The 265,906-nt window shown below is 44.6% G+C and overlaps 4 protein-coding genes, 2 non-coding genes and 3 pseudogenes across 7 annotated transcripts; 3 read left to right on the forward strand and 6 right to left on the reverse strand.

Moving 5' to 3' along the window:
• Nucleotides 1–2,864: 2,864 nt before the first annotated feature.
• On the reverse strand, nt 2,865–22,265 carry TIMMDC1 (translocase of inner mitochondrial membrane domain containing 1). The gene is made up of 7 exons (XM_004606780.2): nt 21,764–22,265; nt 18,800–18,965; nt 14,363–14,451; nt 13,277–13,344; nt 7,060–7,138; nt 3,874–3,984; nt 2,865–3,248 (listed from the first exon to the last, which is right to left on the reverse strand). Exons 1-7 carry the CDS (start codon nt 21,910–21,912, stop codon nt 3,098–3,100), a joined length of 813 nt encoding a protein of 270 aa, XP_004606837.2. The 5' UTR covers nt 21,913–22,265; the 3' UTR covers nt 2,865–3,097.
• LOC129403019 (small nucleolar RNA SNORA5) lies at nt 18,300–18,432 on the reverse strand. Its single transcript, XR_008629009.1, has one exon. It is a non-coding gene; the product is annotated as a small nucleolar RNA SNORA5 (small nucleolar RNA).
• A 5,089-nt stretch (nt 22,266–27,354) lies between the features above and the next one.
• Nucleotides 27,355–28,441, reverse strand: LOC129402318 (60S ribosomal protein L9-like; annotated as a pseudogene).
• Nucleotides 28,442–28,572: 131 nt separating this feature from the next.
• POGLUT1 (protein O-glucosyltransferase 1) lies at nt 28,573–56,349 on the reverse strand. Of its 2 annotated transcripts, XM_004606700.2 has the most exons (11): nt 56,166–56,348; nt 55,096–55,186; nt 53,389–53,532; nt 51,362–51,497; nt 48,931–49,052; nt 38,924–38,983; nt 37,217–37,316; nt 34,326–34,384; nt 32,843–33,010; nt 31,650–31,706; nt 28,573–31,215 (listed from the first exon to the last, which is right to left on the reverse strand). In XM_004606700.2, the coding sequence occupies exons 1-11, from the start codon at nt 56,248–56,250 to the stop codon at nt 31,059–31,061; spliced, it is 1,179 nt and encodes a 392-aa protein (XP_004606757.2). In that variant the 5' UTR covers nt 56,251–56,348; the 3' UTR covers nt 28,573–31,058. The 2 variants fall into 2 exon arrangements, with proteins under 2 accessions (XP_004606757.2, XP_054984328.1); XM_055128353.1 differs by lacking the exons at nt 28,573–31,215; nt 31,650–31,706 and adding an exon at nt 32,229–32,399 and having other exon boundaries at nt 56,166–56,349.
• On the forward strand, nt 47,090–48,571 carry LOC129402319 (COX assembly mitochondrial protein 2 homolog; annotated as a pseudogene).
• An 8,823-nt stretch (nt 56,350–65,172) lies between the features above and the next one.
• Nucleotides 65,173–94,548, forward strand: TMEM39A (transmembrane protein 39A). The gene is made up of 9 exons (XM_004606701.3): nt 65,173–65,451; nt 66,631–66,817; nt 74,135–74,357; nt 77,528–77,611; nt 81,920–82,074; nt 86,713–87,061; nt 87,860–88,047; nt 89,895–90,015; nt 94,062–94,548. Exons 2-9 carry the CDS (start codon nt 66,705–66,707, stop codon nt 94,293–94,295), a joined length of 1,467 nt encoding a protein of 488 aa, XP_004606758.1. The 5' UTR covers nt 65,173–65,451; nt 66,631–66,704; the 3' UTR covers nt 94,296–94,548.
• Nucleotides 94,549–96,399: 1,851 nt separating this feature from the next.
• On the reverse strand, nt 96,400–241,221 carry ARHGAP31 (Rho GTPase activating protein 31). Its single transcript, XM_004606702.2, has 12 exons — nt 240,725–241,221; nt 162,674–162,776; nt 158,400–158,544; nt 143,199–143,281; nt 141,031–141,138; nt 140,333–140,475; nt 130,847–131,045; nt 127,894–128,021; nt 120,014–120,076; nt 115,857–116,432; nt 109,512–109,783; nt 96,400–103,281 (listed from the first exon to the last, which is right to left on the reverse strand). The coding sequence occupies exons 1-12, from the start codon at nt 240,822–240,824 to the stop codon at nt 100,879–100,881; spliced, it is 4,323 nt and encodes a 1,440-aa protein (XP_004606759.2). The 5' UTR covers nt 240,825–241,221; the 3' UTR covers nt 96,400–100,878.
• Nucleotides 110,977–115,219, forward strand: LOC105942929 (high mobility group protein B2-like; annotated as a pseudogene).
• On the reverse strand, nt 160,326–160,432 carry LOC129402854 (U6 spliceosomal RNA). The gene has a single exon (XR_008628891.1). It is a non-coding gene; the product is annotated as a U6 spliceosomal RNA (small nuclear RNA).
• Nucleotides 241,222–265,906: the final 24,685 nt, after the last annotated feature.

Here is a 265,906-nt window from a genome sequence, read left to right on the forward strand (position 1 = left end):
TAAAAACATATAGTGATTAATCATCACAAACTGACTCATTGATTTCCTGATAATTCTATTTGCATTCCTTTAACGTTTTTCAGACCAAGTAATATGAAACAAATGTGATATGACTCCAAGGAAGCAGGCTGGGGGTGGGAGGGAACCTGGGGATACTGATAACAGTGGTGATGGTGCTATTGGGATTGGAGTGCTGTATGCCTGAAACATACAACATTCTAACATACAACATTCCAATTATTTCAAACAACTTTGAAAATTACGGTGTCTCGATAAACACTCCGGAAAAAATAAAAATAACTATTATTATCTAGCACTATATTGCTGGTATTTGTTATCTGTGGAGTAACTGAAATAATCACTATTTAAGAAATGATAATTAAAAGAAAAGCAACCATCAAGATTTAGTATATAGGTGTGGATAAAATAATTCACTAATTATTGTGTATTTTCAGCAATTTATGATTTTATCTTTTTGTGATGGCACAAGAAATCCATGACCTCGGCCATAGTCTACCACATTCCCACACTGTCAATAACTTACAAATGGGATCATTAAAACATACCTTATAGAGTGTGGTAATATGTAAATTATGGAGAAATTTTATGCATATACTTTTCTTTTGCTTTCTTGGGTCACACCCAGCGATGATCAGGGATTACTCCTGGCTCTGCACTTAGGAATTATTCCTGGCAGTGCTCAGGGGACCCTCTTAGATGCCAAGGACCAAACCCAGGTCGGCCACATGCAAGGCAAACACCCTACCACTGTGCTACCACTCAGGCCCCAGAAACTCATTTTTACTGGAGGACATCATGTTAAGTTAGGACAAATACCGGATAATCTTTCTCATTTACCGTATGAAGAGAAACAAGATGAGCAATGTAAGGAATCAAATGATGACAAGCCCGGGGCTCTGGAGCACAGTACTGAGAGTACCGTGGAGGAGGGGGAGGGAGGAATGGAGGCAGGAGATGGACAAAATGTAAAGTAAGAGTTTTTGGCACTTTGGTAAAGAAATGCAGTAACTATGTACATCAAAGCCATAAGTATCAACACTATTATATATATTATATATTATATGTGTGAGGTCTATATTTTATCACAAAACGTGTAGAATTATAAACTTGTGACTCAAACCAAAATAATTGTTTTTGAACATGAGTTTGGGTTGAGAGAGAACAGAGGGCAGGGCACTTGCCTTGCATGTGGCAGACCTGTATGTAATCCGTGGCACCACGTAAGGTCTCCCAAACCCATCCAGGGGTAATCCCTCAGTGCAGAGCCAGGATTAAGCCCTGAGTACCACCAGGTATGAACCTAAAATTAAAACCAAATCCAAACCAAAAAAGAGTTTGCTATAGGGGGAGAGGCCCTTGAGACATCAGGGGCCAATCAGACACTGGTCTTGGATTTGAAGTTGGAACATTATATGCCTGATACTCTACAATAGACAGTATTGTAAAAAGCACAGTGCCTAAAAAAATGGGAGGGCATCTGGGGAGGGACACACACACACACACACACACACACACACACCCCACACCACAAGCTTTCTTATAACTACTAATAATGGACTGTATGATGTCCAAAATTATGTCATGCCAGGGCATTGTCCTGTGCTCTATGTTCATTATTTAATATTTACTCTGAGGAAGTGTATTTCATTTGACAGGTAACTTAGGACTGGAGAGATTGTTCAATGGGCTGGACTGCATGTTACATGCAGGAGGCCTGGGTTTGATCTCAGACACCACATGGTCCCCCGAGATGTCACAAATGATCCCCAAGCACTAACAGGTGCCCCCCAAAACAACCACAAGAAAACTGAAACTTAAAGGAAAATATCTGCCACTGGCTGCATGGCTGCAAAGCCATATGGCTGAAATCCCAAGCCATTGGCCTGCCTTCAGAGCCAGAGCCCACGATCCCAGCCAGTCCACTATGTGGTCTCACCAATCTTGCTCCTGTGGGGAAAACCAGTATTTTCAGCGTAGGAGCTAAAAGGTCTCCTGCAAAACAAAGCACTGGATGTTGTTTTCCCCTCAGTACATTTGAGTCACATCCCCCCTGCCCATTCGGTAAAAGGTACACTCTGCTGAACAGCTGCTGTGAGCTCCTGGAGCACAGACTGATTCTATTCTAGGCACAGCAGAGATGCTCTGTCAGCACTATGAAGGGGAAAAATAGACAGACGGTTTCTCTAATAAGACACAGCCACTTCCTGTTTGTGAAGTCTGTATTTTATCACAAAGGTGTAGAATTGGGAGGGTGGGGGGAGCTTCCTTCTTTTGTTTGGTCACACCGGGAAATGCTCAGGGGTACCCCTGGCCCTACACTCATATGCTTGGGGGACCATATGGATGTCGGGGATCAAAGCCAGATTGGCCTCATGCAAGGCAAACGCCCTCCCCGCTGTACAATTGCTCGGACCCTGTAGAATGATCTTTGGTCTGTAGTAAAACCAAACTACACCTTCCTACACATTTAGCGCCTCACCCTTCCACTGTTACCAGGACCTAAGGGTACAAGGGTCACAAAGACTGTCTTACCTAGTTTGTTCTTTATTCCCTAGAGTACCCTTTCACAGAAATCATGGAGCCTTTCACAAAGTGACCAAGAAACAGGGCTGGGGAAATAGTGTGGAGAACACTTGGCCTCCCACCCATCACTGTATACTGGCCTGCAGGCCCACCCAGCATCACCAGATGTGGCCTTGGCAGTCCCCAACACTATAATGCCCGAGAAGCACTGTATCATCAGGCCTAAGCACTGAACTGGTAGCATGGTGGCAGAGTATCATGTGGAGGAGTATCACTGAGGTGTCTCCCTGACCCCAAGAAAATAACAAATAAACAGCCCATAGAAACACATATTTATCCACCAGTATAGACATGGGAAACAGACCAATACATGTAAATATGTATTTAAATGTATGAATGTACAACAGCCCAAGTCTTAGTCAGAAAACAAAACTGAAAAAGGAAAAATCACTGCCTGCCCAGGTGCCAGCAGTGACAGATGTCATCAGGCAATGGTACTGCATGGCAATACAGCGCTCCAACATCCAACAACTTTCCAAGGCTCAGGACCTTTTCAGTCTTTGTCTTGCTTATTGGTTGACGAAGGATTTCTAGGAAGATTTAGCAGGGCTTCAATTTTCTCAGCATCTTCCTTGGATTTATCTTTCTGTAAGTTACTTTCAATTTCTCCAGGGAGGAGCTCTGTAAATTGCAATCTTGCTTTCCTGTAATCAGATGAGAAAGAATATATCGTGTACTACTCTTTTGCTTTACTTTAAAAAAAAATTTTTTTTGGGTCACAGGTGTGACCAAAAAGCAAAAAATTAAAGTAAAATAAATAAAAATAAATAAATTGTAGTAAATCTCACTTGGCTGCATATTTTTTTTGTTTTTTTTGACTGCATATAATTCTAAGGAAAATAGCCCTACTATTGCTCCAACCCCAAGATTTACTACAATTTAACTTTGAAAAAGATTCCAAAGGGAAGAGTCTCATGTGATCATATGAAAAATCAAATTAGTGCCTTTTATTTTCCTATATGGAGCACTGCAGCATTGTCGCAGCACTGTCACCTGCTGCTCATGTATTTGCTCCAGCGGGCACCAGTAATGTCTCCATTGTGAGATTTGTTGTTACTGTTTTTGGCATATTAAATATGCCACGGAAGAATTGAACCCGGTTCGGCCACGTGCCAGGCAAACGCCCTACCCGCTGTGCTATCGCTCCAGTCCATTTTCTTATATATCTTCATTTAAAAGTTGGTACGTGGTACAAGTTGAAGGACTCAGTAGAAAAGTCAACTCTTTTTCAAGTTCTGACCCCCTGACCATAGCGGACACCCTACTCACCATTCCTGCAGCTTCAGCTCATGCAGTGCTCTCTGGTCCTTCTGCTTCCTCTCCTGAGTGGTCTCACCATAGTACCTCTGAAGGGCCATCAACAGGCCTCCGACAGGAGTGCTGAGGGGAAGCAAAGGGGACGTTAGTCACTGAGTAACCAGACCAGCAACACTCCCTGCCTCTGCTAAGGACTGAGCAATGCCAACTAAGTAACTGATCCATCAACAACTAGAGAGGAACGTATGTGACAACCACAGGGGCCTTGCTGAACAAAAGAACATACGGTGCGCTGAAGAGAGAGCGTAACAGGCTGAGCACACGCTCTGCATGCAGAAGGTCTAGGTCTTCTTCCTGGTACCTCACAGTCCCCTGAGGACAGAGGGGGGAGCAATCACTGAGCACTGTTAAGTGTGGCCCCAAAAAACAAACAAAAAAGAAGAAGAAATATATTAAGGCGATTTCTTTCCTGGTCTGAAAATTTTAGAAAAATAATTGGTGCAACTTCATAAAAATTAGCTGGTTGTAAAAACAGCAAATATAATAATTGGCTTTTCAAAAAATCACTATGAGTGAGAAATAAACTATGAAAAATCATATTAAGGACAAGTTCTGGTAGCTTTATACGGAAGATTTCTGAGAAATTAAATGAATACTATGAATGTGGCAGGCCATAGAGGTTTTGTTCAGACTGCAAAGGTTCCCAGACTTCTGTCACACCCTTTACAGGAAAAAAAGAAAAATCCTGCAGTTCTCATCTGGAACTCTGCCTTCTTTAAATGCAGAAACAGAAGACACATCCCTCCCCCCAGGGTACCTCACTGTGGTGCCCCCACCAGGGGCTAGCATTGCCCACTCTGAGGAACCCTATTAGAAGCCGGGCACTATTGGCTTTGGGGTGAGGGTGTGGGATAGTTACCAAATAACCTGAAACTTAAGAGTCCAGAGCAATCACCACACCCACAATGTCAATAGTTACCCATTGAGAAACTGACACAGATAACAATCCGAAAAGTTAATGAACAGGATTTGGTTCTCAGAGAGAATGACTTTTTTTTGACTTTCATAAAACTTAAACCATCTCTGCTTACAATCGAAATAATCTCACCTGAAAAATTACTTTGTTAAGTAAGGAATTTCCATCATGTATACAGACAACAACGAGGCAGATACGGTGTACACAGTACAGCTCTGACCAAAAGAGCCTGTCATATGCAGAAAGCACACGGCATTTAACATAAAGCACATAGGGCGAAGCGCGAGGTGAGCCCCAGGCAAATACACTGAACACTACTAAACTGGACACCTGAAAATGCTGAAGACAGTCAATTTTTGTGCTCTGTCACCACAATGACAAAAATAAAGCTGCTCATTTCAACAATTTCTCCCTGAAAACCAAGTAGGCTTATTCTCAAAATGTCTGCAATGGATTATGGCAGAGTTTGTTTGTTTGTTTGTTTAAAGAAATCCAGTAACACAGCTCTCTAAAAAGGAGGTAGGAAAGTGCAGGGAAAGGAAATGGGCACTTCACACCAAATATCACAGGACTCCGTCAACACCCAGGATGGTCTGGAAGCAGGTTCTTCCCCAGGGGCCTCGAGCTAAAAATTAGCCCAGCTAAAATTTTGGCTCTGTGACACCCTGAGAGCAAATCTGGCCTAGCCTCCTGGACTTCCGGGTGATATCATAATGGTGATATCATAAACAGGCAGTATTTTACAATAATTTGTTACACAGAGATAAAGAAATAAAACATCACATACTTTAAAGTGAACATGACTTACAATGAGTGACATAATATGCCTCCTGATGTGAAACTGACATGCACACAACTGAACTGAATCACTGACAAACACACTTCATCTTAGTCCAGTGAAAAGCACTTTAAGTCTGGGGCCGGAGAGACAATCCAGTGGGCAGAGCACTTCCCTTTTGTGTGGCCGACCCAGGTAGGAGTCCATCAGGAGTAATTCCTGAGTGCAGAGCCCGGAGTAACCACTGAGCATTACCAGATATGACCAAAAACCAAAAAAACAAAACCCCAAACAAAACAAAACAAGAACCATTTAAGTCTAACTATGAAAGAATACTCAAAAAACAATTGAGAAATATTTAAACTACACACAGTGGCTTCCCAAGTCACCACATGTGGCCCCCGAAATCAAAACAAAGAGATATAATCAAATGCAATATAAAACTGGATCCCACATTTTAAAAAACTGCAGGGAAGAGGAGTGTCCCACACCCAGCAGTGCTCAGGGCTCACTCTTGACTCTATACACAGGGATCATTCCTGACATACCCCAGGGATCATATGTGCTATCAGAGATCATGCAAGGAAAGGGCCTTAACCCCTGTAGTATCTCTTTAGCCTCATATACATATATGTATGTGGCACTATTTTAATAGCCGAAAACTTTTTAATATGCACCTTATCTTAGAAAGTTACAGTGAATCAATACTACTAAATTATCATTGTAGAATATTCTTCATTCTGGGAAAGACATGACAATGTACTTAAGAGTAACACCTTATAAGGTCTCAAATAACTTTATCAAAAAAGAGAAAGAAATTTAGATACATTCTACACATATACGATGAGCAAGTGAGTAACAGCAAATGAATATGATGGAGATGGATCCTCAACACACTGATTCAATCAACTTTTCTGTCAGTTGTAAGTTTTTCAAAATAAGAAAATTTCATTAACTTATTAAGTTAAACAAAACCCATCCAATGTGTAAAAACATAAAGTACTTAAGGGAAATGAACTGGGCTGCTTGGGGGAAGGTGGTGGGTACACTGGTAATGGGGTGTGCTGTTGGAATTATGTGCATGAGGAATCATATTAAAGCATTGTAAGTTACAGGACCTCAATCAATAATAATAAAAAAATAGAGTGTTTCTGTTTCTTATCCTTTTTTTCCTGCTCCTCATAAGTCCCTTTATTCAAATTACAAATATTTTTAGGTGCTAGTGATATTTATGCTGTTTTTAGCCAGTAAAAAATGAAGAAAAATCAACAACAGGGTAAGAATTCAAAAAGGACCGTTTAAGCCACTACCAAGACAGACTAGAGAACTTAACTTGAGCTAAAAGTTAAATTTTTTCTTAAACAGAAATTAGATTTTTTTCCTAGACAGGCACAACCTTAATGAATGCTGTGTTAATTTAGAACCAAGCCACATCATCACTTACCCTAGCAAGCCTCCAATTATGCCGCCAGCAACCAGGCCTCGCAGGCCTAGGTTTATTCTAAAAAGGCTTCCTGTGACGGCTATTATAAACAAAGACACAAAACCAGGAATATTAAATTCTTTAAAGAAACACTAGAATTCCATTTAAAAATAATTCCTTCCATAGAAAGAACATACATTAAGATAAGTAAGCTTTCTCTTTGGGGGAGTGGTTTTGGGTGGTATTGAGGACCAAATTCAGGGCCTCAGATAAGGCACGTTCTCTACCCTGAGCTACACCACTGAGCCATACCACTGAGCTACGTCACTCTAAATAAGCCTTATGATCCTAACATTACTATGCCACAGGGACCAGAGACAGAGTGAAGGTGTTTGGCCTATACACAGCCAACCCAGGTTCAATCCCCACCACTACCAAGAGTGATTCCTGAGCCGGAAATAAGACGCCAGCAACACCAGTGTGGCTCAAAAAGCAATACACACACACTATATACTTATATACACACATACACAGATGTGTGTGTGTGTGTGTGTATATCTCACAACTTGGCTGTTCTGAATCTGAAAGCTAAGGAAAGCCAGCAGCCGTCACGCACGCTACAGTCTGAAAAGAAGATAAGTTCCTTGATAAGGCAGTGCTTTGGTGTTTACTGTGAAGGGAAACTCTCATTCTGTTTCATTTGCCCCTATTGAAAGTTTCCATAATTTCTTATTTCGCCTTCTTAGACGTTTCTTTAGCGCCTCCTCCCTTCCCGTCCTTTCTGCCTGCTGTCAGCCACGGGCTCACTCCCTTAGATATGGATCTGGCATGCTGTGCTTGCAGGTGCCCCTGGGAGGGTGCCGGCACCTGCACACACTACCAACTGTGCAGCCCGCCCGACCTGGAGCTGCCTGTCCAGGAGGAAGCGACAGACCCAGCCAGTGGCCCCTGCAGCCTCCCTGCTGGACCGGCTCCTTTCCATGCAGACACAGGCCTACAGTGCCCCCTGCTGGCCAGCAGCTGGCTCCTCATTTCTTCTCACCAGAAAAGTACAACCAGGGTGTTTTTTTTTTTAAAGTTGTTGTGCTTTTCTTTTTTTTCTTAAATTTTTATTAGTAAATCACTGTGGGGTACAGTTACAAACTTATGAACTCTCATGTCTGTATTTGGTTTACATCCCTCCACCAGTGCCCATTTTCCTCCACCAATGTTCCCTGTATCCCTCCCACCACCCCCACCCCAACCCCCACCACCCCACCCTGCCTCTGTGGCAGGGCATTCCCTTTTGTTCTCTCTCTTGTTGGGTGTTGTAGTTTGCAATAGAGGTATTGAGTGGCCATCCTGTTCAGTCTATAGTCCACTTTTGGTACTCGGCTTTCAACCCGAGTGGGTCCTTCCAATACTCTCTACTAGGTGTTCCCTACTCTGGCTCTGCTGCCTTTTCCCCCAGCATGTGAGGCCAGTTTCCAATCTGTGGGGCAGACCTCCTGGTTCTAATCTCTACTACTCTTGGGTGTTAGTGTCTCATTCTGCTACTTTATATTCCACATATGAGTGTGATCTTTCTATGTCTGTCTCTTTCATTCTGACTCATTTCACTCAACATGACACTCCATGTTGTTCCACTTATAGGCAAATTTCATGACTTCATCTTTTCTAACAGCTGCAGAGTATTTCATTGTGTAGATGTACCAAAGTTTCTTTAACCAGTCATCTGTTTTTGGGCACTCCGGTTTTTTCCAGATTTTGGCTATTGTAAATAGTGCTCCCATGAGTTATGAAATTATTTATAACTGAGTTTAAGGCATACCTGTCACTTCAGCCGTGTCCACTCCCCTCGGCCAATATCCCCAGTTTCCCTCCCAGCCCAGGGGCCTCTATGACAGGCACTGTGGTTCGAATATGGTGACTGCAAGCGGACCGTGCATACCACTCACCACCTTTCAGCACCCAGTTCTCACCAGAGGGGCCACTTCCCCCTGTCCTTGTTGTAGGGATCTGTTTCCTGTCCTAACCTCCCACCCCCACTGAGACAAGCTTCCTACAAAGGACAGTTCCCCTGCCTTTCATATTTCTACGATCTTTGGGCAATAATATCCTGCTAAGTCCCCTTATATCTCACAAACAAGTGCCATGATTCTGTGTCTGTCCTCTCCCTCTAACTTATTTCACTCAGCAGAATATTTTCCAGATCGATCCATGTATCAGCAAATTTCATGTCTTCCATCTGTTCTTATTTTTTTTTCTCACTATGTACAATACAAATAATGGCTATCTTGGGGGGCAATATTTTTTAAAACACAGTATTTGTGATTTACTTAATAGTTATATATTACATACTCATATTTTTAACTTCCTAAATTAACAAGAACCACAAAAAGAAAATCATCTTTAAATGTATTGCCCAGAACAATACTAGATTTGGTGTTACGTTTCTAGTGTTCTTTCCCGAACAAAATGTTTTCAAAAAACCTATTAGGACAGAGACTGGAGACGTGGCCTGGCTGGAGGGTGCAGGCATAAGGGTTTGAGTCTGACCGCTGGAGCCACGAAAACAAAAGCAAAACTATTAGAATAGCCTAAACCGGGGTCACTAGATAATGCCAAGTGCTCCTACAGTTGCCACTGTTACTGTTGACTGACCGGACCCTGCAGGGCAAGGAAAAGAATATTCTATAGGATCAGTGACCAGCCCTGATGGGTGGAAAAACCAGCACTGACAGTGGAAACTGAGGTGGAAGGCATGGAATTCCCATGCTCTGCTCAAAAAAAAAAAGTCAGCCGCCCGGAGCAGCAAAACTGCTGCTGATTCCAGTCTCCACTGCTAAGGTGAAACTTTGCCTCATGCTGCTGAGGTGCGAGTGACCAGGATGAAATGCCGCAGGCTCCTACTGTTCTCACCAGAATTCAGCAGCAATTCTTTAATGCTCACTTCTAATTGTGCTGAGAGCCCTTGGTCAATTTTCAGCACCTTCAAATGGTTGTTATAGATAATTCTGCTGTTTCATTGTTGGTTTTTGTTTGTGGGATTTTTCTTTTGGGGGGGGGGGTTTGTTGTGTGTGGGCCATACCTGAATGTGCTCAGGGCTTAGACCTGGTTTGTGCTCAGAGGTCACTCCTGGCAGCGCTGAGGAACCATGTGTGGTGCCAGGGATCAAACCTAGGTAAGTAATGTGCAATGGAAGTGTCTTACCAAACTACTGCTCCAGCCCAGGGAAACTTAATGTTCTTCTTCTTTTTTTTTTTAAATAAAGTATTGATCTAATCACATAAGCTCTGGGCCCCTACCTTAATGTTTTAACATTATGTATTATGTTCAATGTTGATCATTGGTATGTGAGACAAAAATCTGTATTGCAGAGCCAGAGAGATAAGTACAGAGCTTTAAGTGCTTTCCTTGCACAAGACTGACTCTGGTTCAATCCCAGCACCACTCATTCTCCCCTAGGAGTGACTCCTGAGAACCACTGGGCATGACCCCAAAACAAACAAAAAAGAGAGGCCAATAAATGTAAAGAAGGAATATGCTGGGCTTGGGAAATCTAAATAGACACATAAAGCTAGAACAAGTAGCACATGAGCTACATCAGCTACATGCAAGACAAGTGCGCGAACACCTGTGTTCTCTCCAGCTGTTTGTTTCTTTAATGGGACAGATGATAGAAAACAGAAAAGCAGAACCAAGGAAAGGAGTAGAGAAGAGAAGAGTTTAGTCTGGGTATCAACATTTGAGAATATGGAATACTTAGTAAAAAAGTTTATGAATTAAAATGGGCAAGTTCTAGCTGCTCTAGCGCTATTAATGTTTATTTCTAGTTTTATAACTTTTAATGTTTCAGTAAAATGTAAATTCACAGTATGCATATGTGTATACAGATACAGAGAGAGAACACTCACAAAAGCACAAATGAGGGAACTGTGCTATTAGCAACAGCTGCATTTCTGTATTTGAAGGAAATATGGCACCCCTTGTCTGACTTATTTTTCCAACTTCCAGCTTTAAGTTATCTCCAAATTTTGTTTCTGTTTTGTGTTGTGGCCATACCCAGCAATGTTCATAGCTTACTCCTGGCTCTACATTCAGGAATCACTCCTGGTCATGCTTGGGGGACCATATGGGATGCTGGGGATCAAACCCAGGTTGGCTGTATGCAAGGCAAGTGCCCTACCCATTGTACTGTCTCTTTAAAGCCCTATTTTCAAGTGTTTTTTTTTTTTAAAAAAAAAAACAAAGGCTTGCTCTTTCAAGCTCCTGTTCTCCCCTGAACACAAATCTCTCTCCTTTTTTTTTTTTTTTTTGCTTTTCAGGTCACAGCCAGCAATGCTCAGGGGTTACTCCTGGCTCTGCACTCAGGAATTACCCCTCGTGGTGCTTGGGGGACCATATGAAATGCTGGGGATCGAACCTGGGTCGGCCGCATGCAAGGACAACGCCCTCCCTGCTGTCCTATCACTCTGGCCCCAAATCACTCTCTTCTGGTTGTTTTTCACTCTGCAGAAGGCCGTGTTCTCTCCTGAGCACATATTCCTCTCTTTCTCTCCCCTAACATCTAAGGAAATTTCATTCAATAAAATCTATCTTGCATGTATCTCACTGTGATTTAATTTAAAAAAAGAGAGAGAGAAAAGTTATAAGCAGTACATGTGCATGTTTGTATGCAAGACAATGCACAAGAGTCGCAGGTTTGTGTGCATTTAACATCATTTATACTTCTTAGAAATAACACTTTCAATACTTAAATGGTTAATTTCATTTATATTTAACAGCTAAGATGTTAAATATAAATGAAATTAACCACTTATATGGTTATTTATATTTATCATTTATATTTCTGGAAGTAACACTTTTTTTTTTTTTTTTTTGGTTTTTGGGTCACACCTGGCTCTGCACAGGGCTTACTCCTGGCTGTGCACTCAGGAATTACTCCTGGTGGTGCTCAGGGGACCATATGGGATGCTGGGATTTGAACCCGGGTTGGCTGCATGCAAGGCAAACGCCCTACCCGCTATGCTATCACTCCAGCCCCCTGGAAGTAACACTTTTTGATACTTCTTTTGATGCTACCTTTTTTTTTGGTTGTTTTTTTTTTTTTTTTTTTTTTTTTGCTTTTTGGGTCACACACAGGCTCATGCACTCAGGAATTACTCCTGGCAGCGCTTGGGAGACCATATGAGATGCTGGGAATTAAACCCGGGTCGGCCATATGCAAGGCAAATGCCCTGCCCATTGTGCTATCACTCCAGCCCTACCTTTTGTTTTGTATTGTTTTGGTTTTGGGTCACACCGGGCAAGGCTCAAGGACTCATGGTGGTACTCTGGGGAACAATATGAGATGCCAGGGAACAAACTTAGGTTGGCCATTCAAGGCAAACATCCTACACCTCCTCCCTGCCCCCGCCACCACTATCTCTCCTGCTGCCTTTTAAGAAAGGGCATATCTACCAGAGCCAGAGCTCTTTAAAGCAAACCTCAGACTCTTGCTATGAAAACACTGGCCCTTTCCTACTTTTCCTGCCCAGCCCTGTTCCACACCGCTCTTCCCCTCACCCACGCAAGCCCTAGTTCTCTGCTTTTGAAGAGCTTTCTGGACTAAGAACCCTTCCCTGACAGTCCCTGCCCACATTACTTTTCCTCGCAGGTTTGCTATTTTCCATTCTTCGTCTCCGAAAGGCCTTCTCTGCACACCTCTGATCACCACCACCCCATGAGGCCCCTTGCTCCACTGCTGTTACTGAAGGAAACCAAGAGAAAGGACTTAAGCATTTCTCCAAGGAAGATCCAAAACTGACCGGGAAGCAGAAAGGATACTCACCATCACTATTAGAGAAAAATAAAAATCACAATGAGATGCCAATAAAAATACCAATAAAAATTGACCTACCAACCTATTTTTTCCCATCCATATTCAATTCAAAATATTCCAAGAAATCAAGGTTAAGCAGGTAGGGTGCTTGCCCGGCTCATGGCCAATCTGGGTTTGGTTCCAGGCACCCCGTTTGGTCCCCTGAGCACCACCAGGAGCGATCCCTGAGCACAGAGCCAGGAGTGAGCCCTGAGTACCACCAGGCCTGGCACAAATAAAAAAATTCCAGGAAATCAATTACCTTTTCTGTTTGTTTACTAAATACAGCAAGAACCATACAACTTGCATGAATGCTGAGAAACCATCCCAAGGATTCTGTACATCTTATATGGTGAGAAAGATTGGAAATATAAACAAGAATAAAAATAAATTACCTCCTGCCACGACAAAATGGCTGAGGGCATTCTTATTTCTGTATACAGTTAGGCCAGTGTTCACTGTGCTGTGAAGAGAGGGGAAAATCACACATTAAAGAAATCCCATTTCTCCTCCTGAATGTAAATTTAACTCAAGCGACAGGACAGGGTAGAGGAGCCAACTAAGGCGGTCCCTACTCCTGATCATAATCCAGAGACTTTCAGTGGTGCTCAGGGAATCACTCCTGGCAGGCTAGGAATCGAACCAGGGTTGGTGCGTGTAGGGTGCGCAGTTCCCCACTGCAGCCCCACTCCAGCCCCTCAATCCAGTACACTCAATGCGGTCCAGACGGCTAATATGCCTGTCAGTTTTCTAGACAGCAAGAGAAGAAAAATCACATTTTTTAAATATTCACTTAAGTACAGAAGAAACAGAAGGGGTTTTCCAGAATATCTCTTAAAATTATTTTTTAACTGGGGCCAGAGTGATAATACAGTAGCTTATCTGTATTGGGTGTTTGTCTTGCACACAGCCAATCTGGGTCTGATCCCTGACATGAGCCAGGAGTAAGTGCTGAGCACAACTGGATGTGGCCCCAAAACAAACCCCCCCCCCAAAAAAAAAAAATCTTTTTAAAATTCAGGTACTGATTTGTTGTTGTTGTCTGAGGGCCACACCTGGCAATGCTCAGGAGTTACTCTTGGCTTGGCACCTGGGAATCACCCTTGGCGGGCTTGGGGGACCATACGGGATGCCAGGATCCAACCCAGATTGGCATGTGCAAAGCAAACACCCTACCTGCTGTACTACATCTCTCCAACCCCTATGTTTCACTGCATATATACACATATATACATGTACACACTATGTTTTTATCCATTCATTTACTTAGAAATCTGTTTATTCTGATATTAGTTGGTAGGATACCTCTACAAATGCAAAAGTACAACTGGACTGGCCTTTTACAAAGCCAGCTAAGGTTCTTGTAGAAAGGGTGCTATAAAGCTCTTTCAGGTGGCTGCTTAGTTCTTATAATCGTTCTTATTTGAAAGATGTTATCTTAAAAGAATACCCAAGTGTGTGTGGCAATTCAGAGAACTTACTTGAATATGGTCACGAACACCGTGGTTCTCCACCCCCAACGCCAGCCGTAGCGGATGAAGCCGCGTGTGGCAGCACGGTGTGCAGATTGCTAGGGGCAAGAGGAAGGTGGTGAGGCTCAAGACACCTTGACATTCTTTTTAAAAATCTTATTTCTCAAAAAAAAAAAAAAAAAAAAAATCTTATTTCTCAGGGCTGGAGTGATAGCACAGCGGGTAGGGCGTTTGCCTTGCATGCGGCCGACCCAGGTTCAGTTCCCAGCATCCCATATGGTTTCCCAAGCACTGCCAGGAGTGATTCCAGAGTGCAGAGCCAGGAGTCAGCCTTGAGCATCACCGGATGTAACCCAAAAAGAAAAAGAAAAAAAATCTTATTTCTCAACTTGTCTGTTGAGACTTTAAAAATATTTTATTTTATTTGAGGCACTGTGTGGGCTGGAGGGATATAGCACAGTGGCAGGGATTTCACCTTGCACGAGGCTGACCTGAGTTTGATTCCTCTATCCCTCTCGGAGAGCCAGGCAAGCTACCGAGAGTATGTCGCCCGCACGGCAGAGCCTGGCAAGCTACCCGTGGCATATTCAATATGCCAAAAACGTTACAGTAATAAGTCTCACAATGGAGATGTTACTGGTGCCCGCTTGAGCAAATCGATGAGCAATGGGATGACAGTGACAGTGACAGGCACTGTGATTTACAATACTGTCGATGATAGGGTTTCACACATAAAACATTCCAGCACCGCACCTTCCAGCAGGTCCCCTCCCCCAACCCTGGCCCCAGTGTCCCTCCATCTGATACCCCACAGCCCCCAGTGTAGCAAGCTTTCTTCCAAAAACCAGTGCTTGACACTTTCTTGATTATAAGACTCCGCTGGAAGGATGACAGCTACGGATGAGGCAGGGACAACAAAACAGAAAATCTCTAGAAACAGCACTGATTCCATACTGAAGCTTAAGCAAAAGTGACATCACCCGTTCTATCAGGTGATGAAAAGGAAAATAAGAAGTCAATGTCCCCCAAGTAACCATCAATTAAACACCGAAAACCTATGTCATGGAGAAACATCCCGGCAAGTATAAAATCTATACAGAGAGGCTTTTATATTCAATTCTGGGGAAAAATAAAAAATGCTAAGAACTAAGTAGATGGTAAATTTAAGGGTGAAGAGTAAGAATTCTACATATGTTCAAGAAAAGAGCAGATGAGGAACATTCTACCTGAAAGTTATGCTAACAAATTATCTCATTTTAATCTCTACAACTGTTTCTCTGGGCATGTTTTAAAATTCAGATAACATGGCTTCTAACCATGACAACTCCACCAATAAGATATACATACAATTGGAATATATATCTTTTTTTTTTATCCCTTTGCTCCATTTTCATTATACCGTTGTGAAACAAGTCTGGTATGATACTATGAAGATAAAGTCTGGATTTTTTATAATTCAAGAAAAACCCTAAGTTAATTCTTAACTACTGTATTGAGCAAATCAAAAGTGAAAGGTATCTCTGTAAGGTATCTTTTTTTTTTTTTGCTTTTTGGGTCACACCCGGCAATGCACAGGGGTCATTCCTGGCTCATGCACTCAGGAATTACCCCTGGCGATGCTCTGGGGACCATATGGGATGCTGGGATTCGAACCCAGGTCAGCTGCATGCAAGGCCCAACCCGCTGTGCTATCACTCCAGCCCCTCTGTAAGGTATCTTTATATAGGCAGTTATAGAAATAAATGCAATATATCTAGGAGTATGTACATCTACTGGGTCTGCCTGCCTAGGTAAAAATTAAGCCTAATACCAGATCTTTGAAATACCAGGGCTTTTAAATATAATTTTCCTTTGAAATAAATTAGAATTCACTGATGAAATGGCTAATTCCCGGACTGGTGCTGAAAAACTAAAAGACAAGTGAGGGTATCTTGGTGTGCCAAAAAGTAACATTGTGTTATTTACTCTTTGACATTCTCAAAGAATATTGGGGGGCATATCAAAATGACAGAGGAACCAGCCTGAGGGGTCTCCAATGGTCCAAAGATCGAAAAATCTATGCATCAAAAGAAATAATGGATTACAAATGGAAAAAAAAGAGATAAGAATCCACGAATTCACACTGCCATAAATGATTCACATACAGATGAAAGGAGAGCTCTTTCTCACTGGGCACTAACCGATGAATACAGAACGATGGAACCAGAAAAAGGCCACTGACAACCACCACAATAACTCAAAAATCATCAGTGAGATGCTGGTGAGATAGTACAGTGTTAAGGCTTACCTTGCATGCAGCCAACCCCAACTGGGTACCTAGCACCACGTGGTCTCCTGTGCACCAACGGGAACAATCTCCAAGCACAGAGGTGGGAACAGCCCTGAAGCACGGAGGGTGTGGCCTAAACACCGTCCCCCCAGCCCCATAAAATAAAAATCATCGATGAATGATAAAACTAAAATAAAGATTTGATGGGAATATGGTATTTACATAGTCGTCAAGTACTTAAGAAGTACCTCTAAAATGCTTACTAATTAAAAGGGAAACAAACTGATTTTACAATGGATAATCATAGCAGAGACCATCTTCACCCAGGACTAATATAAACATCACGAGTCCAGGGTCAACAGAGTATGTGCCCCTGTGAGAGTGTCAAGGGAACATCCATCACTGCAGGGTCTTCCTGACAGAACAAAGAACTGGAATCGAAGCACAGAAAATGTCAAACGAATCTACATGAGCGACATTTTCTACAGCAAACAGGCCATAGTCGTAAAAAAAAAAAATCAATGGATGTCTAAAAAGATATAAACACTGTTCCAGATTAAAGACAACTGAGCCTCAATAAGCAAATTGGAATATCTGATGTAATATTAGCCTTGGACCAAGACAAAGAAAAAAGCTATTGTTTATATACTTTAAAAATAAAATCGTGGGGCCGGAGCGATAGCATAGCGGGTAGGGTGTTTGCCTTGCACGCGGCCGACCCGGGTTCGATCCCCGGCATCCCATATGGTCCCCCAAGCACCGCCAGGAGTAATTCCTGAGTGCAAAGCCAGGAGTAACCCCTGAGCATCGCTGGGTGTGACCCAAAAAAACAAAAAACAAAACAAAACAAATAAAAATAAAATCGTGGGATAGCTAGAAAATTTACATGAAGTATGTCATTGTACTATGTTAGTGTATCAATTTCCTCACCTGGATAATAGTTTTCAAAAGTTAATGTACCTGCTTTTTGAAAACGCATGTGGAAGTATTCATCCTGTCTATAACTTATTTACAAGCAGTTCACAAATAATAGCATCCATTATACAGAGCAAGAGGGGTAGAATGTCAACCTTTGAATAAGGTGGATGAATCTTATATAGGAATTCTTTGTACAACCTCCACAACTTTTCTTTAACTAACAATTAAAACAAAACAAAGCACTATCCACTGTTACTTCTCCGCTAATACAATAAAAATGAAGTGCAGATCTAAGATATAACAAATGAGTCAGCACACTATAAACTGCAAAGTTGTGTTAGTTATTATTTGGTTTAATGTGAGCTAGTTTACTTCCAACAAGTTTTGTAAATGGATAAATAGGCTACAGTTAAGCCTTGAAGAATGAGGACGCTGGAGGGACTTAACACACTGGAGCGTCTTTAATTTAACATACTGAGAGTGCTTGCTTCGCATGAAGGAGGTTCAGATTCAATCCCCAGCACTGCATGGTCTCTGAACACCAAACAATCAACAAAGTTCATTTCAAAAAAACAGCAAGTCGAGTGACTGTTGTCTATTTTGTTTTCTGGTCCCAACCAGCAGTGCTCAGGCTTCACACCTGACAATGCTCAGGGGACTGACTGTATGTGGCGCCATAGATCAAACCAGAACCAGCTGTGTACAAGATGTCTTACCTACCCTTTTACTCTCTCTCTGGCCACTGTAGATCCTTTTTTAAAATGTCTGTAACCAAATTTATCCCTGAGGCCCAGGTAGGGGATCAGGGCCCATGAGTCACATTTCACTGTGGCAGCCTTTTGGGCCAGTGTCTGCCATGGGTGGGGCAGGCACTGAATTTGACACAGCTGCTCTACCTTTCAAATAGTGGCCCACCATGCCAGATGTCTGCACTTGAACCTTAGTACTTCCACTATTATTGTTTCTGGCTTTCAATTTTTATTTTAGGAGATCATGGCCTGGCAATGCTCTGGGTTTCTACTTGGCTCTGTGCTCAGAGATCACTCCTGATGGTACTCAGGTACTCAGGTATGTAGTGCCAGGTTCAAACCCAGAGTGGCTGAGTGCAAGGCAAGCACCTTACCCACTATTAAATACAGACGTTGTTTCTTTGCTCTACCCTCCTAAGCCCTCCCATCTGACCTCCTACACAAATGATAAAGTGTGAACAAATTACTAGATGGGGATGCCTCAAAATACTATTAAAACATAGTACATACCACAGCATCAAACCGGTTGTGATAAACTTCTGCTTGGCTCTGCTCAATGTAACGCTGTTTCGCATGAATGAAAGCTGGTATTCCCCCGTAGGCCCAGCCAATGATGCCTGCCGAAACTGCTGCCCTATAAATATTCTCAAGTTCCTTTGATATTCTTTGCTGTTCACTAAAAAAATCAAAAAGAGACAAAAGCTATTTCAAATTAGTTTATAGATAACATTCTCCAAGGAACATAATTATCCCAAACAGTACGTTTTTCATCATGGGCAGAACTGATTAAATCCTCTGACAAAATTAATGCAGTTATATTACAGGTGCTCAGAATCAGCCAATATGAATCTATCCTGTGAGAAAGTAAGCTAGTGGTTACGCCTAGGAAGACAACAGCTTGGAGGAGCACAAGAGTTGTCTCCTGGGTATACTGGTAATGCTTTTTTTTGGTTTGGATACACAGCTGCTTGATTTGAAAATTCACTGATATTAATGCACAATTTTTCCTGCATATATATTATATTGCTGATAACAATAACTGTTCTAAACAGGCCTGGCAATGTTTATTGTTTTTGTGAGCCAGATGCAGAAATCAGTATTCCTTTTTTTTTTCATTTTTTCATTTTTGTTGGGAGTGGGAGGGTTGGTCCACATGTGGTGGTGCTCAGGGGTCACTCCTTATCCACTGTACCACCTCTCTGGCCCTGATTCAAATGGAGTTGGGTCTGTACTGCAAATGTCATCAGAAGGGCAGCACAGACCACTTGCAAGTAACAAAAACCCAAAGAGCTAGTGAAATAGTACAAAAGGTAGAGCACTTGCCTCCTCCCACTGTCCCCATTTTGATCCCTGGCGCCATATACGGTCCCCTGAGCACCGCCAAGGATCATTTGTGAGCACCAGAGGGTATGATAAATAACAAAGAACACTTGCTGTTCCGTTAAGTATATTATTCTCAAATGCATAAGAAACTGAAACTCCTAATGGAGATTCCAAAGATCCAAATGGAAACCTCTGGAAATCTGCTAATGGAGAGTCCTCTGGAAACTGCTCTTAGTAGCTAAAGTAAAGTAGTAGCTAAAGCTAAGCAGATCTTAGTACTGAGATCCTATAAATAATAAACCTCCTTAGGAAAGTAAACTACTAAATGTTATTTACATTATTAACTTGCTTTCTTCCAACATGAGACATGCGTTAACTAATGGCCAGTAACAGCAAGATTTCTAAAATCAGAATCAATGAGTACTGACAGTTTCTGCCTGTATGAGAGAAGTATTTAAATAGCATTTTTCAGGAAACTGTATTCTTATGCTTATTTCAACAGAAAAAAAAATTGCTGTGACTTGAACTTTATACTTTTTCTGATGATTAAGATCAAAAGCAATTCTTACAGGGTCGGCAAATTGGCTCACTGGTAGAGCATGTGTCTCACAGAAGTGAGGCCCTGGGTTGGATCCCGGGCAGCAGAGGGAAAAAAAAACGAAGACCCAAACTTACACACTGGCCTATAGCCAAGTTCAGAAAAGGTAAAAAGAATTTAAGATTGAACCACACGAGGCCAGACACAGCTTGGAGGGCTGAGCTCATGCCTTGCATGCAGGAGGCCCAGGTTTGGTTCCTCGAACTGCATGGTCCCCAAGTACTGCCAGAAGCAACCTCTAAACACAGCCAGGTGTACCCCAAAACTATGCACACACACAGGAAGTTTAAAAAAAAAAGATCGAGGGAAAGAAAAATATTTACAAGCCAGGAAGGGGTCAAGTTAATCTCATGGTGATAGAAACCAAAGATTCTCGGTGATGAACATAATGTAGTATCCTAATACTGATTTTGAAGATTGCCCACCTTAAACTAAAAGATAACTAGAAAAATATTGCCCTGAACAAGCCATTGAAATATACATGCTGGTTGTAAACCATGGTGTTTAAATAAAGGGAATGTGAGGGAGAGAAATTTTCGTAACTTGGTACTTATTACCATTTTATCAATATGGACACAAAGCTCTCAGAATTCTTATAATTGGCCATAACAGCTGAAGGATGGTGAAGAAACAGCAGAGGTGAGGTGCACCCAATAAAGCAATGAGGTTGTAGCTCTGCTTCTGTCATTCACTGCTTAGAAAACCTACAGCCTGTTTTCTAAAGCTTGGTTTCCTCATCCTCTTCAAGGAGGGGAGCAAAAATGTCATACACACTATCTTTCAAACTTCTTCCAGCTCCAGCACTCCACAGTTTGGAAAGACAATTCAAGCAAGTCTCTTCCATGATATACTCCATGGGATCTTTCACAGGAACCTCAAGCAAATGCTGGATCAACAAGAAAGGCTGCTTCATTATCTTTGACATAAACTCTAAATAAAATAAAAGTCTGCTAGCTCCCCTACCCCAATCATCTCAGCAACATAATAAAACTTGCACATAATTTAGCCACAAAATAAAAGCACAAGATGGCAAAGTACTACACCTGAAAAGGTAGACTTTTAACTAGTATAATCAATGAAAGATGAAATGACCGAGAATTCTTCTTTAACATTAATTCAAGAAACAGCCTTGTGAGTAAGGGTGATATATTTTCTTAAAACGAGCCAATAATTGCAGTATTTCATATTTGACCGGATAAAAACTTTACAATTATGCAATCTCTCCAACCTCTACATTTCTGGAGGGGGCGGGCTGGGAGTACTGTCATCACCAAGACGCCAAAGAACTCTGAAGTGGAATTCTGCAAACGTTCATTCTGGGTCAATGGGACACTGGGCTCAACGCTTCTAAGGTACGGACCCTTAAGATCCCTAAGCGTTTCAAGTTCCACTGAGTTTGTCTCCCTTCCAATTTGGAAACCAGCCTGTCAACAGACAGGAAGAACTACCAAATGGCAATGCCAGGAGACAACCCCCAGAATCCAAACGCCCTGCACAGGAACCAGCGCTCCCGGGGCGTCCACCCGGCCCTCCCCGGCCCCGGGCACTTTTACTCTTTGACAAACAGCTGCCGGAGGCGGCCCCATCCGCTCTCGGGGAAGCCGGGCTCGGGGACGTAGGAAGGAAGCTGCTGGTCCTCGGCAGGGCGCTCCGCAGCCGACACACGAGGAAAAGCACCCGGCGCCTTCCGGGCCGCCTCCATGGCCCTCCCTGAGCCCGGGAGCGAACCCACGCCGCCGATCAGGAAGTAAGCTCTGCAAACGCGAGCGGGGACGCCCGGGCGGACACGGGCGCCTGTCACCTTGGAGCCCTGTCCATCTGCAGGACTACCAATGGCCGTGGGGGGAAGTCCCGCCCCCAGCAGGACAAAGGTCAGGGGGCGGAAGGAGCCAAAGTCGTTCCGGTTGTGCGCGCAAAGGACCTCGGCGAGGTCATCTCCGCCCCCCGGAAGTGGGGTTGCGGGCCCACGCTCTCGGCGCTCTGTGCCCTGTGGCTTCCGGCCTCCTGTGCTGGCTTGGTTCTGGGCCACCCGAAACGGTCTCGCGTTCCAGTAGTTTCGCGTTTATTTCTGGCAGTGCTCAGGGCTTGTTTTCACGCCCTGTGCTCCGGGATCACTCCTGGCGGGGCTGCCGTATCGAACCTGGGCCGGCCGTTTGCAAGCAAGCGCCCTGCCCGCTGTGCTCAAGCTCCAGCCCAATTTAGCGTATATTTAAAACACACAGTCGCACCGAAATAAAGGGAGTAGCAATGTAAGTGAGGAATGTAAACGTTTGTACAAGTACCAAAGCACCTGCTAGGTGGGTGGTGAGGGGTTTGTTCTCGGAAAGGACCAAACCCTTGAAAATGCGCCTTGATGATGCCCCTTACACCGACCTTTCCAGAACTCAGGTAGTTTTTTGTTTTTTCCTGTTTGGGGGGGCTCACACCTGGCGATGCACAGGGGTTACTCCTGCCTCTGCACTCAGGAATTACCCCTGGCGGTGCTCAGGGGACCCTGTGGAATGCTGGGAATCGAACCCAGGCGGCCGCGTGCAAGGCAAACGCCCTACTCGCTGTGCAATCGCTCCAACCCCTCAGGTAGTTCTTAATAAGATGGAGTTGCACCCTTTAGATCGTAAAGCTACGGTTTCTCAAAAAGAATCCAACTTAGGGAATTTGGTCAGCTGTTCGGCACTTAGCAATATTTTTCTTTTTGGGTCACACCTGGCGATGCACAGGGGTTACTCCTGGCTCTGCACTCAGGAATTACCCCTGACGGTGCTCAGGGAACAATATGGGGTGCTGGAAATCGAACCCAGGTCGGTCGCATGCAAGGCAAACACCCTACCCTCTGAGCTATTGCTCCAGCCCCACTTAGCAATATTTTTACATCACTAGATTCACTGTTAACATATGTTCCGAATTAGCTTTTATTGCTGGAAAGAGTGTTGGACCCCTTACACCCATGTGGCCTTGGTGTCCCTGGCACTCTTAGGTCCCCAAGCAATGTCGCATCCCTTCCTTAGCAAATGAACCCCCAGTCAGGCCGGGTTGACCAAAGTCATCAGTAGAATCTTAACCACGATTTAAAAAAAAAAATCAGTTTTAGGGGCTGGAGCCATAGTGCAGCGAGTAGGGCATTTGCCTTGCACGCGGCCTGCCCGGGTTTGATTCCAGCATCCCATGAGTACCACCAGGAGTAGTTCCTGAGTGCAGAGCCAGGAGTAACCCCTGTACATTGCCAGGTGTGACCCAAAAAGCAAAAAATAAATGTTTTAGTTAAAATGCACATATTTGGAATTTTTCCCAAATTGGCTTTGTGATTTTAATCTTTGCTCACAACCAAAATTCATTGTCCTCTTTGCCAATTCCTACCCCTCCTATACTTTCTAAATGTAATTTTAAATATGCTACCCTTTATCCGCCTAGCTTTATAAAATTTGCTACACTTTTTAAATGTACAGTTTATACAGTGTAATCTGGAATTTGAAAACTGAAATTCTATAGATAGGCCCAGAGTGAATGACTACAGTGAGCAACTAGTCAAATTAGTGATAGTGGGGGCCGGAGCAATAGCACAGCGGGTAGGGCGTTTGCCTTGCACGCAGCCGACCTGGGTTCGATCCCCGGCATCCCATATGGTCCCCCAAGCACTGCCAGGAGCAATTCCTGAGTGCAAAGCCAGGAGTAACCCCTGAGCATCGCTGGGTGTGACCCAAAAAGCAAAAAAAAAAAAAATTAGTGATAGTACAGAAAGATTTCTCCTGTGTCTGGGAAAAAGGATGACATTCTGTTCCCATCATAGTGTTTACTACCCTACATAACAATTTCCAGTTTGCCGATGTATATCACAGATTAACTTTGAGGTCAGAGCCCACAAATATTTCTGTCTCCAGGGCCTTGCAGTTGTCTGGCAGGTAGGTTGTTAAATTCAGATCTCCTGAGTCATGGCCCTCCCTGTGGCTCCAGGTTGCTGCAGTCATAGGTGGGCACTGCGATAAAGCACCAAGGCCAGGAAAACGACTGTGAGGTCTGTCTTAATTTACCTAAAGAAAGTGCTTAAGTGGAGTTCATGCCCAATTCAATCAGCTTAATCAATGGCTGAATACATAGCAGTACTCCTACATTTAAAGAGAAAAAATGCTAAATGCGGGCTGGAGCAATAGCACAGTGGAGAGGGCGTTTGCCTTGCACACAGCCAACCTGGGTTAGATCCCTGGCGTTCCATATGGTCCCCTGAGCACCGGGAGGAGTCATTTCTGAGTGCAGAGCCTGGAGTAACCCCTAAGCATTGCCAGATGTGACCCAAAAAGAAAAGTGGTAACTGCTAACTGCCTAAGATGACCTCAGAATCATTCAGAGAGGAAAGAATTCTTCCAACTGATGGGTGATGGTGCTAATCATTCCACACACAACCTTCCATATATAAAGGAGGTTCGAGTTGTGACAAAACTTCCTAACTGTCCTCTTTTGGGCAGCTGGCACCTTCTGTAACTTTCCCTTTCCTACAGGAAGTGCCTGCTCTTGATCATTGCTCACCTGTCCCTTCCATTCTATCTCAATTCCTCAGACATTTGCTTCTCGGTCACCCTCCCATACTCCTGCTTTTCTGAAGCCCCTGACTTACTTTCATCATTAGGGAAACAGTTTCCCTCTGTGTTTTACTCTTTTTGACAAGTCTCAGAGCAGCACAAGCCAAATGGTGATGAGAGGTTTACATGGCTCACTTTTTCACTTGTAGCTGTCTTCTCAGATGTACAATCACCACGGAATAAAGGACTTGAGTGTGTCACCGTACTGTGAAACAGTACTCAACAATACTTGCTTTGACACAGCCTTTGCCTAACAGAATCCCACCATAGCTGATTTTCTCCCAGCAGCAAAAAGGTTCCTTTTCTCTTCCTGGCTTACTGGGTGTGGTTGTAGTGGGAAAATTAGAAGCAGAAGCTGAAAACTAGGCAGGACTTCAGAGTGACCATTCCAGAAATTGGGCAAAGATGAATAGGCCATCAATCATAAAGTCATGGCCAGAATGGAGCAAAAGAACCAGATCGATCAGGTTGCTTGAGCAGGAACAGAGAAACAATAGAGCTAAAGAAACAATGTCCATGTGGGACTTAAGACAGAATGTATTAATCACTGATTGCACCAAGTATTATGGGTGTTAGTGACCATTGTGTATGTTCGCTCCCACAGAATTAGAATGTCCTATATGCTATCGAGTCTCTTGTCCACACACCTGGCTGTCTTCCCCGGGGCCCCTCTGAAGGAATGGGCTCCAGCTTTCCTCCCCACCCCGAGCAGAGCTCCCAGCAGCCGAAGACCACCTGAACCTAGCTACAGACATGTTCAAGGCCCCTCTCCACACGTTCAGATGGGCCTCACGCATGAAGGTACCAGCAGAGGAACCCAGGTGTGTGTAATCCCATCAACGGCCAACATGCAGACTTAAAAGCGAGCTCCCAGAAGCTACAAGATATCCTGTAGCCTACTTCTCCCTCTGGGAGAAACTAGCAAGCTTCTGAGAGTTTCCTGCCCACATGGGACAGCCTTGCAAGCTTCCCACGGTGTATTCATATGCTAAATCCAGTAACAAGATGGATCCCATTCCCCTGACTCTGAAAGAGCCTCCAGTGTGACATTATTGGGAGGGCCGGTCCAGAGAGACTTCTAAGATCTCAGGGAAAGGACGAATGGGGAGGTTACTGAGTCCGCTTGAGAAATCGATGATTAATGGGATTTCGTGATTTCGTGATATGCTATAAAAGCTCTGTGTGAACTGTATTTGTGGCTTGACGCATTTTGGTGTTAGCCAGGGCAAATCTGCATGTGTAACTAAAATTTGGTGTACTTGGAAATGTACACTAGTGGAGGGATGGATGTAGGAATACTGTATAACTGAAATCCAATCATGAACAGCTTTGTAAGGGGTCTATCTCACAGTAATGCAATTAAAAAAGTTAAAAAATAAAATAAAATTTGGCTCTGGCCCTGCCCATTCTAGTGTCAGCATCTGTTTCCTGATTGGATTTCGGTAATGTGGCCGCTGCTCTGTGTTCTACATTATGTGACACAACTTACATGGCAGAATGAAGTCCTTCAGTTCCCCTGCTCTCGAAGCAGAATTCTATTTCACCTCCATTATGTCTCCCAGTTGCAACAGACGGAAATTTCTTCTTCCTCTAAACTCCTCTAAGTTCTGAGGAATGAATATTTCCTAAATTCTGTCTTTATAAATATTTGCCCCATGATAAGGGCCAAATTCATGTTGCCTTGTCAACCTTCTGCCTATGTCTCTCACACTGTTTACTGTCTCCACTGCTGAGTCTCTTGAGGCCAGGGAGCCTATTATAAACATTTTCTTATCTCCCATAGTTTGTACATAGAAGATGCTCAAGTCAAAGGTCTCTAAAGGGCTGGAGCAAAAGCACAGCAGGTAGGGCATTTGCCTTGCATGCGGCCAACCCGGGTTGATTCCCAAGCACCTCCAGGAGTGATTCCTGAGTGCATAAGCCAGGAGTAACCCCTGTGCATCGCCGGGTGTGACCCCCCCCCCAAAAAAAAGGTTCTGAAATAACCAAAGATTAATTGGAAGCTGACTGTGTAATGAATCAAGGTGTTTATGGCAGTGCTCACCTGCATTTCTCCAGTGGAAAGGGTAAGAAAGTTATTTAAAAAACAAAAATTAGGAAGCCCGGGGGCTGGAGCGATAGCACAGCAGGTAGGGCATTTGCCTTGCACGCGGCCGACCTGGGTTTGATCCCCGGCATCCCATATGGTCCCCCAAGCACTGCCAGGAGTAATTCCTGAGTGCAAAGCCAAGAGTAACCCCATGAGCATCGCTGGGTGTGACCCAAAAAACAACAACAAAAAAAAAAATTAGGAAGCCCTGCTCTAAGAGACAGTCCAGAATTTAATTTTTGTTTGGTTGGTTTTTGGCCACATCCAGTTGTGCTCAGGGCTTTGTCCTGATTCTTCACCCAGGTATAACTCCTGGCAAGGCTCAGGGAACCCAAAAATGGAACCCAAGTCAGCCATATTCATGAAAAACACCCTATCCACTATACTATCCCTTTGGACCAACAATCCAGTTTTTTTTTTTTTTTTGGCTTTTTGGGTCACACCCAACAATGCTCAGGGGTTACTTCTGGCTTGCACTCAGGAATTACTCCTGGTGGTGCTTGGCGGACCATATGGGATGCCGGAAAATTGAACTCAGGTCGGCTGTGTGCAAGACAAATGCCCTACCCACCGTGCTATTGCTCTGGCCCACAATCCAGAATTCTTAAGGAGATTTCTGCAGTTACCCTGCTTACTACCCTGGCAACTGTGACAAAACTTGTTTAGATACCTTGAGATAACTTGATATTTTCTGTAACTTCTTTAGCTTAAACTAGTTCAAGGCAGTTTCTGTTGATAGGGAAATGGGCACACACAGACCTCATCTTGTAGCGGAAGCCCAGTGGGACCCTCCTGATCATGTTCCGCACATGACTGCAGATGGTGCAGACCGTAGCCAGTTCTTTTCGATTCCCCCACCATTTATCAACCCGGAGCTTCTTCTTCTTGCCGAGGGGGCGGAGCTCCACATTGATGTGGTTGAATTCCCTCTGCAGGGTGCCTCGGGGGGCCCTTTACGATGACCGTGTGGCCCTTGAAGGATATGTCCACATTCTTGGGAATGTCGATGGTCTGGTTGCTGAGGATGGTCTTCATCCTTGCAGTAGATACGGCAAAAAGAGCTGGAGGATAGCACAGAGCAGGGCATTTGCCTTGCACGCACCACTCTCAGCTGACCCAGGTTCGATTCCTCCACCCTCTCGGAGAGCCCAGCAAGCTACCAAGAGTATCTCGCCCGCATGGCAGAGCCTGGCAAGCTACCTGGGATGTATTCAATATGCCAAAAACAGTAATAAGTCTCACAATGGTGACGTTACTGGTGCCCACTCAAGCAAATCGATGAGCAACAGGATGACAGTGACAGTGACAGGCAGTTTCTGTTGTTGGTAATTAAGAGGCCCTGATCTAAGCGAGTGGAGAGTAAGGTAGGACACTAACAAACTCCCCTGATGATGCTCACTGTGGGGAGTAAATGAAGGAAAGGCATACATACTTGTGTGACTTGAGTGTCCCACTTCATTCAAATAAGCAATTATTCTCTTGGGCTGAAGGATCATACAGAATAGAAAACGTACCTTGCACACAGCTGCAGAGACAAACCCGGGTTGGAATCCCAACTACCACATGTGCTCCCTGAGGACCGCCAAGGGCTGCTCCAGAGCAGAGTAAGGAACATAGGCTCCCCTGAGCACTGCCAGACATCGCTCCTGAGCAGTCAGGAATGAGAGCAGTTTGGCCTTATCTTAAATGAAGAAAGGATAAGTCTGGAATTTAGTTTATATTAAAAACCAGTAACAACATTCAAAAGTTATGGGGATAAAAATTATTTAAAAAAACACATTTTTACATATTGTTACAAACCATTCTCATACCATCAGTGGAAGTAAACATATACACAAGTATAAAAATCTGAGTAACATTTGTTCTCTTTAAATACAAAGGTGTCCCTACTGACTCTTCAAAGGACACGTAACAATTTGCATTGATCAAATTCTTGAAGTCTTGTCGGGTTCCCCTTGAAGCTGATGGCTGGACAATCTAACTAGGATCTATGTAAGCCATTGTCTTCATCTGTCCATCTACCCAGCTATACTTCTGTCTGTTCGTCCGTTCATCCATCCAACCATTTTTAAGTATCTCCTCGGTGTGAGGAAAGATTTACTAGAGTTTGGAGATAAGGTGAGTAAAACATGGTTCCCACCCATTAAGCAAATCACAGAAAATTTAGAGAATCAAACTGCAGTGCAATGCAGAGTTGTATAATGCCAGCATGAGTCTATTGTGAAGGAGGAATGAAAAGAAGGCCTGAGAGAGGTGTCATGCTTGAGCTGATACCTGAGGCAGGAGGCAATACTCCTATGGAAATGGAGCTTCAGAAAATTTTGTTCCTATTTTAGTGAGAGGAAAACTAAACTAAAAAGAGAACGGTGACATTTCATCAGGCCTCATAAATGACAAAGCAACTGGAACTTTATAAACGCTTATCGCCTGACTGCCAGCATCCCGGGCCACAGTCCCCATGAATTCTGAACACTCCAAACCAAAGTATCTGCCTCATTCCATGTAATGAGCTTCGTAGGGATATTCAATTCCTCTAAGAAAATCCTTACATTTAAATTTTTGTGAAAGAGAGTTTAATTTTTGCTAATGGATGGAGGGGGTAATTGGGCCATGCCCAGAGGTGCTCAGGGCTTACTCCCAGCTCTGTGCTCAGGTATCATTCCTGGCAGTACTTGGGAGACCATATGTGGTGCCAGGGATCAAACCAGGCTTGGCCACACATAGGTAAGCACCTTAGCCTCTGTACTATTCCAGAAAATCTTCTTAAGAGTTCTTAAAAGGCAAAGGAAAAGAGTTTTTTCTTTGTGAAAAAAGTTGGGTCCGAAGGGATGATTCTGAGTCATCAAAATCATATCTAAAAATTTCCTCATTTTTGACATTAGGGAATGTATCCAGAGAGATTAAAGTAAAAATTCTTTTTTACAATGGAAACGAGAAAAAAGGCATTCTAACATAAATTTGTACTAAAACATCTCATTTAAAAAATCAGTGTTAAAACTGAAAGCTCTGAACTCACCATTTTGCATATGAAGATCCCTTGGTATTCTTGTCACACAGTCAATTTAAGAAGAAAACGGGGCTGGAGCAATAGCACAGTGGGTAGTGTGTTTGCCTTGCACGTAGCCAACCCTGGTTCTATTCCCAGCATCCCATATGGTCCCCTGAGCAACGCCAGGAGTAATTCCTAAGTGCAGAGCCAGGAGTAACCTCTATACATTGCCGGATGTGACCCAAAAAGGAAAAAAAAGAAGAAGAAAACAGGGCGGGGGAAATCGCTAAAGTGGTAGAACATGCTGAGAGTGTGACATGCAAGGCCCTGAGCTCAATCTATGATGCCACAAACTTCCACACAACCCAGCATCACATAGTGAACCCCCAAAGGACATGCCCTGTGCCCCCCATGTCCCACCCAATTCTCCCGGTCAGTACCACCAGGTGTGGTCCGTATTTAAAACAAAATCAAGGGTGTGCAACTGTGAGGATTGTGTGCTGTTTTACACACAATCCCTTTAAAGAGTAAGGATTACTTCCTAAATTAACTAAGAAATTTTCATCTTTTTTGGTTTGTGAGACCTTTAAAGGGGAAAAAAAAAAAAGGCTGCGAAGGCACAGAAAAGGGAACCTGATATCCAACTGGCCCCTTTCTATGTGTTACTTAGAAACCTCCTGAGCATTTATGTTTCTACAAAAACCACTGCACCCTTAGGCTTTTCAGGAACTGATCCCAGCTATTTTTCACATGTTAGTGTTTCCTATTAAAACACAGTGACAAAAATCAAGTCTGGAACATCTGCAGAATTGCAGTGATCAAGTTTCTGTCCAAGTAACAGGAACCAAGGGCATCATCTCACACAGTTCATTTCACAGTGATGAAAACAGGCATGCGGATGATTTGAGGCACAAGCTGTGACTGGTCATTAGAAAATAAAAGGTAAGATTGGGTTCAAAACCAGTATCTCATGATTTCTGGCCCTTCTTCTGCCAAAGCAGTAAGCTGCTTCTAGTCTGTATTATACACATTTTGGATCTTCTTCCAGAGTTGCTCTATGTGCAGCATGAGAAGAAAAATCATATTTTTTGGCTTAATAACAGTATTCAAGGTCAAAATGCCCCCTTTCACGGTAAGCTCCTCACCACAGGACATCCAAGATCTGCTCCAGGGAGAGGCCCATGGTCTGATGGTGACTACTAGAGTTCAGTTTTCAAAATTTTGGGAAGGATCTGCTCATAGTCTTTCCTCCTGGTCACATTATAGGACAGGAATTTGGAATATTCAGTCAACAGGTTCTCCCAGTAACAAGTGATGTCATCCATCCTCAAATGGTTTATAATAAATTGGCTTCCCCTAGAGACAAGATTAATGTGAACATTTAAAACATTGCAGTTAATAAAATTATGGCTTATACTTGAGTGCTTACCCTTAGTAAAATACTTTATGTGAATTAACCCATTTGAAACTCAGATCAACCCAACAGCCATCAAACCTATTTATATACAAGCATTGGGCAACAGAACTTTGCATATTTTTTTAAAACAAGAAAATGGATATCCAATGTTCAGAAAAAGTAGTTGTTTTATTACTTCAAGGATTTCAGTCTATTTTTCTAAATGATGGGTTTGGATATATATAAAGGTGTTTTGCCCCTGAACAGCTACAATTATAAGTATTTTTCTGTATAATGAGGACAAAAATCTGCTATCACCAGGGTAACAATATTCAGATAACTTTAGGGGAAAATAGGATGATAAAATATAAAAGGAAAAACAAGCGGAACTTACCTTTCAGCAATTTCTCGAGCTACATCATCATTTGCTTTTACAAACTGTAACAGCTCCCTAAAATGAAAAGAATTATTGGCCTCAGAAATATAGTAATGAGTGAATTATTAAGCAGAAAGGCTACAGATTAAGGTTCAGATATGTGGATGGTGATTCTTAAATCAAAAATGTCCAGTCTTTCCACAAACAAAATAATAGCCAAAAAAAAAATAAATAAATAAACAATCAAAAACCCCACACACAAAATAAAGATAACCTGATGTAGATTTGAGAAATGTTTTGCAAAAACAGATATATGTTCAAATACACACATCAAATGTAAAGAAAAAACAACAACAAAGAGATAGAACAGGGGTTAAGCCAATCACTTTGCATGTGGCTGACCCTAGTTCAATCCCCAGCCCAGCAAATGGTCCCCCGTTACCACCAGGAATGACCCTGAGGACAGAGCCAGGAGTAGCCTCTGAGCACTTACAGGTGTGACCCAAAATCAAATGACAACAAAAAAAGTGAAGATAAAGGACTGGGGGTATAATTCAGTGAGAGTACACTTGCCTTGCATATGAGGTCCTGGGCTGGAGAAAGAAAAAGTGAAGAAAAAAATTCCCTCCTATCTCCTGCTCTGGACCCAGACAGGGCACTGGGTTCACCTCGCTGGCCCCTCTCATACCTCTTCCTAACTCCTCCCATCACCAGAGGAAATGTGTCTCAGCTCACTGGGGTCAAATCTCGGGCTGTAGCTGAAAGTTCCTGTGAGAAGATAGTTAAGATTGAACACTCCTATCTTCAGTTTTGAGAGGTTAATGCTTCCTCATTGCGAAATGTCCAGATGTTACATTTCTAGCCACCACTTGAGCACTTTTTCAAGTTCTATCCCACTCAATGGATAATAAGGCAGTGATCTCAAAGTGGGCCAAGAGGGAAGAGCTTCCAGTGACGATAATGGCCAGGAGTAAGTGGCTCTATTTGTTTGGGGTTTTGTCTGTGGGGGACGTGCCACCAGGCTGCACTCAGGAATCACTCCAGGTGGAGCTGGGAGGAGTGCTGGGGATCAAACCCAGATCTGTGATGAGCAAGGCAAGGGCCTCACCCCTGTACTATCACTCCGGTTTCAGGAGTAAATACCCTTGAATGCCAGGGACTTCAAGGCCAACTGCAAGAGCCCTCGGGCAGGGTGGGGGTGGGCTGCTTACTGAACGTTGGAGAGGTCTGTTTGGACTGGGATGTAGTGAACCCATGGCTTCAGTTGCGGGTAGAAGAATTCCAGCCACTCATCCCCAACGTGGAAAACGAGCGAGCCACAAAGGAAGAGATGTTTGAACCGGAAACTTGCAGCGACACCACGGAAATTAAACAGATACCTATGAGAGCAAAGAAAGCAAACTTGAAGACTAAATAAATAGAGCATATTTTCCTATTGCCCCCACCCCCACCTCACCCTCTGCTCTGACTCCTCTCCCTTTTCTTCCCATTTCCTCATGGTGGTGTACCAGGAACTCCTTGCTTTTCTGGAGACACAGGAGGTTCCCGGGAATGTCAGAGTGAGGGGAAAAGCAGAATCTTTTCTCCAGGCATGGCAGATAGGCCAGGAGCCGGAGGTTGGGGCAGAAGGGCAGAGGATCAAACGGGCATGACTTTTCTAAAACATCCTTTTCTAAAGGCTGTTCTAGACTTAATGTCTGTGCTGGCCCAGTCCCCTCCCACTGCCGCTGTCCCAGTGGACCCCTCTCTGGTCTCAAGCAAGCTCTTCGCTCTCCAACCGTGTCAAGTGGAACCAGGCATAACTCAACAACCTGTGGGGGCTGGAGCTATAGTACAGCGGGCAGGGCATTTGCCTTGCACGCGGCCGACCCGGATTCTAATCCCAGCATCCCATATGGTCCCCTGAGCACCGCCAGGAGTAATTCCTGAGTGCAGAGCCAGAGTAACCCCTGTGCATCACTGGGTGTGACCCAAAAGAGAAAGAAAAAAAAAAAAGGAAGGTCCCTTGGAAGAACAGCGACCTCAGAAATAAACATTTCTTTTCAGCACTTCTTCATACATGCATCATGGGGTCACCATTTACTTCTATTCTGAAGTTTCCACTGTGCATGGAATTAGGATTCCTCTCTGAACTATCCCCTGTGGGGCCTCCCACCTGGTTTTAACAGTACATCTAATTCTTCTTCCTGGCATTTAGTTATATTTTAGTTACAGATGTTCTACGCATGATGAACCTTATGCTGTTTTACTAACCCAATGAAAGTATCATCTAATCTCAGGAACTGTCGGATATGTGTGAGAGAAGACATCCTACCATCTTTTCTTCTTTTCTTTTTGTTTTATGGGCCACACCTGGCAGTACTCAGGGGGGCTCTACATTCAGGAGTCCTTCCTGGGGGGGGCTCACGTGCAGTGCTGGAGATGGAACTGGGGTCGGCCCTATACAGGGCAAGCGCCCTCCCCGCTGTACTACGGCTCCAGTCTCCTAGCACTTTTCTTCTCCAGAACACAAACTCTATGGAAGCAGAAAGCACATTTCACTTTCATTGTCTCCACAGGCTTGTACAATGCAGACCCTCGGCAAATGACAGCTAAATGAGTAAGTTCAACACATAAGGACCCCAGTTTCAGCCTGTATTAGAATCCTCTCTCAGAGCGGCACTATCCAAGAGTCAGAAGTCCTGGGATCCTTACTTGTACTTGCAGTGATCAACAAGGTGCACATCCTGAGCAGCCGGCTTCCCCAAGGTATCCTGGAAGGGAAAGAGAAGCTGTCAGTTGCAGCAGGGCGGCTTATTCAAGACCACTGTGCTTTATGCACTGTTAAATGTTTCAAGTTGCAAGACACACATGCTCAGGAGGCAGTATAGTCATAGAGAGATCTGTTCAGTCATATGGCCCCACTGGAAGAGCAAGATATTTAACCTGAGTGTGACTTTATTATTATTATTATTATTAATTATTATTATTATTATTATTATTGGCTTTTTGGGTCATACCTGGCCATGCACAGGGGTTACTCCTGGCTCAGACACTCAGGAATTACTCCTGGCGGTGCTCGGGGGACCATATGGGATGCTGGGAATCGAACCAGGGCCAGCCACGTGCAAGGCCAACGCCCTCCCTGCTGTGCTATTGCTCCAGCCCCGAGTCTGACTTTAAAGTTGCACCTCCCCAAGGCCCATGGCTCCTCTGAATGCCCATCTCACTGTCAGTTACCCACACAGGAGGATACAATTTGCGGGTGCTATGCCGAGAGATGGGTGCACCCACAAACTATCTGCAGGCCATGCAAAGTATCTCACAAGAATTCCAAACCATTACCAACATTGATAGGCAGCAATGTATTTCTTAGCAAAAACGTAACTAGGTTTCTAAATGCTGCTGTTCAAAGAAAAGGATGTCTGTGGAAGCTCCTAGTGCTCCAACAACAGTGACTCTCCATCTTCTCTACCACCGTTTCCTGCAGCCCCTGGGGCCCTCAGGTTTAAGACATCCCCCCACAACCACCTCCACCACCGCCAATGTTCAGCCACTGCAGCACATGGCAAATATCTGGGTGAGGGTGGGGGTGAGGGTGGGGGAAGCAAGTTGGATCTGCTTTTGCAGTCTCCCACAGTAGATGCTGTGCCTAATGAACGCTTTTTCATATTATTATTTTTTCAAATCTTCTTAATCTTCACTGCCTCCAGTTTGATTAAAACTATTCAATAATAGGGGCTGGAGTGATAGCACAGCGGGTAGGGCGTTTGCCTTGCACGCGGCCGACCCGGGTTCGATTCCCAGCGTCCCATATGGTCTCCTGAGCACCATCAGGGGTGATTCCTGAGTGTAAAGCCAGGAGTAACCCCTGTGCATCGCCGGGTGTGACCCAAAAAGCAAAAAAAAAAAAAAAAAAAAAAACTATTCAATAATACATAATTTCAGACTGAGTGTTCCCTCGAGAAATTTAAAACTTTTTCTCATATCATCCTCATAGAACACATGGGAATTTAAGATAAGCATTCTTAGAGGTAGCCTTTTTATCTGTATGATTTTGGGCTGCACCTGGTGGTGCTCAGGGGCTTACTCCTGGCAGTGCTAAGGCGATCATATGTGATGCTGGGAACCAATCCAGGTTGGTTCAGCTGCATGCAATGCAAGGGCTTTTCATGCCTGTACTATTTCTCCAGTCCACAGAAATAACTTTCAAGAAGGCAAGAAGCCAGGGGCTGGAACTATAGAAGAGAGGGGAGGGCACTGCCTTGCAAGTGGCCGACCCAAGTTTGATCCCTGGCAACCCATCTCGTATCTGGTCCCCTGAGCACCACCAGGAAAAATTCCTGAGTACACAGCCAGAAGTAACCCCTGAGTATCACCGAGTATGGCCCCAAAACAAAACAAAAACAATAACAAGGCAAGAAATCACAGAGTTCAGAACAGAGAGAGACTCTAACTCCAAAGTCAGTGATTGCTAGCTTCACCTAAAAATCATTTGGAAAGTTTTAAACAAAAGAAGATACCTGAATCCCTGGACCCCCCGAGACTCTGATTCATTTGATTAATTTTGAAAGATTCATGGTTGGTATTGCATGGTGAGATTTGAGTACTATTTTTGTAAATTAAGGTTTCTGTAAATTAAGGTTTTTATTTTTCCACAGGAAAAATCTGACCCCTTCCTTGTTGTGTATACAGCTCATAAGATACAAACCTTTTTTACCTCTCAGATAATTGAAATGATAAAGAGTATTTTTTGACATGTAAATATTATATGAAATTCAAGTTTCAGTTCCATAAACAAATGTTTATGACAACACAGTTCCACTTATTCAGTTACCTACTGTCTGTGATTTCTTTTGGGCTTAGATAGCCAAGATAAATGGTTGCCACAAACACCATATGATTTACAAAGCTCACAATATTTACCATCTGGCTCTTTACATAAAAAATTTGTGACCAGGGTCTGGAGTGATAGTACAGCGGGTAGGGCGTTTGCCTTGCATGCAGCCGATCCGGGTTCGATCCTCAGCATCCCATAGGGTCCCCCAAATACCACCAGGGGTAATCCCTGAGCACAGAGCCAGGAGTAACCCCTGATCACTGGATGTGACCCAAAAAAGAAGCACTATAGCACTATCATCCCGCTGTTCATTGATTTTTTCAAGCAGACACCAGTAACATCTCCACTGTGAGACTTGTTGTTACTGTTTTTGGCATATCAAATACACCACGGGTAGCTTGCCAGGCTCTGCCATGCGGGCAGGATATTCTTGGTAGCTTGCCAGGCTTTCCAAGAGGGATGGAGGAACTGAACCCAGGTCGCCGAGTGCAAGGCAAACGCCCTACCCGCTGTGCTATCGCTTGTGACCACCATTTAACCTTTCAAAGTAGTGCAATGTAACTATCATAAAAAAGCGAAGGGCAAAAAAAAAAAAAGCGAAGGGCAATGTGCATTTGAAAAAGTTACACTAAGAACTAGTTCTTGGAACTTTCTCTCCATTAATCCCACCAGAGAGAAAATCAAATATGAAATTCTCCCAAGGGGGCAACCGTCTCTGAGTGACAATGTCCACTGATGGAATTCTATCCAGATGAATGCTAGTTACTTTCATAGATTTCCAGGCCTGGTTTTTGGTGTACTCTGCATCAACAAGTTTTGGATTTTTCCGAGAGAGAAGAATGAGAGGATCTCGTTCTGGACTTGTCCTATAAAAGAAATACATGACATGAAGCTGCGTGTGACAATGGAACACTGTTCCCAATCCAGGAAAGATGACTCAGTGCAACGACTAAGCACAGGTGGGCAGCTCTTGGGCTACAGAAAAAGGCAGGAAGATTTCAACACTGCAGATCCAGGTGGTCCTAGGCTACCCCCCACTATACATTTCAGAAATGGTGAATCTTTGGCCCATCTTTGCTTATGTTTAGTCTTTAAGGGATTACTGTCCTAATCATGACAACTGTATCCAGGAAAGAGCTGCCCCTGTCAGTGAGCTCAGAGGATCTTCTAATCACCGTTGTGTGCCAAGGTAACAATACTTATTGAAAGAGCTAAATAATCTTTGTTAGGTGAGTTCTAGAAAGTATCATATCTTAAAAGAAAAGTAAAGGACTTAAAAAATACTAGTGATTAAATGCAAGAAAAGTCCTAGCTATGGTCCAGCAGTCTTGACATTTGTGGGATCATGATCCCTAAAGAGTCTGAGAAATGTGAACCCTGGTGTATGGGGAGAAAAATGCCTATTTCTATTTATCCTCATATAAATACAAATAACTTTTGAAAGTCCTGAGATACACATATGGATCCCAAAATAAGCATCTGTGATGTACTCAGTGGTAGAGTATTTGTTTGGCAAGTGTGAGGCCCTGGGATAAGTTCTTGGCACCACCAAAAAAAAAAAAAAAAAAAAAAAAAAGACAAAAACAACCCCTTTGATCTCAAGTTGTGAAAATCAGAAATTGGTAAGAAAGAGTAAACAGTGGCTGATCTGCCCATCTCCATGCTGAGGCTCACTGCAAGTAACAACAAAGTGTGCGCTTGGGCAGAACATACCTTATGGGCCAGAGCAACAGTACAGGGGGGACGGTGCTGGCCTTGCACCCAGCCAACCCAGGTCCAGTCCCTGATACCTCACTAGGTTCTCTGAGCACTACCAGGAGTGATCCCTGAGCAGAGAGCCAAGTGTCAGTTCTCAGAACTGCCAAGTGTTGCACAAACACCAAATCCAAAAGGAGAACGCTCCTTAAAAGCCCTTATCCATCCACGTACTCAACTGTGGGTTCACTGTGCATCTGCCCACCAAGTACTGGTCCTGTCACCTGGGGGTATGGAATTCAACTACACAGATGCTTTAGACTAACCTCTTCCCTCCCTTCTTCTCTCTTCTCCATTTCCCAATCTATTATCTCAGCACAATCCGGTGCTTAGCCACTACCTGGCAGCCACATCTGATTATAAAAGGCAGGAACTCAGGAGATTGTGGTGATTCCTGGTCTGCCATCAACTAGCAGAGTGACCGTGGGCAAGATCATCCGCTACTTGAAACTGTAAGTTCCTATCTATTCTTGTTCCATACTATCCATTCACTCGGCATCCAGCACACTGTGGCACTCTGTAAATATACAGAGGATGACAGGACAGGTGAACTGATTTGCTTCCTTGAATTTCCTTTCAACCAAGAGGGATCGGGAAAAAACACTGAGCTCCCTAGCCTGAATTCTGATTGAACTAGAGTTCCTCACTCTCTCCGAATAACATATTTTACACATTAACTGGGAGAATATTTTCATAAAATATCAGAAAATACAATCACCTTGATCCTCGGAAATATGCTGTGGAATTTTTCTTTTTCCATGGCCACTGTGCTGCTGACCTAAAAATAGATTTTGATTAATTTTTTTTAGTTAACGTTAAAAAATATATGGACATGGCATAGTCATTTCTGAAAAGTTCAGTTTCTACTTTTAAATAAGTACAATGCAGAGTAATGAACATAAAAAGTCTTAAATAATGTAGTATTCTTATTTTGCATTTATTTCATTTCCGGAGGTGCTAGCCAGTAAAATACTTAATAACATTGACAGAAATGCTCCCAAGAGCTAAATTATATATTTGGGATTGTTTAACTCAGCATAGTAATGATTTTTTTTCTTTCCTTTTTTTTTTTTTTTTTTGTTAAGTTTAAAAAATTTGGTGGGGAGTGGATTTTGGTTTTGGGGCTATGCTTAGTGGTGCCCAGGGGTAATTATTCCTGGCTCTGCATTCAGGGATCATTCTTAGTAGGCTCAAGTGACCATATGGGATGCCGGAGATCAAATCTAGGTCATCTGCATCAAGGCAATGGCTCTGGGCCCTGATTTCTTTTCTTCCCAGGTATAGAGCTACTTATAAAATGAACAGGCAATGAAAACTACAAAAAAAGGGGGGAGGCAAAAATAGAATTGAGGGCAATATTGCCCCTTTGTGTGCTCTGAACATGTGAAAGGTATCAATTTAGGGCTGGAGAGAAGAAGAGCGGGCAGGGTGCTTGCCTGGCATGTGGGGAACCCAAGTTCAATCTCAGGCCCTACCCACATGGTCCCCCAAGCTGGCCAGGAGTGAGCCCTGAAAACAGAGCCAGGAGTAGAGGCACTGAGTCCTGCCAGTAGTGGTACAAAAACCAACACACACACACACACACACACACACACACACACACACACACACACACACACTTTAAAAAGAAATTAAAAAAAAAAAGAGGTATCACTCATTTGTCTGTTCCTGAATTCTTAATTATTTGCAGGCACCATAAAGGTGAAGTTGTAGGCTCAGAGATGGCTCAAAGGGTAGCAGTGCGCCTTTAACGTGGGCAGAACACGGTTGGCCCCAGCACACGCTCCCTCCCTTCCCAGGAACAACTCCCCTCAAGGCTTCCAGGAACCTTCAGAGAAACAAGGCAACAAAGACAAAGAGTTGCCATTCACCCCCAGCTCAGGATGCCCATGAAGCCCGCCATGACCCTGCTCCCTCAAACTCAAAGCACCTGAATGAAGCTTGGAAGCCACATGCAGAAGTCGCCATCCTGCCCCAATGCCGGACCTCTCGCCTAGCGTGCAGCTGTTCCTGTCTCGAAGAGGGCACACACAGACAACCTACCCTACCCACACATCACATTCAAGACACCTCCAGAGGGCAAAAGGCACAATGCAACAACAACCATAACCCCAGCACACTTAGTGATGGTGTAGCCCTGAGGATTCAGCCACTAATAACCAGCTCGACAGCTCTCTGACAAGGACATTAGAGAGGAAAAGCTGAGGATGTTAATGGGCTCACAGGAACAATGCAACAAAACTCCAGGCGGTATGGGAACAGAAATGAGACAACTAAACAATTTGACTGGTGAAATGAAAAACTCACTCGAAGGCCTTAGCAGTAACTAAGAAGCTGAAGACAAAAGTCAGTGAGCTCCGAGATGAGATGTAGAAAACCTACAGACAACAGCAGAAAAGTGGAGGGGCAGAGAAAGCCTCAAAATAAATGAACACCCAGAGGCACACAAACCAATCTCAGAATGCAATAGCCACTGGCAGAAATACCTCTGGTATTAATACCAGAATCCCAAAACTGGGCGGCCAATTTCACGACCGTGCAACATCATATGCTCATTATTATCAACAATAGAAAACATACGATCTAATGATGTGATTCTGACAGTTGGGGGGAAAACTCCAAATAATGATAGTGAGTTTTCGGTCAAAAATTGAATGTTATCCAGTATGGTTGCTTCTCAAAAAATTAGAAATTGATTTCCCATTTGACCCAGCAATACCACTTCTGGGAATATATCCTGGAGAGGCAAAAAAGTAACAGTCAAAATGACATCTGCACTCGAATGTTCATTGCAGCACTGTTTACAATAGCCAGAATATGGAAAAAACCCGATGACTGGTTAAAGAAACTTTGGTACATCTACACAATGGAATACTATGCTGCTGTTAGAAAAGATGAAGTCATGACCTTTGCATATAAGTGGATCAACATGGAAAGTATCATGCTAAGTGAAATGAGTCAGAAAGAGAGAGACAGACATAGAAAGATTGCACTTATCTGTGGAATATAAAATAAAATAACAGAATAGGAGACTAACACCCAAGAATAGTAGAGATAAGTACCAGGAGATTGGCTCCAAGTCTTGGGTGCTGGCCCCACACGCTGGAGGAAGGGGCAGCTCGCATAGAGAAGGGAACACCAGGTAAAGTGTGGTTTGAGGACCCGCAGAGGATAGGAGATGTGTGCTGAAAATAGAATATAGACCAAACACGATGGCCACACAGTGCCTCTATTGCAAACCACAACACCCAAAAGGAGAGTGAGAACAAAAGGGAATGCCCTGCCACAGAGGTGGGGTGGGATGGGGTGGGAGCGTGGGAGGGATACTGGGAATATTGGGGAAGGGGACTGGGCACTGGTGGAGGGATATAAACAAAATGCAAACATGAAAGTTCATAAGTTTGTAACTGTAACTCATTGTGATTCACTAATAAAAAAATTGAATGTTATCATAGCAATGAGAGAGGTAACTGAAAATCATCTGCCACACAGGCAGAAGGGGAGAGGGAGGGACGGTGTCTGGGGTTCTTGGTGATGGATCATGTGCACTGGTGAAGGGCCATTATATGACTGAGACTTGATCCTGAAAGCCCTGTAACTGTTCTCACGGTGTCTCAATTAAAAAACATAAAATAAAATAAAAAATAAATTAAATAAATAAATAAATAGAAAAAAATAAATAAATGAACAGATGACAAAGAATTCTGGGATGAATTCCAGAGGAATAACACAAGAATCATCAGGATAACGGAGACCTAGGAAGGAAGTTCCAGTGAAGAAGCATTAGTCACAGGAATTATCGTTGAGAAGCTTCCAGAGCTGAAGAGTGTATGCACCCAGATTCAAGAGGTCCGAAGTGTACCAGGCAAAAGACACCCCAAATAAAAACACTCCAAGACACATCCTAATCAGTATGATGAAAGAAAATGATAGGGAGAATACTGAAAACAGAAAAATCAACAAAAGAAAATCATGTACAAAGGAGCACATTAAGATTTATAGCAGATTTATCACACAATACCCTCTGGGCCTAAAGAAACAGCGAGATATAATTGAAACACACACACACACACACACACACACAATGAAATGAACAGTTCACTAAGAATACTTTACCCAGTCAGACTCTCATTCAAATTTGAAGGAATAATTCAGAACTCCACGGATAAATGACAGCTCAGGAAATTCATAGATTCAAAACCAACTTTACAAGTACAATTGAAGGGGTTACTTAAAGGTAAGACAAACTCACACACTAAGCTTTTACAGAAAGATGGCACAGAACCCCATGAATATAATCTCACGGGACAAAATGCACCAAGTAAGAGACAGAGAGTGCAAGGGATCGGGGACTGACGGCTCCTTCCCACCTTCCTACCCCTATGGGGTCCTGGTTGTCACCCCCACGAACTGCTATCAGTGCCATTTAAGCTCATTAATGGCCATGATTCAGAGACTCACAAATGAATCTCGAAACCAAGCAGTTTGCCGCAGAGATGCCTCCAGACCCTAATATTTAAAATTTTAGAATTCCAGGAGCTTACGGCCTCGAATCTCATGCTATTCATAACAAGCAATACAAAATAAATTATCTAGCATCTGCCTGTAGGCAGGCTTGAGTAGTGGTGGGAAAATTCAAAATAATGGTGATGGGAAGGTGTAATGGTGGTGGGATTGGTGTTGAACTATTGAATGTAATCCATTACTGTGAACAACTTTATGATAGTAAAATCTAAAAAAAAAGAGAAAATAAACAAAAAAATTAAAATTAAAAAAAAGAGAGAGAGAGAGTGGCAGGATGGATTAGAAAATTTAATCTAACATCTGCTTTCGACAAGGAACACATTTGAAAGCTAAGGGCAAACTCAGACTCAAATTAAAAGGTTGGAAGGCAGTATTTCAAGCAAACAACCCACAGAAAAAGGCAGAGATGATCATACTTAGACAACAAAAACTTCAGGATTTAAAAAAATTTTAAGAGACAGAGAGGGTAATTTTTTTTTTTAAAATTTTACTGAATCACCGTGAGATAGTTACAAGCTTTCACGTTGGGTTACAATCACACAATGATCAAACACCCATCCCTCCACCAGTGCACATTCCCCACCACCAATATCCTCAGTATACCCCCCCCTCTCACCCTCCCCCTGCCTCCATGGCAGACAATATTCCCCATACTCTCTCTCTACTTTTGGGCATTATGGCTTGCAGCACAGACACTGAGAGGTCATCATGTTTGGTCCATTATCTACTTTCGGCACACATCTCCCATCCTGACTGATTCCTACAGCCATCATTTTCTTAGTGATCCCTTCTCTATTCCATCTGCCTTCTTCCCTTCGCTCATGAAGCAGGCTTCCAGCTATGGGGCAATCCTCCTGGGCCTTGTATCTACTGTCCTTGGGTGTCAGCCTCATGTGACGTTATTCTATACTCAACAAATAGAGAGAGTAATTTCTTAATGATCAAGTGATATGTACATCAGGAAGATTTCACAACTCTTAAATATATATGCTCCTGGGGCTGGAGCAATAGCACAGCAGGTAGGGTGTTTGCTTTGCACGTGGCCAACCCGGGTTCAATTCCCAGCATCCATCCCATATGGTCCCCCGAGTACCACCAGGAGTCATTTCTGAGTGCAGAGCCAGGAGTCACCCCTGTGCATCGCCAGGTGTGACCCAAAAAGAAAAAAAAACATATATGCTCCTATGAAAGGACCAGCAAATACTTAAAACAACTGCTAATAGACTTGAAGGAAGATACTGATAGCTACACAATAATAGTCAACTCTCAACAGATCAAGTAGACTGAAACTCAGCAAGAAAATGCTGCTTTGTAGGGGAAAAAAAGGGGGGTTAATAAATATACATAGAGATTTTAATCCCCAAAAAGTCAAATACACATTCTTCTCCAACACAGATGGGACATTTTTCAAGATAGACCATGTCTGTCACAAAACATACTCCAGAAAGTCAGTCAAGAAATAGAAACTGTATCAACTACTTTTTCACACCATGATGCACTGAGAATAGAAGTAAATAGCAACCAGAAACAGAGTGAAATAACTCAAACACCTGGAAATTAAACAGCTCACTAGGAACAACAGCAGGTTGGCGGGGAAATCAAGAGTCCTGGAAACAAATGAGAATGAGGACATAAGCTACCAGAACTTGTGGAACACAACAAAAGTGGTGTCAAGAGGAGAGTTCACAGCTCTCTAAGTTTTCATCAGGAAGGAAGAAAAGGGTCCACATAAATAATTGAACCCCACAGCTTAAGACACTAGAAAATGACCAAGGTTTGATCCCCAGCATCCATATGGTCCCCTGAGCACTGCCAGGGATAATTCCTGAGTGCAGAGCGAGGAGTAACTCTTGAGGATTGCTGGGCGTGACCCCCAAAAAAATTTAAAAAAAAAAAGTAACTTTTTAGCTATAGATCATTTTTCAGATACATACACTTCTCCTCAACTGAGGTCTGTGCCCTACATATTCTTCTCTTATCTTTAGCTTTTTCTACCCGGCTCAGCTTTACTTGATTCTCCAACTCAGAACTATCTCTGGCTATTTTCTACTCATCTCTAGTCCTGCCCAAACACCCTCCCACCAAAATACAAATACCATACACTCAATTTTGTTTGCTGTATGGATTCTCTTTTTCTAATGGAAAAACAGTACATATTTCATTATATAAAAGTCTGGAAGAAAAAGATCATAAAATGCAGTATTAAAAAGTATCTGAAATTTCCCCACCTACAGGTAATTACTTAAAAATTTAATATTTCAGTGAAAATTTTTCTTCCATTCATCTCTCTGTGTCAGTGATTTTCACCAGAAAGTGATTTTGCCCTCATTCCCAGGGGAAATTTCCCTGTGTCGCTGGACATTCACTATTATCTCTACTGGGAAATTCCCTCTGACATTCGGTGGATAAAGGCCACAGAAGATGCTAAATATCCCATAATACACAGAAAGCCCCTGCTACAAAATAAAATGATACAGCTCAGAATGTCAATAGTACCAGGACTGAGAAACCTTACTCTTTTCAACAGAGACCATACTATACATGCTATAAAGTAACACATTACTAGAACATGTTATAATTAAAAAGAACAAACACCCATGTAGCACTCAGTTCCTGTGTGCTAGTAATGGCTTTATACATCTATCAACTCATCCTTCTACTCTGCAGGGGTAAGTCCTATTGCTATGTTACATTTGATGCCTTTTCCAGGGAAGCTGTGTCCGCAAACCTCACAGCTACCAAGAATCATGTGCTACCATCTTCTCCATCCATACACATAACTCCACTGAATAGCTGTGTCATGATTCAACTCACTCCGTATTATGGGGGACTTGGGGGAGTTTCCGACTTTCTGCTTGAAGATACAACCCTACAGTAAGCACCTTGCTTGTCCATCTATACCGCTTTCTAATTCAAGATAAATTCTCACAGTAGTTTTGAGACAAAAGATGTACCAATTTAAGGTTTTACTAAACTAGCCAACAAAAATTCATCAATTGGTCCTGAAATTTTAAGTTCAAATTTCCTACGCTCTCTGCCCAGATGTGACCCAAGTGGCCGCACACGTGCGGCCCTTCTGATGCTGAATGCTGGAGGCCCATTAACTACTTTTGGCACCAGCAGCTTCTTGCAGAAAGCCTGTAGACTGTGAACTAAGCTATGGCCCATACCACCCCGGGAGAGGAAAGGTTTTTCTCTCTCGGCCTTTTCTTTCTCCGGTGGCGGCATGGTGACCGCCATCTTACAAGGCCCACTAAACAAAGGTACGAGCTTGTATGATGCAATTTCTGGCAGAAATTTCTTTGGACTTAGTCACAAAATACCAGAAATCCAAAACTTCATATGCTCTTCATTCTCAGCAATGGAAAACAAATTATCAAATGCTGCCTTTTCAGCAGGGTTGGTTTTGGGGGGGAAATTCCAAATAATAATAGTGAGTTTTCTGTTGAAATATTGAATGTAATCAAAGTAAAGAGAAAGTAAAGTGAAAATCATCAGCCACACAGGCGGGAGAGGACGTGGGGGAGACAGGAGGTATACTGGGGTTCTTGGTGGTGGAACATGTGCACTGGTGAAGGGATGAGGGTTTAATCATTGTATGACTGAGACTTAAGCCTGAAAGCTTTGTAACTTTTCACATGGTGATTCAATAAGAAATTTAAAAAAAAAGAAATTAAAACTATGTTTGAACCTTGAAAAAAAAAAGATTCTAGAAAAGCTGTGCTTAGTATTCACAGAAATGGATTATGTGCTACTTCTGCTTTTCCTCTCCTCTGCCCTCACTCTCGAAGGCGTATGTGAGGGCTGTACTCCACAGTAGCTTGGTGCTGGCCCCACCACCTTCTCTAATCACCTGGCAGCACCACACAGCAGAGAGTAAAATCTTTCTGTCTGTGGGCTGTGAATAAATATGCAACAAAGAAAATCAATGGGAACAAATTCCCCCAAATTTTAAGAAAAAAAAATGGTGGCAGACACAGATGGGGCGGTGGGGGGTTTGAGGCGGGGGAGGAAGTCAGTTACTAATGCTCCAAGGTAAAAACACAGTGCCAGGGCATAAGCTGCTGTCCATGCCTTGCCAGGGTGATCCCTGAGTGCAAAGCCAGGAGTCAATTCTGAGCACTGCTGAGCACTGCCCATAAAACAAAAAGTAAGATTGGGTATTTACCCTGACTACATCACTTAGCCTCTCCAGGTCTTTATTTCTCATCACCTGAAATAAAGAGCTGATAAAAGACTCTTTCTAGTACCCCAGCATCAGTTCTATGAAATATGAAACAAAGTTATTCTAAAAAGAAAAGTACACTGGTGTAGAGCAGGGTATTAGAACACTGTATGACTAAAACCCAATCATGGGCAACTTTGTAACTGTTTCTCTCAAGGTGATTGAATTTAAGAAAGTGTTTTAGGCTTGGGCCCAGCTCTGCTGGGGGGTGGGGGCTGTCCAGCTGTGCTCAGCGCCTCCCAAGAATGCATCCTGACTTAGCTCCACGCTGGCACACTGAAGGGTGCAACATCTTGATCAACTTGCATAAGGAATGTCACAAAATCACAGCTTTCTGAAATTTTTGGTCATTGCAATGATCTTAATCGAGAGTTGAGAAAATGCTTGAAGAAAGAGTACAAGGAAAACAGGACCAAGAACAGGGAGCATGGTAATGCCGTGGTGCAAAAGCGACTATTTAATTCTTCAGAGGGTTCTGAAAAATAAATTGTATTTTCCTGGATGCCTTTGCTGAGAGAAGACCTAAAGCCTCTTGGTTGACAGCTGAGAGAATCCTATCTCATTTGGTCTCCAGAACCCTTTACTGGTCTGTGTAGACATAAGTCATGGAAAGATCCAGAAAAGCCTGGATTCTGACAATGTTGGCAGAGCCTTTAGTTCTCTCCTCTACCAGCATACTTAACTTTTCACTTCCTTCCTTTCCCTCCACCAGGGAACATTGGAGTAACTTCTCTCCCTCAATAAAATAACTGATTTAAAAAAACAGTTTAATAAACTAAAATCAACACACCAAGAAATTTCCAAATTGACCCTAGTGGATAATACTCATGTTTGGTTTCTCACCCAGAAGATTAGAGCACCTAACCATGATGCAACCTGTATGTTTCTTTCTCCTTTTTTTTTTTTTTTTTTTTAGATAACTTTAGGGTCACAACTAGGGGTGCTTAGGGGTTCTTCCTGGCTCTGTTCTCAGGGATTACTTCTGGCAGTGCTCAGGAAACAATACAGGAAACTGGGATTGAACCCAGGTTGGCATCATGCGAGGCGAGATTCTACCCACTGCAATACTGCTCCGGCCTGCATCCTGTATGCCTCAGAGATAATCTCTTCATCCCCTGTGAATCTCCAACCACACAGTACAGGTGAGAGTTACTTGTAAAAATAAAGTTGAATGAAATGACTACTTTCTGAACTCCTGAGAGAAGACTTATGATGAGTTTCTAAAAGAAAATCATTGATCAGCACTGTTTCTAAGAGATCTTTCACCATCATTGAATTCTGATTGCCCAGGTGACCCACCCTGCAGGCATCTCCTACCTACATACTTCTTGGTTGATTGGTTGGTGGTGTTTGGGGGACACACCCAATGTTGGCCAGGTGCTACTCTCAACTCACTCTCTGGGGTCCATGCAAGAGGTCAAACCTGGTTCTACTGCAAAAAAAGCACACTCTCTAGTCTATTGAGCTATCTCTTCTGCTTTGTCTTTTATTCTTAAGTTAAAAATTAATCTATTTTTTTGTTTCTTTTCTTGGTTTTTGGCCATTCTTGACAATGCTTTCAAGCTACTCCAGGTGCACTGCTCAAGATTTTTAAATCCTAGCAGTCCTCAGGAACAAGTCAAGGCTCCTCTCTGCAAAGCCTGTGCCCCTTTGAGCTCATCTCCCAAGCCCCCAGGGTTAGTTATCTAACTAAATTTCTTCTAAAATTCTTCTTTCCAGAAGACCTGCAAAAGGGATACCTCAAATGCCCCCTTTTAAAAGACCTACCTTGCCGGGGGACTGGAGCGATAGCACAGCAGGGAGGGCGTTTGCCTTGCATACGGCCGACCCGGGTTCTATTCCCAGCATCCCATATGTCCCCTGAGCAATACCAGGGGTAATTCCTGAGTGCAGAGCCAGGAGTAACCCCTCTATATCGTCAGGTGTGACCTAAAAAGCCAAAAAAAAAAAAAAAACAAAAAACATAAAAGACCTACCTTGCCAGGTCTTCCCTAAAGAGATCCCACCGTCCGAGACCTGTCGGGTAGATCGGCCAGACAGCAGGACCCCCTTCCCAGAACGTCCAAGCAGGGTACATGATGTCATGGTATTCAGAGGTCTGCAAGGGACACAAGAAGGGTGCTCAGTGTCGGGGTGCAGCAACAGAAACAAACTGCATTTACAGCACAGGATCTGAACAAAGTCTTGGTATTATATTGTCGCTAATGGCTTCTCCCTTGTCTGCAAAGCCTGCACTCTAGACATTAAAAAGCAAACATTTCCATGGCTTTTGATTTCATAGGTTCACTGTATCCCAGATTCTCAAATCCCACTAAAGACCAACTTTTCCATTTCCCCAAATTCTCTTTCTCTCAAGGACACACAGTTAGGCTAAGTTTTTGATTTAAAAAGTGAAGATACAGGGCTGGAGCAATAGCACGGCGGGTAGGGCATTTGCCTTGCACTCGGCTGACCCAGGTTCGATTCCCAGCATCCAATATGGTCCCCTGAGCACTACCAGGGGTAATTCCTGAGTGCAGAGCCAGGAGTAACCCCTGTGCATCACCAGGTGTGACCCAAAAAGAAAAAAAAAAACCTAAAGATACATGGGGCGGACCCATAGTCCAGCAGCTATGGTGCTTGCATGCCGCTGATCAGGCTTGATCCCAGCACCCCATGTGGTCCCCTGATCATCACCAGGAGTGTCCCTGAGCACAGAACCAGGAAAAACCCCTGCACACCACCAAGAGAAGCTCCAAAACCAAAGTAAATAAATTTAAATTTAAAAATAGATATCCAATTCTGAATTATCACACAGCTTTCTCATCTTTAAATTTGGAACCAATATGGCTTACTCAGCTCTTGGTCATGTCATAAATGGATCTCTTTTGAGAACAAGTATTAAGAAATCCAGTACAATAATTAAGAGACAGGGTCTTTGAAATAGACCATCTGTGACTGAAAACTGACTTCTCTTCCCACCTAGGCTAAGTTACACAATCTTCCTATGCCTCAGTAATCTTCTCTATCCTTTATCAGTAATACTATCTATATAGTAGGCATATTTAATAGTCACTACTTGTGAAAACTAGATAAGTAATCAACAAGCACTAGATACTGTTGAGCTCACATTGGCTGTTATTGATCAGGTCCAGTACTGCCAAAGGGTGCAACAAGGACAAGGGATATTACCCATGTCTTGAAAAGTATGAAGCCATCTACTTTTTGTGGTGATTTCTCTTAAACCTCTGGTCATAGAGAGATCACTAATTCTGTTTTTCTTTTAGCTGTTTCTTTTATTTGCATTGCCCTCAAATACAGAAAAAAGAGCTGTTCTAAATCAGTCAAGAGAAAAAATGGTATGTGAGTCATCAAGCACCTCAGCCAAAAGAGATGCTCAACAGAAATAATGAACTATAGATGTAACACATTACAATCTCTCCCCTGAAAATGAGGTCTCAATGATATAAAGAAGAAGAAAAAAGGTATGTTAACATACTGACTGTCATATTTTATTATTCACAGAAACAACAGATAAATACAAAGTTCTTACTGATTTACATGGGAGCCTCTATCTGTTCTTCTGGGAAGATGTCATGACAAACGGGACCAAGACTTTGTGAAAACTGAGGCTAAACCATGGGAAATGCAACACAAATGTGGCTCAGCTCACTTGCCACACAGGAAATTCACCAGGCTAGAGAGAAAGTAAACTGTGACACAAAACAGTGGGGTCAAAGTCCCTCTGCTTTGGGAAAACCAAGGAAACAGTGCTCCTTTCCCTAAAACCAGAGGGCTTTCCTAACCTGTTCTTCTCCCGTCTGCTGTCTTCTTTCTACCCATCAAATGCTTTCAAACCTAGTCACTAGAGAACCTAGGCTCAGCCCAGTCCATTCTTACTATTCACAAGAATCTGCGCACTGACAAATTCCCAAATTCTCCTATCCCACAGGTGAGTGAGACCTGGTACTCCTCTCGCTTCACAGCTCAACCCAAAGACTAGTTTTGCTGTTAGCCATTCTAGTCTAGTCAGCGATAAACATGACAGAGGACACCCAATTTTACGGCTGGTATCCACACTGCGGCTCAAGTTTTTGAATGAGAGTGTTCCCTGAGTCCCTTAAGTAAGTCCATTCACTCCCAAGCTCTGGAGGATCTTTACACCCCACCTCTAGTGTCCTCAGGGCCCCTCACACCTCTTATTCCCACCCTCCATGTCTTCCCCTACACACCCTTCAGCAAGCAAGTCCGCACTATTCACAAGCCCTCAATCTCATCTCCTCTGTGTTCTGCTCAAGCATCGTGACGTTAACAGGACACAAAAGTATTCCCTGACCTCGGGCTTCATCCTTACTGGTACCTTTCGGATCCCCTAAGATAGCCAGCCTCCCTCCAGCCTGCCCCCTGGCCTCGCTTGGCCCCACTCACCTTGCTGAAGGAGAAGACTGGAATGGCAGGCTCCATCCACTTAGGCACCTGAGGGTAATCCCGCACATTGATGATCATCTCCATGTCAGGGAGGCGTCCGATAACTTCCAAAATAAAGTGTTCAACACCACTACACCTACCAACCAAGCAACACAAATTCACAAGAGTAGTACCTGCTCTAAGGCAAGGCGGGTCTCTTTCCCTTTTTATTTATTTTTCCGGGGGCTGGGGACTGAACCGGGCCTCATGAACACAAGACCGGAGCCATATCCCTGGCCCCATTCACAGTTTTAAAGTAGAACTAGACAGGGGCTCAGGAAACAGCTGAGTGGTAGAGCACTCACGGCATCTGTATAAAATCCTGGATTCCTTTTGCAGGGGGCAGGGGCCGTGCAGACGGAGGCACACCCAGCGGTGCTCAGGACTTACTCCTGGCTCTGCACTAGAGATCACTCTTGGCAGGTTCAGGGGACCAGATGGGTGAATGGGAATGAAGCTGGGTTGGCTACCTGTGAGGCAGGTGCCCTGCCCACTGACTGTGTTCTCTCTGCCCAGCCCTGGGTTCATGCCAGCACCACCAACCCACCATACGAGACAGCCGTCAGCCTCTTACAAAGTCACCTAAAAATAGCTTCTAAGGGGCCTATTGCACTCTCTAATATTGTAGAAGCTATCTTTCTTAGCTGATCCAGATAATAGTACTTTATCTGGGCAATGGGGGGAAGAGGAGGAGAGGGGGGAGGGGAAACCACACCTGGCAGAGCTTGGGGATCACTCCTAGTGGGGTTCAGGGGACCACCTGTGCTGCTGGGGATCAAAAAAAACCAGGTCAGCTGAGTGCAAGGCAAGCACCTTACCTGCTATACTACCCCTCTGGCCCCCAGTACATACTGTTTAGAAATAAGATCTTATAAAAAGGGACAATTATGCTGTCTTTGTACAGAGGGTATAATTGTCTTTATAGACAATTATGCCATATATAAAGATTAGGCTATAAAATAGAAAAATAAATCTCCTAAAAGGGAGGCTTGTCATTTGTAGGATATAAAGCCTGGCTTCCAGGAGGAGCTCGAGAACGTCCTTATTAGCCCCCAGCCCTCAGCCTTCGGCCCGCCGTTGGTCCCTCAGCTCTCACACAGAACTGCTGAGGGCGGCTCACAAAACTTGGGTCCCAGCTTGGGTTCTCTGCATCCCTGCCATGCTTCCTCACACACTGAGTATCTGGAACAGTGATTGGCCTAGAACAGACACTGAATCAATGATTTCATTTCCTTTTCATCCCGGTTTACTCCTGCTAGGTTGTATTAGTTGAGTATTACCGCAGACAGGGGAGGAAGCCATAGATAGAATAAGCAGTCTATGCCTGAGCCTCAGAGAGAGAGGGGACAGGCTCAGCACAAGTAAAAGCATTGGTAAGAACAATTCTTAGGAGGATGGGGAGATGGCCCAAGAGGTAGAATACTTGCCTAGCATGTGAGGCCCAGTTTTGGTTTTGGCAAGACACACTCCCCAAAGCACCACCGGGTGTACCCTAGAGATCCACAATACCAAACTGCCCACACTACCAGGCTGAGCACTGCAAGGGATGATCAATAAGTCAATACTAATAAGGACCAGAACACTAATAAGGAGCTCAGTGGTAGAGCTCTTGCCTTCATGTGTAAGACTCTGGATTTGATCTCTAGTAACATGCAAAGTAAAGGTAAAGAAAAAGGAAAAAAAATCAACTTTTAGGCAAGAAGAGCTTATTACTATTCCTCGGCTATTTGAAATAACAGCTATGGCCTGGACGAGGGAAGGAGCGCTTGCCTTGCTTGCCCACAGCCAACCCAGGTTCAATCCGCAGCACCACATATGTCCCCTGAGCAACACTAGGATGACCCCTGAGCACAGGGGCAGGAGTAAGTTCTGGGCACCATCAACTCCCCTGCAAAGCCCCGAGCAAAAGGAAAGAGGAGCTATGCCTGCCTGTCACTCTGGTTGCCCTCTCTGTGAAAACCAACATCGAGTTAGGTCAGTTAGGTTACCTTGAAGGGAACATGCAGTCCTTCTCTCGGTACAATCTGTTCTGAATGATCTGATAGTGGGTGCCCAGCTTTCGACTCACCACCTCCATCATCATCTTCCTGGAGATTCCTCCTCGGAAAGGAGCCAGATCCTCCTCCATGACCCTGGGAAAGAACGAGCTGCGTGAAGGTAAACAGGACAAGAAAGTGGTCCCAGGCTAACTATTTAGTTCCCGTATGAGGGTTTAGGGTTTATTGTAGATGCCTCGGTGGTAGCGCGAAGGAAGGACTGGACACTTATAAGCTTTCTCCCATGAGCAAGTGCAGCCAAGTGAAACATCAATAATGCTAAAAACAGACAAAGGAAGTCACTCTTCTTCCTGCCTCCATCTATATCCTGTCAACTGCCCGTTTGCCTCTTGTCCCCAGGTGCCACCATCCTGGCAGTGCCGCAAGCTCCCATTCTCTTACCCACAGAACGTTTCCTGCTGTCTGACAGTTCTTTATTGAACCCATTTCAGACTCCAGCACCTGACAATAGTTGGCAAAATTTACATGACTTTCAGTACAAAGCAGGTTTTCAGTAAATAGTATGAGTGTTGGTGAATTATTTTAGGCACCACAGAGAAACAGAGGAGAGCTCAAAGAACCCTGTGATTCAGCTGATGAGAAATCTGTGACGCAGAGAAGTTCAGTGTCAGGGCCAGAGTGAGAGTACAGTGGCTAGGACATTTGCCTTGCACACGGCCAAGCCAGGTTCAAATCTCGGTATCCCGTATGGTTCTCAAGTACTGCCAGGTGCACCTAAGCGCAGAGCCAGGAGTAACCCCTGAGCATCGCCAAGTGTGACCCCAAAAGCAAAAGAAAAGTTGAGTGTCTTGCCATAAGATTATTATTAAAACTCCCAGCAGGCCCACGTGGTCCTGGGGGAGGGGCTCTCCCCCGCTCCACACCACTCTGCCTTCTAATAACCCTTAACCCTCTATTCACTCCTGCACCAACTGGCAGGCTTAAAAAACAAGAAGAGAGCAACAGCACAGCAGGTAGGACATTGCCCTGCAGGCAGCCAACCTGGGTTAATTCCCAAGATCCTACATGGTCCCCCCATGCCCACCAGGAAAGATCCCTGAGCACAAAGCCACGAGTACGCCCTAAGCACAGCCAGATGTGATCCCAAATGAATTAAAACAAAAAAAAAAAAATACAAACTGTAAGATTAGATATATTTATTATGATGTTTACTCCTTCAGACATCAGGGCAACAGCAGCGAATGAGACTCAGCCTTGGGGCTGGAGAGACAGTATAGCAGACAGCGAGTTTGCATTATGTCCAGTCGACAAGGGTTCAATCCCTGGCACCCCATAGGGTCCCCAAGCCCCACCAGGCTTGACTCCTAAGCACAGAGCCAAGGATAAGGCCTGAGCACTGCTGGGTGTGTCCCCAAAACAAGACAAAAAGCAAAAAAGCCTTGACCTCCAGCTTCCAGGGGGGGAGGGGGGAGGGGGTAGCAGTGTTGAACTGGTGCTGAGACCATCCCCGACTCTTGACCCCTGGGCCTTGTTAGTACCTAAAGAAAAACAAAGGAACAGATCTGGCACCCGGCACCCGGCACCCCGTTGTATCTCAAATTGTGCTGGGCTCCACGACCACTGCAATTGGATTCTCTCTGGGCACCTCCCTGTGACTAGAGCTACACTCTCCAAGACACAACCAGAAAAAGAACTCACCCAAGGTGACAGCTGCAGTTCTGACTTGCACATGGTTCATAATTCTCCAAAGACCTGTTAATTTGGTCAATAAACACTTTCCACTTGGAACCTTAAAAAAGCGAAGTAAGTGAGGGTTAAGAAAATACCCTGAGCACCCTTAATTGCTAGCAGCGGGCAAGCAGAACCCACAGAAGACCCAAACTTTTAAATAACCCCTCTTTGTCCCACTGGTGCAAAAAGCCAGGAAGGGTTTGTGCCTTTATTATCAAACTCAGTGTCATAAAGAGGATTGATGGGGAGGAAGCTGCTAACCTTAACCTCTCTGTATTTCTTTTGGAAAGTCTCTTTCTGTGCATAAGAGCAGAGTACACACTGGAAACTCTCTGTGCATAAGAACAGAGTATGTGCTTGACTCCTCCCTCTCTTCTCTCTCTCTCCTCCCCCCATTCCCTGTGTGTCTGTGTGTGTGTGTGTGTGTGTGTGTGTGTATGTGTGTGTGTGTGTGTGTGTGTGAGAGAGAGAGAGAGAGAGAGAGAGAGAGAGAGAGAGAGAGAGAGAGCGCGAGAGCGAGCATGAGCGCTTAAGAGCAGAGTACAGTCTGGAAACTATGCACAAGAGCAGAGTATAAGCTTGACTCCTCCTCCCTCTCCCTCCCCTCCCCACTGTGGGTGTGCTTAAAAGCAGAGTACACGCTGGAAATTGCCTAAAAGCAGAGTACATGGGGGGGGGGGGGGGGGTGTGGTGTGTGTGTGTGTGTGTGTGTGTGTGTGTGTGCGCGCGCGCGCGCATGCACAGAACACAGTACATGCTGGTTTCTCTCCCACCCCACGCACGGACACAGTGTTTTAGGGAGGTGCAGATTTTCTCAAGTCGGTTGCTGCATTATCACTCGAAATTCCCGAGGATGGGTCACTCTCCAGGGTACTAGGGCAGGAGGAGCGGCGCCACGCACCCACACCCGCGCCCTCCGCCCGGCTACCTAACCCGCTCCGCGATGCTATGACCACAGCAGCAGCCCCGCGCCCGCCGCGCAGGAGAGCGTGCTACACCCGAGCCCGAGCGGCAGGCTCCGCCCTGCCCCAGCCCACCTGACTCCTTTTGGCGGCCAGGTACTGGGGGGAGGAGTAGCAGCAGCAGCCACAGCCCAAGCGGCCCGCGCGCCAGCGGCTCCATCTCCGGCCGACCCTCAGCGGAGCCCCAGCCGCGGCGCCCGCGCCAGCGGAAGCGCAGCCCCGCACAAAGATGGCAGTCCGCCCACCGCCCCGCACAAAGATGGCTGCGAGTTTCCACCACGTGGGCAGAGGTCGCCCCGCACGAAAATGGCCGCGGGGCCGCAACCACCACGTGGGCGGAGGCCGCCCCCGCTCAAAGATGGCTGCGCGCGCACCCTTGGGCCGCCCCGCCCTCGAATGCCGGCGGCCTTGGAGTTTTCCCAGTCTGGCCGAGAGGGAAGGCTTTGTCCCGCCCGGATAACAAAACCCAGTGCTTCGTGGGCGGAGAGTTTGTAACTGGCTACTCGCCGGCGGAGCATGCGGCTAGCTGTTGTTTTTGTCCTGCAGCGTGAAGGCTTCTAAAACACATCCCTCTCTTTCTCAAGTCCTAGGAGTAAAAAAAAAAAATCCATAAATGACATCCCCTGGGAAAGTATGTCGAATGATGTGGATCCGTTACCTTCTATCATTGTATCACTGTCATTCGTTATTCATCGAATTACTGGAGCGGGCGCCAGTAACGTCTCCATTTGCCCCACCCTGATAATTTAGCAGCCTCTCCTTACTAGTTTTTCCCAATGATCGGAGGCTCTTTTCAGGGTCAGGGGAATGAGACCTGTTACTATTACTGTATTTGGCATATCAAATATGCATATGCCAAGGCTCTGATGTGCAGGTGGGATATTCTTGGTAGCTTGCTGGGATCTCTGAAAGGCATGCATGCATATAATATATATATAGGCTGGAGCTATAGCACAGCAGTTGGGCATTCGCCTTTCATGCGCCTGACCTGTGTTCGATTCCTCTGCCCCTCTCGGAGAGCCCGGCGAGCAGAGCCCGCACGGCAGAGCCTGGCAAGCTACCTGTGCGTACTGGATATGCCAAAAACAGTAACAATAAGTCTCTCAATGAGAGACATTACTGGTTGCCCGCTCAAACAAATCGATGAGCAACGGGATGACAGTGACAGTGATATATATATACATTTCCCTCTATGATTTTATGGAAAATGGGTAGGGAGTGTTCGTGGCCGCAAGGTCCAGGAATATGTTCATTCATGAATGAGGCTTGGCCCGAGCATGTGAAAAGTGGCCTGGAGCGTGGCAGTGGTTGGGTAGTGGAGGTTGGCTGCTGGGGCTGGGTCCCTTGGGGTGGGGAGGGCTCTCACAGGTCTCCCTCTGAGGCACCCCTGGTGCGGAGTCTGGTGGCATGGTTATGGGGGCCTCATTGCATGCATCAGACCAGGGCTCAATGCCTGGCACTACTGAAACAAAACTCTGGATTCAGTTCCCAGTGCAGCTTGGTCCCTGGGTACCTTACTGCTAGCTGAGGGCCCCTGCTTCTCAAAAAAGTCATTGTTGCTATTTTTTTTCTTTATTTCTTGAGTCATACCCATGCTCAGGGTTACTCCTGGCTTGGCATTGAGGAACACCTTACCCACTGTACTACTCTTCAACCATTTTGCTATATTTTTATAACCTTTCATTTTTAATCACAAAGTTCCTCCTGCCAGTGCCAGATAGTCTCCTCATCAGCCACCCTCCATAACTCACGGCTGCTTCTCCCGGAAGGGAGCATAAAATGAGGCCCCCATAACCATGTTACATTCTATAGTACACTGAACACATTCTCTGCAGCCAGAAAACGGAAGATCAGGAGGATCTGTTTCTCTGGAGAGAGGAGGGGAACACAACCTCCGTGGGGCTAGTCTCGGGGTGCTGCAGGAGGTGTGACCCCCCCTCCCAATGCTCACGGAACCATGTGTGGTGCCGGATTCTGCACACAGACATGCACACATGATTGTACACCAGCCCCTTGAAACACTTCAGCCGGGCAGGAAGCTTCAACCACAGCTTTATGGTGAATTGCACTGCCTAAGCTAGATCTTTCATGACATCAAAATTGCTTCTTATTAAATAACAGATTTGTTGAGCACCTCAATGTATTCAGTACTGTCACACCTTCCAAGAAATTACAAATAGTATCACATGGTGCCCATTGTTTGATTTTCTGGGTAATATTACATATAGAGCTACATGTAGTTGCAGGTAGAGAATTGGGCTGGTGATGTATTCTGGGAGATAAACATTGGCTGGCATGAAGGTAATTGAGAATAGGATCCATCTTCGATGGCAAAAACCCTTTAAAATGGGGCTGGAGCGATAGTACAGCGTGTAGGACGTTTGCCTTGCACACGGCGGACCTGGGTTTGATTCCCAGCTTCCCATGTGGTTCCCTGAGTACCGTCAAGGGTAATTCCTGAGTGCAGAGCCAGGAGTAATCCCTGTGCATCACGGGTGTGACCCAAAAAAGCAAAAAAAAAAAAAAAAAAAAAAACAACCCTTTAAAATCTTGAACTCCAGGCCTGGAGTAAGGCTGTATGCCAAGTGAGGAGATGCTCCATCACTGCAACAGAGTCTTTGCTAAGAGTATCATAAGGAGATCATCAACAACTCAAAGCTCATCCCCTTGCAATCACCCTAGCATGGGGGGCTGGGGGGGTGTTGGAATTTGGGAAAACTATTTAAACCAACTTGGTAGAAGCAAAGGGCTATTTTGCTAGCATGTCTGTCTGGGGTGTGTCTTTCCTTTTGCTGATTCTATGGCCTCTTTGAGCTCATCTGCCTGAAATGTGTACTGCCTTTAGGGTACACTGTCCCCTTCTTGGGAAATGGTCCTCCAGTCTTCTTGAGATGTGCACTTGCTTTTTCTACTCTGTTCCCTCTTGAGCATGTATCTCCCTTTCTCTGCCCTTTGTTTCCCAGATAAACTTATTTAACTTCACTATTTGTCTCCTGAAATTCTTTTTTTTATTTATTTTATTGAACCACCATGTGGAAAGTTACAAAGCTTTCAGGCTTATGTCTCAGTTATACAATGCTTGAACACCCATCCCTTCACCAGTGCACATATTCCACCACCAAAAACCCCAGTATACCTCCCACCCCTCCACCCTCCCACCCCCACCTGCATAGCTGATAAATTTCACTTCACTTTCTCTTTACCTTGATTACATTCCATATTTCAACACAAAACTCACTATTGTTGTTGGAGTTTCCCCGGAAAAAAAAACAGCCCCGCTGAAAAGGAAGCATTTGATAATTAGTTTTCCATTGCTGAGAATGAAGAGATATGAAGTCATGCAGCTGTTATCTCAGCCGCGCAATTTGGGATTTCTATATTTTAGTATTTTAGTAATTAAGTCCAGGGAGATTTATGTCAAAAATTGCATCATTTCCCTTCCTGGGGCAGCATGGGGCTATGGCTTAGTTCACAGTCTAGAGACATTTCTACAAGAAGCTGCTGGTACCAAAACTAGTGTAGCTGGCCTCCGGATCATGGTCGAGCAGCAGCAGAGTGGCCGCACACACGTGCAGCCACTTGGGTTGCATCTTGGCGGAGAGCGCGCTGGTATCGCCCCTGTCCCGAGATCACCCACGCATGCTGATGTTGCAAGTTTATACCTCTTTTTTTTTTTTTTCCTTCCCGAGCCTCCAAGTTCGTACCTCCTGAATGGTCCTTATAAGATGGCGGATGCCACGCCGTCTTTTCCCGAAAAGAGAAAAAAGCCGAGAAAGAAAGACCTTTCCCCTCCTTGGCCGGCATGGGGCTATGGCTTAGTTCACAGTCTAGAGACATTTCTGCAAGAAGCTGCTGGTACCAAAACTAGTCAAGCTGGCCTCCGGATCGTGGTTGATCAGTAGCAGAGCGGCCGCACACACGTGCGGCCATCCGGGTCGCATCTCAGCAGAGAGCCCGTCTCCTGAAATTCTTTTCTGTGAGGAAAGTCAACGAATCTGGTAAACATGGGTAAGATTTAGAACTTGACGTTCCTTTCCTGCAAAGATCAGTTCCTCATTCCAGCCTGGGTTTTTCAGGGATGCCTGAGAAATTGGGTGGCAGGGGAGATTCCCCTTTCGAGACAGAACAAATAGAAGCCAGGTGCATCTATCTGACAACCCCCTCATGGGGCCAGTAACATGTAAGGTGCTTAACACAGACTCTCTTCAGTCCCATGTTTACAGAAATTTGAGCAAGAAACAGTTTGGCACTGGAGAAAAAAGAGGAAGTTTTATTTACACATACAACAGTTTTATCGACACATACAGACTCAGCCTGGCTGTCACCAAAAAGGGCTGAGCCTCGAAAGCAGTTCACAAAGATCTTTTAAAGGCCAATTACAAGTTACGAGCTTTTAAGGGAAACATTTTTTCATTCAACATATACAATGGTTGCTAACATGATTGCTAACATATAAAACAATTGGTACAATCAGTGATTAGCACAATTTGCTTTAAGTTCCATATTGGCACTTACTAATTGTTTCTGTGACCCTGTTCCTGTTCAAGGAACTGAACCAAATTAGTTTCCTTGCTCTGTTCTTGTCAGAACTTTGCGATTTACAACCTATTCATCTTTGACCTGCTTCTAAAATAGATCACGCAGAGGTCCTGCCTCTAATTTTCCCCATTCTGCCTCGAATTTCCCCCGATTCACTAGATTTCCCCAGACTTTTCCCCAGGCGACCCCGCTGGGTAAAGAGGGAAGTGATAGACTCCCTTGTCCAAGCTGCCACCTCTTGCCTCTCCACTTCGTATGATTCACACAGGGAACCCTACTCCTTTGGGTGGGAATTAGCTCTCCCACCAGCCACACCTGCACCAGATACAAGTCTTCGAGCCCAGCCAGGAATGATTCCTGTGCATGAGTCAGGAGTTAGCCCTGAATACCACTGGGTGTGGCCCCCAAACCAAACCAAAGCTAGTGACCAGGGGGTGAGCTCAGATTTTTAAGCAGGCTGACTTAAAAAAAAAAAAAGCCAGCACCACATAGTCCCCTGAGCACCAAAGGGGTGACCCTGGAGGTCCCCACACCTTAGGGTCCTAGCAGTTACCTTTAGGCCCTAGGGTTGATCAGTTCTGCCTAGTTGGATGAGCTGGGGGTGAAGGTAAGAGGCTGAGCACCTGCTTCAGAGACAAAACAAAAGCAAAACTAGTGAGGAACAAAATATGCTTCCTTATTTATAATTTAAAGCCATAATGTACTACGGGCTTAAGTGGAGGTAAGGATCAGTATACAATCTGGAGGAAGGAGGGCGAAGAGATAGTACAGAAGGTATGGTGCGCGCCTTGTACACAACCGACAGCAGTTCAATTCCTGACATCTCATCTGGTCCCCTGAGCAATACTAGAATCCCTGATCACTGAGCCAGGAATAAGTCCTGAGCACTCTAGAGTGTGGCCCCCAAACAACAAATCTGGAGAAAGGAGTAGAAGGGGGAAAGAAAGGAAAGAAGAGTTGTGTTGGGACTATTGTTCCAAAAACTAAAAGCCGGGACCCAGAATACAGAAGGGGGAGGTAGAACCCAGATCGCTGGCAGTGGAGGGTTTATAATGTGTTGAGGAATGGTGGAGGATAAAATAAGGCTGATGTTTTAGGCATGGGCCTCATCACTCACTTTAGCAGAGAAGACAGAGAGGACAAAGTGGATTCTCAACACTGACTCATACTAAAGTTTTCAGGAATCTTCATGAAAACTTGAGTTGCATTTTCTTCTACTTTCAGTATGTGCTGTTTCAGAACAAATGGCTTATCCAAAACACATAAATAACACAAGTGGTACTTGTATGGATGAAGGCCACAGGAACTTTCATTTTTAGCTTAAAATGTATGTAGTGGAGAAAAATTTTTTGCACTTTAATAAAGGTTTTTATTTTGGGGGCTGGGAATGTGCTTCAGGGGTAAAATATATGTCTTATATGTGTAAGACCATAGCTTCCATCTGAGGCATGCAAAATAAAGAGTTTTTATTTGCCATAAGTTCAGTTTTCTGTGATAAAAAGAAAATGAAAGTCACCTCATATATCACCTCATTTCACAACTGGGACCATAGGGAACCCAGAATATTCCAAGAGACCCACTTGTGAAAAATTGTATAACTGGGACCATGGTGTGCTAGGAGGTAGGAGACAGGGTAGAGAGCACAGGAAAGAAATGAAGCTAGTTGGGAAAAGGTTGCAATACATTTTTACATAATGGCTCTATTGTAACAAAAATTTTCTGCAACTTTTACACTATTTGTGTGGAAAAAGGCAGTGAGAGAGGGATATAAGTAGGGCCATGCACAGGAAAAAGAAGTTTGTATGTGTCTCCAAATAATCATTGTTTCATTTCATTAACAAACAAGGGGCTTAGTTCCTATACATGGTTAGTTTCCAGGACCTTCCTGGGAGCTTATGAAAAATTTTCTAAACCCTGTATCGGTCACTAATTTAACATGGTATTTTAGTCCATGTTCACGGGCCAGAGATAGTACAGGAAGTAAGGTACTTGCAGCTGAGCCCAGATTGGTCCACCAGGTATGGCATATGGTCCACCACCACTGGTCACTTCTGAGCACAGAGCAAGAATAAACCCACCTCCCAAAAAGAACAACTTGTGAGGCCAGAGAGATGGATCCAGCAGCTGAAAACACGGTTTGGATGCAGAGGGCCCAGCTTTGACCTCTGGCACAGTAAGGTCTGCTGAGAAGCCCCAGGAATAACATCTAATACTAATCTAGGAATAGCCCCTGAGCACTGCCAGGTGAGACCTGACCCAAATTAACAAAAAGACCTCATTTATATCTTTAATTCACTTATCCACATTCTCCTTTGCTCTCTATAACATAGCTATATAACTTTGCATTTAGTTTCAAATATTTCAAGTTGTAATACACCTTAAGACCTCTGTATACATTTTGTTTTGTTTTTTCTCTTCTTTGAAATTCTGATTCTTTCCAAAAATTCAAATTTCTGCTAAAATGCAAACATTTAGGGGCCGGAGCGATAGCACAGCGGGTAGGGCGTTTGCCTTGCTCTCGGCCGACCCGAGTTCGATCCCCGGCATCCCATATGGTCCCCCAAGTACCGCCAGGAGTAATTCCTGAGTGCAAAGCCAGGAGTAACCCCTGAGCATCGCTGGGTGTGACCCAAAAAGCAAAAAAAAAAAAAATAAAATAAAATAAAATGCAAACATTTAGCAGACATTTATCTGTCCCTCAAATAGCCCCTAGAAATAGAAACTTCATTTCCTGCCTTAGCACTATTTTTGGTTCTCCTTTGTAATACCTATGATCCATAATTATTTTATAGCTCCTTTCTAAGGATATAAGCTACTGGAGGGTAAGGATATATCTGCTTTACCCTTTAAGTAGAAGGAATGAAATGATTGCTAAAGAAAGGATGTGGCAACATAAAAGTGTCAAAAGAATTTCAATGTAGCAAGCTAGAGACTGCTAACAATATGAACATAAATGTACAAACTTCCTTATGACTAAAGGTAAATATTCAATATAAATTGAATTTATGAGTGAGTTCTACAGTACATCAAGACAATATTTAGAAATATTTGGAAACAGGGCCACGTGAGGTGGTTTTGATAGCAATCATTCTCTCTACCATGTAGTAAGCTGAATTACTTCCAACAAGTTAACTTCCCCTTGCTTCGATTTCCTGTGTACATATAATGGCAGTTTCAAAGCATTAAACTTAAATGGAGGCCTGAGAGATGGTACAGCAAGCAGGGTGTTTGCTCTGCATGCTGCCAGCGGGGGTTTGATCCTCAGCAGCCCCCAAGTCCCGAGCCCACCAGGAGTGACCCCTTATCACTGCCAGGTATGGCCCCAAACTAAACAAACGGAATATGTAGCTATTAAGTCCAGGTCTAATACAAAAAAAAAAAAAAACCACCCCAAAAACTCTCTTAATAAACGTTAAGTAATAATATACTCCATACAAATGACTTTTCTGTCCTTTGAGGGGTGAGCACACCCAACTACTCTCAGTGATCACTCGGTGCTCAGACCCAACTTCGCTTAGTGGTCACTCAGAAGTGACCAGAGGACCGGATTGCAGTCATGAGTGTGCACGGAGAGCACCTTAATCCCTGGGCTGTGCTATGTGGCTCCACTTTTTCTTAGTGAGTTTAACGTTTTTTTTTTCTTTTTGGGTCACACCCTGCGATGCACAGGGATTACTGGCTCATGCACTCAGGAATTCCTCCTCGAAGTGCTCGAGGGACCATGGAAATGGAACCCGGGTTGGCCGCGTGCAAGGCAAAATGCCCTACCCGATGTGCTATCACTCCAGCCCCGAGCTTAACATTTTTTGAGCCAGAGATAAGCCCCAAAGTGAGATCCTTGACAAGGACGGCATTCTATCACTTCTACTATTAAATTTTGGGTGATTTCTGGATTTGTCCTGGCGTTGCCTGCCTCTTCGCCTTCTCACCCGCGACTTCATTTCCTAGGAAGTGACCCTCCCACAGACCGCCTGTGTATTCCTGGCCAACTGTGACGCTTTTCTTGGTACTGACAAAACAACCGTCCCACTGTTTTGCACGGACGGGCCCTCCGGACCTGGGGGCCTTCTTTCATCGTCGTGTACATGGTCGCAAGTTGTTCCCTGTACTCGGCTGGCCGCTCTCTGAGGTAGTGTCGCTTGGAACGCCAGCGTCCGCCCAGCCTCACGTAACATCCAGTCACCTCAGGCTGGGAGGATGAAGACCCGGGCGGCCGCCACCTTCAAAGACATCGCCTCCCCTCCCCCGTCTGTACAACGGGGCCCGTAATTTGTGCTCGGTTGCCAGGAGGTACACAGGCGCTAAGAAGAGCCACCCTCCGCCAAATGACCAGGCTCCGAAGGCCCGCGCTGGCCTGGGCCCGGGCACGGTCGGGAGGACTAACGCCGGCAGCCAGAAGCCCCGCCGGCCGGGCCGTCTCACTGCGCAGGTGCGGCCGGAGGGGGCGGGCCGCGGAGCCCAGGGCGGGGGCACTTCCGGGATCCGCCTCCTGGCGGCGCCATCTGACGCGCGCTGACGTCATCGCTGTGCGCTGCCACGTCTGCGGGCTCCGCGGTAATGGAGGCTGAGGAGGAGTGCTGACGGGCGCTCCCCCTTAGCTCGGGCTTCTCGGTCTGCCACCGACTCGGGCTGGGGTGTGGGGCTGGCAACCCCAGGGCTGGGTTCCGTTGCTCGCCTGTCCCCGGGCGGGGCCGGCTGGGGGACCCGAAGCTGGTGAGGAGCGCCTCAAGGCGTCTAGGGCGTTCTCGTGCCCGGGGTTGCGCCGGGGAAGCCGCCCCCTGCGCCCCGGGATCCCGCCGCGGCGGCCGGGTCTCCTCCATGAGTGAGTATCGGCGGGCTTCCGTGCGGCGCCCCCGGGCCGGGCCCGGCCGGGCCCCCGCAGCCCTCCCCACCCCCACCCCGCTCCCCGGCTGCTCCGCCGGCCCCGGGAGAGCAGTTGAACAAGCGGGGGCGGGGGGGGGGGACAGGTGTGGTCCCTCGGCCTCTCGCTCGCCGACTTCATCCCCGTTTTTGTTTCCCGCTGCACTTCTCTTTGCCTCGGCTCGTTAATTGAGCAAGGGCTGGTGCAGCCCCTGCATCCAACGGCTTGAATGCTTTTGTCCTCCGTGGCGTTTGCTCGCCGAGGCTGCAGGAATAGGGACCGTCGGAGCCGTCTGCAGAAGCGTTTTGAAAACCCGGCTATCGTTCTTCAGTTTTTAAGTGGTAACATGTAGGAAGCCAACTTTGGATTTCACATGCAGGCGGAGCCACGCATAGGTTGATGGGTCTTTTCTTTTCGGTCTGTGTCTTGATGGGTCTACTTTTAGATCTTGCCGTCTCAGTAATTTCTAATTTACATCCACTAATTTTAGTAATTTACATCTAGTTTTTCTAGAATGGGCATCCACTTGAGCCTCTTACAATATTCATTATTTTTAAATACTTCCCCCTTACCATATGGTAGTAACCATTTGAACTGTTTTGCTTTTTTAAAGAGTGTAAGGCCGAATACTTTTCATCCATCTTTGTCCTGATAACATATAACATTTTCTATGGTGAAGATCCAAACTCTAGAGATTTCTTTACTGCTCAGTTAAATTCACATAATATGTGACACGTCTGATCTCAGAATACCCATCCTTTGAGTTAAAAAAAAAAGGTCTACATTTTGGACAATACCGATTCTCCTGTATTCCTAGTGACTGATGTAAAACTTTACATTTGAATTGGAAATGTACATGTTAGGTATTTCTTGTACATGTCTACTTGACTAAATATTTTTCATGTGATACAAACCAACTGACAAAAGACAAATTGTGACTTTCCTAATGCTGAAGGAGCTTATAGCAGACCTCGCTGAGTAGTCGTTTCATGAAATAAAAGTAAGTGATAAGCTCTGGGAGCATTGTGTGAAAATCTGGCTTTCTAAGGCTTACTCACTTGTTTTGGTTGTTTTATTACATTGACTTTTTTTAAAAAATAGAAAGCTGATTGTTTAAATTTTCTTTTTGTTGTTGTTCAGAGTTGAAACAGGTTGGCACCCATTAACCTGGGTTGCAACTACAGGTGGCACTGGAAGCAGACTGGTCCTCGGACATGCCCGGTGGAAGGAGGGGCCCTAGTCGGCAGCAGCTAAGCCGTTCAGCTTTACCTTCTTTACAGACTTTGGTTGGTGGGGGCTGTGGCAATAGAGCAGGCCTGAGAAACAGGTAAAGAAGATATGACTATGCATAATTTGTTATAATCCTATGGTCAGTTAAGACAGTTGTTACGCTGTACAGGCATTTGCTTACCAAGAGTAATTCTTGATGTTGAAGTAGAAATCCTCATGTTGAAAATTGAAAGCTTGATATTTGAGAATACCTAGGAGGTCAAAGTTGTGCTGAGATCTACAAAAGTGAAAGCAGTTTAGTTCTTATGATAATCTAAATTCTGGTCATCGCCTTGTTAACTATTAAAAGAAGAGAGGGGTGAATAAAAGTGCAAGGCAAGCTGAGCTTTCTAGCATTCTTTTTGGGTGGGATAGGGTGGCAGTTTATAAGTCATAGTTCCACAGTGGTCTTGAAAATTACTCTTTACAAAATACTGAAATTAATAGGCCATCAGCTGTTGCCTGATACTGAGCTGTTTATCCAGTGTAGGAAAAGAATTTTATCTTTTTAATGGAAATTTATCTCTGTCCCTCATTTTCAAAAGTTAAATTGAATTATTTTTAATTTTTTAATTTTATTCACTTAACTCCATTAGAAGATTTAGTTCTTTTGCATGGAAGTAGCTTTCATCTGATCAAATGTTTGATCAGGCTAATTTCTGCTGATTTCTGTTTTCTCGCCGATTGAAGTTTTCTCTTGACTTGATTCAGTTTTTTATACTTAGAACTCAGTACTACCCCTATCTTTTCTAATACTCCTGATGTCTTTTGTGTACGTCTCTTCATGACCTCTCTGTTCTTTCTGCCCTGGTGATCCAAATTCTACTTCTAATCTTATTTAAATGGTACTCCCTGAATTTCCAGTCTTTATTCCAAACCAGTATGTAGTCCACATTTTATGTTTATATATGTATCTAGCATATTCTTTGTGCTTTATTATTTTGTCTTACTAGTTTTTGGGTGACACCCAGCAGTGCATGGGCATTGCTTTTGGCTCTGTGCATAGAGATAACTCCTGGTAGTGTTTGGAAGTCCAGGTGATGCCGGAGATGGAACATGGGTCTCCTGCTTGCAATCGTGTGTCCTGTCCTACCCTACCCTTGGCTGCTTGCTTTTTTTTTTTTTTTTTTTTGCTCTTTGGGTCACACTTGGCAATGCTCAGGGGTAAAGTTACTCCTGGCTTTGCACTCAGGAATTACTCCTGGTGGTGCTCAAGGGACCATATGGGATGCTGGGAATCGAACCCGGGTTGGCCGCGTGCAAGGCAAATGCCCTACCCGCTGTGTTGTAGCTCCAGTCCCTTGGCTGCTCACTCTTAAAGATGGTAGTACTGTCTGCCTCATAACAATGTTGAAAGTAAAGTAAATTACAGAACTACTTGAAATTTTATTTTTGAATTGTCCCAATTTTAAAAATGAATGTGAATTACTTTACTATTTGGGGAGGGGCTTCGGCCACACCAAGGGCTGCTGGGGGCTACTCCTAGTTCTGTGCTCAGGAGACAATGGTGCTAGTGATTTGATCTAAACAGGGTTGGTTGCATGAAAGGCAAGTTCCTTATCCTCTGTACTACCTCTTCTATTTCATGTTTTTAAAAGTCAATTGAGTGAGAATATGAAAGTTTTTTGAAGAAAGATACATAAATACTAAGATGAAGGCTTACCTCCAGTTTGAAGTACATGCCTTAATTTTACAAGTATACGCTAATAGTAATTGAGTACTTTCAGGTTTTAGCTTTTCAGTAGAAAGTCGTAGCTGTGCATATCTAGGATTCTAGATAGCAACAAAAATCCTAACCCTATATTAACTCAGGTAATTCTTTGCTCATTTTCTTCTGATTTGGCTTTGAAGATTCCCCAAGATATTATGTCCTCACTGGTTTCCCTTATTTTGTTGTTGGTATGTCCTGGCAGTGCTCAGGACATACTCCTGGCTCTGTGCTCAGGGATCATCCCTGGCAGGGCTCAGGGGACCATGTGGGATGCCAGGGATGGACCATGGGTTAGTTCTGTATAAGACAAGTGCCCTACCACTGTGCTGCCACTCCTGCCTGGGCTTCCCTGTGCAGCGTCTAAGGGACTTCTGCAGGCCTCCAGGGGAGTGAGAGGCGGAGGCTTTGCAGTTTTCCAGCCTTCTCTATTACTAACTCCTCTGTGTGTGGGGGGATACTTTATAAAATGTCATGAGGTAGGGGGCTGGGGCAGAGATGAAGTCTTATGCTCTTTACAAAGAACTGAAAGAACATTTCTGGATGATCTGCTTAAACACTTGAAATCTGCAGAATAATGGCAGAACTAAGGACATTTGGAAAATACCTTTTATTGGTGGGTTGGGCTGAGATCGGGTAGTCTTTTGTCTGCATCTTCTTAGTGCTCCTATTGTGGCAGTTGAGATTCTATCATGGTTGTGTTGATCTACTTCCTCACTCCCTTTGTTCCTCCTTTAACATGTATTTCTTTAGTGATTAATTGGGGTAGTAGGGAAAAGAATAGATTTTGATGTATTAGATATTAAGTTCAAATTAAGTAGAAGATCAGTTGTTTGTGGTTTGAAAAAAATCAGTAATTTTTTTTTTGCTTGTTTTGTTTTGGGTCACACCTGGCGATGCACGGGGGGTTACTCCTGGCTCTGCACTCAGGAATTACTCCTGGCGGTGCTCAGGGGACCATATGGGATGCTGGGGATCGAACTGGGTCGGCCGTGTGCAAGGCAAACGCCCTACCTGCTGTGCTATCGCTCCAGCCCCACTGAGATGTTTTTTAAAATTTAAAATTTTTACTTAAATCACAGTGAAATACACATTTACAAAGCTGTTCATGATTGGATTTCAGTCATACATTTTCCAACACCTATTCCTTCACTTTTCCACCACCAATGTCCCCAGTTTCCCTCCCACACGCTCCCCCTAGCCTGCCTCTGTAGCAAGCACTTTTATTCCTCCCCTTTTGGGCATTATGGTTTGTAATACAGATGCTGAAAGGCCATAATGTATGTATCTTTACCTACTTTCAATATTCATTTCTTGTCCCGAATGATCATTTCCAACTATTATTGTTATATAGTCCCTTCTCTATCAAACTGCCCTCCGCCCCCTACACACTTGTGGCAAGCTTCTAGTCATTGACCAGTTCTCCTGGCCCAATTTTTATTGGCCTTGGATATTAGTCTCATACTATTTTTTTTATATCCCACAAATGAATGCCATCATTCAATATCTGTCCCTCTCTTTATGATTCATTTCACTCAACATGATACTCTCCATGTCCATCTTTCTATAAGCAAATTTCATGACTTCATTTTCCCTAACAGCTGCATAGTATTTCATTATGTAGATGTACTGTAGTTTCTTTACCTAGTTGTCTGTTCTTGGGCACTTAGGTTGTTTTCAGATTCTGGCTAATTGTGAATAGTGCTGAAATGAACATTGGCGTGCTGGTGGTGTTTCTGCTGTGTTTTTGGGCCTCCAGGGTGTATTCCCAGAAGTATTGCTGGGTCAACTGGGAGCTCAATTTCAGTGTTTTGAGGAATGTCCATATTTTTTTTTTTCTAAACAGGCAGGACCAGCCAACATTCCTACCAGCAATGAGGGAGAATCCCTTTGTACCTGCATTCACACCAAGACTGGTTGTTCTTGTTATTTTTTATGTTTGCTAGTCTTTGTAGTGTTAGATACTGTCTCATTGTTGTTTTGATTTGCATCTCCCTGTAGATTAGTGATGTAGAGCATTTTTTCATGTGCCTTTTGGCCATTTGAGTTTTTTCTTTGAGGAAGCTTTTGTTCTTTATTTCTCTCCTAATTCTTGATTATTTTGTGAAATTTTCATTTAGAAAGTTTATTTTGGAAGAAGGTCTTATTGTTGTTTATTGATAGGGGAAAAAAGCAGGTTTCCTTCTCTAAGTGATGCAGAAACTTTTTTTGGGTGGGGGGGCTACACCCAGCAATGCACAGGGGTTACTCCTGGCTCATGTACTCAGGAATTACTCCTGATGGTGCTCAGGGGACCATATGGAATGCTGGGAATTGAACCTGGGTTGGCCGCGTGCAAGGCAAATGTACTACCCACTGTGCTAACAGTTCCAGCCCTGCAAAGATGTTTTTATGTTAGACCTGGAGAAGCACTATTCAGAATATAGATAAGTGTCTGAGGAGAGAGCTCAGAGGGCTGGACCTCATGTTTTGTGTAGGGGAGAGCACAGTTCAATTCCTGACATCACAGGTCAACTGAGCACCAGGCTGGGAGTAGACCCTTGGGCATCCCTGAAAATAGGGGTTGGGGATAAAATCAGTGGTAGATAACTTAGGTTTTAGGAAGAATTTGAACCAAAAAAGTATCCAGATGTAAGTAACTCACTTTTGGAATGTCTGAGTGTTGAAGAAAAAATAGTTGCAGAATTGTAATCAGTTTTGAAGGATGTAGTGATTCTGCTAGTCAGGTCAGCTGGAAAAGAGACATTTGGTGTATGTTTGGGGCCTGTTTGTTGAAAGTAAGCTTTGAGAATGTCAAGGAGCTAATTGAGTAGCATATTCAGGATTGAAATTCATAGTTCCTTGTCTTGTAGGGAGCAGAAATTTAATTTTGGGGAAATTTTTTTTTCTTGTTTTTGGTTTTTTGGGCCATACCCAGCAGCACTCCGGGCTTCTTCCTGACTCTTCATTCTGGGGTCACTCCTAATGAGGCTCAAGGGACCATATGTATGGGCCGGAGCGACAGTACATCAGGTAGGGTGTTTGCCTTGCACTGGTTGACCCAGGTTCAATCCCCAGCATCCCATATGGTTCCCCCGGGACCACCAGGAGTAATTACTGAGTGTATGAGCTAGGAGTTTACCGCTGTGCATTGACAGGTATGACCCAAAAAGAAAAACAAACAGAAACATAACAAATGATTTACTGTGCTTTCTCAATGTTCGTTTGACTGGTGAATAAGGAAATAAGAATACCTGGCTTATTCTATTGTAAGGGTTCCTAGTCTTGGAAGTTCTAATCAGAATCTACTTCCATAACTTATGATTAAGTGAAGTGAGGTAATAGATTGTGTTTTAGCATTATTTTCCACCATTCCACTGTGTTGTACAACTCCAGAGGTCACCTTTCATGTGATTTTTCTGTGAATAATTCCTCCTGAAGTTTTGTGGTGCTATGACCCATCTCCCAGAGCAGATCAGTATTTATGAGTGATTTGTTATTGTTAGGTTGTAGATAGAAACCTGCTCCTCATGAGACTTGTTCTATTGTAATATACTTAGAAACAGGGAAAGAAATGGGTTTTTTCCTTCCAGCTCCTTTCCACATCCCTTTTCTCTCTTCTGCTATGGCTTTTATTTTCCCCCCCCTTTCCCCCCTTTTAGGGTCACACCTGGCAATTCACAGGGGTCACTCCTGGCCTTGTACTCAGGGACTACCCCTGGCGGTGCTTAGGGGACCATATGGGATGCTGGGAATCGAACCCAGATTGGCCGCATGCAAGGCAAACCCCTACCTGCTGTGCTATCACTCTAGCCTCCTGCTATGGCATTCTTATTCACTTAAACCACTTTAAATGTCATCCTATGCTAGGGTTCTGTATTTGGAAATTTTAGGGTAGAATGGTAACAGTAGTTATCTAAAATTTTGTCTGGTATGCAGTCCAGCCTCTCTTAGTTCTGTAAACCGTGATAGAGCTTTAGATCTCTGTAAGTATTCCCAAGTATATAAATAGTGTGAATTACTGTTCTGTACCCAAATACTACCACTTTAGATCACTCAGTTTGAACATGTAAAGAGCTCAGAAGAAAACATGAAGATAGGAATTAAAATCTTAATTTTTTTGAACGAGCAAGATCATTTGCAGGACTGGAGCACACACCTGACTTGCAGTGACCCTGAGTTCAGCCCAGAGCACCACATATTTCACATGAGTACCACCAGGATGCCGCTATCGACTCCTACTGGGCACAAGCCACACTGGACTGAGTGTCAGGAGTGTCCTTTGGCTCTAATGAGCACTGCTTTGGAGACCTCTGTCCCAGTTTCAGTATCTGCACATTTATAGTTCGCGCTGTCTTTGATGACTATACTTGTTTTCTGTCTTTTCAACCTAAAGATTTATATTTGAGTAACAATGCAAAATTCCTTAAGATTTATGACATCAAGGAACAACTCTCTCTCTCTCTCTGTCTCTCTCTCTCTCTCTCTGTCTCTCTCTCTCTGTGTATTTTTAGCAGGAGCTGGAGAGATAGTAGAGATAGTACAGCTGGGTAGGGCCCTTGCCTTGCATGTTGCTGACTTAGGTTAGGTACCCAGCATGCCATATGATACCCCCAGAACTGCAAGCAATAATTCTGAGTGTAGAGCTAGGAGTTACCCCTGAGCATTGCTGGGTGTGACCCCAAAACAAAACAAACAATGGTGTGAAACTTGCAATCATAAAGACATAGGTAGGAGTAATGGTGGTATAAAGGAGAGATGAGTCTGTTTTTATTGGATCAGAATAGCGATCATGGGAAATATGATTGGACATGTATATTTTGTGAAGGGGGCCAGAGCACAGCCTTTGCATGTGGGAGGCCTGATTTTTATCTCCTGCACTGTATGGTCCCCAGAGCATGGCCAGAAGTGGTCTGAGCCCTGAACCCTGAGCACAGCAGTGGGATAACTTTTGGCACTGTGAGAGGTGTGGTTCAAAACAAAAAGTTTTGAGAGATTTGGTAAAGGTGGCACTGAATTTAGGAAATTGTTTAGGTAAAATATGGTGAGCTATGTAGGGTAGAAAGCCTGAACTCAGTATGTTTAGAAAGGAGAGAACAGTTTGGAAATGTTATAAAGTGAAGTGTTTCAGATTTAGAGAGTAGTTCAATATGAGAAATAGAAGGAAAGTTCTTCTGTGACTCCCAGGTTGCAAATTTGTGCTGTTAACAGGGTAGGTGAACTAGAATCAGGCATTTCAGATAAAGATCTCAGTTTTGCTCAATGGATGGATTGATAACGGGGTAAAAGGGTAGAAATCTCAATAGTGAGGGACCAAGAAATAGCACAACAGGTAAGTCTCTTGCCTTGCATGCGGCTTACCCAGGTTTGATGTCCAGCATCCCATGTGGTTTGTTGATGACTACCAGGAGTGCAGAGCCAAGAGTAACCCCTAACCCTGAGCATCACCAGGTGTGGCCCAAAACATAAAGAAGAAAGGAAAAAGGAAAAAATCAGCTGTGAGTTCTGTGTGGAGAAATTTTAAGTCTCTAGCATGTAGAAAATAGTGTGGCAGCATGTAAAGAGGGAAAAGATCAGGGACAGCGCCAAGGCAGATTGAAGAGGGAGGTGGAGGTAAAGTTGGGATACCTTCAGCTTTGTGCCCTTGAAGGTTATAGCTCTGAATTTAACTGATGTTTTTTCTTCCAGGAATGGTAGTGCTATTGGCCTTCCGGTTCCACCTATCACAGCCTTAATCACCCCAGGTCCTGTTCGTCATTGCCAAATTCCTGATTTGCCTGTGGATGGGAGCCTGCTCTTTGAGTTTCTCTTTTTCATCTACTTGCTGGTTGCCTTGTTCATTCAGTATATCAACATCTACAAAACAGTGTGGTGGTATCCTTATAATCATCCTGCGTCTTGTACTTCACTAGTAAGTCTTTTTTGTTTTTGTCACTAGTATGTCTCAGTCGATTTCTGAATTCATGATGCTTAGCCAAGAAATGAATTTTGTAATGATTTAGTGCAAAATTGTATTTTTCTTTAAGGTTTTTGTAAAATACTGGAGTTTGTGACATAAGAAGGAAAAAAAAAAATCCTACCTGTATTGTAAGACTATTGAATATAGAAAGTATACTCGATTCTTCTTCCTTTTTTTGGCCATTATATTATAAAATATTGAAGTTGAATTTGATGATCTTTAAGACCCTATGTAGTTCTGTAAGTAATGTCACTGGTGGTTTTTTGTTTTTTTTTTTTTTGCTTTTTGGGTCATACCCAGCAATGCACCGGGGCTACTCCTGGCTTTGCACTCAGGAATTACTCCTGGTGGTGCTATGGGATGTTGGGAATCGAACCCGGGTTGGCCGCCTAAAAGGCAAACACCCTACCCTCTGTACTATCACTCCAGCCTCAATATCACTGTTTTAACATTAAAATATTTACTGTTTTTTGCAAGTATTTTGGTTAATTTTTTCTAAAAACAGGTAATTTCTCATTATTTATTTTATAAATCAGGAAAATTTGTGAAACTAGCTAAAAATTACAGTGACACCGTGAGCACTTACATGCACACAGTAATACTTTGCTTTCTGTATTTTCTGTTTAATCTGTAAGTACTTGCTGAGTAGTTCATTATGAAATTTTTACTTGTTGAGTAGTTCATTCTGAATTATCAAACCCACGTAATGAATTTTCAGGCTGATCATACATCTTTACTCCCAGTAAACCATTTCTCTGAGGTATTCAGGGTCTAGAGAGATAGTTTAGCAGATAAGGCCTTACATGAGACAGACCTGGGGTTGTCCTGGTCAATCCATATGGTCCACTGAGCCCTCTAAGAGGCAGTCCTGCGCACAGCCAGGTTTGGCCAAAAAAAAAAAAACAAAAAAACCCAAAAGAAAAATAGTCCCCTACACATATTGCCTAGAGTGAAAGGATCCAGCGTGCCTGTGAGAAGTAGTAGGTGGTTACTCCTGCTGTGAACTCCTGAATTAGGCTTTCATTGCTCTGATCCATACTACCAAATGCAGGTTTCTTTTTACCTTTGGTCTCCTGTGTCACTCAGTTCTGATGTAAGGTTCTCGAGCATTTAACCAATGCTTGTTACTAGCAGAAATGAAGCCATATTTAGAGCTTTAGTTGTGGGTCAGAAATGTGGCTCAGTGGTAAACCTTATTTGTGGAAGCCCTGGGTTCATTCCTGTTATTACCAAAAACAAACAAGCAAAAAAACAAAACCAGAAAACCCCAAAAGCCATGTTAGCACTCCAGCTGCAGAAAAAGTCCCAGAAATTTCACTTTTAGCCTCTGGTCCTTTTAGAAGATTTTTGTCTTTGGGGCTTCTTTTTGTTTGGGGCCACAGCCAAGGCTTGTTCCTCAGGACTCTGTGTTCAGGGTGACTCCTGGTGGGGACTCAGGGACCATATGCGGTGCCAGAGATTGAACTAGGTTGGTTGTGGGAGGTAAGTACCCTGCCTGCTGTACGATCTCTCTAGCCCCCTTGGTAAACAGTCTTTTTTTTTTTTTTTTTTGGCTTTTTGGGTCATACCTGGTGATGCACAGGGGTTACTCCTGGCTCTGCACTCAGGAATTACTCCTGGCGGTGCTCAGGAGACCATATGGGATGCTGGGAATTGAACCTGGGTCAGTCGTGTGCAAGGCAAATGTCTTACCTGCTGTGCTGTCGTTCCAGCCCAGTAAACAGTCTTAAGACTGGAGCATGGGCTGCTCCCTTGTCTGCTGTGCATGACCCTGGCCAATGTAAACTTCACGAACAGTGTATGGAATAGTAAATAAGATTTTAACCATGAGTCTGAAAGGGGCTTGAGTCTGTGAGCTGTTAAAAGGTGAGTAGATTACCAGAGATCTAGATCATTTTGGCTACTGAAGGTGTTGAGTATAGTAGGTACCTGATTGGGATGCTCTAGAAGAAACTTAAATCCCAACAAGGTGAATCTGGCTCTTAAGGTTTGTCCTCTTACATGCATCTGACTTAGAAATTTGTTAGATTTGTATGAAAGATTTAAAATTTTTTTCTATGTTAAGATCTTTACTAGCAAAAAAAAAGAAAGTGGACATCTGAATATATAAAACGTTCTGTCAAGCAATTTGCTGATTGAGACCTAACATTAAGAAACAAAAGCTAGATGAATAATTGGGAGTGGAGAACTCTGTTAATCAAATATTCTCACTTATAGAGTTAATCGTGACCATATGACCGGTTTTGTGATTTAGAATATGCCAAAATTTGCTTAATAATAAAATATATTAGGCTCTTAAATCTGGAGTGGAGGGGGCTCACCTGGTGGTGCTCAGGCACTGTACCTGGCTCTGTGTGTGGGAGTGACTCCTCACTGTGTTTAGGGGACTTTATGTGGTACTGACAATTCAAACCTGGGGTGACTGTATTCAGGCCATGCCCTAAATGTCTGTACATTCTCCATGGCCTGACACTTAAATCTTTTTTTTTTTTAATTAATTAATTTTTTAATTAGTGAGTCACAGTGAGGGTACAGTTACAGATTCACACATTTTCGTGCTTGTTTTTCCCTCATGCAATGTTTGAGAGCCCATCCCTCCACCAGTGTCCACTCTCCACCACCCGTAAACCCAACATCCCTCCCACCCTCCCCAGTCCCGTCTCCCCATAATCAGGTACCTACTATACTCAACACCTTCAGTAGCCAGAATGATCTAGATCTCTGGTAATCTACTCACCTTTTAACATCTGCTCTCTTGTCTGCTGTGCATGACCCTGGCCAATGTAAACTTCACGAACAGTGTATGGAATAGTAAATAAGAAGTGTTCCTTGAGCAGAGAGACAGGAGTAAACCCTGTGCATAGCCAGGTATGGCCCAAAAACCAAAGCAAAACAAAAACAGAAAAGGAAAGGAAACATACCAGATAGTTGGAAACAGTATTTGAAAAGCTAAGCAGTTTGTCATGAAAGGAGATAGTAGAAAAGACGTAATTTCTTCAAGAATTCTTATGGTCTGGGAGTATAAATAAAGTCAGGAAAACTTGGAGGAGATAAAGCTCTTCGTAAAGGTTCCAATCAGAGACCCGTCTGTCTTCTAATGTGATTTTTTGTTTCTCTTACAGAATTTTCATCTCATCGACTACTACCTGGCAGCGTTCATCACAGTAATGCTTGCGAGGAGGCTTGTCTGGGCCCTCATTTCAGAGGTAAGAGCTCATTCACTATATTTGCAATTAGGGAAAGGTCCAAATTTAGCTTAAATACAAGCATAAATACCTGCACTTGCACATGAGATATCCAGTGGAAAATGTTAAGATTTTTGTGAAATAGCTTGAGATCTATTTTTAAAATGTTTGTCTGATAGGAGCTTATATTTAGCTTGTGAGTTCTTCAGTACAACCTTTTTAATAGTAGTAAACATAGGATGAATTTTAATTAACATTGATATTTGAAGATTGAATGTAAATAGATGTTTGCATCTAAAACACTTTGCCAGTGTTGTCACTTAAAATAACATCATTTTAACAGTGACAGTCACTGCAGAGTTGATGACGAATCCTAGAATTTTTAAGTTACTTTGGAAATTTACATAAGCAACTATTAGAATCACAGGTAGTTGAGCTAATGTTTTTCTTCTAAAACAACATGAAAAATCTTCATACCTGAAGCTTTATTCTGTGAGCCTAAGTAATTGCAGATAGTAAAATTATAATCTGAAAGCAATTTTAAGTTAACTGAAAAATACTGATAAAAATAAAATACTGGATTGTTTGTCACAGTGGTGAAGTTGTCTATAATTTCTCTTCACAAGTCATGAGGGACATTTAGAGTTACTGAAAAACTGTGTTTTCTCCTTCCTTTCCCCTTCCCCCTTTTTTTCCCCTTTGGGCTATACCGGACAGTGCTCAAGGGATTACTCCTGGCTGTGCACTCAGGATCACTCCTGGCATTACTTGGGGAATTTTATGGGGTGCCAGGGGTCAAACCCGACTCAGTTGCATGCAAAGCAAGCAATCTGTCTGGTATATGGTCTTCTCTAGCACTGTTCTTGTTTTTCTAAAAGTATTTTTGTATCATACCCTCTGGTTTTAGAACCTTTTCCAGAATTAATTTGTGGGTTGGTGAGATAGTACTTGGGGTAATGTGCATGCTTTGCATATGGCCCAAACTGGTTTGATCCCTGACACTGATTTATAATTTCCTGAGTACAACCAGGAGTGATGCCTGAATATAGCTAGATGTGGCCCAAAAGCAAATAAGAACAAATGGAATTTATATTCTAATGTTCATTAAAAAGGGATTTTTTTTTTATTTTTTTTTTGCTTTTTGGGTCACACCTGGCGATGCACGATGCACAGGGGTTACTCCTGGCTCTGCACTCAGGAATCACCCTTGGCGGTGTTCACGGGACCATATGGGATGCTGGGAATCGAACCTGGGTTGGCCGCGTGAAAGGCAAGCGTCCTACCCGCTGTTCTATCACTCCAGCCCCCTGAAAGGGAATGTTTAAATAATATGGTATGTCTGTATAATGGGATAGCATGCAGACATTAAAAAGATGAAAATAGGGGCTGGAGCGATAGCACCCAGCATTCCATATGGTCCCCTGAGTACCTCCAGGGGTGATTCCTGAGTGCAGAGCCAGGAGTGACCCCTCTGTATTGCCGGGTATGACCCAAAAAGAAAAAAGATGAAAATATTGTCTGGAGGTATGACTGAGTGGTAAAGCACATACCTTGCCTGTGTGAGGGCCTAGGTTTAGCAAGCCCAGCATTGCAGAAAAATGAAAAACCAAACAACAACCCTTCATGTTACTGATCTAGTATTAAGTGAACATATGAAGATTAAGGACAATGTTTAATAAGGTACATGGGGCTGGAGAGAGAGTACAGCAGGTAGGGTATTTGCTTGTCACAGAGTTGACTCAGCTGTGATCTTGGCACCATGTAGGGTCCCCCAAGCCCTCCTGAGCATAGAGCATGGAGTAAGCCCTGAGCATCGCTGGCTGTGGCCCCCAAACCAAAATATAAAGTACATGGAGCGAAAGAAACATACTTGCCTAAATATGAGTCAATTATTGCTTAAAGAACATGCAGACTGATAATAGGGTGTGTAGTCAGTTGGTAGGAGACAAGGATAGTCAGTTGGTAGGAGACAAAGATAGTCAGTTGGTAGTCAGTTGGTAGGAGGCAAGGGAACAACTGTGAACACTGTTAGAAGTGTTCTTATTTTTAAGGAGAAATTGGAGGTAATCAGAAAGTTAAATACTAGTCTAGGAGAAGTACTACTGTGACTATTCACCTCCTTTACTTGCTCTAAGAGTAAGAACAAAAGTGATTTACTGTTCATGACCAATGTGAGGCAACTCTTTTGAAATTTGTTTCACTAAAGAGAAACCCAGTACATCTTTGGAGAAGTATACATGGGCCACTGTATATATTATCTGAATATTTGGATATTTAGATAGAGTTTTATATCCTGTACTTCTCACTTAGCACAGTATCAGGCATATTTTTCTGTTTCTTATTTCGCTTATTCTTGTTTTTGTTTTTGGACTACACCCACCCAGCAGTGCTCAGGGCTTATTCCTGGCTCTGTGCTCACGATCACTTCTGGCGGGGCTCGGAGGGACCATATGGGGTGCCAGAAATAATATGTGCAAGGCAAGCATATTACCTGCAATACTCTCTTCTAGCCCCGTCTGTTTTTTGTTTGGGAGTGGACCATACCTAATGTTGATTAGGACTTACTCTTTTACTCTAGCACTCTTCACAGTTGTGAGGATAATTATTGTATGTTTTAAGTGTAGTATGTGTCTTTTTTGCCTGAACACTTTACATAAAATCAGAGATCTTTTTTGCCTTGGTTTTCACTGTCTTCAGGATCTGGTATAATGCCTGTCTACACACAGCACAATGGATTAAAAGCTTAGATCATGAGACAAAGCCAAAATGTTACATATATTCAAACTGGGCAGTAGCAACCTTTTTAATTTCTAGCCCTAAATTTTTTTTTCTTTTTGGGTTACGCCCAATGATGCACAGGAGTCACTCCTGGCTCTGCACTCAGGAATTATTCCTGGAGGTGCTCAGGGGACCATATGGGATGCTGGGAATCGAACCCGGGTCGGCCGCATGCAAAGCAAACGCCCTACCCGCTATGCTATCGCTCCAGCCCCTCTAGCCCTAAATTTTTGAGTGGAGTCAATGGGGTAATTCAAATGGTTCAAGTATCTTCCCTCAAGTTTGTGAGATACCTGGCATGCGGCATATAGCAGGAGGTGATTGAGGGAACTCTCACTGCTGTGACTGGGAACAGCTTGGACCCTTTCCGCTTGCAGTTTACGCTGTTTGTTGTATTGAGCTGTTCAGACTTTGTGTTTACCAAGTCATATGGGTAGTTTAATGTTTCACATATATAGTGAGGGATGTTGGATAGACTAAGAGATAGGTATATACAGGGGACCTGAAGAGCACCTCATCCTCTTCCATATCCTATTGATTCAGGGTAATTTTTTCCCTTTCTGTGGATTCCAACACTGATGTTTTGAAGTTTTGGGGATTCACCACTTCCCGTCTGCATTTTGCTTGTTCTCCTAGTTCATTTAGAAAGAAAACGGAACTGCAAAACTTACTGTTAAGACAGGCTATTTGTTTTCTTACCATATTTATTCAGTTATAAAGATAGGTGCTTAAAGAGCAGTATTTGACCAGCTGTGATATGAAGAACTGAAAATGGATATGTATTATTTTCATGTTTGCAAAAGTGAAAAAAGAAACTTATTTATATAAGGGTCTGTTCAAGGTAATTTGGTTATTTTATGGATGTTTCGTTTATTTAAGCATTGGTTGAACAAATAGAGTGGAGTAAAGATTTCAGAGATAGAAACATTGCTGCCGTTATTGAGGCCATTATAGTGTAGTTGGAGTGAGACATTAGTGCCTCACTATCTTTATTTACACAAACATTTTGTGGTAGCTTGCTAAAAGTATAGCTTTCTTGACTTAGAGCTTTATTCCCTACATCCTGTACAGAAAGACAGGATGTGTTTGCTTAGTAAGCAGCCCAGAGATTCTCATTAATGTGGTTCATACACCATAGTTTGAGAAGCCCCAGTATTGGCAAATATTAAATAGAGTCAGTTAGAGAATTTAAAAGTAGTCTGTGTGAGGAAATAGCTAATGCTGCCTGCAGGGGTTTGAGTCTTCTGCCACACCCTCTTTTTTTTTTTTTTTTTCAGTTTTCTTTCATTAGACTTTACTACTGAGATCTGTTTTGGGGGTGTGGGGGGCAGGGATTAGACCTAAGAGTGCTTAGGTACTCTTGATTCAGTGCTTGAGGGACCTGGTCATGTCGTAAATTGAACCTAGGCCTTGTGTAAGTAAATTGAGTAAATTGTGAAGTCCATCCCATTGAACTCTCTCTCTAGCCCCCAATAAGTTCTTCCCTGAATTATACTATGTTTGAATAAGGTCACTTACCAAATGTCACTTTTGCTGCTCTCAATATTTTAGGCCACTAAGGTGGGTGCAGCGTCTATGATTCACTACATGGTCCTGATATCAGCTCGCTTGGTGCTACTCACTTTGTGTGGATGGGTGCTTTGCTGGACCCTTGTCAACCTCTTTCGAAGCCATTCAGTCCTCAATCTCCTTTTCCTTGGCTACCCGTGAGTACATCACTTTCACCATTTTATTAATGAACTTTGAAGAAATTATTTGGGTCAGCCAACACAGCTCTAATTATAACTGGGCTAAGAAGGCAGCCTTCTCCTCCCATGCACAACCAGAAATCACCTTGACATCTTTGGGAAACCTTACCTTTGCTCTGTGAAGGGTTTAGTGGCAGTAGCTTATGGAAGTGGAGGAGCTGGAAGTGGAGGGCAGGACATTTATGGCATCAGTCATTGCTCTTGGCCAGTGAGCTGGGATTGGAAACAGAGACTGGAGACACAATTCCTCACCTAGGTGAGCTTCTAGGTGGGGGTGAAATGATGTGTTGCCAGTAAGGACTAAAGGCTGGGCCTGATTACTGAGTTGAAGTCAGATTTGGTGTCACTGTGGGCTATTAAATCCTGTTTACCCTACTGAGAATCTGTGTGGTTCAGAGGTTAGACAGCAACCCAGAGGTAAAGACCGAGCATCGAGGCCTTATATGCATAGGGATCTTGTCTGGCCAAGAGGCAGGACAGCAGGCAGTGTGGAACTCTTGCCTCTGTCTGCTCGCCCTTCCATGGCACCTGGACTGGGATCAAGATTGCGGGGCTCACTCCCACAGCATTATGTCAACAAAAAAATTCTATTGCTGACACCACAGTACCATCTACGGGGAAACAAAAGGTAACTCAGGTGTGAACACAAAATTTAGCAAGGAGGTGCTGGAGCGATAGCACAGCGGGTAGGGCGTTTATTTGCCTTGCATGTGGCCGACTGGGGTTCGATTCCCAGCATCCCATATGGTTCCCTGAGCACCGCCAGGAGTAATTCCTGAGTGCATGAGCCAGGAGTAACCCCTGTGCATCACTGGGTATGACCCAAAAAGCAATAATAAAAAAAAAAAAAACTTAGCAAGAAGTTGCCTTAGAAATATATCAAGATGAAAATCCTTAAAGAGAAAAATCTCTAGTGACCAGAAGACAAGCTTAAAGGGACAGAATTGGAGCTAACACAAAGACTGTGTGCTCTGGTAATGATGCTTATTGAAGTTAATAGAATCTCAAAACACAGAAAAGCAAGTTCATGACATCAGAAAAAAGAGAAGTAGCAGTTCTTCATCAGAGATTGAAAATATAAAGAATTCCAAACAGATGTTACAATAGATGTTGCATATTAAGAACACAATGAACAAAATAAAATCTACAAAAGAAAGTGTAATAAACTCAGTCTTACAGAGGAAAGAAGTAATAAAACCGAATGTAGGATAAAATCTATACTTAAATATTGTGACTTCACCAAAAAAGAGTATTTAGATGTGGAAAGACTAGATACAGAAAAATGATTTTGTGTGTGTTTTGGGTGCTCAGGGCTTCTGGCTCTGTGCTCAGGGACCATTCCTGGGGACCTGTGGAACTCCATGCAGCACTGGGGCTTGAAACAGAGTCAGCCATGTGCAAGGCAAATTCCTTAACTTAGCCTGTGATACTGTGATATCTCTTTAATCAAAAAAAAGATTTTTGATGTAGAAACCTTAGTGGTAAACACATACACACACATACACACACACACACATCAACATAGAAACATATAAAGGAAAAAAAAAACCCGCAAGATTAACCAAAAACCTGTAGCACTGTCGTCCCATTGTTCATCGATTTGCGTAATCGGGCACCAGTAATGTCTCCATTGTGAGACTTGTTACTATTTTTGGCATATCAAATACTCCACGGGTATCTTGCCAGGCTTTGCCTTGTGGGCGGGATACTCTTAGTAGCTTGCCGGGCTCTCTGAGAGGGACGGAGAAATTGAACCCGGGTCAGCCACGTGCAAGGCAGATGCCCTACCCGCTGTGCTATTGCTCCAGTCCACCAAAAAACCTATTCAAATGAATTGGCAGAAGTAAATAGTAAAAGGAAAAATAATTAAAAAAAACCACCAGAAAGGGATAGAGTGGCAACAAGTAGAGTATAAACAAACTCATTTTTTTGTCATTTGCATGACAAATCCCCCTGAAGGCGAATGTATCCCTGTTAATGACATGTCTATCATAGATCTGTATTATTGTTTGTATATAGATTAGAAAGGAAAAGGGACTCCCCCCCAATAGTTGCGCTTTAGAGTAAACTAGTTCAGAGATTAATAAGTTGTAGCTCTTATATTTATCTTGAATCTGTCTTCTGTTCTCTTTAGTCTGTTATTACATAATAATTTAATTTAGTCTTCTAGTAATCTGTTCTTACCCATCTCCATTTTATTTTCCTTTGCATCTTAAATAATAAATGAAAGTTTAATTTTTTAAAATTTCAAAACACACAAAAATGGAGGTTTAATTATGTTACTAACCCTCTTAAAGATTTCTTCCTCTCCCACTCCCACCTCTTCTTTTTTTTCCTTCTGTGCCAGTGATTGAACCCAGGGCCACAGACATGCAAGGCAAGTGCTCTACTGCTAACCTATATATGTCTCCGATTCTCTTTAAAATTTCTCTGTCTCTCTTTTTTGGTTGGTGGGACCACACCCGGCAGTTGCTTAGGGCTCACTTTTGGGTCTGTGCTCAGGGATCACTTTTGATGGGACTTGGGGGACCATACGTGGTGCCAGGGATTGAACCCAGGACAGCCACATACAAGGCAAGTGTCCTACGTGCTGTACTATTGCTCTAGTCCCCTCTTTAAAAAAAGGGTTGTTTTCTTCTTTTTTATTTTTTTTCTTTTTGGGTCACACTGACTGATGCTCAGGGGTTACTCCTGGCTCTGCACTCAGGAATTACTCCTGCCAGTGCTTGGGGTACCATATGGGATGCTGGGAATCTAACCCGGGTCAGCTGCATGCAAGACAAATGCCCTCCCCATTGTTCTATCACTCCAGCCCCAGGAAGGTTTTGTTTTTTTTAAGGGGGGGTGTTAACACTATATTTGCACTGAACACTCCTACAGGGGCTCAAAAGACCCTACAAAGTCTTAATCAGTTCCTTTACCTTAGAAAGTCTTCCATTAACACCCTTTTTCCATTTTTCTCTCATTTTACCCTGTATAACTTATCTTTGCCAAGTAATGCTGTAACAACCACAAAACCATAGTAGTTTCTCTTTGTATTTCTTGTACTTGTTTGGGGTCAGAAGTTAGGAGGTGCTCCTGATCTTAGTTGGGTTCAGTGACATACCTAGTTGTTTGTTGTTTGGACAATTTGGGCAGCTTACCTCTGCTCCACATTCTTTCATACTCTAGCAGTGTTGCCTGTATGTGGTCTAGTGAAATTGTCAGAATTGCAAGAAATTGGGCCTCAAAATGCTTAATGATTGTATTTTGTCTACTCACATTGCATTAGCCAAAAAGGGTCACATTGTTGAGCCTGGTATGTGGTTAAGACACATCATCTCACCCATAAAGTGAAGGCTATCTAGTTGCATAGCAGAAGATGTGCCCATAAGATAGAAGTGGGGCCCTCATTGCAATTTTCCATGCATCCCAGCTTCTTACATCTCTACACATACAGTTTGTTTCAGTAATTTTGAACTTACAGCCTTCTGTGGTCTCCACAGTTTTGCATGTGTGAGGTCTGCCTGATACTGCTATACCTGTTTCCAATTTCTTTTTTTTTTTTGCTTTTTGGGTCACACCTGTTGATGCACAGGGGTTACTCCTGGCTCTACACTCAGGAATTACTCCTGGCAGTGCTCTGGGAACCATATGGGATGCTGGGAATCGAACCTGGGTTGGCCGCGTGCAAGGCAAACGCCCTACCTGCTGTGCTATCACTCCAGCCCCTAGCCAATTTCTTAATAACAAGTTTATCCTTTCTCCTTTTATTGAAAAAAAAATTGCACCCCCTAGTATGTTCTGGTCAGTATTCTTGCCCCAAGAATATAGCTGTGACTTAGACTAAAATCTGTTTCAAGAGGGAAAGATAGACCAAGCACTAAATTGATTAATATAGGAAATAATATGGAATAGTAAGATCTGTGGCAAAGAACCAGACATAGGGAACTAGGAGCATTTGTGGGAAAAGATGGGAGTGGGGTGCATGACCCAACAGCTTGTTACTTGAAACTACCCACAAAGGAAAAGTTTAAAGTGAAGGACAAACCATCCAGAGGTCATCAGTTGTACATAAAAATCTGTGTGGGAAAGTGCTTATTACGTGGAGACTAGGACTAAGTCTTAAGTTTCAGCAAGAGAAATTAGTAAATAGTAGTATTTCTGTTAGAAACAAGTATGTTTTAAAAATTGTTACAGAAAAATATTTCATGATAGGAGAAAATGGAAGTTCAGAATATATGCACATTCATAAACATTCACCAAACATTAAAGCAGCAGGAGTGAGAATAGTTTATACTGAAGGAGACAAAGCACATAAATTATAAAGCATATATCCCTAACTGTATAAATTATAAAATAACTGTTTCTAGGTGATTGCCACTTTATCATTTTGTCTTTCTGGTGGTTTCTGTTATTTTACAGTAAATATATGTGTACACACATATATGAATAAACATACACACACACACACACACTTGGAGGAAGAAATTAGATAAAGAGCTTCCAAAACAATGGATTTAATCAGCTAAGTCCCATTTTTACTATGCTCACTCTGATGAATCTTGACAGGTATCTTTATTAATATAGTTACAAAATCCGATCTTCTTCCTGCAGGTTTGGCGTTTATGTTCCTCTCTGCTGTTTCCACCAAGACAGTAGAGCTCATCTTCTCCTCACGGACTATAACTATGTGGTTCAGCACCAGGCAGTAGAGGAAAGTGCCTCAAATGTGGGTGGCTTGGCCAAGTCCAAAGACTTTCTCTCCTTATTGCTGGAGTCTCTAAAGGAACAGTTTAATAATGCCACGCCCATCCCCACCCACAGCTGCCCCCTCTCTCCAGACCTCATTCGCAATGAAATAGAATGTCTGAAAGCAGATTTCAACCACCGAATCAAGGAAGTTCTCTTCAACTCCCTCTTCAGTGCCTATTATGTTGCCTTCCTCCCCCTGTGTTTTGTGAAGGTACGCAGTCATCTTGCTTTCAGGTGCTCCCTGGATTTGTGTGTGTGAATTACATAAGCTGGGTATTTCTTATTTAATCCCCCTTTTCTCTGTCTCCCCTTCGGCAGCCTGGATGATGGAGTTCGGCTGCACGTGGAGTGCGCTAATACCGCTCCTGGCTGGCGGATAGGTATTTCCATATATGTGATGCCCGTGCTGGTCCTCCCCTCCCTTTTTTTAAAAAAAAAAAACAAAAACCTTTTTTATTTTTTGTTTTTCTCTTCAGTTTCCGGGGAGAACGAAACCTTAATTTATAGTAGAATCGATACATACTAACTTAAGGAGGGCTAAGGCATCAATAAGATTCAGCCTGATGTTAATCTGAAGTGGTTATCAGGAGTTACCTTAAATTTAATCTAAATTTTATCTCAACTTCAGTTGACTTCACTGGAAAAGAAAACTGGTTCTGGATGTCACTTGGACCCGCTAATATCTTCGGGACATGTTAGTGCCTTTCTTCACCCATTGAGAAGTACATCTGCAGTTGCAGTGTCCTTCACAGAGAATATTCACTTCTTCTAGAAAGGGAGCACTTAAATATAATTGCCTCTCCCTCCCAACCCTAACTCACGCATCCAGAAAGGCAGGGTGAAGGATTTTTGAGAATCTGCTCTTGAACTTTCTGCACAGACAACAGGACAACCAGTGCATGTGTGACTTAATGTAATATTTGTCTGCAGGGCGAATGTGCACACTCTCATCCCTGCCCTCTTGCCCATTGATGCATGGATCATTCCTTTGTCTTCTGATCTCTTCCAGAGTACGCAGTACTATGACATGCGCTGGTCGTGCGAGCACCTCATTATGGTGTGGATCAATGCTTTTGTCATGCTCACCACACAACTGCTGCCATCCAAATACTGTGATTTGCTACATAAGTCAGCTGCTCACTTGGGCAAGTGGCAGAAGCTCGAACATGGGTCCTATAGCAATGCTCCACAGCACATGTGAGTAGGCTAGCTGGTAAAACCATATAACATCTTTCTACATGCTGCTGATCATGTTTGCTTTGTATGTCATTCTTGTTCTTGGCTTTGACACTTAATTTCTAGTTTTTGTCTACATGGATTCTTATCATCACTCTAAACTGAACACAGGGGACATTAACTCATTTCCTCCACCATCCCCAGTCCTTCTCTAAATGCTTTCTACCGTTCATCTGCCCAATTACTCTATAGTAAATTTGTTTTCCAAGGTTTAATCTTGGAGTTTTTATTCAGTCTTAACCCTTAGCCCAAATTCAGAATCATGGTATATTTTTAATTCTCTTTGGAAGAGTTCAAAGATTTGTCTTCTCATCTTCATTGTCACAGCTAAGTAGTTACTAGCTAATCACGTCACACTTAGGCAGCTAAAATGTGCTTCTCTCATGTTTCCTTCCTTATAAACGCAGATTTGTTCTAATAATTTTCTTTGCCTGCCTTTTTTATTTATTTTTCCTAAAGTTGTTAATGTTTCTTTGAATTCCCCACATTTAAATGAAAACTTCCTAATTGAGTTCTAAGTGTTCTCATCATATCTCCTTGCTGGTCATATCTGTGCATGATCCCTGTGATCTGAAGTGGCTAACTTTAGGACCCTTTTATTCTCTCACTTCTGAGTCCTTGATCATACCTGTCTCTTAGAGCTGGATCATCTTCATCTTCCTTCCTTTTATAACTTGAACATTTCACAAATTTCATCACCTAGAAATTCTTTAAGTGGGACAGATTGAGGTGACCTTCACTTCCCCTCTCCCCCTCAGAGTCCTCCCTTCAATTATCTGCCTTGATGTCTGATACAGATTAGCACAGGCCTTCAAGCCCAGGAACTGAAAGAGATTGGGCCAGGCTGAAAGAAAACCCGACTGTGGGCAAAGGACAGATTTCAATAAAAATTGAAAATACAATCCACAGTACTAGTACTGTACATCTTCAGGCTCCTGATGGCACATGGCCATGAGGTGTATCATCACTTTACAGCTGGTAAGTGTGAGCAAGGCCTACGGAACATTTTCTGAACTGGGAACACTTCAGGGTGCTAGAATTTTTTTTTTTTAACATCTAAAATGCTGTCCCAGTTCTTAATCCTAGGAAACTAACCTTTCCAAAATCAGGAAGAGATGAATTAACTTAGGTTTTTCAAAAAGTGTAACCTGAGGACCCCCATCCCCATCCCAACTCCATTACATTGGTGCTGGAAAGAATGAAGCTTCTTCCATAACTTCCTTTTCTTAGAGAAACCGCTGTAAAAATTAAACGAGAAAGCAATAAAAAGAAGGTCTGTGTGTCAGTGCCTGTGTGTGTCTTTGTCCATCTGTGTAGCTCCTCCCATATATGAGATAAAGTAAATGATCAGTGAGGCATGTAATTCTGCAGTAAATATCATACTTCGTTTGGCGTGTTAGTTTCTCTTACTCTTATTGCCATCCACTTCTCTTCTCATTTGTTCCTTCTAGCATTTCTGCCAGTAGACTTCTTTCACTTGTGACTGAGATGACAGCCTGCTTTCACTTACTTGATTTTCTGGCTCATTGATGCCTTACTTACACATTGATTTCTACACATTCTCCTAAGTCCTGAGATATGGGGTTAACTATCACTTTGCAAACTTCTGTCTACTACACAGCAATGAAGTTTCTGATAACAACTCCTCTCTAACTCCTAGTCTGACCTTGGAAATACTGTACTTTCAGAATTCAGGCAGATGAAGCCTCGAATACTTAATCCTTTCAGTAAAAATGTAGCTGGCTTTGCCAGACACACTCTTACCTGTAATGGCCAATATACTAACACTGCATTTCTTTCTTCCTTAGTTGGTCAGAAAATACAATATGGCCTCAAGGGGTGCTGGTGCGACACAGCAGATGCTTATACAGAGCCATGGGGCCTTACAACGTGGCAGTGCCTTCCGACGTATCCCATGCCCGCTTTTATGCAAGTACCTCTTATTTCTTTGCAAACAGAAGCTTAGGAGTCAATGAGAGGAGGCCACTCTGTAGAAGTGCTTTGTGCGATGTGTAGCACATATGAGGAAATCAGTACATAGTCATTTAGTTCTCTCCCTATTGTGATAGCCCTTATCCTCTGGAAATGCCTTCTGAACAGTAGATAGAAGGCCATATGCTATTATCCTTGCTTTAATAGCTAGTTTCTCTGGTTACATTTCAATTTGTTGCCGCAGGCATTATTTGAAATAAGTATTCAGTTACAACTGGCATTTTTCTTCCTAAGTGCTCTACACGTAATATTTGGCTTAAGATTCTAGTAGTTTGGCATCCTTCTGTTATGTTTCTGTCCTTGAATTATATTTAATACAGCAATAAAAGAATGTTTTTAATTTGGGGGATATTTGCATATGTATTATCTCCTTAATTTCCTTTTTCAAAGTCAGGTTGATGCCATGATTTGTGACCTGACACTTGCCCTCTCTGGACTAAAAGGAGAAAGGGCTTAAAACTTTAAAAGTGAGAGTACAGAGTTAAGGTACTTATTTTGCATCCCACTAACCCTGGTTCTAATCCCTGGTACCATGTATGATCCCCCTGAACACTATTGATTTGACCCAACACCATCAACACCCCCCTCCCCCAAGTTTTAAAGGACAAAAACAATAAAGGGTACTGCCTTTGTATGGAGATCATATTCTAACTGTGGATCTTTCTTGTGAGGGGTGCTGGGACTCCTAAGCAGTGCTTTAGGGGAGCTGGAGGATCCTAAAGCAGTGCTTTAGGATCACCTGTTGATCCCTAACATGTCTGTACAGTCTGAAGAATCTGTGTACAGACCTTTAGTGACCACTGGAGTGACCTTTAGTGGCCACTGCAGAAATACTTAGTGAACTAGAGTTGGTGTATGCAAAGCAAATGCCTTAACCCCTGTAGTAGTTCTTGGTATCAGTCTTTTTATTTTTTATTTTTTGAGGGACCTAATTCCTTTTCCCTTCCCTTTCATCCATTCTTCTATCTCCCCATTTCATGTGAGAGACTGCATCTTCTGCAAGTGTTTGCTACTAAGGAGCTTTTCCATGAAATCTGGAACTTGCCCCAGGGCAGGGTATTATTGTAAATACTATGGTGTAAGACAGAAATCCCCAAATTTATTTGACCTACCATCCCCTTTTGGGGAAAAGAAAAAGTTACCCAGTGCTCCCTCTGGAAATCGACCCTCATGAATGAACAAAGTGCCTCCAGTTGTATCCCAGGCTGCTGTCGCCTCCCTGGATTATTGCTGTGCCCCTTAAGGAGAAGGACAGGATCATCACTTTGGGAGACACTGGCTGACAGGATAAGGGTTGGGAGTTGTGTGGGGAAAGGCCATTGAATGAGGAAGCTCCAAGCATCTCCTGAACTCCTGTGGGTTGTTTTAAGGTGGAGGAATTCCTGTGGTTCACAGAAATGCAATACATTTGATTACTATGCAGAATGTTAAACTCAGCCAGCTGAATTCCATAGACCCTAAATGACACCAGTTAGCCCTAGCTGCTCCCTAGAAATTTAGAATAGCCAGATGTTTTACTAGCATTTTCTGTTTATTAAATACTTTCTTTTTTTTTTTTTTTTCTCGTTTTTTGCTTTTTGGGTCACACCCGGCGATGCACAGGGGTTACTCCTGGCTCTGCACTCAGGAATTACTCCTGGCGGTGCTCAGGGGACCATATGGGATGCTGGGATTTGAACCCGGGTCGGCCGCGTGCAAGGCAAATGCCCTACCTGCTGTGCTATCGCTCCAGCCCCGATTAAATACTTTCTTGCATAAGTTAAATCCTAGCTGAAGATTTGGGAATATCATTAAAGGAAGGATTGGGCAAGTTTACTGATTTTGCATGACTAAATGGGTTAATTAGTGCTTCTCAGCTGCTTCTCTTTGGGCAACTTTGACATAAATCACCTGTTTTATTCTTTAAAAAGAATTTTTCAGGGGCCAGAGCAATAGCATAGTGGGTATGGTGTTTGTCTTTCATGCTGCTGACTTTGATCCCTAGGACCCTAAAATATGGCCCCCAGTGTAATCCAAAAAGCAGTCACTGCCAGGAGTAATCCCGGAGCACTCGGTCACACCGAGTGTGACCCCAAAACAAAAAGGGTTTCCCAGACTTCTGAATAATAGTTACTATGTGGATTCAAGAAATTTAGCAGTATTTGCTAAGATTCATTTGGGAATGAATCTTAGGCACACTGAAGTTTGCGAACAGTTGTTTAAAAATGTACCCAAATATTCAAATTTAAAACCTCTCTTCATGTTATACTCTAACTTTATAGCTTATTAGTGCATTTAATTATAATTATTATAAAATTAAATTGACTTTAAAAATCTTTGTAGAAACCTGAGCTAGTTTTTATACATGATATTTTTACTGGATATCATGTCATAATACCCTGCTTAAACCCTTTCTCTTTTTATTTTATTTTGGGGGGAGGGGATGCACCTGGTGGTGCTCAGGATTTACTCTTGGCTCTGCACTTGGGGATCACTCTTGGCAGTGCTTGGAGGACCGTATGGGATACCACGAATCGAATCTGGGTCAGTCCTGTGCAAGGCAAATTCCCTTGTCCACCCACTGTACTGTCTTTAATCCCTAACAACTCTTTCTCAAAGAACCCTTGAGATGCCATAAAAATTTATTTTGGGGGGCTGGAGCGATAGCACAGCAGGTAAGGCATTTGCCTTGCACGCAGCCAACCTGGGTTTGATTCCCAGCATCCCATATGGTCCCTCGAGCACCGCCAGGAATAATTCCTGAGTCAGAGTCTGTGCATCACTGGGTGTGACCCAAAAAGCAAAAAATCTTTTATTATATTTGAGCCCTACCATCTAAAACTGATAAATTGCTGGTGCCACAAATCTGTCTTTATCTAAATTTAACTCTAGCCTGATTAAGCCTAATGATTATGAAGTATTGTCATCCATGATCTCTAATATATATTTTTTAATATACCTGGAATTCACCTCAGGAACTCAGGAAAATCAAGAATTTGGTTGAAGAGAAAGTGATTTTTTTTTTTTTTTTTTTAGCCAGACCTTAATTTTTCCTTCTTTTTTCATTGTCCCAGCTCTGAACACCCTACCTCTCAATATCCAGAGGGAAATAATCAGACATACGTAATACAGAGCAGTGGTGTTCAACCTTTTCACACCTGTGGACTACATTAGTCTGCACACATTAGTGGTTCAAGATCACCAGTATAGATTTGAGTTTGTGACTGTGGTGTATAAACAGTTTAAAGAAAAATTAAAGATTTTGTATTGATATTCCAACTTTAAATACTTCACCCTGAATGTCTGCTGTAGGTGTTAATTAACGTTTTGAAATCAGCCTACAGGGACTGAAGATGTAGCTTAGTGGTAGAGAACTGCTTTGCATGTGGAATGCCCTGGGTTTAATCTGCTGCACTGTGAAAATGTAATGTTAATAGAACCATCCCACAGATGGTCATTTTTCCATTTACAAATGGTTATAGTCTAAGTGGTTATCTGAGTACCTCCATAATATTTTCAACTTCTTTCCTCATGATATTCCTAGTCTAGAATTCTTCCCGGAGCGGGGGGATAGGTCAGGCGCTAGTGCTCATGTTGCACATGCAGGAGGCTGGGTTTGCTCCCCAGCACCACATGGTTCTCCGAGCACTGGCAGGAGCAACCTCTTGCTTGCTCTAGCAAGGTGCTCGGACTAGCCCTTGAGCACCAGCAAGGTGTGGTCCAAAAACCATACCAATTTTTTTCCATTGTGGTCCTTTGTCTAGGTAAATATACTTTTGGTTATCTCAAATAAAATATGCAAACTGTCATCTAGGAAAAACTTTTTAAAAAATCCCTTTAACGTCTCAGGAACATTCCTTGGGCTAAAGGAAAGGTTTGGATTTCTTGAGAAGAGGTAGTCTGCTGTTCATGAAGCAGATCTGTTCGTTGCTGTCTATAGATACACTAATAGCGACAGTCTATTTTTCTACAAAATTAACATTTTGCTTTTCAACTCCCTACAGTTCCTATTTCATCGTCCGCTAAGGCTGTTGAATCTGCTCATCCTGATTGAGGGCAGTGTCGTCTTCTACCAGCTCTATTCCTTGCTGCGGTCAGAGAAGTGGAACCACACGCTTTCCATGGCACTCATCCTCTTCTGCAACTACTATGTTTTATTTAAGCTCCTCCGGGACAGAATAGTGTTAGGCAGGGCATACTCCTACCCACTCAACAATTACGAACTCAAGGCTAACTAAGCCTCCACTCAACAAGAGGGAGAACTCAGATAAAAATATTTTCATACGTTCTATTTTTTTCCCTTGCAATTTTTATAAATATTTAAGATATTTTATATTTTGTATACTATTATGTTTTGAAAGGCGGGAAGGGTAAGGGATATTAAATGTATCCATAAACAAGGTGATGTGCTCTTTCATGTGTTAGTATATTTTAATAATATACATATGAGAGGTGTACCTCTCCAGTAAAGACATTGATTTGTTCATATGGCTCTGGAGTAACTCATTCATTTGTGAATATAGCTCGTAGATCACTTGACACATTACTTTGGTATGTCTGTTTTCCTTCCATTTTTTCTCATTGTCAGCCGTCACTTGGTTTCATGCTCCAGACAAGGTGCTCAATAGAGCCCATTTCCGTCGGTAGGCTTATGGGGTAAGATGGGGACAAAGAGGGTGTATTTCTGAGATAGGAACTCAGTCTTCATCTTAAGCCACTATCCTGAAACTGTTGTTTTTTTTCTATTTTTCTTTTTTGGTGGCGGTGGTGGTTTACGTACAGCCGTGCTGAGACTGTTCCTAGCAGTGTTTGGAGAACCTATGCAGTACCGGGGATCAAAACCAGGTTGGGTCCTGTGCAAGGAAAGCACTTCACCCATAGTACTATCTGTGGCCCCATGTTACTGGTTTCTTTTGCCTCCTTGTTTTCTTTTTGTGTGTTTTGTTTGTTTGTTTGTTTGTTTTTTGAGGGGGTGCTTTTTGGGTCACACCTGGCGATGCTCATGGGTTACACATGGCTCTGCACTCAGAAATTACTGCTAGTGGTGCTCGGGGGATCATATGGGATGCCAGGGATTGAACCTGGTCAGCCACATGCAAGGCAGTCGCCATACCTGCTGTGCTGTCTATCGCTCCATACCCTCGTTCATTAGCAATTTGAAAAAATTATTGATAGTCTTTAGAGCATATGCACTCATGATGGGGTGAGGTAGTGGGTGGAAGGAGACATGGCAGACTAGTACATAAGCTATGTGGGCCAGGCTGGAAGAGTTGGCAAGCCCTTAGTTAAGTAGTCTTTCTCATGTCTCCTCTCCTAGGGAAACAATCTTGGTGATAGTCTAGCAGCAACTAATCTACAGTGGTCATTTGGGATTAGAAGTGGAAGTGAGGTACAAGAAATTATCTCTTAGAAAAGATAGTGCAAGGGGTGAGGAGCTGTTGCGGTTCTTGTAGGACCTTGAAGATAGGCTTCTTTGGGCAGTCAAGAGAAAATGGGTGGTTTGGCAGACTCAATGTGCTGCTTTGAGGGGGGAAAAATCACAGCATGCAGTGAAGAGATAGGCTGCAGTAGAGTTTCTAAGGAGAGGATGCTCGTGAAACTGCAGGAAAGAAAGATGAGTGGAACCCTGCACTGGGAGCAGGAGTGCTTGAGGAGAGGTGGGACTGTGGGCATCTGGGACCCTGAGGGCCACGGGAGTGGCGGGCAGATCTGACTGGTGGTGTCAGGTTCTAAATAAAATACTGTCCGAATGGTAGAATTTTTACTCTCCTTGCAATGAGAACCATCCTCAAAGGACACTGGGTTGGTGTTTTTTTTATCCCCTCCCTCTCTTTTATAATAGATAGTGGGAGAGTAGATTTTTGGTCTCTTCCCCCTCCCAGCATCATTAACATAATCATTTGAAAGAAAAGTTCCCTTTGATTCAGTTAATAGAAAACCTAAGTTCACATTTGTGCAGATGGAACCACATTATAGTCCCAAAGCAGCAGAATTTTGAAGAGTAATTCTCAGTTTTCATTTCTTTTTCCATCCATTTCTCTTGAGTGTTTATCATGTGTGTGACTGTAAGAGGGTGAACTGTAAAAATATAACAATAATAAAATGTAAAATAAATTTTCCTTTTTTGGGGGGAGGGTGAATTGGTCCACACCCAGTGGTGCTCGGGCAATTCCTAGCTTTGTTCAGGAGTGACCCTTGTGGTCAAGGAAATGATCAGGCAAATCATCAGGCCTTTTGCTCTGAGACCAAACCTGGAAGTGAAATTAGAAAGTGTTTGGGTTCTGTTGTTGACTTGGATGCCCTTCATGCCCTCCTCCAGTTTACTGTGCCACCATAAGCATTGTATTTTATATCATTTATTAGAATACATTTAAAAGCATAACAATCTTTTAATTACACTTGTCTCCATGAAAGGTTTAATATATATATTTTAGTCAATAGAAAAACATTTTGATTATATCTTTGGAAACATTTGTTGAGCTTAAACAGCTGAAACCACGTAGCTCTCTAATAGACTTCTTGGAAAAAGTGCTTTTTCTTGCAAAATTTTAAGTCAGGAAGTCTGGTGGCATTATTACAAAGCGTGATCTATCCAGAAAAACACATGGCTATGTACTTCATGGGTTTCTGATGAAAGAGGGAAGTAGCTGTATCATTTCTCCTCAGAGAAGTGATCCCTGCATTGATTTTGAATCTTCGGGCTACTAAATTACCTACTGTACGCCAATCATTTTATCTGATGTCCAATTTTCTACTAACTGAACTAAGCGATCTCAGCTATCACCTTAAATATTTCCCTGACCCTCCATGTCTGAAAAGGTGGTCACTCTCTCTGGCCTTGAAAAAGATATAAAGACGCACACTTTATCATTCCACATTTTGAGCCGACCTTCCTGTTGAAAGCGTCCAGTGTTGTACTCTTGGCAACACTTAGCCCCAAGATGAATGGTGTTATCAGATAAGATATGGGTGTGGCCTTCATTAATCATTTCTGCTGGAAACGACCTACTGTGAACCTTATTTCAGTACTAGCAAAACAAGTTTTATGTTCCCCATGACCCTCACAGGCAGAAACACAAGGCCTGTGGAGAACAATGACTGTCGACCCAATTTTGTTCAAATTCTCATGTGCTATATAACACCAGACTCGAGAGTAAAAAAAAATTGCGGATTGGGGGGCAGGAACCTGTGACCTGTGGCATTGCCAGAGTTGATCCATGTAATGATGGAAGTCTCTAACCCTCTGTCTCCACAGGAATACTCATACTGCCTGGCTCCTTTACAGAAATCCCACAACTTCACAACTAATCCAGTTGAAACCACACTCAGAACTATATAATCTTAGTTGCCAATTTTTAATGATGAAGGAACTTCTCCCTGGTACCTTCTACTGGAGTTATAGTAGTATTTAAGTTGATTAGAACCAGCAGCTTTTTCTGAACAGTAATAATGATGCTCTTAAAAGTCAGTCTTTGCTTCACATCTCTAACTTTATTTGCTACCTTAGTGCTTCTAAATCTGGCTCCTGGTTTATGGCCTGTTCACAATATTGTCCATCCTCTCTCCTTTCTCATCAATCAGTCTCTTAGGAGTAAGAGAGGAGTGAGCTACCTAGAGGACTAGTGCTAGGATGCTGATAAACATTTGGTAGGGATGATGATATTCCCACTTTTGATTTCCCCAGACTCCAACATTTTGACTTTAACAATCTTGAATTTTAATGCTTAGAACGATATCAATAGGGTTCTTGATAAGATCTCTCTTCATGTTCTATGTGAAACAGGGTAAAAATGAAATTCCCTCCATCTACTGCATCTTGACGAAATAAGTTGTCTGGAGGGTCATTTTGTACATTATAGGTTATCTTCTTAAGCAACCATCAATACAGAAAGACGTTGGAACATCAAGCATTTGAATTCAAATTTAACATTTAAAATCAGCCATTCCCATTTTAAGAAGTGATAGTTGCTCTGAAGAGTCCTTTGAGGGCTGGGTAGATCCTCCTAAAAATGGCACAAATGCTCTACCCCCCTACCCCCACTATGTAAACATGATTCCCATGTAGCCAATTCTCAGCCTTAATTTTTCAGTTTCAAGTGGGTGACCCAATAGGTAATCTCACAATATCTGGGGGTCCAATTTCTATATGGAAATGTTTTCTTCGATGGCATTTTATCAGCATCAGGCTAACCACATCCCACAGGAAGTTTAAGGTGTTTGTGACAACTGATCGTTGACAGGGTCTATGAGAGGCCCACACTGCAGCAGTGGGACATAGACTGAGGTGAATCAGCTTCAAGGCCTGGATTGGCTAGGAAAGCTCCCGGTAGGGAGCATGACCAAACAATTGTCATTGTGTCTCATGACAGGCACATTCCCATGCTCCTACAGACACTGCAACAAATGAAAGATGTCAGACTAAAAATGATGGCCGCCAGTTAACAAATCAGTATAGGTGCCTCAACTCAGAACTGAATTCATTTGTTGATATGTTATTGGTAGCTTCTAAGCCTATTGCCCAAATGAAAATACATCCCACAAGACTCACCAGCAAAACTTTTAAAATACCATAAAGTAGTTTAAATCTTTCATTACTTGGTTCTGAGTTGTGAAGCAAAGTGCAGTTCTTTCCTCTCATATTCTAACTGGAACATGGTCTCTGTCAAACACAGACACCACATGCATGGAGATTGACACGAAGCATATCTGCCCACATTTTCTGATAAGGCAGGAATGTACATCTCAAATTCTCTGACCATGGCTTTTCTCATCTGTCGCCACTAGATTTCTTTACCTTGTTTGCCTGGTGGGGAAAATGCCTATAACCCTAGCACTTGTCATAGGACTGGCATTTTTTTTTTTTTCTTTTTGGGTCACACCTGGCGTGCACAGGGGTTACTGCTGGCTCTGCACTCAGGAATTACTCCTGCCAGTGCTCAGGGGACCATAATGGGATGCTGGGTCTTGAACCTGGGTCGGCTGCTGTAAGGCAAACATCCTACCCGCTGTGCTATCGCTCCAGCCCCCTAGGGCTGACATCTTATTGGTGGTTGGTCCAAAGTCTTGCTTATCTGATGAGAATGCAGAATTACTGATCAAAGGCCTAATAACAGTCTCCCTGTTCCTCCTCACCCACCCGCCTCTTGCTCACTCAGGATCCTCTGTGTAGGCAGAACCCATCAGCTGGCCTGCAGTGATTTCTGCCATAAACTGAAAAAGGTCAGGAATTAGATGTCAAAACTATCAGGGGAAAAAGGATGGAGGACTAGGCGTCTGTTGTAGGGCATCAGCTTTAGCCTCACCTGGCCCTGCACCAGCCTTGGTTAGATGCGGGCTGCCCAAAAGCACAACTCGCCTTTAGAGAAACACCTACAACGATGGAGCTTCTAGAGAGAACTCAGTCAACTTGAACCCAAGAAAAAGGCTAAATATAGGTCCTAGTTTTCTTTATTTCTCAAGTCAGTTAACTTGCAAGATCTAAAAGGGATATCTTGAGGGTTTTGCTTTGAAAAGAGTTCCCAAGAAGGCTAATTTGGGGAGCACCAAAAATCTGCCAGCAGGTCATAAGAATTCTTTCCCCTCTTGAACTGGGAAAAAAAAAGGAGAGAACACCCAAAATTCTAAATAACTAAAACACAATCAGACTGTTTATTGCTTCTGTTAGCACAGAAATAGGAGCAGGGCAAGTTTGAGTGCCCGGAGTGGGTGGTGGGTGAAGGAGATTCTGGAATCAAGACGGTCTCTCCTAACACTCTTTGGCAGTGTTAGGAGACTGGAAGGCAATCACTGGCAGAAGTGAAACACATCTTCAAGAAGGGCCACTCTACCCATCCTGATCGCCCTTACTAAGGCTCCTCCCTTACCCGCTCTTGTGCCACTGGTGCCAGCATAATTTGGAAGGAGAATGAAGCTGAATGAGGGTGTTTGCTGCTAATGCCCCACAACTTAAACTCATGAAATATGGAGTACAGTCCGTGTGTGAGGACTGTCATTTTCTCTGCAGTGACATCCTGTTCATGGACTCTGAACAGATCATGTCACCCTCCATGCAACACATCTCAAACATCCTTCTCCGGCTCAGCCACCACCCTGCTGCTCAGCTACTGGAGTTATAAGTCACAGATCAGGAGAGGTGGAGGATGGAGTATCAAAGTGATAAAAGCCAGGACCAGAAATCTTCTGGAGCTTTTGGGCACCTCAAAGTTGGCTCCTGAATAAAGATCCTGATTTTCTCTGCTGGTATGTGGCACTATCCGGACCAGGTGTGGGGGTATTCAGGAAATGAGCATGGGTTAAATGCACCCACTAAGCTAGCTGAATGTGTGTTAGTTTGCATTTCCAAATCTGTTTCTACTCTGGATAGTATAGTACGCTTATAAAGCTAGTCAGAAAATGGGTCTAAAAGAATACATGCTTTGAAGAGTGTTAAAAAGCATGTAGTAAAATGGGAGGCTCAAGAGCAACACAGGAAAAGGGGACTTTTTTTTTTTTTTTCGAAAATACCAGCCACTCTCAAAAGTTAAAGATTATGGTAGAAGGGGGAGTTAATGCAACTCACAAACAAGCCCGATATCTCACGTATGTCATCCTCTTCCCCTAACTGACCTCCTGCCTGTTCATATCTGAATTCCATCTCTTGGTCCTTCCCTTGGCCTCCTTATGGCAAATGGACAATTAATAAAGGGCTAAAAGTTGAAGACAGGGTAGAGGTCAAAATAAGCCTAAACTTGAATAACCTGTGGCTGGAATTGTGTTAACTTAGCCCTTGAGAGCTTCCAGATGAATCATGGCATTTTTTCAAATACAGCAGGTGAACTGGTATCATTCTATCTGCCGTCCACTTCTTCCATCCAGAATCACTGATCTCCGCTGGGGCTGGTAAAAACAGCTGGTTGAGGTCTCCAGTCTCTGGCCATTCTTAGGGATGGTCATTTTATTCCTAAGTGTAACGCCTTCTGCTGTGACCCATGTGTTTTCTGCCAACTCCCCACAAAGAAGGCCAGGGGAAATGGCCTGGGTTGGACTTCTGATTGGGGACAGCAGAACCTTGGAATCTGTCATTGCGGAAGAGGTGGGCGGGTGGTCCATAATGGGGAAAGGAGGACTGAATAAAATGAGGCTCTGAGGTCTCCCTGGCCTTGACCTGTGGAAAGGCTTAGAACTCCCTGCTGGTCGTTCCATTTTTGAAGAAAGAAGGTTGTCCCCAAGTGACTCTGTCTCTGAGGTGCGCTTTCTGCATTGCACAACAGTATCCTGGGTGGAGAGCAGGTGAGCTGAGCCTGGCTCTGGGGAAAGGCTGGGTCCTTCACACACTCGGGATGCTGGGGCATCTGCTGGCAATGGCTCATTGGTTCCCTTATCTTGCTTTGGCTTGTCTTCCTTAGGGCTTTCCAGGGAGGACCGAGCATCATCTTGAGGAGGTTTCTGAGAAGGGCCCCCAGCTGAGCTGGCTTCCTCTTGGCTCCTCTCCAGAGGCTGAGCCCCGTTCTCTCCTGCACTCTGTGAGGGTAAGGGCTGTGGTATCTGTGTGTACTGAATCTTAGGTGGAATGACTGGCACTGCCTTGGCCTGGCACATTTTGACCATAAAGGAGGTTCTCACGGCTGACACACTCACAGGAGCCGAGTTACGGCGGCCTGTCAGGGCATGAGCAACAATGTCCAGATCTTGAGGGTCCTGGGAGTAAACTTTCCAGGGGTCTCCTTGACAGTTAGAGGAGGTCATCCATGCACCTTTTGGGCCCCCTAGCTCAGAGTGCTGCATTCCAGGTGAAGCAAAGGAGGCCACATTTTCAAACCGGAAGAGGTCAGTGATGGGGACGGCAGAGTCTAAGTTGAGGGAAGAAGGCCTATTTTTCCCTTTGGGAGGCCCACACTCGGTGGTCTTCGGCTGTAACTTGAGGGGATGTTCTCTGGGGGCTGTGCTGTTCTGAACACTCGGTGAGCTCTCCCGGCTGCTATCTGGCCCAGGACCACTACCTTGCTCAGTTTGAGGGTTGCTGTGCCCCGGGTGTACTTCCAGTTCCTTTCCCTCTGCTAGGCCTACAGGACTGGTTCCTGCTGCTGTGGGCTGCAAATCACCTGGTCCTTTCTGGCTAGGGAGGGCCTGCATTCCTTTCAGAACAGAGAACTCGCTGAACGACCTCAAGATCATCTCATCCCATGCAGTACTCTCTTTCCTGGGCTTTAAGAGCTGCAGAGGGTCAGAATTCCTCTCTGCTTCAAGATTAGCACAGCTGCTGAAGGCCGGACCTTCAAGAGTCCAGTGGCTTGTCACCATGGTCTTGCTATCTAGAGAATGGCTCTGGCGAAGACTGGGCCTGTGGGAAAGCCTTTTCTCCAATCGGTGAGCCAGAGGGCCCTGCAGCTGGATTTCCTTCACTTCTTTTAACGTGGGGGAGTGAAGGGGACTTGTCACCCACTGGGGCTCCTCCCACGGCTCCACCATCTCCAGGCCATGCTGGGCCACATCGGTCACAGCATCGTCTTCGTCACAGTCTGAGGGCTCCTGGACTGAAGGGGCGACATCCCCCTCTCCCTGGGAAGAGATTTCGGCCTCCCTCATTTCGTTCGAAGAGCTGGAGCCTTTTCCTTCGGGAACGCCATCCTTTGAACTTTGCTGTTCACTTTCTGCTGGACAAAGATCGGGGTGCTCGGGACTGCCTTCGGACGTGGCCTGGCCCTTATGTGGATCTGGCCTCACAATCGTGGAAGCGTTTTCTCTCTGTGGGCTGTCCTTGGACAGCTCGACGCGAGGCACCTCCTCCAGGGGCGTTGGAGGAGGGGCAGCAGGTGGCAGCAGAGGAGACAGGTTCCCTGGGTCTCGCTCCTCTGCCCTGACTTGTGGAGAAGTCAGCTCAAAGGACACCAGCTCTAGAGGACGAAGACTAGTGGGATCCGGGCGCAAGCCCGGCTCGGCTTCAGACCCAGGGGCGTCGCCCTTCATCTCAAGCTCTTCTCTATTGGCTGCTGTTGAAGCTTCCTGTGTGTTCTGATTGGTCCCATTCTCCAAAGGGGCGGAGACTGGGGCTGGGGTGGAGCCATAGGCCGAACTCTCCGGTTTGGGCGAAGCCACCGGGCTAGAACAGGCCCCAAGAACTGGCTGGGGTGGGTGGGTCTGCAGAATGGGCTGTGGCAGGGAGGAGAGCTCCTCCTCAGATTCAATGATTTTCAGCTCCTGTTGAATCTCGGGCCAAATCAGGACGTTAGCCAGATCATCTTCATCCTGAATAATAATAATAATAATAATAATAATAATAATAATAATAATAGTAATAATAATAACAATAATAATGATAATAATAATAATAAAACGGATTATCATAGGACCAAAGGCCTCGGGGCTGCTATCACCTGTTTCCCAAGGAGAGTGAAGGCGCTGGAGTGACGCTAGGCTGAGAGCCCTCAGCAAGTCAAGAATCGGGTATTAATCATAACTGTGCATATGCATTCAGTGCTTGCCATGTGCCATAACATGCTTTTCATTGTATTTCTGTGTTTTTTTTTTCCCCAACCACCCTAAGAGTTATTACTACTATAATTAGTTTTAGAGATGAGACAAAACTGGGTTGAGATTAATCGATCTGGTCAAGTCACACAGCAGCAGATGGGGCTTTAAATCTGTCTCTGTCTGTCTAGAGACAGTGCATAAGCACTTAGACCTTGTGCACTATAGCTTTGTAAAATAACCCCTGGTGTCATGGAAACTTGGGTCTACCAGATGGCTCACAAGACTAAACTTTTTCCAGTTAAATAAAAATAATTTTTTGCTCTTACATTTAGGCTGGAGTGATAGCACAGCAGTAGGGCATTTGCCTTGCACGTTCGATACCTCCACTCTCAATGGAGAGCCTGGCAAGCTACCGAGAGTATCTCGCCCGCACCGCAGTCTGGCAAGCTACCCGTGGCATATTTAACATGCTAAAAGCAGTAAAAAACAAGCCTAAAAATGGAGACGTTACTGGTGCACGCTCAAGCAAATCAATGAGCAATGGGATGACAGTGATAGTGACATTTGCTTTTCCTGTAAATGTATTTTCCCCTCCTTATTTTCAAAGAAATACATGTGCCACATTGAAAAAAATATGGTACATATCAGAAGACAGAATAATAAAAAAACCAGCAAAGACTTAAACTTCTACCCACAGAAAAACACAGTTCACTCGATGGGGCACAACCCTCTCAGTCTTGTTTGTTGTCCTTTTTCCTCACATTTAACATCTTTTGTTTTTCTCTATTCCTTTTTTTTTTTTTTTACATTAAGTCCAAAGCTGAAGACAGGAAAATGATGAAGAGAGGCTAGTCAAGGTCAAAGAAACAAATTTTAATTTCTTTCATTTACTGTCACCAGGTCTAATTTCATTCCAAGGAGAAGCATTTTTGGGTATTTATCTTCATCCTGTGAGTGTATAGGGCTTTTTTTTTTCACTTTTTGGGTCACACCTGGCAATGCACAGGGGTTACTCCTGGCTCTGCACTCAGGAATTACCCCTGGGGGACCATATGGGATGCTGGGAATCAAACCTGGGTCGGCTGCACGCAAGGCAAACCCTTACCCGCTGTGATATTGCATTTTTTATTTTTATTTTTGCTTTTTGGAGTATAGGGCTTTTTTGAGAAATCAAACATGCTGCCAATCTATCATCCCTTTTCATCAGCTTTTTCCTGGTGACATAACATTTTTTTGTTGTTGTTGTTTGTTTGGGGCAAACCCAGCAGTGCTCAGGATTTATTCCATGTTTTGTGCTTTGCTGGGACTTAGGAGACTATATGAGGGGCTAGGAATTGAACCTGGGTTGGCTGCTTGCAATGTGAGCACCCTTCCTGCCGTATGATGTGTTTGGCCGCTGATAGCATAAAATTTTATGTTAGCTAGTTTGTATAGCATAATTATATAGGAATTATATAGAGTGGGGCTGGAGCGATAGCACAGCGGGTAAGGTGTTTTGTTGCCTTGCATGCAGCCAACCCGGGTTTGATTCCTACGTCCCTCTCGCAGAGCCTGGCAAGCTACGGAGAGTATCCCACCCCCACAGCAGAGTCTGGCAAGCTACCTGTGTGTAATTCGATATGCCAAAAATAGTAACAACCAAGTCTCACAATGGAGACGTTACTGGTGCCCGCTCCAGCAAATCGATGAGCAACGGGAAGACAGTGATACAGTGATAGCTAATTTGATACTTGTCTTAGGTTCCCTAAAGGATTGTGAACTCCTTGAGGTTCAGGTGTGTGCCCATTCATCTCTGATTCCTCAAGGTCAAATGGTACTTGGTCAACTGTGAGTAATTGCTCAAAAAAGGGGATTTATTGAATTGAAGTGAATTCACTTTTTCCATTTGGGTTACTTTTGGGTTAATTTTTTCAGATAACTCAGGAGTAGAATGACTTTATCAGAAGGCAGGAATATATATACATTTTTGGGAGTCACTTCTGGTAGTGCTCAAGGAACCATATGTGGTGCTGGGGGATTGAATGGGGCTCAGCTACATGTAGGAAAGTGTCTTTTTTTTTTTTTTTTTTGCTTTTTGGGTCACACCCGGCGATGCACAGGGGTCATTCCTGGCTCATGCACTCAGGAATTACTCCTGGCGGTGCTCGGGGGACAATATGGGATGCTGGGATTCAAACCCGGGTCGGCCGCGTGCAAGGCAAACGCCCTCCCTGCTGTGCTATCGCTCCAGCCCCGATGTAGGAAAGTGTCTTAACTCCACCTCTCTGTCCAGAACATTCCTTTGGGATCTGATCCTATTCAGATCTGATCGCATTATTTGCATACATTTCTGTTGTGCTACTTGGCTGTTCTTTCCTTCAGGTAAACTAAACCAGAACTTTCTATTGAACTTATGTTTATTTCCACATCCTTCTAAATAGCCCTGGCTGATGTGGGCCAAGTCACATTCTCTAGTCCATGTTCCCATTTTCAACCTTCTTCTAACTTCTTGAATGTCCTGAGATCTTTCTCACCTTAGATTCTTGGCACATCCTATTCTTTCTGCCTGAAAATCTCTCCCTTCCTATTTTCGACCACTTCCATGACCATCCCTTTTCTCTAAGGTTTCAATCTCAGTATGTTCTTCAAAGAAGCATTCCCTGACCTTGGAGACCCATTCCTCTGATTAGGTCGGGTCCTTATATGTTCCCCTAAGACTACATACTTCATATTACCCTAAAAAGTATTTGTTTATTTACCTGTGCTGTCAGTTTCAATGACTGTCTTTCACATGTAGTGATATTACAGAGGCTTTCCTTCCTCCCTCCCTTTCCCTTCATCTCACCCTTCCTTCCAAGATTCCCCCCACCCAGTATTGTTCATGGCGACCCCAGGTGGAAATCGTAATGATTTTCAGCACAGTGGTATGGTTCTGACAGTTTTGTGTTAAGCCGGCCTGGGGTTGCTGCTCAGACCCAGAGATCAGTCCTACTCATGCTAGGCATTAGCTCTAGGGTTGTTTTTATTTTTCTTTTTGGGTCACACCTGGTGATGCACAGGGGTCACTCCTGGCTCTGCACTCAGGAATCATCCCTGGCGGTGATCAGGGGACCATATGGGGTGCTGGGAATTGAACCTGGATCGGCCACATGCAAGGCAAATGCCCTACTGCTGTGCTATCACTCCAGCCCCAAGCTCTAGTGTTTGAACCCTGCCTCCTTCCTTCTATTCTATCCTTTTTTCCTCCCAAGTCTCCTTTCATCCTTCCATTTCTATATGTTTTTTTTTCTACCCTTATTTCCTATGCATAGGACTGAACCAAGGCCTTATACTCAGCTACACACACACACACACACACACACACACACACACACACACACACACACACACACACACACACACTGGTTCTGGGGCTACAACCAATGATGCTCTGGATGCTCTGGGATTACTCCTGGCTCTGAGCTCAGGGATCACCCCGGTGGGGCACAGAAAACCATATGGGCTGTCAGAGATTTAACCTGAGTAAGGTGCATGCAAGGGAAGCGCCTTATCCATTGTAATATCTCTCTGGCCCTTACCCACATATTTTTAAATCAATGCACTTGATGCCTTTACTTATTCCTATGACTCCAACCTGGTTTTCTTTGCAGTACTAATTTTACTGTTTCCTAATTTTATTAAAAATTTTTTTTTCAAAGCAATGCCATTTGATCCCTCTCAGAATCCAACCCCTACAATAATCTGCATATCTCTCTACTGCTCTGAAATGCAAATTATCTTAGTGAAACCCGTATTAGTTCTCCAGAGGTACTGTAATGTCTTGGCATAGCCATAATTTCCAGCCTATGTCTTTTCTGTGCTTGTCCTAGAAACCAAATCCCTAGGAATAAATGAAAAGGCAGGAACTTCCTTGTTCCTTGAAATACTTCTCTAGTTGCAGAGATGCTTCCAAAAGCAGGGCCTCTTGCTGGTTTCCCTGGAAAACCTTTTCATACTATGCAAAGACATTCCATAAAACCTCAGAAAACTGTATCTTTTGTCTTGTTTTGGCAACATTCCTGGAATTGCTTAGGACTTACTTGTGGCTCTATGTCCAGGGATCACTCCTGGCAAGCTTGGGGGACTAGAGGGATGTCAGGGATCAAACTGTGTCATCCATGTGCAAGGCAAATGCCCTATCACTAAAGCCCTAGAAAAACATAGCACTGTAGCACTGTCGTCCCGTTGTTCATTGATTTGCTTGAGCGGGCACCAGTAACGTCTCCATTGTGAGACTTGTTGTTACTGTTTTTGGCATATCGAATACGCCACGAGGAGCTTGCCAGGCTCTGCCATGTGGGCAGGATACTCTCGGTAGCTTGCCAGGCTGTCCAAGAGGGACGGAGGAATAGAGCCCAGGCTGGCCCTGTGCAAGGCAAACATCCTACCCGCTGTGCTATTGCTCTAGTCCCCAAAAATACATACTTTTAAAAAATAGAAGAGGCATATGAAGCTCTGGAATTGTGTTTTATCTGTTCCAGAAGCCATAGAAGGAAAGTTTGGATTTTTAAATCTTTCAGTAGATTTTCTAAATAAACATACACAACTATCCATCCAAGATGTCTGATTTTTTTTTTTGAGGGGGGGCACATTCAGCAGTGCTTATAACTATTCCTGGTTCAGTGCTTAGGGAACTATAAGATGCTGAGATCAAACCTGGGTCTCCTGCATGCAAAATCTGTGCTCCAGCCTGCTGAACTATCTGTATTTAATCCAGGATGTCTGGAAGAGGAAAGCTGTATCCCATTAATGGTCTATATATTTGGGTCTGCAATATGACAATTAGGTTTTGTGCTGTTTCAAGAACTGAAACAGTTCCAGTCCATTATTGATTTATGATAACTTTGGGTAAGAAATAGTGTTGAGTCTGTCTAAGGTATCTGAACTGGTTAGTTCTGTCCCATCCCCAGAACTTCTTTATTTTTTTATTTTTTGCTTTTTGGGTCACACCGGCGATACTCAGGGGTTACTCCTGGTTCATGCACTCAGGAATTACTCCTGGAAGTGCTCGGGGGACCCTATGGGATGCTGGGAATTGAACCTGGGTCAGCCACATGCAAGGCAAATGCCCTACCTGCTGGAGTATCTCTCCAGTTCCCGTAGGACTTCTTAAAAGTCCACTGTAAAGAAAAGAAAATCCCAAACCTGATTAGGATATTATTGATGGCAGGAGTACAGTGGGTGGGGCGTTTGCCTTGCACACAGTCGACCTGGGTTCATTCCCCAGCACCCCAATATGGTTCTCTGAGCACTGCCAGGAGTGATTCCTGAGTGAAGAGCCAGGAATAACCCCTGAGCATCGCCAGTTGTGACCCAAAAGAAAATAAAATATTACTGAATGTTATTTCCTAAGATCACTCTGACAGAAACTGGCTTTTATTTTATTATTATTTTTATTTTGGCTTGGGGGCCACACCTGGCAATGCTCATGGGTTTCTTCTGGCTCTGCACTCAGAAATTATTCTTGGTCATGCTTAGGGGATCGTATGGGATATTGGGGATTGAACCTGGTATCCACTGTACTATATACTGTACTATCCACTGTACTATCTGTACTATCCACTGTACTATCATTCTGGCCTCAGAAACTGTTTTTAAAATGAACAAAACAATGGGGCTAAAGAGACAGAACAGAGTTAAGGGGTTTGCCTTGCATGTGGCTGATTCCAGCTGTGTCTATGGCATCCATATGGGCCTTTGAACATAGGTGGAGTGGCCTCTGAGCACAGAGCCAGGAGTAAGTTCTGATCAGTACCAGGTGTGGACCAAATCACCTCCTGCCCTGCATCCCACCCCAACACACACACACACACACACACACACACACACACACACACACACACACACGCACGCACGCACACACACCGCGCACACACACACTCACACTGCAAAGGTAACAGACAAAAAACTGAAGCTAGTTTAAGCTGTACAAAGAGTCCTTAAGGAAAAAGATGAGTTAACTGCGCTGGGCAGTGAATCCACCGTACCGTCTCATGCAGAAATCTCGCTCCAGCTTTCTCGGGGCCCTCCTGCAGCACAGCCGACTCCTGGGCTGCCTCTCCTCCCGCCTCCACCTTCTCCAGGTCCAGCTTCTTCTCTGATTCACATGGATGGTGAGAGCCCTGGCAGATTTCTGAAGTTTTCTTTTCCTCTTGTTGGGGGCTCAGCTCCAGGGAAATACTTTTGCTGCTCTCCACTGTCTTCGCGGCCTCTGATATTGGCTTAGCTTCCTCGGGAGTTGCCTTCTTTGGCACAGCAGCTGCAGTGAGGACAAGAATTAATAAGCTGAAGGACACTTCATTGCAAGAGCCCTTCCCTCCACAAAGAAGTTAAAGGAGACATAAAAAATGACATGGAGTACAATGAGAAAATGAAGACAGCTATTAGATCCCATGACACGAAGCAAAGCAGCATAAAGCGGGAAGTTCATTGCAATACTGGCCAACATCAGGAAACCAGAAAAGTCTCAAATTGGCTGGAGAGTTATACAATGGGAGTTACACATGCTCTGCATGCAGAGGTCTGGGTTTGATCCCCAGGACCACAAAGGTTCCCAAGCAAAATTTTTGGAGGACCTCCGAAAACAAGGGCCAGGTGTAGCCCCTGAGCACTGCTAGGTGCTCCCCACCCCATTCCCCCCTCCCCCCAGAACAAAAAAAACCAATGAAAATTCTTAAATAATCTAATCTTACACCTGAAGGAACTAGAACAGGAGGGAAAAGCAGAATCAAAAGTCAGCAGAAGGAAGGAAATGATAAAAATTAGATTGGAAATAAATAGAAGCCGAAATGATGATAAAGAGAATTAGTGAACCCAAGAACTAGTTCTTCAAACAACAAAACTGATAAATATTTCACTAGTCTCACCAAAACAAACAGAGAAAACCCTGGTAAAATTCCAAAATGAAAAAGGCAAAGTTATAACTGATTCTGCAGAAATACAAAAAAGATCATAAGAGACTGTTAAAATCATCTATATGTAAATAAACTGGACAACTTTTTTTCTCTGTGTGTGTGTGTGTGTCTTTAGGTCACACCCAGCGATGCTCAGGGGACCATATAGGATGCCAGGGATTGAAGCCTGGTTGGCCGTGTGCAAGGCAAACACCCTCCCTGCTATACTATCACTCTGGCCCCACAAAACTGGACAACCTTAAAGAAATGGACAAACTTAGGGGCTGGGTAGAGTGCTTGCCTTGGCATGTGTTTGACCTCGGTTCAATCCCTAGCACCCTATATGGTACCCTGAGCCTGGCAGGAGTGATGCTTGAGCACCACCAAGTGTGACCTCAAAACAAAACAAAATTAATAAGATAAAATTAGAAAATGATAAATTAATTCTAGAATAAGCAAAGGCATTGGCAGGCAAATTTTTAGAATCAAGCAACCTTGGCCCACCAGGGCAGCGCCTAGCCTCACCTATCTGCTTTCTCTAAGCAAGGGAAACATCATCATGGGCAAAGGAGACCCCAACAGGTGAAGGGCCAAATGTCCTCATACACCTTCTTTGTGCAGATGGATTGGGAAAAGCACAAGAAGCAGTACTTTGACTCGATGGTGAACCTTGTTGAATTCTCCAAGAAATGCTTGGAGAGATGATAGACTATGAAGGAGAAGTCCAAATTTGAAGACATGGTCAAAAGTAACAAGACCAGCTACGACATGCAGGTGAAGAATAACATGCCCACCAAAGTGAATGAAAAAGATAAGAAGAAAGACCCCAATGTGCCGAAAGACTCCATCTGCCTTCTTCCTGTTCTGCTCTGAATATCGTCTCAAGATAAAGAGCTAACATCTTGGCCTATCCACTGGGGATACAGCCAAAGAACTGGGGGAGATGTGGTCTGAATAATCAGCCAAGGATAAACAATCCTATGAACAGAAAGTGGAGAAGCTAAGGGAGAAACATGAAAAGGATATTGCTGTATACTATGGCAGAGCCTGGCAAGCTACCCATGGTGTATTCGATATGCCAAAAATAGTACAATAATGGGCCTCATTCCCCTGACCCTGAAAGAGCCCCCAATATGGCAGCGTTGGGAAAAACAGGGATGAATGAAGATGTTACTGGTGCCCGCTCGAGCAAACGGACGAGCAACGGGACAAGTGATACAAGTGACATATATAGAAATAGCACCGAAAATTTGTAGGAATTAGTATGATAGTAAATTTGGGTTTTTTTTTTCCTAGAATTTTACATTTAAAAAAATTTCGTAATACGAAAATCACGTATACTTAAAAAAAAAACCAAACATGTAGCCTTTAAAACCTGAACCAGGAAGAGTCAGAGAACTTGAGCAGACTAAACACAAGCACAGAAATCAAAACAGCAATCAAAGGTTGCTAAGAACAAAGACCCGAGATCAGATCACTTGTGCAACGACAAAACTTTTAAAGAAGAATTAATGTCTATTCTGCTAAAACTCTTCCCAGAAGTTGAAGAGGGGAGAATAGTCCCAAATATATCTTATGAGGCCACTACGTTTTAAAACCAGAAAGGGCAGCAAAAGAAAAAGAAAACCCGTATCTCTGATCAAAATAAGTGCAAAAATGTTCAGCTAAATCCACAACACATTAAGAGAATCATCTATCAGGACCCAGAGGAACTCAACCCAGGTGAATCAACATGTGGGAACCAATTAATATTATGTACCACATTAACAAAAAGAAAAACTTATGGTAATATATTAGCCATTAGAGATGCTGAAAAAAAATCTGAGAATCAAATGACACCTGACATTCAACATCCATCTGTGATTAAAAAAGATACTCAATAATGGGGAATATTGTCTGCCTTGGAAGCAAGGGGAGGGTGGGAAAGGGGGGGTATACTGGGGATATTGGTGGTGGGGAATGTGCACTGGTGGAGGGATGGGTGTTTGATCATTATGTGATTGTAACCCAAACATGAAAGCTTATAACTATCTCATGGTGATTTAATAAAATTAAAACAAACAAACAAAAAAACAAAGTAGATATATGTAATTACACATTTATCCAATTGCAAAACAATTTACAACACCAAGACTTAACCAAAGGTAAAGTGTTGACTTTGGGTCATGATAATGTGTCATTTTGGGTTCACTGATTATAATAAATGCACCCTTCTACTAAAAAAAATGATACTCAATGAATTAAAAACAGAAGAAATATACTACAGCATAAGAAAGGTTATGAAGATCAACTCATACTAATATCATAGTCAATGGTAAAAATCTAAAAGTGTAAGACTGGAAATAGGAAAAGGACATCCACTGTCACTGCTTTGGGAATTCTAGTCAGAGAAATTGGACACAAAAAAGACTTGGACTGGTCCTGCCTCAAAGGTTTGGAGGGAATTCTCCCAGCTCACTGCCTTCTCATTCTTGATCTTTCCTCCTAGCAATGCCCAGGCTTTTAATTTCACCTTGTTCAACAGTTCTCAGCGGGGGCACTTTATTTCTCTTTTGATAGGGGACATTATACAATGGCTAAATATTTGGCAATGTCTGGAGACATTTTTGGTTGTCACAAGGAGGCACGCGCATGTGTGTGTGTGTGTGTGTGTGTGTGTGTGTGTGTTGGTTCCCGGCATCTAGTGGGAAGGAGCCAGTGATGCCTCTAAATATCCTACAAAACATAGGACATCCCCACAACAAAGAATTACCCAGGCTATAATTTCAGGAGTGGTAAGGTTGAAAAAAATTTAAAAAACCATCCCATATTCTCATCAAATTTTTCACTTCACAGATAAGTAAATTGGGACCCGAAGAAGTAAAGTTTTTTGCGTTGAGTTATGAAAATTTATTATTTACACTAAGTGACAAAAATGTACTATGATAGTCATCAAGAGCTTTGTGTGTCATTCTTCCAAGAGGATAAGCACATCAATTTAGATATATATATATATAAAATGATTAGAGGTTTTTTATTTTGGCTTTCTGGGTCACACCCAGCAGTGCATAAGGGTTACTCCTGGTTCTGCACTCAGGAATTACTCCTGGCAGTGCTGGGGGACCATATGGGATGCTGGGAATCAAACCTGGGTCGGCCGAATACAAGGCAAATGCCCTACCCACTGTGCTATCGCTCCAGCTCCTAAAATGATTAGACTTTGATCTTAAGTTTATCTACTCAGGTAGGGAAGATGCAGATCTCGTGCATCATATAATACTTGTTTTTTTTAACAATAAAGAATTAAGTTTTATATAAACAGTACTTAGTGCAAAGTTGATTGAAATTACAACTTTGAAGATAAAACAGACAGTGGAGTTACAGCACCTTGCACCGGTGCCTGACATTTCTCTTTTTTTTTCTTTATTTTTCTTTATTCTCTTTATCTCTCTTTTGATAGGGGACGCAAAGTTTTGTGTTTAAGTTTTATCAGTTAAAAACCAGTTCGAGGGGCTGGAGCAATAGAACATCGGGTAGGGCGTTTGCCTTGGACACGGTCGACCCACATTCGATTCCCAACACCCCATATGGTACCCTGAGCACCGCCAGGGGGTAATTCCTGAGTGCAGAGCCAGGACTAACCACTGTGCATCGCTGGGTGTGACCCAAAAAGCAAAAAAACCCCACAAAGAACAAACAAACAAAAAACCTTTCAAACTTACTGTTTTAAGTCATTTGGCAAATGAAATCAAACAGGGGTTTGATTTTCCAGCAAAGGAGACAAATGCTGTCCTCAGCCTGGCTTCTCCCTTTTCCCAGGCGTGTGACCCAAAAAGCAAAAGCAAAAAAAAAAAAACAAAACAAAACCCCAAAACCCGTTCAATTCATTGCCACTGGTTATGTCAGTGTCTTAATTCAAGGTGTATCACCCTGAAACTCAGTCAAGCTCAGTGATGGCTCAACTAATAACGCTTCAGAAAGTAAATCAATATGATTTTTCTTTGCCCACTTCTTTTTTTTTCCCGCCCTCTTTGCCCACTTCTTAACAGCCTTATTTTTAAAATTTCAACATTTTTTCACACACATAAAATATTTATGGAGCACAAAACTTCAAAAGATATAAAAAGATACTCTCCAAAGTTTTCTTTTTTATCTCTGTTGCTTAGCTTCTATTCCATATCTCCTGTGGTCCTAATAGACCATTGTTATTAATTATTAGTAATTAATAACTTATTCTGTCTTAGTCTATTTTTGTACAGATAAGAGACTTAGTTTGTGTGCTGAGGAGTTATTCCTGGCTCTGTGCTCAGAAGTGACCACTGGTGGTGCTTGGGGGACCACATACAGTGGCAGGGATCAAAACAGGGTTGGCAGCATGTAAGGCAAGCACCTTAACTTCTGTACTATCTCTCCAGCCCATAAGCATAATTCATATTGTATATATTTTATTTTTGACTTTCATTACACAAATATAACATATGATGTATACTTTTCTATGCTTTGGCTGGAGGTCAATGAATTCTGTTGATATAATGACCGGCCACTGCTAAACTATGAAAGGTTCTGGAGCTCAACTCGAACAGACATGATCAGGCTCGAAATTTTAATGATGCCACGTGCAGAATGGGTGGCCTGAAAGAAAAGGCAGCTGTCTCCAATATTCATTTGCTTCTTACTTAGAAATAGAACCTTTACCCTCTCCCAGGTTTAAGCAGGGTGCACAGCTGTCTCACGATAACACTCAATTTCTCTTGAAGATAGTGGTGGCTGTAGAAATTTTGTTAGGTGGAGGCGGAAGCAGAAGTGAAGGGTGCAACTTCTAGGTTCATCCTTAAGTGGAAACTCCTTGATTGTTTCCCTGGGCCCCCTTCCAACAGGAGGAAATGTGGGTGTGGGACTGTGGAACCTCATTTGGCAGGCAAAGAAAGACAACACCCCAGGAGATGGTTAAGGAACCTGAACTCCAAAGGATCTCCTGGTACAACCCACCTACTTCTGGAAGGCTATATAGTATGGAAATAAACTCCTGATTTTATGAACATGCTTCCATTGAGGCCTCAACCAAGCCCGTGAGAGAGGAACTACCCCTGCTTTGCAGATGAAAAACAAACTCAGAGACAGCAACCAACTGCCACACTGACAAAGCGGGGAAGCAAGAATCTGAAGCAGTACGGCTGGGATTCAAACTCTCCAAATGTCCTGCAAACTCATTATAAACCCAAGCCCATTGTATTTTTTTTTTTCTTTCTGGGTCACACCAGAAAGTGGTGCTCAGGGGTTACTCTAGGCTCTGCACTAAGGAATCACTCCTGGCAGTGCTCGGGGAACCATATGGGATGCTGGGAATCGAACCTGGGTCACCGCAAGCAAGGCAAACGCCCTACCTGCTGTGCTATTGCTCCAGCCCCAAGTTTGTTTTTTATCACTTACAGTGGAAAAGGCCTTTCTTCCCTGAATTACCTGCTGCATTCTCAGATCCCAGTGACCTCTCCTCTTCAGGCCAACCTCCACTCTCTGAGCCCTGGAAAGAAAACTCCTCCAGGCTGGACAGAGACTGCAGCTCCTTTGGGGGCGTTCTGCACGGGGTGCTGTTGGTGCTGATGACAGCGGACACGCGGAGCGGCACGGACACGGCGAAGGGCTCGGAGATGTTCAGGGCCTTGCGCTGGTGCCGGGGCGAGGGCTCCACCTGGAAGAGGCTGCTGCTGAACACAGACTTGCCGGGGCTGTCGCTGGACGTGTAGAACATCCCGAGCATCTTCGGAGCTGTTTGCTCAATCTCGGGATCCTCGATGGGTCGGAAAACTTTCAGCTGCTCGGGCGGGGGGCGGACCTGCGTGCCCTGGAGTTGGCTGCGGTCGCTGCTCACGTCAAAGCCCCCCTCTGCCCCTGCAGGCAGCCCCTCCTGACCCCAGTCGCCCTCCTGCTTGCTGAGGTCGCAGGAGCTTCCGGTGCTAGTGGAGTGTGTTTTTGTGGCTGGGATGAAAAATCCACCAGTGGTGACCGTGCGGTTGAAATTTCCTTTAGTTTCTTTCCCTAGTGAGCAAAAAGCAAACAAACATGCTCAGCACCCTGAACACACAACTGTCCAACTTTTCTTAAGGGCAGACACAGGGCATTTGAAGGTCAGAGAGGCCCCACACTCAAACAGGCCACAGCCATCCTCAGAACACTGGACTTTGTGACACTGGACTGATAATAAGGAAGCACCTTCTCAGGTGGCCCCACTTCCTGCTGGGTTACAAACAACCCACGCGGCTGGTGGGACAGCTCTAAGAGAAGGCTAAGGCTGAGGGGTACCCACAGTGGCTACGGGAGAGGGTACAGGAATGTTGGTTCACAAAAAAGAAGACAAGAAAAAGGAGGGGCAGGGTGGGGGGATGGCATATAAAATAACTGTATCACTGTATCACTGTTATCCCATTGCTCATCAATTTGCTTGAGCGGGCACCAGTTATGTCTCCATCGTGAGACTTGTTGTTACTGTTTTTGGCATATTGAATATGCCATGGGTGGCTTGCCAGGCTCTGCCATGCGGGCGGAATACTCTCGGTAGCTTGCCGGGCTCTCTGAGAGGGATGGAGGAGTCAAACCTGGGTTGGCCGTGTGCAAGGCAATCATCCTACCCACTGTGCTATTGTTCCAGCCCATACAAAATAACAAATTTACAAAATCTTGTTTTATTTAAAAAACCTTTGGGGGCTGGAGCGATAGCATAAGCGGGTAGGGCATTTGCCTTGCACGCGGCCGACCCGGGTTCGATTCCCAGCATCCAATATGGTCCCTCGAACACCACCAGGAGTAATTCCCGAATGCAGAGCCAGGACTAACCACTGTGCATCGCCAGGTGTGACCCAAAAAGCAAAAAAAATCCACAAAGAACAAACAAAAAAAAACCTCTTTCAAACTATTGTTTTAAGTCGTTTGACAAATGAAATCAAACAGGGGGTTTGATTTTCCAGCAAAGGAGACAAATGCTGTCCTCCGCCTGGCTCCTCCTTTTTCCCAGGGGTCCTCCTTCCGAGTCACAGGCTGGGGAGCTGTGACTTCACTGAATTCACTGAATGCTCAGAAAGGCACCTGAGAAGAGCCAGTTCTTCTTCTTTTTTTTTAATTCTTTTATTGATTCACCATGTGGAAAGTTACAAAGCTTTCAGGTTAAAGTCTCAGTTATACAATGAGAAGAGCCAGTTCTTAACTTCTTAAAAATGAAGGCAAAGGAGAGAAAATTTTGGATGGAAAATAAGAAAGCTGGGAAACGCTGAATGAGGTGCAAGGAATCTGGAATATCCAAGTAGGTAGTAAGCAAAATGTTGGGCAAATCTGGCTTTAAAAATTCTTCCCATTAAGGGGGCGTAACCGGCACGCCCTCGGCCCAAATAAACCCGGAGCCGATGAGCGCGAATCGGACCCTCTGCGCCTAAAGACTTTGAATTCAGAGACTTCTTACAGCAATGCACTGGGACTGTGAGCTGGGCTATGTAATTTCTGGCAGAATTCTCCCTGGACTTTATACGGAAATCCAAAACCGCGCGGACGCAGCCGCGTCCGCACGACTTAACATTTATAATTGTTCAGCAGTGTGAATCGGTTCCATTTGAACAGGTCTGACTTGGGGGGGAAACTCCAAATAATAACAGTAAGTTTTTGTTGAAAATATTGAAGGTTTTTAATGTAGCAGCCACCTCTGGACTGTGAACTAAGCAAAAGCCCCACGCTGGCCGACGTGGCGTGGCATACACCATACTATGAGGCGCAGGAAGGGGGATGAGGGGGAAAAAGAAAAAAAAAAAGGGAAAAGGAAAAAGAGAAAAAAAAGAGAGAGAGAGAGAGAGAGTTATGTCAACTATAGTGAGTTTTGTGTTGAATTATGGAATGTAATCAAGGTAAAGAAAAAATGAAGTGAAATTCATTAGTTAAACCTACTGTTTAACTAATGGTAGGGGGTGGGGGCGGGGGGGTATACTGGGGTTTCTGGTGGTGGAATATGGGCACTGGTGAAGGGATGGGTGTTTGAATATTGTATAACTGACATATAAACCTGAGAACTTTGTAACTTTCCACATGGTGATTTAATAAAAATTAAAAAAAAAAGAAAAAAGAAAAAAAAATTCTTCCCATTAAACGTTAGAGGAATGCAATGATCTCCTTTAACCCACAAGAAAACTGAGATTCAGGGCTTCTGTTACCTGCAGACCCTGGTGAAGCGATGACCCAGATTTAGCAGTACATAGTCCTAGGTAACTGGGCAAGACCTGACCCAAGAGCTTTCAAATATCAAAGCAAAGGGAACACTTCTTCATCCCATCAAGATAGCAAAGGTCTCAAAGCATCAAGTCAGGTTCAAGAGAGTTCACTAATCATTTCCTAACTTCAGGATTAATTTTTAAAAGTTGCTCCAAATACTTTCTACGTGGCTTATGGTTCATGTGTCAGAAAAGAAAAGTGTCTCGTACCCTCACGGTGATTCTCTAATTAAAAATAAATAAATTATTAAAAAAAAATAAAAATAAAAATAAAAAAAAAAAAGAAAAGTGTCTCATGTGAAAAATTCTGGAAAGACAGGATATCCTCAAAACTTGTGACAGTGGGGCTCGAGCAATAGCACAGCGGGTAGCGTGTTTGCCTTGCATGCAGCAGACCCGAGTTTGATTCCAAGCATCCCATATGGTCCCTCCGAGCACCACCAGCAGTAATTCCTGAGTGCATGAGCCAGGAATAACCCCTGTGCATTGACAGGTGTGACCCACAAAGCAAAAAAAAATCCACAAAGAACAAACAAAAAACAAAAACAAAATAAAACAAAACAAACTGTGACAGTGCATGCTGTGTGTCTCACAAAAACAGGAGAGAGGTACAGGCAAAGTCAGCCCTGAGAATAGAGCTAGAGCTAGAGGAATAAGCCGGTGAGACGCGGTTAGCATCCTCCTCACACCCTGTGCATTCGGCTGGTCCACACGGGAAACCTAGTTTCCACTCAAAATCATGACTTGATAAGGCTCTTGGGATAATACTGATGGAGGCACCCAAATTCAAAACACGAGAGTATCCGAGCATCAGCACTCCGAGGTAGAAAAAGTGTTGGGCTCTTCTTGATGTTCACAGGCCTGGGTTTATAGTTGTTGACCTGCCTGGTTTAAATTCATAGGGAAGGGGGCTGGAGTGATAGCACAGTGGGTAGGGCGTTTGCCTTGCATGCGGCTGAACTGGGTTCAATCCTCAACATCCCATATAGTCCCCTGAGTAGGGCCAGGAGTAATTCCTGTGCCAGGAGTAACTCCTGTGCATTTCCAGGTGTGGCTCAAAAACCAAAAAAAAAAAAAAAAAAAAAAAACCAAAACCAAAAAAACCAACCAACCAACAAACAAAAATTCCTAGAGAAAGTACTTCTGGCTAAAGCCAGAGGGGAAAGAGGGCATTCTTTAGGTCTAGCTCTGGAGCAGGGCAGGCAAGGTTGAAGAAAGGGCCCCTTGAATTCAGGAAGGGGCAGGGAAGACTAAAGAGGGGTGGGGGGTACTGTGTGTGACTATGAGCAGTAACTTAGGAAGGAAAATCTGGAGTTCAAGTTCCAGTCTCCAATGTGAGCCCCCGTTCCAAACAGAATCATAACATCTCACCTTCCATGGGAACAGAGCACAGCGAGTCCATACTCTTAGCAGGTCGGATCGTAGCCTTCTCCGCTAGGGACAAAACAAACAAGGTGCCCGATGAGACATATTAAGGAAGCACTAAGAGCAACAGTCAAGCTTTTTTTTTCTTTAATTTTATTGAATCACCGTGAAATAGACAAGAAAAAGATATGAAGGGCATACAGATAGGAAAGGAAGAGGTTAAACTATCACTATTTGCAGACAATATGATACTATACCTAGAAACACTAAAGACTCTACAGAAAAGCTCAATAGGTCGATATTGTCTTAGAAACAATAAGTCGATATAGTAAAGTGGCAGGCTACAAAATCAACACCCAAAAGTCCCTGGCTTTCTTATATACAAATAATGAAAGAGAAGAAAGAGACATTTAAAAAAACAATTCCATTCACAATAGTACCTCAGAAAATCAGGTACTTTGGAATCAGTTTAACTAAATAGGTGAAGGACCTATACAAGGAAAATTACAAAACACTACTTCAAGAAATAAAAGAGGGACTGGAGAGATAGCACAATGGGTAGGGTGTTTGCCTTGCACTCGGCTGACCCAGGGTTCAATTCCCAGCATCCCATATGGTCCCCTGAGCACACCAGGGGTAATTCCTGAGTGCAGAGCCAGGAGTGCATTGCCAGGTGTGACCCAAAAAACAAAACAAAATAAAAAAAGAAATAAAAGAGGACACTAGGAAATGGAGACACATCCCCTGCTCATGGATAGGGAGAATTAACAGGTCAAGCTTTAAGTAGATAAGAAATTTTTTTTTTTTAATTTCCACTTTGGAAAATATTCCTCTACTCCATCCTTCATGTTTTTACTTTCTTGACGTGATTGACCTTATGAAAACACGGTATTCTCTGCGGTCAAGGAGGGGCTTAGTGGTATAGTTCATGCCTTACATGCACGAGGTCCTGGGTTTGGTCCTGAGTGAAAAATTAATTTTGGAAGCGTGTGTGTGTGTGTGTGTGTGTGTGTGTGTGTGTGTGTGTGTTGAGGGGGTACTTGTGTAAATGGAGGTTTCAATATTTTTCTTGAAAAAGGTAAGTTATTTCGTCAAATTGCCAACAGCAAATGAGTCATCCTGAGAGAAATTTTATTGTCCATACTGGATTCAATGATTAATTCTTGGAGCTCCAGGAAACCCCTCCTATTTGGCAGGTCAGAAAACAGGATTCTGAGCTGCAGCCGCATCTCTCAGCAGCAGGAATTGGGTGAAACTGGTGAGAGGCTGCAGCCCCCTCCACCGCCCTGCGATCATTTCTCTCCCCGCTGCAATTCTGCTCCGAGGTTTGCAGGCTGTTTGTTACCTGGCTCAGTGCTCTCACCCAGAGAGGTCAGGCCAAAGCCAGGTTTTCTTGGCACACCCTTAAGTTTTGGGCTGATGAACGCTTTCCCTCTTTGGAAACCATTTCAGCGATTTGGGGGAAGAGTGCAGTTCAAATAAGTCAAAGCCGTTTAATCGGGGCACAGAATGAGGCACTTTCTCCAACAGGGGTGCGGATGTGTATGCTCATGATACATGACAGTGTGCCTGGTATCCACCTCCCTGTCTGCCCCACTGCCACAAGCCTCTGTGCTACTCTTCTCATCCTTCCGCCTCTTTAATCCCTTCCCTGGGGTCTGAGGAGAGAGCTCAAAGGATTGGAGTTCATCTTTGTATGTCATGACCCTCGAGCACTGAGCAGGGAGTAGCCCTGAGCAGCACAGGTATGACTCCAAAACTAACACATGCATTCTCCAACCTGTGCATGGGAGCCCGTCATTAAAAACCTCTTTTGTGCTCCCTCCTTGAATCTGAGCATCAGCCCCAGCCCCAATACACCTGGTCTGAGAAGAGTTTCAACCTCATGTAAATGCCCGTTTCTCCAGAGACAAAGAACTGGCGGTCTGGAACCTTCGCTTTCAGATTGTTTGCTAGCAGGGGAAACAAGGCAATTTGGGAACTGAGCAGGAGTCCCCGGACTCGTAGTCCTTAAGTAGATTCTGGAGTCTCTAGCACTGCATTGAGCACAACGGCAGCGACACCAAAGCACTAAGATGGGAGTAGCCCCTGAACACCACTGGGTGTATTCTCCTAGCCCCGCTAAAAGAAGAGATGACTCTGGAATGGGACAGACCTGGATCTGAATCCCAACCCTGCCACCCTGTGATCACGGTGTGACTTTAAACTTTTTAAATTTTAGCTGTTCTGGTTTTAAAGAAGACATGATAGAGATGGAAGCACTGCACTGTAGCACTGTCATCCCATTGTTCATTGATTTGCTCGAGCAGGCACCAGTAACGTCTTCATCGTGAGACTTGTTGTTACTTTTTTTGGCATATTGAATACGCCACGGGAAGCTTGCCAGGTTCTGCCGTGTAGGTGAGATACTCTTGGTAGCTTGCCAGGCTGTCTGAGAGGGATGGAGGAATGGAATCCGGGTCGGCTGCTTGCAAGGCAAACGCCCTACCTACTGCTCTATCTATGATAGAGATGGTATAAAGACAAAATGCTCAATGCAGAGGAAAAGGGGCTTACTAACCGAGAACCCTGTTTATTCTATAGATGCTCAACAGACAGTAAGTATTGCTGGTTGTTATTGGGGCGAGTACTGTAAGGAGGGGGCGCCCCGGAGATGGTGCTGCAGGAAGCACTCAGGGGGCTCCTGCCCAGATTGGGTTCTACTCTTTTAGTTACGTCTCTTTTAAAGTTCCCTCTTGGTGCCAGAGAGATAGTACAGCATGCAAGGCACTTGCCTTGCACATGGCTCGCCTGGGAGCCCTGGCCCCCCAGACAGTGCTCCAAGTACCTCCAGGAATAATCCCTGAGTGCAGAGCCAAGAGTAAATCTTGAGAACTGCCCCGTGTGGTCCCAAGACTCAAACAAATAAAGCTCCCCATTTGGAGGGGAGGGGTGGTTTGGGCCACACCACTGATGCTAAGGGGTTACTCCTGATTGAAGGATTTATATATATTGAATTGAGGTGTAAATATAATAAATACTATTTGGAAGGCAAAAAATACCTTCTTATTAGAACCAAATATTTAGTGTTATTTATCATGAAAATTGGTTGCAGGAGGTAACTTTATTTTTTAAAATTTTTTTCTCTTTTACTTTTTTTATTAATGAATCACTGTGAGGTATAGAATTTTTCTTTCTAAAAGAAGTTTTTTTGTTTTTTTGTTTTGGAGCCATACCCAGCAGTGCTCAGGGCTTTTTCTTGGCTCTGTGCTCAGGGATCACAACTGGCAATGCTTGGGAAACCTTATGGGGTGCTGGGGATGGAACATGGGTCAGACTTGTGCAAGGCAAAAGCCCTGCCCACTATATTATCTCTCTGGCTCCCAAACAGGTTTTTAAACAATTGTTTAGTACATTAACTTACTGAATCCCCTTTTTCTTCACATACATATTTCAACAAAGAGCTACCCCCTGGCCACATGTTGATACTACATTGGTCCACGGTTAACCTTACTGATTCCACTAGAGTTAAGATCATAACACCCCAGTTTGTACTACGCATCACCCCACCTTTAGTGTCCGGTGTTCCAATAACCCTCTGTGATGAAAGTGGCCTCTTAAACAACAGTCAAGGTTATAGAGAACTACTCATATTGCTACTGATGGTTGTCTCATGTCACCCCAGCATCCTAGCAAAATTCATTCCATTTGGGCTCACTCTCTGACTGGTTTTGCTCCTAAGCAGCAGTTTTCATCTCCTGGGCTGGACATCACCTGGGGAGCTTTTTAAAAGTTTCCAGTACCCTGTCATCTGCGCAGACTTGATGTAAAACAGGGTGGATTTGAAGTACAGTGTGGGTGTGTGCACAAGGGGCCTGTGCTGTGACATGGCCAGGGACAAGCTGTGCCGTATGTGTGCTTACAGACACTGTTTGATCCTCATTTAGAAAACCCTATGGGAGTGGAAATCTCTGTCAAAACCAAGGCTAGTCATTTCTTTCACTCATTCTCTTTTGTTCGTTTATTACGGTCTTGCCCTTCATTACTGCTGCAATTTTCCACGGTATTACTGATTCTTTATCTGATAGTCTCTCTTTGATCTGTTAAGCAAATATCTTAGGTATTAGGCCAGGAGTTTCTTTCTGTCTTCTATTTAAGATCAGGAGTTTCTTGCCAGGTATGCCTTATCCTCAGGTCCTCCTTTGAGGATCTGGCGTTTCTGATTCACATCTGAACTATCAAACCTGTGTGATCTGCTCTCTTCTCCTGAGCTATTCTTCTAGTGTGTGAGGACATGTTTCCTCACATTGTGACTATTTCAGCTACTTACTCAAAATCTCGTCCCTTCCCCTTCTCAGAGACCTTGCTGCACTTCTTGCGTGTGCCTGACAATCATCCTATTGCTCACATCAGCCACCAATTCAAAATTTCAAAATAAGCTAATCACTACAGGGCACTCCCTTGGCCATCCAGATTGATCCATGTGATTCGGTCAAGGCTACAGAGACGGTGGGGGAGTTTGTTGCGGTCTTCTGGAAAGAAGAGTTCTTGCTCTTAGAAATTTGCTGCCAGTAATGATACTCTTTCTTCTTCTGAATGGGAGTCGAGCAAAAGTTAAAGTCTAGAACTATTTCAAGTCTGCAGCCTTTTTGTCAGAGCAAAGGAAGCTGGTTTGAGGATAAAACTCATTCAAAAACTTAGCACAACTGAGGACAACCAGAGCATGAAACTGTCCCAAAGCTTCTCCTACACCTGGATGTCTGTTAGAGGAGTTGGTAAGCTCCTTCGTTGTGTAAGTCAGTCGAGTTCGATTTGCTATTATTTATAGCCTAGATCATCATAACAGCTATCGTCTTGTACATCTCTTAGCATTTCAACAGACAAACATAAAGATTTCTAATGTTTGTGTTTTATGATACTTTACATAGTTTTCATTGGCTGAGAAAAAGCCTTAAAAATATCATCTCTGTCACGGCCAGAGAGCTGGCACAGGGGCTTAGGTGCAGGCTTTGTATGCAACTGACCTCAGTGCGATCCCTGACACCACATATGATTCCCCGAGCACCAGCAGGAGTGATCCCTGAGCACAGAGTCCTGAGTACTGCTGGTGTGGACCCCAAACAAACAAAATCTCTTCTTTTTCCTACCAGTACTAATTGCCCCCTGTAAATATTTATTATTAAAAATTTCAAACATTCAGGGACTGAGCGATAGCACAGCAGGTAGGTATTTGCCTTGCACGCGGCTGACCTGGGTTCGATTTATACCATCTCATATGGTCCCCCGAGCACTTCCAGGAGTAATTCCTGAGTGCAGAGCCAGGAGTAGCCCTTGAGCATCGCCAGGTGTGACCCAAAAAGCAAAAAGCAAAAAAAAAAAAATAATCCAAACATTCAGAAGAGTTGAAGATTTCTAAAACCACCACTAAGGTTGACATGCTGTCATGTATTTGAGGTATTTGAGGCAGCTATCTATTCTATGCACTTACCTCTGTTTCATGGAATCATCAGAAAGTTAGTTCTATGTGCTTTCTTTTGGTTGTTGTTTTTGGTTTTTGTTTTTTTTTTTTTGCTTTTTGGGTCATACCCAGTGATGCTCAGGGATCACTCACGACTCCCATTCAGGAATCACTGCTGGAGGTGCTCAGGGGACTATATGGGAATCCTGGGATCAAACTTGGCTGAGCTGGCTGAGTGCAAGGCAGCGCCTTACTTGCTGTACTATTGCTCCAACACTCATCCTTAAATATCTTGACTTTAGCATATGTCTTTAAGGATCATTAGACCACTATGAAAATGCACAATTCCTTAGTATCAGTTAGCATCCAATTCATCTTTCCTCAGATTCTCTTTCTAGGCCCCTTTTTTCCAAAGTAGGATATAATCAAAATTTGCTCACTAGATTTGCACTTTTACCTTTAACAACATATTTTTAAAAACAATTGTTATTCCATTTAAAAAATCATACTAATCTCTGACACTACGGTCATTGTGGCAAATTTCTTTGATTTTTTTTCCCTTTTTTACACAATACTTAGTTTAATTGGTTATAGTAGTATAGTATACTGTATAGTATACAGATATAGTATATATACTGTATAGTAGTTTCCTTAATCTGTATAGTAGTTTCCTTAATCTCTTCCTTCATCGATTCTTTTTTTTTTCTTTTTGGGTCACACCTGGCGATGCACAGGGGTTACTCCTGGCTCTGCACTCAGGAATTACCCCTGGCCGTGCTCAGGGGACCATATGGGATGCTGGGATTTGAACCCAGGTCGGCCGCGTGCAAGGCAAACGCCCTACCCGTTGTGCTATCTCTCCAGCCCCCTTCATCGATTCTTTCTTTCTTTATTTATTTTTTGCCTTTTTTTGGGTCACACCCAGTGATGCTCAGGGGTTACTCCTGGCTTTGCACTCAGGAATTACTCCTGGCAGTGCTTGGGGGACCATATGGGATGCCGGGGATCGAACTCGGGTCGGCCACGTGCAAGGCAAATGCCCTACCCGCTGTTCTATCGCTCCGGCCCATCATCAATTCTTATTAATTACTCATATAATTCCCACAGGATAGCAGGCCTGTTTCCAATGTATGCTCCTGGTCCTGAGGAAGAAGGGACAGACCTTCTTCCTTACAATGGTGATAAGTTATTACAAGCAGGAAGAATGATGGAAACAGAAAATGAACCTTTGGTAAACTGCACAGTAATAACTGTTGCACTGATCACTGACAGATGCTAAGATAGTGGAGCAAAGTCTGATGAGAAACAGGATGATGCATAACATCCAAATATCTTATGAGATACTCACTACTGGGAAGCCTAGTGATTTTGCAGGGCTCTCAATTTGTAGACAGCATTTTAACCAAGTGATCTTAGTTAACATCACGAACAATATTACACTGATATTTTAATACCTCACACGAAAAACAGGCATAACCTTCATCACCTCATGAGAGCGTGGTCACGAGAAAACGTTGATAAACAAACCTAAGTGGGTATATCCTACAAAATCAATGGCCTGTATTCTTCCAGAGCATCTGAATGAGGAAGACTGCAGAACTATCCTAGAAGAAAGGTTAGGGAGGGATGGCAACTACAATAATGTAAGTTTCTGGACTGGAGGACAAACCAGAGGACACCAGTGGTCAAATATGGACAAGATCTGAGAATAATTTCATAACATTATAGCTATAACAATTTCTTATGGTTTTGTAAGATGCTAACAATTAAATATAATTATTAACATTTGTTAGCTGTGTGAAAGTATAAGCGTCTCTGTACTATTTTTGCAATTATTTTTTGGTAAATCTGAAATTACAAAAAAAATACTATCCAGTTAATGTAAAAGTTTTCCTTTCATGATACAAGATGTAGAGCTCAAGGAATCCTGCTCAGGAGTCCCTTCCCATTCTAAGGGCACCTTTCTGCCCTTTCCCCTTCCTTCTATTTTTTTCTTTGCTTTTGGGGTCACACCTGACGATACACAGGGGTTACTCCTGGCTCTGCACTCAGGAATTACTCCTGGCGGTGTCGGGGGACCATATGGGATACTGAGAATCATACCCAGGTTGGCTGCATGCAAGGCAAACATCCTACCGGCTGTACTATAGCTCCAGCCCCTTCTTTTAACAAAATCTCTGGGCAAAAGAAAAACAGAGTTGGGGGAGGAGGTGAGGAAGAGATAGTACAGAGGTTAAGGCATTTCCCTTACATGTTGGCAACCCCGTTCAAATTTGCACATGATCTCCCTAGCACCTCCAAGAGTGATCGCCGAGCAAAGATCCAGAAATAAGGCTTGAATAAAGTCAGTGTACACCAAAAATCATCCACTGCCCAAAAATAAAAGAGAAGTAGAGCTAGAGGAGGAATATATATGCATCCCAAAAGACATCACTAACGTTGAATGTACCTGCGAGTCTCTGTCCTCTGACAAATACACTCCCATTTCTGCTCAACTTGGATTTGGAGTCTGATCCTCCAGAACGTCCCAGGTTAAATATTGATTTCCACTTCTTTGATTTGCTGGAAAGCTTTCTTCTAGGGGAAAAAAAAAGGCCATGAGGAGTTAGTCTATGTCTTAGTGCTTTCCAATGGGCCTTTTCAGCTGTGAAGGACTCCACCAACCAGGTTCTCTACATGAGCAGTTCTGACACTTCAGGACACTCTCCTGAAAATCCAAGTGAACTCTGACTTTCCCCAGCCTGGGGCTGCCCTACACCAGCAAGCTGAGTTTTTATGCGTCAGAGCAAAGAACCATTCCCTAAGAAGGAGACAGGGACAGTGACTCCAGCAGGGATGGGTGGGAGACAGCCACAGAGTGAGAGGAATTCTGTGGTCCTGGGTTTTCAAAAACACACAATATTACAGGAACAAATATTGAAAACCTCGGTCCTGTGAGGCTGAGTGCACTGCAGTCAAACACTTCAGATATCAACAAGGGAGGAAAAAAGCTGATGAGGATTTTCCTGAACCAAAAAGGAACAAGAAAGTAATTCAGAAACGATTCTGGCTATGCGAGCTGCAAGGATGTCATTAGTGGTGATTGGTGGGAAACGTGGAGGGACTAGTGTCTTGGAGCCAGGCTGCTTGGGCCTGGAAGACAAGTTTGACACAGTCTGGAGAAACCAGGCACCACTAGAGGTCACCATCCAGGCTTTACCCCGCTGGTGGTTCTGCCCCAGGCCACCAACCTTCAAGTTCTAGCACAAAATCCTGCAACTTGGGCTTCCCGCAAAGGGTCTTATGTCTGTAGGATTTTCAGAGAACAGCCACATCTCACAGTAGCCTGCTTTTACCACCAACCACAGAGATATCCACCATGCGCTGTGGTTTCTTGGGGATCTGACCTGAACTTTTCAAACACTTGGCCTTGAGGTGGACTTTACAGGGTGGCATAACATATGGTGCTCCTTGGTCATGGTGGAGGGCACTGAGGAATTGCACTCGCAGAGTTCAAAATACTTTTCTTCCTCAGGCTGGGAAGATAGCTCAGTGGGCTGGAGAACATGCTTTGCACTGCTGGATCTCTGGGTTCGATCCCTGGCACTGCATGGTCCCCTAGCACGTCTAGACTACTCTACCTAGAGGTAGACCGCCAAACGGGGTAGGGGCTCTACCTAGCAATAGAGCGGTCTCCCTCACACTGAGCTGGGAGTAGCCAATCACAAAACCCAAAAGAGGCCAGAAACAAACAAGAAAACAATATTTTTTTTTTCCTTTTCGGGTCACACCCGGCAATGCACAGGGGTTATTCCTGGCTCTGCACTCAGGAATTACTCCTGGCAGTGTTCAGGGGACCATATGGGATGCTGGGAATCGAACCTGGGTTGGCCGAATGCAAGGCAAACGCCGTACCCGCTGTGCTATCGCTCTGACAGATGTCCTCACCAGTGTAGAATGTGGCCACACTCTACCTCCCTCCCCAGAGAGGGACTGGCAGGACAAGAAGGCTGAGGAATCTGTTCCACGGCCCTTCCACTACTCGAAGCCTGGAGCGGAGGGTGCACTAATGCAAAAGATGCCTATTAGTGACATGAGGTAATAGAAAACGGCCAACAAAACAAACCCCGAGATCTGCACTGCAGAACTGTGCTTGCCAGTGGTACTGGAGGACGATGAGGAGGGAGCCAGCCAGGGAGGAGGGATTGTGGCACACTGGTAGCAGATGTGGTGCAGCGGCTCTGTCGGTCTGAACCACAAAGATCTGATGCTATCATATCATGAGGCATATCTATGTGTATATATATATGTCACTGTCATCTCGTTGCTCATCGATTTGCTCGATAACGAGCACCAGTAACATCTCCATTGTGAGACTTGTTACTGTTTTTGGCATATCGAATACGCCAGGGGTAGCTTGCCAGGCTTTGCCGTGTGGGTGGTATACTCTCGGTAGCTTGCCAGGCTCTCCGAGAGGCCAGAAACCCGGAGGAATCGAACCCGGGACGGCCGCATGCAAGGCAAACACCCTACCTGCTGTGCTATTGCTCCAGTACATTATATTACAGGATATATAATTATATATACATTATATATAATCTATAATGTGTATATATGTGCATATATATTTTATTAAACTGTGTATATATATATATATAAATATATAATGCCTTTCAGCCCCTCCACCTGTGAACCGTCTAGAATTCAGAGTTCCCACTTCAACCACTGCCCCCTTTTTCCAGAGGGGTGTGAGGAGGGGAGACAAAGGGGCTGTAGAGAGACAAGGGTCACAGCAGAGGACATAGGTGGGAGAAACAAGGACAGGCAACAGCCCTTGAGCGAAGATGGTGCTGGCACTGTTGGGGCGAGGGGGGCCTGGGCAGTGTCTCCCCAAGGCAGGCTGCTCTGCCGGGCCATCCTTCTTTCAGCCAGTGGCCTGAGGGTGGAAACAAAGGTGGACGGTGGGGAGGCCAAGGGATGTTTTTGTTGTTGTATTCTTCTTTCTTCAATGAGCTTCCTTTGGAAACCTGGGCCAGGGACATGGTTCAGCGCTGCCTCTTGCCCGGGCGAGGCTCTGGCTTTGAGTCCAAGCCCTCAGAGGAAGAGACAGGACAGCGCCAAGGCTGTTTTGACTGAGTTTAAATAAATCATGACTGGGGTCTAATGTCAGCCACCGCGTCGGCTCCGGTCATGGAATCAGGGGTCTTCAGGGGGAGGAGGGGGTGGGGCAGGGATAGTTCTTGATCATTTGGAGGCAGTGCGTTTACTGCGGGAGAGAAGCCATGGTGGACACATTCCTGTCACTTCTGGAATATTCCCTCCCAACCCTACCTAGACCACACCTCAACTTCTGCTGCCACTGTGGTCCTGAGGCCATCCCTCCTCCATCCCCGCATCCTACGCCTCGGCAGCAGACCCCTTACTTGTTGTCTGGCAACTCCAGGACGGTGTGGAAGAGCGTTCCCGCGGGAGGAACAATCTCGGGCAGGCTGTTCTCCCTCCTCTCCTTCCGGGCGGGGTGGTTGGTCGCCAGGCTCCGGGCCTGCGCCTCCTCCAGGCTCACCAGCTTCATGGGCAGGGAGAGGGCGGGCAGGGTCAGGCTCTTCATGATGGGCCGGTTTTCTACAAAGGAAAGAGAAGGGCTCGGTCACGGGAAGAGGCTGTGCGCCAGGCCCAGCTGGACCCCCTTCCACAGGCCCTCTGTCCCCAACACCCCGACAGGTGCTTCTCTGGGGCGGGGGTGGGGGGAGAGTGTGTGTCTGGGAAACAGGTTGCCAAGAGGGAAGTGGCAAAACCCCTCCAGCACCACTCCTCTCCCCTCAGACTAGCCATAGACACACAGGGCCTTCAGGAGGCGACAAGCACGTCTAACACTTTCCAGGGAGATGTTATTCATTCATTCATTCATTTGATCATTCACTGAGCACTTTCTATGCAGTAGAATAGCAGCAGTGGCTCTTTACCCGGGAAACTGCCCAGTCCCTGGGCCAGGCAGGAACGTCAGAGGCTAAGCAGCCGGGATCCGGCAGGAGACTTTCTTTCCCCTCCAGTGCTGGAGAAAATGTTTCCAGGCAATTTAAAGTTGGAGCCTGTGCTTTCTCCAGATTACCCAGGCTTATGTCTCTGCCGTCAAAAGACATTTTACAGCCTGTACTTACCCGAGAGATAAATGGCCTTTGACTCACTACTCAGCTATCTTCTAGTGCACACAAGTTAATCCTTTCTTATTTGGGGCGGGGTGGGAAGGGGTGTGTTACAGAAATGGGAGTAATGATGACAGACTCAAGAGAGCCAGGATTATCTCTTCTTTCCAAGACAATATGGAATCATCTTGCAAACCCCCAGCCCCCACCTGACCAGCCAGGGACAAAAAGCAATATTTGGAGATGTGTCTGTGGTCCCAGTGTGTATGAGGGGGCAATGGCATCTACTGGGAGACAGCAGGGATGCCACTAATAGCCTGTGACACATAGCACAGCCCTCACGAGGACTGTCTAGGGCTAAGCCCTGGTGATCAAGCTGAATTAAAGTTACAGATGAAAAGCCCGAGTCTGCAAAAATTTCTCGAACATTCCCATTAAGACCGCCAAGGCCATGGGGGGCAGAGGGACAGCTCCCACCCTATCAGAGTCCCTGCACCTCCCAAAGCTCCCTCCAACAACCTAAAGCTACTGCCACACCTCCCGCAAGACTCCACTGCTTTAGGACTGAGCACAGAGAACTTAATTTGTTTAACATTTTCAGGCACATGAGGTTGTTTTGGCTGAAAACTTCAGGCCTTCTCAACGTCAGGACGGACGCCCTCTCCCCACCCACCTGGACTTCCAGAAGCCTCCGCAGCCACGCCCTGAAGCTGCTGCCATGCCTCCAGCAGGCCTGCCTACTTAAATATCCTGGACTTTCTGGAGTGAAATCTCCAAACTCTATAATACTAACATCATAATAGGAGCACACCAGATTGAATGAGAATGTAACTTCATCATCATCATCACCCCGTTGACCGTCGAATTTCTCGAGCGGTCTCAGTAACATCTCCATTCGTCCTAGCCCTGAGATTTTAGCAGCCTCTCTTTACTCGTCCTTCCCAACGGTGCCACAGTGGAGGCTCTTTCAGGGTCAGGGGATTGAGCCCCATTGTTGTTACTAGGTTTGGCATATGAATACGCCACGGGGAGCTTGCCAGGCTCTGCAATATAAAATAAATTTTTGTGGGCCTGCTATAGGGGCAGGCTTGAGGGATGGCTGGGAAAATGGAGACAGTGGTGGAGGGAAGGCAACAGTGGTGGTGGGATTGGGGTTGGAATATTGAATGCCTGTAACAATCATCATGAACAACTGTGTAAACCATGGAGTTGAAATAAAGTGGGGGAAAAAAGAATGAAAAATCCTGGGATTGGAGAGATAGTACAACACATAGGGTGTTGCCTTGCACATGACCAGGTGGGGCTCAAGCCCCATCAAGAGGACAGAGCCAGGAGTAAGCCTGAGCACTGCTGGGGGTGCCCCAAAACCAAAAACAAAAAGAATGAAAAGTGCCATTTAAGTAAACAATAGAGGTCCATGCACACCTCTGTTTTGTCTTGGAGGCCTTGCCAGTTTTCTGTAGCTTCCAAAGATGTGGAAAGGAACCAATGTGCATCAAGTGGAAACCAATCATCATATTTTTGTACAGGACCCACCTAATTTTCAGAAGGCACAGTGATAGGACTACTTGTATCTGCAGAGCTTAACCCTCTTCAGAGGATGGTGGGGGAAAAAATGTAATGAGGAAGGTACCTGTAGAAAAAGGAGCATGTATGACAAGTATTTCTAGGAGGATGGTACAGCTGTCAGGATGAAGTAACTCTCTATCCTGAGAACTTCTCAGTTTCTGTTTATTTGCTTTGGGTTTTGGAGCCTCACCCAGTGGTGCTCAGGGGCTATTCCTGGCCTGTGCTCAGGAATGACCTTTGGTGGAGCTGAAAGGACCTTCTTCGGTGCTGAGAATTCAACCCAGAATTGTGGCCACTGCAACCAATGCAAGGCAAGTGCTACACCTCCTGGATTATCTCTCCAGCACCCTCAGTAAAGTTTCTGACTTAGTTAAAAAGACAAACATAAGTACATTTTGCTTGCTTTTTTAGACATCACCTGGTGGTGCTAAGGGCTTACTGCTGGCTCTGTGCTCAGGGATTATTCCTGGTGGGGTTCAGGGGACTGTATGTGTTCAGGATCAAACTTGGGCCAGCTGCATGCAAAGCTTGTACTCTATCTCCTATACCATTGCTAAAGCCCAACATAAGTCAATGAAATGTGCTTTCAGTATTTGTTCAAGATTCTAGATCAGTGTTTTTCAATCAGGGGTTATATGGTTCCTGGTGGGTCCCCAGAACATTCCAAGGGAGCCAGAGGAGAAAATTGTGTAAATAGGGGTGTATGGCATAAGATGAGGGGTGAACCAGTAGGACCAGGGCCACAGGAAGGAGAGAAGTTCAGAGGCAGCCATGACCAGAACAAGGTTCTAGGTCACTGACAATTTTGTTCACTTACATATTTAACAGAATGAAAAATAGGCGTGGGAAATAAAGGGGAGATTTGCAGAAATAATGGAGTAAGATAAATTTTCTTGTAGATATAATTTTACAAGATGTGTTTAGCTTTATTGTGGTAATCACATAACAAAATTAACTGTGGACTGGAGCAATAGCACCACGGTAGGGCATTTGCCTTGCACATGGCCGACCCAGGTTCGATTTCTCCGTCCCTCTCGGAGAGCCCGGCAAGCTACCGAGAGTATCCCACCCGCACAGCAGAGCCTGGCAAGCTACCTGTGGCGTATTCGATAGGCCAAAAACACAAGTCTCACAATGGAGACATTACTGGTGCCCGTTTGATTAAATCGATAAACAACTGGATGACAGTGCGACAGTGCTACATATTAAAGATAAAATCACTCTGTAACAATTTGTGCAAAGGGAAGAGCAAACTGCAGGGCAAGGGGACATTGCCTGGCACCTTCTTATTCCCCAAGCTCCAGGTTCCAGGCTTCTACAGAAGTTCTGCTCAATGGGCATCTCCAAGTTTACTCTTCAGAACAGTGATTTCTGCCTCTTAACTCCAGCTGCCTTCCTCCCCTCTTCTCCATGTCAGTAAATAGTTGCAGGGCTAAGACTATCCAGTTGTGGAAGCCGAAACCTGGCGTAGTTATTTTACATGTTTCTTTCTCTGATTGTCTTCCCACCCCCACCCGACCCTCACACGCCAAAACTAGCCCCTAAGCAAGTCTTACTATTCTTCCTCCCAAGTACAGACTGAATTCAGCCACTTCCCCCCTCTGCACTGCTAAAGTGCCACCCCAGGCCACCATGGTTTCCTGCCTGATACTTTCCTTGTCTTGAAGCCCTTCTGCTGCTGCTTCACAGAGCAAGCAGAATGCTCAGCTCCTGCATTTCTGCTTGAAACACTCCCACAGCACAATCTACCAGACCCTTGACCTGCTTCCCCTTCCTCTCTGTCTATGGCCCCAGCAGTTCACAACACAATGGAATACTACTCAGCTGTTAGAAAAGATGAAGTGATGAAATTTGCATATAGGTGGAGCAACATGGAAAGTATGTTAAGTGAAATGAGTCAGAAAGAGAGGGACAGACATAGGAAGAGTGCACACATTTGTGGAATGTAAAGTAACAGAATGGGAGACTAACACCCAAGAACAGCAAAGATTAGTACCAGGAGAATTACTCCACAGCTTAGAACCCAGTCTTGCATACTGGAAGAAAAGGCAGCTCAGATAGAGAAGGGACCACCAAGTTAAGGGTGCTAGGACCACCAAGTTAAGGGTGCTACTCGGGATGGGAGAGGTCGGCTGAAAGTAGACTATAGGCTGAACATAAGGCACTTAATACGTCTACTGCAAACCACAACACCCAACAGGAAAGAGAGAGCAAAAGGGAATGCCCTGCCACAGAGTCGGGGTGGGGGGATGACGTGGGGTGGGGGTGGTGGGAGGGATGCAGGGACCATTGGTGGAAATGAATGAGCACTGGTGGAGGGATGGGTACTCGAACATTGTATGACTGAAACGCAAGCACGAAAGTTTGTAAGTCTGTAACGGTACCCCCACGGTGATTCACTAATAAAAATAAATAGGGAAAAATAAATTTTAAAAAAAGGTATATAGCAAAGAGTTATCAGGGCGGACAGCATGGTGGGTACTTTCTCTTGTGCAGGTGTTTGATACAAGTTCAATTCCTGTCAGCACATGGTTCCCGGAGCATTTCCAGGCAGATCTCTGGGGGGTTCTGAGCACTTTGGGGCGATCAGGTTAATCCTGGACACTTAGGGCCTGAGCAGGACTGTTTCCTTGGGCACTTGCACTAAATCATTGCCGGGATGGGTTTTTGGGCCTCCCAAGCAATTCTCTCTCCCCCCACCCCCAAAAGCATTGAATGTAGACTTCCATAACACATATGTACATAGCTATAAATTATACATATATATGTACAATATACATACATATATTTATATATATATATATATATATATATATATATATATAGCTGTCTGTATTGTGCTTAATAGAAAACATGCAAAACCGCAGAAATTAAAGTCTACAATAAAAACAAAGGGGGGAAAAATGAGATTCTCATCATGTCTTCCAGCACTGGATTCCAGGCCTTTGACCTCTGATGCCTACTGGGGCACCCGGCCACACACCTACTCTCTGTCACACCAAGCTCCTTCCCACCTTGCACTGTACTCTCGCTCTTCTGATTGGGACATGCCTTCCCCCACATGCACACATCAAAGGACTGCTTCCTTCTGTCATTCAAAAGGAATGACAAAGATAATTTCCTGTTCAAAGAAGATTTCCTCAGAAACAAGGGTCACTCTGTTCCCCCCAAACAGCCCCAAGTCACTAACCATCACGTAGCCTTTCAGGAGTTTCCTCAGAGTATTTATTGTCTTTGAAGTGATACTATTTACCTGTAAACTTCCTTCTTGCCCATCTGATTTCAGAGCAGGGCCTTTGCCTTTTTTGACGGTACCTGGCATTCAGTACATATTTGTGTTCTCAGTCTTGGCCATATCCACAGCGTTCTGGCCTTCATGTAGCTTTTACTTTTTTTTTTTTTCAATTGAGGAATTGAACTCTATGATTTGCAAGAGCTCTCCAGTTTGACATAGAACCCATTTCCAAATCTACAGTTCTAGAAAGTATAGCTTATTCTTCGGTACATACATGAAGCATAGCACTTTACCACAGTGAAAGTGAGTTCACAACAAAAACACTTAAATGAAAAATGCTTTGACTAATAAGCATTTAAGGGTGGGGGCGGTGAGCCCAGCACCTTGTGGCCCCCTATCATGTCCAGGCCTGAGCCGCTCTGTCTTACTGGGCTAAAAACCAACTGTCAGACCTGCAGAGCTGAGCCAAGTAGCTCTAGAATTGGCCTCCAGGGCCCAAGCCCTGGGGGTGAGCCCCTCCTCTCTCCCACCCCCCAAAACACAAGAATGAAAACAATGGGTTAAAAGCTCAGGAGAAACTTGGATTTCAACATGCAGAATAACAGGTGGTTAAGGCAATAGTCCCATGAGAACAGGCCGAATCAGGAGGGTAGAATCAGGAGCAACACGTACTGCCTTGGGTGGGATTTGCTGTCTTTTCTCTAATTCTCCTTAATTGTTTACTTATATTTTTTTCCAGCCAGAGTTAAGGAAAGATTTAAATTCACTGTTCAGTTCTGCCATGTGACTTTGGGTGGTTCGTTTTCAGGCTCTCTAATTTCTTCTGTGAAAAGCAAGGTTGGTAACTGGTGGTTGCTGTGGCAAGTCAAAAAGGCAATGCATGTGGGTGCCTGCAGTACTTACCGGCAAAGGATTAGTCTCTCCAAAATTGCTGCCTGACTCCAAAGGATGAATACTTCATGTTACTTCTCAATTACTTTCATAAGAGGATGCATTGTGGCTTGCAATTAAAAATCTATTTAAGTGGGAGAGTTAAAATAGAAGAGGGCTGGAGCGATAGTGTAAGGTAAGAAGTTTGCCTTGCATGTTGGCCAGTCTTGAGTTCAATCCTCAGCACCATATATGGTTTCCTGAGCACTTTGAAGAGTAACACTTGAGTGCAGAGCCAGGAGTAAGTCCTGAGCACAGACAGATGTGTCCCTACCCCCCCAAAAAATAGGGGATGGAGAGACAGTACAAAGGGTATGTGTACAGGTTTCTTTTTTGAAGTGATAAAATATATATATATATATATTTTTTTGCTTTTTGGGTCACACCTGGCGATGCACAGGGGTTACTCCTGGCTCTGCACTCAGGAATTACCCCTGAGTATATGGGTAGCTGGGAATTGAACCCGGGTCGGCCGCGTGCAAAGCAAACGCCCTACCCGCTGTGCTATTGCTCCAGCCCCGTGAAGTGATAAAAATATTTTATATTTAGGTAGTGGTGATGGTTATACAGTGTATAAGTATGTGAGATACTGCCAAACTGTGTCCTTTAGGGGCTGAGAACTACTACAGAACAGTAGAGCTGGAAAGATAGTACAACGGGTAGGGCATTTGCCTTGAGTGTGGCCAACATGGCTTGATCCCTGGCATCCCACATGGTCCTTCAAGCACCATGCGGAGTGATCTCTGAGTGCAGAGTCAGGAGTAAGCCCTATGCATTGCCAGGTGTGGCCCCAAAAAGAAAATAAACAAAACAAACAAATTGTGCACGTTAAAATTATTAAAATGCTGAACTTTAGTTATTTGAATTTTTTATTATTATTTTTAAAATTTGGGTCAGGGGACCATATGGGATGCTGGGAATCAAACCTGGGTTGGCCGCATGCAAGGCAAACACCCTACTCGCTGTACTATTGTTCCAGTGCCTGTTATGTGAATTTTATCACTATGTTTTTTAGGCCCACCTAGGTGTTGTCAGGAGCTAGTTACTTTGGGACAGCTCATGGAGTTCTTGGGGGCCCATGAGGTGCCAGAGATGGAACCCAGGTCACCTCATATGCAGAGCAAGCACTCCAGGCCTTTGAGCTATTATCCTAGTTTCAATAAAAATGCTTTTTTTTTTTTTTTTTGCTTTTTGGGTCACACCCGGCAATGCACAGGGGTTACTCCTGCCTCTGCACTCAGGAATTACTCCTGGCAGTGCTCAGGGGACCATATGGGATGCTGGGAATCAAACCCGGGTCGGCCGCGTGCAAGGCAAACGCCCTACCCGCTGTGCTAATGCTCCAGCCCCAATAAAAATGCTTTTTAAGAGAAAGGTCATAAATACAAATCTGAGAGAGAGAAGGGTAGGGGAGCGAATAGTTCTACCAGAAATCAAAATTTGATGTTAAATGAAATTGATTATTGTGATGAAATACTTGGTCATTTCTCCCCACCACCCCTCCAATTCAATTAGCCAAATTAGAAAATGATGCTTTTGCTGAGTGAAATGAGTCAGAAAGAGAGACAGACATAGAAAGATTGCACTCATATGTGAAATATAAAGTAGCTGAGAGGTACAAGCTTACAATGATGCAATTTCTGGCAGATATTTCTCTGGACTTAGTTAATAAAATACTAAAATACAGAAATACAAAACCATGTGGCCACTAGTGCGGCCACTCGACCTCATATCTCTTCATTCTCAGCAATGGAAAACAAATTATCAAATACTTCCTTTTCAGCAGGTCTGACTTTAGGGGGGAGAAACTCCAAACAATAATAGTGAGTTTTTTTTGTTGAAATATTGAATGTAATCAAAGTAAAGTGAAAGTAAAGTGAAATTTACCAGTTACACAGGCGGGGTGGGGGGCTGGGGAGGTGGGGGGTGGGGGGAGGTATAATGTGATTCTTGGTGGTGGAATATGTGCACTGGTGAAGGGATGGGTGTTTGAGCATTGTATAACTGAGACTTAAACCTGAAAGCTTTGTAACTTTCCACATGATGATTCAATAAATAAATAAATAATAAATAAATAAATAAAACATTAAAAAAAAGAAAATGATGCTTTGATCAGATAACGTGCATTCTGCAGACTAATTCTCAGCCGCCATGTGTAGCATCTCCAGTGTGGCCCCAAGCAGCAATCGCGTGCAGGAAACTTGGCAGAAACATCAATGACCAGCAGCACGACAGACAGGGCCCCTGAGAAATTCTGGGGATGCTGTCCAGCAAAGTGTGTTCATCAGGCTTTCCCGGTGATGCTGGTGGGACCTGATACTGGAAGCCCACGCGCACACTAGAGCCCATTACCAGCTTCTTTGATGAAACAGATTTCTGGCTTTTACACTGGGCACACATGAGTTTGAGCAGCAGGAAGCAATCCATCCTTCGAGTCCATTAGGTCATTACGAAGACTTCAGGACTGAAATGGCAATCCTTTCTCATTTTTTCCTGGCCACCGAGGCAGTGCTCACGGGGCTGAGGATCCATACTTAGCAACACTCAACAGTGGACAAGAGAATTCAGTGCGTGGGCCCCACAATGCAGTGCTGCTCAGGCCCAGTGCAACAGAGAACGCCCGCCCACCCCAAGTACACTCCTAAGAGCGAAGGCAGAAGCATCTTTTGAAGTATCAGGAAAGGTGAACTCTAGTAGTTAAAGTTATTGAAATTAACAACAACTCCTCACCAAAACCATAGAACGTGATTCCAGTTTGGCCACAAGGCATTCATGGACTGATCACATAGGCAAGGGACCACAAGTATGTTGAATCATCTACAATACTACCCCTTCTCCCCACCCCCGACACACACACACACAAATCCCTTTTGGGGGCATTATAAATGTATATATGCACAATCCCCTCATCTCAGCACATAAGAGTCATCTCACAGACAGAGCTAGAGCCAAGCCCACCTCAACTTACTCTTATACCCCATGACTAGAAAAGAAGAACTGGCTGCTCAGGATGTGGCAGGAGAAGTCTTTACCGTCATTCCCCAGAGACGCAGGGGCGCCACCGTTGAAGATCTGCTCCACATGATTCAATATGAACTCGATCACCACCTGCTGGACCCGGACAGCAAGGAAGGCTGCGTCTCCACTGCAGCCAGTGGCTTCGATCTCTTTGGATCTGAATCGTGGAAAAAACACATTCAGTGCGGGGAATTCAGTGAGAATACTGGGTACTACAAATAAGTCTGGTTCCCAACTGCCTACAGTTTAGACATGAGTGGACTATTCTCACTTTATAAGTCCAAGTAAGGGACTCTCCAAGGGTCATGAACCCAATGGACGGAACAAATTTAAAACAGTTTCCAGGTATCACAGATAGCAAGATTATAAACACACATCCGTGGCTATGCAAGAATTGGTTTTTTTCATCCTTTTGGGATACCCTCCTTTCTCATCCAATTGTTCTATGGGACAGGGCAGCATTTATGAAGTCATTAATTCAGGTTATAAACCAAGCCCATCAAAGCCAATGAGTCATAGACACAGAAAGGCTTTTTCAGAAGATAATAACTCACAGAGCCCACATCTCTAATCACATCTCTGGCACCTTTGGAATGAGGTGGGGTTAGCAGGTTAGCAGGTTACTCAGAGTCACTGCGAGTCCTACTGCTACACTCCACCATGGTGCCCCAGGCTCCAATATTCCTTCGCATCACACTGGGATGGTGGTTACCTGAGGAGGTTTGGTGCCCACACCAGTGCCAGGTTCCGTGCGTGCATGTTGGTCTTGCTGCTGAAGGAGGCGATGTGGGCCAGGTGTCGAATCAGGTATTCCAAGGTCCTGGAACGGTTAATAGACATATATTCATATGCATCTGGACAAAGTAAGAAACTGCAGTGCCTCTGTGGAGCTGGACATCTGGAGGTAATTGCTAAATTTGGATTTAAGAGACTCTAAATATTTCAATCTCATAAATTTTGGAGGAATGTCAGGAAGATACCAAGATTGATGGAAGTAATTTTCTTGGCCTTAGGCATGCTGGCTCGGGGTGGGGAAGGGGGACAATCTTGTTGGAAGTCAGCTGAGGCCTCTGAAATATGAGCTAGAGTCAGAAGTGGGCAAGTGCCACACCCAGAGTCTTGGGTCTTAGTTGCAACCTGTTCCTTCCTTCACCCCAGCAGAACTATCCTCACAGGATCTTGAAACCAGCTGGGAAGAAGCTCAAAGGGAGAGGAGGGGCATGTGTGGAGGGCTAATACAGGGGGTAGGGAGCTGGCCTTGCATACAGCTGACTTTGGTTCTATCTTAGCACCTCAAGTGGTCCTCTGAGCACCAGGAGGAAACAGCCTGTGAGCACAACCAGGTGTGGTTCCAACCCCCACCCTCCAGAAAAAATATCAAAAGAGTGGAGTACAAAGGGGTAGAATGTGTGCTCTGTATACGCTAGGCCTTGAATCGGATCCCTGGAACCATAAGGCTTTCCAAAGGGCTACTTGGGTGGCCCTATAGCCCTCAGCATGGCTGGGAAGGCGCCCTCATACAGAAGAAAACAAAAGCTCTTGAAGCCAGCTCCCTAAAAAAAGAATCCTTTTAGAGGCCAGAGTGATGGAACAGCAGTTAGAGCATTTGACTTGCACATGGCTGACCTGAGTTCAACTCCCAGCATCCCATGTGGTCCCCTGAGCCCGTTAGACTGATCCCTGAGTGCAGAGCCAGGAGCAAGCCCTGAGCACTGCTGGGTGTGGCCCAAATCTATCCCTCTACTCTGCCTTCACCTCCCCTGCCCCCCACCTAAAATCCTCCTCACAACCCCTGCCACTTATTAGGAAACTCTTTTCTTCTTCTTCTTTTTTTTTTTAATTGAGTAACTGTGAGATACAGTTACAAAGCTTCCATGTTTTGAGTTTCAGTCATAAAATGATAGAACATTCATTTCTCCACCAGTGCACATTTGCCACCACCAATGTCCCCAATATCCCTCCTGCTACCCCCACCCGAACCCACACCCTGTCTCTGTGACAGACAATTTCCTTCTTACTCTCTCTCTACTTTGGGGCATTATGGTTTGCAATACAGACACTGAGGCCATCATGTTTGGTCCTTAATCTACTTTTAGCACACATCTCCCATCCCGAGCGATCTCTCCAACCGTCATGGACTTAGTGATCCCTTCTCTCAAGGAGCTCAGTCCATGGATGCATAACATGGACTGTCAATAGAAAGTTCATTCTGATTGCACATCAAATTCTTCCATTGTAAATAAAGGGCAGGCATCCAGAATTCTGGGAAAGGCAGTAAAATGAGATAAAATTAAGTTGGGAAAATTGAGTGAAAGGGTGGCATGATTTAGGGGTGCTACTGACGAGTCACTGAGTCAGCCACATGCTCATGCGTCCAGGCAGGTCCCGTTATGGAGCCCCCAATCACATGGCTGGCTCTGCTGGAAGGCAGGTAGGGGCCAAGGGCATCGCAGACAGGCTGGTCTCTGTGGTAAGCGCAGCTACTGGGGCTCCTGGGAGCAGCCTGGACGGAGCGGCCCCTCCCCATCCATGTTACTGGTCAGGACTCAGCTTGCTCTGAGAAAAGGGGCCTCTTCGCCTGCCTCAGGGGTGTCCGGGAAGGTCTCTGTGAAACTCACTCCTTTCTTTTTTTATTTTTCTTTTGGCTTTTGAGTCAAACCCCGCAGTGCTCACGGCTGACTCCTGGCTCTGTGCTTAAGAACATTCCTGGAAAGACTCAAGAGACTACAGGGGCCCTGGACATTGGACCCAGATGAACTTTCTGCAAGGTAAGCATTCTACGTGCTCTACTATCACTGGGGCTATTTGCTCCTTTCTGTGCAGCCAGCGTGCCTTTGGCATGGCATCGTCCAGACACTGCAACAAACCAAGGGTTCTTACCTGTAATGGGACGGGGGAAGCTTCTGGATAACATTCTGGATTCTGGCCAGTTGGCCTTCCTCTGGGCAATGTGACACGGCCTCCTGTAGGAAAGAAGCAGTGGCTGGGTGAGAGGCAGGTGGTGCACAGCCACTGCGTCTGTGGCTGGAGTCTGGGCTCTGCGCCTCGAGAGCCTGCTGTGTGGCATGACTTTTTGGGTTGCCGTTTAGTTTGGGGGCCACACCTGGTCGTGTTCAGTCACTCCTGGAACTACTTACAGGTCCGTATGTGATGCAAGGGATCAAACCCAGGTGAGCTGCCTGGTAGGGAGCACCTGCCCCAAAGTCAGTACCATGGTCTGACTTTCCAGCAGAAACAAGCTCCAAAATTTCTGGTGGATTCGGGGTGTGAAGCGTGAAACAGGGTGCACACCCGGTTGTGTGCACGGCTCAGCTTCCACACGTTCTTGAGCGTCTGGTACAGAAGCCTGGCTTATATGGAAGTGTCACAGGGACTCACTCAAAAGACAAACGGACGGGGATGGAGAGACGGGTGTCAGGGCTGCATGAGTCCTCATCCAAACAGTGCAGAAGCCACTGTCCACCTAACAGGACACTATCCCATGACCCTGCTGCCATGTGGCTGCCTGTCCCAGGTGCCAGAGAGCAGCCACATGAGCCTTCTAGGCTGAGCAGGCCTGGCCGGTGGGTGGGCAGCCTCTCCAGGACTTGTCTCTGGTGATTCCCTGTGTAGCCCTATTGTTCCTTCCTCAGCTCGGGATTGTCATGGAGAGGGATGGGCGACAACCAGGCAGTGTCATCACAGTTGACCCACATTCCTCTTCCGCTTTCCTGGGGTCTCTGCACAACGAAGGCAGCCCCAACTTATTTCCCTCATCTCCTCATCGTCCTAAGGTTCTGTCCCATCGGTGCCCGGGCTCTGGGTCCCCTCTCAGCAATATGCTGGAGTTCCTGGAAACACCAGCATGCGAGCGACCCATACTCAAGGTCAGTGGCAATCACACCTTGTTTAAAGAGGTACCATTTTAATATATTATAACTGACTCATCCTTGTTTAAGCACCGTGATTATAACACTGCTCACGACAGGGTTTGATGCATTCTATGTTCCGGCACTGCCCCCTCCACCAGTGTCCCCCACCTCATCCAATCCCCACCTCTGTGCCCCACCCTGGTAAGTTCAGTTCGTAGATCTGTTCTCCGGCTGTTGCCTTTGGTTATTTGTTATTTCTTTATATCCCACAGAAGAGAGATCATTCTGAAAAACATAGCAATCTTAAACTACAGCTAATGAGTTCTTTCATCTTCATATACTCATGTGGTCCCACCCAGATTAAGATTTTTAAAGGGACTCTTAAATTCACTTTCATCTTTATGATGTTCTTTTTGTGTGGTTTTTGAGCCACACCCCAATGGTGCTCGGGGCTTACTCCTGGCTGTTCTCAGGAATCAGTCCTGCAGTGTTCAGGGGACTATAGGGGTTGCAGGGAATTGAATTCTGGTCTGAGCTGGCCAGTCCAGTGCTTACCTGCTATTCTCTCTCTCCAGTCCCCACAGTTATGATTTGAATGCACAGGTAGATGTAACTTACACCATCTTATATTTCCTTCTGCTGCTGTGATTTTGCTTTACATTTGCATGAAATAAGTAACACCAGGAATCAACAGATGGCACAGTGGTCAGCGCTCAAGCCTGGGTCTGACCCCTAGCACCCTGAGCATGACCAGAAGTGGCCTTGGAGACCTGGTGGTTCCCCACACCATAGGGCCCTGGCAGCACAGTACCCTCCGCCTTCACACTGAACCATTCTGGTTGGCTGAGCATCACTGGGAATGGCCCTCAGGCCTCCTGAGCACTGCTAGGGGGCACTTCCAAGATGAAGTGTCATTATAAATTACATTCCTTGGCTTAGTAAATACTGACTACTGCAATTCAATTATAAATCACAGTGTGATTTTCTTTTCTTTTTGGGTCACACCTGGTGATGCTTGGGGCTTACTCCTGGCTTTGCACTCAGAAATTACTCCTGGCAGTGCTCAGGGAACCATATGGGATGCTGGGAATTGAACCTGAGTTGGCTGCGTGCAAGGCAAATGCTCTACCTGCTGTACTATCACTCCAGATCCAAGTGTGACTTGCTTATCCTGTTACCTTTACTTAGTCTTTAGCTGTTCAAACTCTCGAAATGAGAATTGTTAGGCATCAGGAAGTGAAAGAAACTTCACTTTATGTGCACCTCTGTTCTAATTTAGAGAACCCGAAGGTGCTTACTTGGCCCCTCTGGGTTTCATGGTGCTCACCACCAAGACCCGCACTATAAGTCTGTTAGGTTTGCTGTTTGTTGTCTGCTTCCCTGGCTGATGTCTCCTCTGCAAGGTCAAGGGTGTGCCAATAACCACCAATGTCTTATCACAGTGCTTGGGGTCTAGTAGGGCCCCCTGTGTATTTATTGAATGAGTAAACCTCATTTCATGCCAGGGCTTCCTTCCCTGCTTTTCTGCTTGTTTCATAACATTAAAAAATAACGAGGAGCTGGAGCGATAGCACAGCGGGTAGGGTGTTTGCCTGGCACGCGGCCGACCCAGGTTCGATTCCCAGCATCCCATATGGTCCCCTGAGCACCGCCAGGAGTAATTCCTGGGTGCAGAGGCAGGAGTAACCCCTGTGCATCGCCAGGTGTGACCCAAAAAGCAAAAAACAACAACAACAACAAACCCCCAAAAAACCCCCGAAAGCCCACAATTTTGAAAGGGCAATCAATACTCTAGAATCCACACTGGAAAACTTGAACTTTCATTTTCTTTGCAGAGGTGGGGAGTAACTCGGGACTAGGAGGGTCCCAGTTCAGGAGTCTTATCTCTAGTGGGTTTGCCGCAACGGTCACATGCAGGATGCAGAGGGCTGGCGCAAAAACGGGGCACTGGACAGAGAAGGGCACCTCGCTCTCTTCCTGGAACTGTCATTTAGAAAGCGGGTTTGTTGGGGGCCAGAGAGATCTTGCAGCAGGTCAAGCACTTGTTTTGCAGGCAACCAACCAGGATTCTAATTCCAGTATCCCATATGGTCCCCCGAGCACCAGTAGGAGTGAACCCTGAGTGCAGAGCCAGGAGTAAGCCTTGAGCACCACCAGGTGTGGCCCCAAGGCCCAAAATTAATTAATTAATTAATTAAAATAGAGAGAAAGTGGATTGGTAGAGACCACTTACTTCAAGGAAAGCCTTCTAAAAGGATAAAGGGAAAAAACCACCAGGGAACAATTGGGGGAGATTGTTAGGGAATGCAGCTCCTACCCTCCCACACTCTGTTTTGCAAAGAGGGGAGAAGGAGGGGCTTGCTTTCTCTCTGCAAAACTGGAAAGAACTTTGCAGACTCCCTGCTCTCCACTCCACCCATTACAAAAATGTGTCTGGGGAAAAAAGGTGCAGGTCAATAGAGCAGCCCTCATGGAAAGTCTTCTCAATAATTTAGGAAGCTGTTAGTCATCTTCATTCTCCGAGAAACCAGGCAGGGGCATCCGATGGTGCCTGCAGGTCCCATCTGGGGTTGAGCTTATTTCATTATTCACAGCCTCTACCCCCATCCCATTCGGAAGCTCTTTTGATCCTCCTGTTTCTCCTGGAGGGGTCTGGCTCTGGCCAGACCTAACATTGCTTTTCTTTCTATTCCCCCATTGGGACTGCGGAGCCCATCATGGGGTAGGGTTGGGGAGGTAGCAGAAACTGTCCGAAATACAGTTTCATGCAGCATTAGCAGAGTCACGGCGATCTTCATCTAGAAGTATCTGTGATGGCTGGTACTCTCAGGCTTTCCAATTCTTGAGGACGGTGGTTCTTGCTTTTTTATTTATTTTTTTGGGGGGTCACATCCAGCAATGCACAGGGGTTATCCCTGGCTCTGCACTCAGGAATTACTTCTGGCAGTGCTCAGGGGACCATATGGAATGCTGGGAATTGAACCTGGGTTGGCCGCGTGCAAGGCAAACACCCTACCCGCTGTGCTATCGCTCCAGCCCCTAGGAGGACGGTGGCTCTTAGCTCCTCCAGGGAAGCCTCTTTCCATGTCTGTTTCCCCAGCACCACAGCTGTCCCTGCATCTCCACCCCCAGGCACAACGCTCTCCCATTCTACCCTAACAGGAGCTCAGTCTTGGCCTTTTGTTTTTCATTCCTTGTTTTAAAACATTGTGTAAAGCTGCTTTTATGACTTTAAGCGGTCTGATGAATGATTAAACTCTGCACATGGTTTTAAAAATACAAGCTATTCAAAAGCGTACACAGAAAGTTCATCTACCTTCCCACTACAGAACCACGGTCTCCAGAAGCAACCGTCCTAGTATCTATTTTTGCTATCCCGGTAAACAAGTGCCAGTATGTGAACTGTGACCTGGTCCAGGTGGCTCATCACCTCTCGTTTCGCAGTCCATGTGGATCGTGCTGGCCCCTACACATTCCCTAGAGCCAGCCCACCTTGTCCCCCTAGTGCCTTTGCACCTGCTATTTTTTCTTGGTCCCTTTTGTAGATATTTACTCATTTCATTCCCTTGCTTCATCCTTTTCTCTGTTCAAATATCATCTCATGGAAGGACGCCGAGTACCCTAGTGAAAATAGCAGTCTCTGTCATGGTCTCTCCTGTATTCTGCATTCATTTATTATAGCACTGTAGCACTGTCATCCCGTTGTTCATTGATTTGCTCAAGCGGGCACCAGTAACATCTCCATTGTTTTTGGCATATCGAATACGCCACGGGGAGCTTGCCAGGCTCTGCCGTGGGGGGCGGGATACTCTCGGAAGCATGCCGGGCTCTCTAAGAGGGACAGAAGAACCAAACCTGGGTTGGTAGTGTGCAAGGAAATTCCCTACCCGCTGTGCTATCGATCCAGTCCATTCATTTATTAAAAAAAAAAAGGACTTTTCATGGTTCTTATTATAGAACTATAATACTAAGAACCATGAATAAGCTATGCTTTTTTGGTTTTGATATTGGACCATTCCCCAGCTGTGCTCAGGATTTACTCCTGGCTTTGTGCTCAGTGATCACTCCTAGTGGGACTTGGGGGATCATATGTGATGCTGAGGACTGAACTGGTGGTCACTTGCATTGCAATCCACTACGTGCTATACTATTTTCATTTATTATCATCCCCTTCCTTAAACCATAAATTTCATGAGAGCCGGATTCTGGGGGCTTTTTTTCTTTTTGAGGGGGGGAGGGGGGAGAAGGTTGTTTTTATTTTTATATCTTTTTCACCATTAAATCTCCAATACCTAGAATAGTCCCTACCAAGAATACATAGTAGATGCCCAATAGATATTTGTTGAATGAAGTAAGAAAGTGGAAACAGAAAGACACAAGTAAGGGATTAAGTCCATGTCTTGTTTTGGGAAATGCCAAGCATGCAGCCTTCTGGGAAAGTGCCATCCGAGGCGATTTGGCACTGCAGAGAGAGGAACACAAGTGCTGATAAGGCAGCTCACCTCAACACAGGGTCTTCGCTATTCCTGGCAAGGTGACTGATCATCTCTTTTTGCCTGAGGTTGAAGGGTTTCTTGGGGCCTGGGATTTCCAGGGTTAAAACTGGGGGTGTTCCTTGCAAACCAGAGCAGTTAGCCACCAGCTCCCATGGCAACCATCTCAAGGTCACAGCTGGCCCGGCTTTGCCTGTTGCCACATACTAGTTATCCACCCCAAGGAACATTTTAAATGATGTGTGTGGATCAACAAATCTGCCAGGGAATGTTTAGCAAGCATTAGTCACATTTTCCAGTAGCTAGGGAGCAGGAAAAAGAAACAAAATAATGCACAAAATAGCACAGTTCTTGTTCTCAGGAAGCTTACCATTTAATAAAGAAAGTGATCCACTAGGCTGATATATTAAGAGAGGGTGATACACTCGGAAAAGACTTCAATCAAAATTGGACAAAGAATTTGGGCTAGAGAGATAGTACCGCAGGCAGGGCATTTGCCTTCCATATGACCTACCTGAGTTGATCCCTAGCCCCCATATGGTCCCCTGAGCCCCACCAGGAGTGATGCCTGAACACAGAGCTAGGAGTAAGTCCTAAGCACTGCTGGGTATGGCCTCAAAACAAAACAAAAAGTTTAATACTGACTTCTCTAAAAATATCAAAGCAGTAATTTTTGCTATTTGGGGTATTAATAACATTAGCTGACTCAATCCAACCAAACTGGAATTTCATCTAAAATGAATATTGCCTCTCATATAAAAAGAGAATGTAATGTTATAGGTTGAATAACTGCTCCTAATGCTATAAATCCTAATCCAAGTGTGATACCTTGGGAAAAGAACATAGCTGTAATGAAATTTATGAATCTTTAGATGAGATTATTCTGGATTATTCCAGTGGGCTGTAAATGCCATCATAGGCATCTTTACAGGAGAAAGGTTAAAAGAGATTTGACACAGATTAAAGAGTGGGAGCAAAGTGGCTGAGATGGGTGTGACACAGCCACAAGCCACAGAATGTTAACAGCCACAAGACGCTGGAAGAGGTGAGGAATTACTGCCCCGTAGAGCCTCTGGAATGAGTAAGAGTAAGCCTCCTAAACTTCATAACTAGGAGAGAACAAATTTTTGTTGTTTAAGCCATCAAGCACGTGGTAACTTGCTATTGCAGCCACATGAAATGAATACATATGCTCAAAATTAAAATATGAAATACTGAAATAAAAATCACCTGCTATCTTGTGCTGCTGACATAATCACCACTGACCTACTCTCATGTAAAGCATGAGAAGAGCAATGAACATCTTGGCATAAATTCTGAACATGTGTGTCTTCATATTTAGTTGCATCCATTTTCTCTTTTTCTATTCTTTTTTCTTTCTACTACTTAAGTTTATATTATTTACTTGGTTGTGGTTAGGAAACATTCCTCAAAAACATGATGTGCCATGCCACACAGGGTTGAAAACAATCGATTTATCTGATCTATCATTTATTTATTGGAGTTCGAGGTACTTCAGTTTAGAATACCTGTCAATACTCAGGAGCTATGCTCGGTTCTTTGCTCGGGGACTCTCCTGGTGGTGCTCAGGAGACCATGTGGTACCAGGGATTAAACTAGGGCTGGCTGTCTGCAACCGTAACCTCTATACTGTCTCTTTGATCCTTAACCCATCTTTTATTGTCAGACACACAAGACAATTATAACACTTCAATATTCTAAGTTACATGGTAATTAAATACTTGTATATAAATATGACCATTATTTTAATGTGGAATTCTAGAAACAAAGTTTCTGTCTTAAAAAAAAAGGTGTTTGGAGACTCTTGAGATTAATTTCAAATGACTTGCTGGGAAGTCCAGTCAGCTTACATTTCCGTTATGTATGAAAACTATGAAGGAGTCAGGTTTCACCAGCACGAAATGAAATATTTTAAGAAAATTTCTTAAATAAGCAAACATGTGTTTCTAATACATCTATAATTTTAAAATAGGTATATAACTCCTCTTATGAGTTACACTGGAGTGCTTGGTTCATTTATTTGGTGAGGTGACATGTTTATTTATTTTCATTATAGATAGTGTTTATGCAATTATAGATTATTATTTTCCTGTCTTTTTTGAGCCACATCCAGTGGTGCTTAGGGTTTACTCCTGGCTCTGTACTCAGGGGTCACTCCTGGCAGCTGTGGGGAACCATATGGGGTGCTAGGGCTCAAACTGGGTTGGCTACGTGCAACGTAAGTGCCTATACATTGTACTATTGCTCCGGCCCTTCTCCTGCCATCTTTATTGTAAATGTTTTTATTAGTTGTTCATGCGCTCCTTAATTTTTGCAGTGTATTTTTAAAAAATCACTTATAGTTTAGTTTGTTAAAGTTGTCTTTGGTGACTTCCCCCCTTTGCTCTTATGGTTGGAAAGCCCTTCTCCACCCTGAAACCCATAAACAGAGAGGCTGTAACTTGATGCTCCCATCTCATCCCCTACCCTGAGCCAATTTTCCCTAATATTGTTTATGGACTTGTTCCTTCATTCGCTTGCGATGCTTTCCCTGAATCATATTAAGTTATTTAATACCTGGATCTATTTAAGTGCTGTTAACACTCTTTTTAAAATAGTATGATTGTTCTGAGACAGAATTTTAAATCCTCGTAACCATTTACGAGTTTATGACCCCAGGCAAGAGTCTCTCTGAGTCTCTTAACTTATCTATAAGAGACTACTACTTTTTCTGTGAGGTTAAATAAAATAGTATGTGATGAATTTATTATATCATGAGCACACAATAAATTGTAGCTACTAATTAACAGTATTTAAGATTCTAATCCTATTATCTCATTGAGGTATTATGCTACTTTAGCTATGTACATGGGGTTTTAAATAAATTCCTTTAAGAGTGGTTGATAGGGGCTGGAGCGAGAGCACAGCGGGTAGGGCAATCTGCCTTGCATGCGGCCGACCTGGGTTCGATTCCCAGCATCCCTTATGGTCCTCTGAGCACGGCCAGGAGCAATTCCTGAGTGCATGAGCCAAGAGTAACACCAGTGCATCGACAGATGTGACTCCCCACACCCCCCAAAAAAGAATAGTTGATAGGGGCCAGAGCAATAGTACAGAGGGTAGGGCATTTGCCTTGCACACGGCCAACCCGGGTTCGATCCCAGGCATCCCGTATGGTACCCCAAGCACCGCCAGGAGTAATTCCTGAGTGTAAAGCCAGGAGTAACCCCTGAGCATCGCTGGATGTGACCCAAAGAGGGGAAAAAAAAAGAGCAGTTGATAAGGAGTCAGAGAGATGACTTAATCAGTTGGAGCAATGCTTTGCATGTGGGAAGCCCTAGATTCAATCCCTGGCACTGCTTAGACCTTGGAGCACCTGGAACTCAGGAGCACTGGATAGGAATCTCAAAAAATAACGTTTGACAATGCAAACCTTCTCTTCTTCCTCCTCATCCTCCTCCTTCTTTTACCTAACTCAGGGCTTATTCCTGGAGGGCTTCAGGGGGACAATATGGGGTGCTGGGAATTGAACCCAGGTCTGGTGCATGTAAGGAAAGCGCCTTAGCTGTTCTGTTAGCTCTCTGGCCTCCAATACAAACATTCTTTTCTTTTTTCTTTCTTTCTTTTTTTTTTTTTGGACTTTTTGGGTCATACTCGGCAACGCTCAGGGCTAACTCCTGGCTCTGCACTCAGGAATCACTCCTGGCGGCACTCGGGGAACCATATGGGATGCTGGGAATCGAACCCAGGTCGGCCGCGTGCAAGGCAAATGACCTACCCGCTGTGAGCTATCATCCCAGCCCAAACATTCTTTTCTAAGTAGCTCTATGTCCCTGAAAAGCTTTGTTTTAACTATCAGAACTCATTAGGATCAAATAAATCTATTCAACAATTAAATTCTTCAATATAGTTAATTCACTAGATCCTATTTTATGGAAAACCAGTTGTTACACCAACAATTTTTAAAATTGCACCTACATACTAACAAATTATGAATATAATATTATATTTTCTTGAAACCTTATGACAGATTGACAATAATATTGCTTTCAATTTTCATTACTGTGGAAGAGCAGAGCAATTAAGCAAAGTCAGGGAACAAAAAGAAAATGGAGGGGCTGGAGTGATAGCACATCAAATAGGGCATTTGCCTTGCAGGCAGCTGACCCGGGTTTGATTCCCAGCATCCCATATGGTCCCCTGAGCACCGCCAGGAGTAATTTCTGAGTGCAGAGCCAGGAGGAAGCCCTGTTTGACCCAAAAAGGCAAAAAAAAAAATGGAAAAAATTAATGTGTTTTTTTTCTAAGCTTGTAAACAATAAGTATGAAGAAACTATAAAAACTGGTTTTAGCAAAATATTCCTGTCTAGGGGCTGGAGCGATAGCACAGCAGGTAGGGCGTTTGCCTTGCACGCGGCTGATCCCGGTTCTAATCCCAGCATCCCATATGGTCCCCTGAGCACCGCCAGGGGTAATTCCTGAGTGAAGAGCCAGGAGTAACCCCTGTGCATCGCCGGGTGTGACCCAAAAAAAACCAAAAAAAAATATTCCTGTCTACCCCAAACCATCATAGAATATTAGAACCATAATGGAAAGAAGTATATTTATGATAAATTACAGCCATTTTGTTTGTTAATATCTATATAACCGAAGATGATACTATTGTTCTGATAATGAGTTCGATTATATAAAAAAAAGTCTTTGCTAGACAAGAATCAAAACAGTAAAGTATGTTTTGGGGGGTCAGAGCGCTAATACAGTGGTTAAGGTGCTTGCCTTGCACACAGCCAACTCAGCGTCACATCGAGCATTACTCGGCATCACTCCTGAACCCTGCCAGGAGTGACCCCTGAGTGCAGAGCCAGAAGTAACTCTTGAGCATTGCTGGGTGTGGCCCCCAAACAAAACAAAAAAAGATATTTTTGGTGGATTCAGACTTGCAACCAGAAAATAGCTCATGTTAGGGAGACTACAAGGGGAAAGCATTCTTGTCTGTCTGCAGCACAATCTGGCATTACCTAACAAGTCTCACTCCCCTAACCCTGAAAGAGCCTCCAATCCTTGGGAACGATGAGTAAGGAGAGGCTGCTAAAATCTCAGGGCTGAGACGAATGGAAACATTACCGGTGCCCGCTTGAGCAAATCGGTGAACAATGGGATGACAGTGACAGTGATACAGTGATAACAAAATTTCAAGTAAGAACTTTTTGCTCAGTAAATCTACCTCTATGATTCTTTTTCTTTTTTTTTTTTTGGCTTTTTGGGTCACACCTGGAGATTCACAGGGGTTACTCCTGGCTCTGCACTCAGGAACCACTCCTGGCAGTGTTCAGGGGACCATATGGGATGCTGGGAATCGAACCCCGGTCAGCCGCATACAAGGCAAACGCCCTACCCACTGTGCTATTGCTCCAGCACCTATGATTCTTTTTCTAAGAACATGAAGAGACAAAAAAGATCAATGTACAAAGATTTTATTATGTTATAAAAACAAAGTGTTGAGAGTTCTTTAGGGTCTTTCTGCTTGCTTATTTTCTGTCTTGATATTTCTGACTCTTCATTTAGTTAATTTCCATTAAGTTATCATTTTTTGTTAAAAGAAAAAGAACCCATGGGCTATATTACTAGATGACCAGGGAAACTGCCAGAAATGAGAATCATAAAACACACCATTTTTGAGGTTAATCCTCAGAAAAAAATTTAAAACAGTGCAGTAGCGCTGAGAGATAGTACAGCAGGCCTGCTGCTGACACGGGTTCAAATCCCAGCATCCCACATGGACCCCTGAGCACTTCCAGCACTTCTAATTCTTGAGTGCACAGCTAGGAGTATCCCTTGAGCATCACTGGGTGTGACCCCCAAAACAACAAAACAAAACAAAACCAGAGCCATAAACATATCTGATAAAGGAAATAGAGGAAGGAACATAAAACATAATGAAAGGACAAAAGCATCATGGAAAAATAGATGAATTTGCAAAGAAGTTGGGGGAAATCATTAAACTTTTAAGAATCAATGAATCAATAAGATAGACAAGTCTAGGCGAAATCAGTCTGGGGGAGGGTTGGGCCACACCCAGTGATGCTTAGGGTTATTCCTGGTTCTGTGCTCATGGAACTACATGGGGTGCTGGAGAATCAAACCTGGGTCAGCCAAATTAAAACAAATATCTAAACCGCTAAATTAGCTCTCCAGCCTGTTTTATGCTTTTGCAGTTTCTTGTGAGTTTTTTGGGGGAGTGAGAATGGTTTGCAGTACACCCAGTAATGCTCTGGGCTTACTCCTAACTTTGTTACCAGGAATTATTACTGGATGTTCTCGAGACCTATAAGCAGTGCAAGAGATCAAGCCAGGGTCCGCAGCAAACAAGGCAAGCACTATGCTCTCTCTCTCTGGTCCCATCTTGGGAGGTTTAAACTTCAAATAAAAGTTACAGAAAAAGAAAAAAGTTAATGAAATAAATAAAAGCAGTTTTGAGAAAGGAAAAGTCTATCAGGAGGAAACTGGTTTCAGAAATCATGGTATAGGTGAAAAAACACTTTGGAAAAAGTGTCTCTGACTTTATTAAGGGGGAAAGATGCTCAAGCACGAAAGACGACTCAGAACAGCATCACTGAGCACCAAGAAGCAAGAGCAATGGTGGTGGAAAGAGAGATCATGATGGCATGTCCTAACCTTAGCAGATATGCCGAGAGTGGGGCATTTTAGGTGACTTATATTTGCTCCATTATACTTTTGTGTAGTGCTTTAATATAGTACTGTAGCACTGTCATCCAGTTGTTCATCGATGTGATGAAGTGGGTACCAGTAACGTCTTCATTGTGAAACTTGTTGTTACTGTTTTTGGCATATTGAATACACCACAGGGAGCTTGCCAGGCTCTGCCATGGGGGCGGGATACTCTCGGTAGCTTGCGAGGCTCTCTAAGAGGGACAGAGGAATCGAACCTGGGTTGGCCAAGAGTGCTTTAATGATTTGCAAAAAAATTTTATCCTGATTTCAAAAAAACTAAACACAACAAAAACATGTAAAGAATAAAGGACTGAAGGAAATACCCATCTGTTGCCTGGAGTTGTCCTTGGTCTATAAAAATTTCCTTTCTAGGGGCTGCAGAGATAGTACAGAGGTTAAGACACTGGGTCCAGGTGACTCAAGTTTGAATCCCCAGTACCAAATATGGTCCCTTGAGCATTGCTAGGGATCACTCCTGGGTACTGAGCCAGGAATAATCCCTAAGCACTGCCAAGTGTGGCTAAAAAAATTTCCTTTCTATTTCCCTACATTTTCTGTGATGGCTTTTAAAATGAGGAAATGCTTAAGAGTTGGTGATATACACTGGTGGAGGGATGGGTGTTGGATTACTGTATGACTGAAATCCAATCATAAACAGATGTGTAAGGGTCTATTTCATGGTGATTTAATAAAAAGAGTTTTTTAAAATAAAGGTCAGAAGAGGATGGCTACCCAATAAATAGATTTCAAAGAATAGGTGGCATGTCAAAGGGTCACCAAAAAGCTTACATTGTTTTCCAAGTTTACTATTTGCAATAATCAGTTTCATCTTTATTTAAAAAAAAGAGTTGGTGATAGTGATCAGCACACCCACGTGAGGCCCGAAACCTTTTCTCTTGGGACCCAGGAATTCTCCAATTCCGTAGTCAGAATGATTTAGACATTTAGAAGGTGCCTCATGGCCACTTGCCTGAGACTGCAAAGAGACAAGAGGGTGATAGCAGCTGACACTTCCACAGAGCTGGTAAACTGGAAATCAATATTTACACCCAAATTTTTGGTTGTGTTTTGTCTTCACTTTTAATTTAAAAATTGTACTTTCAGTGGAAAAGATTTTGAAAGCTCAAGTACAGGAAAGAAAGAAAGAAAGAAAGAAAGAAAGAAAGAAAGAAAGAAAGAAAGAAAGAAAGAAAGAAAGAAAGAAAGAAAGAAAAAGAAAGAAAGAGGGGAGAGTGGGGATAACTTCAATTAGATTTTTGGTTTTACGGCTGCATCCAACGATGCTCAGGGGATAGTTCCTGCTTATTGCTTGGTTATTGTTTCTGGCAGTGCTCAGAGAATCATGTGGGCCAGGGATTGAACTTGGGTCTCCTGCATGCAAAGCAGACACTAGCCGGTCATGCTATCTTTCTGATCCCGAAATAAATGCTCATCTTTTGATATTTCTTTTTAATAATTTAACATATTACTATACAATTGCATGTCTACTTTCCCCCCAACTATCATTTTCCTATATGATTGAACATTCTTTCATTAAAAAAAAATGTTTTTCTACCTCTGTGATGTATCAGTTCCAGGAATCAAACCTACGACTTCACACATGCAAGGCATGCACTCTCTTACTGAGCCACACCCTTGGCTCCTATTTAATACTCATAATGTATATATATACACACATATGTATTAATATATGTATTAATGAGGGTCACAACCAATGGTTGCCTAATGCACCATCTCCTCCTTCTTTCTCCCTTCCCTCTCCTCTTCTCTACCTCTAAGCCACATTCCCAGTTCACTTCATGATCTTTTCTGTGTGTTTGTTTTTGGACTACATCCAGTGATGCTCAGAGATTACTCCTGACTCTGTGCTCTGGAATTACTCCCGGTGATATTCAGGGGACCGTGCCGGGGACTGATTGTAATTTCAAATATCCCCTGACCACCTTACTCCAACACTTTCTTGACCTCACAAAGATGAAAACTCTATTGACATCTTTTTTTTTTCTTTTTGGGTCACACCTGGCGATGCACAGGGATTACTCCTGGCTGTGCACTCAGGAACCACCCCTGGCGGTGCTCAGGGGACCATATGGGATGCTGGGATTCGAACCCGGGTCGGCCGCATGCAAGGCAAACGCCCTACCCGCTGTGCTATCACTCCAGCCCCTATTGACATCTTTTTATTTGCTAGTAATCACCTGCTTTGCTTTTGCCTTAATATTCTTTCTTACCCAGACAAAATCCCATGATTTCACTCTTTTTGTGTGCCTTCAGTTCCTCACCCCTCCTTTGCGAACTGACTCCTCATCTTGGTTTCCCTGACCTCTCTGTCTCCTCTGTTCTTTCTTCTCTGTACCCAAATGCCCAAGCCCTACTCTCACTGGTATCTCTAAACATCTGTTCTTTCCACTCTTCTTGTCAGTCCTACCTGGTGATCTTCTTGTTCTGCTCTTGCCTGTTCATCTTCTGCCAACCCAACTCACTTACCTATACTCGACTCCCCAGTGGTAGTTTTTTCCAGATTATTTTTTCTTTCTAATTTTCTGCCCTCTTGTGAATTCCACATCCTTCTCTCTTTTTTTCTAACCTCCCCAGCGCTTGTCTCCCCAGCCCCCCCAAAGGCACAGAAGGAATAGTCTGACAAAAATAAACCAAGTAACAATGGAATTTTAGGTTCCTGTCCTGTGTGACCTTGGGCCAGTTTCTTTGCTGCTCTGGTTTAGTTCCCTCTCTAACCAGGAGGCATATTTGGGTAAATAAATATAGAAGCCATTCAACCCAGCTTTTAAAACAAATAAACATAGTTTTGAAATTTTCAGAAAGAAAAAATTTAGCAGACAGTCCATTACCCTGCTTTCCTCACCATCTCATCATACTTCCATCCCCAGGCTAAGATAATGTCGACCATCTGGGGAGGCAGGATCACTGCCTTTTCAGTGCTGAAACTCCCCTTGGCCCATCTATGCAAACCACCCAATAACCATAATGGAAATCCAAACACTCACCGTGAATTTCTCATAGAGCTCATAGGTCAGGAGGGGGTTGGGCAGCTCCCTAAAGTAGAGCTTGCAGAGAGAACCCACACAGTGGATGTCCTGGAGGTACACTTCTCTTGTCAGATCTGGACATTGATCTGAGCCAAACTCTTGCCTGAAACAACACAGACAGAGACATAACAATCCCAGGAACATGTGTTCCATGTCAGCAGCCACTTGGCTGCTCAGGGGTGAAAAGACCCTAAACTGCTGATCTGGCTGTATTTCTGACCTTTATTCAAAGAGACCTTCTATCCTAGGCACAGGGAAGCTCTGGGAAGACACTGACTTCAAGGTCTGGATTCTCCCTGCCTGAGTTTCTCTAGCCATCGAGACAGAATGCTTGCTCACAGAAGGATTTCTCATGGCACCAAGGCCAAACTCTCAGTTCTGAACAGGGGGGGAAATATTAAAACAATATGCAAAAACAATCTGTTGAGATTTCAATTTTTCCAAAATATTGTTCTAAATGAATATCTCTTCCTTGGAGCAGAGACCAAACCCAGGGAAAGACAGATCGTTATCACTCATCACAGTACATTCGGATTGACAATCTTGTTTTATCTTTGAGGGTCAAGCTCAAGGTTTGAGACCTTTAACCAACTGTATCTTGGATGCGAAATTTACTCATCTGCAAAGGAGCAGAAATGTATAGGCTATCTGACAGTGATTCCCGCAGGATAGATGAGCTTATAAATATTTTCTTCATCTCTATTGGGGTGTCTGAGAATATCATAGATTACATATCCCTTTTCTCATTTAAAAATAATCATTAATAAGGTTTATATAAATACCTTACCTCAAGTAATATGTACTTAGAAGATAAAAATGTTTTTAAAAATAATCTAAAAAAGGGAATGCCCTGCTGCAGAGGCAGGGTGGGGTGGTGAGGGGTTGGGTGGGGGTGATGGGAGAGATACTGGGAACATTGGTGGAGGAGAATGGGCACTGGTGGAGGGATGTAAACGAAATGCAAAGATGAAAGTTCATAAGTTTGTAACTGTACCTCACAGTGATTCACTAATAATTTTTTTTAAATCTTAACTATAATATAAAAAGAGAAGTTAGACTTGTCTACAGTATTCACTTCATCTCAGCCAAGTAGAGGCAAAGTCAATGACACCCTCAGAATCACACTTCAAACTCTAGGGCCAGAGAGATAGTACAGAGGTCCAGGGGCTTACCTTGCATGCATATATCACAGTTCAAATCCCTCAGCATCACCTATGGTGCCTCAAACACCACAGGAGTGATCCCCAAGCACAGAGATAGGAGAAAGCCTTGAGCACTGTTGGGTCTAGCCCAAACCTAACTTCCAATCCCTCACAAAAACAACCAAATCAGAAGTCTGTCCCTCTCATAGTCCAGTTCTTCCCCTGATAAAGGCCAGGGGAGTCCTGGATGCAGTCAGAACTGGAAAGAATCCCAGTGTAGCCTTGAGAAGCTCGATATTCAATGGCCTCATAAATCTGAAAGCACGTGTTTCGGCAATTTTTTTTTTGTTGTTGTTGCCTATTTTGGGGTCATAATAGTGCTCAGATGACTTCTGGCTTTTCTTGGTGTGTGTTTGTGGCGGTGGTGGTGGTGGAGGGGGGTGCTGCTCCCTGCAGTGCTGGAAGGAATCAGGCAATGCTGAGAGAGAATCAAACCCAGAACCTCTCATGTGCAAGGCAAGTGCTCTACCACTAAGCCATATCCCCAGTCCAAGGGCGTATTCATATGTTTTTTTAAACAGGGCAGGATATGAACAATCTAGTAGACCATATTCATTTCTTTAGACAAAAATTTCCCTTATCAAGGTCAAGGTCAATCCTTAAATGTAAAAGGAATCAGCCACGGCCCTAGTGTCCTTGCATGAATACCACTAACAATAGTGCAGCATAGTATTTCTCTCTCTCTCTTTTTTCTTGCTTCACAAATTTGGATGTCATCCTTGAGCAGAGGTCACGCTAATCTTCTCTGTATTGTTCCATTTTTAGTATATGTGCTGCTGAAGTGAGCACTTTATAGTGTATTTTTATATTTAGTTTATAAGGGTCATTCTTGGTGATGCCCAGGGCAGGGATTGAACTCAAGACCTCGCACATGCTCCACCACATGAACTATCTCTTCATGTCTGTGTTTCATATTTCAGAGCTAAGTGTTAACCATTTCAAAGTATTTAATATGGAACTTCTAAGACATGCCACAAGTTAGTAAAGCTCAGTAAACACACAGGTCAATTAAAATCCATGGCCGCAAAAACCAATTATTTTGAATAGTCATTACTTCTTTATAAGAGAAAAGTCAGTTTTTCAATTTGGCATATTCTCACTGTAATTCAAATTTTAGGGGAAGAGGCAAAATCAATTAGATAAGAGGAAAATAACAATGACTTATCTTATTAACTGTGAAATTTAAATATTAGTCATTTAATAATAATGTTTTTAGGGGATAGAGAGATAGTACAGCGGGTAGGACACTAGCCTTGCACTGGTCCCCTGGGCAGCGACAGGAGTAATTCCTGGGTGCAGAGCCAGGAGTAACCCCTGAGCATTGCTGGGTGTGACCCCAAAACAAGAACAAACAAACAAAATGTTTTTACAGTTTTCAAGTTCTATTTGTTTAAAGAACAAATACCTAATATATAAAAATAAATAACAAAATGTTTGTTTTTTTTCTTTTTGGGTCACACCCGGCGATGCTCTGGGGTTACTCCTGGCTCTGCACTCAGGAATTACTCCTGGCGGTGTTCAGGGGACCATATGGGATGTTGGGAATCAAACCCGGGTTAGCCGTGTGCAAGGCAAACGCCCTACCCGCTGTGCTATTGCTCCAGCCCCACAAAATGTTCTTTTGGTGTCAAAGAATGAGAAAAATGCAGAAATCTGATTGCTTTCATTATAGAAAAAAATGCTTAGCTCTGAAATATACTTTTGTACATTCTTTTATTTTTGAAGCAGTAAAGTTTTTTATCGAAACTTGTTTAGAAAGATGTGATGGGAGAGAATGGGAGAAGTGAGTGCTCAAGAGAGAACACAGGCTGCTCCTGAGTGGAAATAGGCGGGCACACACACACACACAGAGACAAGAAAATGAGACGAACATTCACACAAGAACAGGAGCTAGAAAAGTAAGCTTCAGATATACTTTTTTTTTTTTAATGTAGGATACTGCTATTTATTCAGCCATTGATTTTATATGTACTTTTATATATCCTTTATACATACACTTATACATAAGATACTATAGTGTTTTACAGATACTTGTTTTATTTTATATAAATATATAATACACATGTCTGTATGTATGAAGGTTATTGTTCTCTCAATTAAATTTGATAGAATAATAGTAAGTCATATTTTTCTAACTTGTTAACTGAAATCATTTCAATCAAGTCAAATCCACCTAAGCAGGGATGAGTCTGGTGCAGGACAAAGGAAATGATTCAAACTTCTCAGGAGTTTTTATTGGAAAAAATGGCATGAGACATAGAAATCTACATACTACCTTATATGAAAACCTTATATGAAAACCTCAAAGAGTTTTTTTGGTTCTCTAAGCAGAAAGCTGAAAATATCAATTATTGATCTTCAGTTCAGTTGCCCTTCAGGTTTTTAATTGTCTCCACAACTGTGGATAAGAGGTACCGACAGAGGAAGGACCCTGGAGAAGTCTCTGATAGGTGACTGTATTTTGGAGGAGAGTTAGAGGTTGGGTCACATACAACTGTGCTTGGTCAGGGTTTACTCCTGGCTCTGTGCTCAGAAATCACTCCTGGTGGTGCTCTGGGGACCATATGCTCATTAGGAAAGTATTTTGCTTGCTGAGCTACCACTCAGGACCTGGAGGGTGATTTTTTTTTAATAGTTTTTTTTTTTAATCACTGTAAGATAGATCCTTACAACGCTGTTCATAATTAGGTTTCAGTCATACAGTGTTCCAACACCCATCCTTCTACCAATGTACATTTTCCAGCACCTATGTCCCCAATTTCCCACCCATCACCCCATTCCCCAGCCTGCCTCAATGGCAGGCACTTCTCTCTCTCTCTCTCCCCTCCCCCCTCTTTCCTCCTCCCTTCTCTTCCTCCCTCCCCTTTTGGGCACTGTGGTTTTGCAATACAGATACTGAAAGATTGCCATGTATATCCCTTTACCTACTTTCAACACTCAGTTCCTATCCACCGTGATCATTTTCAACTATTACTGTCATATTGGTACTTCTTTACTTTACCTACCGTGGAGGGTGATTCTTATGCTCACCTTAGTCGTTGTATGTTTGAGGTGACTCCTGAAAGCCGATAAATTCCATCCACAATGCCATGAGTCTCAATAAATTCTGCGCAGCTCTTCAGTACATATGGAACTATGTAAAGAACAAGAAAAAACAATAAGGTATTAATAGAAGTCAGACTGTCCTTTAAAGATATCCTTTTAAAATGGCAGGTAACTTCAAAGAGAAGCAAGTATGGAATGTGTATGAGCTACAAGTGGAAACAATTACTTGTAGTTGGTAGAGGATATTCTTCTGTATTTTTCAGAAAGAATCACAGGGTCTTATTAAAGTTTAGAAAATTTCATGTGTTTTGAGTTGGGTTTGTGTTTAAGAATTTGAAAACTATGCATAAACTGAGAATTTTTAAACCAGTGGTGACCTTGGAAATCCCACAAGTCCGTCGCATCATTTCCCTCCTGCAAGTGCGGTCTGACTGGCAGCGGCTGCACCTCGGGGGACCGCTGGGAACACGAAGCCCGGCTGCATGCCAGACCCGGAACGAGACACACTGGAGGTGGAGCCCAGCTGTCCTCAAAACGCTCTGAGGTGAATGTGGCACACTAAATGGAGCACATGAAGAAACGGAGGCTTGGGCCAATCTACATGGAAGCACTGTAGCACTGTCGTCCAGTTGTTCATCAATTTGCTCGAGCGGGCACCAGTAACGTCTCCATTGTGAGACTTGTTACCATTTTTGGCATATATAATACGCCACGGGTAGCTTACCAGGCTCTGCCGTGAGGGAGGGATACTCTCCATAGCTTGCCGGGCTCTCTGAGAGGGACGGAGGAATCAAACCCGGATCGGCTTCATGCAAGGCAAATGCCCTACCCGCTGTGCTATCACTCCAGCCTCAGAGCTAATCTATATACATAATGAACCTAACCAATCTATGTACATAACCTAACTCATGTTGCTTATGAAAAATAACTGCACAGAGGAAAACTGTTTTGATGTCGGTAGGCAAAAGAAAAAGAAGACACTAAATCAAATCTACAATGTGAATTCAACTGTGTAAAATAAAATTGTAAGGGAAAAGAGCCAGGAGAAAATTTGCCAGAATGTCAAAGGTGATCTAAAGGGTCATAACATTAATGTTTTTCTGGGAGGGGGAGGCCTCGCAGGTCTTGGTCAGGCAACCAGGGGTCACTCACAGCAATATCCAACTTTCTGGGCGAGTCGCTATAATGCAAGGTGTGAGGCTGTAGTGCAGTGTGCCCTGGGACCGCCAGAGTCATCCCAGCGACACTGCAGGCAGGACTTCATTTGCTATTTATTATTATTGGTTTGGGGTAAGCAGTGCTCAAGGATTACTCCTGGCTCTGAGACCAGGGTTCACTCCTGATGGTGCTCAGGCAACCAGATGAGGTGTCAGGGATGGAACCCAGGCTGGCCACCTGCAAGGCAAGACCTCCCTGAGTTTCTTAGTTAGCAGACTACCCTTTTATCTTGAAGCTACCACTTAGGAGCAGCCAGAGCTGCCCAAGGAAGAGGTGTGGACACAGGGACTGGACCAGCACTACCACAAGGTCGCAAGGTCGCAACCCAGAAGGGACTGGAATCCCGTTCTTCGGGACCCTAGGCCGGTCTCCTTATTCAAATATGATCAACTGAGGGGCTGGAGCAATACCACAGCGGGTAGGGCATTTGCCTTCCACGAGGCCGATTCACGTTCGATTCCCAGCATCCCATATGGTCCCCCAAGCACCGCCAGGAGTAATTCCTGAGTGCAGAGCCAGAAGTAACCCCTGAGCATCACTGGGTGTGACCCCCCCAAAAGCAAAAACAAAACAAAACAAAAAATATGATCAATTGAACCCCTAGTCATTGGGTGATTAACCTCCATTGCTCCCCTCTCCAGAAGGGTTTGGGGTATAGGGACAAAAGGCCCAGCCCTCTAGTCATAGGGTCCCCAAATTTCTTTAAGGTGAGGAACTGTCCTCCACCACTACCACCAAGTGGGCCAAACCAGCCATTGATTAGAAAGCCCACACAAAGGCTAGAGCAATAGCCTACCAGTGGGTAGGGCACTTGCCTTGCATAAAGCTAATCTAGATTCAATCCCTGGCACCCCATATGGTCCTCCAAGCTCTGCCAGGAGTGATCCCTGAGCCCAGTGTGAGGAGTAGTTCCTGAGCACCACTAAATTGGCCCCAGAACAAAACAAAGAAGAAACAAAGGCCATGCAAGAGGAACCAACATGACCTCTTTTTAAAAAATTTTTTAAAATTTTATTGAATCACCGTGAGATAGTTACAAGCTTTCATGTTTGGGTTACAATCTCACAATGATCAAACACCCATCCCTCCACCAGTGCACATTCCCCACCACCAATATCCCGGGTATACCCTCCCCACTTTCCCACCCTCCCCCTGCCTCTAAGGCAGATAATATTCCCCATACTCTCTCTCTACTTTTAGGCATTATAGCTTGCAACACAGACACTGAGAGGTCATCATGTTTGGTCCATTATCTATTTTCAGCATGCATCTCCCATCCCAACTGGTTCCTCCAGCCACCATTTTCTTAGTGATCCCTTCTCTATTCCATCTGCCTTCTCCCCTCCGCTCATGAAGCAGTCTTCCAGCTATAGGACAATCCCCCTGGCCCTTTTATCTACCATCCTTGGGTGTCAGCCTCACCAACATGACCTCTTAAATTCCTGCCAATAAATAACTAAGCAAGCAAAAAGACTTTTAGTGATTAAAATTGTTTTATAAAAAATTGTGTATTATGATTTTCACAGTAACTTTTTTCCCCAAGCAGGTACTTGGGAACCTGCCATGTGTGCTCTGTGGCTGAGTATAGGTTTGGATACTGAATGGCCTTTGTAAGCTTAGGCAATAAACAAGTATTCACTCTGTGGCTCATTTTCCACAACTATAGAATGAGATTAACAATGATAATAACCCCACAGCTAGGATTGGAATAAAACTTATAATGAACACTTAGCACAAACCTTGCATTAGGAAGCACTCCGCAATGGCAGACATTCTATTTGCAGTTTGCTGATGATGTAAATTTGTGTTTTGGTGCAATGCATGAGTAAAAAGGAGCCTGCTACCCCTCATCTAGGGGGGCCTTGGGTAGAGCTAGATGCCCTCTACCCCCCCCCCCCACACCCAATGCTAATTTCTATTATTTAGAATGGCTTCTCTGTCTTGTGGATAAATATTTGCATCTGCAAATAATTTTCTTGAATCTAGGCTCAGGAGCTTTATAAGGAACCCCACACTAGTGGTGCTGCTGATCACCCTGTCCCCACCCATCCTCAGGCAGGGACCTAGCAGAATGTCTGTTCTCTGATGCAGCACTTCAGGCTGTTTGTTTTAAAGGTGGGAAAACACATTCCCGGATGGAGCCCAGCCATAAATTTACTCTGGCTTTGGTACAGAGGCCCTAGAACCTCTGGTCCACTGCTCTGATTAAACAGGAGGCAACGTTAAAACAACCCAAGGAAAGAGATAGAGGCAGCCCACGAGTGCGCGTTTCTGGGTTCTCGTCCTCAGGCTGAGCTGGATGGTGAAGGGGTTCTCCATTCTACGCAGGAAATGGGGAATAGCAGGAAATGGGGAATAAGTCTCCTGATCTCTGCAGCATCTAGCTCTGGGCACACAGCAGTGGTTCTCTGCCCTCCATGACCAGGTTTGGCAGCCACTGTGGCATCTCTGGATGATTTTAATTGGAAGCAACTTCCAATTGGAAGATCGTTGGTCTAGCCCAGAGTTTTTCTTTCTTAATGTGTAATAAATCCCTGGCTCTTGTTAAAATAGACTCTAATTGGGAGTGCAATGGGATGAACTATGGATATATTTTCATGTCTAATAAATTCTCAGAATACGGGGATACTGTTAATCTCTACATTGGGCAGCAAGGGTCTAAAGGTAGGATTGGTATATAGTGCTGGAGAGGCCAATAAGAGTTTAGTTTCCAAACGCAGAATTCTTTAGACTATTGTGGCTGGGGTTCAACCAAATTTGGGACACCCAAGGATTCTGGGCAGAGTAGATGCTTAATACAAAACAGCTGAGTAGTTAGTCTGGAAAGAAAGCGCTCATTGTCAGAGTGGGCCTGGGAAGGGGTGATGCTGGGGGTCACAGAGCTAGTTCTGTGGGATTTATCACAGACCCAAAGAACTCTGTCTGCTCCTACAGAGGTATACATATTATGACAATGACATAATATTAAAACTTCTTTGAGTTGTTTCACTGATGTTTCTTTAAATCCTTTTTGTTTGTTTGTTTTGTTTCTCCTGGACCAGTGATATAAACTTTCCATTTTAATCAAATCATAGAATAAACCTTGAGGTGGTTTCTTATGGGAGTGCGCTGGGGAATCTTGACTTTGATAAATGCATCACGGTTTACAAAGCATTGTAAAATCTTGTCTCAACTGGAGAGATAATACAGCAGTAAGGAGTTTCCATTACACACAACCGACCCTGGTTCCTCATGTCCCACCAGGAATGATCTCTAAGCACAGAGCCACAAGCTTAGAGTGTGGCCCAAAATCAAGGCAAAAAAATAAAAAATCAAAACGAAGTAAAATCCTCACTCATTTGATCAAACTTGGTATAATTAAAAGATATTTTATATTTATAATGAGTGAAAAAGACTTTTTTCTTCAATTCCTGACTTATCTGTGGGCTTAGTATAGGAAAAGCCAGATTCAAGTCACTTTTCTAAGTCCCTCCATAAGTTATACCTGTTGAGCTGGCTAGGCAAGAACCTGGCCAGAGCTGAAGACAGAGACTAGAATAAGCACACGTGGTCACAACTGACAGAATCAAAGTGACATTATTTCACAGAGCAAATCATTCACATTCTTTTCACCCTTCTATAGATGTCCTTGTACTGGCTACCATTCATCCTCTCTCCACACCTGAATTCCCATTCCAAGTAAAGCCTGGTGCTATGTATGCACATTTGGAATACTATTCAGCAACAAAAAGGAATGATATTATGAATTGTGATGGAAGACAATTTGGGTATATATAGTACAATTCCACTTAAATAAGACTCCAGAAAATGTGAATTAATTTATAGTGAAACAGGAAACAGGAAAGAAGCAGGAGGCAGCAATTTCTTAGAGACAGAGGAAACGTTTGACATGTTACAAACACAGTCTTGATGACTGTGGTAACAACAACAACAAAAAAATAAGGGTCACAGTTAGAGGAAAATAATAACTCATGAATGCAAGGGATAAGGGAAAGAGTAGGAAGGCTGGGGGCATGGGTCTGATGTAGAGCACTTCTCCTGGATATATGAGGTGCTGAGTTTGATTCCCATCTCCAGTAAAGAAATAAAATAGTTTAAAATGTCCATACAATCTTGGATCCAAGAGATAATGCAAAAGACTGAAGTGAGTGCTCTGCATACAGAGGATCCTGAGTTTTGCTGTCGTCAGGTAGGTGTGGGGGAGGGAAGAGATGGGGGAAATGCTGGGAATTTACTTTTGGGAAATAATAAAAATTTTAAAAATTCCCTTGGGCTGGAGCAATAGCACAGCGGGTAGGGCGTTTGTTTGCCTTGCACAAGGCCGACCTAGGTTCAATTACCAGCATCCCATATGGTCCCCTGAGCACTGCCAGAAGTAATTCCTGAGTGCAAAGCCAGGAGTAACCCTTGTGCATTGCCGGGTGTGACCCAAAAAGCAAAAATAAATAAATAAATAAATAAATAAATAAATAATAAAGTTAAAAAAAAAAAAAGATTCCCTAGTCCCAAAGTAGCCCAAGGTCATGAGGACCACATCTCTTTGAAATACAAATCCTGGGCTCTTTGAAGAGGAGAAACTGAGGCACCACCCAGATGCAGAAATCCAAAGCCTCACCAGAAAAGACCTCTCAGAAATGGAGAAGTTACAGAAGAATCGATTATATGATGAAAAGACAACAGTGCGAAGGACAAGATTATGAGACTATCATGAAAAGTAAGTACAAGGCTTCCTGTGACAACACCTAGATTAACTTTTAAATATGCAAAAGTCCAGAAAAAAAAAACACTTGGAAGAATTATATAAAACCTCTTCCTGCAAGCCGTTCAGGGCTTGATCTTCAAGTCTGTGTTGTCCCTTGAACACGAATCATGCTCATCTCCGTTTCTCTGCTTGCTTACTTCCACTCTAGAGAAGCCCGTATCCTCTCTCGATCACGTACTTCTCTTTCTCTCCCCGTAGGTTTCAATAAAAACTATCTTGCATCACCATTTTGCCTCCTTCTGAAATTCTTTTCTGTGAGGGAAAGGTGATGGACTCACAATGCTGGTGCCAAAGCTAGGACTGACCTAAGCCAGGATGGCCTCAAACCCTGGTGGGCCAGGTGGGTCAAGCAGAGACAGAAACACTCTTTTCTTGAGACAACCTCCATTGCTTCCCACTTTACTGAGCCACTGGCAACATAAAGTTCCCCCTGAGAGTCACCCCTAGCACCACCTGTTCATACAAAAGTGAGAGTAAGGAAGATGAATGACTCTTGTGGAAAAGGAGGAAGTCCTCTGTGAATCTATGTTGTGCACCCAAGACAGTGAGGACAACGTAGCTCAGCTATGCAGCCAATGAGCTAGCTCTTTGTCATTTTTCCAAAAGATGAGGTAAAGATTTCAAGGACTTTTGCCTGATTCTTGGTGCCAATTTCCCTAGCCTTTTCCCAAGGGATCTAAGGCTGACATTCAGACTCTCTGCCTCACCCCCCCTCTGTTAGGCCCTGGACTTTATTCCTTCTTCTTTTTCCCTCTTTCTAAAATTGAGGCACTGTGATCTCTACAGTTATTCATGATAAAGTTTCAGGCACACAACCAATGTCCCGACACCAATGTCCTCACCAATGTCCCCAATTTTCCTCCTACTCCCCAGCCTGCTTCTGTCTCAGGCAGCTTCTCTTACTTTTCCATCCTCCGCTCTGCACTGTGGCTTACAACACTTGCTGATACGAAGTCATGCACAGCACTCTACCACCTTCCGTCACCATGGAAAGAGGCTTCCCTGGAGGAGCTAAGAGCCACCATTCTCCTAGGGGCTAGAGCAATAGCACAGCGGGTAGGGCATTGACCTTGCATGCGGCTGACTGGGGTTCGATTCCCAGCATCCCATATGGTTCCGAGTACTGCCAGGAGCGATTCCTGAGTGAAAAGCCAGGAGTAACCCCTGAGCATCACCAGGTGTGACCCCAAAAAAGCAAATAAATTAATTAAAATAAAAAACACTTTGTCGCATGCCATTTGGGTGTTATCCTGAAACCCACAGAACAACCTGCCAAAATGGGATGCTGCCTGTGCATCAAGAGGACTATCAAAAGCATCATATATAATTCAAATGCATAAAATTTACCCTTTAAAATATACAACTGCGGCTGGAGCAACAGCACAGTATGCAGGGCGTGTGCCTTGCAAACCACCAGGAGTGATCCCTGAGAGCAGAGCCAGAAGTAAGCCTTGAGTCCATTCAGGTGTCCCCATACCCCCCAAATACTGCACACATAAATAATGGAACACCCATACAATGAATTACAACACACATGCATTCATATCTATGGAAGTACACATAAATGATAACGTTAGTTACAAAAATAAGGAACTGGGAGGGACTGGGCTGAGCCTAAGAATAAGACAATCTCTCATTGTTTATCCTTTTGTACTCTTTGAATTTTGAATCACAAATGTATTTTTACCTTTGTCAAAAAATTCTCACAAAAATTTAAATTCAGGGCTAGAACAATAATCCAGAAGTTAAGGCACTTTTCTTGCATGGTTCTGACTCCAGTTCGAATCATCAGAACCACATATGGTTTCTGAGTCCGGCACTAAGCTGTCCAGGCCCTGCTGGCCAAGTATCTCTGGGATGGCCTCTGACCACTGCTTGGGAAATGCCCCTGAATCACTTTCTCCTCTGTAATTGTTTTCAGCTCATGAGATAGGTAATCTGATCTCCCTTTTGAACCTGTGATTGTTGATTCTCATGAAGGTTAGGGAAGTTGTCCAACATCACACAGTTAGTGAGAACTGGCACTGGAATCCAAGCAAGGTTCATCCGACTTCAAAGTGGACACTTTTTTCTCTGAAAGCATGCATGTTAGGAGGAATAGAAAAAGCTCTAAGTTACACCGACCTGACTCAAATTCTCCCCACCGGAAGGTATGTGTCATGAGTTGGCCATGTGTGGAAGCTCCCTTTGAAGATAGCTGATTGACTTCCATGGGTTTGAAATTCTATTACTAATGTCTTATGGTACCTTTTGGTATTTAAGGGTTTAGCATAATAAATTAATATATATTTTTAACTAAAAAATATGTATATATTTTTACTTTTGGGGACTGGAGCGATAGTACAGTGGGTAGGGTGTTTGCCTTGCGCGCAGCCGATCCGGGTTCAATTTCTCCGTCCCTCTCAAAGAGCTCGGAAAGCTACCAAGAGTATCCCACCTGCATAGCAGAGCCTGGCAAGCTACCCGTGGCATATTCGATATGTTAAAAACAGTAACAACAAGTCTCACAATAGAGATGCTACTGGTGCCCACTTGAGCAAATTGATGAACAAAGGGAGGACAGTGCTACAGTGCTATAGTGCTTTATCTTTTTGAACTTACATGTTACATAAGCAACATGCTGATACTTTTTTTTTTTTTTTTACAGAGGGCCTGGAGAGACAATTCAGAAATTAGTATGCAGCTGGTTCTATCCCCAGCTCTGCAGAGGTCCCTGAGTGCCAGGGGTCACTTCTGAACAAAGAGCCAGAAATAGTCCCTGAGAGCAGCTGGGTGTGGCCTCAAATCCCTTCCCACCCTATAAAATCCCACCCCCCCCTCTACAAATGAAGAAAAAAAATACAAAAAAAAAAAAGAGTACAGAACGATTTAGGGTTCAGTGGCTTAGAATATCTGCCTTGCACAGGGAATGTCCTGAGTTCAATTTCCCGTTACCCCTGCTCCAAGTGTGTCCTGGCAACTCTGCTGTATGTACCCCCCACTGGCAAGTGCTCCTGGCCACACTGCAGCTGGGTAGATGTGATCATGTGACCTCCAGAGAGCACTGCAGCTAAGTTGTTCTATCATCACAGCCAGGAAACACAACCCCTGGTGAGGATATATTTAAGCACTGAGCAGTGCCCAGCCAACACTACAACCAGAATGTGTGTGAGCACCACAAGTGAAGTGTGTGACCATTAGCGACAATGTGTGCAAGCACCACAACTGAGAGGACTGCAACCCTGACAGAGAGAGCACCGCACCCATATTTGTGAGTGCTGAAAACTGGTACGTGACCCCCGAGAACACCACAGTCAGGGCCCCCCCAACCCCGCCCCAGTTATAGCAGCAACAACATCACGACAACAAAAGGAGTATAGAGAGGTTGATTCCACTCCATATCACCTTTCTTTTTGCTTTTTGGTCGAACCTGGCGATACTCGGGGGTTACTCCTGGTTCTGCAGTCAGGAATTAGTCCTGGCAGTGCTCAGGTGCTTGCCTGGGGTGCCAGGGATTGAGTCCAGTTTGTCTGCGTGCAAGGCAAATGCCTTACACCGTACCCACTCTTGCCCTTTATATCACTTTTCTTATTAACTAAACACACCTGAAATGTAATGGTTATCTTTAGGTAGTAGAAAAAAGTGACTTTTAAACTTTTCTTCACTTAAATTTTTTTCCTGAATTTTCTGTAATGAAGCTGGAGTGATAGTACAGCGGGTAGGGCGTTCGCCTTGCACGCAGCTGACCCGGATTCAATTCCTCCACCCCTCTCGGAGAGCCTGGCAAGCTACCCGTGGCATATTCAATATGCCAAAAACAGTAACAACAAGTCTCACGATGGAGACATTACTGGGCCCGCTCGAGCAAACTGATAAGCAACGGGATGACAGTGATACGGTGATACAGTGAAGCTATAGCAAAATTAACTGGTGGAAGGAATTGGTACCATACCGAGCATTGCACCTGGCTTAGTGCTCAGGGATCACTCTTGGGGGGCTCGTGGGAGCAAATGAAGTTTGGGGGGTCAAACTGAGGCTGCCCATGGACAAGGCAAGTGTCTTTCCAATGGTGCCATCTTTCCACCCCACCCACCCCACTTAAAATAATATTCTAAAGGAAAGATACCGGAAATTTAAAACACAAGTTTCATTTAACAATCCAAAGGCGTTTCTGGCCAGTGAGACCATTTAAAATGTTTGTTGAAGTCCTTTCCAATAACCCTGTTAAATCTTGTTGACCTCTTGTTAATAGAAATATTTCCCTAATCTGCTGGCCAAGACCTGGCTCTGCTATTCAATTAGCACTCTGCCTCATTCGCAGCCTCTCAGAGGCCGAATCAAGACAGATCAGTCTTGCCCAAGCGTCCATTCCTCTGGTTCCTTCCCTGACTCTCCCCAGCTCTGGATCTCTGCTCTTCATGCGCTCAGTCTTCCTGACAACTTGCTGAGGCAGGTGTGTTGAGGGACCTCTTCACCACCAGGGACAGAAAGATGTGCCAGCTCTTTGTCCTTAGGAAGCCAAGGAGGGCAGGGACAATTACTTGAATCCTACCCACTCTGCACCCACAATGTCAGCACTATTTGTGACCAGTGACCCACCAGAACATCTACTTAGGCAGGTACTGCTCTAGGCTAAGGAAGGAAACAGAAGCTCAAGGTTACTAAGTAACTTGGCCAGTATGAAAACATCAGGCAAAATATGTTAAGGGCCTTAGAGAGGCACCAAAAATGTGATAGTTTTTCTACAAGAGGACACGTGGGTGGACATGGGGAAGGGAGGGCATCAGGCAGGGCGTTTAAGTGTTGAACAAGGACAGGAAGTTGAATGTCTGGAGAGGTGACTGTGTGAAGGGGATCCTGTGAGAGCTGACATCAGGAGCGCACAAGGTTGTGAGCCAAGTGTGTAAGGGATGAATCAAGGCTGCGCCACAAGAGTGCTGACACTCAGATGTGATGATGTGATATGATGATGTTCATGAGGTGATGGAATATATATTCTACAAAACAGAGTGCTTGTCTAGGTGCCTGGCTTATAAAACATATTCAGTCAATGCCACTTGGATTCCCACGGGACCAGAGTAGGGAGTGATATACATTCATGTGTCACAAAATAACATTTTTCAGTCACAGGCGGGTTGTAAGTACACCAGGTCCCAAAAGAGTTACTGCAGACAGCTGAGGTAGAGTCTGGGTTTATTCATTACCCTCTAGGCTATTCACATAAGAAGCACCCAACAACACATTTGCTCAGACTGTATCTCTGTTTTGAAGTGATGCATGACTATAAATAAGGTGGGAAAACAAGAAGTAATGTGGCGAATTCCAGGAATGTTGACAAGACCAGTCTGGTGGAATAGAAGTGTTCAGGTTAGGTGGGGGAGTTTTTAATGAGCTTAGAAAGATTACATTCTATCTTGATCTCCAGATAAACCTTTTTAGAATACTACCTCGATGATAAAGCTCCCCCCCTTCAAAACATTCCATGGCTCCCCAGTGTGTAAAATAAAGCCCAACATAGACAGCTGAAGATGTCAGCCTCACCAGGGCTAAGCCTGGAATTCTGTGCTTCCAGGAAACAGCGTTTGAGATAGAGGGTGGGGGAGGAGGGCTATCTGAAGGAAAACTCTTGCCACCAACATATCACCCCCCCAGAGAAAATAAATTAGGTGTCCCTTTAGGATTGGTGGGAAGGAGCGCTCACATTTTCTGAGGGAGATGAAGGGCAGACTGGTATGTGGGAGGGAAACTGCTGATATTGGTGAGGTAAGTGGACATTGCTGAAGGTGTTGGTGTTGGGGCACTGTACCCTCAAAACCCAATCATGAAAGCCACTGTTATTTGTTGTGACTAAGTTTTAAAAAATTTTCAAGAGAAAGTGGCTTGTCTGAGATAAAAGGCCGAGAGAGTGAGTGCAACAACTGGGTCTGGCGTCTGTATCTGGTACAGGAGGTGCCCAAGGCTGTGAGGAAGGGCAGGGTCAAGCAGAGAAGGCCACACCTCTGAGGGGCCACTGCGGGCCTTGCGCTCAGGGCCACCCTGCTCACCTTGAGTGCAGGAAAGGGAGAAAACAAGGGTGACTAGGCTTTGTGTAATTTATAAAGCCTTTTGGGGGCTTATTTTTCTTACTGTCTGGATTTGTTCCCAGGGGATTGATTAGCCTCTCACTCACTGTCAGAGGGCTATGGACAGATGACAGGAAGATCTTTCAATTCTTCTCAGAAGCCTCAGAGGCCTGATCTGTAAACATCCATTTTACTGTGCATCGCCAACAAATCACTTAACTCCTCAATTTAACTGCAGAATGGTAACTGTCTGCTCAAGTCAGTGATCCAGTACTTGCATTTCCTGACTCTTTTAACTGTTCTCTCTTTACTGTCCTTTGAGATGACTAGCGCACTCTCTCTCTCTTTCTCTGTCTCTCTCGTTCTCTCCCTCCCTCCTTCCCTCTATCTCTTCCTCCCCCCACCCCCTGCAGGCTTTTCCATGGTGGTGGATAAAGGGATGGCCACCTGGGCTTTCTAAAGGAATCCCAGAAAAGGGAAGTGAGTTGAGCAGGTCAGTGAGAGATTAGAAGGGAACACAGCCTGCTTCTTGAATTGTGTGCTCACTGATACCAGTCATCTTAAGAATGAGGGCAATGTAAGTTTTTTCCTTATCTGGTTGTTCCAGGCCACTTATTGTTTTCACTGAAGAGTGCGTGGTCTCGGGATGCACTAACCAACTGCTACCAGAAATCTTTGCTTTAATCCTCACAGCTCCATGGGGCCAGCACTCCGAGTCTGATTTTATAGGTGGGATGTTAAGATTTAGAGTGGACGACTTGGTTGAGGTTAAACACTGAGAAGCAATTATGAATATGTCTAAATCTAAGAGGCATGCATTTTCTAGAACATTTTATAGCATCCCGTCTGGGGAAACTCACAATATAGGCATTGAAAAAAATAAACAAACAAAAATCCCCCCCAAACAGCAGAAAGCAAAGGAACTTTCATGTCTGAGAAACTTGATGAAGAGAAGGACTAAAGATCTTAAGAAACTTGCATTCTAGTTCTGAGCTCCAGGTAACAGACTTACTCTAAGGAGGGATACAGTTCTCTCTAAAATACAGGTAAATTATAGGTACTAGGTAAAAGGTACTTATCGAGACAACATGAATCAATGTCCTTGAGAAAAAAAAAAGCCGCATTCTCATTCTCAGATTTTCATCTGTGCTAGAGCAAATCCTGGGGATGCAGATAGTTGCCTGTGTTTCTTCCAGATTTAACAACCCATTGCCTGTCTACTTCCTGGATGCAACTGGGGAAGAGGATAACTAGAAGAAATTGAGACAGCTGACTTGACTTCTACCTGAAGCAGGTTAAATCCTCACTTCTCCTGGTTCTGGTTTCTCTCTAGGTCTTCCAGAGAAAATGTGAGCACTGTTTTTGTTAATTTTGTTGTTGTTGTTTTCCATTTGAACTGTCATTGATTCACCAACACTCCACCCCACTAACAGAAACTGGTGTTCAATAAATACACACTTCTGCCTCAGAGGTTTATACCCTCTCCTTTGAACTAATGCAATCCTGTTAACCCTACTGCAAATTTTCTTAGTATGGAGGCTGGAGTTCTCCAGGGGCTTGGCCTTAAGAGGTGCTGAGTTCACTTGAAGGTCCTCTGACCAATGGGACATGCCCTGAGAGTGAGAAACTCATTCTCTTGCTTTTGTACCTTCTGGTTTCCCAGGAGGCTCAGCTTCCTAATGGTTTCCAGACTTAAGGCACCGGGGTTCTTTTCATTTTTGTGTTTTTCTAAACTCAATTTTGTTGTTGAAAGACGAGGAGCATTTAGAAATAACAACTTCATCTTTGGCAGGCAAGGTTATTTGGTCTGTTCGAAGAACAGCCAGGTAGCTCTTATCAGCTCCTCACTGCACCCCCTCCCGCCCCCAGCAGTCTTTCATTTCCTGCCCAATATTCCTGAGCCACAGGCAGCCATTGTTTCCAGAATCGCTTTACTTGGAAGCCTGGGTACTAAGCAGCCTCTCACACTTCCTGTTGTTCCAAGGCCTCTCTTTCCTGCTGAAAACAACGGCATTTCCCTGCAGTATGTAGTAACCCTTTTGGGGCATTTCATTTCTTCCATGAGCTCATACAGCTCCTGCAAATACTAGGTGCTTATTATATGGTTGTTTTTTTTTTTTTCATTATGCAAGTACTGTCATCACTGTCACTGTCATCCCGTTGCTCATCGATTTGCTTGAGTGGGCCCCAGTAACATATCCATTGTAAAACTTGTTGTTACTATTTTTGGCATATCAAATACTACACGGGTAGTTTGCCAGGCTCTGCCACGTGGGTGAGATACTCTCAGTAGCTTGCTAGGCTCTCTGAGAGGGGCAGAGGAATCAAACCCGGGTCGGCTGCATGCAAGGCAAACGTCAAAGGTGCAGAGAATGGAGAGATATTTAGGGGTTAAGGCACTTGCTTGCATCCTGGCAACCCTGGTTCAAATCCCTGGCATCACATATAGTCTCCCCAAACATCACCTAGGGTCACTCCTGAGCACAGAGCCAAAAATAGCACCTAGTACACAAGTACTAGGAATAGAAAAAATTAAATATAGATAAGCAACTCCACCCCCTCTACTAGCTCTTGAAACCTCTTTGGTGGCCATATTTTAGGACATCTACACAGACAAAATCTAGCAAGGGACCCAGGAGTTGGAGAAATGATCGTTTTGTATGGCTGGCAAGATGTAGCAGGCCTGCCTAGAAATCAATCCCTGATGGGTTCTCAGATATTGGTGCGAGGACCTCAGAAACTTCAGGGAAGGCATGGGAAGAGGCCCCTGGAAATTCTTGTGAGTACTGGTGAGGCAACTCGGAGGGCCTTTTTAAAAAAAATGTATTAAAACAATTTGGGAGAAGATCACAAAGCAACAGAAGGAATGAGGGAAGCAACTATTAGATTTTTAGGGCTTGGAGCGTCCTCAGCCTGTATCCCTTTTGGTTGCCAGATGAGCTTTCAAACACACAGATCTTAAGGTTTGTCTCTAGTGAAAACCAAAGTTCACGGTGCAGCATGTTGTGTTCTCTGTGATCCCGCCCCTCAGTACTATCCCAGAATTCCTTGAAGACCACCCACCCTTCAAGTCTCTGCATTCTTCTCACCAGCCAAAATGTATATGCTCCCCTTCCCCTTTCCTCTAAACTCAAACAGAATAAACCCTCACCAGCAAGACATAAAGATTGGTTGTCCTATCTCACGTCAAAACTCTGGCAATATTTTATGATATAAGTCAAGATATCCTGATTCTATGAATTTTTGTTTTTCTGTCCCAGAGGATGTAGCTGAGAGATATGAGGCCAATTCTTTTAGAAATTGGCACTCCACCTTTCTCAGATTTCTTTATTAATCACAGACTGATCTCAACAAAAGTATAGACTCTTCCAGACTGCTTTTGTAGGCAATGGAAAATTAGGCAAAAACTTGTGGTAAGGAGGGGCTGGGGCCACACCTGACCCTGTCCAGGGGCTTCTCCTTATCCTGTACTCAGAGTCACTCCTGGTGGTGCTCAGGAAATTATATGTGGTGTTGGAGATCAAACTGTGCCAACTAACCACATGCAAAGCAAGCATCTTAACCACTGTACAAACCTCCCCACCCAGAACTGGAAATTTCTATTTGCTACCTGCAATAGACAATGTCAGTGACCTGATCCCATTCAAGGGAAGCTCAGGGATGAGCAGCATTTGCGATCCAGATATTTTGTGTGGGTGAAGGAGCATACTCAGCGCTGCTCAGGGCCATTCCCTAGCTAAGTTCCTGAAAGACCATGAACTCAGGCCTCCTGCATGCAAACCACTCACCATAACCCTTCGAACCATCTCCCGAACCCAAGCAGCTTTGAAATGGTAAGCTTAAATTCGAACCCTTTTCCTTGGGTCCACCCAAGGGGCCAGAGATACCTCCGCGCACTCTGCTTGCCCAGCAACAACTGCCAACATGTTCCAGAAGCAGCACTCTGGAAGCAGCTCGGCGTGGAGTGAGCCCTGGAGCTCACGACAGGAAGGCCCTGCCAGGCTGCCCTGACGGGAACAATGGCACATTTGAAATGTTCTGCAAGAGATGTCGGCTCCAATTACAGCGAGAAGAAACATGAGGCAGAGTGACCTTCCCGGACACAACTCAGGCACCGGGAGGCAAGTCTCCAGGCCTCTTCTCCTGGGAAGCCACCCTTGAGCTACCCAAGGCCGGGAACTTGTCAGAGAATCATAGTACAACAAAAATGCAGACAATACGCAACTGGGTGGTTTTGGTTCTCATGCTTTTAAATATCTGTTTTTGGAATCATCCTGGATACTCCAGAAGGGGTTCAGTTACCTTTCTAACTTTGGGGACACTGTACACACCCTCTATTCACTGTCTCCTAACTGGCCTGTGGATGAATGAGTGAAATGAGTGTCTGGGCCAAGTGTGCGGTCATCAGCTGGATCCAGTGTAGGATGTGGCAAGGTGATGTCATCTGACTGAGGGCACATAAGACTTGGGAGGGGCTGGAAAGGACTCTTTTGTCTTCAGCACTCCTCTCTTTCTAGCTTTGGGGCCACACCTGACTGCACTCAGGGTTTATTCCTGGCTCTGTGTTCAGGGATCACGCCTGGCAGTTCTTGGGGGGCCAGATGTGGTGTCAGAGACCAAACTATGGTCGGCCTTGTGCAAGGCAAACACCTTAACCCCTGAACTATCTCCCTGGCCTGTCTAGTGCTCCCCTCTATACACATTAAATACAACTCTGTATTTTCTTTCCAAGCCAGCCCACTCCCAGCCCCAAGCGTCTACTCCATCTACTCCATGCTCCCTCGGTTGATGGGCCAGAAGTCTGGCGATTCAAAAAGTCAGAGTTTAGAGACAGTTCAGTATCAGTTGGTTGAACAGATCAGGAACTTAACTCCAGGAAACTTAGGAACAGAACCTAGTGATCCAGACCAGTGTTTCTCACTGGACAGTTGCTGCAATACTGCATTGCAATATTATGTGTTGCAAAAACTCAACTATGAATAACTTTGTAAAAGAGGCTGCTGGTACTATGGTGGTGGGAAGGTGCAATGAGGTGGGATTGGTGTTCAAATATTAAATGTAATGAATTATTGTGAACAACTTTATAAAAACACACATACACACATCCAACAATAGTGTTTCTTAGTCAAGGGCTAAATGGTCTTCCATGGGCTCCCAGGATATTCCAAGGTGGGGATAAATAAAAACTATGAAAATGGGAGGGGTCACAGTATGAGAATAGGATGTAGGACAGGGCCGGGGGGAATCACAGGAATGAAACAGGTCAGAAGAGAGTCAGTCAGAAAAAAGGTTAAAAAACTGTGACTTACACCACTGGAGTAAGGGTAAAGATTTAAAGATTGACTAAGAAAAGGGGACCAGTTGGAAGGATGGGTGTTGGAACACTGTGTGACTGAAACCCAATCATGACCCATTCAATAGTCAATAAAGAGAGAGAGACAAAGAGAGACATAGAAAGAAAGAAAGAAAGAAAGAAAGAAAGAAAGAAAGAAAGAAAGAAAGAAAGAAAGGAAGGAAGGAAGGAAGGAAGGAAGGAAGGAAGGAAGAAAGAAAGAAAGAAAGAAAGAAAGAAAGAAAGAAAGAAAGAAAGAAAGAAAGAAAGAAAGAAAGAAAGAAAGAAAGGAAAGAAGGGAAAGAAGGGAAAGAAAGAAAGAAAGAAAGGAAGGAAGGAAGGAAGGAAGGAAGGAAGGAAGGAAGGAAGGAAGGAAGGAAGGAAGGAAGGAAGGAAGGAAGGAAGGAAGGAAGGAAGGAAGAGGGCCAGAATAACTGAGAAGTGAGGATTTCTTTCTATTTTTGCTGGTTAGGGTTTAAGGACCTGCTAGATGCCTTTACCCTAGATTTACTTGGGTGTAAGAAGTTTCTTACAGTTTTTAAGTTTAGACACCACTATAGCAGCCAAATCAAATTAAATGTAATTATTGTTTCCTCACATGTTAAACATTTCTGGGATTAAAGAATCGTGTCCGATTATGCCCCATCCAGGACCTCGGTTTATAGTACAGTTAGTTCAATGACATTAAGTAAAATCATGGGTGGGATGAACATGCAAAGAAGAGCCCTTTCTCGTCCTTTTACAGCTGTCCTTGTTGAATGACATCTTTCTGAGGAAAGGGAGTCCACTGCCAGAGGCTGTCTTTCCCCTTCAACAAATTTGCTTTCTCTTCTTCAAAAGTGAATAGCTGATCCTCAGCGAGGAGGAGGGCTTGGTTGGCTGTTTTAAAGACCTCATAATTCCTGTGCAAAGAGGGTGTGGGCCCAGCAGAGCTGAATCAGAGATGAGCAGGAGCTCTGAGGGGGCGGGCCTGGCCTCAGGCGAGGGGCTCCTGGGAACCCAGAGAGAAAAGAGGCCTGGGCTGGCGGAGCAGATGGAGAACCAGCCCTAACCGGACAGCATTGCCCCCCCTGTCTTGGGGCAGTGTGGCACTGTTAGCGCCCAGAGGCCACGGCAGGTTCCTAGGCCAGAGGGCATGAGAGGGACTGGAGAGAGCAGGCCGCAGGGTCCTCTGATCAGAGGTGGGCAAAAGCGGGCAAGGGCTTCCACTTCCATGACTTATCTTGGGTGGGAATTGTGTGTGTGTATGTGTGTGTGTGTGTGTGTGTGTGTGTGTAAACACCTGCTTTGCTCACTTTGTGGCTCTTGTTTATCTTCCTCCCAAATAATAACCTGGAAAAAATTTCTTTTCACCTGGGAAGAACAACAAACCATGGAAAACATCTGTGGGCTTGATGTCCTTCCTGTGCATTACTTGAGCTGTGCTCATGTGCTACCCTATAGCTCCTACCCACAGGAGTTTCCTGGATTCATCGCTACATCAGGTCATCCTGGTGCCTACTCTGTGCTTGGGTGCTGTAATACACTGGGAAGCAAAACAAGAGATCCTGTCATGAGGAAGCTTACCATCTAGCTGAGGGAATTCATCTAAGCAAATCCTTTCCCTTAAGATAAGTACGGTGGATAAGGGGCTAAGTTTGAGAACCACTATATCCAGCTTCAAATTCTCCCCCTGTTCCAAGCATGGGCATGTCCCCTTTAAATGAATGCCCACCTCTCAGTGCTGGGGATGCAGACAGTCAGGGAGGAAGCTGGCCTTGTACACTGCTAACCTGGGTTCAATCCCTTGCACCCAATATGGTTCCCAGAGCATGGCCAGGAGGGACCCTTGAGCACGGAGTCAGGAGTAAGCCCTGACTTATGATACAGCTAGGTGTCATCTCAAAACCAAAATAAATAAATAACAAACAAATTGGTGTCCAAATCCTGGTGAACCAGGTAGCTGCAGCTTATCAGTCTATGTAATTCTTCTCACTTCAAAATGTTTCCTGGGGGCTGGAGAGATAGTACAGTGGGGAGGGCACTGGCCTTGTATGCAACCGACCCAGGTCCAATCCTTGGCATCTTATACAGGTCCCTTGACTACCACGAGGAATGATTCCTGAGTACAAAGCCGAGAGTAAGCCCTGAGCACCACTGGATGCTACCCCAAACCCCAAAATAAATAATTTGAAAGTTTCCTAGGGACTGGAAAATAAAGAGCTAAGGACATACTTTAGCATATGAGGTTCCTGGGTTCCATTCCCTACACTGTGTGGTCCAACAGCACTCCAGGAAGGACCCCTGCATCCTGTCAAGGTAGCACCTGAGCACGGTCAGGTGTGATAAAATAAAAATAAATAGTATTTCCCAATTTGGGCAAAGTTACATGACTATAAAATTTAGTCTCCTTATAAACTGGAGCTAAAAAGAAAATAGAACTCACAGTACAGTAGTCTTTTTTCTTTTTTCTTTTTTTTGAACCTTACCTGGCAGTGCTCAGGGCTTACTCTCCCCTGCACCATGGACTTCACCCCTCCTGGGTGGCCTTGCAGAACTGCCCAGAGGAGTGGCTTCCTATCTGGTCTCAGACAGAAGTACTGGGGAAGATGTTTCCAGTTCGCACTGGCGGAAGGATTAGTGTTGAAATATCTATATGCCTAAAACTCAACTATCAGGAACTTTGTAACTCCCAGTCTTTTAAGTAAACAACAAAACATTTTTTTAAAAAAGTGGTCCCACACGGCTGACCCGGGTTCAATCCCTGGCATCCCATATGGTCCCCCAAGCACCACCCGGGTAATTCCTGAGTGCAGCAGAGCCAGAAGTAACCCCTGAGCATCACTGGGTGTGACCCAAAAAGCCGGAAAAAGAAAAAGAAGTGGCTCCAGATGCTTTCCAAGTAGAGTTGACAGAGAAAGGCCAGTGCACCCAGTTACAATTGAATTTCAGATAAACAATGAATACTTCTTGGCATAAATAAGTCGCTTCCTCACATGACCCACAACATATATTAAAACTATGATGCATTTCTGTTGTTCACCTGAAAGTCAAGGTTTGTGGAATGCCTTGCATTCTTTTTTTTCTTTTTGGGCCACACCTGGTGATGCACAGGGGTTACTCCTGGCTCTGAACTCAGGAATTCCTCCTGGCGGTGCTTGGGAACCATATGGCTCAGGGAATGCTGAGATGGGATGCTGAGAATCAAACCCAGGTTGGCCACATGCAAGGCAAACACCCCACCCACTGTGCTATCACTCCAGCCCCAAATGCTTTGCATTCTTAATTGCTAAACGTGACAGTCTGATTTGTGGTTTCATTTCTGGAACCTCACTGAGTGCTCTTTCCTTTCTACCACAAATACCCAAGGCTCCAGCCACAAATCCTCTCTGACTCCTTTCTTCCCAGTCATCTGACCCTATGTCTCTGCACAGGGCCCTTTCACAGCTAAGCTCCCTTTGACACAAGGAGAGGTTGAGAAAAGTGGGCAGAAGCAGTGGTGGGTGCCTCAGGGACATCTGCATGGCCAGTGGTGTCTGTTCATGCAGCCAGGCGCTGGGTGGGAGCCAGGCTGGGAACCTCCCAGGTTTCTCTTCCCAGGGAGTCCTTGTCTGAAAGCCCACCTCCCTTGGTTCCGCCTGTTGGGGACCCTTTGCCTTGGCTACCAAGTACATTGGGCTGGAGCGATAGCACAGCAGGTAGGGCATTTGCCTTGCACATGGCCAACCTGGGTTCAGTTCCTCCACCCCTCTCGGAGAGCCCTGCAAGCTATCAAGAGTATCTCACCCGCATGGCAGAGCCTGGCAAGCTACTCGTGGCATATTCAATATGCCAACAGCAGTAACTAGTCTCACGATGGAGACGGTAATGGTGCCTGCTCGGGCAAATCAATGAGCAACAGGATGACAGTGACAGTGAGAGTGACAGTGACCAAATACATTTAGGTTACCGTTGAGTATGTGCATGGGTAAGGGTATATTTGCCTTTCTCTTTCAGCAAAGGAGAGAGCAAGAAGCAGAGAATCTCCGGGCTTAAGGAGTAGAAATATTTAAAGTATTACCTCTCCAGGCTCCTTCCTTTTCCTGAGAACATGTCCCATGTGCCAGGAACTGTGCTACATAGGTCATACACATTTCTTCAACAGTTCAAACAACTTTGCAAGACAAATATTAAACTATCCTCATTTATAAGAAATCGGGCTGAGCTTCCTTCCTTCCTTCCTTCCTTCCTTCCTTCCTTCCTTCCTTCCTTCCTTCCTTCCTTCCTTCCTTCCTTCCTTCCGTCCTTCCTTCCTTCCTTCCGTCCTTCCTTCCTTCCTTCTTTCCTTCCTGCCTTCCTTCCTTCCTTCCACACTCAGATGCTTAGGGGCTATTCCTGGCTCTTAATTTATAAGTAACTTTTATTTAGGGCCCTGCTATGGGGTAGGCTTGGGTGGTGGTTGGGAAAATGTGAAATAATGGTGTTGGGAAGATATAATGGCGGTGGGATCATTGTTGGAATGTTGAATGTAATAAATTATTTGAATAACTTTATAAAAATAAAATTAAATTTAAAAATAAAAATAAGGGGCTGGAACGATAGCACAATGGGTAGGGCGTTTGCCTTGCACGTGGCCGACCCGGGTTCAAACCCCAGCATCCCATATGGTCCCCTGAGCACCACCAGGAGTAATTCCTGAGTGCAGAGCCAGGAGTAACCCCTGTGAATCGCCAGGTGTGACCCAAAAAGAAAAAAAAATACATAAAAATAACAGAACTCACTCTAGGCAGTGCTAAGGAAGGTGCTGGCAATGGGTCCGGGGCCCCCCACATGCAGAACACACACTCCAGCCTGAGGAAATCACTCACTTTACAAATGATGGAACTTTAAGTTGAGTTCCTCTGTGAACCCCATTCTTTTTTGGTTGGCCATACCCAGAAGTTCTTGGGAGTTCCTCCTAGCCCAGTGCTTGGAGGCCACTCTGGGTAGTGCTTGGGGTACCATGTAGTGATGGGAACTGAATTTGGGGCTCCTGCATACCAAGAATATGTTGTAGGCTTTTGAGCACTCTCCTAAGCCAGAATTCTACTCCAAACAAATCAACACCTGACAATGGTTATTATTCCTGATTATGAAAATTTATGGGCTGGAGCAATAGCACAGCGGTAGGGCGTTTGCCTTGCATGCAGCCGACCCAGGTTCAATTCCTCTGCCCCTCTCGGAGAGCCTGGAAAGCTACCGAGAGTATTTCATCCCTACAGCAGAGCCTGGCAAGCTAGCCATGCGTATTCGATATGCCAAAAACAGAAACAACAAGTCTCACAATGAAGACAGTACTGGTGCCCACTTGAGCAGATCAATGAACAACGGGATGACAGTGCTACAATGCTACTGTGATGAAAATTCATCAAAGTACAATATGTGGTCAAATATACTTTTTTTGGTCACACCCAGCAGTGCTCAGGCAAGACTGACTCCTGGCTCTATGCTCAGGGATCACTTCATTCTTGGTGGGGTTTGGGAGACCATATAAAGTACCCTATCCACTGTACTATCTCCCCAGCCTGATTTGTGACCAATATTTCATGGCCACCAAGTTCACTGTAATATTTAGTGTAACTGATTTCGAATGAAATTGTTTTGGTTGTAGATCCTAAGCTTCAAAGACTATGAGGCCACTAGTTATATTCTGCATTATTACAGTGTTTCGGGAAATAGATTCCCAGTGTAACTCAGGACTCAGCTGGCTTTTTTGGAAATGGTCCTTGTGGGATTCTCAAATCATAGCCTCTAGCTGCTCCCAGCTTTTTAAAGAACTTAACTGAAACGTGCTCTGACCTTCAGTTTTATGTGAACCAGCAGTAACCAACAGTTCCTGCATAGCTATGGGTATTCCATTGAGAAATTTATTTTTTCTTTTGATGTCGATATACATTTGGTACTAATTTTTTTCTCAGTCTATTTCCACTCACACATGAATGACCTCAGTCTGCTTTGAGCAGAGCACTGTTAGAACTGGATAAAGATGCAGGGATTTATAAGCAGAAAAATCTTTAAGATGCTGGCCTGGGATAGAACTGCTTTTTCAAAGCACATTCATTTGGTCACAACACACGTTCTGATACACAGAAGAGCCACAGGAGACCAGGATGTGAAATACAGAGGGACTTTATCTTGAGAAATGTGACAACGAATATAAAATGTGAAACGATCCCCTTGTTTCAACAAGGGCAGTGGGGACCAGGTTGGGTACAGGCTGTGATGTGCGGTCTGCTATGGTTTTGATCAACATTCCAGTAGAGTCTGGGACTACTGTCTTGTGTCAGAAAGTGAGACGACATTTGGGGGACCCCCAAAAGGTTGCAGGAATGTTTTGCACACAGATTTTTAGTTGTTACATAATGTCAGAGATGGGTTTTTCACTCAAAGTGTGTATTTGGACAAACATTCGTATAGTTAAGAGGTGAGCAAGGCAGCATAACTAATTTGGGACGGACGTGGATAGCAAAATCAAACTGTTCCAGGAAGAGGCACCTCAATTCTTCTTAGAGATGGCAGCCCTGACTCGTGGGCAGAATCTACAGCTACACTCCTGTTGAAAACAAGCCAGGGAATCTCACATTCCTGGGATTTGATTTGGCCCTCACAAGACTCCCCCTAAGAATTATCACTGTTGTTTCCCAAAGAGGAAGCTGATAGAGGCCCATCACATCACACAGCTGGGACATGGCCCAGGCTTCCTTCACCCACAGAGCTGTTGTTATTTGACCATGGAGAGGGTCAAAGTCATCAACTTATAGACACTAGAGCCTCTCGCATATCTAATCAGTCACGACATCCTACTGTAATTCTCTGTGGTATTTGGAAAAGACATCTCTGGGGGACTTATTCGATCTCCACATTGATGTGGTAAATAAGATAAGAACCAATCATCTTGAGAGATGGCCACTAGGGTCAGAGAAGTGCTTTTACTGACTGAATTATTCATTTCTACACACCAGTGAAGTTTGTGCCAGGAACGTGTGGCTCAGCAAAACTAGCAACGACTCATGATGTGTTTTGTGTTTCAGTCTGCATTTCCCTGGAGATTAATGATGGTGATCTCTTTTTATGTATTTATCTATTTGTCCTCTTAGAGGAAATGCTTGCTCCATTTTTACTGCTGAGGTTTGAAAGTTTGCTCCATGTTCTATATGTTAGTCTTTTGTCAGAATATGGTTTGCATATTTTTCCCTCTAAACATTTGTAGCGATAGCACTGCGGTAGGGCGTTCGCCTTTCACACGGCCGACCAGTGTTGATTCCTCCGCCCCTCTTGGAGAGCCCGGCAAGCTACCGAGAATATCGCGCCTGCATGGCAGAGCCTGGCAAGCTACCCTTGTGTACTGGATATGCCAAAAACAGTAACAATAAGTCTCTCAATGAGAGACGTTACTGGTGCCTGCTCGAACAAACCTTTTGTAGAGAGAAAGTTTAAAAGGTTTAATAAGATTCAATTGATCATTTTCCTTTTATACATTAAGTTTTGATGTCAAGTCAAAGAACCTTTTGCTTAATCCCTAATCCAAGAGATTTTTATTATATAGTTTTGCATTTGACAAACAAATCCATAGTCCATTGTGAATCAAACTCAAATGAGGTTTAGGTTGAGATTCATCTATTTTTGGATATCCAGTTTGCTCCAGCACCATATCTTTAAAAGTCTCTCTTCTTTTTTATTATCATTATTATTGAATCAGCATGAGTTACAGTTACAAAAATTTCATGTTTCAGTTTCAGCCATACAATGACCTAATACAAGTGCACATTCTCCACCACCAATGTCCCCTTTCCAACCTTCCCCCTGTCTATATGAAGACAATTTCCCCCCAATACTTTCTCTCTACTTTTGGGCATTATGGTTTGCAATATAGATATTGAGAGGCCATCATGTTTGGTCGTTTATCTACTTTTGCACACATCTCCCATCCTGAATGATCCCTCTAGCCATCACTGACTTAGTGATTCCTTCTCTATTCCAGCTGCCTTCTCCCCCAGTTCATGCTTCCAACTATGAAGCAATATTCCTGGTCCTTGTCTCTACTGTCCTTGAGTGTCAGTCTCATATTGTGTCATTTTATATTTCACAAATGAGTGCAGTCATTCTATGTCTGTCCCTCTCTGACTCATTTCACTTAGTATGATACTCTCCATGTATAAACAAATTTCATAACTTCATCTTTATTAACAGCTGCATAGTACTCCATTGTGTCAATGTACCAAAGAAGTCTATCTTCTTAGACTGTTTTTACACCTTTGTCAAAACTCAGCTGTACGTACTCTGTCAGACTATGAGTGGGTTTTCTACTATATTCCACTAGTCTGTATGTCTATCCCTCTGCCATTCCATACTGCTATTATCCTGTAACTATGTAATAAGCCTTAAGTGATTCTTCTTATTGCTTTCTCTTTTTCAAGCCTGTGTCAGTTCCAAATAAGGTTTATAATAAATTTGCTTACCTACAAACAGGTCTTGCTGTGATTTTGGTAATAACATTATTAAGCCCTAGAGGTCAATTTAGAAGGACTCTGACATTTCTCCAGTGTTGAATTTGTAGGACCATTTTGATTTGCTCTTTCTCCACTACTGGAACCACCACCCAATGTAGAATATCATGAACTCATACACTACATGACTAACCTTATAATTTTCCTGTGGCCTGAGACTTTCTGTTGTTTCCACCCATGGTGCATGTTGAAGCCAAAATAATAAAAATCAAGCCCTTTCCACAAAGTTTTCATTCATTTATTTATTTTTAGGTTTTTGGGTCATACCCGGCAATGCCCTAAGGTTACTCCTGGCTCTATGCTCAGGAAATACTCCTGGCGAGCTTAGGATGCCAGGGATGGCCACATGCAAGGGCAAAACCTCTATTCATTGTAGTACCACTCTGGCCTTTCCACAAAGTTCTTGTTTCCGAGTCTTAAAGGGGTTTGCACTCAGACCCAAACTGATGACCCTGTTTTTCAAATTCCCTACCTTTTCTTTTTCCTCCCCCCACTACCTCTCCCCTTCTCCCCTCTCCTTTCTTTTCTCCTTTCTCTCCCTCTCTCAGCTTACTCCTGGCTCTAGTTCAGGGTTCACTTCTGGCGATGCTCAGGGGACCATATGCTGTGCCATGGGATTTTAACTAGATCGGTCACATGCAAGGCGAGCAAGTTCCTTAACTGCTGTGTTATCTCAGGCTCTAATTCTTTATCAAACTAGGTAATTCATAATTTTGGACCTTCCCCTAATTCTGGAAGTTAGCCAGGAATTCTTTCCATACAGCTAAACCAGTATGTTTCCATTTTATCCTACCAATTTAACTCACTGCGTGCAAAACACAGGCCCTAAATAATCTGGTCACCTTGTCTGGAGGGACTGTTAGCTTATCTGACTCCAAAAGTAGGTGCTTACAAGTGCCGTCTTCCTTTATAAAATAGCATGCTTTCAAAAATAGCACATGATATAACAGTACTATGATCATTTTTTATTTAGATTGAAATAAATTTGCTTAAAAAGAAAAATTAAATATTACTTTAAAGATATTCACAATCAAAGTCCAGGGAGATAGCTCAAATGATTGGGCATGGACTTTGCATGGGGAGGCCTGGCTTGAGCTCCAGTACAGCAAGACCCCTCAGCACCACTAGCAGTGACCCCCAGAGCAGTCAGGAGCAGCCCTAAGCACTGCCAGGTATGGCCTAACCACCTTTCCAAATAAACAGAAAATTTAAGACACATATTCAAATGCAGCAAAATATTGCAATGTAAACTACAATATGTATTTATGAAACGAAAATATTAAACCCTGTAGTTTCTTTTATTTCTCTTTTTGGCTTGGGGCCACACCCAGTGATGCACAGGGGCTACTCCTGGCTCTGCATGAGGAACTCCTGGTGGTGCCTAGGAGAATATACAGGATGTCAGGGATGGAGCCCAGGTAGGGGTATGCAAGATAGCACCCCGGGGCCGTACTAACTCTCTAGTCCTTATGCCCTATAGTTTATACTTTGTTTCACTATTTTTTTTTTGTTTTTGAGCCACAGTCAGGGGTGCTCTGAGTTTACTCCTGACTCTGTGCTCAGGGTTCCCTCCTGGCAGGCTTGAGGGACCATATGGGTTACCAGGGATCAAACCCATGGAGGCTGCATGCAAGACAAGAGGTGTACTTGCTATATTACCGCTCCAGTCTTATTTCACCATTTTAAATTTGACTCAGAAATAAAAACTTGAAGTGATCATATAATAACTTTAGTTCTGTTTGTAACCACTAAAACATCATCTTTTCTGTATTTATTATTTTAACTAGGATATGTTGTACACAGGGGTTGGAGAAACAGATTCCTCCCGAAATTGTATCAAAGCATTCAAATCAGCATCAAGTTGGTAACACGGCTCCGGGATGCAGGACTGGGACAACTCCAAACCTTGGGGGGGGGGGGCACTGGAGTGGGGTGGCGCCAGCCCAGCCTCCAGGTGGCCCTGGCCACCGGAAGTCACACCCTCAACCCACTCTCGGTGCCATCTTGCCACATTCAACAGAGAATCCGGGCGTTCTGGTTAGCAAAGCAGCCGGAGAATGCTCCGGACCCGAAACTGGGCCAGCAACACCGGGGATCCGGACGGAGGAGGTGCAGCCACCACACCTTCTCCAGATGGAGCCCTGGCGACACTGAGCAGCAACGAACACGGCTCCGGGATATGGGACTGGGACAACTCTGAACCGCGCGGCCGCGCTTTTCTAAAAACTGAAAACATACAATCTTTTAGTGGAAAACTAATTATCAAATGCTTCCTTGGTAGTAGGGCTGTCTTTCTTGGGGGGAAACTCCAACAACAATAGTGAGTTTTGTGTTGAAATACGGAACGTAATCAAGGTAAAGAGAAAATGAAGTGAAATTCATCAGTTATACAGTTGGGGGTACGGGAGCAGGGGCGGGGGGTATACTGAGATTTTTGGTGGTGGAATATGGGCACTGGTGAATGGATGGGTGTTTGAATATTGTATAACTGAGACATAAACCTGAGAACTTTGTAGCTTTCCACATGGTGATTCAATAAAAATTTAAAAAAATCAGCATTAAGTTGATAAAGTGAACAGCATAAAGTTGAGTTCACTTGGATGGGCGATATCTATAAAGTAAGTGATCGCCGAGAGAACAATCATGTAGAAATCATTGTACATAAAACAATACCTAATAAAGATGTGATAAAATACTAAATATGTATGTATATATAATAAATTCAAACCTCGCAATCCCCAATATGTAAGCAGGGGACTCAGCAATCCCACTCCTCAGCTTAAGAGGAACAAGAACACACAACTGCATGAGAACTATACCAAGGCTCATAGCAGTTTCTTCTTGAGAAGCAGAAACAATTCAAATGCCCATTCATTATTTCATTGTCACTGTCACTGTCACCCCGTTGCTCATCAATTTGTTTGAGCGGGCACCAGTAACATCTCTCTTTGTGAAACTTATTGTTACTGTTTTTGGCATATCCAATACACCACGGGTAGCTTGCCAGGCTCTGCTGTGTGGGCACAATACTCTCGGTAGTTTGCTGGGCTCTCCGAGAGGGGCGGAGGAATCAAACACGGGTCGGCTGCGTGAAACTTATTTAGAAACTAAAAAGGAAGACTAAAACTTTCTCCAACACAGATGAACATCAGAAGCATTTTTTCTAAGAGCAAGAAGTCAGAAGTAAAATGTCATATGGAAGACTTCATTCACAGAAAGTGCCCAGAATAGGCAAATATAGAAAAATAGTCCATGAGTGGTAACCTACGACTGCAGGAGTGAGAAGTGTGGGGCAGGGAATGACAGCTAATGGGCAAAATTTTTTTAAAATAAATGTGCAACTGTTTAGAACTTAGACTAACCAAAGAGTTTGGGGGAGGGATATGTGATGGCTGGGACTGTTAGAATTACTAACGGTGTTGAGAAAAGCGGCTCATCTCAGAGAAGCAGCACAGTGACTTACTTCATCACCGGTCAAACCCCAAGTGTTCACATACTCTGAGCTCCATCCTAGCAGCTCTGCTGTCTCTGGGCCCTGTGCCACATGTGGTCACTAGCTGCACGTCTGCCAGGCATGTGGAAGTACCACAAAGGGCTGTAACCCCTGGCAAACATCACAACTAAAAAGATGTGGGAACACCATAGCAGGAAGCGCAAGACCTGGTGAGAATATGGGTAATCACTCCAGCACCTCCCAGTATGGAAAGAGTGCCAACTCTGGGGAGCAAGGCTGATGCATGAGTACCATAATCCAACAATGTGTGCAAACTTGGTCATCGCAGCATCAACACCAAAGGGGGAGGAGAATTGAAATAAATAAAATGTTTGAGGGGGTGAGGATATACCAGGCTGTGTTCAGGCTTACTCTTGGCTCTGCACACAAGGATTACTTCTGGCAGTGCCTGGGCAACTTTATGGGATGCTGGGGGCGGAAGGGAGGGGGTGTCAAATCTTGGACAGCTGTGTGCAAGGCAAGCAACTGACTTGTGAACTATCTTTCTGGACCCAACAAATAGAATTTTTTTTTTAAAGAAAAAGCAGACCTGTTGATAACACTGGGTTTTCTTTGCTCAACTTAACACAGACCTAGTCTTAGTTGATTTTGCTGTCACTGTTAACTTCACCGCAAACATCAACCCTAACTTCGGACACGCGGCAGAGACATCTCCCACTGCTGCATCTCAGCACACCATTGTGGACACCGTTGTCCACCTGGTGACTGCACACTTAAATTGCTTATGTTCAGAGAAAAGTCTAATTTAGGACTTTAAATTGTTTTTATATGATGAAACTCTGAACTGATACTACTATTCTAGGAGGAGCTGAGAGACATAAAAAAATGAAAGAAGGGCGATTGGTATAATACAAGAATTACAGCAGCTGCCTTGCATCCTTCTGAGAGTGGTTTGAAGGTATGGTCCCCCGAGCATCCCTAGGAGTCACTCCTGACCAAAGAACCACAAATAGCCCCTGAGCACTGCTGGGTGTAGCCCCAAAACAAAGCGAAAAAAAAGACAAAACAAAAACAACAACAAAACCCTTTCATTAGCTGATCCCCAGTGGAAATAAATCCTGATCATGATCAATAGAACCTGGAACCGAGGGGGTACAGGGCATAGAAGAGGTGATAGGAAGAAGGTGGAGGGATCTTAAAATACTAGTGGATGGATTCAAGCAGTACTTTGCAACTATAAAATTACAACTTTAATACAACTGTAAACTATAATATCTCAAAAAGTTTAGGGTCAGAGAGGTAGTTCAGGGCTAAGTGCAAGGCAACCCAAATTCACTTCCCAGCACCACATATGGCCCCCTGGACCCCACTAAGAGTGATCACTGAGCACTCAAGAGGAAGTCCTGAGCGTTGGTGGGTGTGTTAACAAAACCAAAATTTCTTTCAAAGAACATTTTTTTTGCTTTTTGGGTCACACCTGGCGATGCTCAGGGGTTACTCCTGGCTCTGCACTCAGGAATACCCCTGGTGGTGCTCAGGGGACCATATGGGATGCTGGAAATCAAACCCGGGTCGGCCGCATGCAAGGCAAACGCCCTACCCGCTGAGCTATTTCTCCAGCCCCTAAAAGAACATATTTTTTAAGAAATAAAAACGTTAAGAGCGAAGTCTTTTATAGGCTTTTTATTCAGAAATCACTGTTTTAATTTTGTTTCTTTTCTTTTTTCCTTTTCTTTTCTTTCTTTCTTTCTTTTTTTTTTTTTTTACTTGCAAAGCAGGGGTTGAAGGCAGGCCATGTATTCTATCACTTGAACTATCTTGGGCCCAGAAATAACTGTTTAGACTCAGTTAATCCGAGGATCTAGCCTGATGGACAGAGCGCACCGGATTCTGATAAACATGACCAGTTCATAGATACAAAGGTCGCCCACTCTTCCCTGCCCCCAGAGCAGTAGGCTTCCTTACTTCCGGGCAAGCGTCTTACTCTCCAACCCTGGACCGACACTCCAGCTCCTCAGGTCCACACTGCAGGATGACTGTCATGTACACCACTTCTTCTCACATTCCTGGGAGAGCCACTGTCTTTTGCCCCAACACCCACCCTCAGTGCCACAGTTCCCACGGAGGTTCCCGAGCCAGCATGGTGGCTCACACATCTGCCCCACACCCTTCTGGCCTAAAGCAATCTGAGCCCCCACTCTGAGGGTCAGGGTTATGGTTCTTGGAAACCTGGCTTACTTCCTGGTAACGTCATGTAACGGTTGTCCATCCCAATAGTGTGACAAGCGCTACTTTCAAATAACTTTCATGTATGTTACTCCTGTGATTTTTGTAACTCCAAAAAGCTGGACATTTCGGGGGCTTCAGATAGCTCTGGGCTGAGCACAAACTCTGCATGCAGGAGGCCCAGGTTTGATCCCTGACACCGATGGTCCCTAGAACACTCCCAGGAGTGACAGAGCACTGAGCAGGAGTAGCCCCCCAAGCACTGTCATGTGTGGTTCAGGGGTGGAGAGATAGCATAGACGAATGCTTGGCTTGAACGTGGCTGACTTGAGTTTGATCCCTGGCACTTCAGATGGTTCCCCCGATAACCTGAAGACCTCTGAGACAGCGCTGAGTACTGATCACTGCAAGATGCGCCCACTCCCCCCAAAACAATAAAGCTATACTTTTTCTTTCTGTTAATGATGAAAATGAAGTTCACAGAGGGTAATTTTCCCCAAATCTTAGTTAGTAAGTGAGAGAACCTGAAACCCACAGTTTCTGCCTCTATTCCAGTTGAGCATTACAAAGAACAAGGCAAAACAAAGGCATTCAGTTTTTTGATTTGATTTTTCAGACACCTCTGAGAAAGGAAACCCATCCAAGGGAAAAAGGCACTTCCAATTTCAGTCGATCAACTTAAAATATATCTTAAGACCATAACTCTTTTGTAAACTGGGCATTAACTCTACCTCTTCCTACCAAAGGCTTCACTTACCCAGATTCATATGACAATGGTTAGGATCCTAACGGAGGATTCAAAAGCCAAAAAAAGACCAAAACAAAACAAAAAAACAAAGGCTTTGCGACTTCAACAAAATATTTAAATTCCTAAACTGTCACTTCCTGCTCTGTAAAATGAAGGCATACCTAATGCTCACATGCAGGGCCCACATATAGTATGTGATGCTATTGGGTTGCTGTTTTTTGGGAGTTTTGGTGGGCTCACCTGGGACTATTTTGATGGGCTCACCTGGTGGTGCTCTGGGACTATTCCTGGCTCTGTGCTCAGGTAACATTCCTGGTAAAGCTTAGGAGACCATATGTGGTTTCAGGGACCAAACAAAGTCAGCTACAAGCAAGACAAATATCTTACCTCCTGTATTATCTCTCCAGTCCTTTGTAAAGCTGTTTTCGCTATACCTCAACGCCTCATACTACACACTTTTATGTCCCCTGCTGTGTATCCACAGAGCTGAGCACAACCCTGGCTGCCCGTGCAGACTTTGTACAATTAATCCTTATTCCTAGTTCTGTATGACTATGCTGCAGGAAAACCAAAAAACAAAAACTCACAAAGGCACTGTAGTGATCTGAAACTACTGATAGGGTCGTGAATTGCAGTCAAAGTTTAGACAAAGCAAAGATGCCAGTGAATGAAAGTATCCTGATGAAAATAAGGGCTAGACGACTGGTCAGTGATTGGAATCTATCACAAGTGTGTGTGGGGTGGGGGGTAAGTAAGATACAGAAGGGACCAGTAAGACAGTAATAGTTGGAAATGATCACACTGGAGAAGAACTGAGTGCTTAAAGTAGGTAGAGGGATATACATGACAATCTTTCAGTATCTGTATTGCAAAACATGAAAGCATAATGTTTGGGCCATGAAAGCATAAACCAGAAATACCCTGTGATGCTGTTTTAAGTGAAACTGACTCCAACCCTGAAAATCTCCACAGTGGCATGGGGTGGTCTTTGTTTATACCTATAGCACAGGTGAAATAATTAATAGCCGCCCCCTGAGTGCTTAGTGCTGCCGAGGGGGTGATAAACTATATGGTCATCCTACTTGCAAGAGGGCCAGTGGGCAGGACCCAGGAATCATAACCTTAGAGGATCAGAGAGTCCCAAGGCCAGAGCTCCGTAATCACAGGAAAATCTGGCCTTTGTCAAGAGTATCTCACCAGGGAACTGAGAGCTACTGTGTGGATATTTCCAGAAGCAAAGTCTGGGTTCCGCTGCGGCTCTGAAGCCAGGAAGAGCGCTTGCAGGGATTAGGGAGTCCAGCCAAGGGAACTAACAGTCACGCAAGTGTCTGCTCAGCCAGGAGTCCAGCCAAGGAGCTGGCCACAGGGACAGGGAGGGGGCCGGAGAAGAGGCCAAGAGAGCCGCCAAACAGGAGGTAAGGGTGAGCCAGGAGACGAGGTGTCAGGGACACCAAGAAGGGAGGCCAGCAAGAAGCCGGAAGGGCACTGGACCTCGCTCTGCAGGGGCGGGGCACCCGGCACTGGTGGCCCCATACCATCTGGCTCCTTCCTCATCTTTAAAGGCATGCAGGCAAAGTCTCAGGCCCATCTGGGCTGCCCACACAGGCAGAGTGCTCATGCGCCAGAGACACCAGTGCCATCTCAACCTCGAGGTGACATGCTCTCCAGCTGCCCTCCTCAGCTTGCCACGTTCATAAACAGAGCTGGCAACTCATTTCCATTTTGCCCCAGTGCTTGACTGCTCACCAAGCAACTGTCAGGAAACACATCAGACATGACGCTCTATCGACCAACAGGCAACTGGTGAGAAGAGGGCTAAAGCTGCATAGGTTGTCTCTGGGCTCTGCTTCTTTTTGACTCAGAATCTTTCTTATTTTTTTTTTTTAGTCCCCCACCTCGCCCTTTGACCACACTCAAATGCTCTGTGCTCAGGGAACCATATATGGTGCCAGGGATTGAACCTGGGTTGGCTACATGCAACGCAAGTGTCTTAACCCCTGTACTATCTCTCCAGTCCCAGACTTAGGTCTTGGGACAGTTATTTCATCTCTCTGAACTCATTATCTTCAATCAGTCCTGGAAGGTAATATTGAGAAGCTACAGAGTCTGAGAATGGAAGCATACAAGCTAGGTTTAGCTGCAATTTATGAAGTAGCAGTATTCTATTTAAGGAGTACTCTTCTTAAAGTTCAGAAAAAAACAAGCATTCTGTTTTAAATTTTATTATATTTGAGTGCTGGGAATTGAAGCCAGCACCAACTAACATTTTTTTTTTGCTTTCTTTAAAAAAAAATTAATGCTATTTATCCAGCCATTGATTAATAAACTGACTTAAGTGGGCATGACCCCCACATTATTTTTTTTAAGTTTTTAAACTGAGTATCTGTGAAATAGATCATTACAAAGCTGTTCATAATTGGGTTTCAGTCATACAATGATCCAGCACCCATCCCTCCACCAGTGTACATTTCCCACCACCAATGTCCCGTTTCCCTCCCACCATCCCCCAACACACCACCCTCACCCCCAGCCTCCTTTATGGGAGATACTTTTCTTCCTGCTCTCTCTATCCTTTTCCTTTTGTGCATTATGGTTTGCAATACAGGTGCTAAGAGGTCATGGTGTTTGTTCAGGGCATTCGGTATTTTTATCGGGACGGTAAGGCTGGAGTAGTTTTTCAATTAGGTGGCAACTCTGGGGTGTGAATGTGATTGCCAAGGCTTCCAGAAGTACAGGAAGGTGGAGGGAGGTAGCCCATTCCACCCCCGAGAAAGCCTGGAGATTTCAGTCACAAAACCCACATACTAAAATTTTCAGCAGATTATGTCTCAGTGAGATCTGTCCTGAGATGGTGAAGTCAGGCCGGGGGTATGGTGGCGATTTTAGATTGTGGGAGCAAGCGGCTGCCAGGGGCTCTGCTTGGGTGGGCACCAGGCCAACCCACCCTCCTCCGATTTACAATGGTCTGTTCAGCCATGAGCAGGTCTGAGATTAACGGTGGCCTTTGATCTCTTTCGAGATTTGTTTATAGGTCTCTGAAGCAAGGCTGGTAGTAGAGCTTACAGAGTGGTGCTGGAGTTGGTCTGTGGGGGTGACTGCCAGTGCCTCCAGGAGTATAGGGAAGTGGGGGGAGGCAGCCCATCCCAACCCCGAGAACGCCTGGAGATTTCAGTCACAAAACCCGCATTTACCCGCATTTTCAGCAGATTATATCTTGGTGAGGTTCATCCTGAGACGGTGGAGTCAGGCCGGGGGTATGGTGGAGATTTTGGCTGCTGGGGGCTCTGCTTGGGCGGGCTCCAGGCTGATCCACCCTCCGATTTAACCCAGTCTGTTAAGCTACAAGCGGGAGTGAGATTAATTGCAGCTTTTGATCTCTTTCAAGATTTATTTATGGGTCTCTGAAATAAGGCCAATAAATGAGCTTGTATAGCTGAGCTGGAGGTGGTTTGTGGGAATAGCTCCCATATACCTAACTTCTGGCCATCTAATTTCTTGGTGAACTTGGGACAATTTGGGGGTATCAGGAAGCCTGAAGGCACCATCAGGCTGCTGATGCACTGATGCATCAGGTACAGGTTGACCTGCTGGTGGCACCAAGAGCCCCCCTGTGCTCTACTTTTGAGTCATCCCTCCAGCACTATAAATAAATAACAAAATTTTGTACAAAGGTTTTGGAGCCACTTTTAGGCTCACTGAACAGGCCTAAAACATATATTTAATATCAGGACCGAGAGAATGGAGAGACAGCACAGCAAGTAAAGCACTTGCTTTGCATACAGCTGACCTGGGTTCAATCTTTGGTCTCCTGAGTCACACCAGGAACGATCAGGGTATAGACCTAGGAGAAAGTTCTGACACTGCCAGGTATGGCTCCTCTGGAAAATGAAGGCAATGCTACAACTATAGGACTTTAAAAATAAATGGCGGGGGTAAATGTACTGACCAAAACTTAGTATGGAAGATGCAGGATCCCTTTAAATACTAAAGACGTATTCCTTGACTTATCCCTATTATATGCTAGTGGAAAATGCTAAACTCATCTCCCTGTGGAAACATATAATAGCTAGAAAGCATATATATTATCCCCAGAGGCTGGGCTAGAAACATAGCTACACAGGCCCAGGGTGGAGTACTACTGTTAACAGAAATTCAGAGTCCTTTTTCAGAATTTTCTTTTCTTTCCTACAAATTTCCTGGTTCAAATCAGAATGCTGAGTTGGATAGGCTATTTTGGTCCAGTATTTCCAACAGATGGGACAAACAGCACCTTTCATTAAGTGTTATAGAAAAACCATGGGCCTGGGAATATGATGAGCCCAGGCTCCTTTACAAACTGGCCTTTACTGCTTCCCCATAATTCTTGGCAAGTAATTTATCTTCATGGAGCCTCAGTGTCCCCACATGGGAAATGAAGATGCTGTGAGGAGGAACCAGTCTATAGATATTCTCATGGTCACTACAAAAACAGTTTAACTTTAGTCTTACTTTACCAGGAATTTGAGGATAAAAACCATGGCAAAGATCTGCTATGAGCTCATGGGAATGGACAGTGGGACCAAGCTGTCAGTCAGCTGCCCGCAGCCACCCCACTTCGTGAATGAAATTGCACCTGAGCATGTGTGTGCATGTGTGTCTTCATGCAGGTCTTGGAAACTCATCTTAAAATACAGGGAATTCAGAGGAGGAAACAGGGGGCGTGAAAACTAGACTAAGTCATTTAGAAAGTGGTTGAAGCAGCTGGTGGGGAGGGGTGTGTGTGTCTGTGTGTGTGTGTGTGTGTGTATGTGTGTGTGTGTGTGTGTGTGTGTGTGTGTGTGTGTGTGTGTGTGTGTGCGCACGCAGAGCAGTGCTTAATCTGGAAAAGGGAAGTCTCAGGGCAAAGTGAGAACTATTTCCAAATACTTGGAGGGCTTTGTAGATAAGGAGGTGAATTCATATTCTTTGTGTCTCTAGAAGGAAAGCCACGACCCAGAGAAAATGACCGAAGGGCCAACGAGACAGCTTAGAGATCAGTCATTGTATACCTGGCACGATCCCAAGCTGGATCCTATACTGCATGCAACCTGCCCAGCACTTTGAAGGGCGCACGGCAGGTTCCCAAGCACCACTGGGTGTCACTCTGGTGGCCCCTGACCACTGATGTCATAGTCTTGACGGCCATCCACACTGCTGAACCTGAGTATTTGACTGAGCAGCAAAACCTGAGTTTTGCCAGGAGTGGAATCAGGGCCTTTCTAGGTGCTGCTCAGAAGCCCCCACCCACCAAAAGAAAAACAAAAGGAAAATGACTGATTTTTGGTTCAGGAGCAGGAAGGACTTTAAATCAAGGAACTCGTCACTTAAGGGGAGGTCACTGTAGGCAGCCCCCAGGAACCTAGGATTTCTGACCTGAGCATAAGTCGGATTAGCTGCCTAGGAGGTCCCTTTTCAGTCGATCAACTTTTAACTGAGTCCTGGTTTTCATAAACTTTCTCTATAACTTTGGGATCCTTATAAAAATACACGATATTTGGGGCCACACTGGCTGCATTCATGACTTACTCCTGGCTCTGTACTCAGGCATCACTCCTGGCAGTACTCAGGGGGCTATATGGGTGCCGTGGATTAAACCTGGGTCAGCTGCATGCAAGACAAGCATCCTACCCGCTGTACTAGCTCTCTGACCCCATGAAAAAACAGAGTTTATAAATCTGAATCTTGAACAGGTTGGTCAAGGCAATTATGCTCACAATCAAATTAAAAGGAACATTAGTGAATACTACTCTTGTCAGTAGATTCCAAATGATCTTGATGATTTTCCTCCTCACCTGCAAGAAGCACTATTTACTGGAATTCATACACACTCCCACATTCAAAGTCCAACCCATTATTGCTCTGTCCAAAAGTTAAAGTGTTTTTTTTATTTACAATCTAAAAATAGTATCACTTTCCTTCACCCCTCCTATTTTTATGCTTTTCTCTCCAAATTGTTCTGAAGTTCAGAAAACTGAGGCAGAAATCTGATACACACATAGAAGTCAACCTCAAAAGGTTGACTTTGAGCCTCTTTCTTTCCTTCAAATACAACCGTGTAAATTACATTTCTCTTCTGTCTCCAGCATGGAGTGCTACAGAAATGCGATTCACTGCTCGAATAATATTCAGTTATTCAGCTGGTGGGGGGGGCCTGGGGCCAAAGGAGATTTGTGGGTCCTAGCCAAACACCCCCTTGAACTCATTTGACCAAGTCGAGCCCATCAGAGAAGGACATTTAAAACGTGTCAGCAGTTCCAGAGGCGTACCCAATGACATTTCAGTCTGAAAAATTATAAACAACCTCACTCCCACCATCGGCCCTGCCACCTCCTGAGGAATGTGCAGTGTGGCGGGTCTGAAGGAGCCATTGATAAGCGGTGTGGCTTGGAAGCGCCCTGGTGAGGCGAGAGTTTGACAGCAGAGATTATTGTTGATGCTTTCAAAGGCACACACTTTATAAATATAGCATCCAGGGAGGGCTCAGATCTGTGTCTGTGCATGACAAGTATACAGGGCCAGTGATTTAAAAGCATTTCAAAGCCCATGGCTTCTCCTCAGGACCATGGGGTGAAGGAGATAATGAGATAAAGAAGGCAGGGAACCTTGTTACAGAGGACTGTAGGAGACTCTAGGGGCCAGAAATATCCGGCTGTCTCCACCTTCCTCTGGAGACAGAAGAGAGAGGAAATGGGGATTCCACCAGGGGAGGGGAGGGACTTTCAGACTTACCAGAGTTAGATCAAGGTGCCAGAGGGGTAGTAAGTACATGGCTTAAGGCACTTGCCTTGCATATGGCCAGCTCTGGTTTAAATCCTGGACACCACTAATGGCTCTCTTGGGCACCACCAGGAATGATTCCTAGGCACAGAGTCTGGAGTAAGTCCTGAGCACTGCTGGGTGTGGTCCCAAAGCCAAACAAATTAACAAAAGTGTCATAAACAAAAACAAAAAAGTAAATGGGGGCTGGGACTGGATAGATAGTATAGCAGATAGGGTCCTTGCCTTGCACAGAGCTGACCTGGCTTCCAACTCAGCACCTTACGTGGTTCCCCCAAGCCCTGCAAGGAGTGATCCTTGAGTACAGAGCCAGGAATAAGACCGGAGCGCCATCGGGTGTGGCCCCAAAACAAAAAGAAAAAAAGAACATAATCCTAGAACTCAGGATTCTGGATTCTAGGACTAGAATTTGCTATGTGATGGCAAAATGGTCACTCTAAAACCACTTTCAAGCCCGGAGTCTGGTTTTGTATACCAGCCAAGAGAGTCACACCCTGCCTGTTTTCTTCAGTGACGCCAGATCAACGAGCAGTCATACCACAGGGACAAAATGCAAGATGCCTGGCTGTTCCCGTGAAGCCAGCAGGCCGAGAGGTCAAAATCACACTGTTGGCTCAGAGTTGACTCGGCCCCTAGTGCCTCCCATGTGCAGCCTGAGGTGGGAACAGAGAAACCCCATTTCTTACATGCCCCCACATGAGCCCGCTCAGCCCATTTCCTGAAGGCTCTGACCACAATACTGACGGGGTGATTAGATCAGTGCAAACAATTGGTCAGCTGAGTGGAAATATCTACCGCACTAGTTGGCTTTCTGAAGCAACTGGCGAGCACAGCCTCAGAGCCCAGTGGGAATGGTGGGCCGTGGGGACACAGGCCCGTTCTCTTCCCTGCTGGGATATCATCAGACTCTTGGTTTATTTCCCCGGACAGGCACTTCATTTACTGGGGTCTCCGCACCGGTGGGGACCCACACAATGACGCTTGGCTCCCACTGCGGCCGGGACACTGCAGGCGCGCACCACTCAATGCACTCATGGTTCAGTAACAGAACAGTCCGTCCTTTCATGGGCGCTGTGGAATGAGCACACGCTCTGGCAGCGGGCACGCGGGGCATCTTCTGTCGGTCAGCCAGGGCCGCTTTCCAAGTTCCTCACGTAACCCCGGAGATGGCTGGCTGGGGGTGGGCGGGCTCTGTGAGGGGCCTTTGTCGGGGCAGACTCCTGAGGAGGCGGGAAGGAGAGCGGGGGTCTGGGCCTGGTGCGCAAGGAGGGGAGAGGACTGGAAAGCCACAGCATGGAGCCACACAGGAAGAAGCCAGGCCAGACCCACTCGGCACAATGAAGTCTCTGTGGGCTGACTTCCCTTCAGCACCTTGTTTTGTAGTACCCAAGCACCCAAGAGGCCCACAAGCCTGTCCACACGTGTGTGCATGGGATGCTAGTCCTGCAACGGTACCATCACTTAACCCCATACTGTACTGCTATATGGCCCGGGACAGTTAAGCCATAGAGAAAGGAGCTTGGTGACCTTTTGCTAGTGTGACTTGGAAGGCAGTGAGGTGGCAGAGTTTCTCTCTAACCCTTGAGGATCCAGCACAGTGCTCTCACCGCTGTTCTCCGGCAGGCTGCCTTGCCAAAGTTCCTTCCAGGGCACATGGAGAAGCCTGTGTGCTGGAGTCACCAAGTGCCATCATGAGTGATTTCATTGGCCAGTGAATAATAATGACTATTATATTTCAGGAGCCGGCCTTTGAAACATGCCAGACATCTTACATGATTTCATTTCCTGTCTCCCAACAATCCTGCAAGTGGGAATTATTGTTTCCTCTACTACGTCAGATATAAACACAGGTTTGGAGATTAAGCTGCACAACTAGAAGGGGCAGAAGTAGTCTTCCAACCCAGGGATGTCTGATCTCAAAGCTTGTATCTGTATCTACATATATTTTGGGGGTTGACCTCCCAAGTCAGGCTCGGGAGCCCCTGGAGCCTCTCCCTGTGATTCAAGGCCCTCCAGGTGGTGGTTCAACATGAGGGCGTGAGGATGCCAAGCTGCTTTGGCCCTGTGGTACCAGGGGTTGTCTGAGCCACTCCAACAGTGCTTGAGGGTCTCCAGAACCACATCCCAGATGTACTTACTGAGCTGTACCCAGAGAGGTGTCAGTGGAACATGTGGTTCCAGGAATGACATCAGGGATTACATCTGCAGGAATCTTTTTTGAGTTTTTTTTGTTTGTTTGTTTTTGTTTTTGGACCATACCCACCAATGCTCGGGCATTACCCCTGGCTCTGCTGGGGAATCATTCTTGACAATGCTTGGGGGACTACACTAGATGCCAAGGATCAAACCCAGGTCAGCTGCAAGGCAAATGCCCTACCCACTGTACTATCACTCCAGCCCGGCGGCACTGCATACCTCTTAATCTGTCTCTCTGGCCTTAAGGTTTAGATATTTATAATAATAATATGAGAAAACAGTAAACAAGCATTGCATAAAATTCTAAAGTATTTGCTATTTTTAACAGCCATATAATTGCATTTCACTTTTTTCATTTCTAAGACTACAACTCGCGGTTTTATTGATTATATCTATCATAAAGCACATTATGTCCAACATGTTATGACTAGCAAAATGTTATATAGCTATATTTCTAGCTATATAACAAGTACAGTGACCAGAAAGAAGAGGAGAGCACCACTCTTTCCCCTGTAGTTGACATCTGGAACACAGTGTTCCATTCCTGTTGGGACACAGTTTAAGCACAAACAGGGTCATATTCACAAACATCTGACCTAAAAGGCAAGCAAACTCTACACAATGTCCTATGCGGGCCCACTGAGGAGCTGGAGTTTCTGGTGACATGTAGAAGGTGGGTGGAGGAGGAGAGAAGGCGGGTAATAAGGATCTTCAAAGTCTGAAAATCTGTTCAGTGGAAGAATGCAATTCACTAGGGTGTTGGCATATACTTAGAACTCTCGATAACTGCTCCACGGGGCATGGCCTCCCACGATGAGGGACTAGTCTCACGTATCACAGTCTCTCTGGGGAGGTTCACCATCCCTGGGAGATATCCAAGCACAGACAGGGTCTGGAGTCCATTGTGAAAGAACCAGGATGCCCCAATCTTTAAAGTCCCTTCCTGGTGGACCCTTTGTAAATTCCAGGTCCCTCTGTAAATTTATCTTTGTAAATATCCTATCAGATTCTATATTTCTCCATCCCTCCCATCTCACTTATATCTAATCTCCTTTTCTGTTCACCTGATTCAATGTATTTTCAATATTAAGAAAGTTAATCATTGATTTCTTAAAAAAATTTTTTGTTTGCGATAGAGGAGTTGGGCCACACCCACCTGTGCTCAGGGCTTACTTCTGGCTCTGTGCTCAGGGATCACTCTGGAAGGGCTCAGGGGACAATATGTAGTGTCAGGGAGCTGAACTGGGGTAGGCTTTGTGCAAAGTAGCACCAAATCCCCATACTATCTCTCTGGCCCCATCATTTCCTTTTATTTTAAACTTTTTCTGGGCAGGGAGGGTGGTAGAAGGGGTGTTGTTGAGTAACACCCAGCAATGCGCAGGGTTTACTCCTGGCTCTACATTTAGGGATCACTTTTGGGGGTATGGAGGCTCATGGTACAATGTGCAATGCTGGAAATAGAACTCAGTTCTGCTGTGCACAAGGCAAACACCTTGCCTACTATCTCCCTGGCCCCTCCACTGTTGGTTCTATGAGGTTTTCTTTAAAAAAAAAAGAATTTTAGAGGCTTTGTCTTATCTTTTACTTTGGGGCCACACCTGGCTGTGCTCAGGGATCACTCCTGTCAGGGATCACCCCTCACTCAGGGATCATATGTGGTGCTGGGGATTGAATACCACTGCCTTACCTGCAGAAAAACACTTTAGGCAGTTCATCTTTACTGATGGGTTGGGTGGCTATCCCATTTCCGCTCAGTGGCCTGGCCAGATGGTTCTATGCTAAGGTCAGGTGATGCGGCGCTACTCGGGAAAGTGGCACTAGAGCACCAGTGTCATACCCATCGGGGCTTCATGCATGTGCTCCTTCTCTTTGAGAAATCTCTCCAGGCCCCAGTTTTTCTTTTGCTTTTTTTTTTTTTTTTGGTCACCTAAACATTGACCCTAGATTTCCAATACAGGACAGTTAAAGCAACTCACCTGCCCATGGGGGAGAAAAAATTTTTTTTATAAACATGTTATTCCTAGTTTTTTCTTACCTAATAACCAAATACAACCTCCAATTCCTCTTCTAAGTTGCAACAGGGCTGGAGACACAGACAGGGGTTAAGAGACTGCCTGGCACACAGTCAACACTGGTTCAATCCCTGGCACCGCATATGGTCTATGGTCCCTTTGAGCATCACCAGGGGTGATCCTTGAGCTCAGAGCCAGGAGCAAGCTGTAAGCAACAGCAGGGAAAAGCCCCAAAGAAAGAACAAACAAAATAAAATGGAAATAGTAGCAAGGTGGACTTCTTTGCTTTCTCCTACCCCTGTGTTCATAACAGCACTCTCTATGCACCCAAGTAGTTCACCCATTCCTTCATTTAATAAATATGGACAGTGTCCTAATAATCTTCCAGACATGGAAGAAACCTCAGGGAATAATACAAACAAATTCTCTACTACTGCAGAATTGCATTTTAATACTAACAGACGGCAGTTAGCAAAAAGAAATTTTTTTAAAGTAAATACCCACTAGATAAAACATAAATTAGGGGCTGGAGCAATAGTGAAGCAGTAGGGTGTTTGTCTTGCATGCGGCAGACCCGGGTTCAATTCCCAGTATCCCATATGGTCCCCCAAGCACCACCAGGAGTAATTCCTGAGTGCGTGAGCCAGGAGTAACCCCTAAGCATCGCCAGGTGTGACCCAAAAAGAAAAAAAATTAGATGAAATATAGAAAAGAAAGAAATTGAATAGGAAGAAGTGAGGGAACTGCATGGAAGAAAGAGGATGTTTCTATTTAAATAAGATGGTCAAGTCCCTTTACATTTATTAAGTAGTGAGAATCCCACTGACAAGTTGGCAGTTGAGTGTTAAGTCTCAAAGGAAGTGAGGGCACAGGACAAGTACCTATCAGAAGAATATTCTGGGCAGGGGGAAAAGCAAGTGCAAACGCAGACTCCCGGTCACACTCTGAGCACTCGAGTCACACATCATGTGTGATAAGGTAAAGCACAAGGCCACTGAAAGTGCAGGATGCTGAAACTGCTATCTGCACTCGAGCAGAAGGCAGGCCACTCAGATCACTGAAATGCTTCCCCTCTGCAGTGACACAGGACCCACCATGGTCCCCAGAGACCCTTGCAAGGTCCCACCCCAGGCCTCTGCTGCCCACCACACAGCCCAGAACGCTCTTCCATACCTCCTCTGCAGTAGGTCCGACAAGACCTCCAGCGGCGAGCCCAGACCTGTTCTCCATGAAACTCCTCCCCACCACCCAGCACCCTCTGAGGCTAAACCACAGCAAGTTTCACCCTCAGCTGCTGCAGAACCTATATCTGAACAAGCTTTGCTGGAGGCAGATCCTCTCATAGGTAGCTGCATACTGGAAAACCCCAGGGAGTTTTTTTCCCTTTCTTTTTCCATGGGCAGGGCCACACCCAATTGTGCTCAGGGCTTACCTATGAGTGCTTCGAGATCACTCTGGCACTACCCGCTGTACTAACGATCCAGTCCCAGTTTCTCCGCCCCCCCACCCCTGCCCCATTTCTTGATTACAAGACACTCCGCAGTAGTGTTCAGGAAATCTGGGGGCCCGTTGGTAATTTAATTGTCCAACAACTGAATGGTTGATTCAGCGCAAGGGCCTAAGGATTCAGTGTTGCTCAAGCCTTGCAATTCCATAAATACCTGAGCCCCAGCTTACAAGGCCCCTCCCCGAACCGTTAAAAACACTAGTAGCTGCAAGCAACCGTGCTGCAATCGAGAACACTGCAGGCGTTGAGAAAGTGCAGAAAGGTCTCTCTACCCAAATAGAATAGATTTTCTCCCTATCTCCCATAGCAGTTCCTTGAGGTTCTCATTCTGATAGGTTTTTGAAGACCCAAGTGCCGTGGCAGAAGGCCCTGGCACCTCTCTGGCATGAACCAGATGTTGACTAGAGCAATGGGCCCCCAAACTTGGGGATTCTATAATTTACTTCTAAAAGATTTGGGAGGGAGCTGGGTTGACCCCCAGCACACCATACAGTCCCTGGAGCCCCGCCAAGAGTGATTCCTAAACTTGGGGTCAGGAGTGAGCCTGGAGCACTGCTGACTTACTTGGAAGTTCGCCCACGCGCCGCTCCCCCCCCAAAAAAGAAAAAACAAGCAAAAGATACTTCGGGGTGGGGGGGAGATTCACAGAGAACTCAATCTTCTCTAAGAATGGTAATAACGATTATTTCCTGATAGTTCTAAATAAAATCATAGGAGCATAATGAAATACAGGACTGCTGTAGTCCTATCATAAAAGGCAATGTAACCTAGAAACTGCTAAGCTCCATGCAGCTAAATCTATGGCATGACCCTCTCATTTTCTATAGCTATGTTTTTGTGAGTTACTGTTTTTGATAGCTAGACGGATTTGAAATGAGAAGTTTAGTGGCCTGGAGATGAGGGGGGGGGGGGGGAGAAAATCTATTCTGAAGAGAGGGCTTGGGCAGAGAGAGGAAAGACGGGCAGGATTAGGTTCCCTGGGAACAGCCCAACCGCCTTGCACCTGACGGGGCTTTCTCTGGAGTACCAGAAGCAGCAGCCACAGAGACCAGGGGTCTGTGCGACCTTTGCTTGTCGCCTTGGGGTGCGCTGTCTCCCCGCGGGCCCCACGCACTCCCTCCCTGAAGGAAGGGCTGAACACCAAGAGCCCAAACCCGGTCCAGACCTTAACTGGGAACTGCACTGAGGGGAGAACGACCCAAGGAATCTGACCCTTTCGAAGTAAAGTCATCACCCGCCAAAGCACAGGCCGGTTGGGGCTGGAAGGGCAACTCCCAGCCTCAGAACTGCGGGGTGCGCCCCTCCGCGCCCCCCAGAGAAAGGTATTCCAATCATTTTCGGTTCAAGACTGGCTCCATTTCGCTGGAAAGCCCGAAGTCCAGCAGGCAGGCCACTCGCTCGTGTGTCTCCCGAGGCCGTTAAGGGGTCCCCTCTCCTTTCGCGCAGGTTCCCCTTCTTCCTGAATGCGGTTTTATAAACCCTAGAAATCACCCTCCGTGCCCCCTGCCCACGTTGCTCCTCAGGGGCTCTCTGTCTTGCCGGGCCTTCACCTACCCCGCACCCCCCCCCCCCCGCTAGGAGGACCCCCTTTTTCCGAAATGCTGCCCCGTGCACCCTGGGGCTTCCCCCACTCCCCGGAAGGCTGCGGGGTGCCCGGGGCGGGGCTTTCCTATGCAGCGCGGGGATGTGGGGGTTCCCCAAGTCCCAAGGGGATCAGAAACTCTAGGCGGAGGCCGGAGAGTGGGAGAGGAAGGGGCGGAGGGAACTTGGCCTTGGAGACAGAAACTGAAGGTGCCGTTAGTCCCCCGGAGGGCCGGGAAAGAGCCAGGACGCACCCCCTCGGGGATCCCCGGGGCCCCGCCCCGCGCCCCTCTGAGTTCCGTCCCCTCGCCGGGAGGCCAGGCTGGCAGGGAGGAAGTGGAGGGGGGGAAAGAGCTGTGGACCTCCAGCCGTGGGGGTCAGGCTTGGCCTCAGCCCCATTCTCCTCCCCCCTTCACCCCCCACCCCCGCGGCTCCCTGCTTGGCACCTGGGCTGTGGCGGGGGTGATGACCAGTCTCTGGCTTGTTCCCCACCCTGGCCGTCTCGCAGCGAAGGATGGGGGGCTGCGGTGGAGTGCAAAGGAGTAGTCGAGGTCTGGGGTGGAGGCGCTGGGGACGGAGGTCTCCGTGACCCTGGAGGGGAAGCAGCGGGGGTGGGGGGCACCCAAGTCAACCCCAGCTGGAAGCCGAGCTAGTCATTAGGAGAAAAGGTGCCAGGAGGAGGAATGCGGAGGCGGGGAGGGGGGCGGGGGGAGGCCTCTCCCCCCAGGGAGTCAAGTTCATAAACAAACTCTGGGCTCCAAAAACAAATGGACGTGGTGCTGGGTTTCACGAGGGCTGGGGACCTTGTCTGCATTCTATTTCTATTTATCTCTGGAAGATAAATGGCCCTTACTCCGTTCTGGTGACAAGGAAGAGGCAAGCTAAATGTTCAGGCTCCATGGCGCAGCCCCTCCCCAGTGCCTTGACATAAATCAGCACCCACTCACCAGCACCCTCTTTCTCCCCTTAAACTGAGTTCCTTCACTCCCAACCGAAAAGTCCTGACTAATCATGAATCTTTTAATCCAGGAAATTTTGCTTCTGAGAATCTAACCCAAAGAAATATGTTAACCAGAGGGGACACACCTCTAAATGCTCAATGTGGCCTTCTCGTACAAAAAAGAAAAAAAGAGCACTATTACCAAGCTACAGGTTCAATGATGGGGTTGGGGAGAAGTAAACTAATACAATCATAAAACAAAATATGACAGGGCCTTCAACTGATGTTATATGTGGAGTTTGATTAACTTGAACAAAGACAGTTCATAATGCTAAGCAAGAAAGTGAAATGCAACAACATATAAATATAAACAGAGAAAAAATATAAACTGAGAGGTAAAATATACATTAAAATACGAGCAGTGGTAAAATTAATCCAAGTGTTGTTTTTTCCCCTCCCTTCTCTGCAGCCCCAAGTATTTCTTTTCCTAACCTGAGGATGCAGTGCTATGTCAGTGCTGGTGGGGGGGGGCACCAAACACCCTGCAGGCAGGGGGGCCTCCTAGGGACCTCCAAGGCTGCATCCCTGATGATGTTCAGGGAAGCATGGAATGCAAGGATCAAACTGGGGTCGTCTCCTTAAATCCCACACTATCCCTCCAATAATGTAATATCAATTAAACTAGGGCCTGAGAGGTAGTCCTGTGGGTAAGGCCTTGCATACAGCTGACCCAGATTCAATCCCTGGCACCCCATGTCGTTCCTCCAGGAGTGATTCCTGAACACAGAGCCAGGAGTAAGCTATGAGCACTGTAGGGTGTGGCCCCCAAACAAAACAAAACAAAAAAAACACAACTAATTATGACCAGTATCATCCTTACCCCAGCTGATGTTTTTAGGTGCTTTGAGAAAGCAAGCATGAAGGGCTAGTACAGCAGGGAGGGCATCTGCCTTGCGCACAGCCAACGAGGGCTCAAGCCCCAGCAACCGCTATGGTCCCCTGAGCACCGCCAGGGTCATCCCTGAGTGCAATGCCAGGGGTAAGCCCTGGGCACTGTTGTTGTGCCTGCCCCCACAGAAACACAGAAACTTTTGCCTATCTATGTCACTGTCACTGTCACTGTCATCCCATTGCTCATCGATTTGTTCGGAAAGCATTTATTTTTAAATCTTAATACATATATGTGTAAACTACACTCCTGAAGAGAAAATTATCAGGCCTGGGTGAAAGAAGATAATATGAAAATGAGCAATCTTCCAATAATTGAAATACTTTTTATCATTTTAAAAAGTTATATGGCAATTAAAGGGGGGGACAATATTTATATGTCTAAGATGTTAGGATTTCTAGGAATACATGGTGGGTAAATGAAAATAAGAGAGCACACTTGGCTTTGTATGGATACTAGATGGAGGTTGGGAACTGTCTTGCTCAATATCCTACAATTAATGGAATGCAGCAAAATGTTGTTATATTCTTTTGGTGGGGGGGAGGAGTAGTTAGGTCACTAACTCTTCAGCTAATGTTTCTGTTATCATTTTTAAAGGGCCAAATCAATAGCACAGCGGGTAGGGCATTTGCCTTACAAGCGGCCGACTGGGGTTCGATTCCTCTGCCCCTCTCGGAGAGCCTGGCAAGCTACCTAGAGTACTTGGCCCGCACAGCAGAGCCTGGCAAGCTCCTGGTGGCATATTTGATATGCCAAGAACAGTAACAAGTCTCACAATGGAGACGTTACTGGTGCCCACTCGAACAAATCGATAAGCAACGGGATGACAGTGATACAGTGATCATTTTAAATGGTTCCTTTGCTGCTGTCTTTGATTTTGATGGAAGATACTGAGAAATCAGTGCACACTGTAGCATTAAAAAAAAAAGAAAGAAGAAGAAGATAACATTTTGAAGCTAGAAATATAGTGGTAGTGCATTTGCCTCACACACAGCCAGTCCCTGTTAATCCCCAGCACCCCATAAATCCCCTAAGCATGCAGGAATAATCACTGAGCACAAAGCCAGGAGTAAACCCTGAGGACAGCCAAGTGTAGCTCCAAAACAAAACTGAAACAGATCAAAAACAACCATTTCTGCTTGCCTATCAAATAAGAGCACATGTGACACTTGGGCTCACAAAATTAAGATGATCTTGTCTTTACAAACTACAACAGGGGGGCTGGAGCAATAGCATAGCGGATAGGGTGTTTGCCTTGCACACAGCCGACCCAGGTTCAATTCCCAGCATCCCATATGGTTCCCGAGCACCGTCAGGAGTAATTACTGAGTGCATGAGCCAGGAGTAACCCCTGTGCAATGCCGGGTGTGACCCAAAAAGAAAAAAATGACAACAGGGCCTGTAATTTAGTTCAGTAATGAGCACACGCCTTTCATGTGGAGGCTCTGGGTTCAATCCTCAGCATCCTCACTCCCCCATTAATAACAATAAAATTTTTTAAAGAATTACAAATTACAACAATAATTCCTGGAGAACATTTTATTACAAAAATGTGATGAAATCCAAAAGGTACTTTCATCTCATACACCCAGGCCAGAAGAGTCATCGTGTGTCAGTGTCTTATTCTGATCAGGAATACATTCTTGAGCCTAGCTCTGGAATCTTCTCCAGTTAGAACATCTGTTCCACAGTTGTTAATGTTTGTTTAGTATTGCCCAAAAGAAGGCAGCAAAGGGAAGAATTTTTAACAATGAATCCCAAGATAGACTAGATCTGTAGCATTGCTTATTTTGGAAAGGAATTTTTTGAAGGGGGCAATCTGTCCTGTATTAAAAAGAGGGGGGAGGTCAGGTCATCAGATCAAGAGATGGATGCCCACCTAATACTGGAATGTAGTTTAGCTTGTTCTTACCACTTCTCAAATGTTTTTCACAAAAATATTTGCTCATTGTGCACCGCAGCTGACTTGGGTTCCATCCCCAGTATCTCTTATGTTCCCCTCAGCTTGCCAGGAGTGATTCCCTGAGTGCAGAGCCAGGAGCAAGCCCTGAGCATAGCCAGGTGTGGACCAATCAAACTATATATATAGATAGACAGATTGTGTGTGTGTGTGTGTGTGTGTACGAGCGTGCATGCATGCTCATTAAATTACTACAATTCACATTAACTGTGCTTCACTGTATCACTGTCATCCCGTTGTTCATCGATTGGCTCGAGCGAGTGCCAGTAAAGTCTCCATTCATCCCTGTCATATGCTAGTGTAGCCCGATTGGTGTATTGGGGGCTCTTTCAGAATCAGGGGAATGAGGCCTATCATTGTTACTGTTAAACAGTTAACAGTAATTGTGCTTAGTTTTTAAAAAATGTTTTAGACAGCTAATAATGTTTAACAACATAATCATAAGTGAGATTGATTTTTATATTTAATTAAGAGCATGCAAGTTTATGAGATCGTCTAAGAAAGTTTAAATGAAATGTCTATCATTTGGGCCACTGAACACCTTTACTGCAAACCACAACACCTAATCAGAGAGAGAGATCAAAAGGGAATACCCTGCCATAGTGGCAGTGTGGGGTGGGGGGAGACGGGACTGGGGAGGGCGGGAGAGATGCTGGGTTTACTGGTGGTAGAGAATGGGCACTGGTGGAGGGATGGGTTCTTGAACTTTGTATGGGGGAAACACGAGCACAAAAATGTATAAAACTGTATCTGTACCCTCACGTTGATTCACTAATTAAAAATAAATAATTTATTTAAAAAAAAAAGAAATAGTGCTACAAGGCCAATTGATTACCCAGACAGATTCCCTCCTTTCCAGAAGATATTGCATAATTCAAAAATTATTATTATTTTTTACTTTAATTTAATAAAAATGTTTTGGTTCCGTCAAAAAAAAATGTCTATCATTTGGAAATTCACTACCTTACCCAAGAAAAAGGGAAGTATTTTTTCACACTCTGTGAATCAATTTCACTAGTTCATCAATGGTTGATCTCAGTTTATTCAATTACATGTAGTTCAAGAAAAATCACATTGGGCTGGGATGTGGTTTGCACGTGTGAGGTCCTAAGTTCAAGATCCCGCACTGAAGGCGTTCAGGAGAGAGGTATAGAGAAGGCTGGCCTACACTTACCTACTGGAACAACTATATTTAAGGCAAACTTCAAATGGTCAGAGTCTTTTTTTTTTAAATTAAAGAACAACCCCTATGTCATGGGGGTGCCTTTATTATTCTAATTCTAATGTCAAGAGTTGTTCAGGTCCAATGGACATAATTTATATAAATCCTGAATTTTACCCAGTGAAAAACCACTGGGACCTAGCATTTGAAAACTGTAGTGGAGCAGCTGGTTTAGTTTCAAAACTCCAAAATTAAATTGAAAGGGGGAAATATCCTAATCCCTCAGACCATCTGTTCAAAGAACAGTGAAAAAAAAATGACAGTCTTCAGTTAGAGGAATAACAATGAAATTTTTAGTCTCTTTGTCTTCACTGTTCCAAATGATCCTCAGAATACTTGGGTGAGGTCTATAAAGCAAATATATGTGTGTAACTACATATGTGTATACATATGCACATACGTATGTATATTTAGATAATGACAGAGATTTATTTTATTTCCATTCTTCTTTGTGGGTCTCACCCAGTGAAGTCTGAGGATCATTCAGTGGTGGGAGACAGACCTTGGCCTCCAGCTGCAAATCATATGCCCAACCCTTTAAGTCATCTTCCTGGCCCCAGAGAAACTTATTAAAGAATCACACACACTCAGTATGTGGGTGCGGGCACTTTCAGAGAGAGTCATGCCAACACACACACACACACACACACACACACACATATTATCTTTTGGGCCAAATCTGGTTGTGCTCAGGGCTTACTCCTTGTTCTGTGTTCAGGGACCACTCCTGGCGATACTCAGGCGACAGTATGTGGTGCTGGGGATCAAACCCCAGTCAGCCATGTGCAAGGCAAGCATTTAATCTCCTGAGCTCTCTCTCCAGCCTGCAAATATTTCTATCCTCATATTACAGATAAAGAAACCAAGGTCTCTTTCTCCATGCCTCATGAAACATCACTAGCAAAGGTAGAGCTTCAAAATCCTCAAGTTGTTTTCTGCACCTTCGTATCCCTTCTTCCCTCTTTTCTATCTTCTTCCTCTTCCTCCTACATTAATTGGCATTCACCTATGATATCAGAAATTATTCTATGTTGCTGACTAACACCCAAGAACAGTAGAGATAAGTACCAGGAAGATTACTCCATAGCTTAGAAGCTGGCCTTGCATGCTGGGGGAAAAGGCAGCTCAGATAGAGAAGGGAACACCAAGTAAAGGGTGCTGGGAGGGCCCATTTGGGATGGGAGATGCGGGCTGAAAGTAGATTATAGACCAAACATGATGGCCACTTAATACCTCTACCGCAACCAAAACACCCAAAAGGAGAGAGAGAGCAAAAGGGAATGCCCTACCACAGAGGCGGGGTGGGGTAGGGTTGAGGGAGGATGGGATGGGGGTGGTGGGAGGGATGCTTGGACCATTGGTGGTGGAAAATGGGCACTGTGGAGGGATGGGCACTCGACCACTGTATGACTGAAATGCAAGCACGCATCCCTGTCACCAACCTGAGTATTTCTGGGTGCCTCTCCCCAACCCTTCACCCACCCCCCACCAAAACAAACAAAAAACAAAAACTAAGGTTTAATCTCCCTTTCCTTACCTATGGGAAAAAGCTGAAGCATGGGTTGAAGAGAAGTCATACTTAACTTTCTCTCAACATCCAATTCTTCATTTGACAGTAGGGATCCCTAGTAACTCTCTCGGGAAGATCCCCTAATCAAGTCCTCTCCAGCTGTGATTCAAAGGGAAGAGGCAGCTGGAAAGGGATGGTTTCCCGAAACTCGAAACTTGGTGACCAAAGCTGGGAATCTACCCAAAGCAAGGAGGGGAGGTGTGAAAACAGGAGATTTGGGTCAAGTGAAACTGTCTGTGGACTGTTAGTTTGTTGTAGGTTGAATTAAGTTTCTCCAGCTCTAAACTAAGTTTGGTTTAGAGCAGTGGCCTTCAAATCCTGGTCCACAGACCAGTGCCAATCCACAGGTGAAGAGGGTTAAAAAACTGTTTGGGGACAGAGATATGTAAAGTAGGTAAGGTACTTGCCTTGCGTGCAGCCAACTTGGGTTCTATCCCTGGCAGTTCATAAAGTCCCCCAATTCCTGACTAGAGTGATCTCTGAGCGCAGACCAGGAGTAATCCTTGAGCACAAGTGGGTAAGGCTCAAGCCCCACCAAACAAACAGAAACTCCTGGTCTACTGTCTTGGTTATAAGTACTGGTCCACGGACTGGCATACAAGGCCAGCTCCTAGTCCACAGGTGTAAAAAGGTTAGGAAGGCTGCTTTAGAGAGGTATTCACAAATACAAATCTCAGTTCTTATTTCCCCCTGAAAAGGCAGAGGCAAGGCAAACGTAACCTATATACCCTATAACAGGACTTCTTCAACTTTTACCACTTATGACTCTTTTTAACCCAAGAAATTTTTATGTGATCCCAAGAAATTTTATGTGATTTTTATATATTTAGGTATATAAAATAAGCAAACAGGTCAAACATTTACTGAACCCTGAACACAGAGCTAGAAGAAAGCCTCGAGTGCCACTGGGTATGGCCTAAAAGTTAAAACAAACAAAAAAACCAACAAAATTCACAGCATGACAATAAATAGCCTCTGAAGCCTCTCAACCCTACCGTGCACAAGTGTCTAGAGTACTGAACTATTACAGCATCCGTTCTCTGTTTTAAAATTGCCGTGGCATATATTTTCTCTTCTAAATCTCAATTATGTATTTTAGTTGAGAAAACAGATTCAATGGGTCTGATAATTTGCCTAGGACCCAATACATGGTCTCTACAGAATGAGGGGATAAGGCTAAGCTCTACCGAATAAATTCCTCCTCAGTCTCAACAATCTCCACATGGGATACTTACAGACACATGGAGCAGGAGAGACAGCCCAGTGGGTAAAATGTTTACCTTGCATGCAGTCAACTAGGGTTTAATCCCCAGCATTGCAAATGGTCCCCTGAATCCTGCAAGGAGTGGTCCCTGAGCACTGAGTCAGAAGTTAGCCCTAAATACATCTAGGTGTGTCCCCAAACCAAAAACCAAACCAAAACAAAAAAGGTAAGAAAAAAAATTTTCCTGATATCACTTGTATCACTGTCATCCCGTTGCTCATCAATTTGCTCGAGCGGGCGCCAGTAACGTCTCCATCGTGAGACTTGTTGCTACTGTTTTTGGCATATTGAATACGCCATGGGTAGCTTGCCAGGCTCTGCCATGTGGGCGAGATACTCTCAGTAGATTGCCAGGCTCTCCAAGAGGGGCAGAGGAATTGAACCCGGGTTGGCTGTGTGCAAGGCAAACACCCTACCCGCTGTGTTATTGCTCCAGCCCATTTCCTGATAGTAAATCAAAAATGAGATTCATTTTTAAGACAAATTCTTTGTGACCTCCACACTTAGTATGTGACCGCAAGTGGGGCTGTTGCCCATAGTTTAAGAAATTAGACCATAAAAATTCGCTGTTGGGGTTAAACTTTATAAGGATGGGGCCCCACTTGGGGTAGCAAGTTGCAGCTGACAAAAATTGACCCCTCTCCCAACTCACATTAAATAAAATTGGGATAATTTAGAGAATATGTTTGCTTTTACAAAATAAAAAAAAATCTTTGCTTTAAAAGGATAAACATTTTATATACTCATCATTAAAAACAAAAAGTCAGACGACACAGCAAACAGCAAAGTATGCAGGAAAAAAAGGAGGAAAAAAAAAGGTCACTGCTAATGTTTTGAGAATATTCTTCCAGACTTTTTCTTAGCTTTACAGTTGCCAAAATGGAATTATGTTGTATACACTGTTTTGTAAACATTTAATTTAAACATCGTTGTACATTTGCTATGCCAGTAAATACATGTCATCCTTTGAGCCAGCTATAAAATAAATGATATTTTCCTTAAGCTATGAGACTGTCTTATAAATTCTTATAAATTCTTCTCTCCTCTTCATTTCACCATCATCTAAACTTCTCCCTTCTCAGAGACCTTTGATGCTAGAAGGTTTCAAGAAACACATCGACGACCTGTTCCTTCTGGCCAATACAAACGAGCAGGCAGAAAAGGCTACCGGGCCAGCTGTATCTTCTCAGGCAAATTACTTTACTCCCCAGAGTCCCAGGTTTTTTCGTTTGCTAAACCAGAGGCATGGCTAGTGATTTTCTAAGATTCAGCTTGGAAATGACATGTTAGCTTCCAGTTCATGTATCTCTGTTTGCCTTGGCACAGTATGATCTCGCACTTAGAAGGGGTTCAGAGTGGGGAGCCCCATCTCTGCACGACAGACTCAGGGACTCTGCGGAGACTCTGAGGCTGGCAGGTAGAGAGGTGCAAGGGTGTGGGGGAAGGTTAGCCTAGAAAACAGTGTCCTGAACTCCTTCTAACATAGCAGGCGGTGACATGGAAAGAAAGCATCAAATTCACAGCAGTGGTCCAGGTAAAGGGCGCTGCTTTGCATATGGCTAATACCAACTGGTTCAATCTGTGGTGCTGTATATAGACCCCTGAGTCCCACCAGGAGTGAACCCTGAGCACAGAGCTAGAAGAAAGCCTTGAGTATCACTGGGTATGGCCTAAAGGTTAAAATAAGCAAACAATAAAACCAACTAAATTCACAGCATAGTAATAAATAGCCTTTGAAACCTCTCAACCCTATCCAAGCACAAGTGTTTAGAGTGTCGAACTATCACAGTATCTGTTCAGTTTTAAGATCGCTGTGGCATACATCTTCTCTCTAAATTTCAATTATGTATTTCAGTTGAGAAAACAGATTCAAAGAGTCTGATAATTTGCCTAGGACCTGATAAAGGTTTTTACAGAATGAGGGCATTAAGCCTAAATTCTACTGAGTAAATTCCTCCCCGGTCTCAACAATCTCCATACGGGATACTTACAGACACATGACAGAAACACACACATGTGCAAAATAGTCATGCAGACCAAGCCCCTCTATCCCCATTCCACCATCACTCAGACCCATACACGTGACTCCCTTCCCATCCCTAAACTCTTCAACACATTTCTCTGAGTATCTGCTCAAGATAAAATGAGCCAGGAGACCTGGTTTCTGCTTTTAGAGTTGAACCGGGTTACACACTATCTAGATAGGGAAAGAGTGAGCATGGTGCCTTCAGAGTAGGAATAGCAAAGTCTTAGCAGTACAGGGTAGAATGGGGTGCACACGAAGGACGCTGAACTCTTCGGAAGAATCACGGCAGGCAGCCTGAGGATGAGACATTCTAGGCTGAGACAGGAAGATGGATTGCAGTTGGCAAGGCAGAAGTGGAGCAAAAAAGAAAGAGGGAATGATCTAAGCAGGATGGCGATGTGCAACAGTGTGAAAGCAAGAGGAGTCCAGCACTTCTGAGGAATTAAGGAAAATACCATATGCAAGAGGAAATGTTAAGTGAGGAGCCTGCCCACAAGGATGCCGGAGAAAAGGAAGTCTGAGCATGAAGGGCTCATGAAACGCGTTAGCATCTATGGAGCTGGTTTGTCTTGAGGAAACAGGGAGGTCATTCAAGGGCTTAGTGAATGACATTATTGACAAATTCTTAGCAAAATTCACTGTAAGAATTTTTTTGTTGTTTATTTTTGTTTGGGGCCACACCCAGTTGTGTTCAGGGCTAACTTCTGGCTCTCTGCTCAGGAATCACTCCTGGCAGTGCTGAGAGGGCCATATTGTGGGACTAGGGAATGAACCCAGGTCAACCACAGGCAATGCAAGCATCTTACCCACTACTAATTGTCCAGCTCCGCTATAAAAATTTCTAACTGATTTAAAATCTATTGTAAGATACACTCAGGCTTGACTTTAGGATAATTTTGCAGTTTAGGCAACCAACTCCCTTTCATCTGTTTTTGCCATTCTTCCTGGGCCTCTGAGCTCTGTGCCAGGTTGACTCAAATGATTGTGATGAAGATGCTATAGATATGCCCACGCATGGTCAAACCACTTCTTACTCTTTGCTGCTTCCAGTCTCACTATTAACATTTATTCCAGCTCTCAGTATAGACAATATAAATATTGTCAGTATAGTCAACATTCCTTGGGAATACTGGAAAACAAGGTCAAAGTGTTAATTAGAACTATGTGGTCTAGCAAATTTTACCTTTACCATAAGCAAGGAGAAGCAATGTTAAGATTCAGTAAGTCACAGATAAAAGAAAGGGCCAATGAAAATAATGCATGGCTCAATCAAGATAATCCATAAATGGATTGATGTGTAGGCAGGCAAAGAGGGAAACCCTGTAAGAAACTTGTAAAGTTTTCTTTATAAAAGTGGCTAAATAGGGGCTGGAGCGATAGCACAGCGGGTAGGGCGTTTGCCTTGCACTCAGCCAACCCGGGTTTGATTCCCAGCATCCCATATGGTCCCCTGAGCACCGCCAGGAGTAATTCCTGAGTGCAGAACCAGGAATAACCCCTGTGCAACGCTGGGTGTGACCCAAAAAAGCAGAAAAAAAAAACAGTGACTAAATAGGGCTGGAGAGATAAAACAGCAGATGGGGCATCTTCTTTACATTTGACAGACCTAGATTTGATCCCCTGGCATCCCATATGGTCCTAGTGCAGAGCCAGGAGTAACCCTTGAGCTTCACCAAGCACACTCAAAAAACCAAAAAACTAGTAAGTAAAATAACAAAATAAAGATTATTAAATAAATTTTTAAATAAAAATTAATTTTTATTTTAAATAAAAATTTAAAATAAAAATTACAATAACTGCTTACATATACAAAGTATCTATAGAAAATTCTAAGATTCATTTCTAAGAAAATTCAAAATGGGGCTGAAGAGATAGTAGTCAGGACTCTTGCTGAACAATTGCGTTCAAATCTTAGCACCCCATAAGAACCCTCAGGAATCAAGAGTGATTCCTCAATGCAGAGTCAACAGTAAGTCCTGAGCACTGCCAGGTGTGCCCTCCTCCCCTCCAAAAAAGACAAAAGAATTAAAATTAATGACGGTTCACTAAGTCAATGATAGTTGGAAGTATCGTTCAGGATGGGCGATGTGTGCTGAAAGTAGACTAAGGACTAAACATGATGGCCTTTCTGTATCTGTATGCAAACCATAATGCCCCAAAGTAGAGAGAAGGAAACTGTCTGCCATATGGCAGGGAGTGTGGTGGGGTGGGCATGGCAGGAGTGATATTGGGGATATTGGTGGTGGAAAATGTGCACTGGTGGAGGAGTGGGTGTTCGATCATTTTATGACTGAAACTCAATCATGAAAGCTTTGAAACTGTGATTTTTGTAACTCATGGTGATTCAATAAAAAAATATAAAAACTTTAAAAAATAATGATGGCTGTTTCTGGGGCGAGGATAAGGATGAAAGAAAAGGTTTTTTGTTTGCTTGTTTTGTTTTGTTTTTGCTATAACCTTTAGAATAATTTATATTTTGAACAACAGGAAGATGGTAACTGACTTTAAAAATCAAAGTAGCAGGGCTAGAGTGATAGCACAGCGGGTAGGGCATTTGCCTTGCATGCGGTCGACCCGGGTTCGATTCCCAGCATCCCGTATGGTTCCCTGAGTACCGCCAGGAGTAATTCCTGAGTGCAGAGCCAGGAGTAACCCCTGTGCATCGCCGGGTGTGACCCAAAAAGCAAAAAAAAAAAAAAATCAAAGTAGCGGCACAGCAGCAAGTGTTTGCCTTGCATGCTGCTAACCCGGGTTCAATCACCAACATTCCATATGGCTCTTGAGCCGGCCAGGAGTGATTACTGAGTGCAGGCAGAGCCACTGCCAACTGTGCCCCCCAACACCCCCAAATCAAATTAAACTTAAAAAAATTTAATCAACAGAATCCAGTGCAGTGGTTAGCAAAGATGAGACTGAACTATAATTATAAAAATTGATAACTCCCCTAATATGTACTATTTCAAACAGTATGTGAGCCAGAGAATTAGTACAGCGGGTAGGGCGTTTGCCTTGCACATGGCCAACCTGGGTTCAATTCCTGGCACCACAGTTTCCTGAGCCCTGCCAGGAGTGATCCCAAAGTACAGAGCCTGGAGTAAGCCCTGAGCACTGCTGAGTGTGACTCCAAAACAAGTAAACAAAACCAGTACATGTCAGAATACATGTATATTATAGCTCTTTCTCTCTTGAGGGGACTTTGAGGGTCACATCTACCAGTGCCAGGGGCTACTCCCAGATGACTCCGTGCTTGGAATCACTCCTGGCAGTGCCTTTTAGGACAATGTGGCACCAGGGATCTAAAGGAGTTGGCTACATGCAAGGCAAACTCTTCAATTTTGTATTATCTCCCGGGCACCTTAATATTCTCTTTGAAGGTGGAAAACACAACTAAGTGAACGTAGATAATTATGTTGTTTCTGACAGTGTCCAGGAACTCACACATGCATGGCAAGTGCTCTCCAACTGAACCACATCCCCAGCCCCTTGAAGTTGGTATTATTTAATTGAGTTTTTCGCTGTTTTTTGGGGGGTGGGGACCATGCCTGGCAGTGCTCAGGAACCATATGGTGCCAGGCGAGTGCAAGCCATGTGCAGTCCTTTTAGCCATCTCCCTGGCTCCCTGACGTGTGTATTTTTCACTACACACAAAGTTCTCTGTGCTGTTCAAGACTGTCGCCATTAAACATATATGCTTATGTGAATATTTAAATTAATTATTTAAAAATATTTAAAAGGTATAGCACAGCGGGTAGGGCGTTTGCCTTGCACGCGGCCAACCCAGGTTCGAATCCCAGCATCCCATATGGTCCCCTGAGCACCGCCAAGGGTGATTCCTGAGTGCAAAGCCAGGAGTAACCTCTGTGCATCGCCGGGTGTGACCCAAAAAAAGCAAAAAATAAATAAATAAATAAATAAATAATAAAAATAAAAATATTTAAAAGGACAATTCGAGTCCTCAGCAGCACCAGCCACACTGAAATGCTATAGATGGAAGTGGCCAGGGGTCCCAGACTGGACGTACAGAAAGAACATAGTTTCTTCATCACAGAAAGTTATGTTGGATGAAACTGGTTTAACTCGGGATGGAACAGTTAACTGGTGAACAGGGTTGAGAGACTGTGGAACAGGACTTTGCACTTTATAAATATCTGTATTGAATTTTTAGTAAAGACATATGAAAGCAACTTGCTGTCTGGAGGGATGTTCAGTGGTGTGAACACCATAGAACATGCTGCGTCTGCTCGGGTCCCACCCCTGGACTGAGAAGAGTGACCCCCTAATCACAGAGCTGGAGTAGCCTCAGCACTGCTGGGTATGGCCCAAAAACTTCTTTTAAAAAATGGATGAGGACACCTCCCCCCAAACAAAATACCATATACATATATTATATATAATATATATATTTATACCAAGTAAATATATATACCAAATATATAAATATATATACCAAAATACCAAATATATATATTTATCCCCCAAAGGCAAAAGTCAGGTGTGCAATATATATGGGTAAGAAAAATAAAACGACCTGTACACCTGTGACAGATATTTATTCTTCCTTAAAATCTATCCTGCAGGGCTGGAGTGATAGCACAGCAGGTAGGGCATTTGCTTTGCACGCTGCCGACCCGGGTTCGATTTCCAGCATCCCATGTGGTCCCCTGAGCACCGCCAGGAGTAATTCCTGAGTGCAAGGCTAGGAGTAACCCATGTGCATCGCCAGGTGTAACCCAAAAAGCAAAAAAAAAAAAAATCTACCCTGCATGTTTTCACAGAGCTCCTGCTCTTCCGCTCAGGACACAGGGATGCAAAGCAGCAGCTATTCTGAACTAGCATCTAAATATGAACACAGGTCAGGGGAGGAGCCCCTCAGGCGGCAGCTGACCATTGTGTTGGTGGTATGGCTTCTTTTGGGGCTTCTGCCCTTTGGTCTCATGGAAAAGGATCAGTTTGAGTGTCTGCCAGCAGGAGACACAGAGCCTAAAGTATTTTTAGCTTTTAGAGTTGAGGAATCTGGTGTGGGTGCCATAGGCCCTAGGCAAGAGGCCCATCGCCCAGGAACTCCAGGGTGTCCTAGGGGATGGAGCTCTGGGGGCACGCGAGAGGGAGCAAGAGAAGGATGCTCTGCATTTGGCCAGTTTGGAAGGGGGAATGTCCACTCATACGGCCAAGCTCAAAATGGTACCTGGGAGCTGCACGAGAAGAACTGTGGCTGTGACATATCTGTTTTGCAGTTTCTCAAACTGGAGAAATTACAAAGATGAAGAGAAAGCTGGATGACAAAGAGGAGATAGAATGGAAGCATGAGGAGGAGGAAGTTGGGAAATTTTTTGTCATTTCAAATAAAACTCAGGTTTGAAATATTAAACATGGATAAGACAAAGAGAAATAGAATTTGCTAAGATAGAATGAGCTCTGAAATGCCAGGTTACAACTGCTCCGGGCATTTCATCTTCCCTTCACCTGAAGGAAGTTTATTCTGAAACCAGGGTTCAATTCTTTTCCTCAGTAACACAACACAATCAGCAAAAAAGGTACCAATAGCTTTAAATTTGGCTCTAAAGTCCTACTCCCTTATCAATATAGAATTTAAGTAGGCATATGTGTCTTCAATCTATCTTCCCTGGAAGACTAAGAAAGGTCACTTCAACTACCTGTTCCTATAGAACTGGTCCAGGTAAATAGGTACCTAACATTCACCCTTGTCTGGTCTGGAATATCTTCCTTTCTGACAATTCAGATTCCACTCATCCTTCCAGACCCAGATCCTAAAGATCAGAATTTAGATCAGCGGCTCCTGTTGTGGTTGATGTAAGCACCCGATGTCTTTCTGCCTCTTCTCTTGCATAGCACTGCGAGCCCCACCAAGAAAAACCTGCCCAGCCCTTGCTGCTGGAGTGCCTGATGTAGAGAAAAATGTAATGTCCTTTCCAACTCCCCTCCACAACCACCACTCAATTACCTTCATTGGAGCTGATAATTATCTATGGAGCCCACCCAGTGCTGTGCGGAAAACAGACTGTGGTAGATTGAGTAACGGTGCCCCAAGGAGGTATAGGTCATTATTTCTGGAACCTCTGAATGTTGTCTAAAATGGCAAAAAAAAAAAAAGATTTTTTTAAAAAAAATAAATGGTTTTTATTTGGAGATTTTTAAAGTGTGGAAAGAGAGAGAGAGAGAGAGAAACGCATTCAAGAGAGACCACAGGGTTTTTCAAGGGCGAAGAGAGCCCCTACACACATCCTAGCATTAGACACGAAAGATGAAAGTCCACATCTCAAGAGGGGAGATGCGGGTGACACATGTGCTCAGGCGTCATGTGCTCGGCCATGTGGACTCAAAAGCTCAGGCAGCATATGTGTTAAAATGGCAAAAGAGATTTTGCAGTTGTAATCACAGTAAGGACCTGGAGATGAGATGGGATGATTTTGAATAATCTGATATAATTACAGGACCTATATAAGACAAGGGGCTGAGATCTCCAAGCCTGCTCAGATAGGGACTGGGATCCACTCAGATCCCCCATTTCCAGTAGCTAGGCAGTCACACCCAAAACTGCCCCGCGCCTTATAATCCCATCAACAGCCAAGATCCAGAGACTATAAAACAAAGCTCCCAGAAGCTCATGGCCGCATTTGCAGCAGCGCCATCTCTTATTGTCTAGTTCTCCCTCTCAGAGAACTCAGCAAGCTACCGAGAGTATCCTGCCTGCACAGCAGAGCCTGGCAAGCTCCCCGTGGCATATTCAATATGCAAAAAGTAACAATGCTGGGTCTCATACCCCTGACCCTGAAAGAGTCTCCAATGCGTCACCGTTGGGAAGGATGAGTAAAGAGACGCTGCTAAAATCTCAGGGCTAGGACGAATATAGACGTTACTGGCACCCACTCGAGCAAATCGATGAACAATGCGATGACAGTGATACAGTGATACAAGACAAAGGCAGGAGGTGAGAGGAGAAGGCCATATGGAGGTGGAAGCAGGAAGCAATGCAATGTGATGAGGAACTATGAGTCAGGGAAGGAAGAGACCACAGAGAAAGGGATTGTCCCCAAAATCCCAGAGAGGAACCAGCTTTGCAGGCACCCAATACACAGATGGACTAAGAATGGTCTCCGAAGTTTGTTTTCTTTCAACTAAAACGAGAAGATAATTTAAGGGACTAAGATGAGGAATTTGGAGGCTAATTAAATTTGATTTCACTATCGTGGTTATATTTCTACATATACTTCCGTGTACAAGTACACATCTTCAAAGGGACACTGACCAATGGAAACAGATAAATGTTCCTTCAGCCTATGATGAGTGCAGTGTCTATTCCGGAGCTTACTCTCCGCAACCTGAGAACATGTTGACAGTCTAAGGTTTTGCTCACACAGCCTAGCGTTCTGCTCACACAGCTTAGGATTCTGTTCACAGAGCTAAGTCTGAGCCATATCTACCTCGTTCCGTTACTTGCTGAATTCTGACTGTTGAGGAGAGAAATAGGCATACTGAAATGTCCCTATTTCTTTAAGAGCCAGTTAAAACTTCAGCTTACTCTGTTCCGTGAGTGATGGAAACAGACTCATTTTCCAGATTTGTAACTCTTCTGGAATACAGATGAAAACCAGAAGAGTGGGTGGCTATCCTGATGATTATCACCCCATACAATAATACTCCTTTAAAAAAAATGTTCAGTTTTGCCTTTAGATCATTTTCTTTTTATAATTACTAGAGATACATAAAATGTGGAAAGTGTGCCCCAGTCCCACCCAGAAATATTCATCAACAAACAAGCATCTGAAAACTAGCATTTTAATGCATTCAACCGAAGAAAATAAACAACTGTCTGCATATATGAGAATGTTTTTAAAAAGAAGAAGCCCTAGGGAAATGTGGGGGCCTTAGAATATTAGTTCTCAGCTCTCTCAACTTCCACATCTGTAGCATTACTCAGGAACCACATGCTGAGTAATGGGGCTGAAACAGGAGAGGGCTTCCAGTCACTGAGAACATCAGGGAGTTCACACTTAAGGAGGCTCTTTCGCAGTACTCTACTCCTTTTAATCCTCACAGTGATCCATGCAAAACGAATGATTATCATAATTCCTATTTTACTGAAGACGAAAGTGAGGTATGAAATGGCTTGGGGGTTTGTCCTTCGAGCACAGCAGAGAAGGGATTTGAATGCAGGAAGGCTGTTAGCTTCCCCTCAATGCCCAGCATGCCGTACACCAGTTCCCTTGTTAGACCAAGTCTCGGGAAAGAAGTTAACTGATCTCACAACACTGCAGCTATTAAGGCAGAAAAGTCAATGGCCAGATTTTATGAAGATTTTTCCACCCCAAAGTAAGGGTGAAAACAAAAAGGGACTTCATGAAAAATTACAGTGCATCAAGATACCGCATTCCCATCATAATTTTAAAAGGCTTTTTCCAATTTAAATAGCAAAAATACATGCTCTCTGTTGCAAATGTGTGTAATATAAAGATGAAAATAAAATGCATATGGTTTCATTTAACTTCTTTTTGCTATGGACTAAGTCAGTGTTTCTCAAAGTGACATCAGGAGGCCAAAGATACTAGAATCCAGCAAAGCACATCTTAAAAATATGGGTTTTGGGGGCTGGAGCGATAGCACAGCAGGTAGGGTGTTTGCCTTGCACGCAGCCGACCCGGGTTCGATTCCCAGCATCCCATATGGTCCCCTGAGCACTGCCAGGGGTGATTCCTGAGTGCAGAGCCAGGGGTAACCCCTGTGCATCGCCAGGTGTGACCCGAAAAGCAAAGAAAAAAAATAAAAATAAATATGGGTTTCGGGGCCTCACCTCAGCCTATCAAAGCAGAATTTCTGCAGGACTGACCTCAGAATACTGCATGCAACAGTGAATTATAGTTCACAGGCCTGGGTGCCATCTTTGGCACTCTGCCAGACACCAAGTGACCTGTGCAATTTCCAATGGAATACTTTTTTTTTTCTTTTTGGGTCACACTCAGTGATGCACAGAGGTTACTCCTGGCTATACACTCAGGAATTACTCCCAGCAGTGTTCGCAGGACCATATGGGATGCTGGGAATCGAACCCAACCAACCTGGGCAAACGCCTTACCCACTGCTCCAGCCCCCGGAATACATTTTTATATAGTCTTTTATGTCTCTGTGAATTACAAATGGAATTTAAGAAATATTTTTCAGGATCACAAAGATAGTACAGCAAGTATGGCACTTGCCTTGCATGTGGCAAACCTGGGTTTAGTCCCTACCACCTAGTATGATCTCCTAAGCCTGCCAGGAATGATCCCTGAGCACAGAGCCGGGAGTAAGCTCTGATCACTGCCAGGTGTGGCACAAAAATAAAAACAAAAACAAAGCAAGAGATATCAGAGGCAAGAGATATTACAGGAATTGAGGCGCATGGCTGGCCCAGCACCACATGGTTCCCCAGCCGGGTACAGCCCTGGGCACCACCAAGCACTACCGGGCCCGAGCTGCACAGCCTTAGGCCTCATGCTGAACAACGGGCCCAGCTGACTAAGATTCACCATTACTCCCTCCCCACAACCTCCCCACAACACCTCCTGAGCACTGCTTGGGAGCCCCCATCCCAGAAAGAGAGAGAGAGAGAGAGAGAGAGAGAGAGAGAGAGAGAGAGAGAGAGAGAGAGAAGTACTTTTGTTTTTCTTTTTGGGTCACACCCAGCGATGCCCAAGGGTTACTCCTGGCTCTGCACTCAGGAATTACTCTTGGTGGTGCTTGGGTGACCATACAGGATGCTGGGAATCGAACCTGGGTCGGCCGCGGAGAAAAGCACTTTTAATAGTATACAAATCTAGTTTTTTTTTTATTTTGAAATTAAATGAAAACTTTAATAGTAAGTACTACTGTTTCCTTTGTCCTTATAAGGCCTGGGAAACTGGAAATCACCACCAGAGGCCCAGGGGTCCGGGAGATGAGACCAGTTCAGAACTCTTGGACCCCAAATTCAAAACCGATTACTGTCCTTCCCCACCCCCTTTTCCTCCCCTCACCCTTTCCTTCCAGGAGAACTGTCCCTGCTTCCTTTTCAAAACCAAACTGTCTTTGAGGGCAATAAAGAAAGGAGAACTGAGGAAACGAAGGCCCCCCCTAAAAGTCAGGTCAGGGTAGGAAAGAGAGACTACTCTGCCGGCGTCAGCTCTGAGCTCTGGCACCAGGGCCCAGGTGGCGGTGCCCCCAGGGGCGCCTGCAGCAGGCTCCAGTCCTCAGCTCCAAGCCTGATTCTGAGCAGAGCTCCTGGCTCAGCTTTTGCAGAAAGCAAAATGATTTCTCCATCACACCAGGCTTTGAGCTATTAGCAGAACAAAGGATTTCCCGAATATGCACCCCAAAAAGCACGTGTACTTATTTTGAAGGTCCTCATGAAGCTTACATAGCTTAAACATATTAAAAAAAGAAGGCCAACAATTGATGCCAAAAGTGTGAGTTTTAAGATAGCAGAACAGGAAGACAAAAGCCAGAAAGAGAAACGAAAATATGCATCGTAGAGGAGGGGCGAGAGGGGAGGTGCAGGTTTATATGGAAGAGCTGACATCACTGTTTCCCAGGAATACTCAGAATGCAGGAAACAGATGGGGAAGAAGTGGTGGAAGGGGCTACTTATGGTAGCAGGGCACGCTCTCCATTTAGTACCTTGCCATTCCGAACCGAGATGTTCCAGTACTTTGACAATCTGGGGATGGGAACACCATTGTCAAACGTTTTATGAAAGTCCAACTAAATCCTAGTGAACTTACCACCTTGGCAAGGCTGATGAGTGTAGATCTGCTTATCAGGCCCTGACTCACTGCCAGCAGAGGTGTGTCTGTTTTGGTTCAGAGAAGACAAAGCCATGGCAGGCAAATTTAATGTCAGACAGACGTGCTTTGAGTCTCCTTCTTTCCACCTCCGGGCTATGTGACCTTACATATGTTACCTAACCTCTCTTCATACAAAAAAGTGGGGAACAAAACCAAATTTTCTATACCTGGTGGATTACGATGGAGATCGCACATTTTTGCCATTCAGTGAAATTTAATCAGACACAATCAGGTTAACTAATATTATTATTCAAGGGGCATGGGGTGGCCATACCTGGTGGTGCTCAGGAGTTACACCTTACTCAAGGAACCATGCAGTGTTGGGCACTGAATCTGGGCTCCCCACAATACAGAGTACTCCAGTGCTTTCAGTCATCTCCGCAGTCCCAACATTATTATTATTTTCATTTTTACATTGTGATGAACTGGAGCGATAGCACAGCAGGTAGGGCATTTGCCTTGCATGTGGCTGACCCGGGTTCGATTCCTTCATCCCTCTCGGAGTACCCGGCAAGCTACCGAGAGTATCCCACCCACATGGCGAGCCTGGCAAGCTCCCCGTGGCGTATTTGATATGCCACAAACAGTAACAACAAGTCTCACAATGGAAACATTACTGGTGCCCACTGGAGCAAATCCATGAACAACCAGATGACAGTGCCACAGTGCTATGTTGTGACAGAATCCCCCATTCTCCTGCCCTTGGGTGTGGCACAGACACTGACTAACTAACTGCCGCCTTTGTTACAATCTGCTCCTCTGCCTTCTTTTGAAAGCAGGCTGATCTCTGAGACTTTGACACCAACCAGGGACACTGCTCTTATTACCACCCCAGCACTCTGCGCCTGTACTGTACGTCAGTCCCAACCACCTTTGCCATAGTTTCAGGGTTCTCTGCTCCAGGGTGTGACCAATTGCAAAAGTCAGGCAAAGTCACGGGGCTTCCTGTCTGCCCGCAGCGAACTCCCCCAGCTCCCCTACTGCCCTCCTTCCTCACAGTCAGGTGACGCGACTCTTACTAAATGTTCCCTCTTTCCAACAATTCATTCCATCGAATGGTTCCCTCTACCGCGCTGCCTCGCAAGTCAGAATTCCTGCCTGCACATCCTCCTCAGTCCTCATACGTTCATGCTTTGTGCTTTTTCCTTTCTTTAAAAAAGAAAAATTGTTTTCTATTTACCCTGAGAGCAAATTTGAAGCATCTTTATAAACCCAACAGTGTCTAGCACATTGGAGTTTCATTAAATACTCCTTGCACTGAATTGCAAGCCCCCAACAAGATGGTTTCAGAATAAAAACATGAAAAGAGCCAGTGAAAGAAATATGCATAATTATACAAATTAACTCAACTGCCTTTCGTGAAGGATATAGATTTATTTAGAGTTTGCCAGAATCCTAGTTTATATTCAAACTCTTTTCTGGTATCTGTAACAGTAAAAGCTGTTACATGTTGGGGTGTGTGTGGGGGGGTGATATTCACCCTTTTCCCTGAAGGGAAGGCTGTGGGGAGGGGGTCCCCAGAGGCATTCTGGGCAGGCATCAGATCGTGGGTGTGGTACCAGGGCCTGGTATGCATCAGCCAAACTCAACGAGAACAAAGAGTGCCTGAGACTCGATCCCAGAAAGTCAGTTGGTTCTGGGGCCCCGCCAAGAATGTGGTTCATACCAAGGAGTGACTGGCGAGGTGCTGGGAACATCAGGGTTTCTGGGTGTCCTATGCAAAGTCTGGCTCAGCATGATCTGGCCCCATGGGGCTGAAAGAAGCCGGGATTCCTGATATTCCTGCACCTCCACAAAGAGCCAATGCGGCCAAACCATCCAATGTTGCGTTTGGGACACACACTCACCCACCACGGGGGCAGCAAGCTACCCACTCTGAGTGAGAGGCCGGTGAATGGCTCCTGTCTCAGCTGGGCTCACCAGCTACATAAGCAGTCCGGGAAGCAGGGACTGGGCTAATGGACAGGGACTGGCTAATGGAAGGTGTAATGGGGGCTCCTGACTCTCTGGCGGTGAGCGGTCCAAAAGGGAAAGAGGACTGGGCCAAAGTGGGCGGGGAATGCTCTGGGAGGAAATATTGGGGCTTGGGCGGACTTGAACATATGAAAAGTGCCTCTCAGAGAGGAAAGCACAAGGGAAAGGTGAGTTGGTTTGTGAGCACTATGGGGAGTGATCAGGTTGGGGGAAGACCCAAGATAAAGGGAGAAAAGGCTGGTTTTTCTAATTCTCTCTCTCTCTTTTTCATCCCCCCACTTCTTTTTTAAACCAATGCATTAAAGCTAAATTATGATATACACTACCTGGGAGATTGTGTGTGTGCCCAAGATCATAGCTTTAGGGGTCAGATCTAGACTTACATTCTGCCTCCCTATCTCTATAATCTTCATGAACTATTTGACCTTTTGATCTCAGTTTCTACTCTGCAAAATGGAAATCAAACTGCTCAGATCTAAAAATCATCTTAAAATAACAAGGTAGTCTATGGGAGATGATTTTAAACTACCTGTGGCGTATTCAATATGCCAAAAACAATAACAACAAGTTTTACAATGGAAACGTTACTGGTGCCCGCTTAGCAAATTGATGAACAACAGGACGACAGTGCTACAGACAGTGCTTATCAGACAAAGGGTTAATGCCCAAAATATCTAGACAACTCATATGCAGCAACAACAACAAAACACACATCCCAAATATAAAATGATAAGAGGATGTAAATAGGAATTTCACCAACAAAGACATTTCGAGGGGCCAGAGAAATAGTACACAGGAGTAAGGCATTTGCCTAACACAAGTCTGACCCTCTGACCCAGGTTCAATCCCTGGCATTCTATATGGTCCTCTGAGCACCACCAGAAGTGATCCCTGAGCAGAGAGCCAGGTGTAAGCCCTGGGTATGCGAGCTGGGTACGACCCAAAACCCAACAACAAAACCAAACCAATGATGCCCTACATCCTTGATCATTAGGGAAATGCAAGACACTACTCCTGGAGGTGCTCAGGAGACCATATGGGATGCCGGAGATGGAACCCAGGTCAGCTGCGTGCTAGGCAAATACTTTATTCGCTGTACTATTGTTTGAAATTCCTTTTTTTTTTTTTTTTTGGTTTTGGGATCACATACAGGGATGCTAACAAAGGTAAGAACCTTATCTACTGAACTCTCTCCTGCCCCTGAAATTTCATTTTTAAGTCAGTTCTTTGAATGTTTATTATCAAAATGTTATGAGGAGATAGTTGGTGAGGATGTGGAGAAAAAGTAACCCACATTCACTGTGTGTAGGAATGGAAATGGCTCCTCCTGTATGGAAAATAGAATGGAGATGTCTGAAAAGGTTAAAAATAGAGTGTTATATGATTCAGCAATCTCACTGTTATATATTGTGATCCAGAAAACATGAAAACACTAACCTGAAAAGAGGTATGTACACCTATGTTCACAGCAGCACAAATAACAATAGCTGAAGTCTGAAAAGAACCCAAGTACATGAAGATGACAGATGAGTAGGTAGAGGTGAGAAATAGATACACAGTGGAATACTACTCAGCTTTGAAAAAAGATGAAGTCTTCCTTTCTATCATCACTTGTATGCACCTTGAGGGGATTCTGCTACATGAAAGTAGTCAGAAAAAGAAAGTGTGTCATTTTACTCATGAGAATAATACTGTAAAAATAAATAAATAAATAAATAAAGTAGGACTGGGGAGATGCTCAAAGGACTAACAAAAATGCTTTGCATGAAAGAGACCCAAGTTCCACCCAAAGCACCACACGGACCCCCAACCCACCCCACCAAGCCAAAAGCAAATCCCTAGTACTGCTGAGTGTGTGATAGAAGACACGAAGAAAGAGAGGAGAGGAGGGGCTGGAGCAATGGCACAGCGGGTAGGGTGTTTGCCTTGCACATGGCCAACCCAATCCCCAGCATCCCATATAGTCCCCCGAGCACTGCCAGGAGCAATTCTTGAGTGTAGAGCCAGGAGTAACCCCTGAGCACCGCTGGGTGTGACCCAAAAAGAAAAAAAAAGAAGAGAGGAGAGGGGAAGGAAGGGGAGGGGAGAGAGCAAGTGGAGTGGGGAAGGGTAGAGAGGAGGGGAAGGGAAAGTGTAGGAAAAGAAGTGGCAATAACATGCAGAGTTAAATGTATTGCAAATTATGGTGTGTGTGTGTGTGTGTGTGTGTGTGTGTGTGTGTGTGCGTGCGTGCGTGCGTGCACACCGCTAAGAGAAAGCAAGCAGTTCACCATTCTTGGGCCTCCAGACTGGTGTGGAAGAGCCACACAGAGGGAAGTGGAGGCCTGAGGTGGGGGTGAAGCTGAGGGATTGGCAACGCAGTTGGATCAGGGGCTCCTGGAATGAGCACTAGGTTGCCTGGCCACTGCCAGCCACTGTTACCCCAGACCTATTGGGTTAACGGGACAATCTCGTGAGAAAGGTGCTTCCTAGCCCTCAGCCATATCTTGGCTCCCTCTGCCTCACCCCATTCTCTCCTCACGGCCACACACCCACACACAGGGCCACGCCATCCGGGAAACTCGGGGCTTCCCAGAAACAGCCCCCAGCCAGTTCTAACGACTTCTGGAAGTCCGAAGGTGCTCTCCGGCCTTCCTGTTCCCCACAGAAAAGGTTTCCAGACCAGCCCCAGATTCTAAGAGAAGAAGACGGGGAAATCGAAAGAATCCAGCAAAAGGCCCAGCTGGGTCGGCACAGGCCCCCCCACCAGCCCGCAGATCATCATCTGTGGGAAAAGTTGCCCTGAATTCTGTGCTCCTTCTGTCTCTAGCTTCCGGCCGGCCTTCCAGCTCCTCCTGGCCCTCAAGATGGCTCACTTGGCAACAGGGGAGTGGGCCCACGGCTGCAGCCTGGGGGGAACTGGGGTCTCCAGGCCCGTTCCCTGGGGGCGGTCAGCACCAGGCTGTGCACAGCAAGTGACCTCATCCACTGGCTCCAGGTTAAACTCTTCTTTTGCTCCTTCCCATTTTGCTCTAGAAGCCCAGAAAGGGGAAGAGCCCTTGAAGCCCGAGTCCAGGAGTTGGTGGTTGCGTCTCCGCAAACTCCTCTGGATCCCACTCACTCAGCTTTCAGTTCCCCAGTGCTTCAGGAGTGCCCAGACAACACTCCTGACACACTCTGTTCCCGCCCAAGGCGTCAGGAAACCCTTCCAAGGCCACTTCCCTGCCCACTGGGGCCCCTGACTGTATCTGACCATGTCTGATGCTTCACTGGGGCTCTGCTTCACTCCAACTCAGAAGACCTGCCCGTGCACGAGAGCAAGTCCAGGGTGTTCTGCCAGGAATAGCTCTACTCAGAGTTTACCATGGACACTGTCTCAGCTGAGCCGTCTGCCCACACTCACCCTTTAATCATCTCATCAGTACTCTTATCCCCATCCCACAAATGAGGAACCTTAGGCCCAGAGAATTTAAGTAACTTGCTCCAGCTTCTGACAGCAAAATTCTATTCGGGACACTCAGCTTCTTGAACTCCCAAGGGAAGCCCTCGCCAAGCCACCTGACTTGGGAGGATCAGAAGAGGTGTCCAGAAGCAGCTGTGACCTAGAGGATGAAGCATAGCTGGGGAAGGCAGGCTGCATGCTAGCGGTGTGCGGCCAAGACACTGGGAAGGAAATCAGAGGCTGCAGAGTGCCAGCCCTGCGCCCCCATTCAGTACAAAATCTTATCTTGAACAGAAAAATATTTACCTTCCTTGCTAAGACTTTTGCTTCTGTTTACGTTTGCATATCTCCTCTATTTAATTGTAGATAAAAGCCTTCATATTTTCTCCTGCAGGTTTCTCTTCAGTGGCAGCTAACTTCAAAGCCTAATAGTGTCCCTGGTTTCTGGAAATTTGTTTACATCCTTGAGATGTAATTTTTCAAGTCTGGGGATCATGCTTCTTTCTCTCCCACAGCACCCAGCACAATGCCTTATACACATTTCTTAAATAAAGTAAAGGAAAGATTTAACTTCACGAGTTTTTAAACAGCTACGTCTTTGCAATGGCAGGGCTCGCTTACTCTCCTCACGTTTAAAAATTATAATCTTTTAAAATAATTTCAATGGACATTTACTTGTATGAACCTTTCGCCATCAGAGTGAAAGAAGGCAGGGAGGAGAGATCTTTATTTAATCCAGTAAAAACTGGAGGAAAAAACTCCTGAGGAATAAAAGGGTGACAGTTCTTATCAAATATTCAGAGGGTGCGATCTGATTGGTCATGGCTATTTGCCCAGGGGGAAATAGTCCGCTACCCCATTATACCTCCCACCACCTGCACCCCCAACCCCACAGTAGTTTCCCAGTCCCTATTAGGATTTTCTGGAAAGCCTTGCAAACATACCAATGATTGGCTAGGATGGTTCAGGGGCAAAGCACCTGCCTTACAACCATGACACCAAAAGTCGGGTCCCTGGCACTGGTTTACATGTGGCTTGTGCAATCATAATAGCTCTGACCACTGGGATTTCCAGTAATACAACAATATGTGTGATCTCCAGTGTACCACACCTAAGAGAATGTGACCCGTGGGCATGAATGTTAACATCGCCATGGCTAGTAACAGATCATGCCCACACCTGGTGTGATTGGTCTGATAGGGGGCTTGGGCATCAACATTTTTTCTTAAGCACACCCCCTCCCCCGCCCCCAGGCAATGTCAGTGTATCACCATCATGGGAATCAGTGGGCGGGAGCAATTTCATTCACTTGTAGAGAGGGAGTGAGTAAAAATGAGGAAGGGTCAGAAAGCAGAAGTCTTGGTTTTTTCGAGGTACTTTGGCTTGCTCCCTGGGGCTGTTAGAAGTCCCAGCTCAGGTGGGGGGGGAGCTGGAGCAATAGCATAGCGGGTAGGGCATTTGCCTTGCACGTAGCCGAGCCGGGTTCGATTCCCAGCATCCTATTTGGTCCGCCCAGCACCACCAGGAGTAATTCCTGAGTGTATGAGCCAGGAATAACCCCTGTGCATCACCGGGTGAGACCCAAAAAGTAAAAAAAAGTCTAAGCTTGGGTTGGAGCAATAGTACAAGTAGGATGTTTGCTTTGCAGGCAGCTGACCCGGGTTTGATCCCCAGCATCCCATATTGCCCACCCAAGCACTGCCAGGAGTAATTCCTGAATGCAGAGTCAGGAGTTAACCCCCGTGCATCACTGGATGTGACTAAAAAAGAAAAAAAAAGAAAAAAAAAAGAAGTCCAGGCTCCTGAACCAGCCTCTCCAATGCCCGGGAGGAAGAGCCAGAGCACTCGGGGCCATGCACCCTGGCCTGGCAGAGCTTCAGCCAGAGTCCCGTCTGCAGATGACAAAGTGATGTGGTTTTCCTTACATTACTATGTATTCAGTGGTCAAAATGAAGAAAGAGAAAACGATGCTATTTTTGGCATCAGCAGTTCAGAAGGGATGATCTTCTCTCTCTCTATTCCAGACAGTAAAAAAAAAAAAAAAAATTATCTGGGTCCCAGGGGAGAACTGGGGATGGCGGCAGTCCGGCTAGAGTGGAAGAGAAGTGAAAGAAGTTCCAGCCAAGGAGTAACCTCATGCCACTCTGGGGCATTCTTAACCAGGCTAGAGAGAAGCGGGCAAGAAAGCGAGAGACACAGCCTGGCACTTCACATCGTGCCTATGTGTGCTGAGGGCTGGACTCAGCATCTTTGTGGATCTTCCAGAAATCTCAGGACCCAGTTTGCACCGGCGTGCTGTTTTCTAAAGGAAGGGGTTTAGTCAACTTCCTAAAGATTGAGGATAACAACTGGTCCTGGGCATGTCCGTTCTAAGAAGAATAGCTACTTGTCACCCTCACACCCTGCCCTGACAGAGCTGGTCCTCCACAGTTTACTGAAGTAGATGGATGACACTGGTCATCCATCTACTAAGGTTCAGTCTAAGGTGGCCTGGGCACAGCCTGTAATCACCAGTGCACTCCCCCTCTCTGGCTTGGCACCTTCCGGTCTTGTCTAGGCCAGGGGACACTCTAGGCTTCCCTAAATCTCTGCTGTCCTTTCTACTTTGGCCTTCCAGACCCGAATCTGTTCTTCACTCTGTGCCTCAGTCTGGGACTCTTAGCCTCCCCGAATTCCAGGACCTGCTTCATCTGGTGAGGTCTTTCCCAGCCCTTCGGCTCCCCATTACCAGTCTGACTTATGACCCTCAGGATTCTGGGATGAATTCCCAAGGTGAGGGCCCCAGATCAGTTCTGCTGTACTCAGAAATGGAGTCCTATCCTTGTCCGATAACCAATGTCTTCCAGAAAGTCCATCAGGAAGACTGAGGGGTTGTTTGCTTACTTTTTCAATGCTACAAAATAACCAAAATAAGAGACAACTACTTACTTTTAGATACAAGGATAACAAGACATCCCAGTCAGCTTTACAGAAACTGCTAATTATGGGTACTAATTCTCACAAGGCATGAGCTTGGTATATCCTATATACAACATGACTATTACTAGAATCATTATTAAACAATCAAATTTGATCCCTTTCTTGAGTTTCAAAGCTGAAGTGACTTAAGTATGTCAGTCTTGAGTGTTTGTTGGTCCTACACAGAAACTGTCTGATTTTAATTTTGCGGAAGAAAACCACTAAAGGAGATTGAGAGGAGCGGGCACCAAATAGGCCAGGACCCTGGTGAGGCTTCATCATGAACCGTGTGACCCTAAGCAGGTTTATTTACCTCTCTGGGCTGCTTCTCTAAACAGGAGCCCCTTCCTAACGACCCCTTCCAAACGCAGCGCGTATGGAGGGAAGGGGTAAAATGGTCAACTGTATGAACATGAACAGAAACTATACTTTGGGGGTGCTCATGGTAAGGAATACACAGCTGTCAAATCACAATGAGACAGGCGCCTGGCGAGAGGAGAGTGGCACTTGTCTAGCTGTGGCCAATCTGGGTTCTTTCTCTGGGCATCCCGTATGGTCCGCTGGCTCTGTTAGGTGTGATCCCCAAGCACAGAGCTTCGAGGAAGCCCCGGCGCTGCTGGGTTTGGCCCAATGCCTTCACCCCCAAATTATAACGAAACACATAATATTGCAAATCGGTGTTACATCAGTCAAAATGAATGCAGATCCGAGAGATAACTCAAGAGGCTAAACAAATGCTTTGCATGCAGGAGGCTTGGGTTCCAGCCCCAGTACTTTGACGCCCCCGAGAAAAAGGCCAGAAGCAAGCCTCAAGCACTGAGCCAGGAGGAACCCTTGTGCACCACTGGGTGGAGTCCCCAAATCCCGAAGAGGTCTTAAAATGTACAGGGAACTCCAAATGCAAAGTAGGTGAAAGAACTGCCTGAAGCTGCCTTGAAGGCAGAATCCTGAGATGAGGATTCATCCTCAAATCCAGGCTGAGGGAAGAGGCCAGCCAGGAAGGCAGCCCCAGGCAGCCCCAGAGCTCTGGGGGAGGGCCCAGAATGATCACCAAGGAGTTGAAAGTGACACCCAACAGCATTTTTAGTGGACTTAGATGTTAACCTGAAAAAAAAAAAAAAGAAGTGGTGGTGGTGGGGGAACATTTGATTCTTAACTTCTGAGGGGAGGGATGGAATGATTAAGATGAATACTTGGATTTCTCTCACCTCCCAGAAAACTTAGGCAAAGTCATTCTATGTCTAATCTACTTCTCCAGATTGTTGGGCCGAATTAAATAAATGGGCTGAATGAGTTATGCCTCCATGTCAAAGAGGCAATTCTGAAACAATCCCCAGCTGAAACATACTAAACCATTTGTCCTAATGACACAGGGAGTTCTAAACTCCAGATTGTAGCAGGAGTATCACACCACTGCAAATTACTAGGTGGTACCAGAGTCTCTAAGAAAGGAACTGAAATAAAAGCGCTGCTGTTTTCGAGATGCACATTTGATACGAGCTAATCAGTTTTTAAGATTATTTGGGGGAGCAGGTCAGACATTCTACACAGTCCTTCAGTTTCTCCCTTTGTTCTATGTATAAACAGACTATATAGTGGACCCCTTTCCCTCTTGCTAAAGTTTCAAAAACAAGGCCTTTTTGTCAGGACCAGTCAACCTTACAAAAGGAGTCATTTAATGCTAAATTTCCCCAACTTTCCTCAATTAAAAACTTTTCAACTCAAACTCGATTATCACTTTCTAGGCTGTTTTCTTTCTTCCCCAGCCCCCACACCCCAATGTTTAAACTGCATCCACCCTGCAGGATTCGCTTCCACCCCCCACCCCCACCCTGCAATATCTAACTTTGGAAGCAGAGACAGACCCCTTTCCTTTCACATACCCTGAACACTTTTCAAATAGGAGCCCTCTGACCTTTTAAAACCACGATCCCCGGGACTGACAGGGCAAAAGATAATCTTTAAGTCAAAAGGAGGTAGCCGAGGGTCTGGGGGCTCGGAAGAGGCGGGAGGGAGGTACTATAGATTTGGCATCCGTTCAGAAATTTAGAAAATGTTTGTGCAACCACTCCCCCAGCCGGGATCCACCGCACCCGCTGCCTTCCAGCACATTAATAATAATAATAATAATTTTAAAAAAGACGTGAGCAAATGAAACAGGGGAGGCCGGGAGGGACGCCCTAGGCGATGAGAATTCTGGATCGAGGGGAAAGTACACCGATCACCAACCCCCCGCCCAGTCCAGCCAATTCCCTATATTCTAGGTCCCTCCCCTCCAGGAACCCCACGTTAGGGTCTGGAGCCCTTTGAGCTCCCACCCGCTTCCCCACCATAGTCGCGCGCCCCGGGAGTGGCACCAGTCCCGCACGTCGGGGTGCACCTTCATCACCACGTCGGTCCCTGCCCACGAAGTACAATGCGCTCACAGGCCCGGAGCGCGCCCAGGGGCGAAACGCATCCAACTCCATCGCCCCAGGGAGCTCATCTCTCCCCCTCAACGAGCAGAGGTGGGGGTAGGGAGCAGGGCAGCGGTGGGGTGGGGAGGGCCACGGCACTAACCATCCTGTCCGGAGCTTTCCAGATATTCGCTCAGGTCACAGCCAAAGGCGCTGGCGGCTCCCTTACGTTTCAGCTTCTGCTTGGCACCCTTGTTCTTCATGAGTTAGTCCCCGAGAGGTGGCCCCTCCGCCTCGCCCTCCCCTCTGCTTGGCACGGCGCCGGCGACGGGGTCCCGGCTCAGCTCGCGGGCTGCTGAGCGGCGCGGGGGGGCCGCATGGGCGTCCCCCAGGGCTGGGGTCCCGGGTGCGCGGGGCCACGGCGCGCGGGGCCAGGGCCGCGGCGGCCGGCCGGGCGGTGTCACGTCGTCGTCGCGGTCGCCGGCACTTCGCGGGGCTCCCGCGGCGCGTCGGGGAGTCTCCGGGGCGCGCAGTCAGCCCCGGGGGGCGGCCGTGGCTCGCTGTGCGCTGCGCCCGCGCGGCTGCTTACCCTCAGCGCTGGGGGGCCGGCAGCGCCGCATCCTGTCGGGGCCGCCCGCCCCGCGCCGGCCTTTTTCCTGCCTCCCCGGCCCTGGGACCATCCAGCTCAGGAAACGCGGGAAGGAAGTGAGCGGGAGGGGGCGGAGGCTGGAAATTTTTGGCAGCTCGGCGCCTGTGTGCGTGTGCGTGTGTGTGTGTGTGTGTGTGCGTGCGTGCCTATATATGTGTGTTTGTGTGTATACCTTGCCTGTTTGTTTATTGTAGATGTATACTGTGTTTATGTGTGTCCGTGTGTATGTGCCTATGTGTGTACGTGTGTATAGTTGTGTTTGTGTGTCTATGTTGTGTGTTTGTATGTGTATATATACAGTGTATATGTGTGTATATATGTGTGTCTGTGTATGTGTGTGTGTACGTGTGTGTAGTTGCGTTTGTGAGTATACCTTGTGTGTTTGTATATGTGTGTATGTACTGTGTATATGTGTATTTATGTGTGACCGTGTGTAAGTGTGTGCAGATGCATTTGTGAGTATACCTTGTGTGATTATATATGTGTATATGTATGTACTGTGTATATGTGTATATATGCATGTCCATGTGTATATGTGTCTATGTGTGCATAGTTGTTTTTGTGTGTATACCTTCCATGTTTGTATATGTGTAGATGTATTATTGTGTATGTGTGTATATATGTGTGTCCGTGTGTGCCTATATGTGTGTACATGTGTATAGTTTTGTTTGTGTGTATGCCTTCCATGTTTATATATGTATATATACTGTGTATATATGTGTGTCTGTGTATATGGTTGTTTATGTATATACCTTGTGTGTTTGCATATGTGTATATGTACTGTGTATATACGCATGTCCATGTATGTATATGCCTATGTATGTGTGCATAGTTGTGTTTGTGTGTATACCTTTCGTGTTTGTATATGTGTAGATGTATTACTGTGTATGTGTGTATATATGTGTGTATATATGTCTGTCTGTGTGTATGTGCCTATATATGTGTACATGTGTATAGTTGTGTTTGTGTGTGTTCCTTGCATGTTTGTGTGTATGTATGTACATGTTTATGTGTATATATGTGTGTGCCTATATATGTACGCACATATGTTTTCCATTGTGTTTGTGCGTACACCTTGTGTGTATATGTGTAAATGTAGGTACTGTATATATGTGTGTATGTGTCTATATGTGTGTGCGTGTGTATAGCTGTGTTTGTGGGTATACCTTGCGTGTATGTATGTACGTGTGTTTATGTCTTTCCATGTGAGTCTGTGGAAGCCTGAGGAAGTCGGCGGGTGGGTGGAGGTCCTGGGCGGGGCGAAGGAAGGCATGCTAGGGAGAACTGTGCTGAGGCCCCAGGACCCCCAGCCCCAGCGTCTCTTCCTGCCCCACCTCCTGGCCCAAGCTAGAGGTGGCGCACTTTGTTGAGGGGTTGAAGGCGCTAGGTGGTACTGGAAGAAAAGTTCTGCCTCCTGCTGCAGCGGTTATCTTCATTGTCATCATCTCTTTGACACTTTCTATTTCTGTGCTTGCCTTCTCCGACACAAACACTTAGGGGAGTGGCGGAAACAAAGACAAGTACTCCAGGCCGGGCTGTCGGAGCCGGCCACACACCCGGCCTCCTCCCTGGGGCCCAGGTACCCACAAGCAGGAGAGAGAGGCTCAATGTCCTCTGTCTACCGAGTCAGATTATGGTTTCAGACTCTAGCACCCGCATACTGTCACACACACAGACACACACAGACACGAGCATTTTGCTAAATGGGAATCAGTGAGTCCTAAAGCCCACAGGTTGGTTGGTTTGTTTGCTTTGTGGGTCATACCCGGCGATGCTCAGGGGTTACTTCTGGCTCTGCACTCAGGAATTATCCCTGGCGGTGCTTGGGGGACCATAGGGGATGCTGGGAATTGAACCTGGGTTGGTCACGTGCAAGGCAAACACCCTACCCGCTGTGCTATCACTCCAGCCCCGAAGGCCCACAGTTTTTAAATGATTGATAATGTACCTTCTTGTGGAGACTGATCCCTCAGGCAGGCTCATATTTTAGTCTCAAGTTATCAAGAGGGTATGTTTCTTCTTCCCCAGTTAAATCTGAAACTCCTGACTTCTGTGTATTCAGCATATAGCAAGCACTGAAATTCTTGTGACTTAAACTTCCTGTAGAAATTGAAATCCATATTTAGGTTTTGAAGGATCAGAACCTGCACAGGGTACAGATTGCTTGGCAAAAACTTTCTTATAGGATTTTCCTTTCAGAACCGCTTTACCGTCTCTTACTGCGCTATGTATCATGATGGTGGCTTATGAACTTTGACCCTTCATCATATGTCTAACAGAGGTCACGATTGATAGTCTGTCCCATCTGGCTCACGGATGTGCTTGATGTGCCACACACCACACACCACACTTTAAAAGAATTATTTTTTTTAAGTCTTCAAACCTTTCAACATTAAAGAGTTAAGAGGTTTTGCACTAAGCAATCACAGTTTCTGCCTCCTCTCTCAAAATGGAAGATCAGTCACGCCTATGTTTTCCCACGTGGCAAGGACCACTGAGGCCAGGCTGTGGGAGCACCCCCAGTGACTTCCGATTTCCATGACTTGGCCTCCCTGCTTTTCCAGGTCTGGCTTCTGGAACCACATGAGTCCTTGGATCACGCACTGTGTACATAGTCTCCTTCCTTCCATTTTCTGTTTGTCTCTTGGTGACACCAGCATTCCCCCCTCAGTCATCTTGGCGAGTCATCTTCAAGTAACCACTGACTCACTTCTGTCTCTCCTCCCACACCTCAGAAGCCGTCCATCAGCCTCACTGATCTTTCAGATGCCTCTCTGCTGAGCTTCTCCCTTCCAGCTCCCTTTCTCGAGGATCACTCACTCCTCAGTTATTAGAATGACTCCAAGTAGGGGTTGCAGAGTTGCTTCCTGCCTCATCCCTCCTCTGATGAATCTTTTTTTTTTTTTTTTGCCTTTTACGTCACACCCGGCGACTCACAGGGGTTACTCCTGGCTTGCACTCAGGAATTACTCCTGGTGGTGTTCAGGGGACCATATGGGATGCTGGGAATCGAAGACAGGTCGGCCACGTGCAAGGCAAACGCCCTACCTGCTGTACTATCACTCTAGCTCCTAGCTGTTGTTATTTGAGCATGTTGCTCAAAATCCCTGTTTCCTCTGATTCCCTGCTGCCAGGACAGTAGTTTCTGAACATTTGCTAAGTCACTAACAGAATACACAGCGGGGCATTAATGTTCAGGCTTATTCCTCTATTTATGCAAAAGCAACTCTGTCTTAGACTATACACTTGTCACTATTAACATTTGTTTGAGAGATTAAGTCAGCCAGAACTTTCCTATTTGTTATTTCATCCACATGCAGTGGATTTCATCACTTTAGCAACCAAGGAGAGACTGAAAGTGGGTGAACTTTCTTCCTCAGTCCAGATCCTTGGGTTCCAAAATTATAGGTAAAATGGTTAGGTCATGTGAGTTACCTTTTTAAATGTTGGAAAATATTCTTTTAACTTTTCATATTGACTAATTGCAATTTATTTTTAGACTTTGTGAAAATGAGTTAGAGTACTCCTATATATATTTTACAGTTTTCCCCAATATTAATGTCTTATATAACCAGAGTTACCGAATTATCAAAATTAGAAAGTTTATATGATAATCTTAACTAATCAGCAAATCAGATTCAAGTATTTGAATGATCAAATATTTAAATGCATTCTCCTTTTTGTTGTTGTTGTTGTTGTTGGGTTTTTAGGCTATACCTGGCAACGTTCAGGGATTACTCCTGGCGGCGCTTGGGGGATGCCTGGGATCAAACCTGGGTCAACTGCATGCAAGGCAAATGCCTTACCCTCTGTACTATCACTCTAGTTCTGCATTCATTTTTTAAAATTAAATGTGAACGGGGCTGGAACAATAGTACGATGGGTAGGTTGTTTGCCTTGCACGTGGCCGATCCGGATTCAATTCCCAGTATCCCATAAGGTCCCCTGAGCACCTCCAGGAGTAATTCCTGAGTGCAAAGCCAGGAGTAATTCCTGTGCATCACTGGATGTGATCCAAAAAGCCAAAAAAAAGAATTTAAATGTGGTGAAAGTGAACATCCTTGTCTTGTCCCTGATCTTAGAGGGAAGGTCCTAAGTTTTTCTCCATTGAGGATGATGCTTGCCGAAGGTTTGTGGTAGATGGCTTTGACTATCTTGAGGAAAGTTCCTTCTAAACCCATTTTGGTGAAACTTTTCATCGAAAATGGGTGCTGGATCTTGTCAAATGCTTTCTCTGCATCTATTGAAATGATCATATCGTTTTTATCTTTACTTTTGTTGATATGGTAGATTATGTTGATTGATTTCCGAATGTTAACCCATCCTTGCATCCCTAGGATGAATCCCACTTGGTCGTGGTGTGTGATCTTTTTGATGAGTTGTTGGATTCTAGTTGCTAAATTTTGTTGAGGATCTTCGCATCCGTGTTCATTAGGGATATTGGCCTGTAGTTTTCCTTCTCAGTGGTGTCTTTGTTTGCTTTTGGTATTAGGGAGATATGTGCCTCATAGAAACTGTTTGGGAGAGTTCCTGTTTTTTCAATTTACTGGAAAAGCTTGAGGAGAACTGGTAACAGGTCCTCCTTAAATGTTTGGAAGAATTCGCTAGTGAATCCATCTGGGCCTGGGGTTTTGTTTTTGGGGAGACTTTTGATTACAGTTTCAATTTCCTTGATATTAATGGGTCTATTCAGGTATTCCAAGTCTTCTTGGTTCAGTCTTAGAAGGTGATAGGAATCCAGGAAATTATCCATTTCTTGCAGGTTCTCTTGTTTTGTGCCATACAGTCTCTCAAAGTAGTCTCTAACAATCTTTTGAATTTCAGTAGTTTCTGTTGTGATGACCCCTTTTCCATTTCTGATTCGGTTTATTAGGGTTCTCTCTCTTTCTTTGTGAGTCTTGCTTGGGTTTATCAGTCTTGTTTATTTTCTCAAAGAACCAGCTCTTGGTTTCACTGACCTTTTGGATTGTTTTTTGGGTTTCCATGTCATTGATTTCTGCTCTAAGTTTTATTATTTCTTTCCTTCGACTGGTTAAAGAAACTTTGGTACATCTACACAATGGAATACTATGCTTCTGTTAGAAAAGATGAAATCATGACCTTTGCATATAAGTGGATCAACATGGAAAGTATCATGCTAAGTGAAATGAGTCAGAAAGAGAGAGACAGACATAGAAAGATCGCACTCATCTGTGGAATATAAAATAAAATAACAGAATAGGAGACTAACATCCAAGAATAGTAGAGATAAGTACCAGGAGATTGACTCCAAAGCTTGGAAGCTGGCCCCACAAGCTGAAGGAAGGGGCAGCTCGCATAGAGAAGGGAACACCAGGTAAAGTGTGGTTTGAGGACCCGCATAGGATGGGAGATGCGCGCTGAAAATAGAATATAGACCAAACACGATGGCCACACAGTGCCTCTGTTGCAAACCAAAACACCCAAAAGGAGAGAGAGAACAAAAGGGAATGCCCTGCCACAGAGGTGGGGTGGGGTAGGGGAGATGGGGTGGGAGGGATACTGGGAACATTGTGGGAGGGGACTGGGCACTGGTGGAGGGATATAAACAAAATGCAAACATGAAAGAAAGTTCATAAGTTTGTAACTGTAACTCATGGTGATTCACTAATAAAAAAATTTAAAAAAATTTTAATGTGATCTTTCTCACAATTCAAGTCTCTAGTTAAATGTGGACATAGCAGTTTTACAAGTAATTCTCAAAATGTATACAGTTTCACATTAGCTCTATGATGAGTCCCTTACTCAACATCAAATCCACCAAATACACAAGTAGTCACAAATTGGGCTTCCTAGATTAATCAATGAAACCAACGACCTTGTAACAGTTCAAAGATTCTTCTAAGGTTGGAGAACACAGAGTGCAAGATTCACTCCCCTGCATGACATAGGGCCCTGAGCCCACCAGGAGTAAGCCTTGAGCACTGTCAAACATGGCTCCAAAACAAAAAACAAAGATTCTTCTATGTTTTACTAAGGATTTCCTCCAAGAGACTATATATACATAAAATTTGCTTTCTGCCCCTCCCCACCCCTTGTTTTTAGGATTTTGGATTATTCACACCCAGTAGTAAATTGGGGCTACTCGGGCGCAGCACAGGCCCCTGAGCTGCCTCAAGGGATGCACAGGGGACCATGCTTTGCATGTGTTCAGACTGTCGCGCTATCTCTCTAGCCCCAAATTTTTAATCTAAAACAGCCTGGATCTTTGGGCTCTTGATTCATAAAAATAAGTTGCATTCCAGTTGCTTAAAATTCAGAGTCCAGGTCACATTGAGCACCTGGCCAGGTGTCCACTATGTCCAGGCAGATAGAATAAACATTGTTGAAGGTATGCATCATAGTTTTTGTCTCTAGTTGGTCATTCTCAATTCTTTACCCATTATGAGGGAAGATCTCTTAACTTACCAAGCCACAAGTCCAACCTAGGAGCTGGAAAGATGTCCCTTCCCTTCCCCCATGTGTCCCCTGTCCCCTCTCATGACTGAGTTTGCCCTGAGAAGTGCTCTGAGAGGTAGAGCCTATTTCCTACACATGTTCCTTTTTCAGGGCTGGTGGCACAGAATCTGATTTGGGCTTCACAGAGCTTTCCCACTGGGCTTAAAGTTCCTCGAAAGCCAGATTCTGTGGAGATAGCAGAGAAATGTTGACAGGGGTACTAACTCAGCTATCTAATGATGTTCTAAATTATGTTTTTTTGCAGATTGTCACAGAGCAGATTTTCAAGAGGACTTCATGCCTAGCTACCACAAAAAAGTTCTGTTGTCCTTATCATCTATCTTTGGTGCAATTGTTTAAACTGAAGCCCATGGAAATGTGCTATATCCCTCCTGACTCACCAAGGATGGGGCAATCTTCTCTGCCATAGATAAATAGGACGTAGAATAAACATAGAATAAACACAAGGCAGAGTCTTGTACTGAGAGATTCTAATGTCACCCATGACCTAGTCATGTGTGCTTCTGTGTGTGTGTGTGTGTGTGTGTGTGTGTATGTGTGTGTGTAAGGGAGATGGGGGAAGGGGTCAAATCCACGGCCTCGCATATCCTTAGTCTTTAATATTTTATTTTTGGTAATTGACACATTTGGCAATTGGCAATGCTTGGGGCTACTTCTGGCTCTGTGCTGAGGGATCACTCTTGGCAGTGCTCAGGGGACCATATGGGGTGTGAGGAGTTGAACCCAGGGTTGACTGCATGCAAGGCAAGAATGTTGTCCTCTGTACTATCTTTCAAGTTCCTTCGTAGTCTTCTATTTTACCCAGTTTGTCTATAAAACTAGGGCTAGCAATCAACATTTAAAAAAAAGAATTTCCACATACTTAATACTCACTAGTACTTTTATATGATTCCTTGTGCTTGGTTCCTAAGTTCTGAATTCTATAATCTAGAACAATAGATAGAGCACTAGTGTTAGCACATCCTCCTACTAGAGATATTTTCTCTCCCCCTCTCCTCATCCTTCCACCCTCTACCCCTAGTCTAAAGATACTAATAGCATCAGTATTTGGCGGGCACAGACTAGGCTGTGTCCCTGCATAGTCATACGCTGTAACCCTCATCCACCAGAACCCAAGTCTGACCATATCTGGTGATCAGGACTTTCAAGAGATGCTTTTCTGAAAATGAGATCAGACAGGCTCTGACTGGTGTCCGTGAGTGGAGATTAGGACAGAGAGCCCCCAATAAGTGTCTGTAAAGGAAAGGCCTCGGAAGACAGTGATAAGGTAAGGAAAGGCAAGGGAATCTGGAGATGTATACAGCATGCCTGCAGCTGACCTGAGTTCATTCCCCAGCATTCCAAATGGTCCCCTGAGTCTCGCCAGGAATGATCCCTGAGCACCGAGCCAGGAGTAAGCCTTCATCACTGCCGGGTAAACCAAATAAAACCCAAATAAAATAAATCACTGTATCACTGTCATCCCTTTGATCATCAATTTGCTCGAGCAGGCACCAGTAGCATCTCCATTCATCCTAGCCCTGAGATTTTAGCAGCCTCTCTTTACTCATTCTTCCCAGTGGTGCTACATTGGAGGCTCTTTCAGGGTAAGGGGAATGAGATCCATCATTGTTACTGTATTTGGCATATCGAATATGCCACAGAGAGCTTGCCAGGCTCTGCCGTGTGGGCAGGATGCTCTCAGATTCTTACCAGGTTCTCTGAGGTCGAATGGCCACTTCCAGGAGCTGTGTTTTATAGTCTCTGGATCTTAGCCATTGATGAGATTACATGGCGCTGGGGGCAGTTTGTGGGTATGGCTGCCAAGCTACTGGAAAATGGGGGGTCTGGGTGGAGGAGGCCCAATCTCCATCCGAGCAGGCTTGGAGGTCTCAGTCTCTTGCCCCCATGTTGGCTGTCTTCACCGGGGCTCCTTGGAGGGGGGAGGGTTGAGTTTCCCCTCCCTGCCCCTAGCAGAGTCCCAGCAGCCGAAAACCTCTGGAACCCAGCCACAGCCATGCCCAAGGACCCTCTCCACATGTTCAGACGAGCCTTGTGCATGAAGAAACCAGCAGAGGACCCCAGGTGTGCAGGACCCAGGACTGAGATCTACAAATAAAATAAGAAATAAAATGAAAATGAAAGGCAAGGAAAGAGATCTTTGAATGGCTTCATTTTGGACTTGAGAAATTAAAAGAAAAGTAATTTGCTGTTTATGTCACATTGCCTGTGTATTTCTGTCATGGCTGACTAGCTAACATGTTGGGCAAGACTCTTCTCTGAGACAGCAATTTGTCTACCCTGAGCCCAGATGCCAGTTCCTTGAGGTTCTGAAGCCCGTCGGTGTATCTTCACTGGTTTAGTGTCCCTTTTCAGTACTGAATTTCCCTGGGTCATGGTTTCCTAGGTTTAGTTTATGCTCAAATTTCCCAGGTTTAGGTTGTTGCTCCTAAGTGTCCAAATAAGTAAGCATCCTTTGTGTAGTTGGGGTAGGTCCACATTGCAAATTTCTAATCCAAACTGGAGAGGTCAATTTGATAGGAGAAAAGGAAGAAAACCAGAATCTATTTCACAATCCTAGATGTAGGATTGACATTTAGCTGCTGAGGGTCCATCCTACTGCAGCTGAGTCCTAGAGTATTGCTCCACTACCACTGCAACTGTGAAAGCAAGTTTTGCTTCTACATGGGCTTCCAAGAGCACACACAAATGGAGAAAAGCTTTCAACGGGCTTGTTCTGGGTTTTATTTTTTTTTTATTTTTTTATTTTTTTGCTTTTTGGGTCACACCCAGTGATGCTTAGGGGCTACTCCTGGCCTTGCACTCAGGAATTACTCCTGGCAGTGCTGGGGGGACCATATGGGATGCCGGGGATCGAACCCGGGTCGGCCGCGTGCAAGGCAAACGCCCTACCCGCTGTGCTATCGCTCAGTTGAAGGACAGACTAACATTGTTATTGCTTTACTAGATGCTATCTCTCACTCTCTGTCCTCTTCTTCACTTTCTTGGCCTCTCTGCCCCTTCTTTCCTTCTCTCTCTCTCTCTCTCTCTCCCTCCCTCCCTCCCTCCTCTCTCTCTCCCTGACCCTCTCTCTTCTCTCTCTCTTTCCCTGAAGTATTATGGTATTGTGTATTCGAGTTCCTTTTCAGTTCCTAGAGTTACAAATCCCCGTTATTCGGAAACACTGCTTTACAGCCTCACTTCCAATCTAAGAATGTGATTCAACTGCTATACCATTCACTAGATATTTTGGAGTAGAAAGGACGAAAGGGGTAAAAGGCAGGGGAACCTTTAAGTGTAAAAAATGGACTTGTTTTCATAAGACTGATCAATGTCTCTGCTTGCTTATTTAGAACCTTAAACTTTTAAGGTTTTTTGTTTTTCTGTGTTTTAAAAAATGGCTTTGTTCGGTAACAATTAAAACAGCATGGTACTGGAACAAAGACAGAGCTGCAGACCAATGGAACAGGGTGGAATATCCCCACACACAACCTCAAATGTATGATCATCTAATATTTGATAAAGGAGCAAGAGATGTGAAATGGAGCAAGGAAAGTCTCTTTAACAAATGGTGCTGGCACAACTGGACAACCACATGCAAAAAAATGGGCTTAGAACTGACCTGACACCATGCACAAAAGTCAGATCAAAATGAATTAAAGACCTCAACATTAGACCACAAACCATAAGGTACATTGAAGACAAGGTCGGCAAAACCCTCCACAATATTGAAGATAAAGGTATCTTCAAAGATGACACGGAACTAAGCAATCTAGTAAAAACAGAGACCAACAAATGGGACTACATTAAACTAAAAAGCTTCTGCACCGCAAAAGATACAGTGACCAGAATACAAAGACTATCTACAGAATGGGAAAGGATATTTACACAATACCCATCAGATAAGGGGTTGATATCAATGGTATATAAAGCACTGGTTGAACTCTACAAGAAGAAAACATCCAACCCCATCAAAAAATGGGGCGAAGAAATGGACAGACACTTTACCAAGGAAGAGATACAAATAGCCAAAAGACACATGAAAAAGTGCTCTACATCACTAATCATCAGAGAGATGCAGATCAAAACAACCATGAGATACCACCTCACACCACAGAGACTAGCACACATCCAAAAGAACAAAAGCAACCGCTGTTGGAGAGGATGTGGGGAGAAAGGGACCCTTCTACACTGCTGGTGGGAATGTCGGCTAGTTCAGCCCTTTTGGAAAACAATATGGACGATTCTCAAAAAACTAGAGGTTGAGCTCCCATTTGACCCAGCAATACCACTGCTGGGAATATATCCCAGAAAAGCCAAAAAGTATAGTCGAAATGACATTTGCACTTATACGTTCATCGCAGCACTGTTTACAATAGCCAGAATCTGGAAAAAACCCGAGTGCCCTAGAACAGATGACTGGTTGAAGAAACTCTAGTACATCTATACAATGGAATACTATGCAGCTGTTAGAAAAAATGAGGTCATGACGTTTGCATACAAGTGGATCAGCATGGAAAGTATCATGCTAAGTGAAATGAGTCAGAAAGAGAGAGACAGACATAGAAAGATTGCACTCATCTGTGGAATATAGAATAATAGACTATAAGACTAACACCCAAGAATAGTAGAAATAAGTACCAGGAGGTTGTCTCCATGGCTTGGAGGCTGGTCTCTCATTCTGGGCAACTCAGAGAAGGGAACACCAAGTAAAATGTGGTTGGAGGTCATGTGGGGGAAGGATGATGCGGGCCGAATATAGACTAGAGACTGAACACAATGGCCACTCAACACCTTTATTGCAAACCACACCACCTAATCAGAGAGAGAGAACAAAAGGGAATACCCTGCCATAGTGGCAGTGTGGGGTGGGGGGAGACGGGACTGGGGAGGGTGGGAGGGATGTTGGGTTTACTGATGGTGGAGAATGGGCACTGGTTAAGGGATGGGTTATCGAACTTTGTATGGGGGAAACATGAGCACAAAAATGTATAAATCTGTAACTGTACCCTCACGTTGACTCACTAATTAAAAATAAACTATTAATAAAAAAATGGCTTTGTTGACTTATTGAGAAGACAATGCTTAAGTTGGGATTTGGTGTGACTTTTTTTGCAGGGGGAGGGGGATGGGGGGCGGGGGGGGTGGGCCTGGGGCTGAGGGTGTGGCTACACCTGGCAGTACTCAGGGCTTACTCCTGGATCTGCACTCAGGGATCATTCCTGGTGGGGTTTTGAGACTCAAACCTGAGTTTGGCATGTGCAAGGCAAGAACCTTACCCTCTATACTATATGTCCTACCAGGAACCTTAGACTTTTACCTAAAAGAGAGACACAGGTCCAAAAAGATCCCACATTGGTAAGATGAGGGACTGGAAAGGGTAAGACTCTTTTTTTTTTTTTTTTTTGAGAAAGGTAGGGCATACCTACTGTGTACTTCAAGGACCATTAGAGTTTTCAGTAGGATATGCAAAACTTGGTAGAAGTTGAGAGGTTAGGATTAGAGGTTAGGTGTATGTTTTACAGACATCCTCAGTTGTGTGTACATGTGTGTGTGATTTAAAGACAACATTTAAAAAAGTAGTTTTAAAAATTCATTTAAAGAACTGTAATCTATAAAGTTATCAATAGTTGAGTTTTAGGCATATAACATTTCAGTACCAACCCCACCACCAGTGTCAATTTTCCTACACCAGTGTTTCCATATTACCTCCCCACCCCCACCTTACCCCCATCTGCACCTGTCACCTTGACAGGCACACTGCACAGTTCAGGTGGCTGCAGCTTGTTTTTCAGTGTTGTTGAGTCTATGTTTTGAATATATGGCGATAGCCTCACCCATATCACTGCTATAACAGAAGCCCTAACTCCAGTTCATTCATTAATTCTCTTTTCCTTATTCTTCCCTGATTTCTTTCTTTCTCTGTTCTCCTCTTTAAACACTGAGGTCCAGGGTGATCCTGACACCCCCCTGCCTTACATTTCTTAGTCCAGTATTTCATACACCACAGATAAATTAGATCATCCTGTGTTTATAAACAGTGTTTTCTTTTTCACTTTAAACACCATGGTTTACAGAGTTGTTCATGATGACTTGTTACAGGCATTCAATATTCCCCACACCAATTCCACCATCACTGTCACCCTTCCTCCACCATTGCCTCCATTTCCCCCACCACTCCTTAAGCCTGTACCCATAGCAGGCCCACAACAATTTATTTTGTAGTGCTGTTACCAGTAAATGGCTAATGGAGTGATCAAGAATATTTCCGTAGAAGAAAATTAATGAAAATTGTTGCATCTTACCATGGGGACATTAAGTTCTCATGACAACATTTTTCTTGGACATCCTCAAACCCAGCAGTGCAGTTGCTGGGGCCATAGTGGTGTTCAGATGACCATGTGGGGCTGGAGTCCTGGACCCTTTTGGACTATCTTCCCAGTTATCAGAAAGAATCTTTCTATTGGACTAGATAAAATAGGATTCACAGTTTAAAAAAATGTAGCGGGGCTGAAATGATAGCACAGTGGGTAGGGCTGCCTTGCACGCAGTCGACCTGGGTTCAATTCCCAGCATCCCATATGGTCCCCTGAGCCGTCAGGAGTAATTCCTGAGTGCAGAGACAGGAGTAACCCCTGTGCATCGCCGGGTGTGACCCAAAAAGCAAAAAAAAAAAAAAAAAAGTAGCACTGTAGCACTGTCTTCCTTTTGGTCATTGATTTGCTTGAGCAGGTACCAGTAATGTTTCCATTGTGAAACTTGTTACTGTTCTTGGCATATCGAATATGCCATGGGTAGGTTGCCAGGCTCTGCCGTGGGGGAGGGATATTCTCGATAGCTTGCCGGGCTCTCTGAGAGGGACGGAGGAATCGAACCCAGATCAGTTACGTGCAAGGTGTTTAACACGCTACCCGCTGTGCTGTGGCTCCAGTCATTAAAAAATGTGTTGTATGGAAAATAAGACGGATGAAGAGTTAACAGTCTAACCTGATGGTGCTGGGGCTATAACACACTTCACAAATACGGACATTCAGGGTTTTTGATTATTATCAAAAATAAAAATTTCCCCGCAATATTTTAGTTAAACTCTGATTTCTTTGTAAATACCAAAACCCCCAAACCTGGATATTTGGAGGTCTTTTGTGTTCCACTGTGTTTAAAAAACCATGATGACCTTTGACCCAGCATTAAATGAGTCCTCAGTTATTTCAGAACCGGTGAACAAAGCCCTATAATACAAGACCCCCTTGTCCTGCTCCTCCACGGGGCCGGGACTGGGACGCTGCCAAGCAGCGGGAAACTTCCTTCCCATAGTCACATGTGAAGAAGAGACTTCACAAGACCAAGTGGGAGGGAGAGCGGGCACCAGCCTAGAAGCTGCATGGGGGGTGGGGGGGGGTGGGCTGGCTTTAGCCGCTTCTGTTCTGTAGCACCCGGAGAAAGATGCCCCCTCACCATGTTCCTACCAACAGCTGGGCGGGGGGAGGGGCGGGCTGGCTGTGTCCTGAGGGCCTAGCTGTAGTTTCTGGGCTTCCCTCTCAGTAGCTGGGTTAGGGTCTCCTCTCCCACACAGCTCAGAATGGTCTCTTTGGAGATCCCAGGACAACCGTGACTGCAGAAAAATCCGGGAGTTTGGGGGACCGGCAATCACTTCCCTATCTTAGCACAGTCCTCTGGCCGGGTGCTTGGTTTGGTGGCCCCTCCCTCAGCCTCCACTTCCCGTCTGACTCCCACTGCACCGCACTGTGGGCAGGTTGCCTTCTTCCGGGCTCTGAGAAAGACCCCGGTGGAAGGAACGGGGGACTCCATCGCCAACTCTCTCCCCGCAGGGTCTCTGACCGCTGAAGTGAGTGATTCTCTTAGGTGGGTGGAGAGCGCTCCCGCCCCGCTCATTGTGTTCCAGAGCTTCCTGTGCATTGCCTGTAACCCTTTACCATTCTGCCAGGCGCCTTTTAACACAAAAGGGAGGAGATGGGGGGAGGGAGTGCTGAGGAAAAACATCCCTATAAATAGCCCACTTGAACAGAATTGTTTTCCCAAAACGCAGTTGTTGTTAGGCCTTGATGGCCCTAATCTCCTCGCTGGCCCTTGCAGCTTCCCCTCTGTGCCCGGGTTCCTGCTCCTGCCTCTCTCACGGGGAGGTGTGGGAGGGTGCAGGGAGCTTGCCCAACCAGGGGCGGCTACCCAGGGTTGGCCCCACGGCCTGCGTTGGACAAACCACTCAACCTTTTGGAGCCTGTTTTCCCCCTATCAGATCCAGGTGTAAATAAAGAAGCTTTTAGGTTTGCTGAAAGGATAAAACAGAAACACAATGTCCATTGCTTTGTCTGTACCTGGGCATATTGTGAGGTGAGTAGCCAGGATGGTCAAGGCTGGTAAGTTTGGCCGTGAGCTCTTGCCAGGCCCACAAGACGTGGGCCCCAGTGGACAGCCGACAGGCTGCCTGGAGTCCTGCTTGATTTATACACTTGGGAAGTCACCCCTACCACCCGGATTTCAGGGAGCTGTGGTTTTCAGACTGGGGTGACGTTATCCTCTTCACAGGAAAAGGAAACAGTTGGTCCCCTCCTCTCAGATCCAGGCTTCTTTGCCTTCATGGAGAAAAGAACTAGGAAGACAAACAGTAAAGCAAAGGACAATTGAACGCAAGGTTTAGTACAGGTGTGAGCACACCCAAAGTCAAAGTTAAGAGTGTCAAACAAGCCAACAAACAGGCCAGAAAGTGGGAACAGGGGCTAAGGTGTGTTCCTGGTAGTCAGGTGACCCCTTTCTGTCCCCAAAGAAAGCTGCCTAAGCACCCTAGGAGTGATCCGTGAGCACAGAGCCAGGAGTAAGCCACGAGCGCAGGTGGGTATGCCACCCTTAACCCCTTGCCTCCCCCTAATCATTACCCCACTTTTTTTTGATCTGAATTTTTTAAGGTACTTCTTTAAGATTAGGGGTAGTTATTCTTTAGAAAGTTTTTCCAGGAAGAGTTAATAGTTGCTTTCCTGGATAGATCGGCATTGGGCCCATCTCCCACCTTACTCTTTTTTTTTGCGGGGGGGGGTGGACACCTGGTAGTGCTTGAGGCTCCTTCTAGCCTTATGGTCAGAGGTGCTCTGAAGCCCAGGAAATGCAGGGGATCAAATATGCGTAAAAAACAAGTGCTCAGCCGGTTGAGCCATCTCTGGGTTCTGCCCGTCCCCCACCTCCCTGTTTTTGTGTCATGTACAGTCCTTCAGAACTGCCACTGCTTGAGGAGCATGACAGGAGGGCCGTTTGTGGTAATTTTGAAACTATCCTATTACAGGAAAGTAAAAGGTCAGCTCTGGGCAAGGTCTCCACTGTCCTTAGCCTCCTCCCATTCCATCCAGTTCATCCACATGACTTCTCTGACTCTTGTGCTCAGAAGAGTTGTGTCAGAAGTGGTCAGAGGATGGTGTGAGAGGGTCCAGATGAAACCTTAGTAGCCTTGCTAGTCACTAACTTTGCTAATCTGCCTCACCTGGACAGGTAGTATTCAATGATTTTTATTATCTTCTGACTGAGTTACTTTTCTGTTATTACCCAGGTTCTAAGTTATTTCTTTCCCTCATTTCCTTTTTCTGATCCACTGTTCCATATAAGCGTGTTTATCGTTTGGGCAGGGTTTGAGCCACACCCTGCTCTGTGGTCAGGGGGTTTTCCTGACAGTGCATTGGAGACTGTACAGTGCCAGGGTCTTCTGCATGCAGAGTAGGCCTTCACTTTTCATGCTGTTTTTAAGGACCTTGTGTTATTTATTCTTTTCCATTTATTTATTTATTTCTTTGGGCGGAGCGTTATTTCTTTGCTAGTTCCAACCTGATTTGAGATGCTTTACTTTAATCTCAAGTGCTTAGAACCTCGAACCTTTTAAGAAAGGGCAAACATATTTGTTAAATATAATTTCACTTGTTAAACATCATTTTCTAGCTTGGAAGACACATTGCCTTTTGGGTATCATTTAGGAAAATAGTTCTGATGGAGGTTCAAACCTTTCTTATGTTTTTGTGAGGAATCCTGGAACCTCCTGTTATCTCTATTTTGAGAACATGGGATGCGGAAGTTATTTTTGGACTAAGACATTACATATATATTATCCCCAATATGTAATTGTGCCTCTAAAGTTGTGAACATTTGTATATTGAAAACTACACCCTGTTGTCCTTCATTATACTTTTTGGATATATATTTCCAAGGTTGTGGGGAGAAGAGATAGTGGAGAAACAGTATTAGTTTATGAGGCTGGAGAAACAGTCCAGTTAGTGGGGACCTTGCCTTGCATGTGGCTTACTTGGGCTCCATCCTGCTACCCCATACAGTCCTCCATGCACTGCTAGCAAGAATGATCCCTGAGCACAGAGCCAGGAGTAAGCCCTGGGCACTACTGGGTATGGTCAGAAAAAGGAAATGGCACAGTTTCTAATAAAAACTACACTTAAAAATTTTTATATCTGTTTTACATAATATTTCATTTTTCAGTGAAAATACGTTCAATACGCAAGTACTAGTTTGTTATACTTCTTTTAAAAGAAGCTCATCAAGGGTGGGAGAGATAGTACAGGAGGTTCGGCGCTTGCCTTGCCTTGCAGAATCCAAAGGGTTATTTTGATTTAATCTGCTCCTTTGCTTTGTTTCTTTGTATTCCGCATATGGATAAAATCGTTTTAGGGATGATTTTAGATTAACATGCACATGCCTGGATTTATTCTTTTAAATGATCCTCTTTAAACTCCCACGTTTCTGACAGTTGTGATTTAAGCACTCAGTCTCATCGTGAACCTACATGTATGTGTCATTAAAGAGACACGGTTCTGTTATGTGTTAAACTGTGTATCTCCCCCACCCCATTTATAGGTTGAACTAATATGCTTCAGTATCTGAGAATGTGAACTTTCTCTGTAAATAGGATGTTGGGGATAAAATTAAGTAATATGTGGTAGGACTGGAGTAGGATAATCCTCAGTACAGTATGTCCTTTGTTCTTATAAAAGGGACACAGACATACATACGGGGCTCCCACCATGTGGAGAGAAATGTAGAGGTCGGGGTGATGCTTCTAAGATAAATCAGAAACTACCAGAGAAAGGTATGGAACAGAGTCTCCCTACTGGCCTTTGGATGGAACCAACCCTCCTGGAACTTGGACTTCCAGCCTCCAGAACTGGGAAAGAATTCAAAAAAAATCTGTCGTTTAAGTCACCTACTTTGTTGTGCTATGTTGTGGCAACCCAAGCTAACGAAAGCCACCAAGGGGTTAAGGAGCTCAGCTGCCTCTCAGTCCTGCCTTAGGAACTGTTATTGGTGATCAAATTTGCAACAGATTAAGCAATTTCAGAAGTTTCTCAGTGTCTCCAGCAGGAATAACAGTAATTAATTTTATATGATGAACGCTTATTTCAGCAATGAACTCCAATGGCAGTTAAGCGGAACAGTTACTAAAATAGCTGGGAGTCTCCTCTAGAGGATGGTGGCCTCAGGACATGGGTGCATGTAGGAGGTTAGGGAAACTTTTTCTCACCTTCTTTAATGTATTGAAGGATCTTACTTGGGGTACCAGAGAAAGGAAACTGTGTGATGCTGTAGTAGCCTTTAGACTCCCTGAGTAACTCCCCCTGTCTCTGTCATCCGCTCCCAATGCCCTGACAGGGTTTCTGTGAGAGAGTTCTTTCCCTTCTTCATCCCAGGACGCCAAGGCTGGAATTTGTTGTGATTGTGGTGGGGAATGACACCCAGTAGTGCTGGAGGGTGGGGGGAGGCCATGCTGTGTGAGGAAATGTGCCCAGGGCCTCACATGTGCAATGCATGTGCTTTACCACCGAGACACACCCCTACCCCCATGGCTATGGGTTCTTAGAGAGTCTGGAAAGTCTGACTGATTATCATCTGCATTTGGGGGGGGGGGGAAAGATGGGCACACCCAGTGATGCTCAGGGGTTACTCCTGGCTCTGCACTCAGCAATTACTCCTGGTGGGTTTGGGGAATCATATGGGATGCTGAGGATTGAACCCAGGTTGTCTGCCTGTAAGACAAGGCTTTACCCACTGTACTACTGCTCTGAGTCCACCTCTGCGTTTATTTATGTATTCAGAGGGTCAAATTTACTGTGATTCTCCCATATGCCCGATTCTGGGCTTGGTGCTGAGGATGTCAAGTTGCAAAGACATCGTCCGCGTCCTCATGGAGCATTCATCCAGTAGGAAGAAGGCCAGACATGCTGGCAGTGGCAGGATCACAAAATACAGGATGTGAAGGGAGCATTGACCTTGGAGCACCTGATCCTGGCCCAAAGAGAGAAAGTGTTGTAAAGGGGAGCAACCCTCACCTTCAGGAAGGGTGACTAGTTTTAGATAAGGAAGAAGTGCATTTCTAGAGATAGACTAAGATATGTGAGAAGGGGACTTGTTCCGAGACTGAAAACAAGTCACTATGGTTGGGTAGAGGAAGTCACTGGCAGATCTGGCATATAGGGGCTGCTCCAGGCCAGGGGAGCCACGGAAGGGACTCGAGTAGGGCAGTGTCAGCTAAGGCTGGCAGTGATGCAAGAGGCAGGGGAAGCAACAGAAGGGAAGCAACCAGGAGAGCGAAGTACACGGTCATTCCTCTGTAGTTTGTGCCTCTCACCCTCCGGAGGTGCAGATACACCTGGTAAATGCAGGGCTTCTGGAGTTAAGCCTCTTGGGGTCAGATCTCGGTATTCTGCACTGACGAGATGACTCAACAGGATGAGCACATGCTATCCAGGCAGGCATCCCCTGAGTACCAGGGGGAATGCCCCCCGAGCACAGTGTCCAGGAGTAGCCTCTGAACACCACCAGGTGTAACCCTAAAACCAGCCAACAGACAAAAATCTCAAACCTTTGCCTTCTCACTTGCTTGGGTCCCATTATTAGTTTTAAGACGAATTATTAAATCAGCAAAGCAGTTTCATATATCTGCTTAACATTCTGTTTGTATGAACATAAGTGATAATAAGTTCTAAAAACCATGGAATTATGTTTGGATGATATCCCTAGAAGTTATTTTTTAAGACCATCAGCGTCAGATTTAACTTCTATACGCCTTAAACACTAACATCTTGACTTTAGAGAATTTTGACTTGAGTTATTAAAATGCCCCAAACTTCCAGAAGGGGCATACTAGTAATCATTTGAGATGTGGGTTTGCCATCTAGTGGGCATCTTTGTATGTGATGCATTATAGACATAGGCACACGCAGTTTCCACCAATTGTTTTTAATCTTTCTCTTCATGTCTCACCATTTAAAGAAAAAATGTGTTTTTTTTTTTCTTTGTGTGTGTCGGGGGCCTTGTAAAGTGTCTTTCTGGATGTGTGGCTGGGGTCTGAGAATATCTTAGTATGTGGGTGCTTGTACAGTTGGGAAGGACAGCATCTCATGGAGAGTTTTTTTTTTAAAAATCTATTATTCCTCTCAGGGTTCTGGAGATTGCTCAAAGGGCTGAAGCACATGTTTCACATATTGGAATTCCCAGGTTGCATCCCCAGCTGGGAGTGGCCCCAGGTACCCCAAGTGTGGCCCCCAATAAAAAAATATATATTCATTTCAGATGTATTCCTCCATATCTTCTGTTCTGGTCTCATTTATAATTACCGATTGGGGCCAGAGAGATAGAACGGTGGGTAAAGCGCTTGCATGCATCTCCCGGGGTACAGTGCCGGGCACCACACTGAGCCCTGACAGCATGCCTCTGGAGGGACCCCTGAGCACAAAGTCAGAAGTAAACTCTAAGTGTCTTCCCCTCCAAAAAAGGTAGAAATATCCATTACCACCATAGAGTAGTGCCTACTCCATAGTAGATTACCCGGGAAACCAGGGAACATTTGTTTCCTTCCTTTTCTTCCCACTCTTTCCATAAAAGTGATTCCAAATGACAACTCAACAGTAAATACGAAGAGGAGCAAAACCTGGTTCCTACGGGCTGGAGCAATAGCACAGTGGGTAGAGCGTTTGCCTTGCACTCGGCTGACTGGGGTTCAATTCCCAGCATCCAATATGGTCCCCCTAGCACTGTCAGGAATAATTCCTGAGTGCAGAGCCAGGAGTAACCCCTGTACATTGCCGCTGGGTGTGACCCAAGAAGGAAAAAAAGAAAGAAAGAAAAGAAATCAGGAAACCAATGGGAAGGGATGAAACAGTGAAACAGGAATCAGGGAAGCTTAATTTATATTTAAGTAGATAGAGCTTTAGAAGAGAAGGGAAGGGAGGGAGGTGGCGTAGGGACTCGGGCCCAGTTCCTGTGTATTTCCTGTAAATCTGAAGAGATGGAGAAGAATTTGGCATACCACATCCTGTGAGATATTGAGAGAGTCAGGGAAAGAAGATTTTAATATATCTTGCTATGCATTATGAATGGAATCCCCTTTTGATATTTTAATGACACTGCAGTAAAGATTTAGATTTCCTTTCTGTTATTTTTGGATGTGGTTTCATATTTCTTTGGATTGTAATGCTGTGCAGAGAGGCAGGCTCTCAAGAAGCTTCACTTTATCTGGAAAACATAAATGTTCAGACCATAAAACTGTAAAAATAGATACCTTATATTTTCCTCATGTGTCTTAAACCTAAAACTAAAACTAAATGATAAAATTGTATAAGGAATAGGTATTATAAAAGTAATCTGTGCATCTGGTTAAAAAATACAAAAAGTATTACATGGAAAAAGAAAACAGTTTCCTGTATCATTCCTCAAAGGCCACTCTCCCCTGCATAGCTTACCACCCAAAGAGAATTATTTCAAGAGGGTTTAGTTTTTGTTTGTATTTTAAAAAAGTTTTTGGTCACATGTGGCTATGCTCAAGGTTTACTGCTGGCTCTGCACTCAGGGATCACTCCTGGTGGGGCTTGGGGAAGCATATGGGATGGTAGGAATAGAGTTTGGGTCGGCCTTACCCTCTACACTATCTTTTCAGACCCAAGGGCTTTATTTTTAATAAAAAATATTTTATTTATTTTATTTTTTTGTTTTGTTTTGCTTTTTGGGGTTACTCCTGACTCTGCACTCAGGAATTACTCCTGGCGGTGCTCAGGGGACCATATAGGATGCTGGGATTCAAACCTGGGTTCGGCCGCATGCAAGGCAAACACCCTATACACTGTGTTATCACTCCAGCCCCTAAAAATATTTTAATAGTAGCCACTCCCAGCAGTGCTTAGGGGGCCATAGATCAACTATGTGCCTCATACATGCAAGGGTGCTAGAGATCAACCCAGGGCCTCATACATGCAAGGCAAATACTCTACCCCTTGAACCATATCCCCAAACCTTGAATAGCTTGGTTCTGATTCTCTGGAAGGCTAATACTGTAATTATAAACACTATGCTTATACTTCTGCTTGAGGAGGGTCTTCCAAGTGATGCTTAGGGGTCCGGGGACCAATAGGTTCATTAGGTTGATGCTAGAGCCCAAGGATACGGTACTGACTCCAGGATACCACCAAGCCACCCTGGCAATGCTAGGCATCAGCAGGGCCACACCTGGTGATACTGGAGGTGATGGTGGATTGGGGGGAGGGGACAATGTGGTTCCTTGGACCATGCATATGCAAAGCATGAGCCCTAGCCTTTGTACTTTCTCTTTGCCCTCCCCACCACAATTACTTGATTTCTCTATTTTATTCAGTATTCATTGATTTATAGACTTTATTTGACTTATCTCATTTACCTACTTTATTCACCTAATTTATTATTGTTGTTTATCTGGTTTTGGTTTTTGGGCCACATCCATCTGTGTTCAGGGACTATTCCTGGCTTTTTGCTTAGGGATGACTCTTGACTGTGCTCTGGGTATCATATGTGCTGTTGGATATATCCAAGTTGGACACATGCAAAGCAAGTGTCTTAACTGCTCTACTATCACTCCAAAATTTGTGAATGATGAGACACATTGAGATTTTTCTCTCCATTTCTTTTCCCTTTGTGTGCTTTGTTAATGATATTATTTTCTATTTTTTGTTGTCATGATATACATTTAAATATTATGCTTAAGGTTAATTTTTTCTATGAATATTAGTAGTAACTCTTTTTTTTTTCTTTTTTGGGTCATACCCGGTGATGCACAGGGGTTATTCCTGGCTCATGCACTCAGGAATTACCCCTGGCACTTCTCAGGGGACCATATGGGATGCTGGGAATTGAACCCGGGTTGGCCGAGTGCAAGGTAAACGCCCTACCCGCTGTGCTATCCCTCCAGCCTCAATATTAGTAGTAACTCTTGATCACCCTATGCAGAGACCTTTTTATTACTCTTTACTCTCTGTTCCCTCCGTCCATCCTCATCTTTCTAACTACCCTCCAATTATCTTTTGGGGTGGTTGGGGCCCACACCTGGCTGTGCTCAGGCCTTTTCCCCAGCTCTGTACTCAGGAATCACTGCTGGCAGTGATCACAGGACTATATGAACCCCAGTCCACTACATGCGAGGCAAACACATTATCCCTTTGTATTATTTCTCTAGCTTTTTTGTGACTGTCTTTTTCTTGCTTGGGATTTAGATAATGCGATGTCAGATCATCTCTTACCTCAATGGCCCTGGGAATTCAGGCCCACACTGTCCTGGCACGGTTAATCTAATGAGCCATCTTCTGAGCGACAAGGATCTGCTTGATGAGTACTGGCAGAATTCAAGGTGAATTCTGCACCTTGTATTGGCAGGGAAACTGCGTTAAGCCATGGAGCTATCTTCTAAGTTCCTGAACTCTGTTTATATCTCAGTTTCTTGCTTTCCATGCCAGTGTTTTTTTTTGGTTTTTGGGTCACACCCGGCAATGCACAGGGGTTACTCCTGGCTTCTCACTCAGGAATTACTCCTGTGCTCAGGGGACCATATGGGATGCTGGGATTAGAACCCAGGTCGGCCGCGTGCAAGGCAAACGCCCTACCCGCTGTGCTATCGCTCCAGCCCCTCCATGCCAGTGTTCTAAATGTAGGACTGTAGGTTTGGAGTCGAGTCCGGAATGATCCACGTAACACTATGAAGTTCCTCAGAGCAAAATTGTGCCCCTGAGAAATCTCTTCCCTATGGTGGCCGCTGGCTCTTGATGGGGTTTCTTTCTGGGTGACAGCATTCCTCTGACCCCTCTCAAGGAGCTCATTGGCCCCCTGTTCTTCAGGGTTCCAGGCAAGTCTGTGAGTTTTGATGTGCATTTTGCTTTGATCGTGAGAATGCAGACACAAGTTCTCCCTATTTGGCCATTTTCTTATAAACGTATTCTAGGTGAGGGAAAAACACCACCACCACTTTATTCACTCTGATTGGTCTCAGTGCCCCACTGGTGTCATGACTCAGCCCTTGAAATGGTCTGCTTTGGCATGCGGCACAAGATGAAGTCAGAAACAGGACCCAGGGGACCAGGGCCAAGCAGGGATGAGCAATAGTCAAGTTGCCATTATGCAAACTACTTCACCTTTCTAGGTGCCCCACGGGGCCTCATCAAATAAAAGACAAAGACGTAGCCTAGGTCGGTGGTGTGTCCATCAGGCCACAGAGACAGCTGCATAGCCACTGAGATGCTGAGCACACACCTTAGACGTGGGTTCTAGCCCCAGCACTGCAGGGTCCTCCTGAGCACAGAGCTGGGAGTAGTGCCTGAATAAACAAACATAAAAACAAAAAAATCTCAAACACCAAAAACCAATTAATTAAAAACATTTTTTTTGCTTGTGTTTTGGGTCACACCTGGCAACGCACAGGGGTTACTCCTGGCTCTGCACTTAGGAATTACTCCTGGCACTGCTCAGGGAACCATAGGGGATGCTGGGAATTGAACCCGGGTCAGCCACGTGCAAGGCAAATGCCCTACCCGCTGTGCTATCGCTCCAGCCTCTAAAAACACTTTTTATAGTGTTTATAGTGGGGGGCGATGGAGTACACCCAGGGCTGCTCAGGGCTTACTCCTGGCTCTGCACTCAGGAGTTACTCCTGGTGGTGCCCAGCTGACCATATGGGATGACGGGGATGGAACCTGGGTGGGCCACGAGCAAGGCCCTCCCCACTGTACTATAAGTCAGGGTCCCAAATCTAAAACTTTTTAAAGATACTGCAATCTAGTTTTCCCTTCCTTCCTTTTCATTCCATTCCTTTCCTTCCCTTCCTGCCTATACTCCCTTCCTTCCCCACACCAGTGGTACCCAAGGGTTACTCCCAGGTTGGTGCTCGGGAGTGCTTCCTGCATATAGACTTGGGGTTATTCCCTCGAGCCATTACCCAGCACTACA

The sequence above is a fragment of the Sorex araneus genome, chromosome 2, assembly GCF_027595985.1.
Source record: "Sorex araneus isolate mSorAra2 chromosome 2, mSorAra2.pri, whole genome shotgun sequence".
Classification (NCBI taxonomy): domain Eukaryota; kingdom Metazoa; phylum Chordata; class Mammalia; order Eulipotyphla; family Soricidae; genus Sorex; species Sorex araneus.

Bases quoted from the DNA above. Each gene is read 5' to 3' on its own strand.
- TIMMDC1 (XM_004606780.2), bottom strand. From the start codon at position 21,912: ATGGAGGCGGCCCGGAAGGCGCCGGGTGCTTTTCCTCGTGTGTCGGCT. The intron at 18,966-21,763 runs GTAAAAGTGCCC...TGATTTTTTTAG, and splicing joins CGGCAGCTGTTTGTCAAAGA to TGAACAGCAAAGAATATCAA. The intron at 14,452-18,799 runs GTATGTACTATG...TCTTGCCCCTAG, and splicing joins ACAACCGGTTTGATGCTGTG to CAATCTGCACACCGTGCTGC.
- POGLUT1 (XM_004606700.2), bottom strand. From the start codon at position 56,250: ATGGAGCCGCTGGCGCGCGGGCCGCTTGGGCTGTGGCTGCTGCTGCTA. The intron at 37,317-38,923 runs GTGATTGTATTT...TTTCTTTTATAG, and splicing joins GCATATTTCCGAGGATCAAG to GACAAGTCCAGAACGAGATC. The intron at 31,216-31,649 runs GTAAGTTCCGCT...TCTTGTCTCTAG, and splicing joins GCTCGAGAAATTGCTGAAAG to GGGAAGCCAATTTATTATAA.
- TMEM39A (XM_004606701.3), top strand. From the start codon at position 66,705: ATGCCCGGTGGAAGGAGGGGCCCTAGTCGGCAGCAGCTAAGCCGTTCA. The intron at 74,358-77,527 runs GTAAGTCTTTTT...TTTCTCTTACAG, and splicing joins CTGCGTCTTGTACTTCACTA to AATTTTCATCTCATCGACTA. The intron at 87,062-87,859 runs GTACGCAGTCAT...GATCTCTTCCAG, and splicing joins TCCCCCTGTGTTTTGTGAAG to AGTACGCAGTACTATGACAT.
- ARHGAP31 (XM_004606702.2), bottom strand. From the start codon at position 240,824: ATGAAGAACAAGGGTGCCAAGCAGAAGCTGAAACGTAAGGGAGCCGCC. The intron at 158,545-162,673 runs GTGAGCATAAGA...GTGTTGTTTCAG, and splicing joins TCAAACATACAACGACTAAG to GCAAGAGTTTGGCTCAGATC. The intron at 143,282-158,399 runs GTGAGTGTTTGG...TCTTTCCTACAG, and splicing joins AGCTCTATGAGAAATTCACG to GAGGCCGTGTCACATTGCCC.